The 288,358-nt window shown below is 45.5% G+C and overlaps 2 protein-coding genes across 3 annotated transcripts; one reads left to right on the top strand and one right to left on the bottom strand.

The window, feature by feature from the left end:
- Window positions 1-64,188: 64,188 nt before the first annotated feature.
- LOC149343513 (diuretic hormone receptor-like) lies at window positions 64,189-201,230 on the top strand. Its single transcript, XM_089542413.1, has 13 exons — window positions 64,189-64,606; window positions 126,362-126,633; window positions 143,631-143,762; window positions 168,398-168,489; window positions 172,044-172,129; window positions 175,330-175,450; window positions 176,996-177,146; window positions 182,514-182,601; window positions 187,773-187,839; window positions 192,147-192,232; window positions 196,601-196,733; window positions 199,494-199,535; window positions 200,816-201,230. Exons 2-13 carry the CDS (start codon window positions 126,417-126,419, stop codon window positions 201,122-201,124), a joined length of 1,524 nt encoding a protein of 507 aa, XP_089398539.1. The 5' UTR covers window positions 64,189-64,606; window positions 126,362-126,416; the 3' UTR covers window positions 201,125-201,230.
- A 35,388-nt stretch (window positions 201,231-236,618) lies between these two features.
- LOC149343512 ((3R)-3-hydroxyacyl-CoA dehydrogenase-like) lies at window positions 236,619-263,256 on the bottom strand. 2 transcript variants are annotated; one of them, XM_089542411.1, is made up of 4 exons: window positions 263,146-263,256; window positions 242,126-242,384; window positions 239,256-239,449; window positions 236,619-237,222 (listed from the first exon to the last, which is right to left on the bottom strand). In XM_089542411.1, the coding sequence occupies exons 2-4, from the start codon at window positions 242,277-242,279 to the stop codon at window positions 236,803-236,805; spliced, it is 768 nt and encodes a 255-aa protein (XP_089398537.1). In that variant the 5' UTR covers window positions 242,280-242,384; window positions 263,146-263,256; the 3' UTR covers window positions 236,619-236,802. The 2 variants fall into 2 exon arrangements, with proteins under 2 accessions (XP_089398537.1, XP_089398538.1); XM_089542412.1 differs by lacking the exon at window positions 263,146-263,256 and adding an exon at window positions 262,941-263,037.
- Window positions 263,257-288,358: the final 25,102 nt, after the last annotated feature.

Raw genomic sequence — 288,358 nt, 5'->3', positions numbered from 1 at the left:
AGGTGAGGCGACTAACTTTTCATACTTTTCTCCTGAATTCTGAAGTGTGTATGTTGTTTTTTTTCATTAGCATAGATGGCGAATCATCTCTTCTATATTTGCCAAAATAAACAGCACAGCTTTCCATTGCATACGCTGGAGATGCAGGATATCTTTTTTACTATGCCCGTCCAATACTACCACCGCGTATTCAAGTTTTGCTCTTATGCAGTTGTCATGTGCCAGATGTTTAGTACTGGCAGAAGCAGTCCTAAGTTTTATATTCCGGAACCAAAGTTTCCGAAGCGCAGCAGCCCAAGGTTCTAATATATATTTCGACCCGGTTAATTTATTTTAACCCTAACACCAAGGTATATATATGACTCCAACTCGAATTATCGTTTTGAAGTTAGTATGTGAAAATACATGGAAATTTCTTCCTTCTTACTCGTAACAGAACTGTTTCTTCATGGTTTAACTGCATACCGCAGTTGTTTCACGAGTGGGAAATGTCCTGTGAGGTGGCGTGTAATGTTTCGTGATCTTTTGCGCACGTTATTGCCTGTACACAACCCAGTCATCGGTAAATAACCAGGCATACACTTGCCTAGAAACAACATCTAAACAAGTCATTGCTAACAATTAAAAAGGGGACACTTCCCTGGGGCACGCTATAAGTAACCTCATCTATACACGCCAAAATATCGCCCACCACTCAAGTGAGCGTCCCGCGACAGAGCACCATGCAGCCCCTCGGGATGCAAATCGGCTATTAGGTGGGCTGCGAGTCATTTTACGTCTACCCTCCGTTGTGGTTCACTTCGCTTGGACGTTCGTGCAGCGTGGGACAAGTTAGGTTAGTGACATCATTTACAGAGTCAGAAAATAAGCAAATTATGCGCGTCTATTTTTATTTGGCAACAAGTGAACATGCAGGCTGACGCAATTGAGAAGTTAGTTAGTTCTTTTAATTTCGTTAACAAGGAGTAAATAAGTTCATATAGTGTTTTTTGAAGACAAAATGTCTTTTTTTTTACTAGAAGCTAAATGCGGTCTGTGTAATGCCCTCCACTTTACGTCAGATGGTTCGGATATTTTTAGGTGGGCACTATTCACTGTTTCCCGTCACTGTACAGGCGTTCTTTGGATACTTTCTCGCACCCACTCGCGAAAACGATTTCCAGGAGCTGAGAGTCGTCTGTAACGCTAGCACTCCCGCCCACGTGCTTAGAGTTCCGGAAAGATTTCCCCGGGGCTTAATTCTCGGCGCACTGAGGTCGGCGCTTTCTGCATGCTTCGCAAGCGCTAGCGCGCGAGAAGGAGAGAATGAGAGCCATACTGAACGACAGGGCTGGGCAGGCGTGCTCCTAAAGCGGGATTAAACTGGCACTTGCCAGCCTCCCATTCACAGCAGTTTCATCACTGTGCCTGGTTTAGATTAACGAAGCTGGGTCTCGAGTGTAAGAGAACATTAGCGTCAGTGGCGCTCTAGGAAAATCTCAACGGCAGTTGGTGGCCTTAACCGTAAGTGAAGCTTTCTCGCGAGCCACATTAGTGTGTCAAGTAGTGCTCACTATTTCGGGGCTGCGTTGCAGCTTTGATGAGAAAGGAAAGAGGGGCAGTTGAAACTTTTCTTCCTGCTACACCGCCGTCTAACATCCTCCATTTTCTAAGCAGAGCTCCAGTTTCCAAAATCACGTGCCCAAATGTCCTCTGCTAGAGCTGAGGATCTTAGTTCAAAGCAGGCAGGGATATCAAAATGTTTGTTCCAGCTTAGAACCGTGCACTGTTGACTGTCGCAGCCTAGAAGTTAATAGATACTTCAAAATGCAGACGCGGCAAACCAAACTGCCCTAAGTGTCTGCGTTTTCGGTGATCAGTTACATGGTAGAACGATAATTTCAAATTGATAGAAAAATTTCGGCACCTCGAACTGCGAAGGTAATCCCTCACATGCTTAAGCAGTGCGTGCATAAATACGCCGAATTATTTTTTTCGCACTAAAGTTTTTCAAACGAAGTCGATTTGTTTTATTGATATTATGTTCCTTACTAAAATAATAAATATTACGTTCACATTTACGCGTGATGTTGGAAAGCCTGGCTCACATTGCCGGCGTCGGGCTCAATTACATCATTCAGCTGAAATTCGCAGCTGCGAACGCGAGTGAACAATTAAGTTTATTGTTTTTGAATATCCTAAACTCCAGGCATATGAATTCTCATTTGTGCAGAGAGTCAACGTATAACCTTTGATTAAAGATAGCAATACTAGTCGCTTTAACGAGGCTCCTCATTGCAAAACTCTGGCGTTAACCAGTCGTCCGTATTCTCTTTACCATTCCCTTGCCTCACATGCAGCCATAAAGAGAGGATAGCATAAATTCGAAATGGTGCTTCCAGACCTAGTTACCGGACGTGTCATCTCCATGACTTCAGGGAACGACACAGCCATTCAAGAAGCTCGTAAAGTGGAACTGGTTGCCATAACATGGCCATTTTAATCTAGTTTTAGTGGCCGGAAAAGTTTCAGGAAGGAAGGAAGGAAAGAGGCTTTAATGGATAATGGAGAGGTCTGCCTGGTTATAGGCCTGGCATGCTACTCCAGGTGAGGATGAAAGACGAGGGTGAAAAAAAAGTGACATCAAACATACTCAACACTCACGCACTCTCACACACACAATGATTATCACAGTATGTTCACTAAACCCGTGTCCCTTAGAAAAACTAAGAGAGCTTTTGTCCCTCGCTCAGCCGAAGTTGCATCAGTCCAGGGTCCAAGTTTCAGGAAAACTGTCATTGTTTCATACGCCATTATGTCTTTCTGCATGTTGCCGGAACGACGATGCAAGCACTCGCAAGGGACGAGAAAGGCTGAATAGAAAACGCTTGCAGTTCTATAGATAGCCCCTTGCACGAACGGTACAACAAAGTAAATTGCCTGGACAGCACTTGGGATGGGTTTTTTGTCGGGATGTCCTTATGCATGATGCAATTCTTCAATTCGCAATTCTTCAGTGTGTCAATTCGTTGGAAACCTTCCCGCCTAGAAAGGTCACCCCCCACCACACTTCCTGGCGGTTAAACATCTCCACGTGATGCGTTTTATTGGCTAAAAGAGCGTGATGCTTAAAGGTATACTGGAATTTTTTCACAGTGCAAGCAGTATTAATCTAGTCTACCCAGCTTCACGCTGTCGGTGTCGTCGTTCCGTCCGCATGCAACATTTCACCGCAGAAAGATGAACGACTATATACACACAGCTGCCGGCTCAGCTACGACCGCCTTACACCCACCCTACAGATATTCTACCCCGTACTCTACCCTGCGGCGGAGGCCAACTTCGGAAAGCGAATTTGAATCGGATGCCTTAACGCGGACAGTGTGGAGTACATCTGTCCTCAACCGCAAATCTGCAGCTTCATAGTCTACTGCGGCTTTTTGTGTTTGTTCACCCGCAGTTGGAAGCGTGTTGAGCGGCAGTGGCAGTCTGAATTTTTACCCTGTGGGCCGCCGCGGTGGCTCAGAGGTTATGGCGCTCGGCTGCTGACCCCAAATACGCGGGTTCGATCCCGGACGCTACGGTCGAATTTTTGTGGAGGCGAAATTCTAGAGGCCCGTGTAGTGTGCGATGTCAGTGCACGTCAAAGAACCTCAGGTGGTTGAATTTTCCGGAGCCCTTCACTACGGCGTTTCTCATAGACTGAGTCGCTTTGGGACATTGAACCCCTATAATCCTAATCCATTGTAGTACACTGTCGGTAAGCGGCTGTAAATTTTTCGGAACTATAAAGGGATATATTCTTATACAAGTATGTATGCTACGTCTGCGTACCACTTACCGAAATCGAGCCAGTGGCATTTTAAACATTAGGGATAGAAAAATAATTTTCCTGTATCAGTCATCCGCTGACTACTGTAAGGAGACGGTAGCAAGAAGAGTTGGTGCTTAGTATAATAGGAGTACACTGCCTTTATCTGCGTTTGACTGATACCATTCCCATCTTTTTCTAAATAGCTGGATGCAGTGTGTTCAAAACTCGGTTCTCACAATTTTTTTTTCCAACCACATGATAAGTAGTGCACGAAATTTGTCTTGGCATTGAGGTTATGACACCCGGCGAACAACAACTGAAGGGGTGATTGTTGCCTTCAAATTATAATGAAGTAATACCAATTACCAACTTTTAGTCAGTCCAGACAATGCGCATGAATATATTGGAAGCTTGGACGTGTTACTGTTCGGCAACTGCAATTTCGTGGCATTCTCCTAAACCCGGACCGTCTTCCGAGATATCAGCATCGAAATTTCCTCCTATATCGACATTATTCCCTCGGATGACGATTGCAGTCCACACAAATGTTTAAATGGAAATGAGTAAAGGGGCAGGTCTATTATTCTGCTAAGATTACAAGAAACACTTGCAAAACAGAGAGCACAGCTTGTATGTCATTTTAGGATAATTCAAAAACCGCTGCCTAAGTTTGTCTCTTTCCGAGCGGATGTTGAAGGAGGTCCGAGGTAACCGGAGAGCGGAGTCTCGATGTGCCTTGGCGTCTACTAGAGCACCCCCGCTGCTCGGCGAAGAGGGGGAGTGCGGTCGGCGGTGCTCGGTGAATGTAGACCGCGTTGGAGGTCGATTGGCAAGCGCGGATTGAGCACGTGCTTAAGGGATTCAGAGCGCCTCTCTCGACAATACGATGATGGGCGCCATGAAACTCGTCTATCGTACGACACGGATGCTGCGTATGGCGTTTCTTCGCTTTGGCTAGTCCAAACCGAAATGGGAACTTATCAGCTTCTCCAGTTGACACACGCCGTTAGCAGCCGGAATGCCATGGGCAATAGCTACGCTAGAAGGAGTAGTTCTGCTCGGATAATCGCCGTCTTGTTATCGTAACTTCGTGAATCGAGGGGAAACTTGAGGCTGGTATCTTTAGGCACTGGCGCGGGCAAGAATTGTGGGAAATGATGTCGTGCAGGAAGGCGAAAGCGCCGGTGCTTACACTATAAATTTCAACGCTAGATGCATTTGTGATAAATTTCAACAGATAATGTTACCTACTTTAGATACTGAGGGCACATATGATTGTCTCCTTTCATTTAGATGCGGCTGAAGAATCACACGTAATGTGGCTTTCGCGTATGACTATCCTTTTATTCAAAACAAAAAACTGCTAACGGTTCATTTAGAACACCCCGAATGGCTCATAAGTGCTAACAGATATACATATATATATATCTAGCACCTGTCCATTGCTATTCCCCGTGTCAGAATCTATAGGGATACGGAAAGCGTGATTGATTCTTGTCAATTGATGTTCCTTTCCAACTTTTCTATATCATGTCCACAACGCGCAATCTGTGCGCTGAAGGCGCCCGAAGCATAACCAAAAGCACAATAACTGTCTTCCATGTCTACCGCCGTCGCGTCGCAAGAGCTGGCACACTTTCAACGGCGCCCACTCTTTGCACCACGGGTATTTTATGATTCAGGTGCCACCCGAGCAACGTTCGTCTAACAAGAGGAAGCTGTCAATGCAAACATGCCATGAGTCTGATTAGGGGACGAATTCTAGACTGGTTAGCCCTGCAGTTTACAGGCTTAACCATCTCCAGGAAAATAAAGAAGCGAGCAAATTCGAGTTCCCGGTCAGCTGTGTTCAGGGAGTGTTCAGCACATCAGTGTTGTGATGTGAATAAGGTATTTTCTTTCCCTCCCGGTTAAGTCGCCTCTCCAGGTAGTCAAATACCATTCGGATTTGCGCAGACTTCAACAATAACCTGCAAGCACATACCCTTCCTCTAAAACACCTCGGTACCGCTGCCACTGTCGGTTAAACTTCTGGAACAAACCTGCAAGCGTCCATTGTCAGAAAACTGCGGGTGCACTTCAGCGATAAACGAATAGAATACCGAGCGCAAACCCGTATGTCCAACTTAGTGCTGTGTTCATAACCTGCTATGAAATCCTGAAGAGCGCTGCAGGGCCGGTGCAGCCTATCTCTAGGGGCATGGAAGCCAGAGAAGCTCCCGTGCAAACATAGCAAAGCGACAGCAGCGTCCACTGAGAAGCAGTTATTTGCGCAGAGCAATCAGAGGTGCACAGGCTTCACCTCTCTAGTTGCGCGCAGAGCTAACCCAAGCTTAGTTTTTCGAAAGGGACGGTTATGTCCTGCATGTGCGCCAAAAAGTTGAACCTGGTTCTGCAGACAGCCTTCAGTATCTAAATAAGTCAAATAATTGTGACGTAGGAATGATTTGTTCACAAAACGATGTAAGAAACAAATTGGAATTATAAAAAGTAGACGTCCAAAAAGTGCATGGAGCTGGGGATTCGGAAATGGATGAAGACTAGTGCGTTTCGTGACTTCCACAGCACTGCATTAGTTTCTTGAAATGAATGCGTGCGGTAAGGAAAGCGACTTGCTTCCTTCGTGGTGCTCTCACGCAGACAAATATGGCTTTCGGTGACCTGTTTGACTACGATGAAAGGGCGCCGAGCATTATTTGTGCATTTTATAAAAGTGGCTTGAGTTTGGCTTCCGATGAAACATTTCGGAAAACTTTTTAGAAGCTGAACCGGGATCCTGGTCTTCGGCTGCCATGAGAACATCAGCGCTTCTTTTCGCTGCCAGTTTCGTCGGAGCAAAGATTTGTGTGTAAAATGTAGAAAGGAAAGAAGACGACGAACGGGCGACTCTTCCTTTTTTTCAATTTCGATTCCGGAACGTGACATGTTGGTTCAAAAAATTAAAATTTTGACCGAGAAATTATTCTTACAACGATGATTCCTATGAATTTCGTGTTCATTTTTATGCCTTCAATAACCCCCGCGCGTAGTTAATATTTCGTTCGGTAAGCTTTCCTGCAGGTAGTTCTCTTTCGTTGCACATCACCTGACTGATGATGTCTCTGTCTGCTTTCGGACCACTTTTAACCAGAAATCACACCCCACTTTTAGTAGGCCTCCTAAAGTAAATTCCTATCCTGTTTTACTACAAATTTACTAAAATTCACTCACTTTATAATTATTTGAGAAGTGTGAAGAACTTAACCTTGACGACCCTGCGTCATCAAAGTTTATTGTCACCAGTGGACTTTGGCTCATTCTGCGAACAACAGTTTGATTCGTTAAATTTTTTTCGCACTGCAGATGCGTTTACTTGCGGCAGTGACTGAAAACGCCAACAGCCAGTTGCTCCTGTGTCGAGAATAATTTAGCAGTATTTCAAGTTTGGAACAGAAATAATGTGCATAGTTTTAAAAATACCTTCTGCATCTTAGAAATACGGGCCATGATCGATGGAATAGCTACAAAAACACGTTTGCCATTTACACTAAAAAAACAATACTTACGATTTCTCTTGTCAGTGCAACAAACGGTAAAATAGCATGGTGCCATAGTGTGCTCCAAATAAAACTCGAGAGTATCTAGCAGCTGAGCTTCTTCACAATTTTGCTACCTAATTGCGCTTTGGTCAAATGTTTTTAGGGGAATCCCCCAATGTGAAGTAGATTTGTAATAAGGTAGTAATTACTCATTGACAACCACCCGAGCGCAGACTAACGGCTACAAAGGAAAGCTATACAACTTTCTCAGAAACTTCGTAGTTCAAAAAAAATTCGCCCTGGTCCGGGCTTCGAACCCGACACGACCGCTTCACTGGAGCAGTCGCTCTACCAATTGACCTAACCGGGACGGCGAGCTTATGGTAGGGCAAGGACGAATTTATCAATTACACGAAGTGGGAACTGCGTTGGTCAATTGTTTTTAGGGGAATCCCTTAAGGTGGAGCAGATATTTAATAAGGGAGTAATTACTCATTGACATCACCCCGAGCGCAGCCATACGGCTACAGAGGAAAGGTATACAGCTTTCTCAGAAATCTCGTCGTTAAAGAAAAATTCGCCGTGGTCCCGGGTTCGAACTTGGAACCAGGACGAATTTTTCTGCAGAATTCGTGGTAGTGCCGATAGACAATCACCGCGAGAAACAGCACAGCAGAGTAGCGAAGATGTGATGCCAAAGAGATCTGCAGTGTAGAAAAAAAATCCAAATGCATCACTAAAATACTCATTTAAAAGTAATTTCTTCCCTTAAGCGCAGCGAAATTAAAAGCCGAAGACATAATATGTCCACATAGGCAGGGCAGTTCTGCCTAACCCCGTCGAATACCTATATGCCTCAAAATTTACGTTTTCAGAGATCGTTACGGGACTTTCTTCACTCCTGAACCACAGAACAAATTACTGAATGAAACGGGGCTGGCTTGCTGAGATGAAAATATGCTAATGCGTCTAATCGTTCAGCGATACGTTTGAACGAGCGTTGTGGAATAAAATTAATTCTATGGTGATGCTGGCATAAATACAAAAATGAAATAATTGCTTCTAATTGCAAAATGTGACTCTAGCTGTGGATGGTGCACATCACAATGCTAAAAAAGCGCGCTTCTTTCTGACCGGATTTACCCCTACCAGTTCATAAAGAACCGCTCAGGAAATGTCTCCTCACAAGCAAGAATGTCGGCTCACGCCTATATGACCAAAATCGCTTTTAAAGCCTCCAGATTCAATAACTGCTGCACTACATCAAACGGGGACTGCGATATTGAAAATCATTTTTGCCTCTTAAACCCTCTTTGCACAATAGATGGTATGCTGGCACTTTCAGAACTCCTTCAAAACAGATAACAGAGGGAAGGTTTTCGGTAAAGCTGAAATTTGGGCGAGTTGATATGCATTCACTAGAGGGGAACCGAGCAGTAGCGGCGGCACATAGCGAATACAAGCGCTGCTTTGAATATGTCCCGCCGGTGTTTCACTGTTCTCCTGCAATAGAAACTTTTCAGTCGGCTTCTAGTAATGGTGACTTGCAAAAGCCGAAAATTTCTAATACCTTGGATGAAATGGATTTGGCGTGAAAATAATTTCCTTCATGAAGTTGCGTACACACAGAGTATATCTTTGTTTTCCCGATTTCTGCTCTGATATTCGACCTTTCGAAGCGTGCACGAACGAAGCAATGTGGCTTCAAAGTATGAAAATCCAGTTCAAATGAGAGTTTGTCGAACATGCGGTTGCTTAAGAGCATCAAACTGTTACCTACAGCATATCAGCTGCACCGAGTACAAAAAAGCAGGAAAGTTTTGTGGGCCTATCACATGATATTTTTGGGATCCGAAGCATTCATACAACAACTCTGCAGAATCTCCCACTCTATGTAGGCAAACACGTCAACTTAATAGTGGAATCAGTCATTTGCATCTCCACAATACGGGAGAACATTCATGCCTTTCTTAGGCACTGGCTCGGGGCGAGCAGCGAGCGGCTGTGTTCACTGCAGCTGCCTGTATGAATTCCCCAAAATAGCCTGGCAGTCATGCGTTGCGGTTATGCAATTCCAGTGCTTCGGTTCCAGCTTTCATTGCGCAACGCAGGGTTTTTGGCGCAGAAAACACTAACTGGGAAGTTTTGATCCTTACGTATTTGAGTTCCAAATAAGGTCATTCGGGCTGTTCCGAAGAAGCGCTGCAAAGAAAGAGGAAGTGCCTAAAACTGTCTTTTGTGAGCTCCTTGGGTGTGAAAGTCACTGCGTAGTTACCGAGGGCAGCCACAGAATGCAAAACAAACTACTGATCTTGCTAACGCATGTATGCATCGGCGACGATAACGCGAGCGGGTGGTATTCGATGCGTTGTCTGCAGTCGCGAAATTTACACATATGCTTTCAGCGATCCTCAAAAGCATACCAGCTGCAGCCGTGGTCTAACATATGCATTCAACACCACACCTGAGTGGAATATCGCACGCGCATTTCACATGAAACAGTGCATTATCGCGTGTGTTTCGACTAACTACGCAGCAAGTATAATCGCAGAGAACCCTTGTGAGTGACTCTGCTCTGGTAGTTGCGCTTTCTGCTTTCGTAAATTGCTTACTGTGGGTGGTGAGCGGTAATGAATCAGGGTACGTTGTGCCTAACAGTAATCTGCCTCTTTTGGCCATAGCTGTCTGCAGGGGATGCACGCATAATCTTCCCGAACCCTCATCAGCGGAGTGGCTGAATTTTTTCTCGCAAAAAACCTTGCCTTTCGTGGTGGCGCCTCGCGCAGTGATGGCGTGATCACCCGCGCTGGGATACCCACTCTTTTTTTTAATGAGCCAAATGAGAGTCGACGCATCATAGCTGGTATACTTCCCGCCTACTTTTAAGCACATCTGAAGGCATGTTCGCTTCTCCACTGCGCTGAAAACATCAAAGATCGCGTGCTCGTATAGCGCTTCGCACGCCGACGATGTGCATGCATACGCGTGTCTACATAAGCGCCTTCTGAAAACGAGGGAAAGAATTGGCAGTGGTTTAACTCTGGTTAAACCTGGAGGATTGCGAAAGCAACGAGGAGAAAGAGAGAGAGAGAGAGAGGCGATGGAGAGCGCGCGGCAGCGGTAGCGGCCCCGGCACACGAGCTAAGCGCCGCTAGTGCGCATGTGCAACTGGCGAGCGCTGCGGCGGCACCTCTGAGTCCACCGAGCAGCGACTCAGCCACTCACCCATTCTCCTTGCCTGGTTTTTGAGCCACGAAGAAGAGTACCGTGTCCGCGGGCATCGCGACCCGTTTGCCTTGCCCGACGATTCTTTTCGGTGGCATTACCGGCTGCCGAAGAGCACAGCACTGTGACTGCCGTCTGCTGAGCCGGGCTGCCGCTCCCCATACGAACTTACTTTGCACCGTCGTAAACATACGACGAAACAGACGGTGCCCACTGCGACGAGATGGCCTTGGCAGCCTTCGCGCTCGCGGCTACATGTCCCTACAAGGCGTTTTAATGCACGTTAGCGCCACGAAACAGTGTCCGCACGAGCCAAAGAGGATTTAAAGCAATGTGACGACTTTTACAAACAAACAACTGAACATTAAGCATCTCCGTGTTGTTGTTCATATGCTTCAACCATCGATGCGGCTGGAAACAGCACTGGACGAGGCCATAAGGCATGCTAGGGCCCCTAAATAGTTACCTCGCACGCTACGCAGACACAAAACGTACATGACAACGTTCATACACGCATCACTGAGGAAAAACGCCATTTGATTTGTCGACAATATGTTTCAGAAACCGACATGACAAGCGCCATTTTCTTCACCGCTTAAACCACAATCACGTTCTTAAAACGAATGATAAATTTAAGTAAGTGCCATCAGTCTTCCATTCTAAATACTCATTGACTGTAGTAAGTACATTATGATGCTTGAAATAAAAAAAAACATCTCTGCAATAATTAACCACTACTAATCAAAGATACCAAACTACTGCTGCTAGTGAATCAGCAGTGATATTTGTCACTTTTCGGAGTGAATGAAAGGATCACCGATGAAAGTGCCGGAGGCGTTTTCTGTTACTTCGAGCAACTGTACGCAATTTTTTAGGCCCCACCCTAATGCGACCTGTCGCAAAAGGCGACACCGGGAGAATACCATCCCAGCTTTGCGCCGTGTGTCGTCACTGCTCCTCGCGCACGCGCAGTAGGGCCTTGTTTCAGCTGCGCGAAATGGCTCGGCGACTCGCGTAGTGTTGCTTTCGCAACAAAAACGCTTCGCTATTTCATAATGCGCGCAGCCTGCACAAAGTAGCCGATTCGACGGCTGAAATGAGAACGAAATCTCTTCGCCAACCGCACTGCGAGCCCGCACAGCGTGAAAGCCGATGAGAGCTTGGGGTTTTAAACCTGCTACGTACAACGGTTACAAGCAGCCTTAGTGAACAGAATGCGAGGCGAATGTTTGAGCGCTCGTGTCTGCGACTAAGCTTTCTCTCTGTCATCTGTTTTGCATTGCTTTAATCACGAGATCTTTTACACTAGTGGCCATGCTCGTCGCGCTGCTTTCGTCGTATTTCAGCTAGAGTAACTGCCCATCGATGCAGTGAAAGTGTTTGTAAACAGGTCACTATCTGGCACTGCACTAATTTCCCAGTGGCGGCGCCACGGGTACCTCGCCTTTGCGTAATTTTCCGGCTTATAAAAGTGTTGTGTTCGGTAAAAATGACATATTTGCTATCAGATAAGCCTACCTTGTCAGTAAAGCTTGACTTAGTAATTCACCTTTAGTGTCTACTTAAGAAACATAATCAAATACGAAGGTTGCAGTTAGTTTCATATGTTATCACTACCAGACGTTTGAATCCTCATTATAGCTATTCGTACATAATATCAGGAATGCATTCGATAAAAAGAGGAGGAACAATAAAACTGCTATCAAATATGCACAATTATCAGCTTCGCTTCAATCGCTGACTGAACTTTCAGCCATCATCTGCAAGAGCCACAGCGCATCTGAATCGCCAAACTATTTCTTTGGCTGCTGCAAACTGTTTTAAATATTTATTTCTTTCCAGAAGCCGACCCTAATGGAACGAATTACTTGCTCATGTGTTTCGTTTGGATATGTGCTTAACTTAATGAATAAGTAATTAACATGTGTTGTTTTCAGTGGCTGCGACGTTTTGTTTTGCTTTGGCCCCCTGTTGTTCGTACCTTTTTTCCTTTATGCAATATTTTACTTGCAATTAACATTTTGTATCGCCGGTATTTTCTGTGCTTATTCTTGTTCTTCTTGAACCACGCATAGAGCTCGACGCCTGATTAATAAAAGTTATGTTTCTGCTCTTATTACTTTATGTAGCCGTTAATATCGAAGGTACTCAACAACGAAGAAAAAAGCTTGTACGCTTAAGTAATAAAAACAGAAATATCAGATCAACACGATAACGGTTCATGCAGGTTTAATTTTCGCACCTTCCTGGTGTTTGTTGGAAGCGCGCCAAAATTTTTAAATACAGGCTTTTTGAGGTACGAAGATGACTTCTGACGCATAGTACAACCATTGTTTGGGTACACGAGAAAAAAGGTGGATCCTTTTGAATGTGTAGGTTGTAGACTGATTTATACTGGATTGTTTAGTAATTAACTTTAGAAGAGGCCTTTTTACAATAGGGATTCGTGCCATATCAACACAGTATTAACTTCGCAGCGCTGGCTCAGCAATTTTTTACTATCAAGTGTGCCTATTTTGGGAAATAAGTAGGGGGATTTCGTCAAACGCCTTCTTTACTGAAATTTGATTCGGGTCTAATTTAACAAGAGTACACGAAATTATTTAACTTTGGTATAAGAATAACCGGTTTTTTTAGGGTGATTCCATGTGTCACTTAGCGTTGGATTGTTAGACAAGATATGCAGCTCCGCATGCAGATCAGAATTTCTGAGGCACATCATGCTGGCACTAATTCGCAGTGGTGCGTGCTTACCACGTTTAACTTTTCACGCACTCGAAGACTTATGAACTACAAGAAGCGTGTATAAATACGCACTACAGTGCTCCATTTCTTACCATATGTAGCGCTCAGAAAATGACGTTTACAGGGCAGACATGCCGAAATTTCAGGTGCGTGAATTCTATAAGAATAACGAGGCCTGGACAGATTGCACATTGTGACACTTTCCCGCAAGCAATAAACGCACATCGAAATTGGAGCTATCTGGAATTTCCATCAATTTCAGTTATTAGCACGCAAAACAAGAAATACGTATGGGTTAAAAACCAGAAATTAAATAAATGTTTTTGGTGAAACGCATCCACTTACGTTCATGTACACTTCCAAAAATTAAGGTTTATGTCCACTTGAATTCCGGCAAGTCGCGTATTAGCGAATCAAGATCACGATCCCTGTCAGAAGCTCTTGAATAAAACAGCGTCCTATATACCTGCACGGCGCAGCTGGGGTGTATGCATCGTAATTAATTTTTGCTCTGTACTCAGGGCAGCGAAACAAATTCTCAGGCCTTATTCTCATCGCTAATACCTATCTGCCACCATTTCCGATCCTGCCTTCGCCCGTCCTCGGCTTTGCTGGTTTTTTTCCCGAAGGGGGTAAAACACCAACTTGCTTCAACTGCAAAAAGAAGCAATAACACGCTGCGCAAAACGATACGCAAAACAAGATTTCCCTCCAAGCCATTTTACCTCAAGGGGAACATAAATGCTAACAGAGGAGTTTGGGCATGCATAATGAGAATGAATGTTTGAACAATCTAGTCCACGTTCAGCCGGGTTTTTCGCAAGAAGACCACGTTCGTGGCTCTGGAAGTGCGCCTGAATATTTTAGGTCAAAACTTTTGAAAAACCTCATTTCTGCGACATGCCGGCTCCCTCGAGCAGTTCACCTTAACTAGACTTGCCTTGTTGGCCCACGATTGCGCAAAGAAACGAGTTAATTACTCCGCACGGGGACCTGGAACGGGTAGTTAGGTGGAACGTAGTAGTTTATGACTGAAAATGCTTCGGAAAAGCTATCACCTGCAATGAACAGCTTTCACCATCGCCTGCTAAGCCGTATAAACGTCCAAAGCTGGTTCGGTCACTTCGCTGAAACAGGTTGTGTTAAGCGGTGTAAGGCCACCTGTTGTATATTTAATCTCACGGAAGCACGTGGGGAGAGAAAAGCGGCACACTATGCCTAGAAGGCAGCTATGCTCTAGGCTATAACATATTTAACGCTAGCTGTACTGCTCTCTTGGTAGCAGTTTAAAAAGAATTTTTTTCACCGCATTAGAAGAAGTACATGATTTAGCTGCCAAGTGTACGGTAGTAGCGGGCTTGAGCGCATCCCTTTTCTCGTTCCCTTTTCAACCGCATCGTCCTTATTCTCCAGTGCAGGGTAGCCAACCAGAAAACCATTCTGGATAACATCCCTGCCTTCCCTCTTCCTTTCTCTCTCTCTCTTTCTCGATTTGAGTGCGCGGCTCCTGTCCTGCAAGCGCAAAAATATACAAGAAAGCGAAAACAATTCAAGAAAGAAAGATTACGCAGCACTTTCATAGAGAAAGACTGATAAGGGCGTCCGAGGACAATGAAGTGTCTCTGTAAGGAGCGATTTATTGCTGTCCTCGATTTTTTTTGTCAGTTTTTGTTTTGCCACAGAAACCCTAATTTCCGAAGGGTAACCGGCGTGCATTAGTCGGTCGACTTGATTTTGAAAGCTTTGCTCCAGCTTGTGCTCACATGTCTTTGTCACATGAGCACATGTCACATGAGCCGACTTAACGCATAAGAAGTCTCGACGCAGCTCGAGGCACTCCTGTTCAGCAAAACCAAAGGCGTCAGAAAGAATGCGCAAACTGAACACTGCCGCAATAATTTCCATAAGGCGGCTGCGAGATAGTGTTTGCGTAACGTAGCCGAGCTTGGTGGTATGTGATGGCCGCACATTTATTTTACTCGTAAAAGGACATCTCCTGATTCATCTGTAGTATTGATGAAGACATCTAGAATGAGGACATGACCGCACTGGAGTAGCCAGGTATCGCATATGTCCTTATCCTCAAGTGTGCTCTCAGCTTTACTTATTCTGAATTTCATCCGGCCTGGATACTCAAGTTCAGAGAAAGTCGTTTTCAATGGCGACTGTCGAGCCTATATTACATAGCCACTGTAGTGCCACAAATGCGTGATCATGGCCCAGGTCAACGTTGTTTGCGGCACGTGGTCACGATATTCCGTGCTGTGTAGGGCTAAAACTGGCGAGGCGACTGTGTCGATGTATTTTTACGGCCGCGGGCCTCAAGACGCCTCACCAGAAGATTTCCCTCGTATAGAGAGAACTGGCCACTGCTACACACATGATGTGAAACAACTGTTCGCATCTCGAAGCCGCTCCAAACTTCAGAAGGCGGCGCTTTCGTCCCAAGCGGCCTTCACTGGTGCCGCTGCTATCAGCAAGTAAAAGGACTACCCTGCGGCTCCTTTACCTTGATATCAACCACGCAGTTCCGTCCAAGCATGGTCCGCTTATCCAATGTGCAGCAGGAAATGCTGAAGTCGCCATGTTCTGAATCATAGCTTATTATTGCCAAGTTAAGCATTCTAGCACAGCGTGAACCACATCAATGATCTCCGCCATGGCCTCGATGTAGTTCATGTGCTGAAGCAGGACCGGCAGTGCCCACGATAACCCTTTCAGTGCCACTAGAGACCATCCTTGCATCACTGAACTCAAACTATGCTTAAGATCAGCAGCGAGAAGACTGGCGACTCAAAGTGATCTTAGATCACTGGTTGGCGCTGTACGCGAGGACAATAAATAAGCGACCATCTACGAAAAATAGAAGCAGAAAGTAGGTCTTCGATGACTTAGTTCAGTACGTCAATGCCTTGAACGAACAACAGCTTTCCATGCAACCATTCTCTATGCGGGAAAAATTCAGAAGCACCTGCGGCTTTTCAAAAGCCAAGCTGTCAGTGGTGTAACATGTATACAAACGGTAGCTTTTGTTATTTACTTTTCATCACCATGACGGACCAATTTGCACAATGTTGAATGAACAATACTGACAAAGCGTTTCTTTTTCACCCTCCGGTCTCAATCTAAGGCTACACCACAACAGCATAGCTATTCACATATTTACTCTACGGCACGATGTGCAATCAAGCCTGAAGAACTTGTACTCCTCTGCCCGCCAGCTATTCTTTGTACCAACGCCATGATAATAGAAAGATAAAAGGGGTTTCAAAGACAGCACCCCTACCCAAACGACCACCCACACTCTTGGACTGCGGTAACTCTGTATATATATGGAACCTCCAAAATTTTCTTTTCCAGCCTTTGCATTGGAAGTCCCATTGCTGATAGAAGGTAGTGTCCGGAGAAGCGTTGTGCACTCCTCCTGCCACCTGCAACGATGGGCAGGTGGCAAAATGGACAGAAGGAAACACCCTCTCCACTTTTAAGGGAGAGGAAGAAGTAGCCGTATGATGGCTGTAACGGGGAAAACCCAGAAAAACATGAAAAAAAAGAAATTGCTCTCTAAAAGTAATATTAAGTAAGAATTATCACTAAAGAATGAGGCAAAATTAAAACAGCTAAGCAAAAAGCAAAGCAAAGCTGCTCAGTAGCTTCCTCAGCAAAGTGTAGCATATAACCTTTATTGAGCAAAGAAATACATAACAAAACATTTAAGAAAGCATCGACAAGGTAATTGGAAGAGAAGAAACTTAAGCCAGCACAAAACACGATGCAAATGCATTGTCTTCGCATAATGAGAACAAGGCGGCCTTGTATCTTTTGTTTCGCTCATTATCCTGCTTTTACTCGCCACTGGCCGGGTTGGCGCATAATCCACAATTAGCGCGGCAAGCCTGCCCCTTGAAATGTGGTTGACTAAATAGCAATAATATGCCCCAGGTCACGTGCACAGTTTCTTCTTCAGCGCATCGTGCCAAGGAGAAAAGGCTGTGCATACTGATTATCTCATAACATTGTGAGCCAAACTACAGATGTGGTTTAGCGATCGACCGTTGTATAACTAACTCAGATTATCCTCGCGGAAAACAAAGGTGACTCAGCGGAGAAGTACTTCCTCAATAGAAGCCCCGGAAGCACTTTCCGTGCCTCGAGACGCATTGAAATACTTTTAAAGAGTAGGAAACTATCCACATATCGGAAAAGACGGATCGTAAAGTTATCGAGAATCGAAACAAGATAATTTATAATGGTCTGAGTATTTCGTAAGCCTGGTGGTATGCATGACTGTCAGCACAAGCTGCATGCTTCCAAGCAAATATTTTGTGCTATTTGACGGATGCAGAATTAAGATAAAAACATATTTGCAAAACTTATTCAACACCAACACTGCTGAAATCTATATGGCTCATTTTTTCATTACCGCCTTTGATCTGATGTCACTGAAGGCTGGCGCTTTGTGGGGAAGAAGAAAACATATTTTAAATGTCAGTGCAGAAAGCGCAATAATGTTTGTGACTCCAATCTTTTATGTAAGCAACTAAAACTCCAAAATTTTGAATTTCTAAAGAATCTTTGACATTAAAGCAAGCGAGGGGTTTCAGCAACGCACTGAGCTAATAACTGTTACGTACCACACCTTGCAGTAACACTTTCTTCCTCCGGAGTAAAGATTTCGCGAAAGAAGATTAAGGTGCGTATCTCATTCCTAAGTATGAAGACGGATGGATCAATCAGTCATGGTTTTCTTTGCATTGCGAAAAGCGTATTTGCTTGAGCACACGATCTTTCTGCTGGCACACTTTACCTGCGCATTGCTCAAAGTGTTTGCGTAAAACTACGGTTTGTGTGACAAAACAACGGCAAATCATTGGCTGTGTTTGGTTACATACTCTTTTCTTTTGGAATAAATAGAGTGCTGCGGACTTGCGGGCCATAGGTTTAAGCTGTTGGTCGCAATAATTAGTTCTCGACGCTTCAACAGGTGCTTAACTATTCAGCGTTTACCAATCGCAAAGCAGCCCAGAACGCATTGCCTTTGCTGGCCAAGCGGGGCTTTCTCATGCCTCGCGGACTCGCAGTCCTGGAACACAGGATTGCCGTGTAAGGCAAGAAAGGAATGTTTTCTACGCGACCTTTGGATGGGGTGGGGGGAGGCGGGTTGTTTTCTTCGCTTTTGTGATGTGATCGCATTAGAGCCCCCATACCGGGGAAAAAAATTGGCAGTGGCTGAGCTCTGGTTAAGCATACAAGCGAAAAGCTGCAGTTATGCTTTGTTTGACGTCATGACTGTCGCAGTTCGCGCACAATGCACTGGGAGCACCACGTAACGGTGTAGTCAAGAGCATTATTTAGCCCTCCTTGCTCATGCGTAGTAGCTGTTTTAAACACGCGGCTGCAACGAAAGGTCAAACGGTGGCGAGGAGGCGAGCGCACAGTAGTAGCGCCGGTGAGGAGGCGGCGCACATGCGCAGTAGCGTGCGGCTGCGCCGAATGGTCAGGCGGCGGAGTCGGCGCGGCGGTGGCTGCGGCCACCTGCGCCGCGCGTGACGTCAGTCGGTTTCGCGCATGCGCAGCTGTGCCAAATCTTGGCTCCGACGGCTCACGCGAAGCGCGGCTGTGGTGCGGGTAGTGAAGCTTTTCGCTTCAAAAGGGCCCGGCGTCCGGTGTTCTCTCAGATCTCCTAGAACTACCTGCTCCTGCCTCTGTCGGAAAGCTCAAAAGTGGAGAGAGGCAAATAGCCTCTCCATTTTTAGGGCAGAGGGGAAAGAGGCAGGAAGATGGCTTTCTAAGAAGGACCAGGAGGGTAGGAACCGTAGAAGGAGGAGGTTCTGACGCGTCCGGAGGAATGCGCACCCTGGGGAGGTTGTTGCCATGGAAAAAACACACAATGGGTGGCTACCATGGGAAATAGAGGGAAAGGAGAAAGTGAGCTTAGAAGAAGAGCGGAGATAGCAGAGCGCTGCGCGTGCGGGATGGTAGACTTCCGTTAAAGTGGTTGTGTGCAAGCCACCTCCAGAACCGAGTGTCAGTAAATACTAGAGATCAAACATGGGATAGAAGCATCCAAAGAAGTCATGCTTTTAAAGTAGTCGAAATAATACAAAGCGTGCAGTAGGAGTGGATGTAAATAAATATGTAAAATGTTTCATGTCATGCGAAGGGGAATGAAAGTCTACTGCTAACGCATAGGCGTCGCATCCCCCCCACCGATGGCCTGAAAGGGAACAAAACCGTCCTGATTTTGTTTGCACTCCTTTGATGGAGCGCAGGAAAGGCGTTTTCCTGTAAGTTTCATCTTCAAAAGCCGTTCTTTCCGGGCGCCAATAAAGTGATGTGCCTGTTATCTGAACAGAAAACACCTCTGCTGGCTCCGTGTTGGGTGTCGCGACTGGCGGAACTCACTGCCAGGAAGTTTAAAAGAAAGAATCCTAACGATAGCTCTCGCTGTCAGAGCGTTGGGCACAGGGAAGGTGCTCAGAGCGTCAACTAATCGAGCGCCTGCCTCATCCAAGCATTCTTCGAGTTCCTTCCTACGAGGCACAAAATGTCAGAAGTTATTGCTTGTCGAGAATGCCAGCGTTCGAAACAACAGCCTGTACTCGAAGTCTAACGACGACCCGTCACCCTTCGCGCGCCAGGAAGTGAGGCCTTGCAGCGACTTCTTACACGACAGCCGCCGCTCACAGTTTTGTGCAACTTTCAGTGTAGAACAAAGGACGCATTTATAACATATCGGCCCAGGAAGTAACCAATTTTATCATAAGACCATAAAGGTGAAATCTGATAGAAGCTTAATTAAAAGCCTTCGTTCCTCTCCATGAAAACGGCGACCTGTCACCGGTCTCGTGGTAGCGTCAGGTTGTAGAGCAAACTAATGAAACGCGACGCAATCTCGGAGACACCCGATGGAACGCATCTCGACTTGCTATTTGAAATGTGACTGCCAAGTTGCAGCTTTCTACGCAGTATAATTTGGACACACACTTAAAAACAGAAATGGGAGCGCTTCCTGAAAGTTGCACGTGATGTTTTTTTTTGCTCCTTTTTTCGCACAGGCAAGTGATAACTAGCCCTTAGCTACTTAAGCATGAACAAGCAGTGTCGCATAACTGGTTGTGTGAATCATTTCAGTTGTTTTCTTCTTTTTAACATGATTTTTCGGGCTGATGGGTTGATGTGAAGAAGATAATCTAATATAAACTTAGCGCGCTTGTAATCACATCTGCATTAAAAACTACATGATGAAAATAAAAGCCGATGCTTTGTAACTGTACTAATGGAAGAGATGACTGGAGAACACGCATAATGAATTGACGAACCGATTCTACCTGCCGGGAAGAAACCCCTGATGGCAACCTGCAAAATAAAATAGCTAAAATAGTGCACTGCGAAATCAACTTTTGCTAAGGTTTATAGTGAATGATCTCTTCTCATGCAATCCTACTGAGTTGATGCGAAGGTTTCTACCAAATGTGGCGGGTGCGCTTGTTCTGAACTGTATTTATTGTATTTCTGCCTCACGACACTCTCGGTTCGTATTCGTACAAGCAAATGGAGCATGCGTGTCCCCTTGTATCTACCGAAATTTGGTGCGATTGGTTTGAGAGGCTGGACTTCGGTGATGATTTTCCACACACCCTCATTCCTAACTGTCCGAACTCCGGTTTGTTGTTTCATACAATAATTGATTGCGTGATAATACAAGACAGCCTTAAATTGCAAAAACTATATTAGAAAAACACACAGGTATTTCTACACGTTTCACTGCCGTCACACCACAGGACATGCGTCGATTTCAGCGGAAATAAAGGTAAGCGTTTTCTCTCTCTCTCTCTCTCTCTCTCTCTCTCTCTCTCACACACACAGACACACACACACACACACGCACGCACGCGCGCACACACACACACACACACACACGCACGCACGCACATACTCACTCACGCACGCACGCACAAGTTAAAGTCACCAGAAATTGAAAAACACAACAGGATTTAATTCACGACTTTTCGGCTGGAGGAGCATCCTGGTCCTCTGGTCCTCCAGCCGAAACATCGTGAATTAAATCTCGTTATGTTTCTCAATTTCTGACGACTGACGACTTTATTTTATATTGAGCAATCTGCTGCCAAGAAATCAGTTTGGGCGTGAACTTCACACTCTAGCTATTTTTTTCCGATTTCATTACTTCACGTACGTGCCACATTCGATAAATGTTCCTACTGACTATACGTGGCTATGCCATAATTCTCGATTTCACTTGCAAGAAGCACGGCGAAGAACCGCCCCACTTCGATACGCAAGTTGCAACATGCTTATACAGGGTGTCCACGCTAACTTTAGCCAAGGGTTAAAAAATAAAATATTTGAGGTAGGCCTGGCAAACCACTTACATACATCTACCAACCGGCTTGCGCATCATAGGCAATTTTTCGTTTTGCAATTAATTAATTAGCATTTAAGGTAAATTTCTAAATTCGTAAATATTGACTTTAGGCAGAAAACGCGAATAGCAAAGTTCGAGAGCGCCTTAAAAAAACCCCCATTCCATTTGTTACCGGTACAGAAAACCTCACTTGCACCGTCACGTTTGTAGACTGGCTCGCGCGGGCGCCGCAACCACCGTTGACATATCGGCCTGCCGGCGCATTGAGGTTGTCGCGCCTTGCCAGCAGGTGATTTCGTTCACTCAAGCCACGGTTGAGGCCACGGCCACGGTTCACGGCCAATCGTGGGCCGTGAATGCGCTAGTCACGTGATTTTTTTGTATTTCGCGGGCTTTCTTTGGAGCTCGGAAAAACGATACACGTGAGGTTTTCTTTACCGCAGACAAATGGAATGGGGGTTTCTCAAGGTGCTCTCCAACTTTGCTATTCGCATTTTCTGCCTAAAGTCAATATTTACGAATTTAGAAAAATTATCTGAATTGCTAATTAATTAATTGCAAAACGAAACATTGCCTATGATGCGCAAGCCGGCTGGTAGATGTATGCGAGTGGTTTCCCTGGCCTACCTCAAATATTTTATTTTTTAAGCCTTGGCTAAAGTTAGCGTGGACACCCTGTATACAACTCTTGTTCTGTCTTGGTAGGCTGCTGGACTCCCAGTATAGCCGCGTGCAATGGTTTTGGGATGCAAGCGATTTATTGCACTGATTTCTGCAGTTATATTAGTAAATACTTGAACCTATTGTTGATATTCCAATTGTTTCTTGATTCATGCATTTTTTCAATACTTTTGAGAAAACAAAATATGTCAAACTTCACTGAGAACAGAAAAGACACTGCACAATTATAGCGACAGCTCTCAATGAAGAAAATGTTGTCACAATTAAAAAGCCTCAGTAAGCTTACTATACTTCAATAGCACATTGAAGACAGAACAACCAGTAATATCGAAAGCCCTGCAGGAACGCGTTAGCATCTGTAAAGTTTTATACGGACTGGTGCCTCATGGCTTTTCAAGGAAATCAAACAGCATTTATGTTGAGGAGTGCGTCTAAATTCAGCAGAAAATCGAATCAGGCAACTTAATACTTGTTTCTCTCGTTGTAACAAGTAATAAGGCTTAGGATACAAAGATTGTCTGCAGGATAAGCATCAGCCGCCAGTATGGATTTCTTGCGGCGAAGCTATATTACAATAAGTAAAGTGACGACGAAATGTTGTGAAAGAAATTAGCGGCACTTTACTGGGTGAAAATTGCTATTCCGGACTGCCACACTTAGAACCTCAGGACACTTATTCTTCAATGGACCACAGGGGCATACCTTAGAAAGTTATCGGCAAGTTGCAAGAGCAGCGCCGAAGAACAGGAGAGAGAACGTCTCTCACTACGAAAGTGCAACCGTCCCCACAGCTCCTGCCACAATCTGATTCCGGAAATCAGCAGAGTTTAAGCCTAGCGGTCACCCAAGTGTACAGCGCTGGTTGTGTAGTTGGTACTACCCAATGGAGACAACAAAACGAGACGTTCGTCTGCCTATGACAGTCAGTTTGAGACCATAAAAAAAAATTGGAAGGGGGTTTGCCGAAAATTGTAAACGAAAATAGAAACAAAGCCTACAATGGCACGGCGAATGTGCTGAGCAAGTGCAATTAATAAATTTGCGTCGCGTTTCTTAATTTCATGCATCAAAATGGCACTAATGCTGCTCGCATCTCCAAAATACAGGAAACGAGGCAATGGTGCCCTTCAATCACGAATGTACCTTTGCCACGGATCTCAGCCGACGTTGTCTTTTTGTCCGCACTCAAAAATGAAATAAGAAACACGCAGCCCGAAACGATGTTTCTGATTAGCGTACTTCCCGGGAGTTTTTCTCGTAATCCAATAAGGCTGTTAAGTCTGGGTTCTTCTTTTCGGCACACTTCTATTTCAGATGACCTGGGTGCAACCTTATCTACTTGTTAGCGGCGGCAGCCACGTTTTCAATAAGGGAAAGTGCAGGATATTTTAGGCGCTACTGCCACTCAAGGCTTTATCAGTAGGCCGGTAACCGGCAAGCGAATTCCTAGCATGAGCTGATTGCAAAACACCCACGGCTGTTGCACTCCACGTCGGACCAATTTGCAGCCCTTGGTGTTCGCCTTCCGCTCAATCTAATTTCTGCTCTCTCTTCCTCCCCCTCGCTTCCATTCTTAAGAAGGGAAAAAAAGAGCAAACAGAACAGTAAGGTGCCGCCACTCGCATTGAAAGCTTGTCGTTCGGCGTACTGCATGGCCGTGCCCGACGAAAATAGTAGCGACACAAGCGGTGTTCTGCGGCTTCCTACCCTTTTCTTTTCTTTTATCTTTACAGAGCTCGTCCTACGGCGCAGCTGCATTAGTGTTTTAGCCTTCCTGTGGATTAGGTGCTGTTATCGCAGCACTAGTCGGAGAAGAATATGTGACGTATTCAAAAATTAATTCTAGAAAAGGCTATAGGTAGGCAACTTCTATCGTTAATGATCTCGCACCAAACTACTGAGAGGGCACTGTGAGCGCTTTCTTCAAGTACCACGGAGGAGCTTCTCCGTACAGCCTAAAACAAGCCGCTGTGCAAGTGACATTTCTGAAGAGCATCTCTGCCTTCACGCATGCCACGAGGAACGCGGTGTTAGAGAGCGGTGGATATTGCGGAATTTTTAGAGGCTATAACCGTGAAGGCTTCAAAGAAGCCTCGTCCGTCTTTTGAACTTTCAGTATCGTTTGGTGAGTGGAAAATAAAGTCGAGCGTATTTCGTGGACAAATATGTGAACGAGGTTCTTTTTAAGAAAGGCTGTGACCAAACATTAACTTCACCAAATAAAAAGTTGGTTAAAACGAATAATCCTCCTCGGCGTAAAAGACGCCGTGCCTTGCATGTTGAATTGATAGAAATTAAAGCTGTGAAGTCTATGTTATAGCAGTTTTAGTGACTACTTTGTTTAGGGTTCCAAGAGTGAAAAAAATTTAGAGTTTAGGTGGCCGATGGATATTCCTAAAATAAGAAGCCATTTGCTATGCATATGCTCGAGGAAAACACCTTATTTTGTGGAAAACGTACACGTGAAAGACGCAATTTATTATCACTAAAACGCAGAAGAATTCTTTTTCTATGTTTCAGTCGCAACTTGACCCTTGATGTCCGTGTGTGTCAGCACCACACGTAGCGTTAAATAAAGTACAAGAAACCAGGCCGAACATACGATAAATAACAATGAGCAAATTTAGCTCTACTGTGGGCCTCTTTAAAGAATATAGAATCTGTTTTCTTTTTTTATAATGTGACTACATTCGGATGTTTCAATATACGAAGTCTGTAAGCAAAGCTTGCAAATTACATTCTGCAAACATATGAGATGCCGACGTGATCACAGAATAAAGCCGCGGCTTTCCCCTCACAGCGCCGGAGGAGTGAGGATAAGTTCGGTTATGACGTCATTAAGGGCTTCCTCCTCCCTTCTTCTTAATGCTCCTACCCAGCGCTGTGCATTCCAAAGAAGCCTGAACATAGTTGTGGCATTATTCGGCGATTGCGCCCCTGTTTCAAATGCAGGCCCAAAGAGACCGCATTCGTTACATGCAGGTGTCAAACGTTTGGACGCCTTTATGCTCGTCATACTCTCAAACCTCTTCAGTTTCCCAGTTCCGCACCCTTGCCGAGGCCGGCATCGCGCGCGTATAAGGCAAGCAATGTAAGCTGGTTTGGTTCAATTTATTGGGGTTTAACGTCCCAAAGCAACTCCCACCATCCCAAACCAATGTAAGAATCCACAAAAAATCTTTCAATGTTTTGTCATTTCCTTTCCGTGAACAAGAGAGAGTAATAGGTGCATCGCATCGCCTATTCTAAAACAAAAGCCCTTTGCGGCGCATCCTTGTCACATGAAGAAAAAGTAAATTTCTAAACAGAAACAGACTTCAGGTCAACGTGGGCGAGCACCACTCGAACCGCTTGGTCACCCAAGAAACATTACTGGTCGCGGTAGTACACTGCTTGATGCAGCGCTCTCCAACTCAGCTCAGCGAAGGGGCTGAATGTAATGAGAAACGTGTACTTATGAACGGCCTTTTTGATTTTCTTATTCAATTCTTAAATAAATTTCTTTTCGTGTGAGTATTATTCACCTTGATGGCGCACCAGGAAAGCACCTCTTCGGCAGCACTTCTAGTACGTCTCTTTAGCCACAATGACGGTGCGTTGCCCCCTTTCTTTACCGTACCAATTTGTAAAGGGTCACCGGTGATCCACATCCATCTGGCGCCTTTTCAAAGCTATCAGTACGCATTGTGGAATGATGGGGTTTAACGTCCCGAAGCGACTCAGGAATGCGCTTTGTCTTGTCGCTGTTTCAAGCAAATTGAACTCCTGGTTACCGTGTCGTCTTTTTTTTTACTTTTTTTGCCAGTTAAAAACCTCCATTTAACGCTCCGTCGAAAGAATTTCGGGCAACAGAAATACCTACCGGAAATCAGGCTTTTGAAGTGTTCCCTTTCCTAAAAGACAGGAATAGAAAAGAAACAGCAAGCACATTTTTGTTCCTTCGCCGGCGTAGGTGAGGCAGATTTGTTGATACGGAAGAGCAGCAGTATAGCAACTATGGACAGCAGCTATGACAGCATTGATCCAACATGCTTTGTAATGCAGTGGTCACTTGCCGTGCACAAAATAATACGCGTTTATCAGCCAGGACTATTTTCAAGTTGCAACGGTGCATGGCGTTGGAGGTTTCGACGTTTTTGGCCGGGCTACGAACAACTGGCATCAGGCATCAGGGATAGTTCGAACAGATGCTAAACATTGTAATTGTGAACGCCTGGCAATTCTTCAACACCATTTAAGAAGTGAAAAAACAACCAACTGCCCCTCGGCGATAAAGTAGTGAAATGTGTTTACAGCCTATAGACGGAGTATTTTTATTGCTCATTGGAACTTTCGAAAGCACTCTAACAGATTCTGTTGAGGAGCACTTTTCGCCGCATCTTTGCAGCGGCGTATTAAGGCCCGCGATTTTCAGTCAACCTTTTCTCGGGCAAAGCATCTGGGCTCTCCTTCATTAATTTCCTGTGGACTATAAATCGATTTTCTATCAAGAAGCACCACCTGTCCTGAGCCCCAGCCTGCGCCGTTAAATGTAATTCCGTAATTTTTGTTCCTTTTTTATCGCAAAGTACGCTTGGTACGTACTGAGTTTGAACATCGATTAAAATACCTGACGCCTGTGTATCGTTCAACATCTGCCTGCGTCGGCAGCAAACCACGATCAATGCTCTTCTGTTCGAAGCGCTGTCTGTGAGATGGAAAAAGTAAATGAGATCAATCTTTAATATATAATGTACTGTTAAAACTGGAAAGCAAAAATTGTAGAGATGGGTTTTTTGTGCTATCTCACTATTTTAGTATTTCTAATTTTCCGTACCAACATCTTTCTTCGCTTCACTTTTACTTCCTTAATGGTCCCTTTCCGTGTACTTCATTTCCGCAGCGCTCATTAACTTTGTACAAAAGAGCACCATTTCTGTCGGTTTAGTATTATGTCCACAGCAGCTAGCGCTTTGATTGATAAAGCGCTCGTCACGCAAACCACAATGCGGCTCGGGCCTGTGTAGCCATTCGAGTGACATGAAAAATTCTAACTGCTTCGTGCAGCTGGCTCAAAGACATAGGCAGGTTGCATGTTCAAATGCAACTGCAATCTGCTTAAAGACGACGGTCAAATTATTCACGCCAATATACAGCTGTGTGCTTCCAACACGTCATTAATTAAAAATTGCGATTAAAAAAATGAACCATTCTCTATTCTAATGGCAGTTTTCTTTGATTACCATTGTCTGGCTATCTATTATTAGTAATGTGTTAAATGTAGCGAAAAAATGAACCCCCTCTGTTCAGAGCAGAAATATGGTGAAGGAAAAGAAGCAGCAATTTTCTGTGCACCGTAGATTCCCACTGCAAGCCCAAATAACCTAAGCAAAGCACTTTAGAACCATGATACATTGCTGCATGTTGAACAAACAGAAACGCTCAATGCCAGAAATCAGAAAACGATATTTTTTCTTAACTTTTTTATGTATCTATACTGGCATAAGTGCACTGTGACATTGACTGCATATAAGTGCTCTATGATCACTAAATTGACGAAAAGAAGCCCTTATAATAAAGAAGGCTTTGCACAAAAATTCGAAAAAGTGTAGAAACCCTTGTTTTTTCTTACTTCCACGCAAAATACAGATTTCTTAAGTGCTCGCATGTAATGGTCCTGCCTAGCGCTTAGATGCATTGTCGTTCCAACTACCCTCAGTTTTGCGCGAAAGCATCTGATGGCAATGGATTAGAAATATTTTAAATAGCGCGACGTATCCAGCACGCCTGGCTCTGATTCAAGCCGTAAGCATCATACCATTGCACATTGATATTGCTGTTTACATGAAACCTGAACCATACCGAGCACATAGCGTATAAAATACATAGAAATACGCGAGAGAAGAACTATACTTTCAACGTTGTGCGCGAAAACTAATTCGCAAAAAACTGCCTCGCTGGTACTTTGTAAAAATATTAGTAATGCAGTCCTCTTTTCATCTTCTTCACGTTACAGTTTTTCAGTCATTTTCACTACCGCTGACTCCATGCTTGTTTTGGATCTGCGTTGGGAATAAACCGGATAATGGCGAAGAACTGCCGAGGTTGAACGAGAGTAGCCTCCGCATATTTTTCGCTGCTCTATCACTTTTGGCCAATTAATAAGCTGCATAACTGCCTAGGAACCACTAACTTCGAGTTATGGGTTGTTTCCAGTCTCATATGCTTGAGCCTATTCGCATGGAATGAACAGCATGATGTTCACTGAAAGTGCGTGATTCGTAAATGTAGTTGCACCATACACGTCGACTGTCACAAGCCACGCATGAACCTGAAAATTCAATTAACGGAACTTAAAATTAAAAAGAGAACGTGAGAAAGAACGAACTATTAAATGAATCGATGTGGAATTTCCGGCCAGGTCCGAAAGTACTGCATGATGTCAGCAGTCAAGTTCTTGAGCACATTATGCATGATTCGCCTGATGCATATGCCTTCATGAAATCTCCCGTAGTTATTGACGCACCCCTATGAGTAGACGTGCTCTACTTGCGACTGCTGATAATGATTTACGAACCAAGTGCTGCAAATCAGTACCAGAAAGTATTAAGCGAGCGCTGCAAACTTCAAGCGGTGGTCATTTCCTACCGCTTTTACTGGTTTGATAAAACAAGCGTTTTCTTGGTTTCACTATTTATTTATTATTTATTTTAGTTGTTTAAAATACGCTCAGGGCCATACGGCATTGTAGAGGGCTGTTGTTATACAAAGTAACCAAACATAGAAATATGAGCATAATTTTACAGAAGGTTGCTAGTTATACAATGTTAGCGAATGCATTCTTCAAATAAACGTGGGGCGGTAAGGTTATTCCACTTGTCGGTCATCCGAGGTAAAAATGAATGAAAGCAGGTTTTCGTTCTGCAGAATGGTACTCCAACCTTGTGGGCGTGACCTTTCCGTGGTGACACGTACTGTGGGGATGAGAAAAGTTCTTCGCGCCGGCAAAAATTTTTGAGCAAATCGCTAGTTCCCTCAAAATGGGGCCAGTCTGCATCTGCTAGTCCCATAACCTTTCCCCGCAAAAATACTTTTACCCCTTCAGTCAATCTTTTGTTTAATTTCTCGGGACTCAGGGGCACTTTTTAGAAATTTTATAGCCTGCTCTAAAGCCCGGGTATGAAACGTAGAAGTGACAAAATGAATGGAGACCAAAGAATTTGAAAAGTTGTGCACCCCTTCAGAGGTTGTTGAAACGGTGTAATGCAGAAATAAAAGGCATGGAGATGCAAACTTCTTTTCTGTTTTCAGGTTTATTTAGTCAACAGCCAATTGTTATCTGTTACACACACAAAAAAATCAGCAATTATGTAGACGAGTTTTCAGGCGAGAAAACTTTCTAGCAATTGCGCGCAGGCAATTTTTCGTCTTTTAGTTCATGTTTTTGTCGTTCTAGTTGGTAACAACGTGGAACCAGACGCCCCAACGGTTTTTGCGTGGGCTATTGCCACCACTGCTGTTTTAATGTCACCAAGAGCCTGTGACCTTTCCCAGCGTTGCTCTCTCGGTAATGCGCCTAACTGCTCGTGCCCTTCTACCAAAAAATATTAACGCCTGAGTGGATGACCTTTTACGTTTTACACCTCACTGCAACGCACCATAAAAGAAGTCTGCGCCATATTCAAGAAACTTCTTTTTTCGTTACGGGGCTACGGAAGTTGCGACGTCAGCATTTTAGTGCGCGATAAAAGGACCCTTTCCCAAACGCAGACTCTAATGGCTCGACGTGGAGTAGTGCAAAGCACTCTCGACGAAGCCCGCCTTGTCAGCAGAGCGTTAATGCGCCCCGCTAATTTCTTGACAAAACAGTCGTCCCCATAGCTCCATGGGAAGCGGGCTCGATGGAAGCAAAACCGGTGAGAAGCTTCATGCCAGAGAGAAATGAAAACAGTACCGCAGCAGAATCGATAAGCGCACGTCAGGAACTCGGGTTAACTAGGTGAGAACAGGAGCCCAAGGGCTTAATTCGATTATCGCGATGTCTGCGCGTTCCGCTCTAGCAAATAAACGATAACAAAGCGGGCCCAGGGTTGCAGAGAAGCAAGCTTACATGGCTATGGTAGTTAGCTGGCGCTCCCCTTTCAGAATGATTAAGTTGAGAAAGAAGATGGAGGGTGAACCGTTGAGCCAGCAATTAAAAATACCTGGGGAAAGATCAGGCGTTGGCTAATTTGAATTTAGGCTCGCACCTGTCTAAACAACAAGGATTGCAGTTGTGTTTGTACACTGGAAGGTACTTGCCTCTGATTGTCGGTTTGTAACCCGTCCTCCCTCTCTTCCCTCTGGTCTTTTGAGAGCTCGTGGTAATTATGAAGGCACGGCAAAAAAAAAAATAAAAGACCACGACAAAAACTGCTTTAATTGCAAAAGAACGCCGGGTTTCCTGAACTGAAAGATGCATCTTTTGTGCGACCCAGCTCTTTGTTACTCGCGAATGCTGTTCCAAGGTTGCATCAGTGACTTCAGTTTCAGCGCTGGACGAAATAATGACTGAGCTTGTTGGCAGCAAGCGAGATAGAAAAAAATGGAGGGCACATTTAAGCTCCGCTTTAAGGGTATGATGCGAGAGTGTTGTGTGTTAATTCCCATATATGCAGATGATCATTCTCTTTCTCAAACAGTGCAACGGACAAAGAACAAGCAAGTAGACGGGGAAACGTTATCAACTGCTTGATTTATTGGAATAACACTCATACTTACAAAAAATATTCCGACAATTAAGTCATCTGCGCATGTTCGCACATGCGAACATGCGCAGATGACTTAATATTGAGCCTTACAAGGACGCCGAAATCGTTCACAACCTTGAAATTTACACATACTGACGCTTATCCTGTAAAAAACTTTAATTAAGTGCTAAAGAAGCCTTGAAATTAAAGATTACAAATAGTGGCTTTTTGCTCCTGTCCTGGCTTTTATTTTTTCGCTTGTAACAGAAAAAGTGTTGAATAAGGGGTTTTATTAAATTTGATCTATTATATTCGTTACTACAATATCATAGTGCAGTTTACGATAATATTCCTATCGATTTCCTATGAACTACGTGATCAAGGTAAATGATAGTAATTTTTAGGTTCAATAGATTACCTCAATTACGAACAAATATATCATTATCCGCGATTGAATCTGCTGGGTGACGACTGTCGCGTGCTAATTTTGTGCGTATGGTGTTTATAGGCACACCTTGCAGGACACGCTCACCATGTGGGACATACGGATCGACAGAGTATTTTAAAGCCCTAACGCGGTGGCTCAGTGGTTATGGTGCTCGGCTGCTGACCCCAAAGACGCGGGTTCGATCCCGGCCGCGGCGGTTGAGTTTCTCTGGAGGAGAAATTCTAGAGGCCCGTGTACTGTGCGATGTCAGTGCACGTGAACAATCCCCAGGTGGTCGAAATTTCCGGAGCCCTCGACTACGGCGTCTCTCATAGCCTAAGTCGCTTTGGGACGTTAAACCCCATAAACCAAACCAAACCACACCAGAGTATTTTAAAAGAACTGTGACTCCCCATCCTTTTGATGTTCTGTTCTTGAGCACAGTCGCAAAATTTGTTTGGAGTCTTTTGGTGATTTTAAATATTCGTACGTCAGCATCCTGGCGTTGTACGACTAATATCGGGCAAAAGAGCTTTCTAGAGAGCCTGCATAGCAGCGGCTTTGTTGGGAAGGCTGTCTGTTCATTCAAATTCAGCATAATTACTTCTGCCGTGACATTGCGCGTCGTGTCTCCCCATTGGTTTCTTGTTGTTTCTCGGTTTAATTCGACTAAATCATTTCGGGCGCTTTTGCATGTGAACGAGCCATCAAATTGTGATAACACTGATGAAACAGCGAGGCTACCGCAAAGAAATTAGGAAATAGAGAGAGCTGAACGGCCTATTGTTTACTTTTTCACCATTTTTTATGGCTCGCACTCATCACAGTCGCGGTCCGAATGTGTTCGCAAGGTTATGTTCGCACCCGCTCTTCCAAGTATTATGCTCCACTTCTGGTTTCTGACAACTTCAAAACACGCGTATACACTGTATTCTTCAGTGCACTACGCATGCGGATAGTGAGAAGGTTCCAATTCATGACTATCGCTTGCCGAGCTGCATTGATATGCAACCTAGCCTTGGGACGTATAGTTGAAGGTTGCCGTCACGTGAGGCACAAAACCGGCTGTCACTAAAAATATATATTAGCAGAAAAACCGGTTAATGTCCAAAGGGGGAGAAGTGGGTCCGCCCAGGTTGCAGAAGGCGTGAGGGCTTAAAGAAATTTTTTTCTCTTTCTTTTCCTTTGTAAGCGGCTAGAGAAGGTTTCAATGAAGAAATGGGGTGGAGAAGCCCTTCAGCTCGTTGAGTGTCGTGGCGTCCGCCCCTTAGCGCGATCGATGAGAATTCCTTGCAGTTGTAAGCACATTGACCCCTTTGTATAACCCGCGGCGGTTCATCTAATTTGACATATAATTTTGTCTAGAACAGAGGCTATCATTACCTGTCGACACACAGCTGCCTTCAACACTGCCCCGCCTTGCAATAATATTCTCTTTCGCTTGTGCTGTGTCTAGGTGGTTTCTGACAGCAGTTATATGAAGCCCATGTGACAATTTTACTTTCCAAAAATACCAGATAGAGTGGGGTATTTTCTAAACCTTTCTCGCGTCCCTTTAAACGCTTTGGAATTACAGTCATGTGATTGTTTTGAATGCGTAAATCGTTTGGTAGAAAATTATGGGTAGTTCTCGAGTCCAGCAGACCCTTGGGGCTCATGTGTTCTTTGAACGCCTAAATGAGCAGTCTAAGTAAGCTCGTGTGCCAAGTTTGGCCGCAGCAAGAAACAAATATTACTCGTATCAGTAACTCGGCAGGGAGCTCGTGCCGAAGGAATGCGTGGACATGAAACATGACCGCTTTTATAGGACAATAGAATAGAGATGAACATGAATAAATACACTGTATTTTACTTTACTTGGCAGTTGAGCACATGTTCTTCCTACCAGGTTGCCCTTTGCTTACAATAAAAAAGGCAAAAAGAATGTGCTGACATTGTTGTTTAATATTATAGTGGCTGTAAAGTAACAGTGACAGCTGTGGTCCTCTCATGCAGTCAGATTTATCTGATGCGCGAGTTCCCGGTTTTGGGCAGCGCGATACTCGCGGCATTTTTTTTTTTTTTTGACGAAGACCATAGAAGTGTTTTAAAAACAACCAAGGACAACTATTTCGTCTTGCTTTCTGCAGGTCTCCAAGTCTGCTAGTTTGAGGTGACAGAATTGTTCTTGTAATAAGGGAGTAATTACTCATTGACGTCCACCCGAGCGCAGCCATACTCCCTTATTACAAATCTACTCCACCTTGGGGGATTCCCCTAAATATTTGGTCAATACTAGTCCCACTTCGAGTTATTGATCAATTCGCTCTCGCCCTACCGTAAGCTTTCCGTCCCGGTTAGCTCAATTGGTAGAGCGACTGCTCCGGTGTAGCGGTGGTCCCGGGTTCGAACCCCGGACCAGGACGAATTTTTCTTTAACTACGAAGTTTCTGTGAAAGTTGTATAGCTTTCCTTTGTGGCCGTATGGCTGCGCTCGGGTGGACGTCAATGAGTAATTACTCCCTTATTACAAATCTACTCCACCTTGGGGGATTCCCCTAAATATTTGGTCAGAATTGTTCTTGTAGGCACTGTAATGACCCCTACGTACCTTCTCGTACAGCGTTCATGCTAGTGCCCCTAAACGACACTTCACATGTTAACAACAATATTATCCTTCGACAGGAAACATCATTTTTTACAGCCATGGGCTGGATTTTGGTTTCATAAAGCCATGGAGCGTTTCGCAAAATCGCGCCCGCTCAAAACAGCACATATTTGCACAGCGGTACTACACGCCTCACTAAAGAAAGCTCCTATATCCTAGCTTTATTGGATGAATTGTCTCTACGGATTCGTATCTATAGCGTCGGCTGCAGAGGATCCAAGTACATGTGTCAAAGTCTCTGCTGTGCTCCTTTCTCGTCTAATATATTACTCTTGAATAAACAGCGCGAACGAAGACGAGCACAAAAGACAAGAAAACGGACGACACAGCGCTGGCTAACAACTAAGGGTTTATTGCTGATCACACAAGTATAAATACATAGATGTCGGCAGAGAGGGAAAGGTTTACAAAGTGCAAAAAAAAAACATAAATGTGACAACAGCAACAGAAGCGCGCTAGAAAACAGCGGAGATATCAGCTGATTTCTAGCGCGCTTCTGTTGCTGTTCTCACATTTATGTTTTTTTTTGCACTTTGTAAACCTTTCTCTCTCTGCCCACATCTATGTATTTATACTTGTGTGATCAGCAATAAACCCTTAGTTGTTAGTCAGCGCTGTGTCGTCCGTTTTCTTGTCTTTTGTGCTCGTCTTCGTTCGCGCTGTTTATTCAAGATGCTTAACCAACTAGCCCGCCAAAACGTGTTAACGTAATATATTACGTTGCATTCAATAGCGTTCTCTGCGTACTGACAGAGCCCTTAATACCTTCTCACGAATTATATGTTTGAAATTCTCGCAGCATAATACATACTAACAAAATATGAGCGCTATTGACGTGGGCATTGAAGTGCTGCAGTACCGTTAGTAACAGATAGGTAGGACATCACTCCTCGATTACATCGTTCCGGCCCCACTTTCTCGCTTATCGTAGCTGCAAGGATCTCATTTCGGCGTTCAGCGCGATGCCATGGATGCGGTCATCCCTCTACGAATGTCGGGTTCGCGTTCCTGGTTAATGGCCGCAGGAATCCGCCTGGCCGTAGATGCTTCCATGGCAGCAGCGAGTAATTGATTATTCGAGGTCGAGAGGTCAAGGCGCTGCTCTTTATTTCTGCCTTTTGGTATTGGGGGGCTTTGCGATTAACTAGTAGAATGGGCGTAGTCCTGTTATAAGTGCTTCATTGAAGGCCGGCCGTCGGAAGGCTACAAACAGATATACACATATCTAACGAGACTGCCATCGTGATTTCCAAATAGATTTTGTTGTTGATAGCTGTGACGGAGTCCGTTTTTGGTGTTTGTGAGAAGTAAAATGGAATCAAGGTGACCTGCAGAATTATATCTAGAAATGCTGACTCATGCGAACGTTGGAGGAGCAACAAACGCGTTTATATTTCGCGCATTCTTAATTCAGATGATGTTGGAGGATTTAATTCTTAGCTGCTATTACCGGAGTGAACAGCGATGTATATGCCCGCCTCGATTATTCACATAACCAGATTTACGAACGGGTGCTTACGCTTGCTTTCTATTAATTTAAAAGGCCACTAAGCTGCCTGCCTGCGTGTGCTGGTGCGATGACAAAAGCCGGTCGTGTGGTTTAAAACCTGCTGTTCTAATAAATACCTCGTTTTCACGTACAGCACTTGGAAAACGTTCTGTGTACGCACCATCACAATGTTCTGTAGTTGTACCTTGACCTGGTCTAATAGGGCCTTCGCAGTTTGTTAGTTGTAGAACTAAGGGGGCGCGAGAATCCGGTGGAAATTAAGGCAGTTTGTTTGATGTAATATGACAGCACTGAAAATAGTCTCGAGATCACTCCAGTCCACAAAACTCGGGGTGTCATTTTTGTGGAACGTGCCCATATGGGTGTTCCACTGTAGGAAACTTCTCTCTGTGCTACCCCCTTTCTGTTCGCGGCTCGCGCGCCCTTTTTTTCTTCTAAAGCTGTTCGCAGCCTGCTGCTATATTTGACTGGAACTCAAGGTTACGTGCTCTACAACTATCTTCATGGGCAACGGATTAAAGGAAGGCGAATGCCTGCTACGATACATAAAGCAAGTAATAAGTCTGAAGCAACCGGTGAAAGTTACACAAAAAGCTTGTTTTGGAGTATGTGAGAAGAGTTTACCCAAGCGCGATGTTCGATATGTATTCTCCTAAAGTGAGCATTGATACGTTTGGTGTTAATTGGACTAATAAAGTGTGATTATGGCATCCACTCCTCCTCGAAGAACTCTCTGCTAGAGCATTTTCCGAAGAGGATGCAGGAAAAAGTGTTACTTTTTTTACCCTTCTGCCCATTCCTATGCCTCTTAAGTGACGAACCGTTGCGCGCATGGAAGTGGTTCAGCAAAAAGTTACTGCGCGGTTTTCCGCCTCTCCTTAAAGATTGGTGGTACGTAATTGCAAAGTAGCTGCATAGTCAACCTAATTGCTTCCACTCAGAAAACAGGAGTAACTGCCGAAGATTTCGTGATCAAAATTGAAACATCTGCATTGGAACTAACGGCTTAAAAAAAAATCCCGTCTTGTCGATAACCATCAATGCCTGTGCATTGCAACTGTACGATTTATTTTCCGTTCTTTAGATCATCGCCTCCTGTTTCATTCGCCGTGACTTACGTCAGAGAAGACGCCATCAGTGATAAAGTGACGAAAGAAAGAAGACAACGAAACTTAAATTCACGGCCGCATGAACGGAAAAATGTGCAGGTCGCCACGGGCGACCAAGCGGGCATCGCGAAATGTGCGGCTGTATGAGCGGTGAGAAGCAGACTGAAAAATTTCCTCGCGATAGTCACGTGAAATCTTTGCTCGTGTTGCTGTAGGACCTCGGGCGCTTTCTCACTTCTGCCACCGCCCCTACAAGATAACTTTGGAAGGAGCCAAGAGATGGTGGCATTGACGCCTCCATCATGATACAGCCGGACGTCCCTCATTGGTTGCCTTCTTCCACGGCACGTGATCACAAGATGGCTCCTAGCGCCATTCTTTGCGCGACAGAAAGACAGACGCTCGACATAGATTATACGCTCGGATGCTTCCGCTGTTGTGTCCGTACCTTTATAACATACTGTCGCAGGTTTTAAATAATGACTTACCTAGAACAGTGATAGGTGGTGATCAAGAGGAAGATTATGATTTATTCATAGCGCTTCTCGATCATAATGAGGTAAATTGTTCTGCCGGAGAGTGCTGTTCCACATGAACGTACACTTCTGTCATGGCAGACTTCGCATAAATGCGTGTAAATTTAAGTTGTTATAGATATCAAGGTCGCATTCAGCCAAAATACGCATAAATCGTAGAATCTACTGTACTGACTTACCGGGGCAACCTCAAAATCAAGGGAAGGCCTGCAGGAGAGCGCCATCCTGCGGAACCTGGGTGTTAAACGAAGTTGGCCGCTGTCGTAATGGGAACAAAAGCCGTCATTGGCCACACGTTTTAAAAAAAGTAAAACTCAACTCAACTACACTGTTACCCAATAGCTCATTTGGAATGTGTCTCAAATGAGCGCGAATAAATGGCGCGGTGAGTCATCTTAAGGGCATTTTCGCCCCCATACACAAAGTACATTTTGCGGGGGCTTAGTTCAGCGGAAACAATGATGGTGCTTTCCGCAGATTAAACCGCAAATGGGTTTGACCAGCGGGCTGCAGGATATAATGGGTTATTTGCTCCGAGCTAGAATTTATCGCTTTCCCTTTCATTCCGCAATTACTCATTTTGTGCGTTTTTAGCTAAGGCTAGCTTGAGCTTTTTCTCTCCTTCCTGGAGCGGGGCCCTCGTACCCAAAAGGCACAAATAACACCGCATCAGCAATTCCTCCAGCAGAGAACGCTCCATATGGTGATCTTAATTCAAGGCACGACCAGCTTTCCCTAACTGCCCTCGAGAGAGCGCACGCTGCTTAACGAGGGGGCATTCGTCTAGGTTTAAACTGCGCTAAGCTTTTAATGCAAGGAAGCTCCAAAATAACGTAAAGTCACGGACTAGCTGTGAGGGCGCGTGTGTTTGGAGCCCGCGAACACAGCACGCTGTGACCTCAGAAAATGTGGGGTGAGGATACTTTCTCTTTCTTGATTTAACTATAGAATAACGTGCGTGTTGTAAGCAGCTTTAGGTGGTTCACGTGGCGTTATACTTGAGATCAAGTTCCCCTCTTCGCAGACCGGTCTAATTCTCGTTACTGCGCTGCCAAGCCTATTCGTTCCCGATGAAAGGCCGTGTCACGATGCCTTTGTACCCTCTTAGTTTGTTGAAAACAATGACCGACAGCTCGCGGTAGAGTAGTTCTCGACTGCGTGCTGAAAAACAGGCCGAGCAAGTCGGGCGGCTTAGAGAAAACGCGAATCTGAAATGAACGTCACAATAATCAGCTCTACAGGGGAAGATATGTAGCTTAGAAAAAACGCAATTCTGCATTAAGCCTTCATTGCACTGACGAGCTCTGCAAGAGACTTCCTGCAGAGTTAATGTTGTCAGCGTCAATGTCGAAATCGTCGTACGTGGTCATCGAAAGCATGAGCTTTCACCTGCAGACTGTTGGGGATAATAACCACAGAGATAAGACCGCTCCCTATGAGCTCATGTAATAACGGCAGGACTGGTCTTCGTGGAAATGGGAGTGCGCGCTGGTATCATATGCTTAAAGGGGAAAAGGCCGTACCAAGTCAAGACTCCAGTCAGGGAGATTTTGCTTACAGCCTAATAACTAAATGTTTCTTTCCAAAGCTGAGAACGTTTCTCTTCGAACATTTCTTGACAAGCATTAATTCGTCGTTTGTAGCTAATTTCTGCAAGATGCAAAAGGATTGTTTACACTTCATTGACGAAAAGTCCAAAATAGGCATCTTGCCGACCTTATCGAGCGCAGCGCCGCATTTTCTTGCGTTTAAGATGGAAGAAACTGCAAAAATTTTAAGTCTGTTTTGGTAGCATTCCTTGCTTATTGCGAGTTGGCGCAGTAAAAGCAACGTGAGAGAAATAGGCTGCTTTCTTTCAATGGAAAACATTTCTTTTTTTCGTGACTGGAAAGTACAGGATCTGTCAGCACAGCTTGTCGTAGAGCGTGTCATCCGAGCGTGTCCGCACGGAAAGGACCATTCTAAAGAAGAAATCGCCTGTATGGCGGTTCGAACCCATGCCATCTGTGTGCCTGGCACGTGCGCAATGAATATGCCACAGAGAGCCTTTTTGTCTTTCCTTAGCTATGGACAGCGTCATTATTTGATTGTCGTACAATGGCTGGCAGCACATCACTCTCTCTCCGGTGTAAGCGTCATAGCATTTGAGACGAGTAGCAACGCCCAGACCTTGCGAACACCTTACCTGACCAAATATCAATCCTCCAGTGCGCTTACGCAAGTTTATTATTTTTTTTTATTTGTAAGATAACATGGCAAATGGTGTTCGAGTTCCGACTAATTTGCGATTTGCCCAGAGAACCTGCGTATTTCGCAGTCTACGTTATAACGTCCTGAAATTGCTGCAAATACCCTTAATGCCTTTCTCACGCTCGACTTACGTTGTACCTAGCGCTTTTCTTTAACACTTTAACAGTTACGTGAGGTGCCCTCAACCTCCGCCTGCCTTACCGCAGGATCAAAAATTTCCGTCACGAACATTTCAAAAATGGTCCTTTTTCCTGATCTACGCTCAAAGCATAGGTGCTCCGAGAGCTTTGGTGAATCACCCGTTAAATCCGCTTTATGGGTATTGTGCATGCTCTCTTATTTGATTTAATCGTCGAAGAATATTTTACGCGTCAATTCTGCCATGTCTTACGACGTATTTCTAATGGTGATCCGAAGAAACTTTGCTTGCTTCGCGAAACCCTAGAGCCGGTTTCAATAGGTAACTTGGATTCAGATGCTGAACACTGGATGATATAGTACATATTTCTTCTTCGCGGATTCACCTAGCTATTCGGCATCGCCTATTGAAATATGCCATTAACTTCAGCGTAATGGCATATGTTGGTTCCCCTTATGTTGGTTGCCCTTCCGCAAAGAGAACATAATAAAACTGGAGCGTGTACAAAGGAAAGCGGTTAAATTCATTTTGAACAAGTATCACCGTCATGACTCACCTACAGAACTATTAAGGCAAGCCAACCTTCCCGCCATACAAAGTCGAGCCAGACTACTGCGCCTCAAGTTCCTTTCCCTTCTTTTTAATGGCTGCATGAAAATCGATACAAGTAAGTACTTACTGGAATCAAATACACGTAGTACCAGAACAAAACATGCTAAACATTTAACTGAATACAGATTTCACAACGACATATTCCGATACTCATTTTTCCCTCAAGCGATCCGGGAGTGGACCAGCTTGGCTAGCGATGCTGTCAATTGCGCATCACTCGAAGCTTTCATCGCTTACATATCAAGCAATGCTGTATAGTTTAGACCGGCACGCATGAGCACTATGTTGCTTCTGTCTTTTTTTTCATGATGGCATCTTGATTTGGTTGTCTGTTTGTTTGATATTTGTCAAAAGATGATGCGTCTTATCATTTGTACCTTGTAATATGTACTCACTTTTTAGCATTTTGTCTCTGTTTTCGTGTGCTAAATATTCTAACCTATTACTTACTCCTCTTTATGGCCATTTTAGCGTTTGTATAAACAAAGATAGAATGCATATCTACTGCCTCATCAGTTAAAATTGCTTATGACCGTGCCTACTTGAAGTTTGTTGCTTTCAATGTGTAATGTGTCCCTTTCCTGCAACGGCCTCAAATGGTAGGCTAGCAGTATGTTCAAATAAATAAATAAAATAAATAAAGTTGTTATGCTGACGACGGTCGTAGCTGTACGAGCGGGCTTAAGCAGGGTTGATATTTTCGAATAACTCAAACACGAGATGCCGAACCGTTGACTCTTTCAGTGCAGCTGACCCATGCATCAGCATTACGTGAAATAAATGTTCGCTACATTACACATACTTGACACTGCCTGAACTCTAGATACGGCGACCGAATTCGAGATATAGTTTGTTGATGCTGTTAGGTGGCCGACGATTGAGCTCCTCGGTACGCTTTTCAATAAAGTACGGGTACTGCTTTCTTTATAGCTAACAATGGCTATTCAGATTGTAAGTAATATCTGCAATGGCTTAAAATACAAAACCGCCGATTGCCCACACTCTGAGAGACAAGGCCTTTAGGGTCAACGTTAATCTACGTAGTATTCTTAATGACCAAATTTGAATGTGAAAATATCAGGTCAGGATAGAAGACTATAGCGATACAAACAGCACTCAGTCAGGAGAGTTTTCTAATAATCACAAAGGCGACCGTCTCATCTATTCGCCATTTCATTCTCTCTAGTAGAGTTATAAATTTTGAAAACAACGTGGCACTAACACACCCAAACTCATATGTTAAACTGAGATAATCTGGCGATAGCGGGCTAAAACATCCTTCGTTTGTGTATAATTGTTCCGCGGGCGCTGTTATTTAGAGCAACGTAAATGCTTCAGGCTGCAATGCCCGTACGTATTAGTAGTCTCTGCGGCTATTAAGGGTGCTCGCGTCTTCACTACGCACCTCGGAAGACTAGGGGCAGCTTGAATTTTGTTCACATAAGATAAAGGCATTTTGGTCACCACAACAAACACAACATGACCCAACAAGACGTTAAAAAAATCATTACAGGAGAAGGGCGTGACGGAGATCACTGAGACGGATACCCTTATGGCGATACCGAACATGCTCTTAGCCTCTATATAAATACAGGTACAGCCAAGCCTGTTGAGACTGCATGCTCAGAAAGCACTTCATATATATTTATTTTAGATTTGACGCGTGACCACTGCATTCTGTAAAGAATGTGGACAGTAAAGAGCTGGCACGGAAAGAACTGCGCCAATAACGCGCTGAAATGTTTTTTATCGTTTGAGTTTAACTTGCCTTCGACGGGGCAGAAGCAATCTCCTACTTGTTACGATGTACAGCAAACGATGCCGTACGCCATTCGCCTAGATATGACGTTCTAGACAGGATGTTAAAGCGATTGCCGTCGATGGCTTCTCAAGCATCGAAATGCTTTTAGGCGGTATTTGTTTTTACCTCCTCTCCGCTTCCACAAATATAGTGGCTGTGGCTGCGCTTCATCACAGCACACAGGTAGAGAGAAAGGGACAAAATGTAGCACCATATTCTCACCAGCACTCTGACGGTGTTAGAATCGGTACACGAAAAACGCTTTTGGTGGGGCGAGTGCATTGGCCGCTGTAGTTCTGCAGAGGGCAGGTGCCTCCAGATAGCACCAGACTCATCGTCCTGATGACTGCAGGGCATGATTCGCCTTGGCAGAAGAAATCCTAAATGTGTAGCGAGAGGAGCGGACATCACATTTTGGAGATCTCACCGATGGCGCTGGCCTCTAAATTTCGCGCTGGGGCGCAATTACCTGGCCATCCGCCGTAACAAGCTCCACGTGTTTACTCTGTAGTGCCAATAAAAGTGCCGTTAGTTCTGAGATAAATTTGAGGGGCATGTATTGCCTCATTTTGGAAACTTCTTTTATCCGTGCTCTCAACTTCTCATGGCTACACATTTGAGGAAATATCCAGCCATTTCAAGCCAAAGAACCAAGACTCCCGGGACCAATTAACCCAGGAGCCAAGCTAGCTCATTTCTACCCCCAATCAGCGCCGAGAATGTGGCGCTCGAATCTAGTCAAACGACGCCGCCAAGTGTCTTGTGGCCTTATGATCTTATGGCCAACTGCAATTGCACTCGTAACTCGGCAAATGCACGTATACGTGACCCTCCTAATGGTGCCCACTTCCCGAGTTCTAGCAGTGAGCCAGGCTCTAACCATCTTGGGTAAAAAGGGAGAAGTGTGGAGGAGAAGTACGAGAAGGAAAGGCAGCGAGGTTAACCGAAAGGATAAATTTGTTTGCAACTCTGCACGGGAGAAAAGCGACGAAGAGATATAAAGATGAGGGAGGAAGGAATGCCGCAGGAAAATGAAGTCAGTGAGCAAAGTCAGCAATCGTTCGGCAAAGTCACAGCCACATGGCCGAAAATTTTCATTTCCGTCAGTGGGGTTGGATCTAGACGCTCCAGCGCATGGCTTGGTTTAGATAATTGGTTTATTTGGGTTTAATGTCCCAAAGTAACTCAGAATATGAGGGACGCCGTAGTGAAGGACTCCGGTAATTTCGACCACCTGGGGTTCTTTTACGTGCACTGACATCGCCGAGTACACAGGCCTCTGGAATTTCGCTTTCATCGAAATTCAGCCACCGCGGCCGGCATCGAACCCGCGTCTTTCGGGTCAGCAGCCGAGCGCCGTTACCACTGAGCCACCGCGGCGGGCCCAGCGCACGGCAGATGTAGGCAGAGACTAAAGAATGTGGGCTGTAGTTTCGTCACACCCGCAGATTGCATATGCAGGACAATCAGCCATACCGATTAAGGAGAAGTAATGGTTGGCGAAAGCTATACCAAGCCTCAGGCAACCCAGAAAAGTTGCTTTACGTCGTGATAGGCCGGCTGGAAGCCGGAGCTTCAAATCAGGGTTCATGGAATTTAAAATATGAATTCGAAAATTTTCATGAATTCCACGCGGCAAGCGTGAACTCCCGAGCTAGAAGGGAGAAGTGATGTCTGGAAAAGGTAATAGATGCAAATACACATTAAGCAGTTTTCTACAGTGCACCTCAAAGTGGTAAATTTCCGATACCACAAATAGACACAAGCTTCTACCTTACCAAAGGTGCCTTCTAGCCATGACGTGTGGCCGTTCAGCGATCATTCGAATAATAATCATCAAAGCTGCAAGTCAGAGCCTTTGCGCGTTAGCCTTCACGTCGAGGCAAAAGTAAGTTCACAAGAGGGCATTAAGGGTCCACTTGCTGCAACAAACGAAGAGGGGAAAAGTTGCAGAAGAAAATAGAAGACAGGTGTAGGTTGGAGAAGCCTAGACATAACTCGGGCTTGTATTAGCACTCACTTTCACTAACAGGCAATGCGCGATTAGATGGGAGCAATAGAAGCCACAAGAAGAACCAACATAAAGTTTCACCATCAAACCGCAGCTCGCCATCCAAAAAATCTGTAGCGAGTATAGTAACATCGGTCGCAACTGATTTTTCGAAACTTGTCCACTTCAAAGATTTCTCCTAGAAGTTTATATATCAGTTTTGATCTTGTCTCCTGCCAAACAATGGACGGAACTCGAACTTCAGGTTTTGCGTTTATCATACACCCTATGGATGAGATTTAAATTATATGGTGAACGAGAGAAAGCAATCGTTAATATACCTTCATGCTTGTCCCAAATTAACTTGCCAAAGTTGAAATTAATAATCGTATCAATGAAAAGAAAGCACAAATTCTGCAAGAAATATGCTCAGGTCTGGTAGCACACAGTCTGCAGCGTAAGTGTCGCCGTCATTTGAAACCACACAGGTCAAGGGCCCGGTCTAAGGTAAGGTTGAGCAAAATAGCTTGTAACGGCAAAAACTGCAGAACATTGTTGGAACAGGAATCTTATTATGCCATCTACAAATCTTTTTGACAGAGTTAGGTCTTTTTAATTCAGCTCAAAATTGGCGGTCGTTATGACTTTCTGCCATGCTCGGTGCCGAAATCAGACACGTGTAATGGTGCCCATCGAAGGTGGCTCTGGAGTTCAGCTGTAAGTGGGCACATATCTTCGCTTGACCTCATCCCGTTATGTCTCGCTATTTCAATATATTTCACATTACCGTACCAGAAGTACAGCAGATGCCATATATCAGCGATAGATAGGAGTTGGACGCTTCATCTCTGACCGAAAACTGCAGATTAAAATGTGCCGAATTGATTTTTAGAAACTCCGTTTCAGTAGAATAAGGCCAGCGTTTTTCCATGCCGCTACTAGCTGGATACTCAGCACTATTTACAGTCAGCCGCTTTGATCAGAGTGCTGGAACCAGGAGTGGTATGACACAATCATATTGCTGCATTTAAGTAAAGGTTGCAGCAACATGAAACGCAATAGAGGTGCTGGGGCCATGTGAGCAGATGGCGCGCTCGTATCTGTTCTGAACGCCGGAGGTACACCCTGTCGTACTTTCGTGCCACAGAATATGGCGGGACAGCTGCGCACCTCAAAGCACTCCCTAGCATCGTATTGCATTTTAAAAATTGCAGTCGCTGTCCTTAAAATTCTGAGTTTTGAAAAAATTACGCACACGCATCGCCACGGGCTAGCGTGTTACCTTTCAAATTGCTTCTACCTGTACCATGGTTGCGAGTTTTTAAATAAATTATCACTGAGCTCAGACAGGCCGGTGCAGATCGGGAGACCACACATCCTCACAGGACGCCGTCGGCTACCGCAACGCCTTCGTATTAGACCCCCTTCACCAGCTTAGGGCCGCCGCTTGGTTTTGTAAGTAAGTTTGTCTACTACGTGAACAGACAGTGAAAAAAATGTAACTCTACCAAGCAAAACATAAGGAAAAGCTATGCATATATAACACGGAAAACGGCCAGGTTCTTGTTTCCGCTCACGATTAAGGAACATTTTCATGGCTGCCGTCAGCACGCCGAGCAGATAATGTGCGGCACTGTTGTTGAACGCTGAATGCAATGGGAACATCACGACCAAGTTACAACTTAACTTCCACTTACGCTTCCGCCTAACGGTCCGATCATTTAACTCCGACAGTTTCACTATTTCTTACCATGGTACGACTTCCTACGGCAAGGACAGCTCTCAACATTACCTTTGTGTGTTAGTTTCTGGCACATGGGCATCTGGTGATAAACAAGCAGTAGCCGAATGCCCCATCGTTTTTCACCGTACTACGGCATCACACATTTCCACCCAAAAAAACCTGAAATTAATCCGCGGAAAATGATATTCAGCGAAAAAAAAAGTCTTTTGGAACAAACACTTATGAAACACAAGATCTTAGTTGCACAGAAACGTGCTGTCAGATTGAGTGGATCTCTGCCCTGGCATTCCCATACATTTCCTTACTTTAAGCAATATGGTATTTTGTCTGTTGATATATTGTACCCATTCATATTATTATGTGCATAAAAAACAGTTAAAACCAATCAACTGTTCTTTGCAGCCCTTAATCTACATCAGTACACACCAGTGTGCAATACCCGGTCTTTTACCCTGGCTTCTACCCTTTTGCCGTACTTTATATCGTAAACAGTCCTTATGGTATAACCTAGGAAATTACCTTAACATATTGGCAGCGAATAATGTTTGCATCAAGACATGTCAAAGAATCAGTTATTATTTGTTTTGTGCATTTTAAAGTCTATTGTGGCATCATTGTATATAGGTTTGTTGTATTGTATTTTATATGGTTCCTTTTTATTTATGTGCATATCTTTTGTTGTGCACTCGTTCAGGGTTACACTGTGGTTGTCCTTTCTTTTTCTTTGTTTTGATGGGGATATTAAGCTTACCTTAAGTGTGATGTTTGCGAGACACACTGCTGTCGTTGTATTCATGGGGCACTGGGTACTCCTTCACGCTGCATTACGCAGCTTTTTGCCCAGTGTACCCTTTTTCCACTGTAATGTGTGTGGAGAAATAAAATTTCATTTTCAATTTCAAATACCCCTTAAAATCCGCCTAATTTTCAAACACTAAACCTGGAAAGTCGGGTCCCTAGCGGTAGGTTAAACTTTTGGTACTTAAAATGATTAGGTACTTAAATGTTTTTAATTTTTCAGCTGTAAAGCTGTTAATATGACCGCAGGACTTAAACCTCCTACTGGATGCTTCGTGCAGGTTTTATGCTTCCATTCAGGCATCAGATTACTTCCTTCGCAACCACTCCACGTTCCCATAAATATGGAAAAGGAGATAGGAGGAGCCTGCAAAGGAAAGTATGACCATGATTTCGCAGTCTAGACTAGCAGGGAGTAAAGAAGTGAGAAAGAGGCGCAGGCAGGAGCAGTGCATGTTGGGGTGCGTCCAACAAACACACGCCCTCGAGTCCATAGTGTTGCATGCACTCGGCAGAAAGCCTTGCGGAGAGAGAAGATGCGCACACGCAGCCTCCTTGAGGCCATAATTGCAACGCCCTTGGGCTGAGCGACGCAAAGCAGACCGCTGAGAATATAAGTGGATGAAATCTATGCTATTCTGGATGTATATCGTGTGCAATTCTTTCATGTCACTGAAAGATTTGAAATTGTTGGTCTTCGCGTAACGTCTACACATACATAAAACCAAATATTAAAAGAGATTAAAAGTGTATCTTTCACATTAAGAGAGATGCTCTTTTCAGGCCAAAGTGATGGGAGCCGCCCTTAAGAATATATTATCTGAATCAGTCCTGTAAAATTGGCTAGGGTAGCTGCACCGCTTCAAAACTGTAATCATGCGCACTCTTGAGCTTTGCGTGTTGCGTACTGCCCGCAGTTATGAAGTACAAGTTTTAAAGTCCCGTAATTACTTCATGTTCTGGTAAGACTACCAGATTAGCTCAAGTCGCCCTCAAGATGACTATGGCTGGCGCGAGCACATGCTAACACTATCAAGAAGAGCATTTGAGTGCATGGGGCCGACAATGTTCCTGTAAGTTCTGAAATTTTGATGTCTGACATCTAACACTTTTGTCCAGTCTGTTATGGAAAGTGGGAGGGATTTGCACGTCAGTCTTCAAAAGTCAAAGCCAATATTCCAGAAGTAGTTGTACGTGTGTGCGTGTGCGTGTGCGTGTGTGCGTGTGTGCGCGTGTGCGCGTGCGCGTATGCGCGTGCGCGTGTGTGTGCGTGTGTGCGTGCGTGCCTGTACGTGCGTGTGTGTGTGCGTGCGTGCGTGTGTGTGTGTTTGTGTGTGCGTGCGTGCGCGCGTGCGTGTGCGTGTGCGTGCGTGCGTGCGTGCGGAATTGAAAACTCGGCTTGTTACACGCACGACAACGCTTGCGTCTATTTTGAGACCTATACAGGCGAAAGGTAAGCGCGTCAAATCATGTGTTCGCGTGTTCCTTTTCATTGTGTTTTGAATCTGCGTTTTATCAGCCTCTGGAAACGAGGATTAAAAAGCACATGGGCATCCAGGCGTGTTTCCGGCATAACCAAACACTGAGCTGGTTGGAACTTAAATGCGCATTTCTTTAATTTCAGACTCCAAAAAATTTCCATTGATAACAGCCAACTTACTACCAATGAGACCATACCTTCTTTCTCCTGCTTCTCTATTGCGTGCAGAAAGCCATGATTACGATGTTAACGAAGCCGCTAACTTGATACGTCGGCTCCCGCGACATGCTGAGCACTCTTGGTGCAAAGCCGTTTGCTGGTAATAAATAACTCCAATAATGAATTCGCCTAAAGAAACACAAATAGAGAACATCATACTGTTACTGGCACAGTTTGACTTAGCGCTTAAGTTACCCAGTTAGCCCAGTAACCTTCGCATTAGGAACCCTCGAAGTAGCCCCAGTTTGTTCAAGTTCCCCCTCAATCAATATTTTTCTGCGTATTGAGAAGCCTTCAGGGGGTAAACTATTATCAGAAGTGCTTGCGACAAGAAGCCCTGCAGTTTTCGTCTGTATAGTAATCACTGAGAAATATTTCGCGGAGTGCTAACGCGCATTTGGTTTCTTAAGAGACCTAAAACTTCATTGTCCTTCCTCTGAGGTTATGTGTAATCTTGAAGATCCCGCATTCGGCGCCAATAGCCGGCTTTTTCGCACACTCTTTTTCTTTCCGAGGGCCTATGGAGTTAACACATCTTCAAACTACCCAGCACTCCCCTTGGTCCTTACATTATTCTATTCTTTTCGCATTATTGTTCGATATCAATGTATACCAGGTGTTTGAGGGAAGACTAAGTAATTCTCAAAAATAGGTATTTTTTTAGATAAAATATATCCTTTTCAGCGTAGTATTACCAGCGTTAGCGGACAGCAGAACACCGGTGAATCGTCTTAAGCAGTAAGTTGGTTAACTAATTTTTAATAATGAACTTTTTAAATATTCTTGTTAGGCGCCTAGTTGAAATTATATAGCTGCAGCCTGTCGTTAGTAATAGCCATATGAGTTTTTAGAATTCCGAAAGCGCGATTACCGTTCGCGCTGTGTCTCCACAAGATTTGGCTTTTTCACTCGTCACTTGCGCTCAAAACGCTGCTTTGGATGCATGCTTTTCGAAAGCGAATGTATGTTGGCATGGTGTAGCCATCTTGTGTCGATCCACAGCACCGAGGATAATCTCCTTCTCGAAATTCTAACAACTAATATGGCTCTTACTAATCACCAGCTACAAACCTCTAATTTCGACCGGTTGCCTATCTGTGATAGTGCAAAAGTTGGTTAAAGAGCTCACTACTTAAGACAATTCACCGACTTTCCGGTATCCACCAGCGCTGGTGATACCATGCCGCAAAGGCATATTTTTACCCCAAAAATCCTGTTTTTTAAAATTACTTAATGCCTTTCCTGAAACACATGGTATGTGATCCTTATCACCATCACCATAATCACCATCACCATGTGATCAAAATTAATGTCTTCCCTGAGACGCATAGTATGCGATCACATGCACGCTCACTGCCACCTGCTCTACCGACTCAGTCTAATTGGATAGCAAGAAATAACTGGAGAAAAATCTATTAGGAGGGGGATGTATCCAAAATAGATAGATGCTTGAATGTGTTCAGGCAGAGCAGGCTTTCTTCAGCCCAAGAGAGACGGATACAGCGAAAGGTCCAACAGGACCAACGCTCGTTTTTTTGTACGGCACCAGTGTTGATCTTGCGCTGGGAAAAGCAATCCTACTTAATCGAATTAGGCTTACCGTCTTCCTTCTAGAGACGCCTCCTCACCCATACCTTACTAATTAAATCCTTCACCTTTCGTTAATGGCAGACGTGCCGCTGAGAGCCTCGTATTCAGCACAAACCCCGCACCTGCCCTCTGGAAAACAGATTGTGAATGAGGCACGTGTGCGACGCAAAAATGTGTTACGAAAATATGAAGCTTCTGCCTAAATCGACGCTATAGCACATAGTAAGGTGTGTTTTACTCCGGCACTTGAGCGAAAAAAAATACTTTGTGAGAACACAGTAATCCGTGCTTTGAGAGGGGCAAGAAAATAGACAATGTACTCGCCCCGTCCCGCTCTAGTGAGCAATTTCCCTAATGTGTCGTCGTTGAAAGGGATCCGGCCAAGCCGTCCGCCCGTCATCCGTGCCTTGGGCTTGATGAGCTGTCCACGTAAACACACGCCCTTATTTGAGGCTTTTGAGGAGCGCCTCGTTGGGGTCACTGCTCGCTAGTTTCCACGTCGGCGCTCACTGCTGAGGGACAGTCCTCTTCGCCCTGCCCGACCGGCTATTCGCGCGTGAGTTCCTTCTTTTACACTTAAAAAGGTATGCTGCTCGCGCCCTCTGTCTCGAGTGCTTGCAAAAACATCCTGGTCTTTCTGCTCGTGCGCAGTGTGTACAACTACTAAGATCTTAATCACGTATGATGAAATGTGTATTCCTAAGCTGGTATTATCCGCAGAGCTACAAGAGCCTGAAAACGTGTTAGAGAAAGACAAGCTTTGTAGGCACTAAAGCTTAGCCGCTCGTCACTGATTGTACAAGCAAGCAAGAAGTGCTCTGTGTGCGTGAAGGACCATCAGCTGACGCTTTCCTTGAAAACGATTCGTATGTGCTGCTATAGCTACCGAGTTAACGTTTCCGACGGCTCGGCGAGGTGAAGAAACCTCTCCCTGTTCTTCCATAAAAAAAAAAAGAGATATGTCTGCTTACTTTTTTGGCCTCCGCATTTGCACTACTGCGTTCCTCAGGGACTTCATTTCGGAAGTCGAGTGTTAGTGGCGGACTTGCGCCGGCGCGCCTGCATATTGCTGCAGCCTGACTGCTGGCGTTGCCTTCGCAATGTCAGGCAGACAAAATCGATGTGCTCAGGCTACGTGTTAGCTAGGAGGGTCTCGAGAGGTCAGTAATTAGGCCAGACTACTAAATGCGCTTGGGCCATATTGGACGTGCAACGTTTGTGTTGGGAAAATGTGTTCCTTTCGTCCTCGCAAGCCCGAAAAAGAAGGAGAGAGGGACACTTCTCCGACACGCGGCATGTCGTTAGGGCTTGGTAGGCTGCTAAGCCCAAATGCAATTCCTCCACATGTGTCCAACTTATAACGTGGGTATACGTGACGCAACCTTCGCCTTAATGTGTTTCTTGCAACAACTTAAACGTACCAACCACATCGTCTCTAAAAGGCTTTTTGCGTTTAGGCTAGCGATGCTGATCAAATTGGCGTTGGTGAGGCTGTGTAGTAAACTATATTCTTTGAAGAGACTCGACATATTTTTAGCACAGCAAAAATATAAGAACGCGGAGTAAGACACATCCCGAACTCGCCTACACTGATAAGTATTCGATGACATAGCAGCAACGGTTTAAGTATGCCTGGCAATAAGGATTCAAGAATTGATGGAAGCGGCGACTATTTTTCTTAGTTTCTTGTGTTCCACGACATGTTAAGAAGCTAGTGAAGGAGTAGAAATAAGGCCGGCGGGCTTTCACACCGGTGCGGAGGAAGCTAGACGCTCAAAGCCACTTGAGCCTTCAGTATCTAATGAAGTGCCCATCAAGAGAGACAAGCGTGTGGTAATACCAAAGTTACTGATGCAAATGAGGCACCCACCGGCAGATTTATTTCTATGCTTTGGCGAGTTCTTAGCTGAGGTTTGTTCCCGGCAAAAATGATTTGCTCTAAAGGAAAACGAGCACTAAAACGATCATGTCATTCGCTAGCTTTAAAGCCTCGACTTCGTCGTTCGCACGGGCAACATGGACGTCTGTTTTGTTATTCACGCAGCACTGACACCTAAAACAGCCGAGCCATTAACGAGCAAAAAAGTGCGAAAGAAATTAAATGTCAGTAATGGTTTAAATTTTAATGCACTGCCCAGTTTGTCTCGCCGGCGAGCGATGGGCGCTGCGTTGCTTAGAATTTATAATGCAGTAGCGCTCGACGAGACACTTCACATTTTGCTGTCATCCCCGTTACCGTTTTCGCGGACAAAGACTGGCCGTGGTACCTGAAGGACGCCACAGGTTTAGTCGCCGCCTCAGCTAAGCATAGAGAGCTTACGGCTCCTCGATGTAGACGCACCACTTCTCCGGCAGTCAGCGTCTACAGATCTACAGAACGTAAGTTGTACTGCTTACTTCTTTTTCTGCCTGCTTCCATTGTAGGGCATGCTCAACAAATGACTTGAAATGTGACGAAAAGGAATGTAAAAGGTCCGTCAGCCAGCAGCACTGTCCTTGCGGGCATTGCTGCGGTAGTACACTGCATCTGCTGCTTGGATGCGCTACTTTTCGTTAACGATTTTGAAACGCTTCTTACCACTTCAATTAAAGAAAAATGTTCTGTCTCAGTGGTCACCGGATGCCTCGGTAGAAGCAAACAGCCTTGCAGAGCTAAACAATAGCTTTCAATTCACTATACTAAATGTGCACTCACAACTGAAACATTGAAACACTTGGTATAGTTTAGTTTTGGGGGCTTAACTTCTCAAAGCAACTCAAGCTATCAGGGACGCTGTAGTGAAGGGCTCCGAGCATTTTGACCACCTGGAGTTCATTTATGTGCACTGACATTGCACAGTACATGGGCCTATAGAACTTCGCCAACATCGAAATTTGACCACCCAGCCCGGGAACAAACACGCGTCTTTCGGGTCAGCAGCCGAGCACCACAACCACTAAGCCACAGCGGCATATTTTTTTTTAGGATGTACTAGGCGCTAGGAATTAAAACCAAATTGATAACAACACGGGTAAAAAATTTGTTCACATCACCATGCTTTAGAGCATGCTACAAAGCTGACTGTTCTGAAAATAAGATTTACTCCGTTCACTGCAGTACAACTGCCCTAGTTGCACTAGGAAGAGTCCTATACTGGTGTTTAAGAAATAAATCCTGGCCTGCCGCAGCACTCTATCATGAAACATTGCTAGTTCGTTAAATACACAATTGTGTACATAAGGTTTGAAAGGCTAAGGAAGCGCCTGACATGCTCACGCATCTGGCGCTTGTCATGGCCTCAGAAGACTTGGTTACTCTCTTTCAATGGTTATCATAGTCACTAGGAATTGATGCATGGTCCTGATGCAGTTAAATGCTGTTTACTGAGCTTAAAAATAATTGTGGTTTTATTTTCTCTTTCGCAGCATAGGACGGGCTATTCATGATGAGAACTAACGGAGTGCCATTTGACCGTATACAATGTAATATCCGATTTTTTTTTTCTGTTGATTGCTGTAGCCCTGCGCTGTTCATTAAACCAATCGTTTTGGCGCGGTTTGCTGCGTGTTTAGGAGATTTCAACTAGTCAGCGCAGTCTGGGTAACAATTCTTGAGCAAGATGACCAAAGCATGTTCAAGTCTGCGTGCTTTTGTTGGTGGCACCGCGGAGGAGAACGGCAAGCGTCTTAGCCATTATGATGAAGCCACTGAAAGCACGGACTCTTCTGAACACGAATGACATGCAACGTGTGAGGAATGCACATCACCCGCGAATGTCCTTACTGGCCTTAGTACAAATTTGACCGTGCAAGTGGCGTAACTGTTTCTGCATCCGCCTCGTATTTGGGAGCAGTTGGGTTAGATCCCTAGTACTGCCGGGTACCCACTGATGATACAATGGGTCGAAGCTTTCCCCTGGTGTGGTGCCGGCTTCACTGAGGCGAAATGCTTGGAAAATTGATACATTACTCCTCCTTGTGTCGATGAAAAAATGCCTTGTGTCATAGAACTCTTGCCCCAAAGCTGCCCATGCGCCATTAAAAGCCATAGTTATGATTACTAGCATAAATTTACACCTTTTCCTTGCTTCCATTTTCAGCCTTCTTAGTGGCTTCCCTCACAGCGTGGATATAGTATCCGCGCTGATGGAGTCTGTTTCGCGTCATCCCCCATGTTTTACATTCTTTTCGTCCTCACTGTGAATACATGTCGCGACTGAAGGCAGCACAAGAACTGAAGTTGTCGATACTGTAGCCGCTGTCTGCTTCTCACGTCGGTGTTTCTCTGCTAAGCTCAAGCAAGTGCCAAAGCCATGGGATGGTCCGCAAACCCCTACACCCGGCGGTCGGCTCATTAAGTGGATTTAGAGATACGGCTCAAAAGTACAGCTTTAAAGCAACAAATACCGGATAAGGTTTACACTCTGGGGAGAGCATCTGGGCTGACTGACCCACGGCATGAAATTTCTGAGTGAGCAAGAGGCATTGATAGCCATCAAGTCGCCATGATGCTATTCTACAAATCTTCCGTTCGAATGCAAAGACATTTGGACAAAACTCTCAGAGTCTATTCGAGGAGAAGGCAAACAGGCTCGGCTAGCAATAGTGATACGTGCATCCGAAGAGACAGAAGTAGTGCATGCACGAGAAGAGGAAGAAGTTAGTTGGCTCTCGCGCGCGCGCGAGAGCCAACTTCTGTCGGACCTCTTGGCAGACTTTGCGGATTGTTTCGCTACGTGCTCGAAGGTCGGCCGAAACTCCACTCGACAAGCTTCGTATCATCACTGACGAGACTACGCGACCCGTCTGCCAGCGCCCATATCGTGTTTCCCCGGTGGAGAGAGAAGCCATTCAGAATCAGGTTCCCGAGATGCTTGCAGACGATATCATTCAGCCGTCCACCAGTCCGTGGGCATCGCCTGTGGTTCTTGTCAGAAAAAAGGACAATACTCTGCGTTTCTGCGTGGACTACAGGAAACTTAACAACGTGACCAAAAAGGACGTTTACCCGCTGCCCAGGATAGATGATGCACTCGACCGATTGAGGAATGCCCGATACTTCTCGTCATTAGATCTTAAAAGCGGGTACTGGCAAATCGAAGTGGACGAGCGAGACCGGGAGAAGACGGCTTTCGTGACGCCTGACGGCCTCTATGAGTTTAAAGTGCTTCCATTTGGTCTGTGCTCAGCACCGGCCACGTTCCAACGCATGATGGACACTGTTCTCTCCGGCTTGAAATGGGAGTCCTGCTTGGTGTACCTGGACGATGTCGTTATATTTTCGACCACCTTTGACCAACACTTGCAGCGGTTGCGCATTGTGATACAAGCGCTCAAATCCGCGCAACTCACCATCAAAGCCGAGAAATGCCATTTTGGCTTTGAGGAACTTCGCTTTCTTGGTCACGTTGTCAGCGCACAAGGTGTTCGCCCGGACCCTGATAAAACCGCTGCCGTCTCAGGTTTTCCACGCCCAACTGACAAGAAGGCCGTTCGCCGGTTTTGGGGCCTGTGCTCCTATTATAGGCGCTTTATTCAAGATTTCTCGAAAATCGCGGAACCGCTGAACGCACTGACCCGTGACGACGCGCCCTTCCTGTGGGGGACCGACGAAGAGGCTGCATTTACCGAGCTTCGCAGCCGTCTGCAAAGCACTCCGATACTCGGCCATTTCGACGAGCATGCTGCCACGGACATCCACACTGACGCCAGCAATGTTGGCCTTGGTGCAGTGCTGATACAGTGGCAAGACGGTGCAGAACGGGTCATCAGTTATGCTAGTCGAACACTTACGCGCTCCGAGACCAACTATTCTACGACGGAGAAAGAATGTCTTGCAGTTATATGGGCCATCTGCAAATTCCGACCGTACCTCTACGGACGACCCTTCCGTGTAGTAAGCGACCACCACTCCTTATGCTGGCTGGCGAGCCTCAGAGACCCCTCAGGACGCTTGGCTAGATGGAGCTTACGCTTGCAAGAATACGACTTAACAGTAGTTTACAAGTCTGGCCGTAAGCATCAGGATGCGGATTGTCTGTCGCGCGCGCCTATCCCAATCAATACCGAAGAAACCACCGATGATTTTCCTTTCCTGGGCTCTGTTAGTACCACCAAAATGGCACAGCTTCAGAGGGCGGACTCGGAGTTGGCGCCGCTCATCGATTACCTCGAAGGCAGTGAAGCTCCCATTCCGTGTGTTTTTCTTCGAGGGCTTCACACCTTCACTTTACGGTCTGGTGTCCTCTACAAGCGCAACTTTGCCAACAGCGAAGAAGTGTTTCTACTTGTCGTACCATCACAGCTGCGGTCTGAGATCTTGAGTGCCTGTCATGATGCACCATCCGCCGGCCACCTTGGAGTCAGCCGTACACTCGCGCAGATTCGACAAAAGTATTATTGGCCCAGGTTACTCCCATCGATGCGGGCCTACGTAAAAACGTGCCGTGAATGCCAACGTCGGAAGACTCCTCCATAGAAACCAGCCGGATTACTTCACCCCGTCGATCCACCGAGGACCCCTTTCCAACAAGTGGGCATGGACCTCCTTGGTCCATTTCCGAAGTCTTCGTCTGGAAAGCGTTGGATAGTCGTTGCGACTGACTACCTCACACGGTACGTTGAGACCACGTCTCTTGCCAAAGGCACTGCTGCTGAAGTGGCGCAGTTCTTCGTCCACAACATTGTCTTGCGTCATGGCGCACCCGCCGTTGTTGTTACTGACCGCGGAACTGCTTTCACAGCCTGCTTAACCCAGTCCGTGATGACTCTCACGCACGCGAGCCATCGACGTGCTACGGCGTATCACCCGCAGACAAACGGGTTGGTAGAGCGACTCAACCGCACACTAGGCGACATGCTATCAATGTACGTTGACGTCGAGCATCGAACTTGGGACACCATTCTGCCGTACGTAACGTTTGCGTACAACACCGCCCTGCAGGAAACAACCCGACTGACCCCCTTTCAGCTTGTCTTCGGTCGCCAGGTGACCACTCCGTTGGATGCTATGTTGCCCGTCGACCCTTACTGCGACTCTGACGCTGACCTCGACGTAGATACCTTCGTTCAGCGTGCTGAGGAAGCGCGTCAACTGGCCCGCCTGCGCATCCACCGTCAACAGGAGACTGACGCCGCTAGGTACAACTATGGGCGCCGTTTCGTCAGTTATGCGCCCGGCGACCTTGTGTGGATTTGGATACCTGTTCGTCGCCGCGGGCTCTCTGAAAAGCTGCTGCGCCGATACTTCGGCCCTTACGAAGTAGTGCGCCGCATCAGTGATGTGACTTATGCAGTTGCTCCCGCTCCGACAGCTTGTTCATCGCGCCGGTCGCACCGAACTGAAGTCGTACACGTTGTTCGCATGAAGCCTTACCACGACCGGCTACCTGACTGAACTACGGTCCACTGCAGCTGTGTTCTACCCTTTCGCTGACGTTTCTCTCTTAGCCGCATCGTGTCGATGCTGCAGAAGAGGGGGGCAGTGATACATGCATGCGAAGAGACAGAAGTAGTGCATGCAAGAGAAGAGGAAGAAGTTAGTTGGATCTCGCGCGCGCGCTCGAACCTCTGAGGGACCGCCGCAGGTTTTTGCGTCTCTGCGCTGGTGTTCTTTTTGGCCTTGCACGCTACAATATGAGCATTTCAAAAACACGTGGCATAAATTTACAGCTTGCATTCTAAAACCATGTCTGTCAGCAATATCACTTCACTCGTGGTGCGAGGTAGGAAAAAGGATCATAGCTGTGCACCCTCGAAGCGCTAACAAAAAAAAAGATGGGAACGAGTACAAAGCGTAAGCGTTATTATCAGTGAATTTGTTCACGTTTTCGTACAGTCAAATCAATTGTCGCAACTAGAAGTTCTGGACAAGTGCATTCTTCAATGGGAAATAGTTTATGAACAAAATTTTTCCATATATCGTAAGACTTAGCACCATCCGACCATACGACCATAACCATAACAGTCAAAATATTCGCAAGTCTCCCTTCGGCGGGCTTGGAATATTAATACGATTGTCGTTTCTGCTGTCGTAGAAAACGTTGGTTATATCTTTTTATGGAAATCTTAATTACTCGGTGCGCATGATGCAAAAAAAATTAAAGATTTTGCTACACATCGGAAGAATAGATAATTAGCTGCAATGTTTCCATAACAGTAACTTACAATGTTCCATAGTTGCCTCACGATTAAAATTCTTGTCCAAAAATCGACTCAGTTAAATACATTGGTTGACGATTGGTTCCTGTCGATGAAATTGCGTGTACACTTTGCTCTCGTGCTGTCGCGCCACGCTGGCTCTTTGTAACAATGGGCGCAGAGAAGGCCTCCTGCTGAGCACCTCAGCTTTATCTTTGCGTTCTATCAGAACATTGTATGTATGCTACGAGAGAAATAAAGCACTGGGATTCATCACAAAGCGATTCTCTTCTGATTTCACGTTTTCACCTCCTATAAAAAGCACCGCCAATTCCCGCCCTCTAGCGGGACAAAGAAGCGACCACGAAAGGTGCGTCGCACTGCCGTATCCTGACTTTCCGGTGGAACCCTATCCCATGAACTCATATCTGCCACGCTATCTGAATGGCAGGACGACAGAGGGTGAATTCTTGAGAACGACCACGAGCCAAATTGCGTGGCTCATGTCACCCAGGCCGGACAAGATTCTTGTCTCATCACTCAACCAGCGAACTTTGGGCGGATAACTACCCAATGAAACTCGGGTAAAAAAATCTGACGTGGCTAATTCTTGTAAAATTTGAATAAGAAATTAAGTATTTTGGCTGGTAACCTCATTTATCCTCTTAAAACAATTACGGGCGCTTTAAAAAGCAGAACTTGAAGCAGAGGTTCAATAACTGCTGTCGTTTATGGGGCAGTTATTGGTCGGTACGTTATTAGTTCCGTTATCATCACAATAGATGCATAGGTGTGTTCTGATAAGGATATTAAGTGATGTCCAACGGCCATTTTTTAATACGACCGCATGAAGGGTCGCATATCACCGAAAAGCCTCTGTCGGCGTGGTCGACGTCATCGTCGTTAACTGTGAGCAGAACATGCGATTGGAAGCAAAGAAATAATAAAATTGAGCGAAAATATAATTGGGTTAGCATTGATAGGGGTGTGCATTGTACACAGGACCTTCGGTGCAATGCACACGTCACGTTCACATCACGTTCAGGTCACGTGCAATGCACACGACACGTAACGCAGTCCAATTCTAGTCTTAAAGGCGAAACCTAAGCGTCCCACAACTTATGCTTTCAGTTAAATTTTTATGTGTTATGCGCAATTATGTTAACACAAGCGAATAAATTTTGGTTTTGCAAGAAACGCTGTAATTCTTTTGGGAGAAAAAGTTATGTATAACCGAGGTGGAAAACATCGCTTTTTCGATTCCGCGCAGGTTTTCTTCTCTGCACACAAAATAAAGTTTTGTGTAACATGAATATTTTAGCAGTAAATGCATCCAGACTTTTCTTTTGGCAGCAGTGCAAGAACATTCTGTGGCTGTTATCATTTGATAGGGAAGAAATCGAAACGTCGTTGAAAAAACTCTGCATGTCAAGAAGCGCGCTTTTCAAGAAGACAACGGGACAGGAGTGAGAACTTTGTGCTCAAATTTTTTTCGGAGACTATCGGTCTTTCTTCCTACCGCCAGAGAAACTTGATACTTCTAGAGCGGTAGGTTTTTTTAGTTCGATGCTGAAATCCTGTATAAGTAAAAAATCGACAATTTCAAATTATGTCTTGGTTATCAAAAACTATACTCTCGGTCTTTTTTTATATTTCAGAAATACCTTTTGGATCTTGCAACTGTAGGCAAGCAACATTGCTGCAGTATATTATTATAACTAAATGTCTAATGCGGACCGTATTTCATTTTCTTTTTATTAATACAAGATGTATTCTTTCAAGAAGATTAACCGTCTTGAATTACTTTTAGCTGAGTACATGAGGTCGTATCAGGAAATATGTGAAAACCAAAATTTCGAAGATAGGTTTATCTTGGGAAAAAAAATAAAATGTTTTGTATGTTCTAGTTTCGGAACATCGGCAAAAACAGGTATTAAGCTCCGCCTTCTTTAATGTTGCTGAAATAACTTTAAAGCAAGCTCACAAAATTACTCCCCAAAGTTGCTCAAGATCAACTCCATCAGACCTATGCATAAATGAAGGCAGAGAAATGAGTAGAAAATATTGTTCTCCATTGCCACTTTGTCCAAAACTCGAGATGGGTTTGTCAATGCAGTAATAGCATACCATTGTGAAAGAAATTTTGAAGTTTTTCATGAGCATTGCCACGTTGCAAAACTCGACGCGGAAGTTCGTCACTATATCCGACTACTCTCATGAGTCGGCAGATGCGCAACCGGCTCTGCTCAAATCGAAGCGCACCACCAACATAACGTATACGTATATCTTCCAAGGCAATTGAAGCTGGTGACAGGATTCACCTTCACTGTACTTTCACGAGCTCCAACACAATGTTATCGAGTTACGAAGCCGGTGTTTCTAGTCATGCGGCTTGCAGCAGTACTGGCAATAGAAAGTTCAGACGGCTTAGCAAACACTGCAGAGCTCTCTATTGAAAATTAGGACATAGGAACTGTGAGTGGCGTAATCAATTAATAGCTGAACAATATCCGCATTCCGGATCTTCTGCAGAATCAGCGTACTGACTTTCAGGATAGTATTGAATATTGGGAAAGGAAGAATAGAGCAGGTGTCAACTGCAAGTAAACATGCTAAAATGAATTAGTTAGTGCTTATAAGGCGTACACTAGTGCTCCGCGTTGGAATGAGTTCTGGAATAGTTTACGTTCCAAGTGGGGCCATTTGCCTTCAGAATAGCACCGTGAATGGTTCACCATATTTAGTAATACAGTTTGCAGAAAATTGGCAGCGCGCGTGAAAAACCTTTTATTCAGAGACGTTCGCTTTTTTTAAGGAATTTGTGCCCCAGTCATCCGAACTGAATTGATTTCCTTCTTGCGGAAGACATTTTCTAGACAGATTTTTCCGCGTAGGATCCGCATTTAACCAAAAAATTATGCATAAGAGAGGGCGCGTTAGTGGATAATGTGAGCTACCAATGTTCTGTGTAGTGTAGAGGAACTCCAGGAAGGCATACAATGTCTCATTACCTGAGAAACTACCAGTATCTCATTAACAGTCTCATTAATCATTACAAGAGGAAGTCCGGGAAGGTATACAATGTCTAATCACCAGAGAAATTACCAATCTCTCATTACCAAAGTCAGAGCCCGCTCCGGCTTTTACCTCTGCTTAAATTAGTTAACCAGTTAAAAGTGCCTTTCCCCATCGAGGTATGGGAGTATTCATATTAGAAAAGTCGTCTTGAAACGCATGTACAATCATATTTGAGGCAAATCGGCAGTGATGTAAGGTTCTTAACGGCAACAATAAATAAAAAAATGCTCATGATATACAATATAAACATTAAAGAGATTATAAAATATAAATAGAATGTTTATATTAGGAAAGAGAGAAGAGTTCTTTCTGCTGTCATAAGCGAGACCTGGAGTGTGCGTTATGGAGGACTTAATAACGCTCAACATATTAAGAACAGGACTAACGAGGAAGAACACGCTTCTAAGGTAAATTCTGACATTGTGCCATGGCTCTAACTAAAAGGACTAATTTGTGACAATAGTACTTTTTTAGCAGACAACCGTCTGAAATGGTAACTGATCAAAATACGGTCTGGATTGATATAGTATTTAACAATATATTGCAACAGTGTCGCTAGCTAAGCGCTACCACGTACTAAAGGTATTTCATAAATATTTTAAGGAAAATCCGACAACATATTTAAAAAAAAACCGAATCAAAATTGGCCATTTTTAAATTTTTTTAGAACATTAGAACATCAAACTAAAAACCTGTCTAAAAGCACGAATATCTTATGGTGGTAGTAAAAAAGACAGAGATATATTGAAGAAAAAACTAAGCAGAAGTTCTTAATTCTTCTTGTTCAATTAACGTAATGAACAATGGGCTTCTTGAAGCGCATAACTTTTTGAATGATTTTTCTGATTTCTTCCTCTAAATTACAAAAGCCTAAAAATGATTCTGCCCTACAGCCAACCACGGAAATTCATATATTTACAAAAATTTACCCCACTTTAAACAATTTTTTGTTTGATTTCTGCAGAAATCCAAGCTTGCGATTTTGAGATAAGGCAAGAGTCATGCGTAAACAAATTGGATATACAACAATTTTTCGAATAAAGCTACATTTCTTGCAACACCAAGGTAAATTCGTTGTGTCGACACATTCTCACCATAAAATATAAAAATTTTATTGACAAATATGGTCACGGCAACTCGAATACCATAACCTGAACACACCCATATAGTATGTACTCTTTTGACCTCGACCTATTTCACCACTAACTGCATTCTTCCTGGACAAAGGTTGAGTACGCACTTACAAATTTGACTGCCTACATTCACTGCACAGCCTATGTCTCTACTGATCTTATTTGCAGGTGTATCCTGTAACCTAGTTTTAATCCTCCATCGTTCTGAGTAATTTTTTTCCACTGTTGCTGAGAATGTTTTTGTCTGTCGTTGTAGAAAGTGACACATTTTTTTCGTCGCTTTCTGCTGACTCTTTTATTGTGTCGCTACTGCGATCTACTGCTGGCATGCGTCTGATGTAGCTTCTATTATGTATTGCTTTTGTTCAATATTTGTATTGTGATCTGTGCATGTTTTGCATTTCCACTGTATTTTTTTCACACTCCCCTCTCATTGCGCCAGCAGAACGGCTCTGGCTCTTCCTGGGCGATATAACTGAACAAGTGTTCATTCAGTCACACACTATATGTATGTATGTATGTATGTATGTATGTATGTATGTATGTATGTATGTATGTATGTATGTATGTATATATATATATATATATATATATATATATATATATATATATATATATATATATATATATATATATATATATATATATATATATATATAAGCATATGGTTTAGCTGCTAACATTTTGTACTTGGAAGTATGCATTGTAGAGTGCCTCCTTTATATCTCATAACAACAAATTGAATATTATGATCTCTAGCCTCATCAAGAAAGGCTGCAGCTCGACTTGGTTGCGAGGAAAACAGAGGAAAGGAAAGACTAGGACGCCACGAGGTCAGGGAGAGTTTTTCTTACCCTGGAAGGGGTGAAAGGGAATGCCTGAGTTAAATATCAAGCGCCGAAAGGCCTTGAGGACTTTGCGGCAGACCAATTCCCTATAGCGCAGAGATGACGCCCGCCAGAAGCATGGGAAAGTTTTCCCGCAGACCACGGCGACAATGCACTGAATATTTTACCCCATTCGAATTGATAATAGGCATCTCGTTTAGAAGCATCGAGTCCTCGGTGCTTCCCTAATTAGCGCATCCTTAACGCCGAGTATGGCTCACTAAAATTCCCGCAGCTGCGCCCAAGCACCCCGAGTAAAACCGGTAGGCTGGGAACCGACATCGCACATCTGCCGCGCGCTTTGGGAAAGTTGAATAATTGAGCTCCCTATGGCGGGTTGCCCGCGTTCGCTCCAGCGGCTCAAATGAGGCGCGAAAGCTACGGGGTGCCTTGCGGCTCTCGCAGGGCGAGCCAAGCTTCCGTTGCATCGTCGCTTGCTCGTCTCGCACTCTGGCCATCGAGTTAAGGACCTAGGGAGACGAGGCACCGACCCGCGTAGCCGGAGGCCGCCCGTGAAAGGGCGCGCACTCAGCCGTTCTGTCTTCATAAATTGCCTTTCTGCGAAAGTGCAGTGCCGCAGAGGAGAGGAAAGCGGTATATATAGAGCCGATGCATATCAGACAGCAATAAAATACCGCACGAAGAGATAGAGAGGGAACGGCCCGGCGCGAACGTTTCGCCAGCTTGCGGGCAAGCCAGTCTTCCAGATAGGGAGCACCGACACGACCGCAAGAAAAAAAAAATGGACATCAGAAACGCCAGAGAAAGGTTCAGGCGCACAGTGGCGCCATCTATCGCGGACGATAGAAATCATGGCGCTGTGAAAGATAGGGAACGAGGGTGCGAAAGGAAAAGGGGAAAGAGGTGAAGAGGGAAAGAGAGCCCGCGGATCCAGCGAAGGGAAGATAAAGGAGCATTGAAAGAGCAGCAGAACAGCCAGCTGAGCGAAGGGTGCGGCACTGTCGTGGCCGCATCCCTTTTCCCTCGCCCATCGCCGCGCGCTCACGTTGGCGCGCCTGGGCCGAGCGCGCAGAGCGGGTCCGAACTCTGAGAATGGGAACGTCCGGCGCGCGGTCTACGCGCTCCAAAAGAGACGGCGTGCTCCTCTCGACCGCATCGTGCGCTTTGCTCTCCGGCCGAGGCGGGCGCTGACAACTCCTCAGAAGACCTGTGGCTTTGATTTGGATTGTGATTTTTTCTTCTTTATGGGGTGAGTGGACTCTGTCTTACTGTACTTTTTTTTTCCTCGAAATTTTCAATGTAAAATAATTTTAGGCGAAAGAACACGAATTCACTGTGTGGCGCTTACGCCGGCTCCGTGGGAAACTGTGCGGTGTGCGCGAACTTTTCGGCCGAAACTGAACGGAACAGAAACCGCCCCTCAAAAGCCTCGGCCGCCAGAGACGGCATCAGGAAAATAGCATTCAATGGAAAAGTGCTCATATCTCCTTTTTTGAAGGGCGAGGACGCGACTGGAAGGTGAGTGTTGTCTTCTTACTACTTCTGCAACCACGCGGTTGCTTGATGTGCTGGCTTAAGAGTATGTTTTGTGAAGTTGTAGTTTTCTGCTTCCTTGAATGGAGTGGGTAGTATTTCATCGCAGTTGATCGTGTGCTTCTCAATGGGCGAGCTACTGTCACTCTCCCTTGTTCTCTTTGCTATGGTATTATTTAAGAGCGGGAGCACAGCGATACTTTCAAGGCCAACACCCGAGCGGGGGCACAACCCTTTGACTTTTTACAGAATCCTGTATTCTAATAAGAAGCATGCCTTTATTTCTTCTGGAGAATAGGTCTTGCTTACTGGCAGCCAAAAAAAGCATACCTGAACTCAATATGTTTGCTTTTTATTAATTATCCGGCGCATTTTACACTCACTGTGCACATCACTTAAGAGACGATGCAACCAGGTCGCGTTTACATACACACCATTTCCAGCTTTTAAACGCGCCGACACTCCATATTGTTCAACGCTGAAAACGTTCTGAACATACAATATAACGGCAGCTAACATGATTTTTTTTAAATTTCATGGAAAATAAATTATCTTCAGTATAGCCCACCACTTCTTATCGATGCCCACCAGAAAGCAATTGGCAAGCTGTGAGAAAACTATATTTCAAAACGAAAAAAAAATTAACTCATATAAAAACATTTTTCGGACAAAATAACGCGATAAATTTTTCCCGTCCTATGGCAAACGGATTAAAACACCTGCCTTCAATTTGCTGCAATTAAAAATGTTATTTTTACTCAGTGAGAACTGGTGGGTTTCGTACTAAACGTATGCCCAGGGTCGGTCAGAAGTTTCCAGGCCACAGATTTACTTTTTCGCAGTGTATTCAGGCAGTTACGACAACTTCGAAGCACAAAATATTTTTAGAAGGTAGAGGTATCGTTCTAATCTATGAGATCCTTGATAGCTTTATCTGCATCATAAGTTCCAGGAAATACCACTGAAAAGCAGACCCTGTGGCATGGGAACTTTTGGCCAGCCATGAACAGCCCCCGTCAAAAGTATACAGCGCAAACGGTTTCCTTGTGAGGTCCGTAGCATGCCTCGTTATGCATGCTTAGCGACCGTAATCTCTCGACACAAAAATGGCTTTGAGTCGTCCATCCTCCCGAGGATTGGACTGCTTGATGTGCTAGGGAGAAGCGCTAAAGAGCTCGGAAGCAAACCCCTTGGGCTGTATACTTTTCACGGGGGCTGTACCTTCCCGTTTTAGCGGCAACTGTGGCTGGAAACACACCAAGCATTCGTCACTGTAATATAGTCAGGTAGACCATTACTTTTTAAGCTCAACATACTCTTTTGAACTGAGATGTTTGCGAGGAAAAAAAACACTAAAGCTCTAGCGCGAAAATAGATATTTAAACAAAATGGCTGTTTCATTCTTCCCGGTCAAGTACAGTGTGGTTTGTCCTATATTAGAGGAGAGGCATTCTCGGAATTCCTTTTGGGCATATTTGATACAGGTTTACTTCCAATCTTTTCTAATCAATATTTGTTGTTCATAACAATATGAAATAAGAGGGAAAGTTAAGGATTCAAAGGACCAAAATTAGGCTCAAGTTTAGATAGAAAATTGTTGGCGAACGTTTGGGCTGTCGAGAGCTTCATTTTAGATGCCTATGTATAGATCCTGATATATTCTGATTCCACTCATGCTTGTTGTATGCAGTCATAACGTATTTACCAGTCACTCTACTAACTCTCATATAGTCCCTATCACCAAAATTAGCCAGTGTATATATTGGTATGATATTGACCTCGGTACAGCTCCCTGGCATTTATGTATATGCTGTTTCAAACGCTACCTTTTTTGAAAAGTCATTCATGACAAATTGAAGGCGGTCCCGTTTGGGTCAAATCTAGCACCCGATACACATATGCCTTACTTTCAATCACAGAGGAGCTTTTATAAGCTACAAAAGGCCAAAACGTTTGGGAAGAAAAGTTGCGTAGTTCTTTGCTCCCGAAGAAAAGTCAACATACCCCAAAACAGCCAAATAATCGAGTTTTATCAAGAACAACATTTGAACAGTGTGGTCATCTATCTTCCCTTAACATGACGATATCTTACAATTTAAAAGAACAACATAAAATTCAAGATGACAAGGAGAGAAGGCCGCCTATGAAGAACAGTTTGTCACGCATAAATGTTTACTGCTCACTCTTTCTACTGCTTTCTCTCTTGGAATTGAAAGGAGACACGTGATGCCGGCAGTGTAGATGTGGGCGTAGAGGCTTTTTACGAAGCGTTTTGCTGCAGTTTTGTCGGGCGCTCTTTTCACTCAAAAGCACGAAAAAAGGCAGCACTTTGCAGATATTCAGTTTTTTGGCTAAACTAGGAGCAGCTGAAGGTGCGTTTCAGGTTTGCGTTCCCGTATTTTCTACCTACTTAGGACGTCTTTTGGACTGTAACTTAACTGCTACGCTGGACGCAAACAAAAACACTTATACAAAGAGGATTTCTTTTCTTGCTTGCAGCTTGCGTTCTCACGGTGGCTGCATATTAGTACCACAGCGTCAGTGAACCATCTATTGCGACGAACACCAGTCTTGGGCAGATTTTGAACTAGAAATGTTTCTGAGCGCATTTTACCTCCTGCGTGATTCGTATAATACTTCTGTGGTCTCTTTCAACCAACCGCTCATCGACCTTAGTAAGTTCGTAAGATACTCAATGCATCGACCGACAACGTCGCCAAGAAGTCTCTAAAGGGATTAGTTAGGTCGAACACAGCGCGAGGGTACCTTGGAGTTGTGTTTGGCTTTCATGAAATGAATTTCCATGGCAGTTCTGAAAGAATGTTGAATCTAGCGATATTTTTGTGGCCACCTGGTTGCCATCAGTTGACACCGAGAAATAAACGACAAGCAGTCTGGGTTAGTTCAGTCTAAGAGGATTCTGGTGTGGGCTAGTTGGTTCATGCTTACTAAACAGATTCACAACAGCGCTATGGAACGAGGACAGAAGGAACACGAAAAACACAGGACGGACGCTGAGGCACAGTCATCAGGCTAAAAGCGAAAACAAGAAACCGACACCAACAAATAACACGGTAAAAGTGACAGTCGTTAACGATTGTTTCGCTTTTAGCCTGCTGACTGTGCCTATTGCCTAGCAACTTTTATTTTTCATGCCCCTTTTTTCCTTGCCATTTTGCTCATGTTTTTCTCATGCTTTTACGCCTTCTCGCTCTCTTGAATGTTTTTATGTAGCCCAAAGATTCCGCTTTGCTTTGAAGTACTCATTTTCTTGCCTATATGAGCTGTAGTTGTCATAGGCTGTAGCTGGGTCATGCACATCTTTGTATCTGTTAGTCCTTTTATCATTACTTTGGTAATGCTATATTTTGATAGTGCATGCACTTTTCATGAGTTCTGTCGAGCTGTGTTATGACTCGCCAAACGTGTGAGGCGTTCCTTCGCTGTGTCCCGTGGCTGACAGTGTATCATGTGGTCCACGAAATAGTATAAATCTGTGCTGGGTTTTCACGCAGTAAAGAGTTGGTAGTCAGCGCCTGTCCTGTGTTTTTCGTGTTCCTTCTGTCCTCGTTCTATAGCGCTGTTGTGAATCTGTTTATTAGTTCAGTCGGTCCAGTTAATCGAGCGACTAGTGTGTGCCGCCCACCTGCGCAGCTTACCAGAACACAGCTCATCACTAAATAATGCAAATAAACAAGAAGGCAACGTGGGCAACATGTCTGGAGCACTAGACATGACGCACCGTGATTATTATTGCGTAAGCATTACTTGTCTCGTGCGTGGCGCGTACAGAAAGCGTCCACACTTTCTCTCCACAAAGTAACTCATGTAAGCTGGGTGGAGCGCCGCGCAAGCTTCAGCCGCTGGGAGGAATCTTGGGTAAGCTCGGGTAGTAACTCGGGCAAGCTCAAGTAAATTTGGAAGAGCGCCACGAAAGCAGCGCCCAGTGGGGGGAGCTCGGGCAAGGTCGAAGGAGCGTCGCGCCAGCAGCACGAGAAGTTGCTCGGGAAGAGCAACATGGGTCGCAAAATCCCTACAGGTAGCTGTGAGAGGAACTGCCACCTGCCTGTGCAGTTGCGCATCGCTTAACCGCTGCGCCACTGCGCTGGTAGTGGCATGATGGCCTCCCTGCCACCTATGAATAAGTGTAGAAGGATCAATTCTGCATATACACGCACAACTGAGGGAACTTCTAATGGTCTGCTGTTTTGGTACCCAACGTGAACTAAGTTAGAAAAACGCACAGAACACCACAAACATTATCGACCACAAACGCACCAAAGGAAAAACTAGTAATGGACAATGATTTCGCATTTATAGCACGTAATGAGAGTTAAGTGCCCGCGGTAGCTTTCTTCCCTGGGAAGGTGCTCGCTCTTAGCGTGAAGCAAAAACCAAATGCGTGGTAAGATTTCACCTGAAACTTTAGCCACTCAGTGACATTGCTCCGTTTCAGTGAAGTGCTCCTGATAGCCCATGTTGTTTCGGAACCTTAAAACCTCCTATATCATATACCAGATCCAAAACTGACCTATCGGAAGACGGCATGGTAAAATAGCAGGTTACCCAGATCATGCTAAGGCAGTTCAGAGAGATTGGGCGTTCAAGCAACATTTAGCGCTGCGTCACCGTCATGCTTCTTTGAGATTCAGGCATTGATTTCCCTTGTTCTTATTTAATTTCCAAGAACACATAGCGCATCTCTACACCGACGGGCCACAAGTGACAGGAACGGCCGCCGAAATCTCCCCGTGACTTTCACAAAACAAAATGTAAATTTTTGGGTTGCGTACATATCTGATGAAGTAACACGACTGCACGCCTTGATACGCTTACCAGTTTATTTGCAGTTGTACTATCACCGCTGCAAGGTCTGAGGAACGCAGTTTTCAACGATGCAGTAGGCGCCAAAGAACGTGAAAAGAAAAACAATTTTCTTTCTTACCCGGAACATTTGTCTCAAGTTTTTTTTTTTTTTGCAGTCGAGGTAGTTTAAAAATTAGTGGCGCTTATTTTTGTGGAACGGAAAGAGCTGGACAGAAAGGGGCAGAATCAAACAGCATGTAAAAAAGTCAAAGTCGCATATTTTTCATCTCAGTGGTAGTACGTCATCAGACAGACGCGTGAGGACGCATAAGGGAAGCGGTGGAGTTTCTTCATTGGTTTGCAAATTAGCTAAAAGAGTATTGTCCGCTCTTGCGGCTAGTGCGAGTTGAGTTAAGGCGCACAGGCGCTTTCGTTTCCATCGTGAAAACAAGCACGCAGTAGGCACTAGAATTCTTGGCCGCCGAAACCGTCTGCACGCTTCAGTGAAGCGCTTTTAAACTTGCCATCCTTTATTTCGCACATTTCTGTGCATCCAACGCTGCTGAAGTGGGAAACAGTGTAGTAGGGAATGGCCTGCCGATTAGGGAACAAAGTTCTTCCTAGGGAACGAGACGCTGAAATACTCGCATTTTGCATGCGTCTCACGTGGCCTGAAGGTCACTTCGCGGAATGGTTGCCATAGCCAAGTGAAGTTTTTGCGTAGCCAAGGGAAGCTGGAACCATTTTTCTTTCTTCTCTCCCTTCCTCTTTACCTTCTCTTTCGAAGACAGCGATGTGAGCTACATTTCTGGGTTGGCTGGAATAGAGGAGCGGCTGAGTGGTTCACTTTAAAGGCCAGATAGAATTGGTTACTGGGGAAAGGACTGGGGCGCAAGCGCACTTTCCGCCATGATGCGAATCACGTGAGAAGAAAGACCAACCTAGAACTGAGGGAGGAGAATTTAGACTCAAGGCCTGCATGTGGGTGCCGTTATGAGAGAGGCGCCTCGCGTAGCTGCATTTTTCGCCCAAATATTCTTCGAAGTGGCCGTGGCATTTCAGCGCCCACAAAATCGATCGCTGGGCGGGCATTTCAAACAAAAGTTGCTGCGGTAAGGTTAGCGTTACGCCAAAGAGCCTTGATCAAATTCAAAGAAGACATTGCTAAAGAGGTTTATCAGGGTCTGCGTCGAAATTCGTTCTGCTCACGTTTGGAATAAAACGTGTGAAGCGTAATGTCCGGTGCATTGAACAAGTGGTTGTTGTTTTCTTGAAAGCTTCTTCCGGAGCGGCACTTTTCAACTAGTGACTTTACTCTCGGGACATTTGTTAAATTTTGCTGCCTTAAAAGAAGAAAATAAAAGCGCCCTGCACGCACTGTACTCAGCGAAACGGACTTACCTTTCAAGACCTTTAAAAAGCAAACACTGTTCGGCTTCTATGATTCTTAAAAATTGCTATCCCTGACAACAATGTACCTTTTTCCGCATCCTCTGTACGGTTGGGAGTAAAAAGACAACAAACAAAAAACGATGTTTCTGCTCCCGTACACCGTTTTCCTCCAATCTTCATAGAAAATGCATTCGGCCGCAGTTACTTCTTATTACAGCCTTCCTGCAACCTGCAGAAGGCTTCATGGTTTCCATTACAGCCTTCCTGCAACCTACAGAATGCTTCATAGTTTCCATAAGCCTGGCTACAGCTATTGTTTCAGAACCTGGCAAACCTATAATCTGTCAAAATAAAAAAAAACAAGAGCGCAGGACCACAATTTATAGTTTCTCACCTTTCATGACATGTGAGTGGACACCCGTACTACCTATAACAGATCATTAGCTTGATTTTACAATTCTATGGTCTCTACTCTGATTACGGGCTGCTGGGAAAAACCAACCACCAATGAACGGGAGCTTATGACACTTCCTTATTGGAGTCAGCATGCATTTGCGCGCATTTTTACTACCATTATGACTGCGTTTTGGAAATAATTGAATGCCTCGTCCATGAATGCGGATCACTTGCTCACCTAATGACACGTCTTTTTAGGGCGAAAGCTTTATGTGGCTCATTAGCAACAGAACACGGCATTGTTCGCCGTTTAGGAAATGTGCCACCAAAACCCACTGCGACCTCATCAGCAAATAAAACTAAAATCTATTCATCTCTTCAGAGGGAGCGGGGAGGTGAGCTATAAACCTTCAGTTTGCGAGGCAAACACGCAACACATAAGTCACAAGACTGTGTTGCTTCTTGGCGAATAAAGGTGAACATAGTGTGTGCGCTGCCTCATGACTGTTACCTAATGGTTGATGCGTCACAAGAAAGCAAAGAAAAACAATATAAATCGATAACTGATTATTTCGCCTTCAAAGCACGTAAGTAGTCTAAAGTTCCCTCCGTATAATTATTTAAGTCGCTTTCTTTTTTTCCTTTAAAAGGGGCACTGACCAAAAATTGAATTTTGTCCTTGTCTATACGTTACTGCCTTCGAAAGCTTTTATAACCAAAAAAAAAATATTTGCAGGTGCAACCATCACCGATCGAGTTTGTAAGGGCCTCGCCTCAGCACCGCATTTTTGTGTAGATGTCATACGTGTCATACGCTGTGTTACACCGTTATCACTTCGTAAGGGCGGGATGATGTAGATGTCACGAATTTGAAGCGAGTGGAGGAATTTTTTTTTTAATTTGCTCATGAAAAAATTTTCTCAGAGAAGCACAGAATGAAAATTACTAAGGCCGCCGCGGTGGCTCAGTGGTTATGGTGCTCGGCTACTGACCCGAAAGACGCGGGTTCGATCCCGTCCGCGGCGGTTGAATTTCTTTGGAGGAGAAATTCTAGAGGCCCGTGTACTGTGCGATGTCAGTGCACGTTAAAGAACCCCAGGTGGTCGAAATTTCCGGAGCCCTCCACTACGGCGTCTCTCATAGCCTTAGTCGCTTTGGGACGTTAAACCCCATAAACCAAACCAAACCAAAATTACTAAGAACTATAACTGGACGGAGTTGTCGACAGTGTCGTTTTAAATATTGAATGGATTTCGAGAGGCGGCTAGCGCTGCGTATTACAAATGCATGGTCCTCAAAGGGCGAGCGTACAGAGTGCTGCCAGACAAGAGTTTCCGGCGGTATAAGTTATCAACTTTCTGTGAGTAGAAGGTGCGAAATTATAACTGTACGCCAACTCGTACGATAGCTCCAACTCTGAGGCCCATCTGGGTAATATAATCACCGAGGATGCACTAGTGAGATTTATACTGCCGTAACTCAGCCCTTAGGTTCCCCAGGAAGATACCAGTCCCAACGAATGCAGGTTCACGCACAGCGAATTTTCTTGTGCGTTCTTCTGGCTCAACGCTGCAGCCATGTGGCCCTTGATTGCTACGCCGCGAAAGATAACTTATTTATGCGCTCATATTTTTCTTCATATGAAAACTGTGCCTCAGCCTCCCACTGAGGGAGAAATAAGCGCTTGCAAGTGCGGGCTTTGTAAACAAACGCGCTGTATTTTGAAGTCCGGACTTTTACTCTCGATGCATGTGTAACCTGGGTTTTGCGTGAAATTATAACCTGTGCAGGAGGCGCAACAGGTGCTAGGGATGTTCAGATTGGTTTAAAAAAGCTGCGATGTCAAGTTTGTCACTGAAGGTGGGCTTATCGGCTTACGATGTTTGTGCAGAAAGAATGCATACTGACCAGCTAGAACTGACCAGGGGCGCGTCTTCGCATCATGCGCGACTTAGAACTAGAAGTGCTTCCTCCAACGCTTCCGTTGAAGGAAGCACTGCGATGTCAGTGCACGTTAAAGAACCCCAGGTGGTCGACATTTCCGGAGCCCTCCACTACGGTGTCCCTCATAGCCTCAGTCGCTTTGGGACGTTAAACTCCAATAAACCAAACGAAACTAATCCAGCTTCCGTTTCTTCCTTCTTCGCATAGGCATTGGTGGCCGGACGTGGTGTAGTGGCGGTGCAAACACACAAATGTGCGCTAGATAACTACTCGGCAGAAAAAATGTGCCGTATGCGCTATGTTTGTAGGACTTAGGGTATTTTTTTTTTGCAACTGTCAAGCTAGCTAGATTTGGCCCCTCATCCGATTAAGTATTCCGTTCTGAGCTTCTAAAGTGCATTTCACTATCAATCATCACAGAAGAAATTCTTGTGGATACCGGTTTACACGTTTTATATATGGACATTCACGTTTGGTTGGAGTCACTTGCTCTGAGCCTGTTAATTAACCGCGAGGAAGAAAACCTTTGGGATCACCGTATTCTAACCGCTGCAAATTAAAAACAATAATTATGGAATTGTTTATTTTTGTCGAAGTAACCACTTTTGAATGCCCTCTGTCAATATGCCCCACCCAGTATTAATCATGTCTTTCTGTGCGTAAAATATGATGAACCATTTAAGTCTAAAAGCCCGTTGCTATCTTATGGAGCTTAAGTGGGGAACTATAGATCGTTGCTCAAAATAAGAAAAAAAACGCAGCGCTTAATGCAGCCCGTATCGCCACCAAAGACATCTTGTGGTTCTCGTATAAAGATTGAAACGATGAGACGCCAACATGTATGTCAACCATCTTAGCGACTGTCAGCTGCAGCGAAGCTTCCTGGAACATTGACAGAAAAATCTAAACACCCGCAACTTTTTCCAAGGACTAAAAAAAAAAAAAGAACCTTTAGGCATTATATTAAGCCTCTAGATCATGATGTTGCTCTAAGAATCGCAAACGTAGAAATAAATCTACTTGTGGGGGCCAGGGCGGGAGGCAAAAACAAAATAAAATTGCTTAAAAAAAGCACGACCGCAGACTGCCTTATTCCACCGCAGATGTGCGGTGTTTATGTTTCCTCTGACGTCTTCCGCGACTCTCGCCGAGACTGCCTTCGCTGGCCATTAATTACCCTCGAGTGTTATCACAGCGAGCGGAAGTAGGAAGTGCAATACCTAAAGCAGAGAGCTGGAAAGATGGCGGTTGAGAAAAGGAAGCCTATTAAAGGCGCCATTAGAGCCCGGGAGCTGGACTCAGGGGAATGGCGCCATCTTAATAAAGAGAGTGAATGAAAACTCTTCCCTTTCCCCGTTATCTGTTCACCCCGAGCAGGCACTGTCACCGAAACTGCACTGGAGCAGATATCGCTGTCCATATGCTTCGCTGCCAGACTGCACGCACTGGGCTGGAGCAGGGCTCTGCAGGACAGGCGGGATATAGCACGACCCTATGGCAGTACTTCTGCCGGACCATACTTTTCCCATACTTTTGGCGGGCCAGCGACACGCCAGGCGTGCAACTACCTGCCTAATGTTCCCTGAGTGGTCGTTTTTACTTGCTAGGTAGTTTTCAGAAAGTTTGCAGAAATCTTTATTTTTCTTTCTTTACTGCGCCTGCATATCAACGCACATGGTTGCACGCATTTCCGGGTTCTACTTTAAACAAATGCTTCGTATGTACTCTAGTGTTTTTCTAGACATCATTATCATGTGGCATACATTCGTTCTATATCTTTTTTGCAACTGAAAAATTAATTAATTCCGTTTTCACCACTGAATGATATCCAAGACTGTGTCATTTCAAGTGTGAATGTGCCACGCTGTGCGGTGGGCGGCGAGCAAATTGTGCGCATACAGTAAAAGCTTCGAAAAAAGAAGAAAGTGCTGCCCCGACTAATCATATAGCATGCGGCTAAGACTTGTAGTGAGCTATCAAGAAAAGAAGATACAACTGCGTACAGCTATTTTAATGGAAAACTGTATTCGCAGGCCTTGCATGATTGGCGCTTTGTAAGGGAGGGCCGTAACCTAGTAGTGCTTAAAATGTTTGGCCAGCCATGACAGTTTGGTCCGCGTTGTTCATATGTTGGTCATAGTGCTGCGCATAGGGAACTGCTTTTTGGAAGTTATCTAACGGTGAAAAAAAAAAGAAGAAAAAAACTAAGACGTTGCCGCGCCGTACATTCGCGTATAAAGATTAGTAGGTCTTTTCGAACATAAATTCAGATAGCCTCATAGGTTTTGCTGAACACATGACGTTGCTTGCTGCGGGACACTTCGTTACCTATTCGGCCTACGTCCACTGCAAAGTATTAAAGCGTCACACATGGTAGGCCTGCATCCACGCCGGACCCTCGCTAAGTGACCTGACTGTCGTGACACCGCACCTTTAAGTGATACGTTACGTTTTCCCGACACTAAATAGCGCAACCTGCCTGATTTTCTTCCATTTAAAAGATTCAGAGAATTTCGCAGTTTTTTTCCGATAGGACACTCTAAAGCGGACTCGGTACCGCTTCTGACTAGGCCCCAGGCGCCATGTATCCAAGAAGCAAAAAGTGCGACACAGTGAAAATTACAGTTCGCACAGAAAAGGAGAAAAATCAATTGAAAATACATCTAAACACAGCAAGAGTTAATTAATATATGTAAGGCTTGTCAAGAAAATACACTCTCCATACATTCCAAAATCAATCACTGGCAATGAAAGTAACTTTTTGTTAAATACCTCATACTGCCTAAAAAAAGGAAGATTCAAAATATTTTTTAAACAGGAATAAACATGTAGTTACTAAAGTACCACAAACTACGTTTCATACGGTACAGAAGATCATTTCTTCCTGTTTCTGAAGGCGGTTTCTGCCTGTTTCTGCAAGGCACGCAATAAAAAACAGTTATCCCGGATATCAATCATGTGAGGGTATTGATTAAAAGGGTTAGAGGATGCCAACATTTAGCTTCAGTAAAACTTGGTTTTCTAAACGAGTAACGCGGCTCAAGTTTTGTTTATTTCAAAATAAATGGTTGTGCATCAGTTCTGACATTAAAATTCAATCTCTGACAACCATAGTTTACACAGTGCTTCATTTCCCAAGATTCGATTCTTCGTAAAATGCAAGGCTATCTCGTCACGTGTTTGTAAGTTTTCAATACACTCTTATTTCTTACTAATGAACAGGCGCCATAATTTACGCAGTAACGATTAAAACCTGGTATTAGTCTCCTCAACCTAAGGTAATCTGGTGGCATATACGACCCTTGACGAATACAGAAAACAAATGTAGCTCCCATGACATTTGCTCTCAATCTTTGGAATTCTGCAGCGGAAAGCGTGGTTGAACAAAACATTTTGCAATTTAAATTTTATACAACGAACTCCAGTAAGTGACCCAAGTGTCATGAGAAATGCTCGTGGCGTCTCAAGATCCATGACATCTTTCCACCGCGTGTCAAAAAGTCCTGTTCCACATCTCGCTCTCGAATGTCAAGAGCGGTGAACTGTTTTCCATTAAAAGTTCTGAAATTGAAGTCCCAGCCCATTCGAGTTTGTTTTCAGGGGAAAGTAACTGAACAGTTTTACTTTTTGATTTTTTGTCGCCTTCAATTCTGCCTTGTAACGGCAGACAAACTTTCTCGCCGAAGCAAAGCCTCGTTAGCATAACCAGTTTCAACTTCTTGCTTTTTGTTCGCACTCAAAGGGCAAAAAGGTTTATACTAACCTCAGAGAAAACAAAAATAAGCATCACTGAAGTAGGATGTCTTCACTCCTAGACACAAAACGCAGGTTCTTTGTGGTATTGTGCTTCGCAATGGTTACAATGCCGGAGCAGACGGACTCTTTGCGTTGTCATGAACTTGTTATCACTCCTATGGGTATTAGGAAAAGATCACAGTTGAAAGCAAGACACGGAATATTTCAAAATGAGTTCACCTGTGAGATACCGTACTGCTCTGCCACATTGTTGCCACCTACCGTTGTGTTTTCCTGCGCTGTGCAAAGGATAACTTGGAGAATAATTAGAATATTTACGCAAATTTTCACATATTCATCTCGATGTTAGGAAAGACTTGGCCTGCAGACAGGTGACAAAGTGTGTTATTTGCGTAAATTTCGATGACAGGCATTTAAGCTAATGACAATTCCTCCCTGAATGATTTGTCGTGATTGGGCGAACGTGGCGATAAATTGATTGACTCGGCGCCCGTTCCACGGGCTGCCAACATTAGGACGCCACCAATTTACGTCCACACTTTGCCTATTTGGAGCTTGCTGCGTTTGTTCTGCGAGAAATGATTGGGACGCTTCTGACTGTGTCCTAACCAAATTAATGGAGTGAGTAGTTGACGCCGGTTTGCGGCTTCGCAACTAAGTCTATCAAGTTCGGGTGGGTCTGCACGCTCAACTGGTCCTTTTCAGCGCTCACTTGAGGCAGCGAACGGGTGCTCAGAAGGTGCCGCGCCCGGTATGCGAAACTCGCTGTAACATGTTCTACTAGTTGCTCCTCGTGTATATACAGGCATCCCACTAAATGTAACCAAGTTTGAAAAAACAGGGAGTGTCTCAGCCTACGGAGACCCAATAACATCTGCTAATGTAGCCTGGCCTATTCAATCTACAATATTTTGTATGCTCTCGAAATTTTTGAATTAGTAAAGACTAATTAGCTAACTTTTTGTTATCGGTTTCAGGATCACAGTGTCGATACAGAAGTTATAGATCGTCTTGAAAAAGACCCCTCTCAATGTTCGCAACAGACGACCGTCTACGTAGAGTAGCTTTTTATCCACCTCAAACCGTAACTCTCACAATAAGCAAAAGCTTCCACATGACATGCCATTTCAACATCCAGAGAAGTGCCTTAGCGAACAAAATTCGTTTTAACGCGAGAGCGTTAAAGAGCTAGTGTGGAAGGAAGGAAGGAAGGAAGGAAGGAAGGGAGAAGGAAGGAAGGAAGGAAGGAAGGAAGGAAGGAAGGAAGGAAGGAAGGAAGGAAGGAAGGAAGGAAGGAAGGAAGGAAGGAAGGAAGGAAGGAAGGAAGGAAGGAAGGAAGGAAGGAAGGAAGGAAGGAAGGAAGGAAGGAAGGAAGGAAGGAAGGAAGGAAGGAAGAAAGAAAGGAAGGAAGGAAGGAAGGAAGGAAGGAAGGAAGGAAGGAAGGGAAAACTTTATTTTCACTAATGGTTTTTCCTGCGGTTTGGGGGCATCTTCAGAGACGTCTTGGTTCTACCCCAGGAGCCTTCTCTGTCGAAGTCATCCGCCTCGAATCAGTGGTCGGTTGCCCTCAGTCCAGGGCTCCGCTGGCCACTGCCGCCAGTTGAGCTCGCTGTACGAGACCTTGTTGGTCTTCATAGCGGTCGCTGGACAGCAGAGTCTCCCACTGCTCCGCACTCGGGTTTAGTATTTTGGGGACCACGTCTATGTTTTGGCAGGCCCATGTGGTGTGGTATAGAGTAGGTTTTTCGTTGCACCAGGGACATTTGTCCGCGTATATCGTAGGGTGCATTTTGTTTAGTATATGTAGGTTTGGGAAAGAGCCTGTTTGTAATTGTCTCCAAGAAAATTCTGCGGCATCGTCGGCGTCTTTCACCTTCAGCGAAAAGCACGCGAAAAATCTGCAGAGAGGCAACAGTTCTCGTAAGTAGACCACCTAGGTCACGTGACCTTGTGGCATCATCACAACCTGCCCACCGGATTGGGAGCAGGCTGCCCACCGTGGCCGGTGGTATTTAAATTAATGCTTGGTTGCAAGAGGTTGATTGGGAAGAACAACGTGGATCGCACAAGTTCCACCGGTGGCAGCACCAGCCATCACAGAGCAGTGGAACATTGCTCAGCGGCTGTACCATTGCACCAGGAATTGCATGACGACTCCCAGGGATCTATGAATATTAAGAAGAGAATGACCAATTGCTCATATGTGGGCGCTAACCCTTGAGCTATCGCGTCATACCCTCAAGGCGGAGATTGTCCCCTCCAATATTTCTTTTTCTAGAGTGCTCGCCTCACTGAACATTTGGGCGCGCAGTGATAGAAAGATATGAGAGGTCACATCATAGCTTTCTTTGAAGGCCAATAAATGAAGATGCGTCAATCGAAAATTAGTCGTAATAGCGCTGCAAACTGTTTATGGAGACATTTTACAACTTCTGCTTTGGCACTTTCTTCCTCGAACCCATCATTAAAAACGCAGTTACTCAGTATTTACAAATTCATTACCTTTGAAGGAAGAAAAATGCCGCGGATTAGGTCACACGACACCCAACAATCCTCAGTTGGTTTCACGGGCAAGGTCACTCCACCTTGCTTAACAGCTTGATTAAATTTACCTCGGTACCTTATATAGGTCAGCGTGCAGTACCACAGGATGGCTATCTTCTGCGCAGAAGGGCGCTGCGTCAACAGTGGAGAAAACCGGTTGTCCCGGTGCAAACTTCAGCGGTAGCCGAATGGTTTCAGCATACGCCTCCTATGTGGGAGGTTCAGGGTTCGATCCCCAATGCTAGCATACCCACCGGTTTCCCTATAGGAACAACCTTACCCCAAGCTCGGTGCAACCCCCTTCGATGGATCGTTGTTGTGTCGGAGCACTGCAGTTGCTGTGTGAAATCTCTGTCTGTATCTGCGCCATTGCCACTCTTACAGCATGCACCAAATATGTCGGATAATGATAGAACCCAACCGAATAATAATGTGAGTATTGACTAGCTCTGCGAATGCTCATATAAATGGAATATTGATGCGTAACAGAGAAACGCGAGTGGTGGCTCTATACATGGAATTAAAGCTTAGCAATCGAAAGACGCTACACTGATCTCCCCTTGGAGACACCCAGCACAAAGTCAGTATATCTGCTCGTTAGCCATGATACCATACGATTTGGAAAATTACGTTTTGCTACTAATGACAACAGCGAAAAAATCAAGCGCCAAATTTCAGTTCATGAGTGGGATGAGGATTTGAGTCAAGGCCTTAGGTACAGGACAAAAAGGCAGAGTTTGCTAAACCGGGGTGGGCTCAGTCACGCCGCCCAATTTTGAATACCATACGTCTGAGCATTACAAACGCCGTCACGCGAAAGGACAGCAACACTTCTTTCATTACAGACCGATTGCGATATCATGCTCTGCACAATAGGAGCAGGGCCAGCTTTTGAAACACTCGTCGAAAAAAAGCTACGGCCTGGCCTATTCCAACTTGGAGACATTTGTTCGAAAATTTGAGAATGGATTTGATATGTTTCGAATTGTTTTTAACATGCGCCATTTCATTCGTTGAGCTAGTCTGATAGAATGACAACTGATTCACTATTCAAAAATTTCGAATATTCATGAACCCTTAAAATCAATTCTTATTATGGAGAGGGAATATATGATGGCGTGAGACTGTTTCTTGATTCCACAACAATTTTGGACGCAGCCGTCCTTGCGATATTGTTAAAACAACCAAAACGTAGCTTCGGCCAAAAAAGTCCATTTGTTTTTTGAAGGAACAAATTCCCCATAGCTATGTCATCTCCGCACGTGCTACTGTCAAGGTTAGAAAAAACAGCCGGCTGCTGAGATCATGGGGCCCATGTGTTAGAGCTGCTGGACAAGTGCTCTGAGATCGACTTTTCTGAAGAAAATCAAATAATTCGTGGTAGATATCAGCACGAGAAATTCTGATCGACAGTTGAGAGGTATAGCGGTCCGCTCTTTGTGACATCCCATTGATTGTAAACGGAGCTAGCTCTGTCCAAATTTCCCTTGTTTAGACGGCGAAAAGAATTACGTCCTGCTTGGCTGCGTGTTATTAGTAATCTTGAGGTAATCTTCTAAGAAAACGCTGTTTTGGCTAATAACCTGCGCTGCTGACGACATTACGGAAACAAAAATTTGCCCGCTCCATTAGCTCGTGATTAGCGCAAAGCAAAACGGGCAAAGAAGAACCTGTTCATCCTGAAGCCTTCAGCTCTCGCCTTGATGGCCATTGTCATGTTTCCGGACGCTAAGCTGCGCTAAGCAGCCTTAAAGAGGACGCGCTGGAGACGAATCGTTCACTTTTTGCTAGTTCTTTGGTTCATAAGCTCAGATGATCATGATGACGTTCCAGGCTAACGACGGACTCAACCTCCTCTCCATCCTTCTTCTTTCACTCTCGTTGCCCCCCTCCCTTGTGCAAGACAGCGATACAAGCTTTGTGCCTGCCTAGGCTCTCTGCCTTTCTATCGTTCTCTCTTTCCCTCCTTCCTGGAAAAACGCAATTAAAAAAAAACAGCCTTCGGCGCAAACACAACTCAGAAACGTAAAACGCGGCTTCTTTTCTGCGCTTGTGTATTGTGATGTCGCTGGCGGCTTTATTTAGCATCACCGATAGAGTTGTGCCCCATCTTTTATTTCTAGGTGTCTTAAGCCAAAACTGAGGTCGGCAGTCTATGGGTAACACATTATTTGCAGCTTAAACGTGTATGCTACAGGAAGCAGATGCTGGAATCGGAGTTTCTGCACCTTGATATGTGTGTACTCTTTCTGAGTAGAACGTGGCAACGTTTTGAAGGAAGTGTCTGGAGAGCTAAAAATCTGAATTCATTCTGTAGTCAGATAGCACGTTAGAATGGTTCATGGGTGACTTGCACCGTTGCTGTTGTGTACGGTGGATATCCGTTTTTCGTGCGAAATGGACTGACATTGCCACCAGCAGAAGGCTGACGGTGCATTAATGCTGACACGAAAAGAGCCACGTACTGCCTAAAGCTAGGGCAGGCGGTTATTAGTAAATAAAATAAATCTTACCTGTGATTAACTTCATTTCTTTGCAGTCGATGGGGGCTACCCATTGAAGTACGGGTGAGCGCCGACATCTTCATGAACAAAGCCTCGAGAAAGTTAATTTCCAGGCACTCGAGGCCCAAAGTAGTGAACACTAGAGTGTGACCTGTACTCCTCTGCGCATCTTGTGCAGCGTGCTTCACAAAGTGAAGCTGCCCCTCTAGCAAGAGAGAAAATTTTGGGGGCTAATTCTCTAATCTGAAATCATCCTGAGATTTTTTTTTTTGCAGTGTATGAAATCATACAAATGCAGTACTGGACGATAAAATGCTGCCAATGAAAGCTCTGCATATGGTGACTGTAAAGAAGCGCAAGCAATAACCTATGGTGGGAACTTTAAGCCATTAGTACAGCTAGGTTCTGGTGAGGAGAAGTTGATTAGCATAGATCGATAACTTCTCTGCCAGGATGATACAGAGTAGGTCACGTGACTACAAATAAATATTCAATGAGACCAAAGAACTTGAAATTGCCGAGCAAACGTTTAGGATGCAAATTTATCCAATTGTAACTACTTAAGAATAACAGTAAATTGGCCGTCGGTGGGGAAAAAAGAATACGAAAGCAGATTTCTACCCTTAATATAGAGTATGCGTCGTATATTTCAGCCTTGTAGCTGAGTCAACTTCCAAACAAGGCGAAATTACTATCCGCTTGAACGGGATGAGAATTTTAGTTGATTGATGGATGACTAGTCAGAGCCTTATGATTTGGACTTGATATCGTCAGCGTACCGTAGTTCTCGAGAGGAAATTAAATTTTCTTTGCATGGCGCTGGCGCAATAATGGATGAATGGATGCTTGAAGTATATCAGCTGCTTTCCTGTTAGAATACGGCCCTACCGATTTTCGTCAATTTCCTTTCTTGTCACGTTGAACCTAGAGGGTCGCACTAACGCCGTACTGGACAGAGAGACATCATTTCAATCGCATATTTGTCATTTGTTCCACAATGTATGAAAGGACCCCTCCAAGGAAAATATGTGTGCGAAACAGCCTTGGGACAGCAAACGCACACCTACAGGCAGTGGTAATTCATGAGGGCCAGCGATACAAGGGATATAATGAAGATAAAGGATGCAAATTGGGTTTACTGCACATACATTTAACTTCTACAAAATGCTTTTTGTGAACTTAAGCCTGCAACTTTTCAGAAGTTTGCCGTAGCCTTCGTTTACGTAACTAACATTCCACCAACACAAAAACATAAAGGGCTAAAGCTTCTGCCCTAACGAAGTCCTTTCTGAGCTCGTTTAAGAGCACATTCCTAATCTTAAAGACGAACCGTGCTGGGTAACAGAAGAAAATGGGTGCATTCGAACGACGACAGGTGAGTAATCGCCAATATTCGACACCTTCATTCTTACATGTGCGAACACTGACGCATTAGGATAAGCCAACGACACCGACACGCGATAGGCATCTCTAGAACACTGACAGAAAGGCTGTCTCTAGTTATGCAAGTGACGACTCTGCGAAAACGGCAAGTGCTCTTAACAAACGCGTTTAGCAAACACGGACAGTGTATTTTCCAGATTAGCGGCGCTAGGTGAAGAAACGCGCAAAGCGCTCTCAGAAATGAGAGAACTGTACTGGCCGCTGGGTCTAATTTTAAACGTTCTGTACACACTTTGTTCACACACCATTCTAAGCCTTTGAAGAGGAGATACTGTGACGTTGGTAGGAAAGTTTACATTGGCACTTGGACAAGTAGTGTGTGCTCTCCTGAACATAATTTAATTCGCACCAGCGGAGAGCCTTAAGCATTTTTGTCGCGTTCTTTTTTTTTTTCATTCGACAGAGTGGATAAAAAGGTAAAAGTAGAGCTGAAGGATTGGGAAAAGTTTCGTGTAAACTAAATATGGAGAGGTGGATGAAGGGAAGGTCAGCGGCTATGTGCAAGAGTATTTATTTTTCACAATTTTATCCTTGAGAAAAACAATTCTCTTTAGACAGGCCCGTTCGCCGTGAAGCCCGTCAATATAACGACGCTTGCGTTACGCCAGACTGAGGCCTTCTTTTGTTTCCACCCGAAACCCGAATAATTCTGTCGAAAAAGAGGCGACCAGTTGCCACAGAAGCTAGGAGATGAGAAACTGCATGATAAAAATATTCGGTCGAATATGCGGTTACTGCAACAAGCTCAATCGACTGGGAGAGATGAGCACCACTCAGTGTTCACAAAGTGCATTTCGACAGCACGACGAAGGCGCAGTGACACAAAGTGTTATCGTTGCAACGCTTTCCTCTTGCAGCTTCCTTTACATGAAGACATTCGCTATCCACATGACCCGCAAATAAAGATTCTGAGTTAAGCTGCTGCTTCGGTAAATCGGAAAGCTGTAAGAGACAGTGAACGGGAGGAAAGTAGATTAGCGAAGCCGTGCCGAATAGTAAAACTTTCCTTCTTTTTTCGCTCACTTTGGGTCAAAAGAACAGTGGTGAAAGATCAATGTCATAGAACTACGACTACGACTACGACTACGGACTACAGAGAAATTTTCGACTATGCTGCATGACAGGGGTAATCATACAAGATGCGTCACACCGCCTCCACGGCTACCAGATCTATTTAAGCAAAACGTTCGGCAAGCAGCTAAGAAAGGTACAGGTTCAGATGTGTACCATGATTCTGTTGTCATGATAACATGAAACTGAAACAGGAATTCAAGAAGGAAAGTCGTCACTTCACAGTTGTTCCTGCTGGACTGAGCATTGGTTTATGGAGGTTCAATGTCCCAAAGTAACCTAGGCTATGAGGGATGCCGTACTGAAGGGTTGCGGAGATTTAGACCATCTGGGTTCTTAAACATGCATCACATCGAAGAGTGTAATTGCTTCTAAAATTGTGCCGCCATCGAAGTCCGACCACCGCGGTTTCGATCGAGCCCGCGTGTTTCGGATCAGCAGCCGAGCGCAATAACCACTGCGCCACCGCGACGGCTTCATGTAGGCTTTCTATACGCAGTACGAAGGCAATCCTCGCTTGAAAGAGGCGGGGGTGTGAAGAAACCTTACTTTCCAAGTACTCGATGCGGCGCTTTAAGTCGGGTTGCGAGTGCTGCTGTTGTGCAAAGGAGCTGTAGCTGATGGTTCTCAGGAAGGCATCCTCATCGCCGTCTGGTGACGGTGCATCTACTGAGGCTCGTGACAGGCAGTCGGCGTCAAAACCCTTGCGTACGAACTTTTAAACGACGGTGACGCCACACTCCTGGAGGCGCAGGCTCCATTGAGTCAGGCGCCGGAGGGTTACTTGAAACTGGCAAGCCAGCACAGTGTGTGGTTATCGCTCACGACCACGAACGGTCGTCCAGCAGGTGGGGGCGGAATTTCAGCTTAGACAAGATGATTACTAGGCACTCCTTCCCGGTCACCGAATAGTTAGTCGCGGCTTTCGACAGAGAACGGCTAGGGTACACGATAGCTCTTTCCAGTCCGTCGCTTTTTTAAACGAGGACGGCGACAAAGCACACGCTGCTGGCGTCGTTATGAATTTCCGTTTGCGCGTTTTCAACAAAGTGCCCGAGTGCCGGAGTGTTTAAAACGATGCTGAAGTGCTGTCAAGGCCTCCGTTTGTAGCGCTTCCCACTTAAATGGCACGCTTTTGGCAGTTGGTTCAGAGGCTCGGCGATGCGAGGAACGCTGCTCAGAAATCGCCGGTAATATGCGTAGAGTCTGAGGAATCTGCGCACAGCTTTCTCATTGGCCGGCAGCAGACATTGTGTGATAGCAGCTGTTTTCTGTGGGTATGGGCGTACTCCTTCCTTACTTACGATGTGGCTTAGAAACAGCAGCTGCTCATAAGCGAAGTGGAACTGCTTTCAGGGTTAGGCTAGACCAGACGACTTGATTGCCTCCAGCACTGTTCGAAACCTTTTTAGGTGGTCATAAAAGTTCGAGTCGAAGACAGCGATGTCATGAAAATATGCTAAACAAATTTGACTCTTCAGGCCTGGCCGCAGCGTATTGATTACTCGCTGAAGCGTCGCTGGTGCTGAACAGAGACCCAATGACATCACCTTGAACTCGAGGAGGCCATCTGAAATGAGGAATGCTGTCTTCTCGCGGTGTCTTTCTTCGACCTCAATTTACGAGTACGCGCTCCTGAGGTTCATCGCTCAGAAATACTTCGCGTTGGAGAGCCGGTCCAGTGTTTAATTGAACAGAGTGCCCGCCACGCTCGGCTGCTCTCATATTTAAAGCCTACAACGAACTTTGAACATACGGCGAGCTAAGTAACTCCAAATTCTGGAAAAATGTAGGGTCGGCTCCGCCTGGGTGCAATCAATCAAGATAAATCTGGTCGCGTGTTACATCACAAACAGAGGGATAAAGCCGTTTGCCAGCAGCTTTGACGAATGAACAAACAAACATTACAAATTTTTGCGTCAATATCAATCGCTAAAATTATAGGTAAGTAAAACAGAAGAAAAATTTCCACTGTTTCGACGTTTGCTGACCAGCCACCATTGGCTCGAAAATGTCCAATATTTTTGTGTATGCAAGGAAGATTTAATTTGTGCCGAGTATCCCTGCTGCGAACTGAGGAATGCATTCTGTGTTCGCGATAAAAAACACTTGAGCAATGCTAACCTCGATTATGTCTCGACTACATCGTCCGCGGGAGCTCCTCACCAATAAAGGGGTTTGCAATCTATATTAACTGAGACAAATTATGTTTCCTGAGTACATTCACTACACAAACACTCCGAAAGTGCTTGTTTGTCAAGCGCACGCAGAGGAACACGACTACTATCAGGACGAAAAGTTTTCGCGGTTTGTACCGCAGAAAGCGGGGATTCGTTTACGTCGAGTAATGTTTTCTGTATCACTGCGAACTCGGTTGTTTAAAGAAGCCACGTCTGTGGAAAATTAGATAGCCTGTCAGCTGTGAACGTTTTCAAACTATAAAACTGGAGAGCTTTCAGCCTCTGCCCGAAACCAAAGAGGATAATATCCGCATCTCCTTAATTTAGGTCACAGGCGGATAAAGCATCTTGCGCCGCCCGCATCTCATGCCTTCTTAATCTCTCACATGAAATCTCAGCACATTCGCAGCATCACGTCTTTTTATCATTTCTCAATTAAAACGGCATCTTGGGTTGTGGATATTCAGGATAATGAGAGTTAAAGTGGCAACACGAGTACACGGTTGCACTTCTTTCGTACTTTATTTAACGTGACCCCTACAGTCCTTAGTTGGAATGCGTGGAGGCAGGAACTTGGTAACTCGGCCATTGTTTAAATGAACTACACCAAGTTTTTTTTAATATCTTACAAATCCCAGAGATCAGAGCAGAGGATGCGGCCACCGCTATGTTTGTGCGGCACCTCCGGCCTCAAATACTAATGAAAAGCACGTATTGCTTGTTTCATTTCGCCTAAATGGCGATGGTAAAACTCTGCGCGCGCTCCCACTCCGCGCTGCCTTTTAAAGTAACACTGGCATGACGTCAGGCGAAGCACGCAGCTGCTGTCGTATGTTGCACCTGCCAACTTCGCGCTGTGACGTCATAACAGCTGTGGTCAGTGGCTTCGCAGAAGTTTGTCCGGAGAAAACCCTCATGAATCGCAAGCGATGCAGTTCTCGCTTTGACATAAAGCTTTTTTCGTTACAGTTCAGTTCTGGTCTCTTAGTTGAATTTTTGCGTAATAGTGTGATAGCATAGAGCTGTCGTCACATCAAATCTCCTCTCATGTCGGAGACGAAACTGCCATATTGGTCGAGAGACATCACAGAACTGTATGACGTCCTCATAACCTGCCCACCATGACAGGTAGGAATTGGCGATAGGTCGTTTGCGATAGGTCATTTGGTGAATCAGCTGCGTGATCGAAGTGTACCGGTTGAGTGCTGACGAGTGTCTGACGAGCAAACTCAAAACGCGTAAAAGACTACACAGAATCACCAAAGTATCCGCAATGGGCATCCCTACTGCTATCTCAATCCAGTCTTAAGATGCGTTAAGCGTCCCCCAAGGTTATTTTGTAAGCGCATTCACGAAGCACAACAGTCAGGGGGTGAGTGCTTAGACTATTTTATTATCTGTGACGGGAAAATACTTTTTCTAGTCTCTGGGAAAACTAAAATGTAGCCTGATGCCATGTTTGCTCACGTGTAGAGTCAGCATCCTTCATATTATTATGGAAATTGATTTGATAAGTTCCTAGTGCCAGTCGTCAGCTAAGTGCGCTTTGGCGGGAAGTCCTTCACTGCCTACTTTCTGACGGAGCTCGGGCACGTGCAGAACGCCTGGCAAATAGACACCAAAATGATGCTGCTTTCATGCAAATTTTGACGGCTAATAGTATATTTTAAAACCGAAAAAAATCATCGATTTTTGAAGCTTCTGAACTGTTTTGAAATGTACCGCTATTTTTTGAGGCTGATGTTGGTGGTTAATGCTTTGAGAATGCAAGAACGGGCCCTGATTCACATACTTTCTGGTGGCGGCGTAAAGCGCCAGTGCTAAGAACATACATAACGTGCAGGTAGTAATGAAATGTTTGCTAAGTACAAAACAATGACCGGTATCGATCGCTAGGAATTAAAGAAAATTACGAGGAACTTTAGCGACTGAAGTGGTGAAAGGCGAAAGACTGAGTGCAGCATTCTGCTACAAGATGAACGCGACGCTTTTTGAAGAAAGCAAATGGCGCTGTAATTCTCTGTCATCACGGTGGACGCCTTAACCGCACCGTACAGGAAGGGAGGAAGTGGGAGTGAAAGAAGAAAGAGAAAGAGGGGCCGTAATGAAAAAAATGAAAATTGTATTTGAGGAAAGGAAATTACGCAGTAACTGTCTCACATATCTCGGTGGACACCCCTCAAAAGCGGGACACATTTTGTTGACAACAACGATGAGCTATTAAAGGCTTTCGCCTTAAAAATCAGGCAAAAAATCGTTTATTAACCCATAAACATTCTTCGGCAGTTCATAGCAACGCCTTCAAAGCTGTGCGCAACTTGAAAAGAGATTCGTACAGCGAAGACCTGGAAGCTGACGCAACTCGCAAGCGTCTAGCCGTCTGTGTGTTACACCGCAAATTTGGCTCTAAAACACAGCTGACAACGCGAAGTGCTCGTGAACAAGATGGTACCACCAATGGAGCGGCGCTTAAGTTCACTGGTTGCCGCCAGCATAAGGTCCTTGTCAATCATTCCGCCGGCGGTTGCCATGCAATCCGCTAGTTTCCTTAAGCGCCTACAAGGGTCCGGCGTTTTGCCTGTACTGGCATAATGCGCTTCTACCACACTATTTGAGCAATGCGCTTCGCTCTGTTCTTGCATTCCCTTAATTCTGGTTGCTCTTCTTTTGCTCTTTAACTAAAAGCTTCAACTCGATCATGTCGGCAGCCTCAAGCTGCTATTTTTTGCTGTTCCCACATTGTTTCTTTGGCGTACATCCTTCAATGCGTCGACAGGATTTAAAAAAAAAGATTCGTGCATTACTTTTCCTCAGATGCTATGCGTTACCGAGCCTGTGGCACCAAGTCACAGACGACATCTTCGTCAAGACTTGTTCTAAGTGCGCTATATGCAAGATATGTTAACCAAAGGTAACATATCTCGGGAGTACGTTGCACGACACCTTCTGAATACCGTCTTCGTCCCGAGGTAAGCAAGTTTCGAAAGTCTGTGACTGGCTATTACGCTGCAAGGCAGAAAAGTGTTTCCGTATACGTCAACACCGCGTTGACGTCAGCCTCACTGCTTCTCTTCTCACCACTATGCCCATACTGTAAGAAAACTGCGTTTATTGCGCACGGTTGATGCAAGGCTTCGCAAATGCTGTCGCTCTGAATACGCTTTGAAATTAATTTACCTCATCTTTTTTCCTTCAGTTTCTATTTAAAATTTAAATTTCAGTATGCAATTGTCTGATGTATTGCCTAAAGGTTGGGCGATAGAAGTCTTGTGTACCACGCGCAGTATTTTGGGGAGAACCAAAGGCTTCATTTTGTTCAATGGACGTGCTTGAAAATATTCGCGGAAAGATTGGAAGGCCTTCAATTCCACCTTATGTGAAGCGAAACACCTTGTACTATGGCGCTCGTTGGCAAAACTGCCTTTTCGCATTAAATTCGTCATCATGAATGGCGCATAATATAAAAAAATTCAAGGCAATTAAATATGTAAACTGATCATTTCATGTGAAACTTCTTTCAGCAAGCACTCGCTCTTAAGGCATACGGCCAGGACTCCTAGGGCAAACGATTTTTGAAGTTCAATAAGTGATCGCGATAGGGGGCGCTGGAAGATGGGCCAGACGACGGGCTACATTGAATGATAGAAGTGTTTCCGAATGTGGACTGCCTATTCGGAATATTTTCGTGCCTAATTGAACAACCGAAGCAACGCTCTTTGTTTACTTTGATAAATTGCGTTTCGAAAACAAAGCTTTTTCGCCACGCCGAGAGTGGGTTAAAGAGAACTCAGTGCAAATATTTAATTTTTGACTACCTTACCCTTTTTCTTGGCTTTTTTTACAAGTTCTTGTAGGAATGCGCAGGAAAACATTCAGTGTATACATAAAGTCGATACATTTCGATTTGAGCCCATCAACGACAATGTTCTGCGCTATGCAATCTTCTCCTTTCGATTGTGATCGAGTAAACAAGCTATTCTTTCAATATGCAAATCTATTAGGAAACAGCATTAAATCATCGGTGATAAGTTCTGTGGTGTCCCTGCTAATATTCTGGTCATTTTTCGAGACTTCTAATTTTTGCTCTTTGGTCACTTTCCTCATTTTTTTCCCTCATGGAATTTTCATACTTTCATCTTGTTTACGGTTAAACTGCGCGAAGGAAACAAGGACAGAGACAGAAACACACGTACACACTGAGCGCAGAACTTCCAACTTTTATTCGAAAAACGCTTCGGTAAAGGTAATGCCCGAAGCGTTTTTCGAATAAAAGTTGGAAGTTCTGCGCTCAGTGTGTACGTGTGTTTCTGTCTCTGTCCTTGTTTCCTTCGCGCAGTTTAACCATGAACGAAAAGAACCAACTAGCCTGCCAGAAGACTATCTTGTTTACGTATGTCCAGTACCATTTTATACTTATTTATGCACAGCAGCCCTCCCCAAAAAATCACTGCTTCAAAACTTTTCAGAAATCTGCAGGCACTAAGCCCAAAGAATACAGAGGCACTTGGAAAGGTGGCCTTTAATTTGCAAGCATATTTTCTCGGGGTCGCGCACATACCTATACTTATGTATACAGCATGCATCAATTGGCGTGAACAGAGGGCATATTAACTGAGGTACTTATATAGGGAAGATTTATTGAGGGTTGCTTTGGAGTATAATTATAAACAAGATTAGAAGCGTACTTCAGCACCTCTGTCGTTTCAATACTGATTCAAATTATCATACTACGTTTTGTTTCTAAGAAGAAACGCACTGCGCTATGACCTGAAATCTAGACTTTTTGCGTGTCTATCAATACAAAAGGCAAATACGCGTAGTTATAAGCTTGTGCTTCCAAACGACCAGGTGTTAGCTCCAGACTGAGAGGCAGAGGTCCTTGGGGGAGCCTGCACTGCATAAAAAGCATAAAAAGCAAACGCAAAAGAATTTCAACATGAGTTGGACCGGCACTCTGAATAGCAGTTTTTTCCTATCGTCTTCCACGTACTTTGCACTCACAAATGCGGGATTTCGTAGCGTACGTCCTAAAAAAAATGAGCTCCTTGATGCCCCCCACTGTCCAGACGTTACGAAGGAATAAATGCAAAGAAGGGTCCCTGTTTTTCCCGGATTGTCCGCTGCGTCATCGGTTCTCTACCCACGGGCCCCTGAACCCTCCAGAGAAAAGGCCTTCTACAGCAGTCAGTCACGCACGAATGAGTACGAAAATTGGCTCCTTTATTCCGCTGTTATTATCCTGCTGAAGTGGTCTTTTATTTTTTCTCCCGCTTTTCATGTTCCCACTCAGGAAGCGACTAGAGAAATGGCGCCGAAAATAGTAACATTTTCTGGCTACTGCACCTCTAAGGCTCAGTCATTCATGAATAGCAGAACACATTACAAACAGCTGCAATATGTCTCATTCGATTTCTACAGAGCGCAATACTTTATATTTCGCTTACTTCAGCGAAGAAGCCATATTCCAAATAAAACTGCGACAATGGTGCCGAATGGTTTTACGCCGCTGAAATCAAGACAAGGCGCTTGATTTATTCACTAAATATTCAGAAACACATTGTTTGTGTCATATTCGAGACGCTTCGCGTGAAGATAGACTGCAGTTCAAGCTCACCATAAACAAAGCGTTGGCTTGTTTTAGAGTTCTAAAAACGAGACCATTGAAACATTACAACTCTTTATTCGGCTTTAAGCTATCTTGATCATTGCCACTTAGGGAGAAGGGAACAAGCATAACAGCACTCCACCGTGAGTAGTACCCATGCCACGATGCAGGCTTTGTGCAGTACGCGGCATTTGCCTTATTAGAGCACTAGCGAAATGCGCTCAACCGGATATTTCTCTGCTTTTTTTTTCTTGGGCTCCGTGGCACAAAATTCAACAAAAAAAAGAAAAGTATGAAATCACATCATATAATGCTGCTTTCTGTAACGCCAAACAGCTAGCAGACAGCCTGAGAAGGCGTATTACGACGACCTTGAGATGCCTCGGAGGGACCAAGCAATGAACTTACAGCCAGCTCCTCAACTATAGACCATCAATCGATACCACAGCGGTTTTTCCAGCTGAGCCAGAATAGCCTGAGGAGTGTGTTTTGGGGCCTCCATGGCATTCAGCGAGCATAGACGAATATAAAGCAACGAGCTAAGGCATATATATGGCTTGTAACTCTGACGTTTTTTTCATTTGGAAAATAAAGCCTTCATTTAGAACACATAAGTTTATTCTCTTCTCTTCTGCATTACCTCAGCCAACTGTTCCTTCTGCAGCGAGTGCAAAACAGCAATTGCGCCGAACCTGATACCCTTCTCCAGCGTGCTTGTCTTGCTTTCTTCACCGCCTCATTTTTGCCTAAAAAGAGAATTGTTATCTGACACTTAGAGTTACCAAAATGAAAATATACTGTCATGTTTTGTCGGAAAGAAAAACTAAAGTGAATGACATCGCTGATTTTAATTCAGTGGCCATTATGGAGCAACAATCTTCCCGGTTCCCTGTGTTTTCAACTCATTAAATGCTGAACAACTAAAGCGCAATGTTTGTAATTCTAATTTATTTGATATAGAGGTAGAATAGGCTCATTTACAAGCCCTATATTCTATTAAGTTTTTCTTTGCTCTTAGTAAAACTTCAATTTTTTTACATGAATCAGGAGACGGGAATGGTGATTATTCAGACGATAGCAAAGCGACAGTCCTTCACTGTAGAAATTCTACATCGCTCGACTTAGTATAAAGGCTGAAGCTTGTAAGCTTAGGCCACACGGGAAGCAATTACCCCGTTTTTTCCGATAATTAAGTTTGTGTTTTCGCAGTTTTATAACAGACATTTCCCAAGTGTTTTCCAAGTTAACTTTCTCTGATGCATAAAATGTTTGGAGGTTTTTCCACAAATCGCGCTGGGATATAGAAAATTCACAACTTTGCGGATACTATTTCTCAGATCTAAGCTTCAGTAGAAAAACCGTTTACAGATATACACCAATGCATATCGCCGCTCCAGCAGTTGATTGTAAATTTATTGAAAATAATCTGCATTTAAATTGAGAAGTCCGACCCGACGACGAAATTGTATTGAATATAGTCTGCATTTAATTTGAGAAGTCCAACCCGACGCCCTTAGATTTGCAGTACCCTTAACGGACAAAGAGATGGCCGGCTCAGTAGATAATTCAGTACCTATTGTAACAATGCTTTCGTCAGTTACAGTGCAGCAAGATATGCTTTGTGTGACTTTGCCAAGGTGATATTAGCAATATACCACTGCTGTATATCTTGCAACTTGAGGTATCTGAAGTGCATTAGCTCAAATTACGATGTAAATAAATGTTGCTCAATTTTTTACCCATTACAACATTGAAAGCTTTGCGTCCATCTTCTAGAAGATGGACATGAAATGCTATGTGTCAACGTGAAACTCAGTCTGCAGAGTCAACAGCTGGTGGCATGAAGGAAAATTACCAAAGAAAAATTACTCCAGCGGAAATAGTAAGACATCACAGCGACAGCGGCCGCTGAAAGAAGCGGTTTATTACGATAGTCGCTTCAGCAATATATACGAATTGTTCGACGTGTGCTGAGCATCGCTGGCAGGAGTACTTACTTTGCTGCAGAGCAGCATAGCCATTTGTTACTGTAAACGCGGCAGTTCCGATGCAACGTGACCCTCTCCAGCCCGGCTTTAAGGATGACGCTTCGGCACAGTTGCTCTTTGTCGTTGCTAGTTTAAGCACGTTTTTTCCTAGTCACCTGTCGAGCAGAACGGAAACAGATGAAACGATGCAACAACAAACTAAGGAGAGATAACCAAGGTCGTATCGTTCTTCTCCTCGGAAAGCACGTATTCGTGCCTCTCTCGTTAGGGATCATCTTTGCCGCGGACTCCCTCCCATTTATCACGCAACGTAAACCGCCCACAGAACTTGTGGACTTGAGACTTCCCTCGAGTCATAATTTACAGACGTGCTGCAACGTTCATGCCTACTTCATGCGCCTTGTGGGAGGTTTCTCGGCGGTGTTAAGGATCACGTAGATGAATCACGCTAAATACGTTGCACCATCAGCGTACAGCACCCGTTTTCATTGGCTATGTAAACCTGTAAGGATTACTCTGTTTTTATTCTATCCTGTCCGTAGAGCTGCGGGTATGCCTCGCTGAGCTAAGCCTCTAGCCAACGCTTTGCTGGACATTCTTCAATTTCTAGGCAACTGTGGAATGATACTGCTGTGAACATATCGATGGGAGTGGACTTAGCTTCCGATGCGTAGCAAATTCCGCTTTTATTGTTCTTCCAGGGCTCGCACTGCGCAGTCAGGACTGCTAACCAAATTAATGGGGTGAGTTATTGAGCACAAAATGCTTTTAGCTTCCTGCTGTCGGCACGTCGTGGGTGACTTTGCGGCCAGAACGGAGGAGCCCACGGAGCCAAAGTGAAACTAACATTGGCGAAATTTTCAGTTCACCGGCCTCTGGTGTCTATATGCTGCCCTGCCGCCGGAACAGCTCTGCGTCAACAACAGCGTCTTCATGATTCCCAGATAGCAAAAGCCAGCCCGCGGAATGAAGGCGCTTAAGTTCCGCCCTGAAGCCTGAGAGGCGCACCCGCAGTCTGTGGTTTTTTTTATTGGCGAGGCGACAGCGTCGCGTGAGTTACCGTCATTGCGTATTGAGGGCGCCGTCGACTCAGGTCCCTTGGCGCCATCCATCATCATGGCCAGTAACCTGCGCTGGTAGCGCGGGTCGCAATACATAAAAAACAGTAAAGAAAGCCAAGCGTTCTGTCGATCGCAAAGAAAAGCATAACAAAAGCGGCTGATGTGGGACGCACCCCGAGACTGTACTGCGGCTATTAGTATCGATTATCTATCCTAGAATACGTAGCACCTTTCCTGCAGTGCATTTCATGCTACATATCTCGACGAGGAGATAGTCTGTGATTTTTTGGGGGATAATTGTGAGGAAACTGGGGAATATTGTAGGATGCTGTAATGAACATATCTACGGGAATGCTCTAACCTTCCGATGGGTAGCAAAATCTTGCTCTTAAAGTTTGTCCTGCTCTTGCGTCGCCGAGTAGTTAGGACTTCCACACAAAACGAACGAGACACTTTTTTCATATAAAATAGCAGAAAACTGCAAGCGTAACGAGGTGGGATCTAAGGATATATCTTTTTTCATTGTGAAATCTTAGACGTGCGAGAAAATTGCGTGCATAATCAACATCCAGTTAAAAACATGCGCTTTTTCAGAATTCCTGGATATGTACTCCATGATGTGTACGTTGTTTACCAATTTACCAATCCCCAGCATTTTTCATGTCCTAGCATTGCAATGGTTGGCCACATCGCCGCATTCACTATTCATGTCCACTGCGTCAAAAAAAAAAAAAAAAAACGTCAGTGCTTCGAAAGAAATGATTTCATTTTCCCTTTCAAAATAACTGATTCCAATATGCTGCAGGTCTTGATGAAAGCAATGGAAACGGTTTTATTGGGCTCAATATATTTATAACTAACACCATGACAGTGGTGTCTTCCAGATATGCTTTTTTCAAACCGTTTAGTTGATCCCTACGCATATAGGGCAGCTAAAATAAAGAACGCTCGCCGCAACGCACCTTAGAGTGGGACTATTTTGTGATTTCAATAACTAAGAATAGTTTGCTTGCGCAGACTGTGATAATTGCAACACTATTTCGATGAGTAAAAATTTGCAAAACGATAAATGGAAGCAAGTACAAATCTTTAAAATTTGTCCCGGGATAGTTGCGATGTCTGCCTAGACGAAATAAACTGACGAATAATTTCAGAAGATAGCAGCTGCTCTTTGTAGCGTCGGTCTTACAGCTTTAGTCACATAATTTCAAACATATTCAGTTGAAGAGTATCAGCGAAATTGCTTCGAGCACATTTTGTGCCCCGACGGTATTATTTTTTTTGTGTTTGAAGGCGCCCATAATATTGAATAACTCCAACAAATATTTTACACTACTTTTTCCCGTAGGAGGCCAACCGCGTTTTACCTCAGTCATTTATATGACCCTGGCAAATTTCAGATGAAGGGCACATAACGTGCAGATCAACGCGGTGCTGACTGCTGTCTTTTGTCCAGTCGGTTTGTTTGCAGCCAGTAAGCAAACTAAGCACGATAATTTTTTTTATTTATTTCGAGTACGTGTAATCGCTTTCAGTAAGACCAGAACTCGTTCCTCATCAAGGCTGTTATTACGATTTCTTTCATTGAGGAAGCTTTTCTAACTCTGTCATGTATCTTTCCTGCAGCAACGAGAAATAGACGCGTGCAAATATCGAAACAGACAGAGAAGAAGGGCAGTGCTTCCAGCGCAGTTAGGCTCTCGAGTTTCGCATCGCCAAGCGGCGAGATCTTTGGCTAAAAGAAGCGGCTGTGGACACAAGTGCCCCGCCTTGCCATTAACGCCGTCTGTGTCTGACATTGTTTTCGCCCAGAGCGGTGGCCTCACTTGTGGTGCCCTTCGCGGGCGCAAAGAAACAAGGTTGGCATACGAAGGGCATTGAGAGAGGAGGAAGAGAATTCACTTGCTCCGTACGAGAGACGGCGCAGAGCCCAAGACGCGCGTGCGTCCGCTGGGGCTGGCAGCGATTCGGCAGCGCCGGCTACCGACCCCGTGTCCTTTTGCGTGAGCAGCTCGCGGGGAATACGTTCCCATGGAGACACACCACCAATCCTTCTCCCTTTAGATGCCGAGAGCCAAGGGCGCCTATGCAGCCGCAATCTGCCGTGACGTTCATTCCTCTGAGGCAACCCTGTGCACGCTTCCTTCCACTAGCGGGATCTTCTTCCAATAAGAATTCGGTCTGCCGCCGGTGTCAGGTCGTTGTCGAGGCAAGTTTTCACCAACGACCAAGCTTTGAGTTCGAAACTTGGGATGCCTAGTGCCTTTTCTTACTTTTTTTCTCATCGTCTTGCACTCGAGAATTGAAGTTTAAGGCCCCCCTGGGATTTCCAATCACATGAGCGAGAGTACTATGATGGCAGCACGGAGAAGACGCTTGGAGATCTCGATGACATCCGTTTGCTTGAAGTTTAAGCATATTACATGTGCTGACTAAAGAAGCTCCAACTCGCGCAATTTCTCGCTCATGGTTTGCATGCTCGTGAAATGAAACCTTGAATGAACTCATAATGGCAGCCTAAGCGTTTTGAACAGGCATTTTCTACAATTAACTAAGGGGCTATGCAGCTCAGAACTCATCTATGAAGGCGTGAGCGGTATGTTGTAGCCTGATTTAGTCATACGGCTCTGCGGCGAAGCATTCTTTTTCTACAATTAACTAAGGGGCTATGCAGCTTATAACTCATCTACGAAGGCGTGAGCGGTATGTTGCAGCCTGATTTAGTCATACGGCTCTGCGGCGAAGCATTCTTTCTAGGAAGATGATTTAAAACCTGACGGAACAAAAGACTTGGCGGGAGTTTTTCACCTCGTATGTGAATATGGCAAATAATCAAGTGCATATTTTTGGTGACGTCCTGCCAGACGTTCTCGATGTTGGCTGCGTACTGAGACTCCAAGTTTCGTCACTCATCGAACAATTCATACCTGCGCCGCTTTTATTTTATGATTTACTAAAAATGCAATACTTTTACTAATTCTTTTCTACATATAAAGGACCGCTTACACTTTCCTACATGTTTCTGAAAGAGTGCCTTTTTTTTTAGTAACGGTTCCCCGAAAGACTAAGAGTAAACAAGCACGCTACACTCAGAGATAGGCGTCAGCACGCCATGTGCTGTACTTATTGCTATAAGAACTAAGAGTTATCTGTCTGGAAAGCATGAATGGTTTCATTTAAATCCAGGTATGCAATTATTCATGAGACAAACCTTTTATTCCCGTCATATTTCTGTGTTTTTCTTAGCCGGCTACGCTTCAACACACGACGCCGCTGATGCGATTACATGGAAAGAATACCATTCTGGTGTGTTGTCGCGTTATTTATCGAAGGGTTATTGCCGTGCTTTTGTCTGCTTCTTATGGCTTTTTCGGAAGTGTACAACCGCGTAATATGTAAATATGCATCGTCTATACTTTACTGCTCGGCTTAATTACGCATATTTCACGTACTGAGAGAAACCAACCAAAGATGCATAGCACTCGTGTCCGCAACATCTCCCCCTAAAGCTCAGTACTAGATAATAAAAATTTGGTACGACGGCTGCAAACGAGTTGCGCTTGCAACCACTATGTACTACATGATACGCTTATCGATCGCGGCGCTCTCCCTTCAGTATGTGGTCTGCAATGAGCTTCGGGGACGGAGAACGTTGCAGGACAGACAGCAATAAGACGAAATCGAAAGAGAACGTCTTCATTTATTGGCGGCCTGGGGCCTAGTTCTAGATGAGAGGTTGTCAGTGCCACTCAGAACAGAGAGTGACGCAACAAAACACTTATCATTTTAGACACCTACTCTGGAGATGCCAGAACGAATTTATTGAGGAGCCAAAATTTACCCAAATGCATAAAGACGCCGCTGCAATGAAAGTCTGCCTTTTATAGCAGCGCTTGTTAGTGAAACTGAGAGGCCTAGCCGTCTCGGCTACACAGATAAGTGCGAAGCTTTCTTTGCATTAGAGCGGTCTTTATAAAGGAAAGTGCACAAGGACCAGTGCATAAGAGGGAAGCACCCACAAAGAAAACGCGATTATGCTTCATTATCCAGAGTCCTCAAGCCGTACGGTTGACGCCTGAATCGTAGAGTTGAGCTCTTAGTGCACTTCCAATGACCAAAAGTTGTGGAAAGCTGAGGATTAGTGCTCATCTCACTTTAAAAAGATTTATACCCTTAGGAGTGCCAGAAATGCTTCATTAAGTGGCGGCAAACAACATAATCTCAAGACTTTTCACCGAGGATGTGCGCGATAAGCAATGGTCAGTATGAAATTTTGTTCCGCAGGTTTTGTGGAAGAGAAAAACAGTGCAGAGTTAATATCGACTGTGGCATGCGACTCTAAGGAAGACACACAATTAGAAACACGTGTAACAACGGTAAAAACGTTCCTAATTTTCACTCACTAAAATAGTAGCAGCAACTGTGGTTTATTGAAACGCTAAGCTTGAGCAGAACGCAGCACAATGTGACTGAATGCCGAGCATATGTCTGCCTACTGTAGCCTGTACGGCTTGTGCGATATTTCGTCTGTAATAGACAATGTGGTTTGGTTTATTGGCGTTTAACGTCCCAGACCAATTCAAGCCATGAGGGACGCCGTAGTGAAAGGCTCCGGAAATTTCGACCACCTGGGGTTCTTTAACGTGCACTGACATCGCACAGCACACGGGCTTCTAGAATTTTGCCTTCAACGAAATTCGGCTGCCGCGGCCGGGATCGAACCTGCGTCTTTCGGGTCAGCAGCCGAGCGCCGTAACCACTGAGCCACCGCGGCGGGGCTTTAATAGACAATTGACATAAATTATTTTACAAAAAGAAAGACCAAAACACTATAAGTATCTAAAATAGATTCATGTAATAGACAATGTGACATGAATCTATTTTAGATACTTATATTGTTCTGTTCTTTCAATATTTTGTGTCATTGGTGCTTTAAGTTACCTGCTGGATATGTGCTAATTGTAGTATCCTTACAACTTGGATGACACAGATGCGTTTATTGGTCTCACTGAAACCAATTTTAGGCTTCAGTTCATATGTTGGTTTCACCAAATTACTGCAATATACCTCTAAAACATACAAGGACTCTCATTTTCTCTTTATGTGTTTAAATGACACTCCGCGATGATGCCCATTGAGGGTGCAAGTATTCTAAATATACAAAATGCTAACAAAGCAATAAATAAATCAGAGAAATGAGCTTGGCATTGAGTAAGAGGCTCCTTTGTACACTTGGCTGTGGCGCCCATTGAATGCTTCTCTGTCCCGTTACGCATAGTGCAGGCAATCGCTGTTGTAGTTAGTACTGAACGCCCCTGTCAAGTGAAACTTTGGCACCGAAGTCATTTTCCAGAACCAGCACAAAAGATGCTATGGTCTCGACAGAGCACGCGCTCTGAATGTTCAAAATAGGGCGAGGCAGCTTGTCTGCGCTACCTTTATCCCGAGTCAGAGGCACTAGACAAATACACCCAACCAGGCCTTGTAGCATGAAGCGTGTAAGTGAAGTGCCTATAGGAAGATCGTGCGTTATGAATGGAGGGAGGCGTTAGTGGTGAGCCTGATTTTCCTCGCGGACAGGCATCGATGCACTCGGAAAGACATTTCTGTGGGCAGGGCAGCGGATTTCAACCTCTTCAGTTTCGAACTCAAAATTTATTTTTCTTAAAGAAAACACAGCTGTCTCGAAAAGGAATTGTTCTCACTCACCTTATACAAGCGATATCACGACAAACTTCGTTTAACAATTTAGTTACAAATTTTCCGCACCACTAAGGGCACGCAGAGACAATCGAAGAGTGTGGAATGTAAAAGAAGCCGATTTACTGTGAACGCTATTTTGAAGCAGAATAAACTTGAGAAATTGATATCCCCATATTTACGAGGAAAAAAATGAGCAAAACAATTGCGGAATTCTTAGTAGATCTGTAGTAACAACACATCTGCTGATTATGATTAATTTATAGAATTCATCACATATTCATCACATCCTCATCGGGCTTCTGTATGATGACAAGATACACGTTAACAAAAAGTATACGGTTTGAAATATTTTTAACAATTTATGGCAATAGGTATTCCGTATTGAAACATCATGAACGTAATAAACTGAAAATATGGTTTGCTTTGCACGCTTTGAAAAGCAAGCATCATTGCCTGTGTAGCACAGGCACTATATATGAGAAGTAAAAAAAAAATACCGGTGTGGAAAAGGGTGCAAAGCCTTACTTATAGCGGGGCAGTTTTCAGCGATAAACGGTAGAAATTTTCTCATTTGAATTTCTGTTTGCTCATTAGATTTTATGACTTCAGTTTATGACATGGTATAAAAACCTTACACGCAGAAGGAGGATTCCGCAGTAGAGATTATTAGGCAGAATGAAACTGAAGCCAGCCTTCGAGTGATCGAAATTATAGACTGCAGTCAAACGTCGTTATAACCATATGGCTCGTAATGAAATAATGCATGTAACGAACGAATAACGTATCGCTTGGAGGCTTGCACAACACGAGCTATAACGAAGCTATGGCTATAACGAAGTAATAACCGGGCCCCTTAAACGTGACTACAACGAGTTGCAACTTCTTAAAGAAAGGTGTTAGAAATACAGAGGGTAGCTATCATTTGACTGTAGGAACTAACGTGTGCAAGAATAGACAAAGAGATAGGGTTCTGAGGAAGTATGAGTGACAAAACCTTGTACAGGGAACCACGGGTTATGAAGGCTAGGTAGATTTTAATTGTTTGCATGCTGCGAGCTGGCACCACAGCAGATTTGCACTCTTCAGAAAAGACCTAACTGAGGAAAGCAAAATGTGTGAGACGTTGTTACCCGCGCGCGAAAAAAGCAGAAATAAAAGTTATTCGGTTCCTAAGAAAACAATGATAACCAGGTAGCCTTCCCATAAAAAAATATCTGCACAATATGTAACTGTCTCCTTGAAAACAACAGTAAAAGTACGACCAGTTATCATGCAGGGAGTCAGCAACAAAGCGGTCGCAGGAATTAAAGACATGAGAAATAAGCCTCGTTCCTTTGAGGGAGAGTACAGCTGAAGAAAAAGAAGCAAATTGGATAAAAAATTTTCAAGCCATACTTAAAAATGACACGGAAGTTTCGCACGATGCACACTTTTTTTGTGGCCTGATATTTCACAAGAAGGAAAGGAAAGATAAATTCAAAAAGAAAATGTGATTACAGAATAAAGCAAAAAATTTCAAAGTATACTGACCCCCCGATTTCTTTAGAGCATAGACAAGGAGCACGCGGTAAAAATTAATGTCATCCAATAACAATCTTTGTAAACACAAAGCCACGCATCACTTTCGTCATGACTATTAACTTAATATATTTGACCTTGAAAGTGATATGACTAACTGTTGGAGGTTTACTGAACTTATTACATTGTGCTGAATTTGCTACATTCAAGTTGTTTACAGTTGCAGAAAGCTTAATATGAATTACATTTTAATATTCACTGCTGATCGCCTTCCACTTTATGTGTTCTAAATGGGGACCGCGACGAGGTGGTTGAATTTCGATTGAGGCGAAATTCTAGAGGCCCGTGTACTGTGCGATGTCAGTGGACGTAAAAGAACCCCAGGTGGTCGATGTTATCTGGAGCCATCCACTGTGGCATCTGTCATAGCCTAGTCGCTTTGGGACGTTAAAACCCATATACGAAACTAAACTGTTCCAAAAGGAGTCTTTTACCATTTATTCCTTGTACTGTGTATAGCTATTTTTCATGTTTTGTGTCTCGGAAATGCTTAGGTGTAAGTGTTCTTTATATTTTACATTCCTCTAATTTTGGCACTTCGTTGCAACATTTTTTTTACTATATTTGCCTTTTAAACAAGGACTTTATCCCCCTTTGATCTCACTTGTCCTTTACATCAATTTCGTACTTATTTTTGTGTAATTCCGGCAATAATGTCTGAAGAGATAGGCAGTATTGTTAAGTGTATAACTCACAGAATGTGTTATTGGTGTGTCTATAAGACGGTTACTTGTAAAATGTTGCCAATCCTGTTCTCCTTATTTCTGCCGGCAGCTCCAGCTGAATGCCGTAACCGAAATATGCGCGTTCGATGCAGAAAAACTGCGCAAAAAGACAAGACTGTCAATTTCAGGAAAAGCGCGCAGGAGGCTCGAGTCAGTGCATCTACCCAGAGTCATCTACACTTCCTAGAAAGCCATTCACGCGGTGAAAATCACAGCGAACGCATTCCTCTAAAAGTTGACTGTTACACTCTGTCCGACTGCCAAATCCAATTATCACGTCTGAAGGAGCCAATATGCACTTTTCGTCCCTGTGTATTCTCTTCTGTGTCTGAAAGCGAGGAGTATTTGTGTAACACAATGTATTACCATGCGCAGACGCAATTATGAGGTAAGCCTATAGGCAGATGCCGTTTGGAGGTAGGCTTTAGAGCATCCAGTCGTTAGCAATAATCCCTGCTGGCGATGAAAGGAGAATGGAGTCGCTGGAGAAAGTTTTCTGCCTTTATTGCAAGCACTATTAAAAAGACGCCTTTCGCGCCGGTTCAGTGCATGACTCTGCGCCCACAAGCACCAGAGCCCTACAGCTAAGCTCAGCGGAAAGAAGTACCCGTGTACTTCAACTCAGTGATAGCTCCCAGCTGGTCGAAACTCAGCAATCCTTGCAATCTCATCGCACGGGTGTCTGTTTCTGATTGCACTTGAGGTTAGACGTCAGACAGCTGGAATCTTTAAAGTTATATGCTTTTAGACTTTTTCACTCTACACTCAGAGAAATTCTTGCACTCAGCCTGCGTTGGGGTGTTCATTCATCGCAACAAAGGGAAGCCGAAAAAAAAATGGCATGGGTGGTGGGGGTGAAATGCACGTCTTGGAGATCACCAAGAACAAACTGCTGGCACTCGTTTGAACTTACTACGTTTGGCCTCGAGCATGCTTCTTTATTTGTACCTCTGTTTTTTTTTTCCGTTGTAGGCCTGTGCAGGGGGCACTGTCGGAACTAAATCCCTAAGGAGAAGTGTCCATGGACGCCAGACGTCATTCTGTTTCAAGATGTCTCGATTAGGCCTGATGTCAAGCTTTGGCAGACGTATACGCGAAGAAACCTGCACGAAAAAGGAGAAGGAACAATGCTTGCGCCACGACTGAGAGTCCCGAGCGGCGAGTAAGTGACGCCATCGATTTGTGTAGGGGGCCGGGAACGACAGCGCCTGTATGCGTCATTCGTCTATTCTCTACCGACGCTTGGAGTCCTTATTTTTATTTTTTTTTGTGTTGCGGTTGCTTGCGCATAGAGCCCGTTGCCAAGGGCGCCAACCGACAGTGGGGGATGCGTGTGAAAGACGAGCCGAGAGAAAGTTTCAGTGCTGGATGCGCGGAGCGCAAAGAGCTCAAATGCGAACACGGGAGCAATAAACGGGAGCCGACGCGCTGTAAACTGTCGGTCGTTAATCTACGGCTCAGCTTCGCGTGTCGAACAAGTTATTCGTCTCTGATTTTTTTTTCTACTTTTGAGGGAAGGATTTTGTGGTATACTGGCTCTGTCGAGAAACCACTTGGCTCGTGTCGTATGACCAAATTCCCGCTCAAATGACACATGGTCGAAGCAGGCGAACTTACCTTTTGAATCCGGGCAGCTAGTGCACTGGTAATCAAATCACTAAAATGTCTTGCATGGTTGCTTCAATGTGTGCGAGTGTCAGGGCTCTAATTCAGGGCTCTGCCTTTATTCCACGCTGTTGATGAACCAGAAGAATTGGCAAATATCATGCGCAGCACACACAACCAAAATATATTCAAGTGTTAGCAAATGTGGTGCCATGTGTGTGATAGAATGGAAACATCGGTGGATATTTCGGCCGTTGACGTTGCTGTTCTCTAGCAGTTCATAACGTGACCTTATACACCTCCCTCTCACTGAAGCAATGATCATAGAATGACTTACATTTTACACGGAGCAAAGGGTTTGGTTTGGTGTATTGGGGTTTAACGTCCCAAAGCGACTGAGGCTTATGAGAGACGCCGTAGTGAAGGGCTCCGGAAATTTCGACCATCTGGGGTTCTTTAACGTGCACTGACATCGCACAGTACACGTGCCTCTGGAATTTCGCCTTCATCGAAATTCAGCCGCCGCGGCCGGGGTCGAACCCGCGTCTTTCGGGTCAGCAGCCGAGCGCCGTAACCACTGAGCCACCGCGGCGGGGCGGAGCAAAGGGAGAGGTAGTAAAAGTGCGGGAGGAGGAAAAGAAGCACTCTTCAAAGCGAGAGCTTTATTAACAGGACATTGCGTTTAGTAACACTTCCGCTGTTCTTCTCCCGCCTCTTTCATCACCCACGGCGCTTCGATAACCTCATTAAAGCACTCATTACAGTCTCAGACAGAAAATAGGGGATAGATGGCTCATTCAGCACAGCCATTAAACGATCTTGACGCTGAGACATGCCTTGATATAAGCAGCACGCTTCTTTGTTCGCTGTGAACTAAACTTCATGGCCAAGGCCAGTCTTTTCTGAACACCGCCGCTGTTCTCCAGAAGGGCTTGACATTATCGGCACAGGCTTCGGACGTCTGGCACCGAAAGACGCAGCGGTCTGAAACCTTCTCGCTGTTGCAAGCGAGACAAAAAAGTTGAGCAAAATTTTCATGCTTTTTTATGTCCTTTTTCTGAATGGAAATGCCGCCCCTACAAAAGGTCAGACATTCATGTCGAAATTACCATCATAAATACTACGTAAGATGAAATTTTTTTCAGCGCGCGGGTTTCTAAATCTTTCATCGTTATCGTCCAGAGAGCATGTCAGGAGCATAGCCATGGAGAAGACATGCACCGTCATTAAAGACTTGTCGCTTCTTTTGCATAGTGCATTTACAAAGGTAGATTTGTGAGATTGAGCACCTGCTGCTAAGTAGAAGTGTCTCAAGTAATTCTTTCGAAGCCCACACTCAGCTTTCGGTGCCTTAACCGAGGCGACTAGCCTGCAATTCATCGACAGTGTCAAAGCAAGCAGTGACTGGCAGGTTGCTAGGAGCCTGCACTGGACTGCGTCGTTTATACATCAACATAGGATGCGGCGAGCGGCCACTGCGCGTTTTTCTTGGGAAGCAATGGCGAGTGGAAGGCCGAAACAAAGAATATCTAAAATTTTTGTGACCTCACCTAACAACCTTTCATGTTCTCTTTGTTGTTGACAACGCTAAACACACAAACAAATACTCACGCTTTAAGACTGAGAAGAAATGTTCAATACTAAAAGTACTCCTTTCTAAATCTTGGCAAAAAGAAGAAAAATAATCAAGAATGGCGGGAATACGTGCGCAGTTCTCTATTGTGAACAGAAAGAAGAGGACAAAAGCAATATACCCCTAAAAATCTTTTTTTTTTCTTTCATGGTATTTATTTACATGGTTTTGTATACAAAGCATATATATACATATGTGTGTGTGTATATACACACACAAAAACAACTATTTACAGAGCACCTAGGTAGGCGCTACGTGGCAGAAACATAATAGTAACATATTATAACTAAAAGGTCGGTAAAGATATACACCGCATCAGGAGAGGAAACCAATCCGGTACAAAGTCCAATTCATAGTCTCTGGAAAACGCGCATAGTCTCATAGTCTCTGGAAAACGCGCATGCAAGATCGCAACGTTGAACCTGTTGTTTCGCCCAGAATTCACTTTAGCCGAATGTTGCTGCAGGTAACGGACATTTACAAAAAATTGGACTTTGTACCCCTAAAAATCTTCTTAGCACATTACCTCTTTAACGTCCCAGAGTCCTTGGGAATACGCGGCGCCTTCTGTAGGCTGTCGAACTACAAGCATTCATCTGCCTTTTTAAGCACGAAAGAGGAAATTGGTTGCCCTTTAGCTGCCAGCTGTCAGACTAATAGTATTTGCTTCTTTACAACATTTAAGCCCACAGCTACTCGAGTGGAGCGGTCATCTTTCGTGATTTTCACGTCATCTGCAATATTTCATGCGTATGAAGAAGCCGTTCCTACTTCTCATATCGTTCTTTAACATAATTTGTTTGTTAAATGCCCCAAGTAGTAGAACTGCTTGCCTCAGCGGCTTCCTTCAGCATTCCAGGACTGCAGCATTCCTAATCAATTTGCTTCATTTTTCAGCGTTTAAATAACGATTATACCGAGTGCACACGGTTTCATTATCAGGTTTTAAAAAGAATTCATATGCACATGAAAGCTCTTTTGACAGAGCATTGTGGGGCCATGCAGATACAGGTTCAGAGAAAATTGCCCGTTGTAAATCTAATCGCTAGTTCTTATTCATTAATGAACTTTCTACTCTAAGCAGTTTGCAAGCATTTTGATACTGGAAGTATTGAGTCGATCGTATTGCTGAGGTATTTCAGTTGGTAGCGGACCCGGGAACTCATATGTAAGCCCCTCCGAATTCCCCTCTAAATTAGCATAATTGTGCATGCAAGGCAAGGCCGTTCGAAGCTAAACTCCTCCCGATATGACGTAGCTCTTGTATACGCCAGTTAATCTGATAAGTGAGTAGAACAGGAGGTGAAGCTGATAACTGTTCTGTTTTCGCTCTCACTTAGTGAAATCTAATGACCTCCATAAACAGCAAACTGAGTCACTCAGTTCCCTCCAGGAAGGGGCTTTGAGGCACACGTTCCCGGCTAGCATGCTTACTTGAACAGATTTATAAGGAAATTTTAAGGCGTTTGAATTGGGGCACACTGGTGAACTGGCGCATTGAGCATGATAGAAACGATAAGAAGAACAACTTTATTCTGGATCTATACTAAGCATCCAAGACGTCCATAGCTTCCCTCACCAAAGCCAGCTGGCATGCCGTTAGTGCGACGGGAGCGAGGTACGCCAAGATGTAGTGTGCAGTGAGTGTATACCGTAATCTACCTCGCACTTCTAGGAATCCTGTGTGGGCACAACTGTTAATTTAGAGATAGGGATGAAGGATTCATCTTTGAGCAAAGTAGCATGAGGAGATCAGAACACAGCTATTATCGTTGTTGCTGGAGTTGCATGAGAAATAGCCGATAGCCACTCTAAGAGGTCGGCCAAGATTAGGAAAGGTACTTGTGATGAAATTGAGATCAAGCGCAGTGTTTTTGTAATGCAATGAGCGAATTGATTTTTCAAGAGAGATAATTAGCTGAATGTGAGGAGAGGGACATACGCGCAAAAAATATTCTCTTCTAATTTCCCTCATCCTAAATATTGTTCAGCAATATGATAGAACATTGCGATTGCTTGCTCTAATTAAGCAGTAATTGTGTCATTGCTCCTTATTATAAGTGCACCTGGCTATACCCTCTCATTAGACAAGGACTAATTCGTAGTGTGAGGAATGTTTGTGAATATTTAAATAGCCTGAATTTACCAGTGGAAACTGGGGAGAGCTTAGAATACACAGCGGTTAATAGAGTACATGTTCTCAGAGTGTAAAAGCAATGGTCGGTTACGCAACACTGCGCGACGGATTAGCTTCAGTGTAGCCATGTTCACACAAAAGGTAAAGCTGAGGAATACTCCTGCTCTGCCCAGCATACCCCAGAAAACTGCTCTATTTTGGCGGTGTCCGAAGAAGTAAGCCGTTATTGTGAAGAAAAGAATACGAAGTAGCAGCGGCTTCCGCGAGTCATTGTATTTGTAACCAAATCTCTTGAACGCTTTCATGTAGAAGGGGAGGAGAAAAATGAGATGTTGTTCCAAATACGCAAAAATGATTATGGCAGGCAATTTCTTTTTCTCAGCTTTGGATGACAAACTTTTAGGGCTGTCCTTAAAAACATCTTCCTTTCTCTCTTCTATTCCAGACACGTTTTCGAGCTCGGAAAGCCTCGCTTCATTTCCGTCATTTCCTCCTTCGTGGTGTCAAGGCCTATTTTTAAACTTTTCTCTCCAGCTTACAAGCAACCAAATATATCTCCGAAAGCTGCAAAATTGGGAAGGCATAAAAGGTAGCCTGTCAAGGTTGGCTATTTCCAGTGATGGATGTGCACAAGGATTTCAATCGATCCTACTGAGTAGCAGAGAAAACAAAAACATATATCTTGAGTTGAATGAGTGCCTCCCGCCAGGGTAGCACTCTGGTTCTACATTTGAACGATGTGCACAAAGTATAGAAAGGCGGGACATGCCGTTTGGGATGGAAGAAAGGAAAATGTGTAAGATATCAATTGTTCACGAGGGTTCACGGAGGCAAATGCGACAGCTTTCGTGCGAAGGAGATGCATCGCTTCTCCGCATCATTACGCTGTTTCAGGACAGCCCATTGCTGAGAAATAGCGCTGCGAGTACCGGCACACTGAGGCGTCTGTGAAACTGGAGTATGCTCCAACCGTCTGCTCTGAGAAGGGCGCATTAAAGATCTCAAAAGCTAGTTTTCTTCAGAATAGTGCGAACGCCATTAATATACAGGGTGTCCAAGCTAAGGTGGACCAAGATTTGAAATAAAAAGCCTAAGCTTCCTTCCTAACTGAAATAAGCTCACTGCAAAACGTTTTATTCGTCAGAAAGAGCTTGGTGCTAAGACGTCGCTATAAGTGGTCGAAAGTGCATAGCCCTTGACGGCTATGTCAGCCCACTCCACCTCCAGAACTTGCTTTTTTGGGTCAGAGCTAGCCAGCACGGTCTCCTATCGCTCTAGAGAAAGATCGGTAACTAGATTACCCGGAGGTGGCTCTATTCTACAATCCCATAGGATGTGATCTCAGTTGGCTCGCTGGCCTCAGTGTTTACAACTGGGGTTGTATAGATCAAGATGAATGTGCGCGAGCAGTGATGGGGTGCGTATTGATCTCCTCTGTAAGTGAATCTTGTTAGGAGTTATTCAAAGTATCCACTAGTATTTTTTTCGTTGCGTCTACTTTAGTAACTTTAATTGTTAGTTGACATTAATCAACATTTAAGAAGAACCCTTAGCGTAGCCCTTTTTACTCGGAAGAAAAAACGAACGTTCACGAAATTCAAGAAACAGAACATGACCGCGTGCTCCATGCACCCGAATGCGCCCCGATTACAGCACTCTCATCCGCTGCTTGGCAAAGCACCTGTGCTTCGCGCTTTTCGCAGTACCTGCGGCAGGGCTTTACGTTCAGCTTGGTTCATAAGCGGCAGCGGCTATCGACGGGGTGCTTTGTCAGCGCTCCGTCAGCAGCCGGTGGAGTTTGTCTCCCAAAGGCGCGGCGTCATTCGCCGTTCTTTCACTCAGTGAGATACGGCTCCTCTATTCCCCTGCCGTTCAAGTCAAAGAGAACGAAAAGAAAAATAATCACCACGGAGCCATTAGCTTGTCTCGGACATCTGCACTCTGATGGGATTGTGTAACATATCGTTCGTTTGTACAGCTGGAAGCAATACGAGAGGGAACACAAGAGCGTGTGGCGTCCGCCTTTCGCAAAGAGCTGCAACCGGCAGACGACGATGATTGGTGGTAAAGGCTCATGCAAAGTAAGCATGGCCGGCTGCCTTTTCCGATCATGTTGAGGTGCTACAGATGCCAGCCATTCTCGTCTTCTGTCAGTGGCAGTGCTTTGCTAAACCTGCGGGTCACGCGCTCCCGCGTTCCCAATCAAAGAGCTTCTAGCTGTGCAATTCAGCGTCCTTTCAATGCAGTGTCGGTGAGCAGGCGCTTGTGAGCTGAGTGCTTCATTCATTTCACGCCGTATATAACTGCTACGAAGAAGTTCTCGTTCTCGACACATCAAGCATCCCCTACTAAAGTAAGCAGAAAGCTAGCATACATGTCCGATCCTTGGGAGCAGCACAAGCCGGCAATAACAAGGCTGCCAAGGCATACCGAAACTGGTACTGCTAAGGACCTAGTGAAAGAACAATACTCAGGAATTATTTGACTCTGAAAGAGGCGTCCAGCTTCATGAAGACGCAGAACAGGAATGGGACACTCAGTGAAGGGGCCCAAGAAGACATTTTGGCTTTAGTGGCAGCAAACCATCATGAAAGCATGCAAGATGTGACTGCTAAGGTGGACACTTCTAAGACTTCAGAGTCCAGTTTTCTCAGGCTGAAATGCATCTTTGTCACCTAACTTGGCCTTGATGAGGGCATGGAATATCAGACTATATTCACAAAGTGCTTTGAACTAATGAAGCTAACTCGTCCAGAAGCGCTCAAGTACACATTCATAACTCTCAGTATTCAAGTAATATGAACCCCACACTGGTTGAAGCAATGAAAACACCAGTACCAGTGGTCATTCAATGTTTGGTGTGTGACAGTCGATGGAAGAATAATTACCCGTATTTTTACTTGAACGCTATCTTGCGGGGCCCAGTCGAAGATTTTCACGGCAACCTCTCCCTTGAACTTCAACTCACCACTTGGTTTCGCCAAGATCGGACTCCGGCTCTCAACAGAAACCTTGCACAGGTTTGGCTTGACGGAGCCTTGAAAGACCAGTGTGTCGGGAGGCAAGCACTAGTGGCGGCGTAGCCTGCAAGGTGAAATAATTTGACTTCTCTGGGCTCCTTCTAGTGAGGTTACGTGAAAGACCGTGTGTGCCGCATTCCGACAACTGCACCACAAGAACAGAAGAGGGAAACTGCGAACGTCTGCAGCGAGATACCCGTTATTGCCATCAGGAAAGCACCAGCAAACGCGCTTTTCTGCAAAGGTTCGACCGCTGAATTTTTGCAAAGGGCGACATATTCGAGCGCATTCTTAAGGCCGATATAACTTGAAAGAGTTGAAAAATGAAAGAGTTTTGAAGCCCTTGTCCGTTACAGACGTCTGTGTAAAGCTCTGTTAGTACGTTAACAAGCCACGTAATGTGAAATTGAAAATATCATACCCAAGAGAAAGGAAAGCGAACGCAAAACCATCGTTGTTGCCTCCATTCTAATATTTAACCCTCCAGATAAGTGCCCCATTTAGTAGGTCATTTTCCAGCGTCTTAACATGCGTCGCTGTTCGTTACTGTCACACTCTTCTAGTGCAGACACATCATACTGCCATTTTCTTCCGCATGCTTTATGCAAGTGAGCAATTATCGCTACAAAAGCGGGCGTCGCGCATTCTATCCGCTACTGCCTGCAGCCGCTGCCGCTTTTCTCGGAAACAAGCGTGGCTCGATAGGGTATCGTCAGCAGCGTAGAAAATAAAAAGCAAGAGCGCTTTAGCAAGTCGTGGATGAGGGCGTTGTTATTCCGGAACATTCGGAAGCACGGACCATGTTGTCACGTGTTATTCATTGAATTTCGCGGGATTTTTTTATGCCGCCTCCCCCGCAAAAGAAGACAACACTAAGGTTACTTCGTCGGCACAACCTGGGTCGGGCCATTTTTATGGCGACATATCTAAAACGTTAAATAACTAATATCAACTAAGTAATAAAGTAGACGAAAAAATATTGCCAGGTAGGTACTCCACATAACTACCAGCAAGGTTCACTGGATTTCAACTTGGAAGAAAGCCTTAGTTTCTTTTCAGTCTTGGTCCGTCTTTGTTGGAGCAACCTGTATGCTTCAACCAAGTGTGAAGACACACCTAGTCGATAATATATAATAGTTTTTTTCTCCCTTTCTCTAGGGCACCTGACATTTTCATTCACTAGTACAAGCATTCATTCTGAAGTCTCTTTCTGCATGCTAAGGAAATTACTACAGAAAAAAAAGAGCTGTTAATCTTTTTCCTCTTGAAGATTGGCAGCACATTAATTATACTACAGTATACAAACAGTAAACTATGTATTTTCTTTTTGCGTGTTTATGAATATAAATGAAAATACAGTGTGTTTCACCTAACATATTGCTCGATTTTTAAATATAGGCTTTTGCAACTAGAAGAACACTTTTTTCGGCATAGTATTGTCAGCGGTGTAGCGTAGAGGTACCAACTATAGCAGGCTGGTTAAATAAAATTGAATGGTTACCTTTTTCCTATTCCTGTTGGTGTCTAGAATTATTGAGAGGCGTGTAGCCGGCCGTAAGAAATATCCACAGTAGCTTTGTTTAACTTCAAGAACGCAGTTACCCTCAGTGCCGTGTCCCAAAACAATTTGGCTATTTCGTCGAGTAACGTGCACTGGAGGGTTTGCTCTGCCTGCAAGCTATTCGAAAGCGCATGTAATTTGGCATGATGTAAGCAAAATTGGTTAGGGCACAGAGGAGAGAGGAACTGTGCTCTCGAAATTCTGAAAAACTGATATGGATATTACTTATGCAGGGCTACACGCCTCTATAAACTAACAGTAATAGTTAAATAGTTAACTATAAGGATTTAGGTAACCAGCCTACTAGTGTGGATGCCTTAGTTTTATTCTCATGCGCCACATCACTGACAATGTTGGGCCAATAAAGGAGCTATTTTAACTCAGAAAGCCTATCTTTATAAATTGCAGAACATCCTAGGCAAAACATCCGCAGGATCACTTTCCTTATATTTACTTTCAAAAACATAACTTTCTCACTCAGCGCGCTGGCACGGAATTCAGCTGCAAAGCCAAAGGCGGTGGTTCAGGCTTAACTGTCGGCCCCGCAGAGGGAATAAATTGCAGATGCGGGTTTAAGAACCATAGTTTGTGCGATCGGTTCTAGACTTGAAGCCACCGCTACAACGTGCATCAAACACGTTTTTTCGGTATGGAAGAACTCGCAAAAGCTTTATTTATTCATTTTTTTTCGGCGCTCGGCTCCTCAGCCCGAGAAAGCGAAATCGAATCCTAACCGCGGCGGCCGCGTTTCGATGGAGACGAAATGGAAAAACACCTGTGTGCGAGCCGATGTCAGTGCACGTTACACAACCACGGGCAGTTGGCATTCATCTGGAACCCTCTACTATCACTAAGACGCTCCTCATAGACCATGTGTAGCTTCAGGAGGTAATACCACACAATATACATATACGCTATCCCATTTATTTTGTGCCTGGGGGCGACTGTGCATTTATTACGTCCTGTTCAATCCCAAAATCCACGTTTCTGCAAAATAAGGCATTCTAAAAGAAGAACACCTAATAAAGCTCTCATCCCGCCAGAAGAAAATATGAAACAGAGAGGGGAAAGCAAATAATTGAACGCGGTGCTTTGTTAGCTGTTCGTCGAAGCAGCGTAGATCATGTGTAAGAGGTTTTTGTATTTTCTGTATGGGCTCAAATTTAAAGGGCGCTTGGCACAGTTGACATTTTCTTTTGCAATTCTATACAAAATTGCAGTTTTGATTTTCTGAAACTGAATATTCAGTGGTATTTGCATTTGGTATTTTTAGTTACAACATTACGGAAATAGTCCTTGGAATTAGAAATCGTACAATACGGGCGACATAAAAAAAATGGCTGAGGCTTAGCTAAGGTTAAGCCTAGTCAGATGCGAAGCATTTGATGGCTAGGCTTGGTAATACAAGGCTTTCCTTGGTTGAATACTTGGTCATTTTAATACAACCACTAGAAGCCTTCGTCGTGGGGGAAGACAACGGCATGGCTACAGCGGAACGCCGACTAACCCCGACACGCGCGTTGGGTGAACGCCTGGATTGCCACTGAAGCCGCGTCCGCCTGCCCGGTGGAGCGAGCGTTTCACCTACACCGAGTGTGAACGCGCGTTCGAAATGCGCGGGAGTGTGACGTCACCATACCACGTTATTCACACGGCGTGCAACCGCAGCGATGGCACAAGTTGGAGCCCCGTCTGTCATCTGTCGTGACGTCATTGTGTCACGTGGTGTGACGTCACCATACCACGTGGTCTGCACGGCGTGCAACCGCAGCGACGGCACAAGTTAGAGCCCCATCTCTCATCTGTCGTGACGTCATTGTGTCACGTGGTGTGACGTCACCATACCACGTGGTTTGCACGGCGTGCAACCGCAGCGACGGCACAAGTTGGAGCCCCGTCTCTCATCTGTCGTGACGTCATTGTGTCACGTGGTGTGACGTCACCATACCACGTGGTCTGCACGGCGTGCAACCGCAGCGACGGCACGAGTTGGAGTCCCGTCTCTCATCTGTCGTGACGTCATTGTGTCACGTGGTGTGCACGGCGTGTAACCGTCACGAAGAGCTTGGGTTACCTATTGTAATATGCTTTCCATAAAAATGTTCCGTCATCAACTGCATCACTCCTATTTGCGTTCAGCATGCGGAACATCTTGTGGCGCTGTACACGGGCGCCGCAGCACATTAATTACGGGATAAAAAGGGCAGGCCACTCAAGGCCTAAATCGAGCGTAGCCAGAACACTGTTCAACAGCTACCCTTTCATCTAAGGCTTAAAGGTGAAAGGCTTTTCATGCTTCAATTGAAACGCCTTACTTTACTGAAATAAAAAGAGCAAACGACGACGCAAAGGTTTCAAGCTTTCCATGCGAGACTGCACGTTCTGGTTTAAAATTAAAACCGAGTATACGGTACCAGAACAGCTCGGCAGTATACTGAACTTATGTATAGAGTATACCAAATTCTGTTATGGAGTACGACCCACTTCTAAGCTACGGCGTCTTAATCCCACCTAAAGGTATCGCAATTCTCTCAAGCACATTGGTGCCTGGTCCTTGGTGGCTTTCAGGTTCGTAAAGCTTGTCTATCCCTTTCAGACGCTTCGTACACAATTGTGTACACAACAAACTCACAGCTTTTTCTGAGAGACTGGTGCACCTAGCAGTGATTTCATTGTTCCAATGGAATTGAGCCCCCTTCTTATCGCAAATAAGTTGTTGTTTTTTTGTGCCATGTAGCGAACCCAGTAAATAATATTTCACTCAACATTCAGCTAGGTAGCACTTTGTTCACCATTTTTGTGCAGACGGATTTTGTTGCAAGTGAAAACATTGATTGTTTTTCCTCAGTTTAGGGGATAATGTGCATCTTCCAAACGCAAAATGATTCAACGATTCCTAGGGTGCTTACCTGACACATGAGAACATTTCGATCTTACTATTTCGAACAAATCTGACACTTTGTACGGAATTCTTTATATTGTTGTAAAAACTTACCCGCTGGTCTTTCACGATCAAAGACTAACAAACTCCCTTTCGTGAGGCCTGGACATGCTACTTATGTGAAAAAAATAACTGTTTTCAATAAAACAAACAATGGAGCCTGAAAGGGCTATGCTCAGACCGCTGCATTACATAGGTGCTCTACTCAACTAGTTCGCATCAGGTAGAGCAATGGACGCGAGAGTCGGAAGTCGTGAGTTCGGATCCCACCCACAGCATTTGGTTGTTTTTTCTTCTGCTTTCTAATCATTTATGTTTAAAATAATTGCCCTATTATTGTTCCTCTGACGAACACCACAAATAAAAAAAAATTCCCTATGCTACTTGGTTTCAGTGTCTTGTCCTCCGTCATGTAATGCCCGAGCAGACATGTATCAGTTGGTATTTAGGAGCCAATATTTATGTGCCTAGGTAACTCCCATAGTTATTTTCGCTGCTACAATAGCGGCCAGTCGAGTTCCATAACCGATAGGAATTTTTAATACTTTAGATCTTTATGTACTAACGTTTAGCACCAAAACGGACCGTGTTTAAAAACGCAACCTGTTCCGCTGTCCATAGTGAAACTCTACATGAAAATAGAAAAGCATAACCACTTTTATATAGCAGCACGAAGGTTGTTCTAGTGAACTGCTCCCCTCTTTTGCCGCCAATTGTTCTTGCTTCGATGAGCTTCAATTCACTTCTTCCGCCAGCATGCTCCTCGTTGTAAAAAAAGAACCGCACCATCGGCTTCCACATACGCATGCGGAGGTAATCTGAATTTTTTCTCCTCGTGCACTGATGTCAGCGTATAATTTCGCAGCATATTTTGGTATTCACAGCAGCACAGAGACTCTGGAAGTAGTGATTATAAAGCGTCACGCATGAATATAACGACACCCAGAATATAACGGCAGGCTTAAAAATAATGCTCTGACCTAGCGCTGACGAGATTCAAACAAGCGGTAACAAGAGCGCGCTGAAAAGGGACTCTTTATTGGGCGCACTTTTCCTCTTGAAAGGAAAAAGCTCATTTATGGCACCTGTTTAAGGCACTTGATCTGACGAGCACTTGATAGTCGTCATAATGGAAATGGCCGCGGCTTCACGAAGAGCGACCTTATTTTCTCATGAATTCGGAACCTCGTAGAATCGGCCGCAACTAACCGCCATCTTTTTCAGATAAAGTAGTGCCGCGTCTAACCAGCCTACGCAAAGTAGCACGCCCAGAGTTGCTAAGAGAACATAATAACTGAATGTGCAAGCGGTGGTAAATAAGCGCAGTTTCAGAACGTGAGCGTAACGTAGAGTCCACGCGAAAAAAAGTAGATTAATGTTCAAAGGCTTTGAAGGCTAACTATTCACGATAGCTAATGAGGGTCTCGAAGTAATGAGGCATTGGAGCTAATTCATCTTACTATGCCCCAAGATTGTCAGGGAAATAAGGAAATGTGGAAGCACAACTTGCATGCACTACAAGGTATAAGCAGCTGCTTATATATCCCTCAGAACTAAAAAAAAATGTCACTTCCATTTAGGCAGTCCTCGCGAATGAGGTCGAAAACTGGGGCTAACGAAGAGGCTTTAAATTGGATTAAGTAAAGGCACCTCGGTAAGAACATAATTACATTAGGAGTAGCGTTAAAATACCAAGAGTACACTGGTTCATGGAGCAGATTGGAGTAGTGACATGCTACGGACAATCAAGATAAAGCACTGCATTTGGTGAGGATCCTCAGTGCAGGTCAGATTAATCGGTAAGCTCATACGCTAATCAGATGAGCCCTAAGAAAACCTTAACTTTGTAGTAGACGGTGAGCAGAGTAGCAAATTAAGGATATGAGATTAGTAAATTCGCTAAGGCAAAGTGCCCGCGGCTGGAGCTGGATGCGAGTAATTGGTGATCAATAGGGAGCTCTTTTTCCGGCAGTAGATCTTACCTCTTTGATCATTACGAAGGTGATGTTTTCAAGGAGTTGTTTGATTTTTCTCTGCAAGCACTCAGAAATGCTGAGCTTCATTCATCTCCTTACTCGGCGGTTAGTGCTTGTCAGCAGTTGTAAAAACACTGAAGCTTGTATTGTACTGGATGGTGAATTGCACCGAATTTCCCAGCTAACTTTGGGCAAAAATTAACGCAGGGGTAAAACATAGACTGTTCTTCTTTTGTTCATGGATATATAAGGAAATATGTAATGCTACAAGATAACCTTCTACGTGCTCTCAAACTTGAAAGCAACAACACCGCGTTAAGGTTATATTCGTTCACAACAAAGCACTCCAAGCATATTATGGAAGTTAAAGATACCGCATAATAGATCTGCAGGCTTATTCTAAGCCTGTAAAAAAATATTTAGGGGTCATTCATTAGACAGATACGGAGGAAATGCCACTGCATTTTCCTTTCGTTCGCCAATTCATTGCAGTCCTGTTTCCGCTCTGATTACATAATTATTTCATATCTATTCGTAATCGTTTTTTATTCATTACTGCGAAGTCACTGCACGATTTTTTTTATTTTTTGCTTGGTCATTATTAGTCTGGTGTCTTCTTCCTCTCCCCTACGAGTGGAGAGAATGAAGATAGGAGAGTAGCATTTTGCAGTTGGCAGGTGGTGAGGATGAAATCCCTCCAAACAGCACCTGCCACTGTCGTCAGGTGCAGACCTCACACAGATGCCGACGCCGGACGGCTTTCCTTTTCATGGCCATCCTTAGCTATCGCATTCAAATGTAGTCTCAAAGAAGAAAAAACCCGAGTGTTCGCTTGTTTGGTACCTATCATATTATCTTTAGAAGCGTTGCTTTTGGGGCGAGTTGGTTACACATACTTATGGAAATGTTTTGCGCACACAACGGACAGGACGAAGCAAGAGACACAAATATACACAAGAGACGCACCTGTGTCTGTGTCTCTTGCTTAGTCCTGTCCCTTGTGTGCGCAAAACATTTCCGCAAGTACTTACATTACCGCTCACTTTTGTATCACATGCTTCTGCTGGCAAATTATGCACACAAAATTTGTCATCCCGAAGAAAAAGTAGTTTCAAGAAATAATCAGGCAGGGGTTTACTAGCTGCGTATTCAAAGTTCAGTTTGCCTTTGTGTGGGTGGTTCTGTAGGGTAAAGCCCAGCTATCCAGCTCTCGGCCAACTCTGCGACGGTGCAACCAAGAACTAGAGCAACCCAGCCGGTATGATAAATTGTCATACGGGCTCGTTTCAGTTTCGTTCGTCTCAGGCGCAAATGTTCTTCTCGGAACATTCTTCGGCGAGGAACCGCGGCTGCTAACCCACTACCGGGCAATCCGTCAGCTTCAGGTGAAGGGAACACGTTTCGACGACAGCCGCCCGGGTACCGCTGTCCCTGGCAATTCGCCGGTAAACACATTCCGTTATGTGTCATGATGAATGATCCACGTGGTGCAGTGGCTGCATGTGGAACTCGCCAGCCTTTGTAGCGGGTAACAGTTCAAGCGTACTCAACTAGAGAGACTACAAACAGCACGGCGGTAGCCTCTGGTAGAGTCAGTATAATTCCGAAAAAAAATGGCATCAGACACTGAACGGAACTTCACCTCAAATTGTAGCCACCTGCTTGCTTCTGAGCAAAAGGTCTAAAGAAGAGTGCCGGGGGATAAAGAATAAACTTTCACCATCGTTGCCCACCCATATAATCCTTGTAGCGCCGTGACGACGGACTGGCGGGCACTAAGGATTATTTCTTCGTAGATGGTTTAAGCGTCCGTAAACCCGTTTTGCCTTTGTAGGTGTCCTTCGCTGTATAATTGAAGAGCCAGAACTGAGTTCCTGCATGCCAGTGTCCAAGCTCAATTAGCATTAAAATAATTGGTCCGGTGTTGGAAGAAAGAGACAACGCCAAATGTCTTCGTAAACTTAGTTTTCCTTACTCAATTGTTTTACGTAATTGTCAGGGCGGTCTGAACTTCATTCTAAACTAAGAAGATTTCGACGCGAGGCAGACAATTTAATAACCAAAGGTCAGGGGGTCATTTTGAATAATATGATCTGAGCCCGGCAGCATGCATCAAGGCGAAGAAATGAAAGAAAAGGTATGCGATGACGATGACGCTGACAGTGGGCATTAGAGGGCTGCTAATTACTTGAAAGGCGAGCAAAGGCAGGGCAAATCTTTAGTTTTAGCGGCTCATGTGTAGAATGTTCACAATGCTCTTCACTGCTTGTTGATGGGGATGCTAATAAAAGAATATGTGAAGAGGAATTGGTTCATAAAGAAGCACCCGCGTTCAATATGCATGACTGACATGACTTACTCGAGGTTTCATAATATTTGTCGATATTTCTTCTCAGGAATTAAGTATCACTTTGTATTTTATTGGCATATGGTGGCCATCACTCTTTTCGTTCGACAAAATTATTGGCCTTTTTATACACCTAGCTGTCTTAAGTAGGCCACGCAGTACTTAGAGCGTAACGGTGCCGAACCGGTAGCAGTATATCTCTCATAACCGAACACTCACTAATGTCAGTGAACGTTAAAGAACACCAGGTGGTTGAAATTTCCGGAGCCCTTCACTACGGCGTCCCTCATAGCCTGAGTTGCTTTGAGACTTTAAACCCCAATAAACCAAACCAACTATTGTCCTCACTCTTTCACTTCACTTCACTTTATTACCTTAAAGGCCCCCAGGATTGGGGGTATTACATAAGGGGTGGGTTACATTGAAAAATCAGATTAAATAAACAAAGAAAAAACGTAAGATACAAATATTATTCGCTGTTAAAGGTAGCAGTTAAACAGTTCGCAAATGTTGATGGGCAGGTGATTGCGGCGATGTCGTGTGGAAGGCTGTTCCAGTCCTTGGCTGAGCGTGGAAAGAATGACGATGCAAATGTAGTTGTACGCGTACATGACCGGGCTACTTGAAGGGGATGACCAATGCGGAGGGAAATGCGTGCCGGCGGATTGATGTAGGGAGGACGACGAAGTGAGCTGAAATAAAATTTGTGAAACAAGCACATACTAGTAATACGACGCCTACAAGCCAGGGATGTTAATCCTGCCTCTGCTTTTAGTGCTGATATGCTGACATTATATGAATAGCACGAATGTATGAATCTTGTGGCTCGATTTTGTACTGATTCTAGGGAATTTATTAGATAATTTTGGTTAGGCCTCCAAATAGCAGAGGCGTATTCTAATTTAGAACGGACAAGTGATTTGTAGGCAAGCAATTTTAGGTTTTGTGGCGCATGACGTAGATGTCGTTTTAAGAATCCAAGGCTTCTGTTAGCGGATGATATGATTTTAGTGACATGCGCGTTCCAGGTTAGATCATTGGACAATGTTACTCCGAGGTATTTGTAAGTCTGAGCTAATTCTACCGTGACATGCGAGATTTTATAGGAGAAGCGGACAGGATTACGTTTTCGGTGAAATGACACGACTTTGCATTTATTGGGGTTTAGTTCCATGAGCCAGTTGTTACACCAGTCCTGTATGCTGATTAAGTCATTCTGGAGGGCGAACTGATCAGAGGCGTTGTTGATAGTGCGATAGATGACACAGTCATCGGCAAAAATACGGACGTTACAAGAGACATGCGTTGGAAGGTCATTAATGTATATTAAAAATAATAGCGGACCAAGGACTGATCCTTGCGGGACACCTGATGTTACCGGAACAGAGCTAGAGGCTTGATTATTAACGTTAACGAACTGGGTGCGGTTAGCCAGGAATTCGCTTATCCACTGTAATATGTTAGGATGAAGGTTTAACCAGGACAGTTTTAGTAGTAAGCGTTTGTGGGGTACTTTGTCAAATGCTTTCGCGAAGTCCAGGAATATTGCGTCAGTTTGTAGGTTACAGTCAAGGTTCACATGCATGTCATGGATGAAAATAGCCAACTGTGTATCGCACGATAGGTTCTTACGGAAACCGTGTTGAGCAGGATGAAAAAAATTTATAGAGTCAAGAAAGTTCATTATATGAGAATAAATGGCATGTTCAATGATTTTGCATGGCACACTTGTTAAAGAGATGGGACGGTAATTAAGGGGTGATTCTTTGTTACCTGATTTGAAGACCGGAAGATCGCGTTATTAACTTGAGACCAATGCAATTTCAGTATTAATACGTCAGCCTGTCTGCAAAAAAAAAAACATGCTCCAAGTCTAATGTAGAGATCAATAATTGGTAGTTTGTGATCCTAGTGGCAAACCTGCTTATGAAAGAATTGGAGAGGTTGAGGGCAGATACAGCAACATCTGTCATGTATATCACTTCGCGAAACTATGGAACCCTTCCCAGAAGTGTCTCCAGTGGAGTTCCGTTGCGTTTTAATCAGTTGAAATCAGCTCATGCTTTTTTCGGTTTATAGCGGGCAATGTAAAAAAAACGAAAGTTTATCCACTGGTTTCCTGGGTGGGCAGAGAGATCATTTAAGGGCGTAGGCGGAGCGCCTACACGCACAGGCGTACGCTTGAGTCTGTCTGCGCATGCGCGTGGCGCAGCGCGTGGGCAGGCGCGGGCTAAGCGCCTGCTCGCTAGGCGCAGATATCTGTGCATGTCAGATACCGGCGCCTGCGCACGGGCGCTCGCGCGCGTCATAAGCGGGGTCCGCTTTACAAAAATCGGAGGACAGCGGAGCTCTCGGGGACTCTTTTCTTCATGGCAGGAAGCTCTTCGAGGTTCCACCAAGTTTTCTTTGAATCCTTTGAGCTCCTCGATCATCTTTTGTTCACGGCGTGACATTGTTTCAGTCGACTCGCGAGAGGGAGGGCGACAGCGCCAGGACCATGGATATGCATGTCCCTTTTCGACGTCCATCGCGGTGCGGTGCTGGGCGAGCGCAGGCGCTTACCACGTACGCCCACGAAGTTTTCATCGTGTTGCCGCTTTAGTCCGTAGAAAAACAGTCGCGCAGTGAAAACCCATTCAGCTTCGTTTGCAAGTTTGTGAGGCTCGGTGTAATAGCTTTTCCACGCACTTTTTGATCATCAGCTATTGTATTATCTGTGCGCCTGTGCCAAAACTGAATTATATTCGCATCCGACGTGCGACCCAAGGATGGCTCCCGTCGGCGTGACGTTGCATGTGAACGGGCCTTCGATTCACAAGAGTGAAAATGAATCTTCGTCATTGAACAAGGCCTTGATTATTGTGCGCTTGTACAAATGGCTGCCCAGCAGAAATAGAGCCTTTCCAGGTTTGGGAGAAGTCTCTAGTGTTCTAATATAGAAAATCCAAGAGATTTAGCTATATTGAACTGTGCAATCCTTTTCTCATCTCTGCGTATTTCGGTAAATGTGGTCCTCACATCATCTGTCTTGTACCGCACGCTAATAAACTTCTGGGACGCACCACACCGGCTTCATTAAGGGCTGTTTTGAAGCTGCACAAAAAGCACGGGGGCGATCCCTTTGCGCTGTTGATGTTCTTAATGCTCTACCTCTCTGTCGTCGTTCCAACGGTCGCCCAGTTCAAAGCGTTTGACATCGCAAGCAAGACTTTTTGAAACGTTCAGAGAAAGGACATTAAATGAGAATTAAAATCTGTTTTTTGAGCACAATATGGCAGCCGGCCGTTTGACGGGACGTGAGCGAGGCGTTCACCGCAGGCATCAATTTTGTATTATCAATATAATTGATAATTATTGTCAATTAATGAATATAACGTTATAAAATATTTATATTAGCCACAAGCGGAAAGCCTTGGCAATGGTCCGTTAAGTGTTAAATGCTGTTCTGCTGCAGCGAGTGCTGCCTGGTGGTAAAGACAGTGCCAAATGCTCTAAAAAAAATGTTCCAGTACCTTCTCCAGCAAATTATATTATATGTAGCTAGACGATCATGTCTTACAGAGAGTGAATGCTCATAAAAAAAGAATTCTTCACATTGAAAAATGCTATTCGAATTTTCGAGTATTCAGACCCGACAATTATGCGCAGTCGCATGCAAAACTACTCATTTATTATCTTTTTCTGCTGGTCCCTTCAGTTTTCTCTCTCGAAGTTCTCAGTGCCTTCAAATAGTTCGGAAGGAGGCCGTCATTACGAAAGAAAAAACGTCATTACGAAAGCGGACCTGCTGTTTTTTTTTTTCGTGGTGAAGTTCATTTTCTCCCATTTGCTCGTGGATGTCAGATTTCATACATTTCCTGCGCGTTTTAAGGAGCGCATCACCTACAAAGACGACGCATGGAAAACGGAGACACCGGTACCGTGTGCTGGGCTGAGGAGGGAAAAGACGTTTAAGCGAAAAATGTCTGAATCTTGGAAACAAAAGTAAAGAGAAATAGTTTGCACGGTACTTTTTCTTCGACTATATTTCCGATATGTGCCCATCGCGAGCATTTTATAATATTGTAGCCGTTTTATTTTTCTGCTATTAACAAGAAAAAGCGAAACAAAATTTTTTTTTTTCAGAATACTATATTATGGGATAATCACCAAGAACTGAGTCCTTCTCGATCACAATATATAGCCATGCTGGTGTTTCAGCGCTCGAAAGTCAAGTGACTCCTTGATTATGGAACAACTGGAAAAAAATGAACAGACTGCAAGATAGTCAGGGTACTTGCCCCTACAAGAATTTCTTCAGATACTCTGCAGACTTGCCAAAGACTTGCGTCGATAAAGTCTTTAAAGAATCTATATATATATGGCCATAAACTATTAGCAGGGTTCTTTTTATAGACTGTGTACGAACAGTCTACAGGATATTTATAGATAAAGGGTTATACACTTTTACGAGGACTTTGTCTATAGACAGTCAATACACCATGAACAGACAAGAGGAAATACGTATACAGAGGCAACAGAGAATACAGGAACTCTGTAAAACTCTACTCCCCAGTTTAATTAGGGCTGCCTGATTCATTTGAACTTCTGTAAGAAAAAAGCTTAAGCAGTGTTTCGGCGGGAATTAGTTACTTGCAGTCAACTGGCTATTTTGGGTAGTGCGAGGCACCCTCCGGAATTACTTAAAGTAGGCTACAGCCGAAAGTAGTACAACCTTGGTTATACCGCCGTGCTGTGTTATGGCAAAGCACCTCCACGCCCACCATCATTCTCAGACTGCAACTCTAGATTTAAAACTTCTGATGGCTAATATTTGTAATGGGAGGGTTACTAGATTCATTGGAACCTCTAACGTTCCAGTTCTCCACGTTCAGACGCCGACGCTATGAGAGAGAGTGAGATAGAAAGAAATGCATTGAAAGCACCCCACCAACGATGGAGCCGGTCGGGCGCAAGGATGTGTAACTTAAGAGCTGCTACCACGCTACCGCCCATCACACTTCTGTAGATTGTATTATAACAAACGGCTCATAAGAAGACGTTAACTTGAACACATAGAGTCTCGAAGTAGTAGCGCGTTTCTTCGTAGCTGAATGTCTTGAGATGGCGTGATACGAGGCATCAGGAGTTTCACCTGACGTGGTTATTAACATTACAGGCGTCTCGGAAGAGAACGACAGTTTGCAATTGGTAGCGAAGCGGTGGAAGTGGTGAAGGAATACGTCTACTTAGGGCAAGTAATGACCGCAGATCCGGATCAGAAGAGTGAAATAACAAGAAGAATGCGACGCGTGTGAAGCGTATTTGGCAGGTTCCCTGAGATCATGAATGGCAGTTTACCGATACCCCTCAAGACAAAAGAATATAACAGCTGTATCTTAGCCGCACTCCCCTATGGGGCAAAAACGTGGAGGCTTACGAAAAGGATTCAGCTTCAGTTAAAGACAGCACAGGGAGCTATGGAAAGAAAAAGGATAGGTGTAACGTTAAGAGATCATAAGTGGCCGAGTGCGTGAGGGATAAAACACGGCTAATGACAGCCTAGTCAAAATCAAGTGGATGAAGTGGTCTTGGGGATGGCATGCATTGCGAAGGCAAGATAACCGATGGTCCTTAAGAGTAACGGACTGGACTCCAAGAGAAGGCAAGCGTAGCAGATGGTGGCAGAAAGCTAGGTAGGCGGATAAGTTTAAGAAGTTTGTGGAGATAGAGTGTCCGCAGCTGGCACAGGACAGGGTTAATTGGAGAGATATGGGAGATGCCTTTGTCCGGCTGTGGGTGTAGTCAGACTGGTGATGATGATGTACTTCCTCTCTTCTCGCAGGAACTCTCCACCCGAGCTACAGAAACGGATTACTGAAAGGCTGCGCTGGTGAAGGATGGAAAGCGGGAGCGGTGGTGCTGGCTCTTGGACTGAGAGCGAGCACAGCGCAGCGCTTGACTCCCTTGTGGCTGCCATCGAGAACTTCACAATAGACCACCAGGAAGGAGGGAATCCGGAGGTGTCCTTCGACGAAAGCTACCTGGCCAACCTTTCCCTCGCTCAGATACGCTGCTACATCGCTGCTCTCAACGAGTCGCAAGCCTACCTTCAAGGTGGGTCCCATTTATTCCTTCAGCAGAGGGAACTGTTCCACGCGGCGCCTCCAAACAGCGTCTAAATCTTATTAGCAGATTGAGCCCCACAGCTTACTGTCGGCAATTAGGAGCGAGCCGATGTACTGGCTGCTCGTGGGGGACAATAATTTCTTTGTGTATTTACTCCTGCCTCTAACCGGATTGTATGTTCAGCTTGTTTCTGCCGGCACCTGCTACGCTTGCCTTCTCTTGGAATCCAGGCCGTTACTCTCAAGGACCATCGGTTGTCTTGCCTTCGCATTGCATTTCACCATTTCATCTCCTTTATTTCGACTAGGCTGTCATTAGCCAGGTTTTACAACTATTTGATTTAATTAGATCTGTAAAATGGACATAAAACGGTTCCATATCGACGGTCGAGGCTGCCGACCTACCTTAAAAGCTACTTTTGGCACATTACAAGAATAAACTACGTATATGGTCTGTCAGCTACAACCCACCGCTCTCAACAGTTCTACCGGTGAAACCGCATTTCGTAATACTGTTTCATGTAAGGATTTTGATTGCTTATGAGAAAGGGGGCAGCCTGGAGCTGAACATACAATCCGGTTAGAGGCAGTAGTAAAAGTGTCGATAAAAAAGTGTCACGCGGTATCCAAAGATGCTGCAAATTTAATCGCTAGCTTGACGGCTAACCCCGCCTCCAGACGGATTAAGCGTACGCTTACCCCTGAAAATTGTAGCATTTTTTAGATTTTGTGGCTGACCGACACTGAAAGCCAAACAGGTTGGAGTCGAACTGGGGCTCAAGCGTAAGAATTGCACCATTGTGGCTCGCTTGTGTTGCGTCCGGCACGCGCTGTTTTTGATCCTGACGTCGTTGTCTCATCTTCTCGGCACCGTATGCTCGCAATTAAGTATATTCTCCCCGCTGTCGCTTAAAGAGCGCACAAATTCATATCGTCACGTAGTCGTCGTGTGCGCTCGCTTTTGCGAAGCTCTTCCAGTACTCTTTCAAGAGACGAGTCACCGTGACGGTGGTGATGACGTCTCTGGTGCAAGGGCTCACCCTGGTAGTGGTGGTGAAAATATTTATTAGGAAGGAGAGGAGTTATGCTTGGATCAGCCCGTAAGGGGCGGTCCGTACAGGCGCTAGATAGAGGTCCCTAGTTTGGGACCCCAGTGACGGAGGCCCCCACGCCGGACTAAGGCTCGTTAGGTCCCTGGTCGCTCCTTACCCTTGAAGCCGGGCTTTGCAGCTGTGGTTGGCCAAGAGGCTACTCACGGTGCTGATGACTTCTGTAACATGCACCTTGACCCCGGACCGCTGTTCTTTTCTGCGCGACAGGAGGAATACTTAGCGCACTCTCTCCTGTAACACACCTCATCTTCCCCGCTGCTCTCCTTCTATGAGCTCGAGGACGCGGGTTTATTCCCTACCACGGCGTTCGCGCTTAGTCAAGACGAAACGCAAAAGGCGCTTGTGTGCTGTACGATGTCAGGGCGTGGTGAACAACCCCAGGCAATCAATATCTATACGAAGCCCTACACTATACCAAAACTATTTCTTGCTCTCTTCTTCTATTCCCTTTTTATCACTCCCCTCAAAGAGTGGTTGAGGTGTTCGCCGATAAGAGGGAGAGTTATGGCACCTTACCTTTCCTTCACTTCAAAGCTGTTTCTTCTCTCTTATGCCGGAGCTGTGCATGTAGCACGTGATGCGGACAGACATATACTACGCGAAACCAAGAAATGAACGGCTGACGGATAAGGTTGTAAAGATATCTTCGTCCGTAGTAGCCGGACACTGAATATGGCGACATAGTGGACGGCTACCTGCGACCGTTACCGTCACTTTGCAGTTGGAAGTCGTCGGTTCGTGGCCCAAGAAGTTCACAGCCCCCATCAACATCGTAGACATTCTAATAAAACATCCTATGGAGAAAATGTACTGCGGGATTTGAGTGTACAATATCTAACACGTTCAGAGCCACCTGACACGGCGGCCACAGTAGCATGTTTTTCCAATATTCAGATAAGATGAGCTCTTTCCTGAGGTGGACAGCGCAATTTCACTGTTTTTTGTAGGTTGATTCATTGTGAACCTACGTGGGCGAATAGTGAGCGTTTCTCAATACCGCAGAATTCAAGGAAAGTGATTTTATTTGACAATTCTTGCTTTATAATCTTCATTCATGCGTATTCGTGTTGTAATGTGGTCGTAAATGCACGAATCACTGCATTTTCTGCTTCATTTCATATTTCTTCAGATGTCATGCCTCCACTATGCCTAGACAACGCACCTTTCATTCATTCATTCATTCATTCATTCATTCATTCATTCATTCATTCATTCATTCATTCATTCATTCATTCATTCATTAATGCATGCGTTCTTTGCCTTGTTGACTCGTTTGTTCACTCCGTCTTCGTTTCGCCCCCCGAAACACCACAAAGGCTTGACATTAGTACCCAATGTCGTAATGAACATAGCTGTACAATATTACGTTATTTTAATATTCGCTACCATATCACAGTCCCAATATGCTTTGAGCTAGTGCCTGCGCAATCAGAGCAGCTTCACTTTTCGATACCTTAGAGAGCTCGGCCATCGCTACAGCCTCTCGCTCTGCGTGCTCTTTATTGGCGCCTTGGATATCTTTATTACTATCGTTCTGCCCTTCCGAATGTACGGCAACAGCAGCGTTTACGGTATCTTAGCGAGCTTTCAGGGAATTTAGTAGTTTGAAAGGAAATAATGCTTTTTTCGGCTGAAGATAAACATCACGGACAGGGCAAGGCAAAGCCGCAAAACCAGTTCGTATGGTCGGCTTCGCTCCATCTGGGGTACGACAGCTGCTACTACTATCACTCCGGAAACGTTTCACGCATGTTTGTTCTTGGTTTTTTTGTCAAGACGGTTGCAGAAACGATTCTGTTACCGGGATCAGTACTGATCATTACGGCTTAGCCGCTATCGTTATGCGTGCATTTATTTATTCATGTACCCACACCGGGCCCTATGGGCATTAAAGTCGTTATTTTTTTTTAGAAAAAGTTACATGTGATCTTGCGATGTGATGTTGCAATTGTCAAGGTAAAAACGTCAAAGCATAGCAAATCGTCCAGACAAAAAAGAAAAATATTGTTACGGGGTAGTTCCGTTTGGGATTGCAGACAGGGCGGACACGACAGACAGGGCTTTCAAACGACAGGCGTTTACTGCAGGCACCAGCCGACACTGCTCGACCGTCGTCTTCTTCAAAACTCACGAGCTTAGTCTTCGTCTTTCCTGATGCGCATATCAGTGCATGCACCGCCTAATGCAACACTACCCCGCCGGCTGAAAAGCACCGTCCCGGTGCGAACTAGCCCAAACCAGGGTCCGTGTAGTACGGCTTGAGGCGTGCAACATGGACCGTCTCAGTGCGAGGTGTAGAGGTATGGCGTGCAGGATTCAAGGGTGCAGTTTCGTATGTCACTGGAGTCACTTGTCGTAAAATACGGTAGGGTCCTGTATAACGGGGCAAAAGCTTTTCCGAGAGGCCCACGCGGCGAGCTGGGGTCCAAAGCAGCACGAGAGAGCCGCAAGAATACTGGGGGTTGCGATGACAGGAATCATAGCGACGTTTCTGGGAGTGCTGGGAGGCTGTGAGTCGGTTGCGTGCAACAACGCGGGCAGCATCAGCTCGGGCTATGGCGTCACGAGCATATGAGCTGGCAGTGGCGACTGAAGGGAGCAGGCTGTCAAAAGGAAGCAGAGGGTCACGGCCGTATAGAAGATAGAAGGGGGAGTAGCCGGTAGTGGTTTGACGCGAAGAATTGTATGCAAATGTCACAAATGGCAGCGTGATGTCCCAGTCGCGGTGGTCAGCAGAAACGTACATGGACAGCATGTCAGTCAATGTCCGGTTAAGGCGTTCGGTAAGCCCGTTCGTCTGTGGATGGTAGGCAGTCGTGAAAGAATGACGAACGTTGCACAACCGCAGGATCTCGTCGACTATACGCGTAAGAAAGCAACGGCCACGGTCGGTGAGCAGTTGGCGGGGAGCTCCATGCACGAGTATAATGTCGTTGAGGAGGAAAGCAGCAACATCAGTTGCACAACTGGTTGGTATTGCTCGTGTGACCGCGTAGCGTGTGGTGTAATCAGTGGCCACCGCAATCCATTTGTTCCCCGAGGCGGACAGCGGAAAAGGGCCTAGAAGATCCAGACCCACACGAGAAAATGGGTCTACGGGGATGTCGATCGGCTGCAGAAGTCCAGCTGGTAAAACTGATGGCTTTTTCCGGCGTTGACAGCGGTCACAAGCAGCCACGTAGCGGCGGACGGCGCGGTATAGGCCTGGCCAAAAGAACCGACGGCGCACACTGTCGTATGTGCGAGAGACGCCGAGATGACCCGCAGTAGGAACGTCGTGAAGCTGTTCAAGGACGGCTGTGCGTAGGTGCTGAGGGACGACTAGTAGAAGGTCGGGGCCATCAGGTCGCATATTGTGTCGGTATAAGGTGCCGTCGTGGAGCACAAACAAATGAAGGGAAGGGTCATGGCGATCGGCGCAGAGGCGATTGATAATTTCGCGAAGCTGAGGGTCCTGGTGTTGCTCTCGGCAAATGTTGGGAAAGTCAGAAATAGAGAGCACGCAATCTTCACTGTCACATTCAGGTTGGCTTGGCGGGTCGACTGGATGACGGGACAGGCAATCGGCGTCTCGATGCAACTGGCCAGACTTATAAACTACTGAAAAATTGTACTCCTGAAGGCGCAAGGCCCAACGTCCAAGGCGGCCAGTAGGGTCTTTGAGTGTAGAAAGCCAACACAAGGCGTGGTGGTCAGTGACTACGGTGAATGGCCGCCCATACAAGTAGGGGCGGAACTTCGTAATGGCCCAAACTAGGGCTAAGCACTCACGTTCAGTGATGGAATAATTCTGTTCGGCCGTAGAGAGGAGTCGGCTGGCATAGGCGATGACGCGAGGGGAGCCGAGCTGACGTTGTGCGAGAACGGCACCAATTCCATGACCACTTGCATCGGTACGTACTTCTGTGGGGGCGGATGGATTGAAGTGAGCCAACAGTGGCGGACGGGTGAGGTGGGCAATAAGAGCGGCGAAGGCGGCCGATTGTTCGTGGCCCCAGGAAAAGGAGACGTCTTTTTTGAGAAGCTGCGTGAGCGGACGGGCGATTTCCGCAAAGTTTGGTACAAATCGCCGGAAGTATGAGCAAAGTCCGAGGAAGCTACGCACGTCGCCGCTAGATTGCGGTATAGGAAAACCACTTACAGCGCGAATTTTGTCGGGGTCCGGCTGAATGCCATCGGTGTTCACCAAATGCCCTAGGATCTTGAGTTCCCGGCGACCAAAGCTACACTTCTTGGAGTTCAACTGAAGGCCAGCTCGTCGGAAGACGCCAAGAATAGCCGAAAGACGATGGAGGTGGCCCTCAAAGGTAGATGAAAATACGATGACGTCATCGAGGTAGCACAGACATGTGGTCCATTTGAACCCGCGTAGTAAGGAGTCCATCATGCGCTCGAAGGTCGCAGGGGCATTACATAAGCCGAAAGGCATCACCTTGAATTAGTAGAGTTCATCCGGGGTGACAAAAGCCGTCTTCTCACGATCTCTTTCGTCAACAGAGATCTGCCAATATCCAGAACGGAGATCTATGGAGGAGAAGTAGTTGGCACCATGCAGGCAGTCGAGGGCGTCATCGATCCTAGGAAGAGGGTACACGTCTTTCTTTGTTATCTTGTTTAGGTGTCGATAGTCTACGCAAAACCTCCAGCTGTTGTCTTTATTTTTGACAAGTACTACCGGAGACGCCCAGGGGCTGCTCGACGGCTCAATAATGTTGCTGGCCAACATTTTGTCCACTTCTTCCTGAATGATCTGGCGTTCTGAAAGAGCAACTCTGTAAGGCCGTCGGTGAAGAGGGCGGGCATCTCCAGTATCGATGCGATGTGTGACGACGGACGTTTGGCCCAGGGATCCGTGGCCGAAATAAAAAATGTCGCTGTACGACCGCAGAAGGTCGGCAAGGGAACTAGCATATTCTGGACGCAGGTCAGAGGCAACCATGGCAGAGCTGCGGTCCTCCGGACTAAGTGACGGGACAGGTTGTGCAGGTACCTCGGCGTGACGGTCGGACAGCACTGCAGAAATAGTAAAGCTGGACAAAGGTGACAGCTCGGCAAGGAATATGCCCTCCGGGAGAACTTGCGAAGATATGCTGAAGTTGAGTACAGGGATGTAGGTGAGGTTGTTCTCGAGGTGTACAATGTTATGAGGTAGGGCGATGTTGTGTTGTAGAGTGACGTCGGTGAGGGGGTTGACAACGTAGTTGCCGTCAGGGAGGGAGGGAAAAGGTGACATCGGCACGTATACTGCCGCCTCGGGAGGTAGGCGAGTAAATGTACTGGAGCGGAGGCGAGGCTGGGAATGGTCAGCACTAGGGTCGGGAGCACAATGGGGCAGGGCTAGGCGCAGAAGTCCGGAGGAACAGTCGATGAGAGCGGAATGGGCTGTTAAAAAGTCTAGCCCTAAAATGACGTCTTGAGGACAAGTAGTAAGGACGGCGAAGAGCACAGGGACGTGGTGGCCGGCAATACTAATGCGCGCAGTGCACAATCCGATGATGGTAGTAGTGCTTCCATCAGCAACACGAACTGTGGAGGTGTCGGCGGGCGTAAGAACTTTCTTGAGGCGCTGGCGGAACGACGAACTAAGAACTGAAATATGGGCTCCAGTGTCAATGAGAGCGAGCACAGGGACTCTATCCACGAGAACATTGATCAGGTTGCGGCGTGGTGCGATGGTCGAAACACAGTTGGCAGTTCGGGTGGGTAACGCAGCGTCACGTCCGGGCGCTGCGTCGCCTAGTTTCCCGAGTAGGGGTCTTGGTACGTTGGGGAGAAGCTGCGGCGAGGCGTAGGTGATCGAGAACGTTGGGCTTGGGGCGATGGCGAACGGCTAGGACGACGGACTTGCGCAATGTTTTCGGTACGAAGCTGTGCCGAGGGGACAGAAACGGGCCGTGGTGCATAATAGTCGTGGCGGAGGGGTCTGTTGTAGAAGTTAGAGGGGGGAACCGGGCGGCTGCGGCAATAGCGGGACGTATGGCCAGCCCGACAGCAGACGAAGCAAATAGGCCGGTTGTCAGATGTGCGCCACTCCGCAGGATTGCGGACAGGGTAGCGCGGAGTGTAGGACGGGGTTGTGGTAGCAGCAACAACCACTGGTATTGGCTGTGGTGCAGGGGGTGGCGTGGTAGGATTGGAGACGAGGCCCACATTCGCGAATTCTTGGCGGACAACAGCCTGTATCATAGCTATTGTGGCCTCTGTAGGAGGGGATGGAAGGGTAACAGGAGTCAAGGCTTCGATTTCCCTGTGGACGATGGTAGTCAGGTTGTTTTGACTTGAAGGCTGCTGCAGAGTGGGCGGATCATCACATGAGGATGTAGTTGCCGTGTTGGGAAGGCACATAAATCGATGGACGATGCGGCGCTGCTTCGCCTGTTCGAAACGGCGACACACTTGCAGGACTGTGTCCACCGTAGAGCAGTCTTTGCAGAGAAGTATATTGAAGGCGTCATCGGCGATACCCTTAAGTATATGGCCCACTTTATCAGCTTCGGTCATGGAGGCGTTCACCTTCTGACAAAGGGCAAGGACGTTCTGTATGTAGGCGAGGTATGATTCAGTCGACGATTGGGCGCGAGTAGCCAGGTCGTTTTTGGCTGCTAGAGCTCGCCCAATTGGCTTGCCGAACAAGTCCTGAAGTTTTTGTTTGCAGATATCCCAAGTAGGCATTTCCTGTTCGTGGTTGGTAAACCAGGTCTTCGCCGTTCCCGCTAGATAGAAGATGATGTTTGCTAGCATTATGCTAGCATCCCACCGGTTATTTTTGCTGCACCTTTCATATTCATCGAGCCAATCTTCAACATCCGTCTTGTCTTCGCCGTTAAAAATAGGAGGATGGCGGATTTTGGTTAAGACCATGTGAGAAGCTGGAGTTTCCGGAGCGGGTGATGCATCCTGGGATGCCATGCTTGCTGTGGCAGTCGGTGGGGTGAGCTCGGGGAGATGGCGTCCACTGCGCAAATCCAGGTTTCTGGCGCGGAATACGAGGAGCTGTGGCCAGGGGGATCGAAAGCACCTCCACCAAGCCCTGTCTTTCGTGTCCGCCCTGTCTGCAATCCCAAACGGAACTACCCCGCACCTCCACCAAGATGTTACGGGGTAGTTCCGTTTGGGATTGCAGACAGGGCGGACACGAAAGACAGGGCTTTCAAACGACAGGCGTTTACTGCAGGCACCAGCCGACACTGCTCGACCGTCGTCTTCTTCAAAACTCACGAGCTTCGTCTTCGTCTTTCCTGATGCGCATATCAGTGCATTCACCGCCTAATGCAACAATATATTTAGAATCAAAAACTGCAGCAAGAATACGTGACCGGAAGGTAAGAACACAGATAACACGCCAGCAGTATAGCAGATGTTTACAAAAGTTGAAGATGAGATAAAAGAAACAAAGGAATACAATTTGCTCACTAAAGCTCTCAGGTGCCGGATCAATAGGACTGAAAAACTGTTGTCAGTGGCTGAAACAGCACATCTTGGTAGCCGGTTTCATTGGTTTATTGTACACTGGAAAACCGACAATTCTTATACAGATGTGCTGCAAGCGATTTCACGCATTTTGCAACTGTCGTCTTTTCTGGCGGAGGTAAACGTAGGAGCCTCAACTTAAGGTCTGCGATCAGCAGAAAGCTTTCCTTGCGCTATTTTCTTCAGCATTGGGAGCCTGCATAAGGAGTGGCGTGTTTCTTCAGTGCAGTCAAGCTGACATCATACCTGTAAGAGTTAGTCACGAAACGAGTGGCCCTAATTTGATCAGATTCTAATTTTTTGCCAGTGTAATAGAGTTAGGATCCCAGACTGTGCCAGCAAACTGTCGGATTCACACGTGTAATATTATCAAATTAAAAGCTCGCCGACCTTTCATAGTTTTTTTGTTATTATTCGAGCTGTTTGCCATTCGGCATAATGAAAAAGGGAAGGTTATAAAAAGGAGTGCAAACAAGCCGCGCTTAAAAAGCGGCAAAAATTCGCGATAAAGCGATTATCTTGAGTCCACTTCAGATAGTCGTCTGCAACGTCCCATCGCAGGCCAACCTTTCATAGTTACATATTCTACATGTTTACTCCATGTTACGATTGAAGAAAAAATAATAGCAATGGATTTAACGTTAAATTACAGGATTATCCATAACTACAGCGCAAACGACAGGACAGAGATGAAGAAGGGACACCACACAGCGCTGTGTGGTGTCCCTTCTTCATCTCTGTCCTAACAGCGCTGTGTGGTGTCCCTTCTTCATCTCTGTCCTGTCGTTTGCGCTGTAGTTATGGATCATCAAAAACACCAACTCGCCCAACAAATGCTTTTACAGGATTATATTCTCTCTACCCAAGCCGTCAATTCCATCCACATTTGTGCGCTTTCTACTCAACCGGATACAAGTTTCATTTTCTGCTCTTGGCATCACGACGTGAACGAACAATATTTGTTTGTAGCTCAGCAGCATCTGCTTATGTATGAGATCACGTCAGTGCCTGTGTCATGTATGAAATTTAGAAAGAGTGGAGGTCCTAAAACTGAGGATTTAGGTACAACATAAGTTGGCCAATGTCATTCGGCCTTTCTGTGAGATGCCGCGGACGCTGTCGATGTAAAGCTTGTCTGCCAAACAGTAATGGAGTGAAGAGAACGCAGTCTTCTGATGTCTTCTCTCGCACTTCCATCGTCATTATCATCATTATCAGCCGCAACGCCTTACTATGGCCATTGAAGAATTAAGGTCTATTGCATATTTCTCCAATTAACCCTGTCTTGGGCAACCTACGGCCATCTTACCCCCGCAAATTTCATCTCACCTGTCTGCCTAGCTTCCTGCCGCCCCCTGCTATATTGAATCATATATCGAAGAACAGGAAAAACAAAAGTTCGCCCTTTTCGATCTCGAAATAATTTGATTAAAGCGTTCAAAATGACATGCAGTGCTCTTCTTAAGAGCAGGTTTTTTAGGCCGTGCTCGGCTTGAGTAGGCTGTCGTCGTGGGTACGAACTCGCGGGATGCTTCCCTTCTCTTGGTATCCAGTCCGTTGCCCTTAAGGACCATTGGTTATGCTCCCTCCGCATTACATAACAACCTATTCTGATATCTTCTTCGTGATTTGCATTTTAATGCAAATAAGTCATGTTTGTCCCATGCCAAACTCTTCTCTCTTATCTATTGAAGCTACCTATAAATTTCTTGCCATAGCTCGCGGTCTTGTCTCCAATTTAAGTTGTAGCCTTTTCGTGAGCGCCCCAATTGCTACTCAGTATGTGAGTACTGGTATGATACAACTGCTGTGTACTTTTCTCTTGACGGATACTGGTAAACTGCTATTGATAACGCAACAGGATCTGACGTGTGCACTCCAGCCCATTGTTATTTTCCTTGTTACTCTGCTCTCGTTTTCAAGATTAGCAGTTACTACCTACCCTGACTTCATGTATTCTCTGATAGCTTGCACGGCTTCGCTACTTATCGTAAATTGTTGTTCCCTTCTGAGACTATTGAACATTTCTTTTGATTTATCCAAAAAGTTTTAGGCCCACTGCTTTGCTTTGCCTGCCCAGGTTCTTTGTAATGTTTTGCAGTTTGTCCACAGATTACCCAGTAAAGTACTCTCATCAGCAAGTCTGTCAAGTTATCCCCCGGTAGCTTTTGTTCTAAATCTTGCCTATTCAGTACTCTGAATAGCTGTTTAAGGGCGGAATACATGGAGCGTTTTTACTGCGGCATGTCGGCGGTTTTGTTCCGACTGCGCGCATTCGACGCCTGGCGTCGAGAAAAGCGGCCTTCGCCGCCGATCTGGACAAGCCAGATATTGACGCGTGGCGGCCGGTGAGATCGGACACCGCGCATAGTTGTCCTGTCCTCAGTTGCCCGAGGGAACAAAGTGTTTTAATGCGCAGTGGCACGTGGATAGGGTTGATAGACTTCTTTATCATTATTGATGTGGCCAGAAACGCGGAGCTGGCATTATAAGAGAATTTCCATCCAGTGTGTGATAAAATATATGAAAAAGGCAGTCTGACTTTCATACGGCGTGAGATAAGGGATAGAAGACTTGACTCTGACTTTGTAGTTTGGTGACGCTAGAACAAAAGGAGTAATCGAAATCAATTAATCTTCCGGCACAATACTGGATGGATTCAATATGGGCGGGAGAAAAATTTAGACTGGGGGGGGTCTCAAGCTGTTCATGCCTATTCCCTTTTGGAACGAAGTAGAGTTAAATAATCCAGATGCTTTGCTGCACTTAGGTGTATGATGACATTTACAGAACCGGCTCAGAGTAAGGACCAATAAAAGTTACTCTAATATGATAGGATAAAACAGTAGGGTCTTTGAACTGCTGCGGTTTAAAAGCGGCTAGATTGGAGGCTTCTTGTGTATATATAAAATAATGTTTGCTTACGGCAGGAACGTCGCATTTACTGGTGGTGAGCATGACGTTGAAGGTAAGGCACTAAAGCGTTATCGTTCCGTGCACTCCACTTAAGTGGGCAGCAAGGGCAGAAACGTCTGAGTGATAGTGTCACATGTCAAGATTGAGCCAGGGTGTAGCAGCTGCGAAACTGATTAAAAGAAAATACAGGTAGGTAACCACTCTCTAACGCGAGATTCAGTGACAGCTGTAGACATATTTTTATCTCTCTATATCTTCAGGCGAAGAATTTGAGAGCGACATGCATATCTGTAAAGTTATGGAGCACTTTTATTTTAGTATTCCACACATGCCCGTCTAACCTCCAGTCCACCGTTCAAGCCGCGGGGTATCGCCGGCGCTGAGCCTAACTTCCATAGGCGCGTTTCTCAGCAGCCACCGCAGGAAAATGTGTGACGAAAAGTGTGGAGCAAGGAAAGACCAGGCGAAAGACAAATCACGCTAACAGCTATGCTTTCTCGAACATCTGTACTGATACCTTCCTAAGGTTGTTGTTCTACAGGACGCCTAGTGACTTATGCAAGCTCGGGATGTTATCCCGCAAACCAAATCTTGCATCAGCCAGCCGTCATTCAGCGACTGGCGTAGCAGGCCCTTTCACTCTGCTTTCCTACTCGCCCGGTATACGCTGCACATCTGCAGTGTTCCCATCACTTTCCAGCCGCAGGTCAGCAACGCGCCCATCAGGATCGCTATTGTCGAAATGACTTCTACGCTGAACAAAGAGGACAGACGACGAAAATCGAACAAGACGAAACGTGTAGCGGCCCCATTACGAAAGGTCGTGGTATGCTTGTCCAAAGGATATTTGGGGGAAAGCGGTGCAATCTTACACAGCCGTAGATCGTCCACTCAGGTGCGTCTAACGTTCCGTCATTTCCCCACGTAGTTGCTGAAACGTACTCCGCAATTCTGAGCGAGTTTCCGTCTTGGGAAGAAAAGACCAGAGCAGTGCAGGGCAGAGTAGATTTCCCGGCGCAAAAAGGTCACAGGCAAAACAAATATAATCATGAGTCGGTACGAAGCCAAGAATGAGAACAAAGCGCACGGCAAAAGACGCGAGTCGTTCTGTCGGATCACGCAGTGTCTCCTTGTTTCCATCAGGGGGACGATAGTGAGGAGGTTACTGACCCCGACTATTTTCTTTCTTAAGCCCTCGTTGCTACCGTCTGAGCCGTGCGGCGAATGGAAGAACGATGACCTTGGATATTTTATTTTTCTTGCCCCGCTGCCGTAATATGATGACGGGAAAGTCAGGCGGAACGGATGTGTTGCGCAAATCCACTTTAGCTGGAACGGCTGATCAAGAAGGTATCAAATGAGCAACACGTGTAGTATAGTACTTGAGGACAGATGTGCGTGCACTTTCGCATGCATAAGAGAGTGGAGAAGTTAGACTCAGCTTTCGTTGCGGGCGAAAAACTCGCAAAATATATCACACCAGAACGCAGCCGGCTCGCAGACTTCTCTGCTTTTCCCACAGCCTTTTAGTTTAACTGAGAGCGGGATCTGGCTTCTAATTATATAAACTTACCGTTCGACACACGGTCAGTTACAAGGGCAGTCCAGCCGATTCCTTTTTGTTTTTGAAGGATTTTATTAGGGGCCAGATAATTTGTACTTGAGGCACTACTGATGGAATGAAAAAGACTGGGAATCAAGGCATTTAAGCGTTTCATGATCAGAACCAAGAGCAAATATGAAGTTCTGGAGAACTGTTACCTGCGAAGAGATAAAGTATAACGGCATCTATAGCTCTTTTTGGTAGTCGCGGTTAAGCAAAGCCTCAGCGTTAATACACTCAAGGTTTCAATGTTGCCAATTACGAGAGGAGTCCACCTGTTTATAGAATAAAAAATCTTTTCCCACCAGGCCAAAATTTACTAATGAAAGGAAAATTTCGATTCCTCAGCCAGCCGTAATAGTGGTGTTGCTATTACGTTGGGCCTCTGAGCATATTTACGCAGTTTGTATCCGAAGGATATTACTGAGACGATCTTATAGAATGGAGGTGAAATTTAGAAATGCACATGTAGTCAGTGTACTGAATACACGTGCACGTCTACTGAATAACCCATGAGGCCCATAATCACCTATGACAGAATTTCTATGCCGGCGAAAAAGACAAGTGGTCTCTGTAGTGAGCGATATCGGGACACGTTAGGAGTCAGAAGGTGATTTAAATTATTCCGGAGCCCTTTACTACGGCACCACTTTCTCTCTTCCTTTTTTCTCACACTCCTACCAGACTTCCCTCACAACGCAGTTAAGTTATCCAGGGAGATATGAGGTAGTTACTTCTTCTTTCTTCTCCTGCAACACAATTTTTTTAACGCACCACACTTCCTCTACATCGTCTGGAACACAGTGGAAGCCCGACTATGACCTCACCTGTTGTTGCGACTGAAGAAAGAAGATAAAGGAAAGCGCGCTGGCCTGTCTACTGGCTCGAGTTAAGCCACGCTCGCTGCCACGTACAGACAGTACGAGGGTTAAAAAGAGATGTGTGAAGAAACACTGAAAGAAGAGACGCGCGTCGCATTAACCCCGTACATCGAAGAGACGACGACGGCTTTAGGAAGAGATAGCCCGGTGGCAAGGAGCCGTCGCTACATTGACGGTGGTGGTGGTGGTGTGACACTTTTTTTTAATAGCCTTCATGTTAGGTGTTCAATAGGTCCTGGGCCAAGGCGACGAGGGCGCGTTGCAGGTACAGGTCCCGGGAGGCAACGAGAGCGTCTAAAAATCCCAGACCTGTAGGACACGCGTTCGCGAGAAACTGCACGTGCCCCACCGCGCATGACAAGTGCGCGCCGGTGTTCTCATCCGCGTGCTTGTTCTCGCAGCTGAGCGCGCTTTGGACATCGCCACGCCGCGGCTTGTAATTTGACTGCGAGCGGAGGCTGCAAAAGCGCCCGCATAAAATATAAACATCCTTCTTGTTCTAACACGGGAAAGAAACGATGGCTTTAGATGGCCTGACCTGTTCAAGAAAGCAAGCAGCTAAATAATCGTTACACGGAATGAACTTTGCATGCAGTAAACAAGTTATACCGCCAGCGACAGCGCATCGGCAGCTCAGGAAGGACAGCTGAAGTTAGACTTTTTCTGGCTGTCGCCACTTACCTTCAGTAACTGTCTGAAGGTCTCAACTTTAAGGATATCTAGAATACAATTTTTGTAGCGAGAGCTACATTAGCCACAGTTTCGCCGTTTCGCGTACCTCCAACAAGTGCAGTTCTGCGCATGCGCGAGGAGCCTATTGACGTCACAGCGCGCAGCCGCCGCGCGCCTCGCCGCTCCAACCGCTTCGTTTCGCCAGCTGTGCGCATGCGCGAGGAGCCGAGTGGGATCCCTAAGCGCGCCGTCGCCTCGACAGCTGTGCGCATACACGGCGCGCGCTACTGCGCATGCGGAAGAATGCTGCGCCGCCATATAAATGCAGGGTGACACAGCCGCGGGGTATAGCCGCTTGACATAGAGAAGGAGAGACGAGCCGCTGCCGAGCGGCGCTGGAGAATCTCAACTCATCCGACCCCGAGGTTGCGGCCTGGTGGCTGCCCGCCGGGAACAGGAAGAACGAGGAAAGAAGAAACCAAAGCCAAACAATTACACGTAACCGTGGGGAAGGAAGGGAAAACTTTATTTTCACTAATGCTTTTTCCTGCGGTTTGGGGGCATCTTCAGAGACGTCTTGGCTCTATACCCAGGAGCCTTCTCTGTCGAAGACGTCCGCCTCTAATCAGTGGTCGGTTGCCCTCAGTCCGGGGCTCCGCTGGCCACTGCCGCCCGTTGAGCTCGCTGTAGCAGACCTTGTTGGTCTTCACAGCGGACGCTGGACAGCAGAGTCTCCAATTGCTCCGCACTCGGGTTTTGTATTTTGGGGACCACGTCTATGTTTTGGCAGGCCCACGAGATGCATATAGAGTACGTTTTTTGTCGCACCAGGGACATTTGCCCGCGTATATCGTAGGGTGCATTTTGTTTGGTAAATGTAGGTTTGGGGAAGAGCCTGTTTGTAATTGTCTCCAAGTGACAGCTTCCTCTCTGCTGAGAGGTTTGTGCGGCGGGGATATCGCATTCTTCTGCCTCTACAGTTTTGTAGTATGGCCTAGTATTCCCTGGGTGCTGGCGCAAGTTCTGCGGTCTCGTCGGATGCTCGGAAAGTAATGTATCCTCGAACTATAGCAAACTTAAACGGGAAGGTGCAACCAAGTTAAACCTGTACGTCTCGCTACGTATGCCCTGACATAGGTGATCTAAGCCACTACCAATTTATTCCGCCGTCTCCTTCATCGCTTACCCAGAATGGCATCTGTATTGTAGAGGGGCGGCCAATGGGCTGCCGTTTGTCTAAAAACTGATAAAGACAGATTCTTCGAAATGCACACCGAAGAGTCTCACGTGCATACATTTTTGGTGTTTGTATATTTATGCTGGCGAGTGTTCTCTAGGAGTCAAATTGTTGATGGCAAAATTTAAGCCAACAGCAATGGGCAAATGCAATAGAGACTGCAGGACATGGTGTATTCCGCTATCTTGAAGGAAGTGAGGCGACATAAAGCAAATACTTTCTATTGATTACTTCTAGTAGTCGGGTGATTTGAATTTTATTGACGATGGACTTGCAGTGTGCTCGTACGCTGTGCAAAACTTGCAAAGAGAGTAGTGAGGCTAAACACCAAATGCATGCACAAAATTTTACAATGCCTTTGACATAAATGAAAAGAAAGTCCCCAGTTTATTACGCTGCGCAGAAAGTCTAGGCACGCTTGAAAATTTCGCTACATCGCGTGTAAAGGTTATTATCATGCATTCCTACTGATGTGAGGGCCTGAAAGTGCTTGATGTAATTAAAGTGTTCACTTCCGTGACTTGGTACTACATGTTTTAAGACAGTAGAGAAATTTCCAGATAGCAAAAAAAAAACAAGCAAACGCACTATTTTTCCAACTTTTTATCTTCCCGTGTTTCCTGTGCTGTTTTCTTTTTCATCAACCGATTTTAATGGGCACCCTACAGCATTAACTGTCGATTTGCAGGATTTTTGTCATCCGTTAAGTTTCGATTGAGAGCACCGCATTGCGAATTAGCGGTTTTCACGTGACCGAATATACAGACTTGTATTGACTGTTTACACATAGTACAAACATATTTTCGGTTCTGTGAAAGCCTACGGATGATACAAAACTTGATTTATGCATTTTCACACAGGAAGGGGAACTCTCTCATGTAGCACACAATAGTTCATACACATCTTATTTCACGTACGTCCAAAGCGATAACAGCTTAGAAATTTTGTCTGGTTCTGCACTGCACAATCATGGCGGGTGCTGTGCCAGCGTGTACCGTGATAGATCCCAGTTCAAAGCGCGTCGCCATTGACATAACTTACTTGCAGAAACGACAACACAAACCGACTATGGCGTGGACGCTTGACTTTATGCAGATGACAACGGCGGACCGCTGGCGTGCCACCGCACGTGGGACGGCCTCTCCTGTTGGCCAATGACCCACGCTGGATCAGTGGCCGTGGTGCCCTGCTTCTCCTTCCTCAACGACCTCTTCTACGACACATCCAGTGAGTTCTCTCGTTGTGGACTCGTTCAGCTGTACTTGCTAAAGAATGCGTACACTCTAATCTTCTTTCATCAACGAAGGGGAACTTTCAGCTAGTTTGTATATTTGACTTGACGCTACGGTGTGTCTGCCTTTGTTCGTGCGTCGGTGCTGCGCGCGGGCTATCACCATGGGCGCACTGTAAGGGCGCAAGATTGGTGCAAGACACTAGGCAAGGACAAGAAACCTTCTGATACCGGCAGATGAAGCTGCGCTCGCCTTCTGTGTGGAGCTGCAGCTGTGTGCAGCTGTTTGCAGCGGTATAATGACAGAAATCTATGGGGTGCTAGAACATAGCCCTGCAACAATGTAATTAAATATGCGTGTTCAGCAATAAAAATAGTTTTTCTGGCATAGCGATGCAAGAGGCTGTCGACGTCAGAAAACGGGTTATTACTGGTTTTTTATAATGTTAAATTTGTACTACGTTATTTTAGCTCTGAAGTTAGGCTCCAGGTTAGATTGAAAGGTTCTTAAACTAGTTGTTAGTAACAGCCATATCACTATCCAGAATCACAGCAAATCTTTACCACCCAGGATGTCAAGCCTAGGCCGTGTGGTCGTTCATCTGTCTGTATAGCAACCCCCACGTGCATACGTCGTATGGAGGTGCGTGAACTGACGGAACGCTGCACAGAGAATGACAACGCGATAGGTATTGCTGTCATCATCTTGTCAGATGACAGCAATACAGAACATCTTGTCAGATGACATCTTGTCAGAACCACCCTGCCCGCTACTCGCCACTGCTCGCTGCTTCAGCTGCACTTTCGGGCCCAGGTGGGATAAATATGATCACCTGACACATGCGTGGCCAAGTGATGCTTGATTGCTGGTGTGGACACGTACGATTGACGGCGGTGCGGTTACAGTTTGATGCATGGGCGTTTGTAGCATTAAAAGTTCTCCAGCGCTCAGCAGAATTGCGCTTTAAAAATTTCAATGCTGATATGGCCTACACTAACGGCGTGGCACACATCCGAAACAAGACCCATGTACCTAGGTGCAGTAGTTTAAATGGTATTATAGTATAGGCTCCCAGCTTATTACATTTAACATGATTCACTTTACTTTTTCAATGTGGCCAATATTGCAGTTCCACATATGCTTTTCTTACACGTAAAAAGCTTCTATCTAAATACTACTGGTTGACCGCTGTGCAGTAGCTTGTAGAAGTACAAAAAAATCAAGGGGTTTTTCGTCTGCATTTTTTCAACGCTTGCCGTCACGAGTCAACACACAGCTCTGCAAGCATTGAATGACTTGCGCTAGTTGATAAGGAATTGCCTCTCTATAAAAACTTGTTCTAGCAATCCTACTAGCCTATTCGTTTTGTGTACAGTAAAAATTCATTGCATTGTTAAAAGACGTTACTGAAACCGACAGTTCCGAATTGCTGCTGAGGTTTTCACTGACAAATGAGAGTTCTTTTAAAATGAACGTCACTAGAGTGCTAGAACGTGCATATCCCGCGTATATCAAGGACAAATTCGTTTATTTTTTGTCGTTCGTCTGAAAATTCGAAGTCACATTTTCATAAATTTTAATAAATTTTGTAATGGCATTAGCGGTTATGTGCAGAATAAAAAGATTCGAATTAAGTTTGTGTAATATGATTCGCTTAGTCATCGCCGCGCCATCAAGCATAGCCTTCAGAAGTTATGAAGTTGCTCTTTCACTCTATCTAGGAAAACAAAAATGTTTACGGGGGGGGGCTCATTTAGGCTCGCATAATGTTTTCATAGTTTTGTACTTCTAAAACATTTTGTCTCCGTTTGCAGAAGTTGTCCTTCAAATCCCCAGTGAAATACTGCAATATCATCCCTTTCTGAAATGCTTTCAGATTCCGAGAGCTTTTGCGAAATTTGTGGTTGGATTCACACCCATGAATATGCAATGCTGATGTTTTCTTTAAAAAAGAATGCTTGTTCTGCATCGTAAATCTCTTACATGAAAGAAACACGACTAGGTAGTGCTAGGTGATGAAGGTTTACGAGCCGACTCTAATAAGAAATCCCGGGCGACTTTTATGTTCTGTTACAGTTTTGAGATTTTCGACGTGGCTGCGCCCTATAGCACTTGAGAGGAGATCTGTTTCAGCAGGCAATGGTTTCCTCTGCGTAAAAGAAAGCTCTTTACTGCGTTGTAAAACCTGCAGTGGTTGTGTTCCAGTAACCAGAATATGCTGCCCTGTTGGTTTGCGACGCCGGCCTGTGCACGAGAAAATTACTTAACAAAATTGAGTTGCGATAGGTGCTTCTTCAGGTTCTCAATTCATTCAGCCCGGCAGTTATCTACAAACTTGCGCTACTACTAGGCGCCCTCTTTGCCTACGGCAGGAAGAGCGCCACATGCATGTGTTATGTTTGTATCCCTTCTTAAACAAGAATTACAGTCCACCTCTGCACCTGCTAGAACTACGAGGGCTAGCTACCTAAGGTTGCGCATATACTTTTAGGGTTTTCGCTTTAAAAGAAGTTAGGAACAATAAATGTAAAAACTAAGCCACCTTTGAGGAAAAAGAAATACATGCGCTAAAGCAGTGAAGCAATGTAGGACGCACTTATATCTATTTTTGAAGAGGTGCTCGGTACGTAAATTTATCACGTGACCACGGTGTCCTGCAGCTAACTCCGCAGTCCTAGGCGACAGTCGCTTCGTTGGATTAGCGGACAGCATTTTAATACCAACAATTCTGAGTCGGACGTGGTGAAGTTATTGTATCCTTGCAGCGTAGACGCTTTGCAGGAAGCATGGCTCAAGGGCTCGGAGGGTAAGGTGTTCAATGCCCTTTTTCAGAGAACACCGCGCCTGAACAAAAAAAGCACTAAAAGAGGCGGAGGCGACCAAAAACCTGCCCTAAGTCGCACCTGAACGGACTGCGTAAAGGCACGACACATGCATGCGCCAGCAAAAACCCGCCGCACCCTATAAGCAGAAAACTGAAAAGCCCCGGCCAAACTGAAGCGTGCCACAAGAGTCAATTCTGCGAGCCTTAGAATAACAATAAAAAAGTGTGTTAATCCTAACGTTACGGCAGCCTGGTAACGGCTATCTCATCCTTTTTTTAATATATACAATGTGTTCGCAAGAAACCGTGTGTCCCTGTCAGCGCACCTCTACCTGACAGAACAGCAGGGAAAATATGAAAAGAGAGTCGCAGAGAAAATTTGTCCTCAAGTGCTTGCGTCGCGGCCTGCTGCTTGGTGAGAGGACACGGACGTACTCAGTGGGGCGTCACGCTTCTGTGGCGCTCTGTGATGCGTTAAGAGTAAGCAACGCAGACATATGTGCAGGCTATGAGACTGGTGGTAGTACAAACGTTCTGCCACGCGTTGCACATTTCACAGGGCTCTTTGAAACTGGCGGTGGCGCGCATATGAATGCAAAAGGTAATGCGTGCGTCAGCACGCCTTCGTTGACTTTTGGGGAAAGGAACTGCGTTGGGGAGTACGACGGCTCTCCTTTGCCACGTTTCGTCGACGCGCGCAGGTTTTATATTGCTTTCGCTGTCTTAAAGCTCCTGAAAATTTGTTGGTTTGCGTTCGATTCTTACGGCTTGAAAGCTGAAACGACTGTGATTTATGGTGTGAGAGAGCTATGGTGCAGGACTGTCACGTTTTCGTTTTATTTTCTGTTCACTTGATACTCTGCGACTGTTCACTGCTATCGGCTACGTAAGTCACTGAGACTGTCATCACATTACTCTTTGCCGAAACAGGCCCATGATGCTACTTGCTTCCGTAAACAGCCCTAACGTCGATAACGCACTGACTAACGGCGCTGCCACCGACCAATGATGCAGCACGACTATGTGTTTGAGATCTGCATCATAGCGCTGAACAAAGAATACAACAGAGAAAAAGACAAGACAGGCTCTACAACAGCCACTGTCTCGCCCTATTCTTCGTTTTCCTCGTTTTTTAGCGCTATAAGGTATAGTTTAATCCAACTAGCCCAACTTTCCGGTATTTCAGATAATTTACGAGCTTTTTCGGCACTTCCGCTCGCCATAGAAGGTGAATGCCCACATGGAGCGTTTTCGCATGGGAAAACGCGCCGCTTGAGCCACGCATGCGGCCGCGCGTCCGAGATTGCAATATCATTGGCGCTTCTCTAATGATGCACATTGGAGTGTTTTTCGCACGTGAGAAGCTCTGGCTTAATGTGGTTGCGCAACATTTCTCGCACCAAAGCGTCGGCTCCTGCAGCTGGGACGTCCGAAATAATCCGGTGGCATAAAAGAGTGAAGGCTAGTTAACGGAGGTCTACGGTTCATGTTCCCAGAGAATAAAGTTAAGTGACTAGGCTAGCAGTTTGACTGAGTAACGCTGTTGCTGCTCGAGATGATTAGCTGGAGATTCTTGACATGGACATTTAATGTGCAGTCAGCACGATATAGCTTGTTCCTGCGATGGCGGTAAGCAATGGGTTAGTGCGTCGTTGCCCAGAAATAGAGTTAGCCTGTTTATTTTAGTGCTAAGACTTGCATGTCTTCAAAGCGCCACTCATTCCACGCGTTGTAGCTCCCACTCGTACAACCACACTGCTTTGCCTTGCGCCGTTCGTCATAGTAATTGCCTTATTGTTCTGAAATGCCAGCAATGCATCTACTCTGGCCTTTTGACATGGTAATGATCTTGTTCTTTCACGCCTTTAGCCGAATCAGCGCAATAAGGATACCACTTGTATGTCATCGCCTAACTTCTTGACGTTCCTCAGGGTAATAGACTTACTTGGCATGAAAGCCTATGACGCATGTTGCTTGGTAGGTAGACAATGTAAGGCGTTTGTTTTCTGTCTCCTCATGGCAATGCGCCGCAGTTCGGTTATGACGAGCTGGCTGATTAATCTGCTAAACTATACGAAGACGCCTTGCAAGCTCGTAGCCCCGTTTCCCAACTGTCGCTCTCCCATGAACGCGTTGTGCTGCGCAAGGTTTCTGGCTTCATCGCTGCAGCTACTCGATCATTTTCTTAACTTGCTGCTCATGCGGTGAAATCCAGATAGTGTCATTAATTCCGGTGACTCTCTTAGTTGGAGTGCTCAAGGCCACTGCTTACTTCATACCAGAGTACAAGCGAACCTTGTACGTACATAAAAGGCCGTTGGGATGCACTGTGTCGCTAAATGCCGCGTACAATGCATCTCCGCGGCTCACCGATATTAATGAAGCCTATCGATGCATGATTTATCATTGTCACCTTCTTCAGCCTCGCCCGCATCGTGGTGCAGGCGGCGATGTCCCCTTACAAAGACGACAAAGCGTCCATTAATGCACATGCGGACCACTTATTTGTTAGGGAGGGCGTTGTCCACCGCGTCGGCAGACAATATTTCCTGAGCACCGTCCTCCGGTGCGTTCGTGGCACGAATGGAGTCTTTGTGACTGCGGCCACCCATGGCGTGGAAGCTAAGCTTCGCGCGTCGCATTATCTGTACGCGAAGGAAGTAATTTGCGCACCGCGACGAGATTTGGCCGCTTCCTGCCGGATTTCCGGAGGCGCCCAATGAAAGCACTAGCCGTGAGGTGGGTCTTGTTTCTTTGTGCCCTTGCCTGCATTTTGTTTGTACTCATCTGCATGGCGGAACATTAATCAGTTGAATGCGCCTGCCTTATTTATGGTGTTCTTTACGGCTGCATTACGAAATGTACTGTTCGAATTACCGGCTCGGCATGAAGTTTTTCGGCCGCATCCCGAGACAGAGAGCAAGGGCGAAGCAGTCTGATGTCACAGCTATTGCCAAGCTATTACAGCCGGAAATAAAATGTAAACCTCTACGGAATCTAAGACGCACTTAATGTGCAATCGCGCGCAGTGTGGGGGTGACGACGTAGACTTTTCCATTGTGTTATTGGCTTTCAGTGGGCGCACCTATCTCTGTGTGGCTCTACGTATTCACGCTACCCTTCCGGCGCCATGTGCGCCTCCTTTTTTTCAGTCCTCGTTTTATCGCTCTTCATCTGCTCTCTATCAGCATGGTTAAGGTGCCCTCCAAGAGTCACGAAATGATTACGCCATTTAATCAGAACTCTTACTTCCATTCCGCACGCCATGTTCTATTGATGTTGTTAGTTGAAAACGTTAATTCTCAGTAAAGGCGTTTAAGATTGGCGGTGATACGTAGCCGCACAAGGATTTAGCACGAAGAATGCTTCGTTAAAGAGTTCTTTTCAGTTTTCATCTTTTACATCGTTCCTGTTTGCCTTTCTTTCCCTACGCAATGCTAATTCCGTCATACATTCCAATGAACTTATAACGCGGAGAGTTTTCGACGCTTCAGCCTAGATTGGCATGCAGTTCAGACCTCGTCGCCGCCTGTATTTAGCTTTGTTTTTTATAGGATTACGCTGTCCTTCGGGCTTCTTGAGTCAACTTAGTCGCGTGTTCACAGTTCTCAGCCGCATATAGAGTCATCAGATTTAAACGGTATAATCGCCTCCTCTGCACTCGCTCCGCAATTGTGGCCATAGAAATACATGGGAGTGTACGATTCCAGGAGGTCGTATTCGTTCTGACGACAGAAATTTTCCTCCTTGTACACTACCACGCTTCTTTAATGTTTACTAAAGAGTAGCGAGCTTCCTTTGCAACACAGTGTTTGCCCTTCCCTCTCTTTATGGCGGTTTTCCAGGACTCACCACGCATACTTGGGCGCATGCATTCTACCATAGTAATTATCCTCAGATAGAAACGCCCTAGTGGCCAAGGTCCTTCACATCAAAACATCGCCGCCTCCTGGGCAACGTCACGTGCCGTGATTGCGGTTGTGACGAGCTTCTTCTTTTAACGACCAAGCCTTTCCCGAGCCATTTAAGTAAATGAAACCAGCTGTGATTTTCTCAGCAGCGGGTAATGCTACTCTTGTTAAGCAGTTCTGATACAAAAAAAGTCAAAGCGCTTAGCACTTACAGCAAATGTTGTGCCGCTAACGGCGGTGATTTAAACATTATTGCTTTAATCCAGATAACGTCTATTTAGAGGCGCTGAGATATAACCGCTCCCAGGACGTATTCCTCTCAGCCTAGATGTGCTTTGGCTGTCCCCCCCCCCTTTCTTCATTGTCTAGGCCAACCTTTATCTTAATGCATAATGATGTCCCTTCCTTCTGCCCTCTTTTTTCCCTGTACATACGCAGCGACTTCTAATTTATTACCCATGGCTAAATTGCGTCCTCGTTTTTTCACGGTGCAGGTCTATTGTTCACCACCAAGGTCGCAGTGGCGCTAGTAGCTACGTTGCAGCGTCACGTACCACATTAAACTGAAAGGCATTTATCTTGTTTTCGGAGCTCGTTAGAGCGTTGCCACATGGCTATCTTTTCTCGCCATCGAGAATTTCCGTTCACGGCAATCTGCTCTTGAGCACGAGCCGATTTTCAGTTCCTTGCTCCGGTGGCCGGGCATGAGCATGCCGCTGCAGGCTGAGGTTCAGTTGGCATAAATCAATTCCTAAGGAGTCCGAATTGATCCCATTAGTGTAGCCAAGAACCAATTTGTACCTCTCATGAAGAGAATAGTGGTTTAATTAAGAAGACATTATGTGCAATTATGGTACAGGTGGGGACAAGTTGGTTATCGACAGTCTTCTTCATCGATACTTAGTGTCATTCTTTGCATATTTGCATCTTTAGTGCGTCATTCTGCACCATTTCCGGCATCGTTGTTGTTGACTATCCTGTGCGGCATGTTTCAGGCCACAGCGCACGTCATGTTATCAGTGTTTGCCGCAGTCAAGAGTTAGTTTCACGGCTTGTTCGGCAAAAATTGACTTTGAGGAAAGGAAATGGCGCAGTAACTCTCTCACATATCTCGGTGGACACCCGAACCGCGCCGTAAGAAGAGATAATGAAGCATGGAGTGAAAGAATAAAAACAAAAAGAGGTGCCGTAGGGGAGGGCTCCGTATTAATTTCGACCACCTTGGTGGTGGGGGTGAGAACGTTTATTTATCTGAAGTCCTAAAAAATTGCTGGGGGTTTAACGTAGTTAAATCGAGAACACGGGCGAAAGCAGGTGTTCCTTCTTCAACTGGAGGGAGCAATTAAGCCCCGCCTTAAGAGCACGACGCTATACGCGCAGAGGGTGAATGCACATGTATGGAGAACTTTTCATTCTCTATTTAACATTCATAGATGGCGTTGAGTCCTCATACCCCTACCAGTGCAGTGGCGCAGCGGTTAAGAGATGTTCCACTTCACTGGCAGGTGGCTGTTTCTACCACAGCCACCTGTAGGCTTTGTGCGACCTATATTGCTTTTCCCGAGAAACCTCTCGCGCAGATGGCTCGACGCTCTTCCGAACTCACCCGAGTAACTCGGGTAAGCTCAGGCAACTCGGTTTGCTAGGCGCGGCGCCATCTGTTGAAGCGCAGCTGAAGCGGTTGTTAGGCAACGGCAAAGGGGGGTCCACGGACCACGAGACGAGCGGTTAGACCTGGCGTAGTATTGCTTTCGCAATAAAAAACGAAAATTATGCAGCAGCACTGCGGGCGGCCTTCAGGCTGTCGGTTGTGGCATCCAGGCGCGACGTCCTCTGCCCAGGTCAACAGTCGAAGTTGGAGATTCGGCTCGGTGCTGTACAAAGCAGCCTCGCACTGCTGCCGACTGTTCAGGTGCCAAGAGGCAGGGGGCAAGTGTGCTGGTATAGGATATGAGCGTTGTCGGCGCTTGGACTGTCACATAAGCAGCAGGCTGGCGAGTACGCTCCGGGTTGGAGGAGGGCAACGCGTGCTGGGTTAAGAAAGATGTGAGCCCGAAGTTGGCGCCACAAGCGTCGGTGGTGCTGAGGAAGAGATTTGTGCGGAGGGCAGAAATTGAGACGAGTGAGGTGGTAAAGTAATATTATGGTAGGTGAGAAGCGTATCCATTCCCGGCGGAGGTGGGCCTGCTCGGTAGGTCGAATCGCGAGCTATATAATTAGCAGCACCGTTGCCAGGATAGGCTGCGAGAGCGGCCACCCTGATGATTTGGATGGGGCGCGAGGGAACGGTTTGTGAACGTAAGATGCCGATGGCGAGGGGCGCCCCCCGTCCAACGGCGTAGTTGTAGAAGGCTTGTATTCACTGAAAATGTATTCTCGGCGTCTACTGAGGTCCAAGTGTAGAGTGAGGTAGTAAGAGTGGGTTGGAAAGAGTTGTCAGTGTCTGCAAGAGCGTGGGCTGGGTAGCGGCTCTACAGGGCGGCATCCACGTAAGCAACCACAGGGTTCCGACCGTACTCACGCCAGAGCGCGGAGGCTCGCGCTGCTCTGCGGGAGGTGTCGTGGTCAGGAAACATATTCGTAGGGAGGAGATGAACGGTTAGGAGGGAGGAGACTTGGGGAGGGTTGGGCAATGAGGTGGAAAGGGGGATAAGAAGGGAGAGCTTAAGGGTGGAGAGAAGTGCTCTTAAAAGCGAAGCTTAAGCACCCTCCAATTTTGAGAGGCATCCTAGAGACTACGAGCGATTTCTCCAATGGGCAAGGCGTCACGCCGAACGGGCGATGACACTCCATCGGCTCCTTGGCAGCGTTGCAACACGCTGTCGCTTTTCACTCTGAAAGGAGAAGTTTATTCCTGCAAGTACCTGAGACGATTTAGTCACACATCGGCTTTTCCAGGATTGTTAGCGAGTTAGGGCTTTCTCACTAAAATATTCACCTCAATTTAAGACGACTGCCTTTTGACTGCCGTTGTGGGTAAACCTTTCCCTGATTCTTGGCTGGCGCGCTTCTCAACACTTTTAGCACGAGATGGCTCCATCTTTGATGTCAAGTTAGATCGGCACAATGCAAGTGTATTTGTAGTTAACAAGGCACTCCACTCCACTCAAAAATGCTAACTGAGAAACCTGGAAGCGCTGAGGCGCTTCCTGAAAGAGGATCGAGTAGGTCACTCTGTAGGGAAGGCGAAAGCATCCCAGCGATATTTTCAAAAAATCCTTCGCGGATATGAGTGCGAAGTATTTTGGCCCTAGAATGTCTTCCACGCAAGAATCGCTTTGTGAAACAACAATACCATCTCCGGCGACTACACCCTCACCGGTTCCAACTAGAGGGATATACGTAGAGCCTTTGGTTTTCCGGTTATATTATATTTATTTTTTTTAATTTGGGTCTACAAATCGGGCGATATTTTTAAGCTAGAATTATGGCAGGAATGCAATTCGCGATTTTCGGTTCCTTTCTTTCATGAGGAGACAGTTGTCTACGTGTGCTTGTTTCTGTGCGATACGTAAAATGCCGTAATTATAACTCATTCGTTCACAAACAATGTACAAAATGGCAGGTTGCGCTGAGCATCCATTCACAATATCATATATCTCACTTTCTTTCTCTTTCTTTTATCAAATTCATACATCGCGTACAATACGGTCCCAATGTGCCGCAGGTCCAGGCCTACACTCGACCTGCGTGTTCATGTGTGCTGCGATTATATCGAACATCACAACGGGCATATTAGGCGTACCATAGCCTCGGAGCAGCACGCTGTGGGCGTGTGGAGAGGTGTATTCATCAATGCCATTAAGACACCTTATCGGACGTGTTTCAGGCGTTCGCTTGTGAGCCGCACTTTTCAAACTCACCCTCATACTCGAATCCGCATCGCTATCTAGCTCACATCATCAGTCAGTGGAAATTACCCGTACGGAATAAGCACGTCATCCGTTTAATTTCATGGGTTGTCTCAGATTTGTACTTCAGAAAATGTGTACATGTACAGGGTTGGTCAAACGTTTCCAGGCCACAGGGTCTGCTTTTCATCGGTGTATTCTGTCAGTTAAGGTGCCGATAAAGATAACAAAATTTTTAGAGGTTAGAACGATACTTCTATTCTCTACCAATAGTTGAAGCTTCGGATTGTCGTAACTTCCCTGACTATACTGCTGAAAAGCAGGCCCCGTGGCTTGGGTACTACTGACCGAACCTGTACTTTCACTACAAGGTTCACTTTCGGTTAGAAATGGGGTTTAGCAGATTCTGATTAAACAGGTTCAGAGTGTACGGATATGTCATAAGCGGCATTTACGCGAAGGTTTGGTTTGGTTTATGGGGTTTAACGTCCCAAAGCGACTAAGGCTATGAGAGACGCCGAAGTGGAGGGCTCCGGAAATTTCGACCACCTGGGGTTCTTTAACGTGCACTGATATCGCACAGTACACGGGCCTCGAATTTCTTCTCCAAAGAAATTCAGCCGCCGCGGCCGGGATCGAACCCGCGTCTTTCGGGCCCGCAGCCGAGCACCATAGCCACTGAGCCACCGCGGCAAGACAAAGGGCCCAAGGTATAGTCATAGAAATGTGAAAAGCTCGAGGAAGTTATTAAATCTATTCTGTTGTTCGGTTTTGTTTCGTTTATGGAGTTTTAATGTTAAGACAATAGGGAACAGCTGTGGTGCTTTTTTTTCTATTCAATGCCACTGCTACTCAGTTTAGTTTATTTCTAAAATATTTGATACTTTCCTTCTGTGCCCAGTATTCATGCTCAAGTTCTCAGGGCGCGTATAGAATATGCATATTTATTTATTTATTTATATATCTGATAGCCACAGCGCCTTTCGGCATTACAGGAAGGGGGGGGGGGGGGTACAAACGCAAAAGTATATAGCACAATGCAAAACGCGGCACATACAAGTGATGAGAACAACACGGAAAGTATTCAGCATAATAACAAAAAAAGCCGATACGTGGCCATACACACGAAAATGGGAACGCACGCATGTGCTTACAAAAAAGAGGGACAACGCTGTCGTCCCATCTAATCGTAACGTATGCCAGGGAAAATACAGAACTACGAAATGAGAACACACACGTGGAGAAGCATGGAAAAAAGTTATCACATCCAGGTGCAACCAGCCAACCGTATCTGCAGTATTAAAAAAAATAGCTGTGGCTTAGCTTTGGTTAAGCCTGAGTGATTGCGAAAGCAATAGCTCCCTGGCTGCGCTTGGCTCTGCTGGTGGTTTGGCATGGCTGCGCCTTTTGTGCAACTTAAGGATTTACTCTGGACACAACATGGTTTCTACTGTTTGTTTATTCCAATGAACACGACGATTCTTCGGCATTCAGAGAGTCCACGAAACTACTCTCGCTCACTGAACTTGTAGAACGCCGCCGGGCTCGCCATTCTGCGGCATAGACGCGTTGCTTAGCCAACCGCTCATGCCTTTCTTCATCTGTCTCCTCGGCACGGCGCCGGCGTTTGCGCGCAGCACGTCGCTCCAGCGACGCCTTGTACAACTCCTCAGACATGACAAAGCGAGCGCCCTCAGGCGGCGGGGCGAGGAGGCCGTCACGTGGTAGCCGCCGCGCCGAGCGAAGGAACGACTACGGCCGAAGAGACGAGTTGGGACCCCTGCTCTCCTCTGGTCTTGACGTCACGTTGTCACGTGGTCGTGCGCCGCAGCTGCGCCGAAGCGAAGGAACGACCTCCACCGACGGCAGAAAAGTGCTAGCAGTATTGCGTTCGCAATAATATCGCTCTGCACTACTCATAGACGATCCTTCGGCATTCAGAGAGTCCATGAAACTACTCTCGCTCACTGAACTTGTAGAACGCCGCCGGGCTCGCTATTCTGCGACATAGGCGCGTTGCTTAGCCAACCGCTCTTGCCTTTCTTCATCTGTCTCCTCGGCACGGCGCCGGCGTTTGCGCGCAGCACGTCGCTCCAGCGACGCCTTGTACAACTCCTCAGACATGACTAAGTGGAGCGCGCCTGCGGCGCACCGTTTATCCTCTCCTAGGGAGCGCCCTCACGCGGCGGGCAGAAGAGGCCGTCACGTGGTAGCCGCCGCGCCGAGCGAAGGAAGGACTACGGCCGAAGAGACGAGTTGGGGCCCCTGCTCTCCTTTGGTCTTGACGTCACGTTGTGACGTGGTCGAGCGCCGCAGCTGCGCCGAAGCGAAGGAACGGCCTCCATCGACGGCAGAAAAGTGCTAGCAGTATTGATTCCGCAATAAAACTTTATTTCAACAGGAATTCGGGGCATGCCCCAGGGTCTCCGCACGACCCCACTGCACTCAAGTGTTTATGTTCCTAAGGTCCATAACACTGGCAGCACGGCGGTGGCGATGGTCTGCACGGCCGGGTCCTCCGAGCGCAGCAGGGTCTCCCAGTCCTCCCAGGTCTTGAGGTTCTCTAGGTCCCGCGGGGGAGGGTCCATATTCCTCGGGAGCGGCCTGATGACAAGCTCCCGGTGAAGGGGTCGTGGGATGGCGAGGGGGGTTGGGTCGTTGGCCGGTATTCTGATTCCCAGGGAGTCCAGGTAGTGACAGATGTGCGCTAAATGCATTGGCGTTGACAAGGTTGTGCCAGAAACGCGGCGCTGAAGCGAAAGACAGTCGATGTTCCTTGTGTTCATTGCCGTTGGCGTTGACAACGTTTTACATTCTGATCATTTTAAGGAAAGGAAGCGGACATAACTGCCTCCCTGGGTCAGTGGACGCTTAATTAGTCTTACAGGTATGTACGTGGGGTGCTGTGAGAGAGATGTGGGCTGCAGGCATTCACAACGTTGTGACAGAAACGTGGCGCTGGCGTTGACGTTTTGCACTCCGATCATTTTAAGGAAAGGAAGTGCCTGAATCGCGCTTATAAGTACATGGAATGATGAGAGAGAGAGAGAGATGTGGGCTGTATGCGTAAGCGCTGACAACTCTCGCGATCAACCACTAACTGCCACCTGCCAGGGTGGCAGGATGTGGGGGGGGGGGGACTTTAATGTAGATATAAACCCAAACAGGAATTTCTTACTATTCATGCGGGAGAACATTCCGTTCCTCGCTCGTAACGCCTCCCGTGGCTGTGGCAACCTCGCGAAACACTTGCATAGATCTCGTCTTTGAGAACCAGGCATTGGGTCAGCAAGTAGAGCATATATTCATATATTTCTCCGACCAGAAATCTTCCTTCATGACAATCAAGAACTGTTAGTGCAGTGTTTTTTGAAGAAAAAATATGTGTGGAAATTAAGATGTCTGTAATTGTACATATACGTCTCTTGCTCGAATTCTTTGCCTCAATCTATCGAGAAGATGAAACAGTTGATGAGATGCGCTCAAATATCGCATTAGGAAGTCTCTCATAGCCTGAGTGGATTTGGGACGTTAAGCTACATAAATCAACCCACCATTATTAAGTAACGTAATCGTCGGCAATTTTTTTCCCGGGAGGAAACCTTGAAGGCGCATCTTTGCGGGGGATCATGAATCTGTAGAAATAAATTCTCTCTGCTTTCATGCGATTGACTCCGCCTCTGCTGAGAAGAATAGGAAATATGTGTATTTAGGCTCCTTAAAGCACATCTTCACTCTATAAAGTCTGCCTATGCGGTCACCACCATAACTCATCTGACACGCCTGATATCCCACCACAGTCCAAGGCTCCCTTGTGCCATGAAATATCTGGCAATAAACAATGTTATTTTTTGCTATTCCGCCTTTTTTCCGTCGTATTATATAGTTCGACACAACGATTAGCCGTCTTTCGGAGTGGGCACCACATTTTGACACCTGTTGACGCTGCCACCAGTTGTTGGCGAAGATGGGTTGGTTCGGGGTCGTTGCTAGCTCGCTGCTGCTGGTCGCTTGACGGAACCGCGGTCAAGCTTCGACACCCGTTCCCACCACCACCAGGACATGAGTGCCGTCAAGTCGAAGAGTTGAGTGATGGGAGGAAGATTACAAGAGGGTTTATTTACATCTTTTTATATCATGGTTAGAAGTGAGGTTCTAAATGAGGCTCTATGGGAGGCTGTCCTGCCGCACTCGTTGTCGACTTTTATACTCTTCTCCCTCCCTAAATTCCCTATGTTGAGGACGCCCACGCCGGGGTGGGAGGGGCCCAGATCACAAACAACACAAACTTATGCGCACAAACACACCACTGCACTTAGGGCAACGCCCCCGTCACATGTGGAGTCTGAGGGAAAGAAGGTTGTCGTCGAGGTAGCGTTGACTGCGGTAGGTGATGGCCTCCAGCCAGTCGAAGGTTTCTGCGGGTCACCGACATCTGCTGATAATCAGACACCCGCCGCTCGAGGCCGGAAAGCGAGGTCACGAAAAGGCCGAAAGTGGTTCCCCGTGCCTGGAGACGTTCGCGAGGGTCGGAGATGATGCCCGCCAGCTTGTCGCGGTGCTTGGCACGCCAAAGAGCAACAGGAAACGAGACCCTTTGTTCCCTGGCACGGTCACGGTAAATGGGGAAGATAACGTTCGTCTCCCCGAGGCGGCGGCGGCGGCGGCGTTCTACACGTGCGGACCTTTCGGAAAGGGGGTCTGGTTTTGGTCCTGTACTCCAACCGGGCAAACTCCGTAATTGAAGTCAGCTGGCACCTGGGTCCTCTCCATGCGTGCGGTCCATGGCGGCAGGCCCGAAAGCAATCACACTCAAGTTGCTCGCAGCCATACACAGAAGCAGGCGTGCTGGCGGCCACCCGGCGAGACTTGTTGACGTCGATCTTAATACACGCATATTAATAAATAATACCATTAAGAAAAAAGGTATTTTCCCGGTGCAATGTAAGCAATAAGACAAACAAAGTTTCACTGCAAACGCTCTATTAGACACACTAGCCATGTTTCTGTCGATCATCTCCAAGCATGTCACAAAGTGCTGCATTAATCGGACTTCTGGCTTCTGAGTACACGCTTAGTGATGCCGCAATTTCACTACCGCTGTTGGGGCTGGGCCTTCAGAAATCAGTCTCTGCAGGTAGATGAAAAAAAAACGCCATTACATCAGTCTTCTCTTACCACCATTATACACCCACATCGGCAACATGCCAAGACCGTTTTGGTTTAACCCGATATTGTATCTTTCCGTTTCTATTTTACATGCTCGTAAATTTACGTTCACAGCTTGTGTGTTCACAGGAATCTCTATTTGAACAAACTTCTTTGAACAAACTGCTTCTTGACACAACTTCCATTTCTAGCGTAGATTCTCTGCCTGGCTTATTTATGGCTTATGGGGGTTTAACCTCCGAAAGCGACTCAGGCTATGAGGGGCGCCAGAGTGAAGGGCTCCGGAAATTTCGACCACCTGGGGATCTTTAACGTGCACTGACATCGCACAGTACACGGGCCTCCAGAATTTCGCCTCCATCGAAAAAAACTTTGCGCATATTGTAGTCGAGACAAAATTTTGGAATAAAATATTCAGGAACTGCGGAGATGTAGTCTGAGTTATATAAGATACAGAAGGAACATAAGATGCAACAGTAACAGGCTGTAATCTGAATGTAATCCAAAGCAGGCAGAAAAATGTTTTCTGTAGCATATAACAGCGTTAATAAAACGCACGTGTCACGCATGGTTGGCATGCTACACACATTACACATTGGTGCAGAGATAGCTGGCTAAGCGGCTGTAGAATGGATGTTGCCTCACTGTGCCTTCAAATCTGGAGAAATATTCCTCCGCATAGGTCCAGTGCTGCTTCCTTCCCTTTTAATACTATATAAATAAAGCCAGTGCTATTGGCCTTGCGCTTTTTATGCAGAGAAATGCCAACATGTCTGCTCTTTACTTTCACATAGACGACCACAAGGGTCCCTCTTCAACTTCCTCTATGCTTACGCCATGTTTACACAGCCGTCCAAAGAGGCAAAAAGTTTGGAAGACGCTTAAACTTCGCCCTTAAGAGTGGATCGCGACCACGTGTGCAGGTCGTAGTGGTAGTAAAAACATTTATAAAGAAGGGACAGGAGGGTATGTTTGGATCAGCCCGTAAGGAACCGATCCTTACAAGCACTAGGTGGAGGTCCCTAGTATGGTGCCCCAGTGGCAGTGGCCGCCGCCCGGGCGTGCCCGACTAAGGCTTGTTGGGCCTCTTAATTCGTGGCAACCGACCAGGGCCACCTCCCAGTCCCACCGGGTTGGTTTGGGCGAATAGCCAGGTTGCAGGGGAAGGCCCACACCATGTGATAGGTGTCAGAAGACACCGCTCTACAGTGCGGGCAGCTGCCGTTAAAGGACGGGTCAAAATGTTTTAGGGCTGCCGGGCACAGCAATGCATTGCTGAGAAGGCAGAGGAGTAGCCGCTAGCCGCTCATCCGCCTTCTTACATACTCACTCAGCGGCAAAGACAACAGGCAGACATCCTAATACGCACGGCTGTCACCTCCACCCTACGTCGTCCACGGACGGTTGGTACCAAACGTCTCCTGGCCACTGGTACCCACAACAGAGTGATCGAATTAATAGAGGCTCAACGCACCAACCAATTAGTCCGCCTGAGCCGCACGGAAACTGGACAATGCCTACTGCGACAGCTACGTCTCAATCCACCAATTCGCACCCCAACAAGTTCTACACCTTACATGATTTCTCTGCGCACGAAGGATCACATATATCAGAAGCCCCTTCCGCGCAATATGAGTGCTAGTCTCCACCACGGTAGCCGGCAGGCACGAGCCAGTTATTACACCAAAACATACACCAACCGCTCTGATATCCTTTATGTCGACGCGGCACAAAATTCTAAAGAACGATATTTCACGGCAGTTGCAGCCTATGAAGTCGCCACAGTGGGGGCTGCAGCCACTATCCGAACTAATTCGCCTGCAGAAGCGGAAGGAGGCGCCGTCGCGCTTGCTCTGGCCCACTCCACCATTGACACAAACATAACCGAAATTTGCACAGATTCCAAGGCCGCGTACCGCCACTACCTAAAGGGCGTGGCGACGCCGACAACACACCGTATTCTTGCCACGGCCACCTCTCTCGACCGGTTACTCTGTCGTGGGTCCCTGGGCATGCCTCGATCCCCGGTAATGAGCGCGTTCATGCGCTGGCCCGAGAACTATCCTCCCGGACCTCGGATGATCAGGCACCCAACCCTGCACAAGAAGCCCCATCGGTCCTCTCTACATATCACCAAATCACCATATTTTACAAATTCAGCTGCATGACACTGCCACCACCCCACAGTACCTTGTCGCCCTTATCCCGCGCCACATGGCGACAATTACAGAAGGCTATTTTATTCACCCCACCTTCTCTCATGCTTCCACCCCACCTTTCCTCCTGATTGTAACACCTGTGGCGTGCCCAGATCTACACTTTTCCACTACCTTTGGGAATGTCCTTCCCCAAAGGCAGTACTCCCATCCCCAATCCCACTCATTCTTCCTGGGAGGCTGCTTTACGGACCGCTCAGCCCAACGGCCCTCCTGGACCAGTGGAAGACAGCCCTGGAAGATTTTTTTTGTAATAAAGTTGTTTCCATCCATCCGCCTTCTTCAGGCCTTTACATGGGCGAGGGTAAAGGCGATGACTATTTTGATCGCAGGTTGTGATATTTTTGAAGGTATAGATCTGATTAGAATCGGGTTCCTGATCGGGTGGGGAGGAGAAAACAGCCCGATAAGAGAGCGCGCAGGCGGCTGCATCTGCTGCCTCGTTTCCTGCCAACCCCTGATGAGCTGGGGCAGATATAAGGTCAAGGTGTGCGGGGTCCGTATCCCGTGTGTAATTTTAAGGCGACAGCCTTTATTGGCTCATGGTCGCGGTGTCCGTCCATGCTCGCGGTGTCCATCCGTACGCTGGACTCGTGCCAACTGCAGCCTCTCCTCCGCGCAGTGGCGCAACCTCCTCTGTAATTTCCTTTCTTCAAATTTACTTTCTTCATTAAAGCCCCTCTTTCTCTTTCTTCTTTCACTCCCACTTCCTTCCTCTAAAAACGGATGACGGGTGTCCGTCGAGATATGAGAGAGAGTTACTGCGTAATTTCCTTTCCTCAAATACAATTTTCATTTTCTTCACCATGGCCCCTCTTTGTCTTTCTTCTTCCCCTCCAACTTCCTCCCTTCCTGTAGGGAGTGGTTCGAATGTCCACCGCGACGGTTGCTAGGCAACGGCTCCTACGGCCGCATCAACAACACAACAGAGCGATTCAGGCGTCCACTGCGCACTTCCTTTGCTTAAAATGATCGGAGTGTAAAACGTCAACACCAACGCCAGTGAACACAATGAACGCCGAACGGCAAACGAGCAACGGTGACGCCGCGAAACGGGCGCCAAAGACCTGCGCTCTAAAACACGACAATCAAAAAAGCGACCGCAGTCGGAAAACACAATAAAAACCGCACATTCGGGAAGCCAGCCACGCACCAAGCGGTGCGGGGAAGCGGTGTTGGGTTGACCACAAGGCTTTCACCAAGCACACTTTAGAATTTGCGAAGTGTCTTCGGTAATGTTTTGAAGCAGAAAGCTTCACTAGGCTAGCCAGAGAGCTTCGCGTGAGCCAGAGGGCAGATCTGCAACTTCTGCGCAAACGCGAAACTGAGTGACGTCACGCACGGCGCAGGTGGCCGCCGTCACCCCCGCCGCCGCTGACTCCGTCGCCTGACCTTTCGCTGCCGTCGCACGCTACTGCGCATGTGCGCCGCTGCTTCTCCTCCTCGCCACCGTTTGTCCTTTCGCCGCAGCCGTGTGCAGTGCGCTTTTGAAAGGAGGGGTATATAAGCCGCGCTTAGCCATATAACAGGCGCAGAATCGCGGCTACGGCTGCTTATCTGTTTTTTCAGCCAGCGTCCGCTCCGGCGCACTCGGTTGTTGCTGCGACGCGCGTCTTTTCTTTTCTTTCGCTCTTTCCTCTTATCTTTTAACTCTCCTCTGTCTGCACATGGCAGCGGTGGTGGCTCGGCTGGAGCCAGTTGGCAGGCGCATGCAATTTCCTTCTCATTCTTCTCGACCGACAGAATTAAAAACCACGAAGAACAAAACAACAAGATCTCACACAAAATTGTGTGGGTACCGGGGCACACGGGGGGGGGGGGGGGGGGGGGGACCAAGAGGCCGACAGGATAGCTCGAGGATACATTACTTTCCGAGCATCCGACGTGACCGCGGAACTCGCGCCAGCACCCAGGGAATACTCGGCCATACTACAAAACTATAGAGGCAGAAGAATGCGATATCCCCCACCGCACAAATCTCTCAGCAGAGAGGAAGCTGTCACTTGGAGACAATCACAAACAGGCTCTTTCCCAAACCTACATATACTAAACAAAATGCACCCTACGATATACGCGGACCAATGTCCCTGGTGCGACGAAAAACCTACTCTATACCACATCACATGGGCCTGCCAAAACATAGACGGGGTCCCCAAAATACAAAACCCGAGTGCGGAGCAGTGGGAGACTCTGCTGTCCAGCGACCGCTGTGAAGACCAACAAGGTCTGGTACAGCGAGCTCAACGGGCGGCAGTGGCCAGCGGAGCCCTGGACAGAGGGCCACCGACCACTGATTAGAGGCGGACGATTTCGACAGAGAAGGCTCCTGGGGGTAGAACCAAGACGTCTCTGAAGATGCCCCCACACCACAGGAAAAACCATTAATGAAAATAAAGCTTTCCCTTCCTTCCTTCTCAGTCGCAACAACACATAACAGGCGCAGACAATCGCCATAGAAGGAGGAGATGGTTTGGTTTGGTTTATGGGGTTTAACGTCCCAAAGCTACTAAGGCTATGAGAGACGCCGTAGTGGAGGGCTCCGGAATTTTCGACCACCTGGGGTTCTTTAACGTGCACTGACATCGCACAGTACACGGGCCTCTAGAATTTCTCCTCGAAAGAAATTCAACCGCCGCAGCCGGGATCAAACCCTCGTCTTTCGGGTCAGCAGCCGAGCCCCATAACCACTGAGCCACCGCGGCGGCAGAAGGAGAAGAAGCAACAGTCCGACGGCGCAGAAACACCGATCCAGAAGTGGTAGGTTGGGACTTAGCTGAGAGAGAGAGAGAGAGAATAAACTTTATTTGTAGTCTTTGAAGAGGAAGGCTCTCTTCTGGCGCAGGCGGGCTACTGTCGCTTGGTGGCCTTGATCTCTTGGATCTCGGCGACCTGGTCAGCTCTCTCTGTGAGCAACTTTTGCTGCCACAGGTCCGTGCTGCGCAGCGCGGTCTCCCACTGCTCCTCTGTGGTTATTCCGCTTAAAGGGTTTTTACTGAAAAGCAGCGAGAGCTTTCGCTTCTAGTTATCAAGGCTTAACCTTAGCTAAGCCACAACCAATTTTTTGGTGGATTCCCTGGGCTAGGAATAGAGTGCAGCATTGTTCGACGTTCCGACAGGCCCCTCGCAAGTCGGTGATTATGTATTTTTAATCGAAATGTGAGGCCGCGAGAGTAATCGCGACCTCTTCTGCTTGTGTTGCACTCCGGGCTTTTAAGGTGAGGCCGTTAACTGTGTTGCTGTTGTGAACCACTGCGACCTTGTGCCATCACCCTGGTGAGGGCCAGAGGCGTCCACATAGTATACACCTGTTTTGTTGCCATAATGTCGGGCTAGGGCTTCCGCTCCTGCCAGGAGCCTACCATTATGGTCTTCATGTGACATGTTGGCTGGAAGAGGTCGCACATGGAGGGCGCGTCTCCACAGTTCTGGGATGTAGCGCTACCAGGGAGTACAGGGAACGCCACTGCCCCTTCGGCGCGACGCCTTGCGCTTTGGACAAATAGAAAATTGGTTTGTTGAGGAAAGGAAACGGCGCTGTAACAGTCTCACTTGTCTTGGTGGACACCCGAACCACTCATGATACGCAGCACCCAATTATAGGTCGCCGATTCGTATCCCTGCCAAAGGCTGGCTCTAACTTAACTATTACATTTATGCTTCACGAAACGCTGAATCGTATGACACCATCCGGAACACTCGGCGCAAATCAGTTGGCATGACAGGATTGTTTTCAACGTGCGATGCCCACGACTAACTAGGGCGCCGACGGCTTTTAGACCGAACGAGCCGCATAAGGTGCGCCCATAAAACTGCAACTCTACGAATGTGGCTTGCGGAATTCTCAATTCCCTTTTCACTCTTCCGTCATTAGGATTGCCGTCGAGTTTTACATCGCCTACGAGAAATTCCGGTTAGTTACTTAAACATGGTGCCAATTTAATTGGCTCGCCTTACATGCTTAGTGTCATGTGTTCTTGTAATTGTCGATGTATCTGGTAACCTTGGCATGTGTACACATCTAAATAAATTGTTTTGTGAACTCCAAATAAAACAGCACTGGTTCCCTATTTCTGTTTATAGTATGGCAATGCTTGCAGAGCAGAGCACTCTATACATCTGGTAACCTTGGCATGTGTACATATGTAAAAAAAATTTTCTGTGAACTCCAAATAAAACAGCACACCTCTCTAACATTCTGAAGGAACAGCACTGGTTCCCTATTTCTGTTTATAGTATGGCAATGCTTGCAGAGCAGAGCACTCTGTACATCTGGTACCCATGGCATGTGTACATATGTAAAAAAAATTTTTCTGTGAACTCCAAATAAAACATCACACCTCTCTAACATTCTAAATGAACAGCACTGGTTCCCGATTTCTGTTTATATTATGGAAATGCTTGCAGAGCAGAGCACTCTATACATCTGGTAACCTTGGCATGTGTACATATGTAAAAAAATTTTTCTGTGAACTCCAAATAAAACAGCACACCTCTCTAACATTCTGAAGGAACAGCACTGGTTCCCTATTTCTGTTTATAGTATGGCAATGCTTGCAAAGCAGAGCACTCTATACATCTGGCAACCTTGACATGTGTACAGATGTAAATAAATGTTTCTGTGAACTCCAAATAAAACATCACACCTCTCTAACATTTTAAAGGAACAGCACTGGTTCCCTATTTCTGTTTATAGTATGGCAATGCTTGCAGAGCAGAGCACTCTATATATCTGGTAACCTTGGCATGTGTACATATGTAAAAAAAATTTTCTGTGAACTCCAAATAAAACAGCACACCTCTCTAACATTCTGAAGGAACAGCACTGGTTCCCTATTTCTGTTTACTGTATGGGAATCCTTGCAGAGCAGTGCACTCTATAAACGGCAGAGACCAATCGCGTGCTGGCCTGTTCTATAATTCGAGCCCTTCGTTTCAGGTTTAAATGTGTTCCACTTGATTCATGCAACTCGAGCAAATTTCTTAAATATCATGTTCAACCCGGTTTCTACCCGAAAGTGTACCGTTAGGAATAGACTTTTCCAATGCGCAAAGCTGAAGGCACCGCACGGAAACTAGCGGATCTGTTGCACCTTTCTGAAACGGTGTGTTCGATGAACTGCTGATGCTTTCAAAAGTAAATTAACGAAGAAGGATGAATAGTTCGGCAGGTTAATATTGATAGTTCATTCTCGGACGAAAATTCAATAAATGAACTCTTCATTTACACTCCGGGTAAGTTCGAAAACCAGATCTTGGAAGCTAAAGTCGAGAGCACAGTTACGTGTATTTACCAGGTGTTTGATCGCCATTATTTTAGAGATTGCTATTTACTTTAATTTTCTACTGCTTCGAGGGGGTTCGATGTTTCAAATCGCAGCTGTGTTTCAAGAAGCGTGCCAGAACGGACCAGTTGATTTGCTGGCTAGTGGCGCGCGCCCTGTTCAGGTCTCATCGGTGTCTTGTCTACCCCATATTTTTTATGAATTCAGTCCGACCACTATGATATGAGATATTTTCGCAGTAAACAAACAAATACTGGCAGCGGAAGTGCTAAGAAACAGGCAATTTATTGCACGCTATCAAATATTTTCAATACATCAGATAAAACATGCCTTGCCTGGTTAGCCGTTTCTTGGTGTAAGCTGTCAGTTAAGGATATTGAAAAAGCAGCTTCGCAATAGTGATGCGTTTGGTATGCTAGATGAAAACATGCGCCACGAGTAAATTACATTTGCTAAACAAAAGTTCCCGACCAAATCGTGATCTAAAATTTCTTGTTGAGCAGCCCAAATTATACCTCATTTTGAACTAAAAATAAAGTGGCTGGTTTAATTCCTCCTCGAAATCCAAAAGGGCTAAATACGTAAATGAGGGCTTTCTCTTTAATGCGCGCCCAACCTTTCTTTGTAGCCTCCTGTCCGCTCTAAGAAGACATGAAAATTCGATTTAATTCATCACACCAGCTGTTTTTCCTCATTTTGTGCCCTTGGTTTCAAGGAGGAAGACCATATGGTGCGGTAAAAATGATTAAGCAAATGTTTCTGCTGTTGAAGAAAAGACCATGTTTCTGCAATGCTCTGAATTTTGAAGACGATATTTCTGCAAGGTTCTGAATTTTCATTCAAGTTGCCATTGAGGCATTGTAGCATGTTCTACAAGGCGCAAATAAATGCGAAACACTCAAATCAGTATGCGATAATTTTTTGTAATATATGCTGATTTTTGCAGGGAATCTTCGCTTCCTCTCGTTTCATTAATGTGAGGGCAACTTCAGCGCTCTTTTACATTCCTCAAAAAGGTCCAATTTTTTGCCATAGTCGCTTGAGATTAGTTTCTTTTATTTGATGTAAAAGAGAAAGTGCCAGTAACGCCATGAATAATATTTAGTGGAATGATATCACCAACCTGATTCATGCTTGATAAAAAATTTTGATAAACACTCTCCAGTCTGTAGCACTGTGTGTTAACATACCCTTTTTCACCACTACCGGTTGCCCATGCCCCTATTTATATTATAAACACTTTACACGCATATATTGCCAATTTATATACATGTATGCCAATAGGAACCAAGAAATTTGAAAATCCCCTTTTTTAGTTACGAGTCCCGTGTGCAAATTTTAGTGCGTTTACCTTACGATTGCTTTCTCTCCTTGCAGACAATGCCACGCGTATGTGCATGGAGAACGGAACGTGGGCAGACCGGTCGGATTACTCTGGCTGCAAGCCTCTCGTCGACGTTGACAGAGAGGTACGTATAGCGCCGTATTTTCGCTACTTATGTCCGCCTCTCTCCAACACACATGGAGAATAAATTTCTGCAATGATGCACAAATATGGGACAGCCAAAGGGAAGGTCCGCAAACACTTTTAGTGCTTCTCACTCTGTCAACACCAAAACAATGCAAAGAAAGTAAAATATGCCCGCTGTTTAAATCAGTGTGGGCCACGATTTCAAATAAGAAAAACAGAACTGGCATCTGCGATCGGTGACTGGTTGTAGCAGTACTGTTCGCAATATAATATCAGCGGCATGCATACGTTTTTTCCTCGCATACCAGGGTACAGTTCAGCTATACTAATATATCATTTCAAGCGTAGAAAGTTTTGCACGCCTAGTAAAGCGACGTCTTGAGGTGTCGAAAGATATCGCGAATTTCGCATTAGCAGGTTTTTCGTGGCTCCCTACACCTTTCCGTCTAAAACGTTTCGCGTAGGTCCAAGCTTGTAAAAGTTCTGAGGCAAGCGACGTTGACGCAGTATCATGTCGTAAATTACACGAGCCCCATTCACCTGCTCTAAAATGAAAGTTATTTTATCCAGGTGCAATAAAGCCAACATGTGCGGGTAAGTAGCAGCTTCCCTCAATGTGCCGTTTGTGGTCACATGTTACTGACCGCCACGAGTTTGTGAGCCTCATGGGTAGGTGGAGGAATGCAGAACATGTATTCTTAAGAGCTTGCAAAAAGTGTAAAAGATCTTCATCCTTCTTATTCGTTATCAAACCAAAAGCAACACTTTCTCGCTCCGCGCGGCTTCCTACAATGCTATTGCTCATCTGGTACCGGAGTTTATTTAAAGGTATCCTTCACAACGACATGAAAAACTTCGGTCTTAGTCGTTAGTGCCGTGACAACACAATGATAACTGCTCGGCTGGTGTCGCTTGAAACAAATGTGCACACGGACAACTTACCCGAAAACCTGAGCGCAATAGTAAAGAGACTAGCCGCTGTTTGGTAGCCCTGATAGCAATAAAAGCGGGCGCACAGCAAATCTCCTTTTAAACACTTTTGTCGCGGCACCCTCGAGGTGGAAAACAACGAAGCGCCGTCTTTTGAACGCCTTGGCCTCCGTTCGTCTTAAAGCGCGTTACACAAGAGTCTAAAAAGAGGGTTTAAAAAATTCTTCCGTGGACAGGGCACATCGGGCCTTCGTTGCAAAGTAAACAGTTGACGCCTGATCCCTTTGATGCTTGGCGGATTAGAAGCACTGCGCCCCTAACGGAGACCGCCTTTCATCGGTAGGTTCGGCGAAACTTAATCACGCGCCATGCACTTAACGCTTTTGTTGACACATAGCATCGAACGCCTTGCACGGGTTTAAGCTGCTACACTTGAGCAAGCAGAGGAGCAAGCGGGTGCTCCTCAAAAGGGTGCAAGAACATCGGAAGGATGACCATCCATCCCGGTTACTCCACTGAATGGGCGCCGCCTAAAACACGGCACAGAAGCGAGCTTCCTTCAGAGGAAAAAATATTCAGTTCAGTTCCAATATTATTGAGAGGAAGCGTTTCTCGGAAAGCAAACGAAGAGGGTAACCAAAAAATGAATGACGCACTAGACGCGCTGTCATTTAGAATTTCGTTAAAAAGTTTTCGCTTATTGTTTCTTGTGATTCTGGAGATGGTTTGTGTTCGTGTTGCCTTCCAACCTTTTTTTTTGCTTCTCTGTGAGAAGTGACGGAACGTTGCACTCCAGGTAACCCAGTGGGTAGGCTAGACCTTCGTGGCATTAATTACCTGCACTGCGGTGTCAGTCGCGATGGGTAATTGAATTTAGTTGTGTTTTAAAGCTGCGCGTCATCATACTGGACACAGTACAAGTTTGCCGCTTCAGATGGCCAGCGGGACACCCTGCATTACGAAAAGAAAAAAGGCGCCTTTGAAAACCTTATGCGAAAATCTTCAGGGCATGTTTCTTATATTGCGACAAAGTGAAGAGTAAAATAGTGAGCTAGTTTTAATGCAGAACTTGCTCTCCATGTCCTCACACTTCTTAGTTTGGTTATGTCTGGTTACGTAGTCACGAACTACATTTCTTCATGACGCAAGACTTTGTGAAGTTCTCTGAAAATTCATGAAATATGTTTAAGCGAACGTGCCGTTAGTTTTTTAAAGATCGATTTCTTGAGGTTGGTTGATGGCTTTTCCGACAGAGTGATACCAGTGTAAGTGGACGTCAGGAAATAGGCCAGTCATGTTCACTGGTAAGTTGGTAACTAAATGCTATTTTGTACATTTCAACGATTAGACAACAGAGTGGTTTGTTGGGCGAGTTGGTTTACCATATTGAAATATACCTGCGCTTAAAAGACACGGACTGAAAGATAGACACGCACACACATAGCGCTGGACTTACAACTGAATTTTTATTCGGGAAACACTGCTCTTTATGCACACCAGCAGCTGATAAAAATGGAAGATGGTAACACCCGGATGATAAAAAATCGACAAACTGTCTCGTCACATGTCCAGTCCTACCTTCCCTTTTGCAAAAATGCCCTTTCCTTTGATAGTAGTGAAAGGGACGTGCTACTCACGAATAAATTCAGTTGTAAAAATTCAGTTGTAAGTGCAGCGCTATGTGTCTGTGTCTCTATCTTTCAGTCCGTGTCTTTTCAGCGCAGGTATATTTCGATTAGACAACATTCAGGCGCCTAGTTGCAATTGGAGCTCTGTAGCTAGCCCTAGGAGTAGCCATATCAGTTCTCAGAATTTCAAAAAGGCGATTTGCTCAGCGGTATGGGTCAGCAAATTTTCACTTCTCGCGCCTTTTTGTACACCGCACGAAAGTAAAGAGCGCTGAACTACGCCGACGAGTACACGTCCCTCCGTAATGCATTGCCACGTCACTTCCAATGCTCTTCTTGGGCTGGAGCAGCGAACAGTTATGGACACCGCACACTGCGCGCGCGGCAGGAAAGGTCACATGTCTCAAAAAACTAATGAAAATTTTATTCGCCAGAAGCGGGTAAAGAGAAAGGGGGCGGTAGGTTGGCGTCCTAATTGTTTGGAAATTAACACTTATTTACACTCATTCACGCAACTGCACTTAACTTCTGTCTCATACTGGTGTTTTTGTCAGTGTGACCTCGCGATTGCAACATTTCACGTGGACAAGGGTGAAGGCTGATTCTAAGCAGGGTTTGTGCGTACCGAATCCATTTGCGAGCCAAAGAAATTGTTTCCTAGAGAGATTGATTTACTTCCTTGTTCTGTTGCGTACAGCTGCACCGAAGCCGCAAGCGGGGAAATGTCTGAAGTATGTCTTCCGTCGAACGCGCGTGAAGGAACCGATGACATCTGAACTCGCCTGTAGAAGAGTATTGTTACTGGCAGTAAATAACTCCAAAGCAAGAAAATTACACAACATTGAATTTGCTTCTCGTCCCAGAATAAATTGTGCTATGTATAACTGCATCTTCCGCTAGAGTCATGTCATGGGAACTCCTAAATCTAATTGTGCTTCTTCGCTCTGCATCCCCCCTGCACCCCCGCCCCCCTCGTGCCCCTTACTTTTTTCAGGTCGACGAAACGACGTTATACTACATAGGCTACGGAGTTTCTCTCTTCGCGTTAACCATTGCTCTCTGGATATTCGTCTACTATAAGTGAGTAACATTTTATAGACTATATGAATATTCTGTTCATTTTTTTTTATTGGTTTATTTTTGGTTTACAATGCATACGTAAACCAAGGACGAGCAGGCAAAAGGCGTTAAACAACACCTGACTAAGGCCTGCCCTCCTATACAAAAACAAACAACAAATTAAAACAAACATTCAAAGCATTTGACAGCAACCGACTTCGAACAGAAAAAAAAAAAAAACGCAGGTTAAAATTAAATTGGCAGTAGTATACAGATTTGATACCAAAAAAGATACAACGGTGTTTACTTATACAGCACTGTCACGAAAGTAGCATATCATGCACGGCTCTTTTATAGCTTTGGTCACTTCGTTTTTCCATTGCCATAGAAAGTAGCGGGGCGTAAGCGGGGCGGAGCTTTTTTATTTGTAGTAGCTTGTGCGCAGGGTTAGTCGGCACAAGGCATTGATTGCATCACTGCCACTGTGTATTAATTACTTTTAGCGTCGACAAGCGGCAAAAAGAACACTAGCGCTCATGAGAAATCCTCGTTGTTCTAGAGCATTTTGCATTGATGCATGACTCCTGTGACCGATGAGTAAAATTTTTACTGACAAAGTATTAGAAGGTTCCAGACCTATTCCTTCTTGCCGTTTGACTCCAACTGTTTCCCTTTTATTTCTTATTATTTTATTCGAATAACTCCGCTCCTCTTTTCCTGCTTTTAAAGGCTCAAAACTTGCTTATTTACGGTGGCAGTGTTACATGCGAAAAAAAAAACAACTTCTCTGACTATTCCTCGAAAATCAGTTATTTCGCTTCAAACGCAGTGTAAAAATAGCTTGTGCCCTTTACTAGCATTGCTCTCTTAAACAGAGTCATGCAGGAAAGCTTAAGCGCTGGATATGGAGAGGTGATCTCAATCCGGTGCTCATTGATTAAAGACAGAAACAAGTTACGTCTTAGCAGACGAATCGCTACAAGCTTGCCCGCTGATGGGCATTTTACAGCATGACTTCTGGGTGCGAAATGCGGTTTTTTCGAGTTATAGTGGCACTAGCGGTCAGAACCGGAACCACAGTCAGATTATTTACTGCCCGATGTACCGTTGCCAAAAGTAACCAGGCAAGCGGGTTTGTGCCTTAGCCTCTATATGTGTGTAATGTTGAGGACCCTTGTCATCTCTTTTGCAGACCTACGTCATTAAGAGGTGCCTTAGCTTAATTTACAAACCCATTTCACTGGTAACGTTTGGCAAATACACATACATACTTTCATGTGGATATTCACGATGCCAACAGCGTTCCTGGGGGCCCGCGGATCGAGGCAGCAATTTGAAATTAAGATGTGAAGTATATCGGGAAGGAGTATGGTAAATAGAGAACAAATAGATGAGTTTTTTGACAAAACAAATTGAACAAGAGACAGGGGAACCTCAAAGTGCTTAACCATCGTTTCGACACGACGACTTCTCTTCCTCCGGAGGCAAGTCCTCTTGTCGAAACGCTTGCCAAGCACTTCAGCACGGTAGGAAACATATATGTCAATGATAAAACAGAAAAACCTTTCGAAGGGCGCAGTCGGCCGTCTAGCGTAGGTCAACTGACTAGTTGCAAAGTGTGCTTGAAGTATTTCGCACAAGTTCCAGAGGTTTGTGCCCCATTCTGTAATAAAAATCCGGACTGGTAAGCGAGAATATCTATCAAATGTTCTTATTACGTGTCTCGATGACAACTCTCGCGAGTTCGCAGCATACTCTTAGTGCTTGACGCTTCGCATATTATGATGCTTTTCCGCGAATCTCTTATTTATTTATTTATTTAGAACATACTGCAGGCCTACAGTAGGCCCAAGCAGGAGGGGCGAATACATAATATATGAAAAAAAGAACAGGTTTAGCAAAATTGAAAAATGTTAAATACAAGTTGTAACACAACTTCTCATTATCACCTTCTCCTGTTGGCGGTCAGAACGGCCCGCGAGGCTTTAGTCCGCTGAGAAGGGCAGTTACTAAGGTCAGTTTTTAAGTTCACTCGTAAAGTTATCAAACTAGCTACTTGAACATAGCGATCTGACGTCGAATATCGGAACGTATTTTCTGCGACAAGCACAAAAAGCACAAAAACTCTACCAATCGCAGCCGAGACTTCTGCAATTTAATTATTTTTATGCAGGCAAACGTGAAAATAGTCGATCTAGCGGTGGGATTTCGCGTTAAACTTGATGGTCATTTGAAGGGCACTGAGCTAGATCGCTAAGACATGATGAAAGCAGTAGAAATGCTTCAACGAAATTATAACAATGAAATTCTATGCCCAGAGCCCTCTCTCTCAATTATTACGAAAGGACCTACAAAACACTACTCTGCATTGTGAAATAAATAATACGCTTACAGCTAAGAAGCGGAATAAACCAAGTCATAGAGATAACGGAAAATAAATTATTCAAAATAGGACGCTTCACCAATCCGCCTCATAAATCTTTGATATTTATGATAAAGAACAGGTTCGAAAGGACGCTCATTAAAAACCATTTTCACTCCAACACTTAAAAAAGAACAAAAGACACAATGTCAAGCAAATATTGCAACACAAGAGTGATGGCCTTTCGCTCAACCTCGCTCTAGACCTGCTGTCAAAAAACCTTCCATTGGCCTTGTTGGCTAATTAGGCAGTTAGCAAGTGCTACGAGCGTGCATATTTTTTGCAGGTAGTCTGTATCCTTATTTCATTTTTGGTTACATTTTAGTCACTGTTTCCATCGCTTTCTCTGTCGGCACTCAGTGCATTACCGCTTCCATTAGGCCAGGTTGTCAACCTTACAGGGATTTCGGTGCTGTATATTTATGTCGGCTCATGAATGTTTATTTTATATCTGCAAGTATTAATTTCGGAATTCTGAGCTTGAAGGGCATTTTGTCTTGCGGCCCCTCTCGCAGCGCGCGTAACTCTTTTTAAAAAGCTCATAAACTGCGTTTTACGCCGTTCAAACTGAGGCCCCTTTGTATTTTATGTCTCTAGCTCTTGCAAAAAGTTTTGAAACAATATGTGCCACTGCTGGTCAGATTTATGTCTTTTTTCTCCCAGTCTTTTTCTGAAGGGATTTATATTCCTTAGTAATGACAAAGGCACAGTCCCAGCTCATCGCAGTTTACGCTCCCACTCCTCTTCCTCCGCCAGCATTATAATAATAAGTGATAATTAAATATTTTATTGTTTATAGGGACCTGCGATGCCTCAGGAATACCATCCACGTCAACTTGATGGTTACCTACTTCCTCGTGTCCATTGTGTGGATGACAACGGCAACCCTGCAGTCAATCCAGGCGCCTGTGTGCAGAAAGGTAAACATTGCACAAGACTCAGTGTCGCGACGCAGCACTCAAGAATGTTGGTAGCTGAGCTTCTTTCCAAACACAAACCTGCCTCCACATATTGCGTATTCCTTACAGGCAGCAGCTGGCGTCGGGACTTCTTCGGCAGAAATTGCGTGTTTTCTTGCTTGTTGCTTTTCTTTCAGTTATTTTTGGTGGGTTCTCGCAAGTTTAAATGTGGTTCAACTGCAAAATTTTTCGGCATTCATACAAGAAACCCTCCCGGTTATAAGGAGGACTGCTTTTTCCTCAGTACACTTTTTTCAAACAGCGCGCGAGCTCAAGCCAGCATCAAACCACCCACATGCAGCCTTTTCCAGCCGTGAGGCACTTCGAGCTAAACATCTGCGCCCATGTCTTGGTCGGAAGGCGAAACTGCGCAGCTATTTTCCTTCCTCGAGTTTTTTCTACCGTCTCGAATCTTAGAGCCTGTCTCTTTCGCAAGCGTACTTTCGGTCTCCACGCGACAACCAGAAATGCTAGTTTAATATTTGTGCAATTGCATCTAACCGTGACAAGCCACAGATGCCAGTATTCTATCGTAGCTCGTTGCACAAATTGTTTTCTTTTATCTTTTCTTTCCAAGAAAGCCGTGTCGCTTTTAGGGGTAGGGAGGAGAAAGTGAGCTAATTGAAAGTTTTCGGCAAGCGACATTAAATTTTCTTCAAAAGTTGTGGGGCGCAGCGCTTACTCAGAGAAAGATGGAAAGAAAAAGGACAGACAACTCGAACAATTTAAGAATGTCAAAGAAAGAGCACAGAAATAAACTCCGACCAGAAGACAGTGAAAGGCTCACAGAACTTCATGGCCTCGGAAAGTGCAGAGGGGACGTTTAAGAAGCATTCTGAAATATTCTGTTTCTATGTGGCACCAAAACATTTTGTCAGTGTAATAATTTGCATTTGTATTAGTATAAGCACTATATCACACCACAGGTGTAGGTTAATGGCGTAAAATATGCGCTCTACAAGATGTCGCACAAGTAGCAGCTACAGAATTAAGGGATACAGATCTTCTTGGCTAAAACATAAACAGTTTGACACAAAAATGCTTATAGTAATGAATTACCAAAGAGTTTTCACGACACCATCAGTGTTTATGAAAGAGGTGATGCCGTCTAATAAACCTATAATTCCCTTAAACATGAAATCTCCTTTAGTTACGTGTTCTCAACAAAGATCTCAAATAGCTACTGCGAATGGAACCATAATTTACAACTAATATTGATCTGAGGCAACCGGTCTGGGAACCGCGATCAGTTTTTTTTTTCTTAATCTGATCTCGTTCACTAATGTACGAAGCCATCGTTTTTGTTGCCGTTCAGAGTTATTGGGCTATTCATATTCCTGTTCAAATTAAATGTTTATAGCTTTCGCTGTTCTTTATCTCCTCAAAACGCCTCTCTAATGTGTCCGTCACGCAAATCAACTTTTACGCATTGCGAATCATCGCAAAATGAAATCCTAAACGGAGTGCTGAACTTTCTTGCTTATTTTTCTTGCTCTGCGTCCGCAGTCTGCGTGCTTCCTGTACATCGTGCTTACCTACCTGATGGGCACCAACTTTTTCTGGATGTTCGTCGAGGGTCTCTATCTCTACATTCTGGTCGTGAAGACCTTTTCCGTTGAGCTTGTGCGGATGCACGTCTACGCATTCGTCGGATGGGGTGAGCGAGATTGTGATGCATCTCTTATAAAAATGGTCTATAGACTCTCTATAAAATTCCTATAGACTCCCTTGCCTTCCTAGAGTTATTTGCTTTTGTCTATTCATAGCCTATAGACTGTCTAGGACGAAAGTGTACAAAAGTATATGGCCTGAATCTATTGATTGTCTATAGACTGTCGATAGAAGTTTTATTGTTTTTAGACTAGTCTATAGAATTTGTCTATAGAAAGTTTTTAAGCTTCACACACGACTCTATGGACAGTCTATAGACAGTCTAAATAAATTTTTGTAAGGGAGTGCAGCTGCATGCTCTTCTTCCAGTGGCCACCAGTACACAAGCGTCTTTAATCACCATTATTAGTCTAACAACGCCCACTGCAGGAAGGAAACTTCTCATATATCTGTACAATTAACCCCGTCCTGTGCCATCTGCGGCCAACCTGCATCCTCGCGATCATATGACATTCTAAATCAGGAACCCGCGTCTTCTCCACTGAAAAGGCAGAAAAAAACATCTCCCGGCACTGCATCATTTAGCGAAGAATCGGAGCACAAGAAGCAGCGAACGTTCTCGGAAGGACAAAAATCAGCGTCGCACACAATTTTCGTGACATTGTACAGTGATAAAAATAAGCATAAAGAGAATAATACATCCTATAATATTCAGCAAAGTTTATTCACGATAAATCCACCCTTTATACAAGAAACTTCCTGTGACATAAAACTAACGACTAGGGACAAGTGGTGCAGCTTCGCATCGTGCATATGGTGTCATCGTCAAATTGAACGCGAATACCATAACTGTAACGCGAAAAAAAGATCCGGAGATATAGGCCGCTGATGAAGGAATACAAGCGGGGTTAGTCAACACTTGCCGGGCTTCGGTTTTCGGGCAGCATAGAAGTGTTCCAGCAATCAGTCTCCTTGAACTCCTGTTCTGGTTTCAATAGAGGCTTAGTACATACCAGTGGAGAGAGAAAACCTAGTTCTCACTCAAAAGCTTAATTTATTTTTAGTGTGAAAGCACTAATACGAAGATGTAGAGCCTCGTAGCAAAGTATGTCCACTTCAGGAGCATAGGAAAAAAAAGACAGAAAGAGGAATCACACATGTGTGGACGACTGGGAGTCGAACACGCGGCGGCACTAAGAGCTGATCTTGGAAGAGAGCAACGTGACACCACTAGGCTATCAAGCACAAAATTGGAAAATTAGTTTTTAGGAAACAAAATGACGCAGTAACTCACATATCTCGGAGGACGCGTTAACCACGCAGTAACCGAAGGGATAGAGGAGAGAGTGAAAGAAGAAAAAATAAGATGTGCCGTAGTGGAGGTCTCACCGCGTTTTTTTTTTTTTTTCAAATGAGGCAGCCGAACGCGCCTCGTGTTAAACTGCACCATATCCTCGCGATGTGCATTGCAGAGCCTCTAACTTCCATCTGCGGCGCTAAAATTTATGCACCTTTCGTTTTCGCAAAACAGAGCAAGGTTTAGACCGTTGGTTTCGAGGAAAGGAAGGGACTATAACTGGCTCCCCTTGGTTAGTGGACACATCAGTCCCGCTTGGAGATAGGATGCGGTGATGTCCACCTGCAGCAAACTATGCTTTCCAACCATATTTTGTGCTTAGCCATGCAAAACCAACAGTAATTTTTTGAGAGAACAATGGCGCTGTTGAGGTGTCAACCGCACAGTGAGAGAATCATTAGTCAATTTTCTTCGCTCAAAAAAGTATTTACTCTACCCTTGTCTGATAGTGGGGGAGCTGACATGTCATTTCTTTATAAAAACTTCGTCTTCGAAAGTATTGAGGGGGGTTACTACTTTAATACACAGATTAGGTGAACATCTGCGTCATGTTTCCACTTTTTAACTGTTTGGCAGGGAGCCGAAAAAGCGATCGATGAACAATTTTCGACAGGAACTTGAACACATTGCATCTAGTTTTAGAGCATTTTCGTGCGCATTTTTTTCAGCAGAAATTATTTGAACGTCTTAATGAAAAGATAGTAAATTAGTGCGAGGTTGTAAAAATGGCAGCGTGGTGCCCCACGTACACTGTATGGTTCCAGTCACCATATCAAAGATCTATCAGCGTTGCGCTAATAATGCCTTAGGCGACACGACAGTGACAGAGACTGTATGCTGTGCTTCCGAATTGTTTGATGTACAGCTCTCACTGTGGTCCGTCCAAGTAGCAAGCTTAATGTGCTCACTGCGCTGCTCGAGGTTTTGTCAGCCGAGTAGGTGAGGACACGGGACCGCTTCGAATTGAGGCCCTGGACTCGTATCAGGCCATGACGCAATACTACAGAGAGCTACGATGGCACCGGCCTCCTCCGCACGATTCGCTCAGCAGACGTGATACAGCTGCAGACCCGGTCGTAGCCCAACCCGTGGACATATTCCAACATATTTCCCGATTTGGTAAGCCCGTTCTGTCAATTGCGCGGCGAGCCTGCCACTTTCGACCGCATAACCTGGGTCTGCTCGGAGGATCCGCCTCCGGTAGATCTAGTTACACCTCTCTCTCCTGAACAATGGAAACCTGTTCTCGAAAGTTCCGATCCCGGCGTTCAGTCCAGGGCGACGACGAGAGCGCCAGAGGTCGCCGACCTATACCACCCCCCGTCCCAGCCGATGACCTCGTTACGAACACTTCTACGAGAGCTAGGCCACATAGCCGGGAAACATTCCCTACCAATCAATATGGACTTCAACAGTCCGCATACTGACTGAGGGTACATAATCACGACACATCGAGGTCGCAGAACTCAGTGTTCACAAGTTTCAAACGCCTACGCGTATTGGCAACAGTACAAGCATGGACACCTGTCCGGGCCTGACGATGAGCAGTTACATCCGTGGTCTTACATGGAACAGAACATAACATACATTGGACAGCGATCATTACACTATACAAATCACTGTCCCCTACAAGCCACCTCATCACGCATATATAACACTGAAACTCCTTAACTGGGATGCCCTTCGCGCTGCACGCACCGCCCTCCAAGACACTCCCATCGTAGACATCAACGCCTGGGTGTAATCACTCAAGCATGACGTTGACTACAACACGCAACACACTGAAACTACCACCGAAACCCCCTGCCCTGGACACACTCCAAGCCCACCTCTGGGAGGCTGATCACAGCCTCCCGGAGCGCTGGAAGGGCAACAAACAACAGGACGCTTAAAAAGCGGCGAGCTGCGCTGCAGACACAAATCCAGCAACACTCTGAGGAGCTCTGCCGATCCAAATGGGGACAGATATGTGACGGCATAACCGGAAACCTGTCTAGCAAACGCGCATGGCAACTTGTCCGACACCTCATTGACCCGACACACACCAAACCAGCGACACACCACGTGACACCCTCACAAACGAGCACATTGACAATCACGACGAACTCCTAGACACATTTCAAACCACACGAACCTCTCGAGGCGCCCCACACTTCTACCCCACTACACAGGACAAGCCAATCTCACACTCGACACCAACATCACGCCGATAGAAGTCAGAGCGGTCCTCCTGATTCCTCGCGCCAACTCCGCACCTGGTGCAGAACAAATAAAGAAACTCCATCCTCCGTAATCTTGACGACCAATCGATCACCCAGATTACGCAGCACTTCAACAGTTGCTAAAGGGAGGGCAGCCTCCCGCAGTCCTCGCGCCACGCGAAGGTAATATTCATACCAAAACCCAACAAGCCACATACACTCCAAAACCTTCACCTGATTTCGCTAACTTCATGCCTCGGGAATCTGCTCGAGCATGTTGTATTAGCGAGGCTCACAAGGCACATGGCGGACAACAATCTATACCCGCATAGCATGGGGGAATTCCGCCCCATCTGTCCGCACAGGACGCCATGCTGCAACTCACACGCGCCATTTTCGACCCGCTTCTTCCAGGTCACACCAAGGCAGTCTCAGCTTTGGATCTCTCCAAAGCTTTTGATCGAATTTTACTTCAGGCGATCCCGACTGCCCTATCCCCATTAAATGTGGGTGTGCATGTGTACACCTACATTCAAGCATTCTTCACTGACCGCACGGCTGAGATAGATTTCGGCCCTCTGCCTTTCCCTCGTACAGGCTTCAGAGTATCGGCACCCCTAAAGGGTCCGTCCATTCCCCCTTCCTGTTTAACACCACCCTCATCACCCTCGCCCGCAAATGGGCAACTATTCCCCATCTGAAGCACACTCTTTACGCCGACGACATCACGCTATGGGCCACCGACGGCAGTGACGGCGGCGTAGAGAACACCTTGCAGGAAGCAGCCACCCTTACCCAATATTACGCGCGGAACATCGGACTGTCTTGCTCCCTAGAAAAATCGGAACTACTCCTCATCTGGCTTAAGAACCGCCGCTCTCCCCACTTCCCTGAATGGGGATCCGGTACCGGAGGTTGACACCCTCCGCGTCTCGGTCCTGCACATCCTGTAGAATGATGGCAAGAAATTGGTTGTGGTTTAGCTCTGGCTAAACCTAGTCGAATAGCGAGAACTACAGACCCCCGGTTGCGCTTAGGCTTCGCTTGTCGCTTTCACGGCGTTTGGCCAACCGTTCGGCACGCTCCTCTTGAGTCTCTTCTGCGCGCTGTCTCCCTCTTGATTTCTACGGCGATCCCTGGTCTCCTTCAGGCTGACTGACTTCTCACCACATATACTGCGGCCTTAACTATGGCTGCGGCGACGCGAGCTCTCCCCTTCTACACTCCCGGCTATCACAGCTGTGGAGCGCGGAGTCGGACGTCATACTGAGGGCGCAGCGAGCGCCCAATGGCAGGAGTGGTAGCTGCGCGGCGACCGCGACGAGCCGAGTTCCCGGAGAATCGAGGCCCGTGGTGTGACGTCACACCACGGTTTACCCGGGTGTACGACTTCCGGTTTACGGTTTACTTTGGAGGCCCATAGCGGCGGGCTTAATAATCGAGTAGTCACTGCTATAGTGGAGAAGGTGGTTCACCTGAAGATGTACTTGCAAAATGAACTTCGAGAGCATCCAGCGAAAAATGACGGACTATCCGCAGTTGCGCGTACGTGAAGCGAGCTGAAAGCGTCCCTGAGAATAAAATTCAGCCAAGTGAGCTGGGATAAAGCCTGCCAGGTGGGCAGAGCTGCGCCTACAAATCCGATAACAAAGTGTGCCAGAAAGAAAGTTCTCACGAAAATTGCGGCCTGCTTTGGTGTACAAATCTGTTGCCAATTTCAAATGTTTAAGAAAAGGTAATCATTTCACTGCGTAAGGACACAAACAACGCTCTGGAATCACAAGGGACAGTAAACGTTAGTAGACATGCAAGGCTTGATTAAGCAACGCTCTCTTTCACTTCAATTTCCACGCAGGTCTGCCAGCCTTAGTTGTGACGGTCTGGGCCATCACGAAAGCGTACTTCAGCGCAAATCGCAACGACCCGGTCTTATTCGACGGTCTGTAAGTATTGCCTTTTACAAACTCATAGATGCGGATGCGAAAGCAAGAATTAAATGCGAGAGGACGCGTAACCTTCACTGACTTTTGTGGATGAAGATTCACATAAGGAACAGCTTCCACAATCCTCATTTTGGTGTTGTGTATGTGATATCAGAGTCGCATTTCTTCCTGTGCTGTAGAAAAACTTGCGTGCATTAAGACAATGCCTTTAAACAGAGTGCCAGTGTTGACAAATTTCTTATAGCGCACGAACTCCGGAGAGCTCACCACTCTTGTGCTGGTGGGCTGAGGAAGGAATGAAATTGAGATCGTTTATATCTGGAATTAACAGAATTGTAGTAGAGCCTCGAGCCCATTGATTAAAATACCAATTACCCTAGGCTTACGCAGGGTGTGATGACGTACCTAATATGACCCGTTACGCGGCCAACTTTACAGTCTTGCACTCATTTAACATGGAGGATCAAACAGTAATCTAGGTTAACGAATCATCCCATAGGTTTCTTCGAATGCTGCTTCATCCGAAGATATCTTTCATTCGCCAGCCTCTAGAAAATTTTAGCTGTGTCCTGGATCGCACTAAAAAATGAGCGTTTAAGTTCAGTAGATTAGAAATTTCTGCAAGACGAGTGAGCCAAGGCTTCATTGTGTTGATGAATGAGCTAGTTGCCCGGAAGTACGTAGTAAAGTAGATTCACGAGGCGTGACTTCCTGTTAGTAAAAGGCGAAGCTCCTGCTCCGCTCCTGGCACGAGTACTCTCTCAAAGGTACTTCCACAAGCAGCATCACGTTGGCTTCAACTGCACCTGGAGACAACATGTCGTAGTCGTCATCATCCCAGGCGAGCAGCTCGCACGCATCGAAGCACTTTGGCTGAACGTAGGATGCGTACTCGCATCTGCAACTGTAGATGCGAGTGCTAATCGAAGCTTTTTCTTCCGCTTACTAGGCTCTATAATCCAGTGCTGCTAACCTCCAGTGTGGATTGGCTGCAGGGCATGTAAACAAAAAGATACGCTATAGAAACATTATTAACGACTTAGGCTCAAAAAACTCGGCTTCTCTTGATTTTTTCATCAAATCATGCGACTAGGGGTGTTGCAATACTAGTGCTTTTTCGATGCCACCTAATAGAAATCTAATATTTGCGTAAATATTAAAGCCATAGCTTTACCTTCCAATTCAGTGAAAAGCCCTGCTTCGCCGTAGTGACCAGAACATCTGAATTGGTCTAGAGGGCCGTGACGTCACATGCCCTCACGCAGGTAATCCAAACACCCCAAAACGATCAGAGTACAGCAGTAATGACGTCATTGCAGAATTCCTATTTGGTCTACGGGGTCTTGACGTTGTTCCACCACAATTAGTGCTCTTTAAGAAAAACAGTTGGTCCGAAAATAAAGATGGCTGAGTCACGACTCTAACCGCTGCCTTTTGTTTGGTGAGCCGGATGCGCTACACATCGACCGCAGAGGAGCGTTCATGCGACGTGGTTAAAGAGGGGCCTTGTGTGTCTTGTGGTAAATAAAAAATGAAATTTCAATCAGACGTTAAACGAAATAAAGAAGTAGAAGCTAAATAACATGAAATAAAGTCAAGAACAGCGTCCGTGTCAGCAAAGCGATAGGCAGATTATACTCAGTCCGCTGAAGGGATCCATTAACGCTATCGCTCATTCCCATAAGGCGGAGCTTAAGTGTCCACCGAATGTTTCGCTGCCCTTGAGAATATTCACAGATAGCAAATATTCATGCGAAACAGGAAAGCGCTAGCGTCGACGCTATACTGTAAGTCATGGAGAGAGGCTGTAGCTGTCTAAAGACGCAACACTGACGTTCAGTAGCGGACATTCCATACGGAGTCGGCATAATAACTGTGTGACCTCCGTGCACCGCGCATAGGAAAATTACATTTCGCTACTGATGACAACAACGTACAAACTAACGCCCAATACCTGTACATGGAAAGGACGAGACTTGAAGTCATGGCGTCTGAGATCAGGCATATCAGCAGGGTTTGCTATACCTGGCTGAATCCTGCCGGGTCGCACAATACTGCAGGCGATATATATATGAGCATTATAAATGCCACCACCAGACATGTGGAGCGCGTCGTGATGTTGAACCTTCCTATCAGCACAACCAAATGAGGCAGCAAGCTGTTGAGGTAATTCACACACGAGTACAACTAACAGCTAAAGCACGTTTATTAAAATGCATGTTCTCAATGACGGTTGCATCAGTGCTCACATTGATCACCTGGGCTAAACAACGCAAAAAAGGCGCACGAAATACACGAATAAAGCTCACTTGCTTTTGTTGAAAGGTGCGAAAAAACTAACGACTATTTAGAGCAGCAACTGTCCACTCATCTGTAAACCTGGATTTCAGGCTTCCGTTTACCGTGCTTATCGCAAATTTCAGGATGTCACAGGATTGGCACCTTCGCCCAATTACGAACGTTCGTCTTCATATGAAAGCATGTAGCTAATGTGAATTGAATTGTTTAGTTAGAACGCATAGATGCGGTCGCTCCAAAATTTGTTGTTATTTCGCTGCAAGAACCACAAATATGAACTACGCCTTTCTTTCGCCACCTGGCTTTCAAGGTGTATAATCGTAAAAAGTGCGTCCCTCTTCATTCTGCGCAAATAAACTCAGGTTGCCAACCAGCAACGGGCAAAGCGAAAAATGCGCATGCGAAACTGTAAGTCCACGAGCAAAGAGACCAATACCAAAATCCCGACCGGTTTTGTTCTGATCTCAGGCAAGGTTGGAGAGCAAGGAAACTGTTTCAGCGCAAGTCTCCGCGATAAACTCCGATTGGACGGAAGGGTAGCAATGTTTCACTCAGTGAGTGTAAAACAAAAATGGATACGTAGCGGCAAGTTCGCTGGCTGGACAACAGAAAGGGAAGAAGAAGAGAAAGCCGGGGTGGCCATTCATTTGCATTTCCTGAACTGCAGGAAGGGAAGTACGAAATTACCCGGAGAACATTAATCTAATTAGAAAAGCGAATTGGGATAGGGGAGAAAATCAAGAAGTCTGAGAAAAGACACATCTGAGGTCTGTAGATCTCATTCACGAAAGCGTCGCAAAAGCGCAGCTAAGCCTAATGAAGAGAATGGAATGTGCCAGTTGAACAGCCAACAATATTACGGAAATGCTGGACCCGTTTGCTTACGTAATTGGAAACCACAGTTCTTGCAAGCACGGTACGGTCAGTTAATTTGCGTATTTCCATTCATGAGACCTACGATTCTTTATTTCCCATTCTCTTAGATACTAATTAAGTCTCACTAAGGAAATATTACAAGCAACCCTAATTTCATAGACAAGAAATTGAATAAAGTGACTATTTATTATGCCCTCCATGTTTGGCGAATATATCCAAATGTAGGTGCTCTTTTAGTGAGGGAATCATTGTTCTTAATCATGCCCTGTTTTGTGAAAGTCAAACGGCAACATCCTAATAAACAAAGAGTACACTAAATCACTCGGTACAGTTTGTCTTAAACTACGCACCCGCCGTCTACTTTAAATCTCACTACACTACAAAAAAAATGCATTAGGAAGATAATGTTTTATCCGAGGCCAGAAACGAGCTAAGCAAATATTGCTGTAGGCTTTTTTAGAGCGGTAAGAATTGCGCAGCTAGATTCCGAGCGCATTGGCCCAATCAGATGGACCTGAACTAAAGACGAAATTAGAACTGTCTAAACGGCTCTCCGTCCATATTTTCATTTTACCCTCGTTGTCTTGCGCCTCAGTACCAAGCGTGCCCGACTAATGTAAATCTTTGTGTTTGTTATGAAAAAACCTGCCTAATTCTCAAAATGTTGTCTGGACACCTCTGAAAACAAAGTAACTTTCAGTTGCCAGAGATGCAAAAGCCAATGTCAAGATATTAGTAAAAGTTGGGCTTCAAGCTGAAATTTTTCAAAATTTCAACTGGCTAAAAAATGTTAGAAAATGCTAGTAATTTCAGTAAGCTTGATTTCAGTAAGCTTATATTAGGAAAAAAATTTTAATTTTTGGAAATTTCAAAAGTTTTGGATATAGAGTTAAGGCAATCAAAACCATTAAACCATTTGCACATCTTGTGACAGGAGCAGAAATTTTCCCAAAACTACTGCACACTATTAATGCAGAACTTGAAACGAGTCGGAAAACTTCATGTCTATTTGTATTATAGAAGTCCAAGTCATTATTAGTTACGCCGCAACGAGGGAATGTTGCTGGATTATTGCAAACTTTCACGTATTGTCACGCCTGTATGGGGGTTATAATTTTCATAAATGTCTTTAGGATAAGTGTCAAATGGACACTCGTACCATCTTCAAATCAACATTTTTACAAGAACACTGACGCATCTTCTAGTGATGGTTCCGCTCCGAAATCTGGGGGAGCGTTCATATCATATAATAGTGGATTGATAAAGAAGCGTAAGGTAGGTACTGTGGTGGATCGAGAAGTTACTCATTGCGTTAAAATTCTGTCTGTCTGACTGTCTTCCCGCCGGTCTTAGGGCAGAAAACGTAATAAACAAAATGGGGACTGATGAAACTAAACCTACGATCCTTTTAGAAAATCTTACATTCTTTTTACAAGTAGAGCCGAATTTAATAGTGGATCTGTCAAAATCCTCAATTGTGTTAAAGAAAAACAGTTCCGTGGCACATTGCGAATGCCCCGGCGCCATTGTGGTCGGCCGTTGTGACAAACCCATTGATCGTATTAGTAACGTTTCTCTTGCGGATCATGACAGCTGGCGACATCACATTCTTCTTCTTTGAATTGTGTTTTTTCGGCGCTTTTATGAGCGGCCCTCAAAGCCGATCGCAGCTGGCTTGCTCTTTCCCGCGGAAAAACGATTTTAGTCTCTTTTATGTTTCTTTTTGTCGTCGCGACGCTGGCCCTGGTGGATACGGGCTTCGATTCTGAGAACAAAGAGCTTTTTGATCGCTTCGTCTCCCCTCATCGTGCGGGTTATTATTGGACGAAGTCACGCGGCGAGATTTTTCAGGCTGGAAAAGCACCAGCGGCCCCCGTCGTGCCATATTTCAACCAAACAAAGAAGCTGTCTTGCCCTTGTAGGTCCTAAAAAAAGATATTATGCTTTTGTCTCGACATGCACTTTCGGTTTTTAACTTTGACGTCTTTCCTTCGCAGGTGCGTATGGCAGTTAAAAGATATTTACGACTGCATCTTTATCTGTCCTGTTGCCATCGTTCTTTTGGTAAGTAGTAAAAAAAGTCGGCGAAGTACCGGGTGGAGGAGGTCGTTGTCACGTGATTTTGCTTTATCGCGAAGTGTCACCTAAGAGGACAGAACAGTTTGTAAGGTTTATTCTTCTCGAAATTTTAATTTATTCATCTTGCAAGCAAGCAGGCGCTCCGCCAACAACTGGTACCGAGTCCTTGCTCTGTTGTTTTAAATATCAGCTGTAATAACCAGAATAACGCAATAGTTGTCTCACTAGTATTGCAGTTAGTGTCCACGAAATTTAGGATTGTGCAGCTTATGAAATTCATTACACCGCAGTGGGTGATTTGTAAAGTAAATTTGGTCGCATATAGTTTTACCTTCTATACAAAGAGGTATAACCTGAACCTGCCGTTGATCAGAATTTGCATCACATCTCAACATTACCAGCTCTACCATTACGCTAGAGAAAAGGTGTGCCAGCATGCTGTACTGTCCACTAGTTCTCAATTTGCCTCGAGTTTATTTCTGCTAGAAAATAGTGTAGTAACTACAGGAACATTTTACTCTTTTGGTAGTTTTCGATGTATCACCAGGATGAACGTGAAAGGGCGCTACTAAACAATAATTGTCATTTTGTCATCGGGATTTTCAACGCATTGTGTGTGTGTGTGTGTGTGTGTGTGTGTGTGTGTGTGTGTGTGTGTGTGTGTGTGTGTGTGTGTGTGTGTGTGTGTGTGTGTGTGTGTGTGTGTGTGTGTGTGTGTGTGTGTGTGTGTGTGTGTGTGTGTGTGTGTGTGTGTGTGTGTGTGTGTGTGTGTGTGTGTGTGTGTGTGTGTGTGTGTGTGTGTGTGTGTGTGTGTGTGTGTGTGTGTGTGTGTGTGTGTGTGTGTGTGTGTGTGTGTGTGTGTGTGTGTGTGTGTGTGTGTGTGTGTGTGTGTGTGTGTGTGTGTGTGTGTGTGTGTGTGTGTGTGTGTGTGTGTGTGTGTGTGTGTGTGTGTGTGTGTGTGTGTGTGTGTGTGTGTGTGTGTGTGTGTGTGTGTGTGTGTGTGTGTGTGTGTGTGTGTGTGTGTGTGTGTGTGTGTGTGTGTGTGTGTGTGTGTGTGTGTGTGTGTGTGTGTGTGTGTGTGTGTGTGTGTGTGTGTGTGTGTGTGTGTGTGTGTGTGTGTGTGTGTGTGTGTGTGTGTGTGTGTGTGTGTGTGTGTGTGTGTGTGTGTGTGTGTGTGTGTGTGTGTGTGTGTGTGTGTGTGTGTGTGTGTGTGTGTGTGTGTGTGTGTGTGTGTGTGTGTGTGTGTGTGTGTGTGTGTGTGTGTGTGTGTGTGTGTGTGTGTGTGTGTGTGTGTGTGTGTGTGTGTGTGTGTGTGTGTGTGTGTGTGTGTGTGTGTGTGTGTGTGTGTGTGTGTGTGTGTGTGTGTGTGTGTGTGTGTGTGTGTGTGTGTGTGTGTGTGTGTGTGTGTGTGTGTGTGTGTGTGTGTGTGTGTGTGTGTGTGTGTGTGTGTGTGTGTGTGTGTGTGTGTGTGTGTGTGTGTGTGTGTGTGTGTGTGTGTGTGTGTGTGTGTGTGTGTGTGTGTGTGTGTGTGTGTGTGTGTGTGTGTGTGTGTGTGTGTGTGTGTGTGTGTGTGTGTGTGTGTGTGTGTGTGTGTGTGTGTGTGTGTGTGTGTGTGTGTGTGTGTGTGTGTGTGTGTGTGTGTGTGTGTGTGTGTGTGTGTGTGTGTGTGTGTGTGTGTGTGTGTGTGTGTGTGTGTGTGTGTGTGTGTGTGTGTGTGTGTGTGTGTGTGTGTGTGTGTGTGTGTGTGTGTGTGTGTGTGTGTGTGTGTGTGTGTGTGTGTGTGTGTGTGTGTGTGTGTTGTTAAACCAAGCTACAGGCCACTGGTTATTTTCGCTGTGTTTGTTTTACTAAACTGTTGTTTACTCTGACCCCTACAAATGTTTTTATTGTTCCAACTAGCACTTATTTTGACAAAGAAAATGCGGGCGCCTCTGCAATCGAAAAAAAGTTGTCTCAGTGCTCAGCCAACAACAGTGCTATGAAACGAAATTCCCTGGTAGTGCGTGTGGACAGACGCTATCTTGTTAAGTGACATAGACAACATCCGGACACCTCGTAAACATTCAGTATCAGTGTGATTAAGTTGAGACATTTAGTTAACGTCGAGACATAACAGTCAATAAAACTTCAGTTGCTGAGCCGTTCAGAATGGTTCGCTTTCTGACTGAGCATGATAGTTAGTTGTACAAAATGTTTTTCTCATTCCCCGAAACGTCATCAAATTAAAAAGCATTTTGCCTATATAAACTGTCACCTTTATTATTGTTTTCCTATAAGCTGTTTATTAACTGCCAAGAAACAACACATTCTACCGAAATTGAGCGTAATGCCAGCTCTCCTATATGGCTATTTTTGTGAACCATACCGCTGTGAAATTAGGCGACGGCCGGTTTTGGTTAAATCCGGAAAGCAGTGAGAATACGCCGTCTCATTTCTTGCGCTTCTATGTAGGCAGACTACTCCGGTAATTTTACAACACAAATCACGCGTCTAGCGCTACTTGCAATACCGTCTTCAGCTCAAGTGCATCCGTCTTTTTGGTCACTATAGGTGCTGCAACTGCAATAATCTTTTTCGTAGGCACGCCAGCACGTAACCTTGATATGAAATACGTCGTCGTGATGGCATCGCCCCGGGAAACCTGCACGATCAGCTACACAAGCACTAGCGCTTGCCGCTTTTTTCTTCATAGCCTATGCGTCACAACTGCTCCAAAAATGTGCGAGCGGAAGTTACGTTTCCGTCCGTCCGATTTCATATCCATCACACGAACCACCTGACGCATTCTCGCATCAGGACGCACGCTTAACCAAGAGACAAACCTCATGTGGGTTCCTGAGTATGCCTCGATCCCCAGGTACCAGCGCGTTCATGCGCTGGCTCGAGAACTATCCCTCCGAGCCCCGGAAGATTTGGTGCCCTAAACCACACGGGAAGCCTCGCGAGCATTGCTCACATACCATCAAATTACCCCTCCTTATAGAAAGAGCTGCTTCAACCTCGTACCACCTCACCATACGCTATATTCAAAATACAGTGCAGTCTGGAAGCAACTGCAGACAAATACTACATCTCAGCTTACCTCCTTCATCCCTACCACCCTACTTTGACCCTCCTACTCTGCTTAACAAGTGGGTTGCCCAAGCCCACCCTCATGCAATATATGTGGCAATACCCCCAGCCCAGGGCAGTTCACCCAGTACCAAACCCATTCCCTTTGTCATGGGAAGCCGCTCTGCTACCTCAACAACCAGCTCGCCAAACATGGCTCTTTGGACACAGCTCTCAGTGAAGCTCATGCCCTTGGACACTAGGACAAGTAGAAGCCAAATCATGAGGACTTTTTGTTATTTTCTTAGAATAAAGCTGTTCCTCCTCCTCCTTTTCAATTTGAAGTACGCTTTTGGCAAACCTAGACGCCATGGTGGCGCATTAAGTCGGTAGGCTCGGGTTGCGCAGAGCGTGACTTCGCGTTTAAGGCAGGTGGCTATCGCGAAGCCGCCATGCAAGCATCGCTGACAAGGTTGATTTTTGCTTCATTTAGCAAAGCGATAATTTAGCAAAAAAAATATTGCATATGTTCGTAACATTTTGGTTTCTGAATTGTGCTATGCTACCTTTCTTGTTAAAGTGAACTAGCTCTGTATAAAACTGGCCTAGTTGACATTCGCGCTGCGCCAATTTCTAAAACAGAAACTAATATTTGCTTTCAACTCCTTGATTTGGCCATCAGTATTTGAACATCTGGTATATAAGCCTGAAATTAAGTCCGTTTAAATTTTAAATATAAAATTTATTGGCAGTGCATAGAAATGACATTTGAGTTAGCTTTTTGAGTCCCGCTTATCAAGAATATAATTACTCCGAGAGTCACTATCTCCCGGGTAGGGTTTATTGATTCTTCAACACATGTATAGGTTTTATTCGAGTGATTTATCACCATAAAAAATGACAAATTTTTCGTGTTCTCACCCCATAGAAAACTATCTCTGTAGAAGGTTCTGTCAATTCAATACACAGTCTTGACACACAAATAGAAATACATCGAGGTACATCAAGTTCATTTTCTTGCTCGCCACATGAACCACCATATTTTTTATTGAGCACAAAGTTTTTCTTCTGCAGATAGCTACGAACGAATCATAGAAAGGCATAGCAACTTTATGACAACATCAGTGCAGTCCTGATAATAATATTAAATTACTGGAGTGTGCAATGCCAAATATATGAAGTTTTACATCATTAGAAGCGCGAAGAACGCTGGTGGCTACTTATTATGATGTATTTTTCAGGTTAACATGTTCTTCATGGGGGAAATTATGTATGTCCTTATTACCAAACTACGAGCCACGACGACAGTGGAAACGCAACAGTACAGGTAAAGCACGCCAGTCTACTCTTTTTACTTATTTGAGCAGCTCAGCCCAAGCAGCACATTTTGGCACAGTGTTGGGATATGCTTACATTCTTACAAGGAGCGACAGCAGCGCAACCGTAAAATGGCTGACCACAAGCGCTGGCTACTACCATGTCTTCCATTTTCCGGTTGCGCTGCCGTCATTTCTTTGTAAGCCATGAACCAACCAGCCCGAATCACCACTCTGCACCAGTTCTTGCATTCTTGTTTGCTTTTCGGCGCCAGCACGGAATCCTATCACTTTCTAACCAATATGCAAGACAAACTGCAGTGGGTACGCTGCCCCGAAGCTAGAAAATTGTTTGCAAAGACCCATAACCATGTGTGGCGCGATAAAGTGCTATGGACTCCCCGATACGGCATGTGAGGGTTATGTTGAAAGACTTGGGTAATGGTTGAGCTTCAGAATAGGAGTTGGAAGCATTTTAACTGCGTTCGAAACTCTCAACACCATTTCGGATGGAAAGTAAAACATCTAATCGTATGTCTAGAAAAGGTTAACTTCATTTGAACTGTGATTGCATCTCCGTCGAGAAACTGATCTTTAATGAAAAAATTCTGCCCATTGTCACTTCTTTTTTCGCCCGAAACCTAAACCTGCTTTAGTATTCCGCGCTTTTGTATGCATCTCATTGGCAAGGAAAGAGCGAAAACTTGCCAGGACAGCCAGCTGTTCGCATCCAGAAAGAATAACAAAATCTGCTTTCTTTTTTAGCCGAAGTTTTTTTGTGAGCTCCGCCCGAGGCGAAACAAAAGTATCCTGTGCCATACATTTGCATGGAACGTGGGGTGTGCAAACCATTCCCTCTTCTCTCCTTGAATGGATGCCGCCTTGTTGCCCTGCCCTATTGGACGTTAGGGAGTCACGCTGTTTTTCTAATGCTGAAAAAGTAGTGCCCGCTATTCTAGAGGCGAAATCGGTGTTTATGTTCCAGGATTGCGGAGTGGAGGGGGGAGCAAAATTGAAGGGATGAAACAGCTACGGCCATTCCGATCTCGACAATGGCCATATGGTTGTAGCGCGGTTGCCTCGAGTGATGAACACCTGTCGCTAACCCCCCCCCCCCCCCCTCCCCCTTTCTAGCACCTCATCGCAAAATTCTTGGCAGCATTTGCCCCGTGCCATGACCCTTGCATGCCAAAAAATCTCATACCAGGAACCCCTGGCCGGATACCCAGCATGCATGCTGTTCCCGCTGTCACTGTCTTCTACTGGTAATTAACCAGCCCTTAAACTAAAATATCTCTAACAGTGTAAATTAAATCAGACCACTTCGCTATCGTTCTGAGCCGCTATGGAATTAAAAAATATGTAATTCACTGATGGGGTTCAAGTGACTAACCGAAGAAGGCAGGCAAGCTGGTTAAAAAGCATTTAATGGGACAATACGTAAATACTAAATCTAGTTACGTAGAAACATCAGCTGCCCGAGATTGTATGCAATCTGGAGTCTTCTAGTATTATTTGTAGGCGACAGGGAATCATTTTAAGTCTCACTCCCATCAATGTTCTTAGCCCACCTTGTTGTTTTCTTGACCTGCAATCGAGAACGGAGGGTAGGGGCTTCTTTCCGCAAATTAGTGCCTTTTTCTAGACATAACCTACCCTAACCGAAGGCCAACCTCACCTAACTCTAACCCTAGTTAAAGGCTACCTAACGTAACATAATACGCCCATTCTCCTGAAACATGCAAAGCCTCCATGCAGTGAGTTTTGTCCGAGGGCTTGAAAGAAAGCAGTAGCGTTTGTCCGAGTCAGCTCAAAATTGATTATGTTATGACCTGATACTCTAAATTGACTTCACACAGGCGCAGGCGCTACAGTACATTAGGACAACTGTAAAGTTGCACTGAGGAGTGCGTAGTGTGAAAGGACAAACTTTTTCGTGGGCCGGGGCAACGGAATAAAAAGCGCAGCTGTTTTAACAGGCACCTAAATTCTGGGCTTTTGAAAATGCGGCAAAAGCAGCGGGGCATTTGACAATGGTCCTCTGACATCGGCTGCTTCCGAGAACCAGGCGACCAAGTCCCCATTGCAATCGTCGTAATCCGGCTGAGTATCTTTTAAAAGTGCGATATCAGTGAAATAACAACTTACACTTCACTGGGTCTGCGGGCTTGCTTTACCCACAGCTTTCACCGCTTCGTAATAATACACAATGTTGCGGAAGAAAAACTGTGGTTTTTTAAAAAAAAATGCTGAACTGCATGCGTTACTTGTACCCTCAGCACCTTCAGTAGAAGCTAGAGTTCACCCCCATATTAGTACTAGGAAATGCTACTAACCACTGTGAATTGTCTGATCTTTATAAATAATCCCAAAGTGAAAAATAAAAGGGAAAACCTCACGATGCTTACACCTTGACGCTCTCTACTGTTTTGCTTAGTTTGTGATTGTCAAGAGCCATCTGCCCACCCTTTTGTACCATAATCTCTCTAAAGTTCTACGCTGTCCTTCAAGAAGTGGTTCCTGCCCACATGAGCCGCATTCATTTTCGCAAACGACTACTGGCTGGCATGCTTCCTGCCGTCGGACCACTCATTTAATACCTGGGATGCAAGTTCATTCAATGCAGCATCAGTTACTGAAAACTGCCGAGCCTTATTGGCACATGCGAGATTAAACGACGTTCCGGAGCCGTACCTCATCCGTAGAGGCCGGATTTTTAGGCACTAAAAACCACGTTTTAGGCGCCATAAATAGGCGGCTAAAATTACATTTTAGGCACCTAACGGAGAAAAATAAGCACTATAAACTTTATCAAAAGTGCGCACAATTCCGAACTTCAGCGCGCAATATCTGCCGTAAAATAAAACAAAAACACAGCAGGAATGATTTGCAACGTTAAGCAAGGTGCGAACATTAGAAGCCGTTTTTTTTAATGCTGTCGAGCAACTTTTCGTACAATACAAATGCTTCAGCAGAGCAAAAGGGACGGTTACCAACCCTTTTAAAACACTTTGGTATACGTGGAAACAAACAATTCCCTTGTCGTGTACAAAAGTAGAAACAATGAACACCTTAACAGAAGGCCATGTATTTAGAAATAAACATTGTTTCAGTCATTTACTGTATGGTTTGAGTGCACGAATGCGTTTTCGTATGCACGCACGACTGCCAGCTGTCTAGTGTAGCCTGATCCAACAAGATTACCGCCAAATGCCATTTGATGATGATGGCATGCGGCTGGGGCACAAGGAACGAAAATAAGGCAGGTTACCCAGATTGAAATTTTAATCAGTTAAACTGTTTCCAGCAGGTTTATGGAACATTTTACAGTTGGTTTCAATTGGAACCAACTGGGAATTATTTGGACGAACCTATAACTTACTCCGTATACTTTCCGAAACGTGGTGCCATCTGGTAGACTACCACTTTAACAGCCAAAGTTATCAACAAGCTGCATCGATAAAATGGCAGATAATAGGAAAAAGGTTGCTTCGTTATTTTCGGCTGACGTGGTTGGTATTGTGTACACAGCCGGCGTAGGTGCAGTGTTCACCACAGCCAACTGACGAGGTCATCTAATGGTGTTTTACTCAAAGCCGAAATGGATTCGAAAGCAAACAGAATCTGAAAGCAAAATCACAGTGTATTTCAGTCCCCTTTTCTGTAAAATAGGCCATTTTTAGGCACCGACGTCGGAAATAGGCATTTATAGGCACTGACACCCAAAACAGGCATTTATAGGCACTATAAAAAGAGTATTAAGCATATTGTGAACACCTAATTCGTGCTCATATGTAAAAATGGTGCGCCTACGAAGCGTTGAAAAAAATAGGCGTTTGCCTAAAATCCGGTCTCTACTCATCAGTAAGCAAGTTTCCATCGCTAGTTCTTTCATATGGCGTATTCAAGAGGGCGGTCCGGATCGTCGCTCGGAATTCTAGGAGCTAAAAATCCACAGCAGTGTTGAAAAATTCAGATTGGTGATTAAAACACAAGATTAGCTGCCGGCAACGTGGCGAAGGTGAGATAATCTCCCTCGGAGTGGCTCCTCGTGTATGAAGGGTAACTAGGATCTGAATTAAAATCACCGCTTTAAATACTTTGTTTGCGTTCGTGGGGCAAGAGAACCGTGGTCTAGATCGCCAATCTGAATACGGCATTAGTATCACAGGAAGCTCTATCTTCAGCCTTACGGGGAATTACGTTCACTAGAGAAGCTGAACGATGTAAAATAAGCACGTGTTTTTTTTTAAGTGCAAAGTAAATAGGGAAACTGCGAGAGAATGACTTTCCGCTTTACCTACATAATGTGACCACATGGGCATGACTGTGTCCAGATTACTGTAGATCACTGTGTTTCGTTTGAAAATCCCATGCAGGAAGGCAGCGAAGGCTTTGCTCGTCCTCACTCCTCTGCTTGGCGTCACGTACATTTTGGTCATCTGGACTCCCTCTCACAAGACTGCCAAGATTGTATTCACTTACCTGCAGATCACACTGCTCTCAACGCAGGCAAGTTGATCAGCTTCTCCTGCCACGAACTTTTCCTTCCACAGACAGTAACAAGAAAACTCCCGTGTTTATCTTCTCAAGAGCGTCATTTAAAGAAGCAATTGTTAGTACGATACCGTTCAAGGGCCTAAAGACGTCAATAAAAAGCAACGACGTGAAAATCCGTCACACCCTTGATTTTTTTTTATTTCCGCTAATCTTGTAGGTGATGGCAAGGGTGCTAAAGCCGGTAGCTAAATCTATCTTTTGTTGTATGTGAAAAATTTATTGCGCCAAGTAGGCAAGGGAGGGTAACGAAAAGGATGTGCTCTGGCGACAAGGCAGTCATATTATGGATCACGTGGGCGACGTGGATGAATTTGAGGTGTTGAGTAAACTGATTATACAAAGTATGCTCCTTACCTTAATATGTCTTTGAATGCTTTCTACTTCCTATTCACGTGCTAAATATTTCATGCGTAGTATCCTTTTAAACAGTGTTGTTTTTTTTCCTTAAATGTGTGCAGTCTTAATTATTACTGATGGGTTTTCCATCCTGTCACGACCCCCACCTTGGGTCTAGCAGTACTGCAAATAAAAAAATATATACGCGTCTCATTTGCCCTAAATTGATGGTAGTACTAGACGTTGGTAGCAGGACAACGAAGTTACCGTGAAATTATTCTTGAATTAGAAGTTATATTGAAGGCGCCTGGGTTGAAATGTAGCTAATAAACGTGCGTAGAAGTCGCACTACGGTCGTAGTCAACTTTCACGCGTTTGCAGTGATCGTTGACTGATGATGATGATGATGGCTGCACCATACTAAATGTTTATTAAATATAAAAAATATTCACTAATGCTTTGGTAAATGCAAAACGAGGACGACTGGGTGAAATTCGTTTTTATATTTTTTCAATTTCGATACAAAATATCCAGCTCTTCCCACCAATGGGGCTGCCGTTACAGAACTTCCTCTCAAATTCAAAGGCGTTTGACTATTCTTATTCGCACTAGTAACTTCAGAGAGCAAAGGCGCGCATAAATCTTGCGTTTAGGAGTACGGAAAGCACACATCCCAGAGAAGTGAGGCTAATTACAGGTGCGTATATATGACCGGATGAAGAGGGGCGCTACAAAATAAACCATCTTTGTGCTTCAAGCACCCAGGAGTTCAGAACAATCAGATCAAGCGCTAAGAAAAACTATCACAGCATACAATGCGCTGGAATGGCTTTAACGTTGCAATGACGAGTACATGAAGTGCAGAGAGAAATGTTTTCATACATCGGAAATTTTATTCCCGCGACTTTAGCGCATAACCCCAACGACAAAATCAGTTTCATTACAACCAGTTTTCAACATTGTGCGAACAATTTGCAGTTCCTACTTTTACTTTGTTTCAGTGCATTAAGAAAAAGCTTCATAATGCTGGTGCCATTTCCATCACCAGACATCAGCTCTTTAAAACCTGTAGGACGGTTCGTGTTCGAGCTTATTGCTTTTCATACCCAACATTTCTGGAAAAAGAATTTTTGAGTACGAAATGAACGCAATTGTTTCATATAATGTAAAATTTCACTATAACAATCAATACATCCGCAAGTCACCCGACGGCAGTCTTAATTTTTTTGCGTTAATGCTCTTGCTATGGTCAATTCCGTTCCCCGTTGGTTTCCTAAGGGAGTCTAACTGTTCGATGCGGTCTATGGAAGCATTTTAAAAGAAGTATTTTTCCACATGTAAGAAGACTCCACCATTGTCCTAAATATTTCCGTAAAAGCATCTTACAACCTTCAAATTTTGAAGATTTTTGTCCGAAATTGCTGGACATGACCAGTCAGAAGGATGATGGCCAAATCACAAGAGCACAAGGCACAAAGCGCAGAATTAAACCCTATGGATACGAATGGCTGAATCTTTTAATGGATGTTTCAATGCTTTCCCAACCTTCCGCACATATTTCTATGGAAATCTGATTTGTACTTTTCAGGGTCTTTTTTGTTCCTCAAGAGGAAGTGACCGGAATGTAATGCGAGGGGGTCACCATGACCAACATTCTCGGATTCGTTTTGGAGGAGGTCTGCCGTGATAGCGTGTTATTCTCGTTAAATGATGCCTAGCACAAGCGGACAATAAGGTGCCAGAATAGATGCAGATATTTCAAAGCTGCGTTAACATTGAAATCATTCTCATCTCCTGAATGGGACCTTGAAAAACACAGCCGTCCGAAAGACGAAACCCACACTCAAGCGCTGCAGTAGAGTAAAATACATCAAAATTTTGTTAAATGCAAAGTGTGCGAAAAATATTTGTAGCATATGCTCAAAGACGAGCTAAAAACGAGCAAACTTCGTTTCGTCTGGAAGCCGAAGCGTTCAAACCGTCTTTTTTTTTCGTGCATTCCCTAATCAGAATGCGCTTCGTGATGCCTCCGCGCAACGCGGTCAACTTCTCACCAAAAAAACTTAGTCATCTGACCAGTCAAGCAGTTACGACCGGTGATGGCGTAAAATGGAAAATGCAGAAACGACGCACAGGAGAGTATGCATTAATAAACAGTTTTAGCATAGCCGGAAAGCCGTACGGAAGATATAAAACGCGTTGCCGTTGCTACCGATGCCAGGCTTGCCTAGCCACATTTTTTGTATGGTAGTGGTCAATTTAGTTACAGTGGTTACAATACGGTAGTACTAAAACTCTAATCGCTAAGATCACCAAGTTATTTCTGTAACACAGGGATGCACATTCTCAAAGCAATAACTTTTATTTCCTTTTCAGGGATTCACAGTGGCGGTACTTTACTGCTTCTTCAATGGTGAGGTATGTGATCTATTTTGCCGGTATTTCTTTCCCGCGAGTGTGTGGAAACGTTGATATATACCTTCAAAACCTGAAAATAATTTAAGTCTTGACGCTGAAGCATGAGCTTCTCGTCATATCTGTGCACTGAGCACATTTTATATATCATCATTTCCCACATGAACACACTTCCCAGAAAATTCGCTTGCTTCTTTAAACCTGCAAACTGAATTCACTTTTTGTCAGATTGGCTATTAATGCAGGATGCTTTTGCGTAATCATCTTTGCGTACTTCACGTTTCTACGGGAAAAAAATACACGCAACATTAAATTAAATGCACCAAACTGCAAAGTTGAAATCCCTAATGTGGTATAAACGTTTGGTCATTTACGGAAAATGTCCTTTATCGCAGGATTACTTTTCTTTTAGCGCAGTGGTAATGGTTCGGTTTGGTTTATGGGGGTTTAACGGTCCAAAGCGACTCAGGCTATGAGGGGCGCTGTAGTGACGGGCTCCGGAAACGTCAACTATCTTGGGGTTCTTTAACGTGCACTGACATCGCACAGTACACTGGCCTCTAAAATTTTGTTTCCATCGAAATTCAACCGCCACAGCCGGGTTCGGATACACGTCTTTCGGGTCAGCAGCTGAGTGCCATAACCACTTAATCACCGCGGCGGCTCAGTGGTTCATCAATACTAAACCAACATGTATGTGGTTCATCAGAACAAGACAGTGACACCAGAGGCCGTATTCCATAATCTCTCCATTTTGTCATTCAGATATACCCACCGGACCTCACCGCTGGCTGCATATCGCAGCAAATGCGATGCATAGTGCTAGACCTCCTAACTAACGGTGTCAACCGAATATAGATCAGCAGCATATCTGAAAATATTTTTGACGAAAATACGGAATGCAAAACGAAACTCTACGTGGAAACTTAAACGGAGAACACTCTCACGGAGAGGCACATTCATGCCTGCTGACCGCGTGAATCATTCCCGTCTTTTCGTGATGGCCCCGAAACTCCAACCAAGTTACCGTAACGATTGACAAAAATCAGGCCGCGATAATCAGGCCGCGACTCGAAGATGTCATAACCAAACGCATACGTCTGAAATAGTTGCGAATTCACACGGCGTGACTTCTAGTTTGCAGCTAGGCAAGCGTTACTTTCACTAGAATAACGTGGCGCTGTCTGTCACTTGTTCCCGCGCCTGTAGTAGTATAAATAATACTCGGATGTAAATCTTGAACGCAATACGTCGAGAAAAAAACACCTTGCATGCCATCGCAGGTGCGCAGTACCATTCGTCATCACCTGCAGCGCTGGCGAGCGGCTCGTGCTCTCAGTGCAGAGCAGATGCGACAGGGCCTCAGCTACCGCGTGGGTTGCCGACAGTCCACGGGGGTGTCCAGTGTTGGCGGCACAGTGGGCGGCCACGGCGAAACGGGCCGCCTCTACAAAGGCCGAGCACCCCGGTCCAGCTGCATCAGCTTCGCCTCGACCACTTCCACGGTTGTGCCGCACGCCGGCTTCCTGGGACCCGCGCACCGGTTCACGAATGGCGCGTTCGGGCCGCCAGGAAAGGACGATGCCGTATAAGAGTGCTGCCGCTATTTTGTAACGCGTCGCCGCATGATTTAAGTGTGAGCGGCTTATACAGATGTTGTTTCTTGGGCAGGTCCTCCGCATGCCTAAAAATTGTAGGTTTTCTTGACTGCATGCTTGTATTGTAGCTCGATTGAAAGCCTAATCGATGGTCTGCGCCCTAACTTGTCTTGAGGCGCTAAACTTACAGGAAAAACTAAACATGAATGCCACCACGTGCCGTTCGTATCCTTCTGCACCAGTACGTTGTGCGCCAAACATTCAAGAGGTTTTCCTTTGGGGAATTATCTGCACCTTAATCAGATACGCTTCTTTTAGCGTTGTGCCGTTTTGTAACAGCATTTCATTACTGACGTGTGTTTAGTTTCTGAAGAGCTGCAGTTCAAGTAGCACAGATTAAAAGCTGGAAGAATGTAAATGTGGAGCTAGTGATAACTCGAAGCCGTTTGAGCCATTGCACTTTATAATTTTTTTTTTTTTGCATAGGCACTTTGCTCAGAAAGCTGTGAAAAGCGGTTTTATCGTTCTAAGATAGTCATAACTCATTGTGTTGCCGGTAAGGACAGCATATTCCTGAATATTTTTTCGTTAAAAAATCTTCTTTAAAAACCACACATAATTAGCTGTGCAGCTGGAATTGCGTAATAATAGTCAAGAAATAAGTTCTATCCTTAGTGATAATAGTCGAGAAATAAGTTCCATCCTTAGAAAATGACAGATGCCTCAAAGGCTTTTTATGCGTCTTGTGCAAGTTCTCGCAACCCGCATGCCACTTTTTGTTTTAATAAGGTAAATGAGGCATTCATTCTTACAACAACTTACTGTGAGCAGCTGCATGTAAGCGAATAAGTGTTGCACACTTCTTTCTAGCCCTTCTCTGAGTAAAATGATTGAAAGGGGCTTATAGCTAAGATTTAGTATTAAATTCCATGAAATAATGTTTTTATGAAGACTCAGCAAATTTAGCCCTCCAGTGACTACATATGCCTTTTCGAGGTATATTTTAAGATCGCATGGTGCTTCAGATTATATAGTCCAGTCTCCGAAGACTTTTCTATATGACGGGACAAGCGCTAAGCGCTTGTCCCGTCTCGTCTTTGTCTTGCGTTCTTCCTGCGCTATGATTGCTGTGTTACGGAGAGAGTAAGTTTCATTGTTTTACTTATCGCCTTCGATCTTTTAGAACATCGTTTAAGAGCACAGTGCAACTTGCCAGTGATATTTCCGCCTCAATCTAACCAGCTCTATTGCAGCGAAGCTGCTGAACAATTCGGAAGCCCGTCAACGGAAATCGTAAGAACACTTTTCGTCCATAGCGCTTCACTTTGTTGATAGAAAGCTCCAAAGTTGTACTTGTACGAACGAAGATTTTTTTCCCTTGCCTAAATTTGACGCTCTGCACATAACATAACGTTTTAGCGAATTGGAGACGCCCACATGGTAGCTTAAAGGAAAGTTAAGCGACTCTTTTTCGTGTGGTGTATAGTCCTGCCAGCACGCTTCTTAAAATCTGATAGGCGGACTGATTTACACAGAACACAGAGGCCGGTGCTTGTAGATTAGAAACTTTTGACGACAGTTTGCGCGAACACAGTAGCAGGATTGTAAAGATTGCTCATCGGGCGTTCACTAGTCACGAGCATTTTTAAGCATTCTTCACCTAAAACAAGTCTCTTACTAAAACCTAAACAATGTTTGCTGCACACAGCATGCTGTGGAGAAAAAAAGGTTGGGCGCGGGGCCTTCTGTAAATGTCCTTAAAAGTTATTTCAAAGAACGGCAAGAATATGGCTATTAACGTGGCCCTAGGAAAAAGAGGCTTAACGAGCGTTTGAATGCAGGAGGACCTGCCCCGCGATTTTCTTGGCGCTGGCCATTTGTTCAATTCTCTCCTGTGCCTACTGGGCATTGACTTGTCACCTGACTGTAATACAAACGTTTACATGGGATATGCGCTACCGCATGCTGGCTGAGGTTGTAAAGCCATCTTGGTTTTGTGTGCTGTGTTTATATTTTAGTGTTGGTGTCTGCTTTCTGTCTGCGGACGAGTGGGCCATGCTGGCGAAGCTCGTTCGAATGAGTGCTACATTTTTAGCCTGCAAGGTGGCGACATTATTACGCTGTTATTCTTAAACATCTCAACAGAATGCGCATATCTTCGTGCTCATAAACGCGGGTTTTCATGAGGGAAAAAGAAAAACTCTCAGGGGTGCGTGCGTTCGCGTGGATGTACGCGTGGAGTGGACGGTCGCTGGGTTGCGACGCGCAGTCTTGATTCTCATTTCTTCAGCTAAGTCTTCAGAACATATAAGAACTATGCGCATTTATACGCGTGCGCGGGGTGTACGTGGTTGTGCGTATTTTCACGTCACGATTTTTCTAGCTGGACAACTTGCACTTTGAGATGATTATCCGGAGTGTAGGGATAGCCAGCTGTGGTGCGGAGTAAAGTTATAAAACCTATTTTATGGCACCCTTCAAATCCCACGTGGGCGCATAAGGATGTATATTAAAGTTTTCTAGAAATTTATGACTTTTCTTCCAATTTTCAAAGCGTACACTCCAGTTGCACTCGCAATTTCTACAAGTTCTGCTGCACATTGCCAGCAGGCTGAGAGTATTAAAAGACGAAACCTCGCCTCATCCCTTATTATAAACCATGGAGCAATGGAGCTAGCAGTAGATGGTTTTTAAGGCATCAAAACAAGCTGCTTTATTTTCTTCGCCCACCAAACATCAAAGTTTAGAAAATATATCACCCCCCAATTTTTCACATTGCACTAGAATATGCTTAAAACGAAAACATGTTTTTAACAACAGTATTATAAGGCGTGGTTCATTCACAGTCTTTTTCGATGTACATCTCATTACCATAACCTTTGCAGAATTCCTCCCATCGAATGTGTGTAGCTCCTCATCAACGCTTGTTGACTTGCAGATCAAAGAATGCTTTCCTACGCCATAGATACGGCGTTAACGAGCATGGTGTGTGATCTTAAACGTGTCTGTTTGCCATCTATTTCATTGCTTGAAACCCGCAAGGGGCTTTTCCTTGCCGTGTTGCGTAAAAAAAAGATAAGAGTGCATGTCGATGTAACCATCTCGGAGTACTGTTGTCTGTTAAAAAAATTTATCTTCGTGAGCAACTCTTTTCAAGAGATGTGATACATAATGTACATAAAGAACAAAACACATAATGCGCCATAAATAAATGCTTATACGAAGTTCACTTCACATCTACGCAGTTTTTTTGTTCATAAGATGCGTGCCTCTCCAAGACACAATGCCTGCTCAGTATATTCAACATGTTTAGTCATGGCCATAATAAAAATAACTGCGACGAGTCCTCATTCATCTATGAAACAATCCTGACGTTGAAAGTGTCATAGCAGTCCCTACTTAACTGTAGCCGGAAATATTACTTTTGAAAATCTTTGTTCTTGCCAACACATTTTGATTCAGTCTAGCTTTGACCATTAACAACATTTATAGCCCGGATACGGATCACGTCTACTACATGAAAAAAGCATCTACCGATGATACCAAACTAGTAGTCACCAGTTTGAGGTGCAGCCGCCCCATTCCCACAAATTTATTTATTTCATCGCTTCATCTGACTGCCTCTCAAATGCTTCTACATTATTTATTTCCTTAGAGTGCGCCCAATTGCTCTAAATGGCCACTGATTATTTTTATGAGGGTAAGAAGGGGGTGGTTGCAGCTTTTAGACTCGTCTCCCCATATCACTGATGGAAAATAAAGGTCATCTTCTCTCACCTTTTCGCCGGATCGCTAGTCCTGCCTATCTCCTGTCATAAACTCACCATTGCCACTTAATGTATGCTTCTCTCCTACTATCCCTTCTGTGTGCCATTACAGTTTTTCTTTCCTTATCATGAAGCGCCGTCCTCTATTTAGCCTCAAGCCGTTTTCATAGCCTCTTAGTTGTTGCTCCACAGGTGGAACCTGGCTGAATACAAGTATAATTCGCTTTACTTTTGGTGGATACAACTGATGTGGAATACATAAACCTCCCATTTCTATCCTATTAGGTATTTTACTCTCGTTGTCCAGAACAGCTCGCACCACCTGCCGTCTATCTACAGTGCTTCACCGTTTATTGGTAACAGCTGTTTCCCATCAAGACTTTTAAACGAGAATGCCATATTTTGTCTAGTTGCTAATAGCCGATTCTGGCGGATTAACAGTGTACGGAAAAAGAAGACGCAAGGACAGAAAACAAAAGACAGAGAGCTGGACTCACAACTATAATTTTATAAGGAACGTAAATTGAATGAGCGCAGTTGGCCGTACACGTTAAAAGTACAAGTATTAAAAACAAAAGAAAAGTTGCTGGTGGTTTATCTTTAGTTAAACCTGGTGTGTAAGCAAAGGCTTCATTCCCGCCCTGGCTACGCTAAGAGTGCTGCTTGAGGTTGAAGCAATGACGAGACTCATAGTTTGGCTTAGGGGCGCCACATTTATTCTTTGCTTTTGGATATCCCCACGAAGACACTCCGATGGTCCGCGAAGTAGTGCGATGGTGGTCACTTGGTTGACAGAGAATGCCAAAGCAAGTGTAGGCTACACCACAGTGGCCCATAAGGTCATAAAGTTCTCACTCTATAACCATATAACTAAACCACCAGCAATTTTTTGTTTGGCCTTGACTTGACCTCACCTATGACCTTATGGGCCTCCTTGGTGTAGCACCATAGCAGCACACCATGGCTAAACTGTGGTTTTACCTCTAAATTGCTTGAGGGTAAAAACCGCCAGCGCAGCGAGAAAGCCGGAGGTTCCGTAGTAAAGCTTTCGCTTCAAAAAGTTTTAATTCACCTAGTTATAATGAAAAGCCCACTTGCTACCGTGGAGTGAAAGAGATCACTGTAGACAAAGTGAGAAAGGATACCACATATGCTCAAGAGGCTGACAAGACAACGTCAATATTCATTTCGTCTATACTGTATGCACCAACTTGCCTGAATGGTAGTTCAGCTTACACGCACGCGAAGTTTTAAATTTTTGAGTGTAAAACACTTCCGCAAGTTCAAAAGTCCGCTGATATACGACAGAGGATCAGTGAGGCCAGAGAGTTACGAGACTAGATAGAAAAGACATCGTCTCGCTGCACTATAAATGTGTCGCGGCAAGCCGTGCAAGGACTGTTGATAGGTTCGGGCTGATTAAAAATAGTGAAAATAATTAAGCCTTCGCCTGCACTCCTTATGCATAACTGTCTTATATAAATATAACTGGGAATCATGAATATAAATTTATATATCCTTACTGACAAGTTTTAGCACACCTGAGGGTGGAAAAATAAATTATTAGTGAGCAAACTACTATGTAACACCATACCCCGGGAAGTAGGCCCTGGGAGACTTCCCTAATCTCCCCTGAGAAATAGTTTGCAGAGATGGGTAGAAAGGGAAAGGTATTCGGATGTTCACAGTGGGTTATGGGGATTAGGTAGATATTGTAGGCAGCTTGAGATGTGGTAACTTTTGCGAGTATAGTTGAGTTTCTCTTGAGGCCTTCGTAAAGGAGGCCTCTAAGTGCACCTCCGTACAACGGAACGTTGCCAGGGGTCTCCGACCCTCCGATAGAGCAAATTCTGAGGCAAATATCTGCCCTCAAGCACGGTTCTCCCACCCTGATTGTAGCAGATGACTGCAGACCCGTATATTTTTTTCTTTGCTTGCCCCGAGTGTGCTTCGACTACTATTCTAAAGTACTTGGGCACATGCAATAACCCTTTCACGGGAAAGAAGATGGAACTGCTTGAATTCCAAGTAATTCAGACTGTTCTTATATCCTCAATTCTCCTCATACGCACCTGAAGTGCTATGGGTGGTCTTTTGGAAGTGCGTCACTAAAGGGGTGATGAGGTTTGGCTACCATGGTTTGCGTCACCAAACGTGTGACGATGCACTTGCTGTGTAGGGCTTGGTCCACGTGAAATTTTCACCGAGTTTACTAGCTGGTAGTCGGCACTTGCTGCGTTGACGTTCCAAAATTTCAGGGTTTTCTGACTCTCGAGACTCACTACTAGTACGGATCGTTTTCGCCATGCGAAAGAAGAGTTGCGTATATCCAGGCTTCGTTCGGCTTGCCGCAAGCCCCTCAGGTATCGCGCTCTTTTGAATCAGAAACCAATATACAACAGGTTGAGGCACCCTGCTTGTACCGAGAAGGGGTTATTTGGCGTGAGAAGTTTGTTTTTAAATTTTTATCCCCTTCCGACGCCAGATTCGGCAGTACCGGGCAGTGGCTCACTCACAAGGCAGCGGAAAGTGCGCCGTCAACTCTCCACGGGATTCGCAACCAATACAGCATTGGCCCCAGCTTGAGCGGATCCCTATCGCCGACGTTATAACTGTACACAACACCTCCGGCAGGCGCCGTCGTAGGAATTTACCCCCGAGGCGCTTCAGGGCATAGAGAATTGTGGGTATCGAATAAAAAATGCAGGGGGCCAACTATACGTGAACCAAGTTTCACGAGAGTAAGCGTGGTTATGCTTGGTTTTACAAGCAACTACACAGATTGTTTATGAAAGGCTTGCTTTATTGCAATCCATACAGCTGGTCTTGGTCAATTATTTGTTCGGGGGTCTCGGCAGCCTGTCTGGCACGGCTGTGTTCTCTGTCTTTAGCGAGAGTGGCTTGCCGCTGAGTGACGTCCGTTGGATGATCAGATTCGGCCTGGCGCTAGCACTGAAGCGAACGCACAGACGGCCCAGCTGGCCCACCATCCATGGCGAGACTGAAGAGCGAGCGCGGTGCAGAAGCTGTTATTCTCCATAGAGCTAGTCCAGTGATAGCGTGGCATGACATCACTCACAGTGGCCTGACCTTGCGCTCCGAGCGTGCTCAAGGTCATGGCGACGGAGATGAATGACCATGGCAGACATGGCGTAGTAGAGCTTACGCTCAAAAAAATGACAGGCGATCAGTCAAGAGCACTCTACCTTCCCCTCCTACATGCTGCCGCTTCCTACGTGACGTGCACACCTGCAGACGGAAATATCAATTATTAAAATCTACTCTATAGCAAACCTACAGCCGGGGAAGTGGGTCCGGGGAGGCCTACAAGCGTACTTCCATATTACGAAACGCTCGCCTGCGTCTCCGTCGCTTCTAGACAGGGGACCCTACATGGGCATTGCCCCGAGGGGGCTCCGGCTCGTCCTGCAAGGTACCAGTACAAAGGCGGGAACCCTTTCACGGTGTTCAGACCTTTCATAGCCTATCTGACTGCTTGTAACGCAGGGTGCCCCTTGCCAACAGTGCACTGATGTGCTCACTTCTCTCTCTCTCTCACCTACAATAGGTACGGGTGCCCATAATGTAAATGCATCAGTAATGAGACTGTTACTTAATTATCTGAGGTAGTGCGCGGCTAGGTTGCTAGCGCTACATTGGCTATCAAAGACTTGGACCGCGAGATATTTTCTTCCGGCTTACTTGCCGTTACTCTATTCACCGCTTCGACTTTCCGAATTTTCTGGACTTAGTAGCCCTCGAGACTCACTAATAGAAGAACTCCTTTCACTGATTCGAGTCAAAGGTGAATGCCCTAGACCCCAGGCTTGATTCACCCAGCCACAAGGCCCCGCGAGGCACTAGGCTCTTCGGAAACGGAGACCACCACACTCCGGCTGAATGGTATGCCTTTAGTGTGAGAGGGAGATCTTGCGTTACGATGAAATTTAGGTTTCTAAATTGTCGCTCCCTTTTAATTTGCCTGCTTCATACGCGCTCCGGTCGGGCCCCTCAAACGTACGAAGAGAGTACGCTGCCGACTCTCCTGATGGACCCCGGATGGACCCCGGATGAACCCCGGCTCCTGATGGAGGATGGACCCTGGCTGAAACCCATTCAAACCACTGACGTTCTTACGGGAGCATATGTGCTGCAGAAACTACCCCATTGCCTCTGGCTCGTAGCGGAGACTTCGAGCAGATTCTAGACGCATCCCCTCCCCTAGGCGTACCCGGCCAGAAGTGTTGCTCAAATCACTAGAACATTTATGACGCGACGCTCTGTTCGCTACTGACTACGTGAATGACTTTTTTGTGAAGGAAGCGCTAGTGCTCTCTTAATCGTGCGTTGAGGTATAACCCCACCTGGCCGATATAGTACATGCGGCAAGAAAGCGGAATGCGATACATCACTCCGACGGCGCACTCCATGCATTTGTTTTTGTGCTTCACAGTCCAAAGGCCTGAACACTACACGCTAAACGTGCATGGGCTTATATGGGAGTAAAAATAGAACAAGCTGTCCTTTAACGCACTCCCTCTTATTAAAAGGAGCGCGCTAGAGGACATCTTGCTTCCATTTTGCTCCTTTCTGGTTTCTACGCAAATCGACCTTCTTTTTTTCACGTCGTGGGCCATCTCTTGGGCATGTCGGAAGAACAATTTCCGTGGGTCGTTCCGCACTTGAGTGTCAACCATTTCTTATTGGTTTCTCTTCTTTTAGACAGTATATCCAGGAAATCAAACTGCACTGTAGAGAATGAGCACAGAATTTGGGTGAAGCCGAACCCAGCCACCTGCACGACACAAGAACCGATATATGCACCGATACTTAGGCAGTACGACTTCCCCACCCAAGTACGAATGTGAAACCCAAGCAAGAAGACAAAAGCTCCACAAAAGCCTCTACAGACACTTTAGCAAAGTGGAAGTTTCCGCTCGTTGGTAAATCTTAATTTTGGAGGATAATCTCGCGCTAGCCGCCTCAAAATCACATCTCTACAGAAGCCGCTGTCTAGCTCCTGCGGCCTCTTCATTTTAATTCTCAATACATTACTTTCCGCATCTGAACCACTATACGCCTAGTGTCCGAAAAGTAAGACACTGCTTTTTAGCGCAGTAAATTTAAGAGTTTGTTATATGAAAGTCTGCGCCCGCTAGAGCAGCCTCAATAGGCTTTAAAATTTTTCCGGTGCCAGTGTTGTATTGTGTGCGTTCAGAAAGAGCCGCCGGTCTCCTCATGAAGGAATGAGCTGATTCGATCGCGTAAACCACTCTGTGCTTCTAAACGCCAATGGGATTTGAGCGTTGTGATGAAAAACCACCATATGTGATGACCAATGCAACATTAGAGTTGATATCGAAAATTTCAATTTTTACCTCATACGACCGGCTCTGCACGCTCCTGGTGTCCTGTACGTATACTCGCATATCGGTGTTGAGCAAAACTTCCTGTCGGTATAAGGAGGGCACTCAATCATAAAGTGAAATCACTTTATATAAAACATACCGTATATACTAGTATAAAAGCCGCCATTATGTATAGCCTGCACGTCCCTCCCCTCCCCCCCTTTTTACGGCCACAAAAATTGAAAGAATAAATAAATAATACGCGCAAAACAGGCGTCTACTTTCACGAAGTGCAGCAAGATGGCGCCGATTAGTATTTCCCGCGCCGCATCTATTATAATCATAGTTGCGCAACAAGACGTTTCCGCGGCTTCTTGTTTCGCGGTGTTTTCGCGGTGCTTGCTCAGCGCCAATTGGCCATTCATGTCCGGTGCTTCGTTGGGAAGTGTGGGAACTGCTTGCGGAATCTGTTGTTTTGCTTCCACCATCGTGTGGCTTTTGAACGCGAACAAAAAGCAATGGGTAGGCGCAGACGGGCCTACACTGCAGGCTTCAAACTTCAAGTGGCAAAATTCTCTGCAGAACACGGTAAACGGGAGGCCGGGCGGAAGTTCGACGTCGACGAAAAGTGTGTTCGCTTCTGATGTAAGCAAATGCAAGACCTCGCCGACACGACCCGAACCCGAAAGGCTTTCTGAGGAAAACAGTGCAAGTTCCTAAAAGAGTACCTCGTCGAGTGTGTTCGCAATACTGGGAGCAAAGGCTTCCCGGTGTCTACGGAAATGATCCGCATGGAAGAAATCACTAACACAAAGCACATGAATATTCGACCTGCGGACTTCAAAGCCAGTCGAGGGTGGCTTCAACGCAACGGCAAAATTGACAGTAATGCTTTGCACCACCGCTCATGGAAGGAAGCTTCCACCCTGCGTTGTCGTTAAGAGAAAGACTCTGCCAAGAGGAAAGTTCCCCCACTGTATCGTCGTCAGGGTGCAAGAAAAAGGTTGGTATCCGACGAATTTGCAATAGTCTGGCTGAAAACAGTGTGACAGAACCTACCCGGAGGCCTACTACGCCGCAAAGCCCTTCTTGTGCTCGACAGCTTTGGAGGGCACCTAACAGACCGAGTGAAGACTCGGCTGGCAGACTGCCGAACTGACTTGGCCGTAATTCCTGGTGGCCTGACAAGGGTCCTGCAGCAGCTCGATGTTTGCGTTAGCCATCCAATCAAGATGAAATTTCGCTGGTTCTACGCCGAGTTAATCCCAAGGAAACCACGCAACAACTCCGACAGGGCGGCTGAAGCGAGCGTCCCTCCAGCAACTTTGCTATTGGATTCTGCACGCGTGGCGTTCTCTGTCGGCGGACAACATCTCAATGAGTTTTAGATTCACGGGACTGACAAACGCCATGAACGACTCTGAGGACGACCAGCTTTGGGAGCACGTCAATGATGCCAGCTCGTCCGACAGCAGGGAGAGAGCCGATGAGCTGAGCTCCTCCGACGGTGATTAGCTCTAAAGCGGCGATGAATGGTGAAATAAAATGTTCGTACCTGTCGTCAGCTTTTTAACTATTTGACACAGTAGTCGCAGTGGAACCACAGCGAGTTAATATGTCGCTATAGGCCTGTTTTGTGTTTAACCTGCACCTAAGAAACTCTGATGAAAAAATTTCGGCTTATACACGAGTATACACGGTAAATCTTTGGTTCACACGCGGCTCAGAACAGTAAAGGCTATTAAAAACATGAACCAGATTATATAAGTTGCCTTAATGTTTTGCTGGAAAGATCAAGTATGCGCCGTCTATGCGAAAAGTAACCGATCAACAGGGTTAGTTTCTCAGCTCTGTAGCGGGGAGCTTATGACACCCCTTAAGCTTTAAATCTGTAGGAGTTTCAAAAAGACTGCACAATAGGACTTGGAAAAAAAACCTGCTTCTCGGGGGGTTTTTTTGGCAAAAGGGTACATGCATGTCGTCCCCCTTACGTGCAAGCTTTTAAACGGATAAACACAGGTACCATACTTGTGATGCCTACCGGACTGAAGCTACACTGTAACACCAGTGCCTCTTCTAATTGTCATGTACAGGTAGCTCTAGAAACAACAGTGTTTTGCTCATCAAGTAAGCTAGTTGCGTTTCTTTCTTTTCTTAATAAAAAGCTTGTTCCGTGCGGCTAAACTGGACTTGGCTATGAGAGAGATGCTATACTTAAAGTCTGCACGTAGTATACAAGAAGCGGGTGCGATCACACCCCAAAAAACAGTACTTCTTAATCAGTCACGTTGAACACGTCGTAAACGTTTGTTTTCTCTGCAGCTTTTCTCGAGAAAACCTTTTTGATGACCTCCACATTGCAACATCTCGGAAGTCAGTTGATTCAGGCGTCTAAAGTGAGTAATCGTTAAGCAAACTACCTCGAGTTATTGCAGTCACACGGATAAATTATTCATAGGAAATGTATGCAGTGCTTTGGAGAACGAAGCACATCGATCTTTTTAACCGTATCCTGAGGCGCTCTAGCTTTATTATGATTTCTTTTAGATACTCTATTCCACATTGAATGCTCAAGACCGCTGCATTTTGCATTCTTGGTGATACTGTTGCTATGAAGCGTCACTCTCATGGGACCATTTGTTTGTTGATGCAGATAATTTTTTTGTGCAGCAGAATCAAAGATATAGACGCAAAAGACGTCAGCGGAAGTATAAAAGCAGAAATCCGGCGAGATGGTACAAAAATTACCCAAATTCTGAGCTGGGATAGTTGGAACCAAGAACGGCAGAGCTACAGAACTGCACAGATATCGAAGTCACAAGGAGCAGCGAGCGCCAACTTTCATTCGTTTTTCGTTGAGGGCGTTCGGTTGCCATGTTTTTTTGCTATGATAGTCATCATTGTCTGGTGGTTTCCGCTTGAAATTTACCACGCCTAGCCCAGATAAGTGGATGAGGATGCTCGTATCCAATGGATAGAAGCTTGTATTCAAAAGCCTGTATCCGGCGGCACTTTTCATCATCTGATCATACGCAGCACTTCCCGCATACAGGGCGGATGGTTAAACCTCTAGGCCACCGCTACGGTTTAAAGAGCCTCAAAACAAGCTTTACCAAGCAAGGTGAATTTCGGGCTTGACGCGTCAGCGACTAGTCAAAGGAGAGAGAGGATGCAAGGTGGTGTAGCCTAAAGACCCCATTTCCGAAACTATTCATCTCGGAGGAACCAGTCATCACAAGGGGATATAAAGCATGCGCTCAGTGGAAACCTTATGGTGCCCGGGGGCACATAGGGATCGAACCCAGCATTTCTTGCAGGCGATCTGAATGCTCTTTCCACTAGACTGCCGCAGCGGTAGCCGTAGTAAGCGGCAGCCGTAGGAGCTAAATGGCGTAGTATTTAGCTCATTGCATTGTGAACCGCGGCCCATAGGGCTCTCATGGCTGATACGAGAAGCGCGCGATGACATGCCATTTAATATGGCATGATCAGAAACAAAAAAGTGTGCCCTATATAACATAGACGAAGAATCACGCAAGACGATCGCAATAATTAAATTATGGAATGGTGCACGCAAAATAATGTTCTCCAGCACAGACTGATCACACGGTTTCGAAAGATCTAAAAATACCCAATATACGCAGAAGCTAGTGTTTTCCAGTACTGATCTACTCTTTCATTTGCTCCTAATTCCTATTCCCGACTGCCCAATGTAGAAATGATCATATGATGTCATGATGTCATACAGCCAACGTACTCAAACAATGCGTATCAGGTGTGGCGTCGGTTCTAGCATGTGCTGGCCTCTTCGGCAGTTTACGCGCTTGCACATGGAGTGGGCGTTGTATAGCGTAGTCATTTCGCCCTTACACGTTTCACATTCCTTGTTACAATTTCCTTGGAAATGATTCCTTAATCTATTACTCTGCTCTGAGCTCAGGTCTGCCAGCCATGTATTTCTAGCTACTGCTGCCTACGCAGACAAATAGGCAGGATACAGTATTGTTCAAATGACAAAAATTTCCACTTTCTGTGTCAACAACACGCCAATGATCGCAGCAAAAGCCGGCTAGGCATATTTGCGAGGAGGTTAATTTTATCTACCAATTTCACATCGGCCAAGCGTCAGTTTGCATACTCTTCAGTCCGGCACAAGCAACTGCTACCTTTCCATAAACAAAGAAACATTCTTACCCACTTATATTGTGTCTGAAGTCACGAAGGCTTTTAGCAGTTACTTCCCGTATAGAAGTATTTCTGGAAGAAGAGTTAAATAAAAATCAACAGGCTCTAAACTCTACAGTCTGCATGCGCAGCTGTTGTCACCCTGGACAAGAACGACCCAGAACACTGGCAATGATTTTTCGATGTGCAGCAATAACGGAACGTATGGCAGTGCTACTGAACTACCTGTTGTATTACCGGTGGGCAATAAGGAGGCGCTTATAGCTGCAAGGCGGCGAGGAGGAAAATTTCTTCGATTTCCGGAATGTGCATGCCTGCAGTGACCGAGATAATAAACGCGTCGTGCACAGCACTAAGACTTAGAGGCAGGCGCCATCGACTTATCCTAAGTACATCATGACTACTGCGCAATCCTTCTTTTCCACCGTGATGTTCGTAAGGTATTCGTATTCGTTAATAGAAAGACATTAGGCGTGACTGCAGTATGTCCTACGCGCAACCACCGTGGCAAACGTCAGTCAAATACAAGAGTTTCAAAGGATGCACGGTACGAAGGAGTGACAACAAAACTACAACAATCGCTGCAAAAGTCTCCATAGGTTGATTCTTTGTTTCAACTAATGAACAAGCGCGAGTGCAAGTGGCAGGATAGAATCCCAAGACAAACACTTCTGTACATTTGTCACCGCAATTTTATCTCAGCGGCAGCATGTCTGGAGCGCTAGCGCTAACTTTTATGCAGTATTTTGGGGCAGCTGTTGTTTATAAGCAAGCCGGTTAACTCAGTGCCGAATAAAGTCTTCTCGATAGCTTGAGAGTTTCAGTTTCTTCTACTCTATGACAGTTTACTCTTCCACCCTATTACGTGACTTCATCGACGCGCTAGATAGTAGTCACGGTAATTTTATTAGCAGTGTTAATCTGCGGGAGGTTTCGTGCTTTATCATTGAGTAAATCCCGCGGCAGTGTTCCAAATGACGTACACCAAAAGACACCTCAATGCTTGGCCTTGTCTGTGGCTTCTCCTTTACGCGTCTGTTCTCTCGGTGCAAGAAAACGAGTGTTATCATTTCAATTGTTGTCTTTGTGGCACGCGCAACGTTTTTCCCCGCTTTCATCGCATTCGTTTGCTTCTATGGTTAATTCGCGCTTTAAATTTCAGATATCCTACTTTTTTTAATGCGATGTTGATTGCCTCAGGGCATAAAACGGCATGTAATGATAAATGAGGATGCCTAAATAAATGAGTGAAGGTTAGCTGATCTAATGAAATTGAGCAGTGAACGATGATGAGGTCCTTGTGTCCAAGTGGTGTATGAAGCACTATTATCGGGCGAAAGACCCGCTGCCACCAGGTGCCGAATTCTTGTCAGCTTCAACGCCGGGCAAACCCACAGCAGGTGGTGAATGTCGGCCTCAAGATTTCTGTTCTTGCAGACTGGACACCCGGGGCGGGGAAATACACCTTCGAATTGCGGCCACTTTCGGGTAACGGCCGGAGTTAGGGCAACCCCGATCCGGATCCTCCGAAGCGCAATCTCCTCTGCACGGGTAAGACCATGGGGGAGGGTTACCGCACACGGAGGGATTAGAGCACGTGTGCGGCGCCGGAGGTGTTCCTTTTTATTTAAAAGGAGGGTGGTGTCAACCAGTGTTAGGACTCGAGGCGAAGACGAAGTTGGGGTCACAAGGTGGGTCGCAGAATCTGCACGGCTTTGTGAACTCAGTAGGTCTCGTGGGACCCACTGAATTCTGATTGGCTGCGGGATGCGTGCCGCGAGACGATGGATGTCCTGGCAAATGCCTGGGGTGCGACTGACGCGTCGTAGTAGGCGTATGACGTGAAGAGCGTTGGTGCGGATGACAATGCGAGCCGTAGGTAGTAGGAGAACGGCGGCCACTGTGCATAGTGTCTCTTGAACGGCAATCATCTCCGCACAGAAGGAGGAAGGAGGTTCTGGGAAGCGAAACCTACTGGGAAGATATCCTACTTCTTCGTGGCTGAGTGGAACACCCTAGCAGAACAAATTACTTGTGCTTATGTTGTGTTGCTCTTAAGGGAAGGTTGCGCAAACACGGGATGATACACAACGAAGAGACACAGAGACAAACACGCAACCTTCACCTTAACAGTAAGATGTACCAACTAGCCCCAAGCGAAGTTTTATTTATGTTGTCTCGCTCGGCTATTTCAAGTTTATGCTCAACACTTTGAGCTCCCTTAATAGTTTCCACATTTTCTTACCATTGCGACCTGGAACATCGGTGGCGGTATGCAGCTATAATACGAAGATGGAAGACGTATTGGCTAAGTTGCTCTGAAAATACCATTGTTGTATTCCCCAGTCATATACTGGCCAAGTGAGGAACTGGATCAGTGATAGGTCATAACAGGATATGCAGAAACGCATGCAAAACTTCGAGCATCGACCGCACTGAGAACTTTTCAGCTCACAGTGCCCGACGTTCCTGGTGCCTCCGCCCCTACCTTATCCCCCTTAGAAAAAGAACGAAGGCTGCATTCAGATAGAAATATACCCAAACAGCACAATATTAGGAACAATTAGGAACATGTTGGCGAAGACAGGTCCTGCAAAAGGCCAGAGTGGAACAGTACATGCACAATATTGGGCAGATTACCTGTGCTGCTCGGGATATGGAACCAAACGTGAAACATTGAACACATGCTCAAGGAAGATACTGATCTCTGAAAGCATGCAACCTGTTTTCCTCAGCGATTGAGAAAAGGAAGCCTGAAGTTTCAAAAGCGATTTACCAAGCATGAATTTTTTTGTGTTTTGACTGCGAAAATCCCAGATGACGTCACTGTGATATCAAACAGAAAAAAAATTTCTTCCGACGGTGCGAGTAAGGGAACCCAGGACTTTCAGACTGCGAGACAAGCATGCAACCCATGGGCCACAAAACTGCATTAGTTCTTTACAAATAAAGGCGAACCCAGTATATGAGTTGTATGCTAATGAGTAGGAATGTCACTAGAAAGTAATAGAAAAACAAAAATCACAAATAAAAAGAAAATAAGAACAGAATGTTTTCGTATTCAGGTAAAGTAAGTATTCGTAAGGCCCCTCCGTAATTTATTCTTTACGAGTGTACTGAAAGGGTGCACTTCAACGCTCAAGCCTAGTTGCCCTGTATCTATGAGACACTGTCTAGACATTAAAAGAGAAAGGATTTCAGTAGAAGAGGCGATCAAGAAGGAAAGGCGAGGATAGAAAAGAATGGAATGCCCCGTCACGGATGAGATAACTGGCATTGGTTCAACATGGAGAAAGGAAGCTGCAGTAGCACACAAACGACTTGCGAAAAAAGGGAAATGAGAGGAGCGACTTCCCAATGGGACAGTGGGGAAACTTTCCTCAAGGCGTACATGTGAGCGTGTTGTTTATGCTCACACAGCGATACAAAGGCTGAAAAAAAAAGGTGTTCAGCAGAAGTAGCGAAGAAACATTCACTTAACGTAGTGTTTCCGGCGCCTGTCGCGTCCCGAAACCCGGCAGCTTTGGACAGAAGCGGTGGCTCTACTTTTCTGTTCATAAGTTTAGTAGACTGCATAAGGAGAGGCAGCGAGGCAAGAACGTCTAGTCTACCCTAGACGCAGCGCAGTCTATTCAAACTCAATCCGGCTTCATTTCCAAGGGAGATCAGGGCCATTGGAAGAGCAGCCTTGGGCGACACCTCGAGGTGAAGGCAAGATATTCCACGCCTCTTATGTGCCACGAATTGTTGAGAAAACTTGCCCTGTACCACCGTTGCTCCCGCCTCCCTGCCCTCACTCCATTTTTCCTCCTGCGTTCTCATGTTCTTTTATAAAGCTGTTGCTGAGGCGCTTCTTTTTGTACTCCGTTTCTAAAGTGGCGCCCCTCATTCAGGTCGCTGTGATGCTTTCACAGAATTATGGTAGAGTACCGAGTGTCATTGCACGGCCACAACTAGTTACATCGCCTTGAAACAAAACGACCAGGAGCGTTTTTCAACCCATGAGCGTCTGACGGATGGCTGTGGTCCTCCCAAAAAATTCTTGAATTTCTAAGTCATTTACGCAGTCAATAAGGAGCATACGTGATTTACCCCTAATCCGGTCTACGTAACTTGATCAGGGAAGGTGTTGGGCAAGCGCATGTGTATTTTTCCTCGTTCCATACTTGTGTGGTAGGCGCCACAAGTTTCATCCATCGTTACGTAACCGTGCCACGTTTTACGCAGTCGTGACTACAGTAGCAGCCTCAAACCGGAGTTAGGAAATCATTACAAATTCTGCTTTAATTCCCAGTTTTCGTAAAATTACACCTGCTGATTTCAACGAAAAAACGTCCTGTTCTCACTAAGGTTAACTCCGATGACACATGGGTAACTCTTAAAGCGCAACACAAATCATACGGAAAAACTTCGACATAAGCGTACATACACGACCCGGTGCATGTTGCTGTGGCGGAGCATCTGTGCAGTAAAGCGGCAAGTACTGAAAAAAAAAGAAAAGTAATATCGATTTGTCAGGCGCTCGCTTTGTGAACGCTTTTCAGCATACAAAATTCGCATCAGTTTGCGTCCCCTCTGTCGGCGCTTTGAGCAGGGGATAGCGAAGGCTCGCACCCATCTCATTGCTGCTTTTGAACCACCTAGCAACCTGATGTTATAACCATGACTCGCTTTTAGCTCTTATTCCCTGTTCCCAGAGTTGAATAACTTACGGAGATCACGTCCAAGCTGAAGATTAAACTGCAGCTTAAACAGAAGCACTAACTGAATTCCCAGCGAAGCTCTCTCCGTTATATATTCGCGCTTCCTGGTTGCCCTGTGTACCCGTCCACGACGCTTGAAACGATCCATATCGTCTTTGCGTTCTGTATAAAAGCATGCTCCGTTGTCCATGGATGGAAGCCCTGCGATAAAGAAGTGCTCACCTATTGGGCCTTGATCACTACTCGCAAGGAACTCTTCAATGTGTATTTACAATGACAGCTATTAGCGGAACACGCGTATATGTCAGTTTGGCGTCATCCCAAGCTTTGCGCTTTTATCACGTGGCGCATATGGTGCATGGTGGGTGACCGCAACATCCGTAAGTCGTTCGTTACCGGAACAAAGATTATAGTTAAAAAATGCAGCGCGAAAAGACAAGGACAAACGAAGAAGGGGACAAGACTGGCGCTCACATCAAACGGCAGAATTTCCTTTTTGAGATGGAAGGAAAAGATCCGGGCCTTGCAAGTAGAGATCGCGATAAGGTTGACGCAGGTTATGGCGGCATGTTGCTTTCTCAAGGTAAATAGAAAAGAGCCCACCCAATGTACAAGGAATCTGATGAACTAAAGTGGCTGTTTGGGCTTGTTGGCCAGCGATCATGGTTAAATAATGCAGCACGAAAAGACAAGGACACACTTTTGGCGCGGCATTCTTAAAACCATGATCACTGACCAACAAGCCTAACAGCCACTTTAGTTAATCAGATTTCTTCTACATTGGTTGGGCTCTTTCTGTATATCGTCTATTAAGACGAAAAGCAATAGTAGAGAAAGAAAAATACATTTGCGCCCCTATTTTATTTATGGACGCCTCACTCATTTTTGAAGATATTGGGTGCAATCATTTTGATCAAGAATTAAACTTAACAGACACTCCAAATCCGCAATAAAATCTCAGCGTTTTCATCAAATAAAGAAGCCCTATCAGCATTTTTTTTAGAAATAAGACACGGTACAAAAATAGAGGAAAATTTAGGAGAAAAAGTGCAGGTCAAAAATATTCCAGAGAGAATACCAAGAATCCGCGTTCGCGCAGATCGCACCCGTCTTCTTGACCGGTGCTCATTGATGCAAGCTGCCATGCAATGAACACATTTTTCATGCCTGAAATAACAATAACTTGGTTTTGGAGGGGCTATTCTCTTGTGTCTGATACATTAGAAGCGGAATATATTGCCGCATGGTGTTCTCAGGTGGCGCTTGAAGGTGACAACGTTAAAGTGTCGCGCGCTTACTGGTTGCCGAATACTGTCTGTCAGAGAACTGTCGCCCTGTCTTCCGTAACATATTTTGGTGAAGGTGCTTGGCAACGATCACAGCATATGATCCATACTCCTCCGCGCACCATGGAGCTCAGTCCTGTGCCAGTCGACACTCCTGTGCACCGTGCTAGCGGGAGAAACCAAGGCCTGCCCCCCGGGCACTTGCCTTTAGAGCTTACCAAGGTACCCACACATCGGCCAGGCATGCAAGCTGCGGCCTACTACACTTGACAGAACAGGCGGCTACCCAAACCATTCTACTGTAGTCAGCTCGAAGTCGCCGAAGACTGGTTTGCCCAGTTTTAACGGGTGGCTTTGTTCAACCAGTGGGAGGACGCCGTCAAACTTCGAAACATCTTCAGCCTGGAGGACGGTGCTCGTACCTGGTCTGAGAACCGAGAAGACGCTTTAGCATCATGGTGCGAGTTCCACCAACGCCTGCTGAAGACGTGCACCAGCACGGATCGTGAAGAACGGGTTGAATGGGCTTTGCAGTTTCGCATTCAGATGCTGAACAAGACTGTAACCATGTGCGTGGAGGACATGACCCTCTATTCCGGCGAGCTGATTCCGCCATGCCCGAAAAGAAAAAGATGCGCCACCTCATGCGCAGCGTTAAAGAGCGAATGTTCGCTGGCCTAGTGCGTAGTACACCAGGGACTGTTGCTGAGTTCGCCACGGAAGCGGTCACGATGGAGAATATGCTCCTGCGGCGGTCAACCACCTACGACAGGCCGGTAATCGCCGGTTCGGTTACAGAGCGCTTCCTGCCTTCGGGGCTAACCCTGATCTTCTCTGCGACCCGATCCGCTCCGTTGTGCGCGAAGAGCTTCAGACGCTTTTCGGTACTCCCCAGACTAGGGCTGGCTCTCTCGCTAGCCTGATCCGCGAAGGGGTTCAAATATTTAGGCCTTCGCTATCGTTCGCTTACCCGCCGTCTTTTCCAACGGAGTACCGTCGGCCGACGTATGCTTAAGCCTTGCGACGCCGTGCTCCCACTTTGGCGCTGTTCCATAGGATCAATCAAGGCTCCTTGTTTTCCGCAAACCCCACCAGCGCACCGACAATCGACGACTACCCCAGCTGACGGCGGTCCTGTGGCGTGCCCCAATTCGGCGGCTTCAGTGCTCTCACGGGGGGGTCCCGGTCATCTTTATCGTCACTGCACATATCGACACCAGAGACTACAGAGGTTTGCCGTCAATGTGCCGTGCCCTCCATTAAGTCAACGATCCCGTGTGATGCATTACTACGTGGCCCGGCAGCGCATGGCGACAACTTACCAGCAGCAGTCACGATCTCCGTCTCCCCGCCGACCTTCGCCGCAGCACTAAACTTCATCCTGGATGGCATATCGACGGTCGCCAAGGGCGCGATCAAGACGCCCGACAACGCGAACAGCGACCGACCGTGACTTAGCGGCACCGACAGCAGTTCATGAACTCGGAGATCGATCTCGCGGATACACCGGTGCTTCTGTACGGCTGTAAGGTTGGCGCACTGGTGGATTTCTCGATTTTAAGCGGAATGCTAGCGGCGCTTTTTAAAAATGTAACGAAGCCATCGCATGACAAGCAGATTAGCATGGCTAGAGAACATCTTGTCTGTCCGCTTGGCCTGTGCACGGCAAGAGTCCTAATTCGCAGCTCCATATTTGTTGTCACCTGCCCAGTGCTCCCTGACGGCACCCGTGACTGTGTCCTTGGCGTTGATTTATCCCTGCGTATGGAGCTATTATCAACGTTCGAAAGCACACTCTCAATTTCGACCAAGAAAGCCGATGTTCACAGCGAGGACCGCCAACGCCACGCAGCTCTTCGAATCTCCGCCTAGAGCATTTGGATTCCGCTACACGCCATTGTTTTTGCGTGTTCACCGCCACGGGCTACGTGATGGGACAGCGGTCAGAGAAGGCAACCTGTCCCTTTTGCTCACCCACGCCATCTGCTCAGTGCGAAGCCTCATCCATCTCCGCGACAGCTGTTCTGAGCTCCAGATGTCTAACTTCACTAAAGCAGGGGTCTTTTTTTTACTACTGCGATCGTATTACCGACCACTTAGCGGAAGTTTATGAATGCTTCGCGTTCGAAGCTGTTGGACCTGTGCGCCCGTCTCTTGACAGTCTTGAAATTTGTCCGGACCTCTTAATGACACAAAAGCGACAACTGCGGACCCTCCTACTCGAAAAGCTACCTGGTTCGCGTCTTCGCGGAAAGTGCGGCAAACGGTTCTTCTATCTGAAGCACCTTATCATTATGACTGACGACGCCCGCCCTATCCGCCAGCAGCCGTACCGTATCTCACAGATGGAACGTGAGGCGATCCAAATGCAGGTGCAGGAGATGCTTTCTGATGGAATCATTCAAACTTCCAACAGCCCGTGGTCGTCCCCTGTGAAGAAAAAGGTGAAGAAAAAGGATGAGACCTTCGTGCTGCTTATATTGCCAAAAAATGAACTGCATCACTGCAGAGACGTCTACCCGCCGTTGCCCCATATCGACGACTCACTCGACTGACTTGGTCGTGGCCCATGCTTCTCCACCTAAGACTTGAAAAGTGGATACTGGCAGATCGAAGTCGACGAGCGGGACAACGAGAAGACGGCTTTCGTTACCCCAGACGGACTGTATGAATTTAAAGTGCTGCGTTTTGGACTATGCTCAGCGCCAGCAACTTTTCAGCGCATTATGCATACAGTTCACGCTGTGCTCAAATGGCAAAATTGTTTGGTTTATCTCGGTGATTTCTCGTGTTTTCTGAAACCTTTGCCGAGCGCCTTCAACGCCAGCGCACTCCATTAATTGCCCTGCGGTCGGCTGACTGAAAGGTTAAGCTCGAGATGTGCCATTATGGGTACAAAAATTAAAAGTTTCTAGGTCATGTTGTGAGTGCCAATGGCGCTAGGCCCGATCCCGAGAAAGCTGCTGCTGTCTTCGATTTTCCCGTTCCTGCAACCAAGAAAAGTGTACAATGCTTCCTGGGTCAGTGCGCATAATACGTCCGCTTCACCGCCGACTTTGTCAAAATTTCCGCACCCCTGTACCGCTTCCCGTGTGACGATGCACAGTTCCCGTGGGCCGCCGAGAAACAGGAGGCTTTCGCAGAGCTGCGCATACGGCTGCAAACAAAAGCTTTTCTTGCGAACTTTGGCGAAGAGGCTGACACCGAAGTCCACGCTGACGCCAGCAACATCGCCCTCGGCTCTGTACTCGTCCAACACCAGCAGCCTGAAAAGTACCATCGCGTGTGCAAGCCGCGGGCTCGCTCACGATGAAACAAGATATTCTACTGCGGAAAAGGAACGTATCGCAGTTGTGTGGAGAACCACAAAATTTCGGCCTTACCTCTACAGCCACCCGTTCAGAGTGGTACCGGTCCGCCATTCTTTCTGCTGGCTGGCAAATCTTCGCGACCCATTGGGGCACCTACCCCGATGGAGCCTCCACTCCACCTACAAGATTTCGACTACACCATTGTGTATAAATCTGGCAAGACGCAAGAAGACGCTGACGCACTATCGCGAGCACACGTCGGGTAAGCCGATAAGATCATGGAGGATGAGGGTGGTTTTCTTGGATTTGTAGTCGACTTAGACTTAATGACGCGACCGCGAGCTGATCCCAACCTGCGACCTGTCACTGATTACCTGGAGGGACGAGCCGCTGACGTACTTCAACAATTTTCTAGACACTTGCTTGCTTTTTGCCTTAGGAACGGCATTTTCTCCAAGAAAAGTTCCAGCACTGTTGGCCGAGCTCATTACGTCGTCGTGCCAGCAGACCTCCGCACCGATATCCTTTTTGCTTGCCACAGTGAGCCCACCTCCGGCCACTTGGGCTTTGTGAGCACACTTGCTCCCGTGCGCTAGGCATATTATTGCCCCAAACTTTCTGACTCCGTCTAACGTAAAGTTGGAGGCTGCTTGAGTGCCAACGTCGAAGGCACCCCCTATTAAGCCCGCGGGTTTGCTCGACCCTATTGAATCGTTTCGGATGCCGCTTGACCATGTAGGCATCGAGCTTTTGGGCCCACTTCCTGTGTCATTGGCCGGTCGCAAATGGATTATAGTAGCCACCGACTATTTAATAAGGTATGCGGAAATCAATGCGGTGCAGCATGGCACGTCATCTGAGATCGCCCAGTTTTTTTGTGCAGCAAATCATGTTGCTTCGTGGCGACGGTCCCAAGTAATCCCTGATCGAGGCACGGCATTTACGGCACAGCTCGCGCACGACGTGTTTGAGCTCAGCCACACGAGCCATCGCAAAACCACTGCCATCACCCACAGACGTACGGGCTCACAGAGAGACTCAACAGAACAATGGTCGACATTATCGCACTGTTCATAGGCTCGCAGCACAAAACCTGGGTCGAGATTCTCTCGTATGTCATATACGCCTACAACATGACCATTCAATAGACGATCCGCTTTACACCATTTCGTCTGGTCTACGGACATGTCGTTCAGACGATGTCGGATGCAGTGGGACCAAGCTACCTTTGCTCGACTTTATAGTTATATTTTTCTCGACTCCGATTCCTTTTGAAATTTTATTACTTTTATGCCACGTGGGGAATTTTTCTGCCTTTCAGTCAAAATCAAGGACAGTTGAACAATGTAATTGCTCGGAATAAAACTGACAATTATTATTTAAACGGATAACTCGCAAAGAAATAGAGCAGGTAACCTATGTTAGCGTTCGTGCCCCAGCATTCTGTTATTTCTATTTATTACTTATTTCGCCATTTATTCTCTCAAGAAAACAAAAAAATCATCACAAAAACTCTCTATGCACCCCTCTTCTTGGCCGATCCCCCTGTGTGGGTATGCGCCATTATAAGAGGTGAACAACAACAACTGCTACTGCCTATCAGTAACTGTCGCCCTGCCTTCCGTGGCATTATCAAAACAGATGCTAGTCGCTGTTATTGCGATTCATTTTTGGAGTAGCCTGCATGTTTTGTATTGAACTCCTGTGCTCAGTGGGACCAAGCTACCTTTGCTCGACTTTATAGTTGTTATATTTTTCTCGACTCTGATTCCTTTTAAAATTTTATTACTTTTATGCCTCGTGGGGAATTTCTTCTGCCTTTCAGTCAAAATCAAGCACAGTTGGACTATGTAATTGCTCGGAATAAAACTGGCAATGATTATTCAAACGGATAACTTACAAAGAAATAGAGCAGGTAACCTATGCTAGCGTGCGTGCGCCAAGCACACAGCCGAACACATTGTGAGATGTGACCGGAAATCACTGACATGCCTTTTCAAAGGACTCATTAAGACGTTGTGAGGAGGCGTCCACAAACATCTTTGGCCACCGCTGCCATAGCAGCAATAAAAGGAGCGCAATTCGACCTCGAGCCGTGTCTTCTTTCGTAAGCTACGTGAGATACAACCAAAAATAAGAACGCTAGTGACTATAATGAGAGCAGTAATGCCTCGTCTGCAATGTTCCCGTGAGAACGGCACTGTCCACCTGACGTTTACATTATGCTTCCTGTTTCTCGATATGCGGGAATAATGGCAGCAAACGTACCCGGCCACAATAAAACTAACTAGCGCCGCTCTTCCATTTCTATGCCCGCAACGTGCGCGTTAACGAGTGGTCGCGTCCGAAATTGTTGCTCGTTTCTTATATCACCAGGAATAAACAGCGACTGAGGGGCGTGTCCGGTACCTGCTGAGTGCGTTAGTACAAACCACGATGTTCGCAGGGTGCACTACACCTCCCCAGGCTCTTCCTTCTTTGACATTGTTTGTCTCGCTTCCACTGCCACCCAGTTGAGACCCTAATCAATCTTCCGAAACTCGCGGTGCAGCCCCATGCGTCAAGCTCGTGTCTCTGTGTTTACGCTACGGTAGAGCCTGGACGTTTTGCAGCTGCTGCGGAACGCTGGTCTCTCTTTCTTTTTTCTATGGCGCCCATTTTTTCACCAGGATGGCTTCGCGCTAGGATTCACATTCTTATTGATATCATTCTTGACATGGTCCCCCTTTCAACCGAAACAAAGGGTTCATATCTGTGCTCACAGCGGTCTACAGGGAAACTTTTTTTCGCTTACCGCATAAGCGGATTAAACAAATAGAGGGGATATTTGAGCTCCGCCTTAAGGCTATGACACGATAGTTTCAATAGCTTAACGTCGATATATGTGGAATTAGTTACTCTCTGCTTCAGATTCATCAAGCTCCGAGAGAGTTCATACTCCTAGTGGCGGAGTGGTGCAGCGGTTAAGCTATGCGCCACTACCCTGTGATAGCAGGCGCTGCCACCGATGGGGCTTGTGCGACCCCGGTTGCTCTACCCGAGCAACCTCTGGCGAACCAGAATTAATTTATCTGCCGCCTGCCACGCTCGGCAGTTTGCTGTCAATAGTTTGGGCAGGTTGTGGAGACGACACATGGTCACGTGGCATACGTGGCCCACCTGGCACATATTTTGCAGCTCTCAGGATTTTCCGTGGATTTTCTCCTCTGAGCCAAAGACGCCGATCCTGAAGCCGGCTTTTCTGCGTTACGAAACATTTAACGCTATCGCTTTAAAAGAACACGAAGATTTCACTCATGTTCTTGCCACCGATTGCAAGAGTGCGACAGTGAGACCGGTATAGCCTGCGCCACATCAATAAAGTGTCACATTCTCGATCAAGGTTAAGCACCCTATGGTACATACGCCAATATAGTTGAAGCCGTTCTGGGCGACAATATCTTTGAATGCGTGGGGAAACAAAAGGAGGCTATGGATAAAGGAAAAATGTGGCATGTTTTTTCGAAAGCGCCAGCGAAGGCCACGAGAGTCGTGTTCTTGATTACCGTGGGCTTTTCAACGGAAGTCATTAAGTTCCATTCCTTGCTTGTTAAAAGGTCCCACCGGACAGCCACATAAGGTGGCACAGAATGAACAAAAGTGCCCGTGAAGGCAGTGAGTTCCATGTCATTCATTGTAGTAGACTTTTCAACTAATGAAGTTCCCGCTTTTATAACCAATTCAAGGTCCTACCCCTTTCATTTTGTCCTTGTTGGACTGGTCTTCATGTTTATCGCCTATTGCTTGTTAAAAGGAGCACCAGTGCTCCCTAATGTCATCACAATTTGTGCACAATTCGTGATAATAATATAGAGGGAAGACATAGTGCAAGTAGTGTTCGGTTTCATCTCATTTTGTTCCGACGGCACCAGATGTATTGGGTATTTATACTGCTAACAACCCCCCTTTCATAGGTCGCTGCCTTATGGTTCGAATGCATGGGCTTGGATAGCATGCATCCTTTAAACTAATGTGGAAAACCCTGCGGATAGACGATGTGCAGCGCACGTACTATGGGTAACGTGATGTACGGCTTTGTGAGGGGCTGGAAGGGTGGCTCAATTGCTGCTTCGTAAATAGTTGCTTTGTTTTGCGAAAACAAAAGTAACATCGAAAACATGTGATGGACAGAAGACGCATGAAACAAGAATCAGCGCGTTGTTGTTTGTCCGTATTGTGACCTTGTCTTCTTGCGATGCTTGTTTTTTTTTATTGAAACAGATCATTGAATTCCCGTATTTCTACGTAATGCGACATTAGTATAATTATGTTATACCATTTCCTATTGCAAGTACTCTCGTGGGAAATCAATGAAGCCGGCTGGCGCAGTTAGATGAACAGACCTAAATGCTTGCTGGTCCCCGCAGTGCTATGTGAGCCAACGTTCTTAGACACTTTCAGCTTCGCGGCTCCTCTCAGGAGGTGTTTGAATTGGTGGCGGTCGCGGGAACCATTGGCGCTGTAGTCGAGCTTTTCTGTACATCGTCTACTAACGCTGGAGTCTCGTTCGCTTTACTACAAGCGCGTTGTAAACGGGAAAAAGGTGCGCGAACTCCTACCGGCAACTGCGCACTGCGCGCTGCCGTCCCTACATTCTGTGCCTACAAAACATGCAACGCACGCGAATGTCACTACAAAAGCGCTCTTTTATGCATGCGTATAAGCCCGGAGATCCTTGCATCGACAGTACGCCGTCTCCAATGACGCTTGTTGACCTGGCGATTGTGATCCTACCCTCCACAGATTTGGGACATGAAGCTACGAGCGATGGATTAACAGGGAAGGAATGTTCAGTTTTCTACTTCAGAAGGCTCTATCTGCAGGTCGTCTTGTATTTCCGAAGGCTGTTGTAAAGAAGATGGTACCTGCGTTGTGAATGGCTACAAGCTGCACAAGTAGCAGTTTAAAACTCCAGCCTCTGTCACCGACCTTTGAGAGAATCCTGACACAAGCGCACGGCTTAAATATCTGTGCAGGTATGTTGATGATGATGATAATAATATTTTATTGTGCAACGGCACCTGCGGCCAAAGACCGCCATGACGCAAGGTAGTTTCGTTTTGCTCAACATGGAGTCGAAGACCCATTTCCCAAGCATTTCGCCCTTAATAGGCCGAGCACTAGGTCAGGAGAAGCTTGTACCCAGTGTATCAACTTTTGGTACCCGGCGGCACTGGGGCTCGAACCCCGAACATCCCACATGCGAGGCGGATGCTCAACCGCCACAGTTGCGGTGCTGTGCAGGTATGAAGCAAACGCAAGCTAGGCCATATTCTTGTCTGTTATGCCGAAAAAATGTAGAAAAGCGTGATCGCAGCGCCGTTCAAGCGACGTCCACGGTAACTGCGCGAGCGAGCAGCGGACTTAGGAAGGTGCGGAGTTCGAACGGTCTAAGAACGTTGATGGCCGCTGCTGGTAATCAGATTTTGCCTCTTTCCATTTTCCGAGCCCATGGTAGCACGGCCAGCCCCGATTGAGGTCAAGGGTAAATCGCCGACTGGGGCTAAATTGTCAGTTTAGAATGGTACGATAGATTCATGACAGGAAGCAATGGCCGACGAGCTCGCTGGGGGTGAATCCAGAAGTGCCGGAGATGACGAAAACGCTGGCGTGACCTTCTTGTATACGACCTCCATGGTGCAAACTTCAGTCGACTTGCCTGAATTCTCCGTAACACTTTGAAGCTCCTCCCAGACGACAGCGTCGATAGCTTCCGGAAAAACGTTGTCACTGAATGTTTTTAAGGAGGCCTCATGAGAAAAATGTGAAACATACTTTTTTCGGGGTCAGTTATGAAAGAAAAAATATAGGTGTAGCGTTAGGACACCAGAAGCGGGCAGAGTGGGTGAGGGAACAAACGCGGCTTAATGACATCATAGTTGATATAAAAGGAAAAAACGGGCTTGGGAAGGGCATGTAATGAGAAAGCAAGATAACTGCGGGTCCTTCAGGCTAACGGAGTAGATTCCAAGAGAAAGAAAGCGCAGCAGGGGGTGGCAGAAGTTAAGTGGGCGGATGAGATTAAGAAGTTTGCGGGGATGCGTTGGCCGCAGGTATCAAAGGGCAAGATTAATAGGAGAGACTTGGGAGGGACCTGCAGTGGGCGTAGTCAGGCTGGTGATGATGATGATGATATATCGCTCGGTAAAAGAAGAGCTTGTTCCGATAAGGCCCATTGGTCACCTACCGAGGCCGGGTGAAGCCCAGCGCTACAGGATAAATGGGGAGGGTAAGAGAAGTAAGACAAAGTAATGTCTTCACTTTCCGGTCTGGTGACGTCGCTTCCTTGCAGCCAATGGGAAGTATCTGGTCTAGTAACGTCCCTTTCCTCTAGTCAATGTCAATTTTAGAGCGCAGCTCTTATGCGCCCGTTCATGGATCCGCGTCGTAGTCGTCATCGTCGCTTTCGGCGTAACACGCCACCTGGCAACTATGGCAGGTAGCAGAACGAAAAGCCACCTGCCATGGCGAGGGCGGAGAAATGGACAACCGGAAGGTGGCGGCCACGGGAAGACCCCAGGGGGTGGCTTGAAGCGCAACACGCCGCCCGCCAGCGGCCGCTGGTCGTGTGTGAAGAGCTGCACTCAAATTTCGCATTACCGACAACCGTAATGGTCCGTCAATTTTTTCTCCGGCCTGGTGCCATCATTTCTCTCCAGCCAATGGGAAATCTTGTGAATGGCGGGGCTTGTAATGTTTATGCATTAAAATGGTTCCATGTTAATCGCTCAAAATAAACAAAGTACTAAGCCCGAGTTGTAAAAAAGCTCCACTGAAGAACGTATGTTATCATCTCATTATATCTTCTTCTCAGTTATAGTTATAAAACATTTCGAATTTTAATAGACCTTCCCCCGCAAAACCTATCACCACATATGCCACTGGCGTCTAACGCTAAGCATCCCTCTGTTGGCAGCGAAATGCAGAACGTGTAGCTAACGCTGGCCACTGTTCGCATATGCAGAGGCATATACGCGTTAAGACGGAGCAGAAAAATAAAAGGTAATATATGTGTCCTGTTGTCGGAATCAGCTTACTTAGATTTCCGACGTCTACGACCCGATAGGAAAAAAATCGCACAAACAAGTGTGGATAATGGAAATGGTGCGTTCTCGGCCACCACAACGTGCGCCCTTGATACCACGTTGTTTGCCGGCAGTGGGAAGGCGGCCTCTGCACGCGGCACGTTGGGCCGAAAACAACATTTGCACCGGCGACGATAACCATGAGCGTCAATTTCAGTTAGGTCGTCCAGTGGTCGTGTGTACGCTCCGCTAAATCCGGGTCACTGTCGCCGCGTCCCATTCATCTTACAGGAGGAAGGGACGCGCTAATGTGCGGAGCGTGGCCAGCCACACCCGCTAGCGGCTCACGTCCGTCATTCGTCATGGTGAAAAAACAACGCAGTCCACAGGCAGTCAGGGCAAGCCGCAGCAGGCACCAGTGTAGGAGGACACGCAGCTATCTTCGGCTTGCCGGCATGACTCGAAAGCAGTCGAACTGTCAATTCCGATCAGTGGCTAGAGATTTTGCCGCGCGTGGGCGGACACACACAAAAAAATTTAAGGCGAAAGCCTTTAATGGCTCATACTGTCGTGACCAAGACGTGTTAGCAAATTTGTCCGCGTTTCAGATTAGTCGAAGTGGTCGTGACGTCACTGCGCGCGAATTTTTACGCGCGTCCACCGAAATATGTGATATAGTTACTGCGCAATTTTCTTCGAATACTATTTTTGACTGGTGTCCACCGAGATATGTGAGACTGTTGCTGCGTAATTTCCTTTCCTCAAATACAATTTTCATCTTCTTCATTACAGCCCCTCTTTTTCTTTCTTCTCTCACGCCATTTCCGCCCTTTCTGTACGGTGCGGTTCAGGTGTCCACCGAGATGACAGAATTACAGCTCCATTTCCTTTCCTCAAAAAGCGTTGCGTTCAAAGGGCAACGCATCGCGCCGAACGGGTGGTGGCGTTCCGTGGACACCGTGGCAGCGCTACAACACGCTGTCGTGTTCCACTCTTAAAGGCAAAGATTAAGCGTCATTAATTGGCAAATAATTAATGCACGAACAGAATGTGAAGTGAACAATCGCGTAGCAGAATGCAGCACTGAGGCTTTTGCCTTTCACCACTTTAGCCGCTAAAGTTCCTCGTAATTTTTTTTTTCAAAACAGTCGGCAGAGTTTCCACCACAGGAGGGCCGACTGTCCGGCGCTAGTTTATCACATGGCCATAAATGGAACATTCTCGAAATTGTCCATCATCACAGGGGCTGCGTCACGTGATGATCCCAGCTGGTCCACTTACAGGCTTGCATAGTCGAACTAGTGACGATAACTAACTTTTTCGCATGCATCTTAAAGGACGCTCATCATGGTCCACGCGACAATGGATTGTAGGAAACCAGGTGCAGTCTGAGAATTTTGGAAATAAGATTCGACTCGAGTCTCAAATATGCTTAAATTCATCGACATTATCTTGCCAGTTTTCTTTCTCCGTAAAAGGAAAGGGTTTCCCATCGATCTTCTATAAGCCCTGCGCTTAGCCACCTGCGGCCGGCTACAATTACACCATTCTGATGCCATTCTGTTTTTTGGCTTCTTTTCTTTTTTGCTATACCGCATTCTACTACCGTCACAGTCCACAAATTGTTTGTTGTGCCTACTACATTCATTGCATTTGAAGGGAAATAAGATATTCTTGACTCCCTTTTTTCTCTCCAATCCGCACTGTATCTGTCTCTCAAGTTCACCGCCACAATTTCCGCTTCAAAAGCTGTGTTCGGTTTCGCAGATCAGCAATGGCGGTACTTATCTCGTATATCTTTTCCTTTTTTTTCGCTATCTCATAATTGGAAGTCTTTAAATCGCCGCCGCAGCTAGACTTGATTTCTTTTGTAGAAAGGGTTTGGTAAATGTCATAGAACGGTGTGGTTATCATGCAACCTAAAAGCGGTCCAGACTCAAGTACCTTAGCTAAGCGCTGTATTGAGGATCATTATCAAAGCATCTCACGCCGCCATAAAGCGCACACAGTAGCTAGACAGGTATTGTTAGAACGAACACCTACAGCCATTACACTTGCGGATTTTAAGAGCAGTTGGAAAGGACGTTTTCTAGCTGATTTCGCTACCAACGGATGTTAGTAATTTGTACAACAGCAGTGGCACATTAAGATTTCATAAAAATAAGTTACGGTTTCCTACGGCGTGAAGAAAGAACATGTTTCGAGAGCAAACTTTATGCAATCTCGCTTCTTACAAGTGCTGAATGATTTTCGATATCATGGCAGACATTCAATTATTCCAGCCGCGCTCGAACTTACACTTACTGACTCGAGTGTAAAAGAGGTATGTGGAGTCAACGGTCGTTTGAGAAGGTGTACAGGTTTCAGGCTTAATTGGACAGGCACTTCTTGGCTGTACGGTTGCCACCCCATGGAGGCCTAGCCATGACTAAACTAACTGCCTCTATCAATGTAAGTGTGGGCATTCACACCTATAGGATGAATCACAACGCAGAAAGCAATGACGTAATTGCGCCTTGTGTACAATGTCGGTGGTTTAGAGATAAGCTTTTGCAAAGTGTCATCCATCATCTGCTGCCTCTGTGCAAGTGTTCTGGCAACGTTTACTTCAAAAGCATCAGTTTCAGATCGGTGCAGCGTGGCCATTTTGCGCGTCTAATAGGTACTATAAGCACTAGATTTTGATATGTGTCTCGAGCGCTCCATAAGCACAGAGAGCGCTACTCATTGAATGCAATCAGCACGCGACGCTAATACGAGGCAAGGTTTCTTGAGAAAGCCAAATACATAGATGCAGATGAAAAACTCTGAAAGGTGCCGGAATACACATAAAGTACATAAAGGAACAAAAACTGTCGGAACATTTGCCTTATCTCCTATGAAAGAAGCAGAGGAGAAATATATGATATGAGATAGGCCACAGATATGAGAGAGGCTTTTGTCTTGCAGTGGGCGTTATCAGGTTGCTGTGGCTGATGATGACCATGATGAAGAAGCAAGAAGTGGCGGCAGCAGTTCTACCGTAACTTTCCCATTACCTCCCCCCTCGCCTTGGGATACACATGCACCAAATAATACCCCACGTATATCGAACCATGCACAATGTGATATCAACAATTGGAGGGATCACCGAAATCTCCCGGTGGTTCCGTGCAACCTAGAGAAAGTGACCGAACAAGGGATCTACAACGCCAAAAGAGAATGCCTCCGTCTCCTTTCATGTCGGGAGGGCCCACGGTGGCAACGCTCTCGAATGCCCATTAGGGAACCGAAGCGACAGAAACAAAACGTAACCAAATATTTTAGGAGCAGCAGAATGTTTTTCAGCTCAGATCGTAGGAATGATATATTTAGACGCAACAAGGGCATCAAATTCATGCCTCCCGGCATGCTTTCAGCCGTTATGGAAACTTAGGTGTAGCTGTGGAAATTTAGGCGCAGTTGTCTGGACTCTTGAGCAGGCTTTTATGTCGTTATCGCTTCATGTTCCCGTAGTTGGACGGTGCCACTAGCATTCCCTTGTCGCCCTTCGGTCATTAAAGGTTACCTTGTCTATAGATGTACATTACGCCACTGGCATATTCTGTTCGCATTCGTTCTGGCCAGCGCGGTGGCATGTAATTTCTGCACAAGAACTGCTACACCACCGGCACCGTTAATCTTAGAATAAGTTCTTCAGGTAACAATAATCTCTCCGTCTGACCCAGTACCCAAGGTCGCACTTCATCGTGTGACACCTTCCCGGTGCGGTAATAGTAAACAGTTATGAAATTAAAATGTGCTTGGTTTCCGATAAATGTGAAAAGAATGTGTTATATAAAGCAAATCCCAGGTGTGCTTTATTGTCTCATATACACACGAGGCTAATTGAAAGTCATCCCATCATATTAAACTTTTCCAACTTCTTTTTGGTTCTATATAAAGCAAATCCCAGGTGTGCTTTATTGTCTCATATGCACACGAGGCTAATTTAATGTCATCCCATCATATTAAACTTTTCCAACTTTTTTGGGGGGTTCTGGGCAGGTCGGCAAAGTTCGATGTTATTAGCGATGCCGCATTGCTTCCTTTTATCCCACAGACATCTAGTAAAGCTACAATGAAGTCAGTTTTGCCATGTCACAGATTAAACTCCTTACCACGCAAAACTAAAGAGTTTTGAATCAATGTACAGGCTTATTTGTAAGGCGTTTAAATCAACAGGTCTCATGAATCTCTGTTATTCTACTATGCATACCAAGTGCAACGAATACCTCACCATTCTATGCTCTAAAATCTTGTTCTACTAGGGTGGTTTCGGCGTTTCAAGGGACGCGGCTCTACTGAAGCAACGCGCTCCCTAAAACAGTCTGTGAGGTCTCGGTATGGCAAAGTTTCAACCATCGCTATGTGAGGAATCTCATCACGTTTCTATCACCCGCGCTATCTCAAGGAAGGTCCTGTCGCTCTGCAGAATGGCGAGCCTCCGCAGTAAGTTAGATTTTATTTTATGTTCCCCCTTTAGGAGAGGCGCGGAGTTACGTCAGAAGTCTTCCTTATGCGATCTGCCTGCGCAGTAGCCAACGTCTGCCAACGCCTGCCGCTTGGATGCGGCAGATCACAACCGTGTTTAGCACTTTCAGCTTGTTCTAAAATAGGATTATTTCATGAGAGCTGTACAGCATGCTGAAGGATGAAAAGCTGGTTTTTGCAATGCATTAACTTCATGTTTGCGCTACTCATGGATAAGAACGCAGGACTCAAAAGGAAGTTAAACAAGGAAAACCAATTAGGTCCATTTGAAGCTTTGCTTATGGAATATGCTCTGCACTGTAACTCCTGCAATCTGATCCCTTCGCAGCAACTGCCTGTCAACCTGTGTCAGTGGGGAGCACTGTCTGTTACAGTGCACTCTAGACCTCTAGCGTCCTTCTCCCCCTCCTTCCTGAAGTACCTGGCTGGCTTCGGACCGCTTGGACGGACCACGCCCCCTGACGCTTCTTTACGGTCTTTTAAACGCTCAGTATGTCTCTCCCAATTCAAATGATTTCATCTCTCTCACTCTGAACATACCTTGAGCAGATAAGCTTGGTGAAGCAGTGATATTACACAAAGCAGGCAAACCAAGGAAGCATACGCGGCAATACACAGGCGGTTAAAAGCTTAAAGCGGCTATGATCTCATCCACGAGTTGCTAGCAGCTGGCTGAAAACTGCAAGCGGGTAGCGACTGCTCCCAAAAGTGTACTGCTATTTTGACGTTTACATCGCTCGACAACGTCAGGTCGAGTCTGTCCGTCGGCTTGAAATTTGCCTGCCGGCCTCATGTAAATGCTAGCGGGTCGGGATGAGTGAGCGTCGGTTCAGCGTGAGTAGACCAGGCAGCAGGGGATGGGTTACTTCATCAGGCATCCCACAAATTGTACGCGGCAGAGCAGAAGAAGGCATAACCCGGATTACTACTTGCGTCATTGCGCCTCCGAGGACACAGAGCGACGAACTTGACTGTCTAGTCACGATCTAATAAAACGTGCAGTAATCGAGTGCGGGGATTTTGCTGAGTCCCACACCTGACTCGAGCTGTTCATGTCACGATTGTCTAAGCGAAGCTTATGACTCACTTGTGAGTCAAGTACGAAGATTCGGGAGCATTTTCCCTACGCTCCTAACTCCCATTCTCCATAGTTCCAACAGCAGCCACCTGAAGTGATCAATGTTCTCGTACTTGCTTATTTAAAATATAAAAATATGAGCAAAGCTTTTTATCTGCACAAATTTCACTCAGCTGTTTCGCTCATTCTGTCATGAAGTGTATGATTTGGTTTTGTTACTGTACGAACGGAATATGTCTTTCTTGAGTGGTTTATTTCCTAGGTATGGTTTCTACATGATACATTCTCTTGCCTGATCCTAATATCAGAGTCGATATGAAGGCGAGATTACAGTGGGATTAATGTCAATATCTATGGCTGGCCAAATTCGCCAAATGGGCCTTCAATGAGAGTAGCTTATAGCGTTTAGCGCCGCAAGTCACATGTGGAAACCTCCGGTGACTTCGAGCGTGGCACCCGTCACGTACGAGCTTGCAGACGGCACGCAGAGGAACTTAATTGCCTCGGCGATCTCCCTCGGCTGTGCGGCTCGCTTGAGCGGTATCAGCGTCGACCCCAGCATCTTCTCTTCTGGAGTCGCAAACGCCGTCATGGGTGTCTCCGTGTAGCCGGGAAGCACGGCGTTGCAGCGAATGCCCCTGTGCGCGCTCTCCTGAGCGGCCGCCTTGGTCAGGGCCACGACACCCGCCTTGGAAGCGGCGTACGCTCCGCAGGAGAACCACGGCGTCTTGGCCTCGATGCTTGCCACGTTTACGATGGCAGCGCCACCACCGTTGGTCAAAGTTTCGGTAGTACGGAGCATCTCTCGGATTGCCGCTCTAGTCACCAGGAAAGTGCCCTGGAAAGAAGCCGTAAGGACGATATAAAGCTTTCGTAGTCAGATTAAAGAGACCCTTACGCCCCTGGCGAAGCGTTTCATATTATGATTTGTACATTTCCATATGGTTCGAATGTTTACTCTGCGGCTCACTTGTAAACTTCTTAGAACATACGATGTCTATACTAACTGTGCAGACAAAGCATTGGCGATTTTCACGAAATCGACGCCATGCTGTGGAGGTGCCGCCAACTAGCTTAAGAAGGACCGGCGTGCGCGGAAATGTTTGTTTTGCTTCATTGCGAACGCTTCGTAGGCCCGTTCAGAGGTCGTTGTCAGAGTTTGCCTATAAAATATATACCTTAGGAGCGCTTTTGGGTGGAAATTTTCATGCTACTGAAATAAAACAGCAGCTGCTACATTTCATTCTCGTGTTCGTTTCTGTGCCAAAAATACAAAGACAGCATGGGAACTGGAAGCTTTCCCGCTCTGTGGAACGCTTTCAGAACCATGAAAGCGCAGTTCTGGTCAAGCAAGCACTGATCCTATATTTCTAACAGAGAAGACTGTCACAAACTAGAATGTCTCGTAGAAAATCACAGCCCTCATTTCTTAACAAACGTCGCTGAGCGTGCATCACTAAAGTACCACTTGCAAGAGAACGAGGTTCATGCGTGACTGTCTCTGGAATGACAGACCTTATTACAACATGCGTGCATTGCATTATGGTGGTTTGTTATGCAGAAAAAATTACGGCATGCGTGCATTGCATTATGGTGGTTTGTTATGCAGAGAAAATGGGGTGAAATGATAGTTTATTTCGAATTCAATTTCATTTCAGTTCTCTTTACAACTCCTTATTGCCCCCTGCCCTCAATGTCACTCAGAGCAGTCAGTCGGACGCGTGTACAATGAGAATCGAATATAATCGAACACAATGAATTGTATCATAGGAGCCTTATATTAATTACATGCCTTTCACCCACTACTTACAAAGTGAGAGCGTAAGGCTTTGTTCGCTACACCAAGAAAGCTCGCCCGGAAAAAGCAGTGTCAGATTTCTCACTTCCTCCTGTATAGATGCTTAGAAATGTACTTTATAATTGGAAGTTGCACGTAATAAATAAAATTTTGAAAAGCAAGAGGGTAGACTTTTCTGATTTAAAACCCAACTCAAAGTGGCTGGCGATTTTTTCTAGGTTTACTTCTGCGCAACCAGCGTAGCTATCAATGGGTCGTACTTACATGTAGTGCTAATTGAGAAAAAATGTTATTTAGCTCCGCTATTCCCCCGTTGGACAACTGTCTTCGTCGTCGACATTATTGTTCTAAATTCTCTCCAAAATAGACGCCGAAAAGTTACCGCTCCGATTTCACGGTGGCCGTTTTCAAACACCACATAGCGATTTAGATTTCTTCCTCGTCTTTCGTTTATATCGATACACCCTCGAGAAACGAAAGACTGGCTAACACGAGATTGACATCATTCACAAACAAGTGTGAGTTTAGCATGTAATTTTCAAACAAATGTGATTATATGGTTGCTCGCAGGAGGAATCCTGCGTAACGTCACGATATTAGACTTGTTTTAGGCACCTCCTAAAGGTCGTGAAAATCACCACGTAACCAAGGGCACGGTTACTTGCCCTTTGCGGGCCCGTCCTAAACATGCCCATGTCACATTGACAGAGCCGTCTCATGCAGTGCAGCGCCGCGTGGAGTGTCACCCTTCAAATTTCGTCGGCCGCAGCGCCAGCACCTCTGGCGGTTGTGCACTTGAAACACAGTCATCCATCACCAGGCTTCTCCCATGAACATCTGCTAGTTCTGATTATAGTGTTTTATTCTCAGAGGAGATTATGTATGCACGAAAACTTCGTCACGTTCCTCTACTGAGAAAATAACGTCTGTTGAATAAATGACCCTGAAAGCTTAATGGCCGAAACTAGACTCTCAGACGCGTAGTTGTTGCAGAATACGTTCACGTGTTTATCACTGGAGAATCGCGCTCCCCAAACCCTGCTTAGCGACAAGTGCAGTGGAAGACATTTCACCTTAAGGTTAACGCTCATGACGTCATCGAAGAGCTCAACGGAGGATTCGGCGATTGGCGCCATCCGGAGGACGCCAGCGCAGTTAACGACGATCGTCAGCGGCGGGAGGGATGAGTCATGCAGGCTGTTGAAGAGTTCCTCCACAGACTGCGCATCCCCGACGTCCACGAACATGGCGAGGTGAGCGCCGTCGCCTGCATGAACGAATCGCACACAGTTCATAAAACCGGCTCTCTTGGAAATTGTACCGCTTCAGAAGAAATGCAACGAACCATAGATAGCTAAACAACTAGATGGAAATGTTGTGTATATCGAGCAAGGATTACACGTTCGTCCTGAAAGCTAAAAATAAATGATACGCGTAAGATTTGTGATACAGCAAAAAAAAATGAACATCTGTACTTCGGATACATCTGTTCAATCCACACCTTCAGAACTTCATTAGTACCTAAAGGCGTTTAAGCGCTTCATCATTTTAAGAACTATTTAACGAAAATCGTAATTTCAAGCTGAAAAAGCGTTTGATCAGAAGTCATTGAGTGCGGCTTCAGTAGCTTCTGCCTAAATTCCAACTTACCTTTCTGAAAAGTAATTTTGGCACAGGTATCTTTGGGTTCATTTCACTGTGACCACAAGAGATAGGTACGTTTGTTCCAGCTTCCTTTGCGCAGCATATAAAAATGACTCTTGATTGGATACTTTTTATATAATTACATTAATATGATGCGGCCCTTCGTGACACTGTGGTCTTAATCTCTTTTTTATTGTATTTTGTTGCAGCTTCGTTAAAACAAAAAGAATGCGGCTGTTTGTTTGTTTGGAAAGTGCTTCTAGCCGTTGTATGTGCTCAGCATTCATTGCCCATCAAAAATTCACTCAAAGCACAAACAATAGCTTTGGTATTAACCTAAAAGTGTGCACGTTTCTGGGCCCACGTAAGAATGCGCAGCTTTGGTGGAAAGCATTTTGGCGATATGGCTTACTTTTTAGCCTTGTATAGAACGTTATGGCACCCCGGAAGATTTGTACAGTGTAATGCAGCGTAATCCCGATTTAATATGCGGGAAAGGCAAGGAATTTGCTATGCTAGAAAGGCAGGAAGGTTGAATAAAATGCCGCACAGCTAGCACGAGGAGTTAAAGAACGGATGGAAAAAGACAGCAGCGCAAATCCACGGCCGGAATAAGCGCGCCATAGAGATACAGGGCGTTTCACCTAAGACTTAGGACAATTTTTAAAAGTAGGTTTTTTCAGTTGAAAGAACGCTTTTTTTTTGGCATAGCATTTCCAGCGGCATAGTACACATAATACAGCTAAAAAGTGCTAAGTAGCAGATGATTAACTAATATTAGATAGTTAAATTTTTAACTATTACAGTTAGGCTCCTTAATAACTGAAAGACGCGTAGACCATGCAGGCAAAACAACCTCTCCAGTGCACTTAATTCGTCCAAATGGACAGAACCTTTTGGGCCTTAGAGCCGACGATTACGGCGTTAACAAAATTCGAAAGAATGATATATATATTACTTATCGTGGGCATACGCCCCTCAATAACTGAAAAGCTTAACAGTAATAGAAAAAACTTATTCGTTCCTAGTTAACTAGCCTGCTGTTAACTGTTAACTGTGCTGTTAGCACGCCTTAGCTGCAGTGTGATGTACTACACCGCTGACAATGCTATGCCAAAAAAAACGAGTTCTTCCAGCTGAAATAGCCTACCTTTAAAAATGTGCAATGTCTTAGGTGAAACGCCCTATAACTATATGGCGCACTTATTATGTCCGTCGATATGCGCTGCTGTGTTCTTCCGTACCTTCTTTAACTCCCCGTGCTTGCATTGCCGCATTTTATACATACTTTATGCCTTTCTCGCATGTCAAATCGGGATTACACTGGCATATTTTCGAAGCAACACAGGACATATTGTTCGAATATTGTACACGCACAAAAAGAAGCCGAACAAACACGTCCAACTCATAAGTGCTATGTGGCTGGGCAGCTATACGTTTCGAAGACACAGCCACCATCGGCGTCTCTCCAGTTCGGCAGCGGTTAACTTGGTCTAAATCTGGCATAGACTTCAAAGTCATACGATTATACACACCAGCGCTATATTCATCAGCTACGCCTTCGAATCCAGCAGTAGTCAATCAAAGCTGGAGCTTCTGACCTCTTGTACATGCGCAGGCTAACGGGAGATGGGTAGTCATGGCCGTTGAATATCTGAAGCCCTTCGTGAACCGCTCGCAAGGAATTTCGTGCTTATAGAAAACTGAAAACTGGTTTTTTTTAAAGCTGCCTAACGGTGGAAAATATCTTTGAACCGAACTTAAAGTATGATATAATGCGTATGATCGACGCCGAAGGAAGGAAAGAAGCTTTTGAGCGTCTGATGGAACGGTTTAAATTTTTGCTCATGACTTCACGCAGTCAGGTTCCCATGGTATAGGTAGCACCTACGAGTATAAGCCACGCGAGAAGTTTACTGCTCTAGCTTTGGCAGTTTTTAGAGATTACCTAAATCCATGGCTGCTAACATCAGTTCCTAAAGAACTGAAGCACCTAACTTCTCCGAGCTTTCCCATTAATACTTAGAAGAGACAGCCGCCGCGGTGGCTCAGTGGCTATGGCGCTCGGCTGCTGACCCGAAAGACGCGGGTTCGATCCCGGCCGCGGCGGCCGAATTTCGATAGAGGCGGAATTGTAGAGGCCCGTGTACTGTGCGATGTGAGTGAACATTCAAGAACCCCAGGTGGTCGAAACTTCTGGAGTCGTTCACTATGGCATCCCTCATAGCTTGAGTCGCTTTGGGACGTTAAACCCCCATAAACCATAAACCAAACTTCGAAGAGCTGTCTAGCGACTAACCTGGAAGCGAGTCCGCCACCTTTTGAGCTGCCTCAAGTTGCTTGTCAGCGACGACCAGGGTGGCTCCCTCGGAAGCCAAGGCGCGACACGTCGCCTCCCCGATGCCACTCGCGCCGCCCGTCACCAGAGCCAGCTTTCCTTTGAGAGAAGACATTGCGTCCGAAGTCTTCGTCCCTAATTCACGACGCACTCCTGATGCAACACGAACTCCTAGAGGATCTGTTCAGCCGAGTCAGCAGGGAAGACTTTGATCCGAAGCCTGCAATAAAGAAGAGGTGTAAACATCAATAGACGCAGACATCAATTACATTGGCATGTGAACATGGACACAGCCGATGGAGAGGCGGATCAGCGTTTAGCGGAAGACCAGACCCATTACCCTGCTTGTGGGCAAGAGGCTAGAACCGTAAAGCATGTTCCGGGCAGAACAGAAGACGAACGCGCTATGAGCGCCACCCTCAAAAGTGCAGCTCGAAAGTTACCCGAGCTAACGGGTTAATAAGTTTGGCAGAAGTCTGTGTGCTGGTGAAGCAAGCGCAAGATCACAAGGCGGTGCTCATTACCATAACCACATGCGCATAATCAAATAGTGATGCTCGTTACCATCAAAATAAAAGCATAATCACATGCTGATGCGCATTACTAGAGGCATGCGGAGGGTTCTCCATTAGGAGGAACAAAGTTTCGCCGCAGCACCCCCCCCCCCCTCCCACCAAGTCCCCTACGGTCATAATGCAGCGCTAAGAGGTCGAATGATTATAAAACATTCATTTCAGTGCGATTGACTTGCAAAATATATAAAATATTACATAGCAGCCGTATTTACTGTGGTGTGTAACATCGGGAGAGGAAGGCAGTCCCTGGGCCGCTGAGACTTCCTTGTAACACGCTCATCCGAAGAATTTTCCATTCTTTCCAAAGAACAGAAGATATGCGACAAAACATTTGTTTTTGTTAACTGCAAAGAAGGTCCTGAAAATATCACCTCAAAGTGACCCGGCAAGAATACAGTTCTAGAAACACAACATCACGGGTCCTCTGACGCCGGTATCATCAAAAAAACCTGAGTGGCCATAACACTGAACTATAAGCAATGACGGATAAGATATGCGGCAGATTTTGTGCTCCCCTTAGATGATTAAAATGGTGGCCGCAAGCCCTGCCCCCCCCCCTCCCCCCTATGCACACTCCTGTAATCATTATCATCAGAATAAAGAAACTGTCTTCAGACCCATCACGGATGGCGTGATTGCTTAGTTAATCACTTCAATCTTCGTTCCTTCGGGGTAAGCGTACGTTAAGTTTTTTTTTGGCCGCTTCCATCTTGTAGGCCGACCTTGACAACACTGCCGCTGTTCTTACCTGTGCTCTCCGCATTTGATCCTCTTCCACTTTTTCAGCTTCTTTCGTTACGCCCGCCTGGATGACATCCTATTCTCTCCTTTGCAGCACAAGATTTCAGGAAACCCTTAGAATTGGCCCCACAAATGATTCGCATTTAACACATATACGCCGTCGCGGTAGCTCAGTGGCTATGGTGCTCGGCTGCTGACCCAAAAGACGTGGGTTCGATCCCGGCCGCGGCGGCTAGAATTTCTTTGGAGGAGAAATTCTAGAGGCCCGTGTGCTGTGCGATGTCAGTGCACGCTAAAGAACCCCAGGTGGTCCAAATTTCCGGAGCCCTCCACTACGGCGTCTCTCATAGCCTCAGTCGCTTTGGGACGTTAAACCCCATAAACCAAACCAAACACATATATCCTAGTCAAATCCTTCGCCATCCAGCAAAAAGATACTCCCCGACATGCGGCACTCAAAAGGTGCTACGCATTGGCGTCGCCACACTCCTACCTAGTAGGTCACCACCTCTAAAGCACACGTGAACCCGGCTCAGCAATATCACGTGAAAACGGCAGGAAATTTTCCAAGGCAGCTATTTTTCGGTCCAATAGATATATGTCATTAGCCAGCAGGCAAACAAGAGGGTTTCAGGAAGCGACGTACTGTGCCGAAGCAGATGGCAGAACCGTGCTTGTCGGGCAAACGGTGTGAAAACGGGGGCACATGCTGCTTATTTTTATTTCTCGACAAGTGGACGATTTCATCACTTGTTTATTTGAACAATAACTCCCCTACAGTAAGGGCTTTTGCCGGTTCTGCTATAGAAAAACCTACAAAGAATATTTACTGCATTTGATTCGGAGCGAAAGCACGGATTTGTGCTACGTAGAAGGCGACAGTGAGCAGGCAGTGTCGCGCTACGGAGCAGATGGAAGTTTCATAAAGACGACGCTGTTCAATTCACAGCGCGCGAATGTGGTGCAGTTTAACGCGAGTCTTTGCCATTTTATGTGAGGTCAACCAACCAACCAACACGAGTCGTATTGGCTGCAGTTTTAGCGCAGCGGTCTCGCTGAGCGGCTCTTAAAGGAGATCTGTACGCGCAGCCGCGGGTTAGACTCCCAGTCATCGATATTGACTCAATTTTTTCTTCTCTTTTTCATGGTTTGACCTCTCACTCAGCTGAAGGTCAAAACTAGGCACCCGGCGATCGAAGCACGATGTCCCATAGTGAAGTATTTCTCTTCAAAATAAATCAAGGGCTCCATTCTGCTATCGTGGTAATTACGGTACCTCTCTGAGTGGTGCCCCGCCGCGGTGGCTCAGTGGTTACAGCGCTCGGCTGCTGGCCCGAAAGACGCCGCTTCGATCCCGGCCACGGCAGCCGAGTTTCGATGGAGGCGAAATTCTAGAGGCCCGTGTGCTGTGCGATGTCATTGCACGTTAAAGAACCCCAGGTGGTCGAAATTTCCGGAGCCCTTCACTACTGCGTCCCTCATAGCCTCAGTTGCTTTGGGACATTAAACCATTAAACCCCAATAAACCAATCTCTGAGTGGTATCATTTGCAGTTAAGGTATTAGAAAGCATGAAGGCGGTCCTATTTAGTCATCACTGCCTGTGTAATGAAAATGGGGCATTGCCAAAATAATTACCTTCTGGAGGTAAAGCGCCACTTGTGTAATGCTATTGATGTGCGCTCGGTCCATGCAGGGCCCTGCAATATGTGCTACGAGCTCATCGTTGTGAGATCATAGGGAGTGCTGATGCCATCGCTTTGCACTGAAAGCTCATATTATGCCCTGTCAATTGCGCCGAGAGCGGATAATCACTCGTTAAATTTCGGAAGACCTTACTGATGTACCTAGTGATGCTAAACATAGGAAAGAGAACTTAATGATTGCGTGTAAAGTGGCGTACGAAATATCTTGAAAAACTGTGTCTTGTCACTGTATTTTACTAAGAGTAGCGCCGTAGATAATAAAAACACGCTGAAAAAATTTGATATGCAGCTGGGGTGTCTCATATGTAGAATAAAATTATACATACTTAGTTTATATCGACTTCAATGCATTGAAGAAATGTTTCAGGCGAAGCATGTGCGCGGCCTTAAACGGTATAAGCCGAACAGGGCTAAGAATAAAAAGGCTTTGTCTAATGCCTATTCGACAAGAAATCAATTGTAACATAAAAGAACAGTGCACTCGAGCAGTTAGAACGATAATTTCTAGCATGTGGCAAAACACACGCAAAATGTAAATTGTTTTCAGGATAGATTCAGCGCAGAAAGGTCTTCGTACATATAAGGTTGTCTGGAACACGTGGACAGACGCTATGCTCGTCTTGTAACACACCTATATCGTCCCATAGTGTCTTTGCGGTCTAGTTCTGTGCCTTAATTTGGTCCTGTTTTTTCGTGCTGCTTTCAGGCCTCAAACTCTGGGACTGAGCTCAAAGAAAGCCTCCATCGCAGTGTCAGTAAGCAAGCTTAATAAGAGCGCAGACTAAGGCCATCACACAATATTGAATATTTTTCGCGTACGAAAGGAATGGCTTTATTGAAATGCACCTAGGGGACAACGCAGAGATAGGTGAGCCAAATACAAACTAACCAAATATTCAGAGCTGCACTTAAGGGTGCAGTAAAACAATTTTATGCTGTTTGCGCGTACGTAGTGAACTAATGAGTGCTCCAGGCGAACACTGCAGTCGTCGGCCCAGTATTCGGAGAAGTTGTATGCTACAGTTATCATACTTCGTCATTATTAATCTTGCATGCGACAAACTCGGCCGAAGAGAAATTTCTGTATCTTGAGCATAGTCCTAATAAACCTTTACAAGCGGCAATTATACGTTATGTCAATTTTATTATCAACGGGTCTGCTTTGTTGCTCTGGGTTTTTACGAAGTACTTTATTTCAGAGGCATGATCTTGTAAACTGCAAAGGCTTGTACTTTTCAATGCCTCGTGTTTCCTCTTCTATATTTTGTATATTGTCACGACCAGAGGAGCCGTGAAGGTAGGCGTCGGGAAGAACCCAAGACTGGGAGCCTTCTTTTAATTATCGAGCCAGCTTCCACGACACCAAACAGAGCAAGCGCGCCGCGAGAGCCCACCGCCGCTTCGTCGTCGTCTTCGATTCAGCGCGGAGACCGCGCGGTGCGTTAGGCGCGTGGCATTATTCCCCCCCGGGAAAGCAAACATCGTCTCGATGTGGAATGTGATATGTACAGTGAGAGGAGCAGGAGCAAAAACAAGAATAGGGGTGAGGTGAACTATACAATGTGCGCTAGATGAGATGCGGCGAGAGTCAAGTTCACACGTGGGGTAAGGGGAAAAAGATAAGAAACACAGCGTGAACACAGCGCTCAGTCACGCGAAAAGTACGGCTTTAAGCGCACTACATGTCACGCTCCTAACGCGCCGCGCGGCCATATTTAACAATTTGTTGCAGTATACTGATACTTGTCCTTCTGGGAAGCTAAAGAAACGACGCAAAAGTCGAACAGCATAATGGCGTAATGCATATCCAGCAGTCATGGGCAGTATCGAAGATACATGTATCTTCGATACTATCTTTCGATACATTTTGTGTATCGGTATTAGGTATCGCGTGCTGAAAACTAGAGTATCGGAGTATCGGTATCGAAAATACTTTTTTAGTGTATCGTGTATTTTACGATACTCGATACAAAAAAAAAAAACGTGTAAAAGCGCTCGCTCAGGCGGTAGTAAAAGACTGGCGGCAGCACCTTCGCTGCTTTTTAGCTAACTCCCAAGCTACCACTTCTGGATCAGCGTTTCTCGGAGTTAGGAATGGATTCACCCGCAGGTTTGACCATCTTTTGAAGATGAAACCGAGTGCAGAAGAGGCAACAGTTGCTGCTGTTCTACACCCCTATTTCAGGTTGCGGTGGTTGCCAGCAGAAATGGAAGACTTCCGCCGTCATGCTCAGAAGCTTACAGAAGAAGCTGTTGTCGACTATGTCAGCACAACACAAGCCGCGCATTCTCCGCAAGCGAGGCAGTGGGATCATCGGCGCCACCAGCATCAAATGCGTCAGCTGACGCATTCTTTTCATTTGAAGAAACAAGCGGTATAACCAGCCGTAGCTCTCAGAAGGCGTTAGTGAAGCTTCAGTTTCTCAATTATTTACAAGATCCTCGAGTTGATGTGGCTAAGCTTCATTCTTATCCACTGATAAGAGGCGCCTTCGTCAAGTATAATACTGCGACGTGCTCGTCTGCTCCTGTAGAGGCTTTTTTTCATTTGCCTCCCTTATAGCACGCCCACATCGCGGGGCTCTTTCGGACCGGCGGTTCGAGCAAATGTTGTTACTTAAAACCTTCAAGTAAACGTAACGAATACCTTTAGCCTAATAAAAACGTTCAGCCATTTTACTTGTTGTTGTTTTAATTCCAGCTTTTCAAGAATAGTTTCTGCTTCAGAAGTTTGCTATCGCAGTACTGGCAAACTAACTGTTCGGTTCCCAAGCGCACGGAGCTTGCATCATTTAGTTTGATCAAATGCACAGGCCATCGGGTAAGTACTCTATAGTATCGAACCGAAAACAAAACGTTTCAGGCTTATTCATATAGCCAAGTGCTCACAGACTGGTTCGTATGAGGAACTTTGGGTTAAATGATTTTTCGCTAGGCTGCTTACGGAAGCGATCACTTCAACATATACCGGGTGTCCCAGCTAAATGTAACCAAACTTTTAAAAAAGGCGAAGTGTCCTAGTCATGCAGTGAAACCAACCCACGGTTGTTCATAGTCGCGTGGCCTAGTCTTGAGTATTTTTTTCGCTCTTCAAAGTTAATTAGTTAAGTGTAATTAGCTACCTTTTTAATTATTAACTTCAGGAAGAAAGTGTCAGTGCAAAAGTTTTAGACCACCTCGAAAAACCGCTAGTAGTGCTGTTTCCGTCAAGTTACGATTTACGTAGCTTCATTTATTGGACTTAAAAGAAAGTAGTCACGTGACCAGCTGCTCGCTCACTTCTCTGCCCCAATGTACACCCAAAGTCTCATCGAAGAGAGGACTTCAGAAAAAAATGGATTTTATTCTTTAAGGCCCGTCGTGGGACGTTGAAGTGGCACAGTTGTCATGTGGAAGCTTTTTCTTGTTGTGCGGGTTATGGTTAAAGGGCGGTAAAAAAACTACTTTACGTAAATATTACTTTGCTGCAAATGTCTCAGCTGTTTCTCGAAGCGATCTACAACTTTTCCATTGACACTTTGTTCCTACAACTTTTCCATTGACACTTTGTTCCTGAAGTCAATAAATAAAAAGTTATTTAATTAAGCTTAACTAATTAGTCAACCTTGAAGAATGATAAAATGCTGCAGACTAGTAGGTCACGCGACTCTAAACAATCCTCATTTGGTTTCAGACGGCTAGGACACCCCGTGTTTTTTAAAAGCTTGTTTACATTTAGCTGGGACACCTGGTATATGGCTTTAGTCCAAATTAAAGTTCTAACAAGGCCAACTGCCAGACAGCGGAGCTTCAACAGATCCATGCGGTCGGATTCATTTATAAGTCCTTTCAGGAAAATGCTCCATAGAAATACACTAATGGTTACAGAAACCACGCGTACACTTCCTAAGTTCTCCAATCATATTACCGGAATTATTAGACAGTGATTTCAGTTATGTAAACTTTGTTAGTCGTAATATAACCTGTATTATATTTGATATTTTAGTGATGTATCGAAGTATCGAAGATACAGTATCGAGTATCTGTATCGAAAATTGATTTCGGTACTGCATCTTGTATCTGTATCAGAGATACAATTTTCAATGGTATCGAGTATCGTATCGAAGATACTATTTTGAAGTATCTTGCCCAGCCCTGATATCCAGCAGTCGTAGACTGTGAAAACCTGTTGTGCAACACCGAAGCTTAACCGATGGCTGCCTACTCATGTTACACGACAGTGTTATATCCAGCGTTCAGAGAGATGTTATTCAACATGCATTAGTCCGACTGCAACATTGCCACACATAATCTCTGCTGGGTTCCCTTCGCTAAAAAGGACTCCTACGTGGCCCATTAAATACCAATGTAAATATAGCAGAAGAAACAGAATGTAAGCGTGCTCATGAATGGCAACAGTTGAAATTGTTTACGGGTAAGTTTCGAGGAAAGACTGTACAGCTGTTTTTGGAGCGGAGCAAAGGCTATTCTTGTTGGAGAATGATAAAATGCTTAGCCTTTTTTTAATGACTGACTGAAATACACACCCGAACACCCAGTTCTCATAGAGGAAGTTAAACCAGTAAAAACGGCAGTAAATGGAGCACGACGCATTTAATTTGAGCAATATTTTTATGCCAAAATGACGTGTGGTTGTTCCAGAATAACAAAACTTCCGGATTGTCCTCTATAGTTCGCTTAACATTCCCCACTCTTTTCCCAAATATCATAAACCACATCTCTTACACAGCCGCGTTCGCGCAATAACAAATGACCCGCTGTTGAACAGTATTTTGAAACTCAAAAATGCAATGGTTTTAGCACGTGGCTTCCGCATTTGTGGAAACTACCGCGCAAATGGCTTTGAAAAAAAATTTCTTCCATTGACCAAAAAAGAAAAAACTTAGTGAGCAAGCTGTGCCCTATATTCAGTTATTGTGGAGCGCAGTAAAGAGAGCAGAGATAGTTCAAATTTTTTTTTAAAGTGTGTCGTGTGCTTCACGCAACGCTAACAAAGCTGTAGACCGGACAGAATTAGTGCACTGGCAGTTTTAGTTTGCATGGCAACTGTTCGCTGCGTCTCAATTATCTGAGGAGTGAAGTAGCTTGTTTCATCCAGCTCTTCACCAAAGAATGAAACTTCCTGCATTCTTTCTATGCGGGAAGAAAGAGCTAGGGCTTATTATGTTCTCCCGGTACACTTAAGGTACGTTCACCTGTGGCCTGCACCAATTGTGAGCGTTCTTCACCCGCTGAGCCAGGTATACCTTTGAACAAAAAAGCTTCTTCTGAAGCAGAAGAAACAAACTATTGTAACGCAGTTAAGGCTCTCAACACGTAGTATTGATCATAGCATGCACCTGCCTTTGTAAAGAATAATAATAACTGGTGCGCATTTAGGAAGCAGTTCCATCTGCATCACTGGGTGAAAACTTCTATGCTATTCTGGAGTCTTGATTACATATTCGTACCCCTATTCTGAAGGAGCTACCCTGCGCGGACAAACAGGTTTGCTCAAAAGACCAATGCTCCGACTTCTACAAAACAAATTCCTGTTCATACCTGAAAATCTTCACAATTAACTCTGAGGACTTCATGAAAATACTTTATATAATTGGAGTGTCATCACGGCAAGAATGCTTGGACTGTTAGTAAGGGGACCTGCAATGTGATTTCAATCAGCTGAATTATTTAGCAGCATCCCAGTTCTCTACGTTCACGAAGGGCAAACCTTCAACTTGCACCACAAACTTGCTTTCGAATGAAGTTTATCTGTGCTGTCCGGCGTCCATCTTGAACGTTTCATCGTTTCACTTGATGTGCAAGCTCTAACGGGACTGCCGTCACACAATTACTGGTAAGGTACACGACTGCAGTTCGCAAAATGCACACAGGAACAAACCGTGAGAATCGTAAGGAGGCAAATACATGTTTTTAAAAGATGTTGCCGATTGCGCCCGTTGTAATCGTTGCCCCCAGAGTTGCCCTTTAGGTTAGTGCATGGACAATAAATCAGTGCAGATATCAGTAAGACAAGTAAATGCTGTAAATAAGCGTTGTAGTGAGATCTGTCAACTAATAGCAGAGGACTAACATGACGGCAGCAATAACATAGGAGTTTTGCACTGTCATATTATTATAACGTAACGCATCGAAACAAATAAAATTACATCTTAGAACAGGTACTAACAAAATAATATGACTAATCTAAGGATACCCCATATCTGAATAAGGGAAGACAAAGGAAACACCGCAGATACCGTTTAAATTAAAAATGCGGATCCTAGGAGAATTTTGTCACCTTCGCAGAATTAATGCTCTCAGATCTGCCCTTTAAGAGTACGTAAGGAAGCCTTGAGCTTCCAAATTTGAGTTACGTGATAAGACGGAATAAAATTATGTTGGAGTGTCAGAGGGACATCTTTTATTGTACTACGCACACAGTGAGGTGAAGAGTGGGTGCATAGAATTAGCTCACTTCATCCTATTTGAAAATAGCAGGTATCTGGCTTTTTTTTTTTCTTTTTTTTCGGTGACCCCCTTTTCCTCTGCTTCACAGAGACCTACTTTAGTTTCGCAGTTTTTTGCTTTTCCTTTCGCTGCTAGGATGGCGAGGGTAATAGCTGGTCGGCCATGTGCAACAGGTTTTGAGATCATGTTATCGCACTGTTTTCCAACTCTGTCGCTCCTCTCTATGAGCCGCGACACGTGGCTCCAGACGTGGCGCATTACCTCAGTTGTGACACGTGTATTTCGATCCACCGCAAGCGATGCACACGTGGTAGCGGTACCTGGCCTCGTCCAATCTCTGTGCTGCCCAAAAACGAGTGTCACGCCAAGTTATGGCACCTGAACGTCCAAGGAGACCACAGAAATTGTCATAATTACTATTTTATTCTTCTCCAGCGAAAGGTGTAGAAACGAAGGAGTGATTTACGGCAGCAGGGATGAAGTGGAAGCCGTTTGAGCGTTCCATTTCTGATTGTTAGTTCCCTTATACTCCGGAAATTGATGGAAAACACCATGCCTTCGAACATTGCAAGCTTTTCGCATGATAAAGGAACGTAAATGAAGCAGTAGACGCGAACGAAAACTAATAAGGATAACTCCACTCCATTCAATTCAACTTCTAGCTGTCGCGGAGCCGATCGGCGATGTTCAAACTAAATACCAAGAATGCTAGAAAAAAAAATGAATACGGGGAGGGGCGTCAATTGGTGGACGCTTTCCAATTTTGTCGAAACGAAAGAGATTACAAGGAAACATCAGGTAGCACCCTTTGTTATGTTAATAGCCCCTTCCCCGTCTCTTCGATGTGTCCGCGGATTGACGACCCATTAAAATGCGCCGATGTGGGCTGCCCTGGCAAGGCAACAATCGCTTGCGAGCTTCCGCGGCGTATGTGCAAGGCGCAGCTCTATTTCGTAGCTCGCCGGTCGACAATGAGCGAATGAAATGCGATTTCGATTAACCTTTTTATTTTAAATTTTCTATCTGGAAGTACTTTCGTATGCATACTCCCATTCCAATAATTCTTTTTGAACAGGTGACTGAAGCGCACGAGGCGTCTCTTTAACAAGAATAATCGCCGTTTTAAAGCGTCGAAGTGTCCTTTTAAAAAACTGATGAGCTCTTTGATGGCGCCGCCGACCATCTGTGCGTGGAAATTTCATTCTTCTGGGCAGTGGGTATGGAACAGCAGCAGCAATGCAGACCCGTCAAATTTTTGTCTGTTTCTTAGTGCAGATGCCATCTTCGATCGGTCTTTGTCATCATCCGAGTGCCCTGCAGCACGGTTTCCGCCTGCCACCGACTGAGCGCCCCGTGTCGCCTGTTCTGCCGCCTAAACAATTGATGCGCGACTGGCCACTGATGAGGCAGTGTTTCCCGGAGCCACCGGACAAAGCCTTCGCCTTCAAGTCGTCAGCACCCTTCACCGCGCCAGCGCCATCACCACAGTTATTAGGTGTATCGCACCCATTTAAGCACTGGCAATCGCCGAGTGTCTTCAGTGGGCATGGAACAGCAGCAGCAATGCTGCCCCTTCAAATTTTCTTCTGTTTCTTGGTGAAAGTTAGTCCATGTCCTCCTTTATACTGTAAACAAACAAGCAACGTAAACCTTCTGCTCTACTATGCCCGAGCGTCTTCCTGTGTGTAGTATCTGAATGCACATATATGCTGAAATTATTGCTCTTAGGTGGCGATACTGACCAGAACCTCGAGCACCTAGATAGGATGCTAGCCAGTCCAGTAACGATGTCTTCTCCCTCTTAAAAGCTTTAAACGAAAAGAATTGACAAGAACCACGGCGAAATGATCTCCCAGCTCAATGAAGTCCGGCAAAAACACAATCAAGGCTGGAGTGTCATATGACCAGTTTGAACGATAGGCTTATTACCTTAGAAAAAGCTCCAACGCTGTTGATATTATTTGGCAAGTGTCTGAGGCTGTGCAGACTGAAGCAGAAGCGCTTCATAGACGACTGGACGACGTCGGAGACCGGTCATGACAGGATAATTCGATTTTTGACGTCTTAACTGACGAGGAAAACGAAACATTGGCTGAATCTGATAAGCTTCTTTCTCCAATGAGCCTACAGTTACTCAACGAGGCTATAGCTCGTGTGCATCGGCTAGGTAAATTTTCGTTTGATAGATGCCGACCTATCGTAGTGAAGTTTTGGAACTTTAAGATCCGAGGAGCTATTTTTACTCACAGAAGCAAAATGACAAATTCTGGAGTAAAGGCCAAGAAAGATGTTTTCGTTTCAACTCGCCACTGGCGCAAAAAAACTATACGAATTGGCGCAGACAAGTGGCAAGTGGCAAAGTGGCAACAAGTTGTTCATAAAGAATAAGTGTCACATTTACATTGTGGCATCAAATAGCGTCGGCGAATATCACATAAATAACGAAGCATCATCACACAGCGCCGACAGTAATGCCCTGCCAGCCAATCATCCGGCTGCGTAGAAATCTGCTAGTGATCACCAGCTTCCATATGATGTATGTGTTTTGTTCTCTAATATTCGTAGTGTTGTTAACAAGCTTGATGATTTGTGAACGCTGATCAGCACGTGTAGTGCAGACATTTTGGTCCTTACCGAAACATGGCTGAATTCTAAAATATCAAGTGACGAGATACTAAACTGCGAAAAGCATTTCACTACATATCGGTGTGACCGGAACGACAGGACAGGAGGTGTTTTGACAGTCGTCACAAACCATTTGTATTCTTCACATTTGAAACTTGTTTCTTCACTAGAAATCGTATGCGCCTGTATACGTATTACTAACCGATATACAATATTATGCTCATGCTATCATCCTCCCAATGCACCATCGTCATTTTGTAGCGACCTTTATGATGTGGTAAGCCGAATTTTGGTTTGATTTCCGTCCGGCAATTTTTTGATTTCGCAATTTCAACATGCCAAAAACAAATTGGTCTTGCGCTTTTTCCTCTACTCTGGATTCGTCATCTGACACAACTGGCTTCATAAATTTGTGCGCAGGCTTCAACTTCTCTCAGCTCTTTACCTAGCCAACTCGTACCACATCTACTACGGGTAATATTCTTGACCTTGCCCTAACTACGTTTCCTGATCTAGTACGTTCGATGACATTTCTTCCGGGCCTCAGTGGCCCGTCCTTCATTCAGTGCGAGCTTAAAGGCACTCACAAACATACGCTACCTAATCCAAAATATCTCAGAGATTACTCGAAGGCGGATTTTTCGTCGATAAATGCAGAAATTGAAACTTTTTTACATAAGTGCATGGGAAACTTTTTAATCGCACTGTGGAAACAAACTGGTGCCTTTAAAAAAAAGGCTTATCTTTCACTGCAAAAATAATTTTCTTTACTCGTCATATCATTCGAGCATCGTTCTCCATGGTCCACTGCCTCCTTAGAACGTCTTTTAACAAAAAAAAAACGGTTTTATCAAAGAGCCAAAATCAGCAGTTGTTCTGGTCACTGGGATTTATATCCTTCCATCGCTTCTGATTATTGGAGCGGATTAAAAGACGCCAAACAAGTTTTTTTCTACAGCACGTTTCCGTCATTGCTGATTGACAACGCGAAAAAATGTTGAAACATTATCTCTGTCCTAGGCAAAAAGCAATAGCTCTAAACGATAGCAACGGTGCAGCCATCCATTCATCACAGTTTCCTCAGGTGCTCAATGACGCCTTTTCTAATTTTTTTTTAGAGCAATCACATGTTTCCCTCTCCTCTTTTTTCTTGGTGCATAATCCATCAATGAACCCAACTCTTGTTGACAGCCTTGGTATACAAAATCTTATCAGTAATCTAAAATCTTCTGTCTTCGGGAATCTAGGACATAAATTCTAAATTTTTAAATAGAACTGTTTATTCTGTAGTGTAGCAGCCGCGCTCGCTCACTGTGGGGAGCTGTGTGAGTGAAAGACGACGACGATTCAGAGGCGTGAAGAGTAGGAAGAGCGGTCAACAGGGAACCAGTCCGCAGGGGTGCCGGAGGAAACGGGTGGTGAAGGAGGCATAGGGTCGTAGCGGTATGGGCCTGCCCCGTCTCGGAAACTCGGCTCGTGTTGGCGACAAAGCCGTGCGACGTGGCCCGGCAAGCCACAGGCATAACATATGGGGCGGTTGTCGTGTGTGCGCCATGGGTTCATGACGGCGCGGCGAGGTGGCAGACGACGACGAATAGGTGCCGGTCGTCGGCACCGCTGAAGACGCTGGGATCGCGCAGCCGGAGCCCGCCGAAACAGAAGATGGTAGGCGAAGGGATGGGGGTTGTCTGGCTGGTGATTTCGGGCATAACGGACGGCGAAGGTAAGGTGCGGCTACGGAGCTCCAGGATGTGAGGGGGAACGTACAGCAGCCTCCACCAAATGTAAGAGGGGTTGAGGCTCAGCAGTACCTTGGTCGACTTCCAACGTCCAGCAAAGGTCCAGGTAAACGTTCGGGCTGCGAGCGAGCTTCACGCCTCTGAATCGTCGTCGTCTTTCACTCACACAGCTCCCCACAGTGAGCGAGCGCGGCTGCTACACTACAATTCCACCATTTACTTGTGTGCATTATTTTGCGCAAACTTCGGACTCAGGACAACTGCCCGGGGGCTGGAAGGTGGGTAATGTGGCTCCAATATTCAAGTCTGGTGATGCTCATTGCGTCCTCAATTACAGACCCATATCGTTAACAAGGGTCCTACACAAAATGTGTGAACCTGTCATAAGTATAATCTGGCTAAAATCCTTGAAAATCATTCTTTTTTTTGTCATCAGCAAGCCTTTCCTAAAAAAAAAATTTGTGTCAGACGCAACTCATGTCGCTCACCCATGACTTATTTGACGCATTAGATAAGGGACTTTTCATTGACTGCATAATTTTAGATTTTCCGAAACCATTCTATCTTGTTAATCACAGACTTCTTTGTTTTAAGCTCAGCAAACGGAATATTGGCTCGAACATTCTTTTATGAATCGAGAGTTTTTTACGTAACAGTCTAAACCTTGTTTTTTTTTTCTGAAATGCTTCTCTGTACTGATATATTTACTGCATATGCTATTTATTTTTGGGACCAATGAATTGTGGTTTTTCTTTTCTTTGATTGGCTTCTGATGTACGCCAATTTTGAAATTACATAATATCTATTGCATATGTCTCTTCTGCCTTTTCAAAATCAATCATGTTCAAGAAAAACTTTCGCTTTGAAGACATGTGATCTGAATAATTGAATTTTTTATTGCTTTCTGTTGTGTGTTAAAAATATGTTTAGCAAATATGTGTATAAATGACAGGTCATGCTGCCTTGAACTGTGGGGGCGCAGAGGCTCTGTCAGGCATTTTGCCTTTACCTCTGCCCCCTACACGGAGAGAATCCGTGAAACAATAAACAAACAAACAAACAAACTCAATTCGTCCCTGCAAATTATGCTAATTCTTCCCCATGCTAAGTTACCACAGGCGTGCCTCAAGGGAGCGTACTGTGGCCATTATTGTTCCTAATTTGCATTTTTCTTATTTTCTGAACAAATTTTATTAACTCAACAATCAACTCAACAATCGCACATCATTGCGGTATTTATCGAGTAATAAATTCTGTTTCAGACCCGTCCATAGTGCAATGTTACTTTAATAAGGTACCTAGTTGGTGTAACACTTCGCTTATGAAACTGAATACTAACAATGGTGAGGTTATGCACGTTTCACACCGGTCTGCTAACGTGAATCTTAGTCCTTGCCACATTTCAAGCTCTGTACTTGAGCAATTGACAATGTATAAATATTTTGCGCAGGCGCATCTCGATTATATTGTTAACAACGCCAACAGCATGCCTGGCTACTTACGTCATAACCTTTCTACGGCTCCATCTCTTTTAAAGCTACTACTCTACAAAACCTTTATGCGATCTAAATTAGAATAAGCGTGCACTGGGTGGGATCCGGCACTCGAAACTCAGATTAATAAATTAGAATCAGTACAGAGCCATATCGCCTGATTTATATTGTCTTTTATTTCCCTGATAGCGTAGCTACAATGAAATGCGCTTTGTAGAACACTCGTGAATGCTTTAAAACGGGATCTTCTATCTGCGCCATCTTTCATATCACCTCGCTGAGATCTTTGTCATAAAGTTCGCATTCCATCCTATCGGACCAATGCATATTTTAACGCATTTATACCGAAGACGGCCAGCGATTGCAGCCACCTGCAAATCCTTGTTTGCCGATATTCTGACGCGTGTTTCTTTAAAACAGCCGCTAAAAACAGTGTTTGACTAACCGTGCCACCTAGTCCGATCTTACATTTTGTGTAAGGTTACGGTTTGCTGTGCTGTATTGCATTATGTTTTTGTTTTGCTGCGTTATGACTACATTTCTTCTGTTTATTCCACTCCCTTCTTTAACGCTCCATGGGGCCTTGATACGTTTGTAACAAATAATAAATAAAAATGAATAAATAAATAAAAATCTCCACAGGCCTAATAAGAGTCGACTTTTTTTTCGAGTAAATTCATCCTCTCTTATTGATTTTTAATTGTATCTACATGACTGTGTACAAATGGCCTTCTTCGTCTCAAAATTGTGATTTGGGTCTGTTTCATGTTACCGTTTTTTTTTATTTTTGATGCAATTTTGTCCTCATAACCCTTCATCTTAATCCTTCATTATAACACTTAAGCCTTTAGAGAGGCATTAAACCAATATCATTACAATAGAAGCAGCCCGCCGCGGTGACTGAGTGGTTACGGCGCTCGGCTGCTGTCCCGAAAGACGCGGGTTCTATCCCGGCCGCGGCGGTTGAATTTCAATGGAGGCGAAATTCTAGAGGCCCAGAGGTACTTGACATGTGGGATGTCAGTGCACGTTAAAGAACCCCAGGTGGTCGAAATTTCCGGAGCCCTTCATTACGGCGTCCCTCATAGCCTGAGTTACTTTGGGACGTTAAACACCTCTAAAACCAAAACCAAAATTACAATAGAGGTGACATATAAGGCCTGCCATGCTTTTGCGGAGTACAGGATTCAGGAACCTCGAAGAACATCTTCGCGCACACACCATGACGTGGGTGAAAAAGACTGCATGACCATGCTCATGTGAAGTGCGGCTTTAGTTACCCAGAAAGTGGTGTTACAATATTGACGAAGCCGGCGGCGGTGTATACGACGGTGTTTGTGGCCTCGCTCAGTAGCCGGCCAAGCAAGCCGTCTCCTGCCTCAGCGGCGCATGCACGTTGCGAGTGCTGCAACCGAAAGATAGTTTGCCTTTGATGACTCCCCAGACGTGTACGACTCACCATGTAAACCACGCCACTCCTCTACCGCCGCGTGTTGAGAAAACACCAGGGATACAGACGCGTCACCGAACGATGGCAGTGAGCGTAACCTAAGTGGGAAAAAGCATGTTCGTAATAGCCTGTCAGCGGGAATTCGTCACGCTAACGATTACTTTTAATTATTTTTATTTTAAATACCTTACAGGCCCGTAGAGCATTGTGTAAGGGGGTCGTCAGATTTTGAACACTTTGTAACAGAATAGGCCAAATGATATGAAAAGAAAAATGTTGTAGATAGCAAAATTACATGAATACTTGACAAAAGAACAGAGTAATCAACGCAACAACGCGGAAATAAGAATAACAGATACAGAATGAATGTTAAAGCACAACAACAAAATAGTATGAAATGTTCGTAGCTTATGTATGTCACAAAATGCAGCATATTTGCGTACACCTAACGTATCACCTCTATACTATGCTCAAGAGTACTTCAATCTCTTTCCAGGCTTTTTTTTTTCTAACAGTACATAAAATTTCAAAGCGGAGAACGCACGCTTCTCGTCAAGTAAAAAAATAAAAAAATGTAGTGCGTACCCAGCACGGGACGCACGTGCGGCCTAAGCAGCGGGTGCACTGAAACACGGTGGCCTATATCGGGCAGGAGCTGCCGGCTACCACGCGCCGTGTCTTGATTATCCCGCTAAAACAAAAATCCCGACATCAGTGCCACGTGTCATGGTGTGATTTTGTCGCGGCCCTCCGAATCGGCTGAGGAGCTCTGTGACGTGGTATTGTGTTGCAAGAAATATGCTAGCGGGCGACGGCCCTGGACAGGTTGCTGACGACTGGCTTAGGGCTCTCTGGAAGGGACGAATCGGTCAAAAGTTTACGCACCACACCCGCCGCTCTTCCATGCGGACGCACCTTACCACAACCGATGTCCCCATTGTTCACGAAGGTTGCAGAAGTTTGTCTCAACCGAGGGACACGCTAAATAGTTCAGCTTATCCAAGAAATCGTTTTTGCAGAGTTTTTCTTAACGAAAGCCTGCTGTATAATTCTAAATATCACGAAAATAAAAAAGCGAAAATACAAGCACTATCACAACAAAATCAAAAAGTAATTGGGCTGAATTCAGAGGTAGTAGCCGTAGAGGTAGTATGGGGAATAGTTCAGTAACTGTTGGTTAATTTGACTGAATTTAAACGATCGCCATAATCATTAAAACGAATGTAGAAATGAAATAACTTAATAACAATGTTGATGTCGCTCTAAGCTTTAGTTCATGTGAATTCTACCTTGAAGATGCCATAATCTGTGCGAATTTTGCGAACAACAAGTTAGTTCTTGATGTTAATATTTCAAGATTTTCATTATCGTGTTCTTGCCGTTGAATAAACCCAGTAATACATTCACAAAATGGTATGCATAGTATCTAAAGACGCGCGTAATTTGTTAAAAATGGAGAAAGGTATTAATTTGTTCAACAAATGTGCACACAGTACGAGCGTAAATAAGAAACACCGTTCCCTTGCGCTCAGTTTTGAATACGTTGTCGCAGTTTGGTATATGTTATTGTTGTATGTTGGCTGCGAATGATAAGCAAGGCTTCATGCTTCGACATGATAATTAGGGTGACTATGAACGAAAGTGCAGTATACTTTATTAGAGCAGTCAAATGGCTGTAATGTAAGGCCATTACAAGCACCGGTCCTCACGCCATAACCAGTGTTTTTGCGCAGAGCGATATATAGGCTTTGCTGCATTAAGAAATCAGCTTCTCTGCCTAAAAATTAACACGGGTCAGCAGAAAATGCGGTAGCAGAATTAGTGAAGACCATGGTAATATTATTTTTTTTTCATTTCGCACACTTTCCATAGAAGCATAATTTGGGTTCGATTCTCTAATTAAAGGAAATCATGTAAGCTGTTTTTATTCAGTAACCGGAGACGTCTCTTGCTCTTATTGTTGTGTCAGCCACTGGCGATATTACTACAAAAAGCTTTTGAGCCTACAACAGAAAACAATAAGCTGTGTTCTTACATGACTGGTTACTGGTCTACTTGGCGCCACACCGACATGCTGTTAAGCTAATCGTTGAGGTTGGAAATAACGTTTTCTAGGGAAGCGTTAAAATCTATCGCCAGCATTTAAGAAGGGTTCAGAACACGCGAAACAGACACGTAAGTTGCTAATATAAATTCACATAGCAAATGGCCTGCAATTAAATCTTGTAGCAAATCTGTAATCACTATTTGAGTACCAGATAAAATCTCCACTACAATAGCACTTATTTCAGAATTTTTTAGGCAACTGCGAAGTTCTGGAAGGGCGCCATTTACAACAGACGCTGAGAGCCTTGTATGCAGGGTACTATGTTCTATCATGTCAAATTTCATATTGAAATCACAAACAACTGAGCCAACGTAGGTACTATCATGCTACCGTTTTTTCTTTTTTTCTTTTCACTCATCAAAGAAGACTATCAAGGATGTTTGTGCCTTGATTTGGTGAATTTTTCCATTTGTGGTGAATCAAAGACCATTGATCATTGTTCCATGCTAAGTCGTGACGCTGGGCTTCTGTTAACTATTAAGGACACTGACATCACACTGCACAATACAAGATTTTTCCTAGCCTTTGAGAGGGGCTATTGTGCCTTGTGATCTTTTTGCGTTCTCTCCGTGGAATAGCCTTATTATGAACAAATGTGTTGGACCATCACGTTGGACGTGGTTTCTGCACTATACTCGTAGAGCAGACCGCTTAGGTGCAGTGAGTGTATGTTAGCCGCTATCGGAGTTTGTGCGTGCCTGCCACACTTTTGATGTGCTCACTTAGAGCGGAGTGACAGTGTATGCCACATCGCACAATGCGGTCCGAATATGTGAGGCACGAGGCGGTTGAGCGAGCAAACAGTTTTCCGGGCAAAAATGAAAGATAAAAACTGGATGACGGCTTCAAGGCAACGCTTGCCGCTTCTAAACGAGATCCCTTTGGTTATAGTCTCTAGTCGGTCGCAGGTTTATTCCTTCATTTTCGAATCATGACGAGGTACGTTTACTTATTTCGCTGGTGGATACCACCACCCTTACTTGGCAGGAGTACAGCGATTCCTTAGAAAATGGTTAAATAAGGTACAATAATTTACTATCGCTAAAGGTATTGCTGGCTCTCTCGTGCTTATTAGGGAGTGGCCGCGGCTTACCTCAAGACAACAGACACGAAACCGTTACCTGCTTGAGGAATAACTTTAAGAAAACTGCGGCGATCCGCACTGGCGCAGTGCGAAAGCAAAACGTCCACATACTATATCGACGTCCCTGGCTGTTCAGATGTCCATGGCTATTTCGACGTCCCGCTGCGGTGGCTCGGTGGTTATTGCGCTCGGCTGCTGACCCGAAAGACACGGGTTCGATCCCGGCCGCGCCGGTCGAATTACGATGGAGGTGAAATTCTAGATGCCCGTGTACTATGCGATGTTAGTGCATGTTAAAGAACTCTAGGTGGCCGAAATTTCCGGAGCCCTTCACTACGGTGTCTCTCATAGCCAGAGTCGCTTTCGGGCGTTAAAGCCCCATAAACCAAGCTATTTTGATGTCGAAGTATATTTTTTTCCTGTTTAATTAAATAACTAATTGCACCTCATCAACAAAATTTTTCCCAAGGCAACATTTTATCACACACTATAAGTCACAATCACACTTTCACACATTTATCTCCACAGAACGATATAGCAGTGCCGACAAAACTGCGGACACGTTTTAGTGACGCGACAGAGCCATATAATATCATCGCATCAATAATTCTATTCGCTGCCTAGAGTTTGTTGCTAAAGTAATGCAAGTCATGTTCTGAAGCAGGAAGATGCCACGGATGTGCTGGAGGTAATCTCTCAAAGGGATGCTGAAGAAAAATTAGAAACAATTCTAAAATCCCTGAAATGGCACGAGGTTAAAATAGGTAATATTTCTCCCCTTTTAAATTGACTACTATATTTACAAACCTGGCGTCACATGTACCGCAGACTGGCAGCATTCAGAGGTAGCGCTTGGAACTTTGTAAACGGCGGCCTGGTTTTGCGTGCAAACGGCAATGAGCTGTACAGATCCAAACTCTGTAAATGGCAACGGAAACCAGAGAGATCCGGACGACCTTATCCTTCTCACTCTCTCGGCGGCACTCTCACTCCGGATGTGAAATTCAATTACCTGCTATCGCGGAGTTCCTCTAGTCGTCTCCACCTTATCTGCCACATCACAGCGCAATGCAGTCTTTTCGGCATACTTAAAGCGCGTGTGCAAAATCGTGGCGAACGAAAATAAGCTTTTCACATGCGCACCACATGTTCATAACCGGTACCGGGTTAACTTCTAGCAATTTAAAAGCAGGCAGCCCAAGTGCATTCGTGCAGCGTACATGTACGCTGCAAATGAACGTTGTCGTTCCGTTTTCGAGCTTGCGTAGGAGGACACCGTTTGTAAAATGTACCTGACGCACGATTTTTGTTTAGCTTTTTATCTTTATTCCTAAAGTCCACATTCCAAATCGAAAACTCACTTACGTAAGCAGCAACTTCCGCAGCAACTTTTTTCGTTCTGGCTGAACGTTCGGAAAGTACTTTTCCGCTTAGAAACCACCTGATTTTGAATTTTTCCCGTCTTACTGAAGCTTTAATTTCTTAAGAGGATATATTCATATTAATCAATTTTATTATTATTATTCACATACCCTAAAGGCCCTTTTCGGGCATTACATAGGGGTGGGGGGGTGTACAGTTACAAATAAACAATATTCCACACAATTGTACCGGCAACACAAATCCAAAACCGCAGGCAAAATCGGGGGAAAAAAAAGTACAGAAAATTCAAAGTTGATAGAACGCAGGATTAGAGGCTTCCTAATCCGAATTTATTAGTAAAAAACACTTTAGTTTTTGCACAAAGGCGTCATGATTTGAGGTGAAGACAATGTCATCTGGCAACTTGTTCTAATGATGGACGGCAAGAAGCAATGGTGAATGACTAAAGAGGCTGGTGCGTGCAAACACGGGTTTGACTTTGAGAGCATGATCTAAGCGCGGAAAGATACGGTGGGTGGGTCTAATATAGTACGAAGCGAAAGAAGATGGACTGTGATACAATCTGTGAAAATGTGATAATAGTGCTAGTATTCGTCTATTTTCAAGTGATGATAGCTTTAGCGACGCTTTGATTGCCGCTATGCTGGAATGACGTGAATAGTCCTTAGTTATAAATCTCGCTGCTTTATTTTGTACTGACACCAGTTTGCGAATTAAGTACAATTGATGTGGGTTCCAGATTAAGGATGCGTATTCCATTTTTGAGCGTAAGGGAGTGTAGTGTAAGCTAAAAGTTTGGTGGCAGGATCAGCTTGGTGCAAGTGACGTCTGATGAAACCAAGTGCTTTAGGTGATTTAGTGACAATTGCATCGATATGGTTATTCCCTGTTAGATCAGACGAAAGATGAACACCAATCAATGAAGATTCATGCTCGTAAATAAAAGCAAGCATATGGAGAGCTATTCGTCTTTCGCACACCGAAGATGCGCTGTGTACATCTGTGTCGGCACTGTGACATGAAGTGCAGGGATCGAACATCTGGGTGCACCGGGCTATAGCACAAAAAGCTCGAGCTGTAAGCTATAACTTGAGAACAAATCATCATATGCTTATCTGTTTCATTGCTCGAGCGCCCACAAATGGGCAGCAGGTGCAGGCCGTATTTACACACAGCTGTATATGGTTTTAAAACCGCCAAAGCACAGTGAATTCACACGCCGGCATAAAGCCATGCGATTGCAAACAAAAATGAGGAAAATTACGGCTCAGCTCTTATTTTGCCCACAAAACCGCCTTGTTTTATTCGCATTTAAAGCGCTAGCCTTCAACTGAAAAAATAACTAAAGCGCTAATAATTTCAGCCAGAGTCCGTTTAATCAACATGCGTCTGAACAGGCTCAGTCCACGCATAAAACAACAGATGAGGATAACGTTCACCACGCGGTTTCGCTGTTGTTTCAGTTGAAACGATATGTTATTTTTCCGTAATGCCGGGAAAAGGATCAGAAGGTTTTTTTTTATGTAGTTGGAAAAAAAGCCTTGTGATATATTCGCGCCTTCTTCTCCGCCCAAGACAATGCTGCGGACTTCATACATCGTGCAATTTAAACAGCAGGCTTCGTGTCGTGGCTTTTTCTTTATTCAGGAGCCATTTTCATAATGACCGTAGCCACCTCGGCCTTTGCCCATATGCTTCGAAAACCATTTTCCAGGAGGCTCCAGGTTGTGTATTTTGCCCCTATATTTTTGTATTTTCTTGCTTTTACTCTACCATATTACGCTTGAGCAATTATATTTTGGCTACCAGCCTTTTGCCGCCTCATTTTAACCGCAGTCGCGCCTAGATCTCAGTTTAATCCAATATTCTTTTGAAGTTTACAATATCCAGTTTGCTCAAAGAGAAAATTCCTCCGGAGACATCCAATACTCTACAAATTCCGATGACGCGAGCATGTGAATCAGCTGTAGGTGCGCAGCTCATACTAAAAAACAGCGTAAATCAACTAGAAAATCGTTAAGCAGCGCGAGTCGACCTTTTTCTTTGAAAACCTTGATTTGTAGTCTTTATTATGGACTCAGGTGTAAGAAATAAACTCCAGTATTAGCCTCACCAACTTGTCTCTCAATGTCTGTTCCATCATTGTCCAGGCTCGCGTTCTAATTCTCGCCTTTAGTTTCGGTCAACCATCCCGCGTTGCTCTGCCTTTCGACATATCTCTCTAGGAAGCGATGAAAGTAATCGCCACACCTGCTGCGTGATCAACCTTAAACTTCCCGGAACAAAATTTCGTTTGCCTTTGAAAAAATTTGGTCTTCTCGCCCCCCTGAGTAGGAAACTAAACTATTTGGAGTATATTACACACTGTAGCTTAAACTATCATTATTGTGTTTGCGTTCTTGGCAAAAAAAATAACACTCGGCCGTCCACCGCTAGTGTCTCATCGCAACATCCCTCTCACCTCACGTGCGCACCATTGCGGTGCTCTCGAGATTGTCATAGGGCGCTTTTCAAAACAATACCCACACGTGTCCTACAGGGCACCCGTCTTTCTTTGCCCTTTAATTGGTAGAAAAATTTTGCGCCAGAAATATCATTAATCGGAGCTACCCACCGTACAGGATTAATTTCCCAGGTCGTAAAGGTAAACTATAAAGAAAATGCTACGTCTAGAAATTTTATTCCAATAGGTTAGCTCCCAGATATTGCAAATGTGTATAGAATAGACCTTGCAGAAACCAAAAAATAACTTGCATAAGCTGAGAAGTTGAATAACGCAATTGGTTGAGGGCACAAGTTTTTATCGCTTCTCGCTATTACGAGCAACGATACTACGTAGATCGATGTCGTCAAACTAGGAGAAAAGCGGCACCTGGCGCTGCTGAGATGCAAAAATGAGAAGCTTCGCTCCCTTCGCATGCCGTCCAATTGGTCTGCACGAACCGGTCGTGCGCAGGAGCTTCGAAAGCTCAAGCAAAGTAGGAGATCCCAAGGTTACCGGCTATTTTTCAAAATACCGAACCCTTTCCTTGAGAGGATGGCTTCACAGCATGAAGCGTGGAAGTGCCCTCTGCTGATAAACGCTGTAACAAAGGACCGTGTTATCCGCGATTGAGAGGCTGTGTTGTCATTCATCTCGAGAGCTCAAACGCAAGCACACCATACAAAAATGGCATAACACCAAACTCGTTGCGTGAGAGTTGAAATGGACGATTAAACTAGGAACTTTTGCGATTCTGTCAACAACGAAGTACGTTCCGGTCAGGAAAACGTAAGGCTTAAAAAAAGGCAAACCGCGTTTTTTCAATGCAGAACTTAGCTTCATGATTCCACTCCAGTGTTCCTATCGAACGATTTCGTCACCCACACAAAGCATCAGCTCCAATTTTTTTCCTTTTATGACCTCCATGTTTGCCTGCCTGTCTCTTTCATCACAAAGTCTTTGCTCTATATCTCTCCCTTGCTCGCGCTGTATTGTTGCAGAAGCTATTTCCAAATATCTTCCCACAAAAAGTAGATGCACGGAGTGCAGCGAACTCACGTCTTCGATATTATAACTCACGGCCATCGGGGGGCAACATTTTCATTCGCTTATTCAGCGAACAATGAAATGACAACGAATACTGAGCATTCAATTTAAAGAGTTTTGAACAATAGCGCTCTATGTGCAAGGGGACGACACTCTTGAAACACAGTTTCAACTTCAGATGACGAAAGAAGCTAGCATTTGTTCGCTACAAGAAAAGCAACGGGTGCACTATTGTGACGCCCTGAAAACGAAGCGCTCAGAATTCTCAACTCATTCAAAAAGCGCCACCAATTCCAGTTGCAGTAATCCTCTGAAGTCCTTAAATATATATACGAGCCCATATAAGACTTAGAGTAGCAAGTAAACAATGCGCTGCTATAATGCCCGCGGACTACACAAATTGCAAAAAAAAAAGAAATCGATATTTTATGCCGGGTTCCGTACACGGTGATCTTGCGGATGGCGTACGAAAACGCTTTAATATTAACATTTTCGGCAGTCCGCATAAAGAGAAGGCCTACTGCGTTGCTGGACATGGAAAACAAGAAATAAATTGCGCTTTCTATTTTTGTGCGAGAACGTGTTATTTACTCTGATATAGCTTTCTAGACTTGCAGCGGCCAGGTAACTTCCCGGAACTTACGTGGTCGTTGAGCTCCAACTGCAACCGGAATGATCCCGCACACACGACCGCCAGTTACCTTTCTAAAAATGAAACCAGCTACGCTTTAGCCCTCGCCGGTGCAGGCGGAAGGGTAGGTGGCACAGAAAAGTGCGAAACACATGGGCGACATCATTTCACGCGTTCCAGAATCGTGACACTCTTTTGGCTGTGCGCACACCGCAGCACAGCACTGTCGGTGTAGTTTCGAGGAAGTGTGTCACCGCTCAGAGCTACTCGTTGTCGTCAGGCGCCGAACCAGCGCACGAAGCACGAAAATGTGTTCTTTTTTTTTTGCTGAAATAAAACTATGTAATTTAATAGATCATCAACGAGTAAAGAAAACGCACAGCAAAAGCGGCAATACTCTCATGCAGGTTGTCTCTGCCGAAAGTGGTGGTGTCCTATTTTTTCTAAGCGTCCGTGTCTGGAGTAATACATAGGTGGCTCTAAATTTACGAAATTCTGCGTGTCACGACAAGGGTCAACGTCATAAAATAAAACACTAAAATGAAACAGGCTTCAGGAAATTTCCTTAGGCAGATTAGACTTTTCCAGCTAACAAATAAGTGTCATTGCCGTAGACATTAGCGAAGCCTCACGGACACAGATAAAAGCTGCAATGCTGCACAGCCTACTTTCTGCACCAACATTGCAGTTGTTTGAGGAAGGACACTGGTCAATTCCTTACCTTATTTACAGCACAACATTTTTGCCTCTCTTCGGCTTTTATGTTCAAAATGACACTTTCTACTTTCACTGGCTTCCCGTTGTTGGCAAAAGAAGCTATTCTTAAACGTGTCTGCGACATGAATGCGTTTTCTTCAGATAACTTTAGGGATTTTTGCACTGCTTTCATTTCTTGAATAAGAGCACGCATTTGGCAACGTTTCCGCTCTATCATCCTGCAGGGTGCGTTGCAAATCAGAGTCCTGCTCACTGTCGTACTATCGCAGAAATCTCTTTTATCTTCATGGGATCTTCATGCGTGTTCATTCTAATCGTTTTAGTGGCAGCCCCATAAAGGTGCTTTAGAGTTTAGTCTTTGCATTCAACGGAGACATCTTTGTAAGCTTCGAAATTATCGCAGTTATAACAGGGTCTCTTAACAATGCCGAAGCAGCAAAATAGAATGAGACTGGACTGGTTACGAGCGAGTGAAAATGGCGGCTCTGTCGGCTGCGAAGCAAAAGCAATGCGTCTCAGTGTTAAAGGGAAACTGCATAGGTTTTAGAAATCAACGATCCTAAGAGGGTCGAATGTGTGGAACTCGTGGATAAAGCATGAGAAGTCTTTTTGGGTAGCGCTTGAATTAGTGAAGTGATCACCGATTAAAATCCGGACGCCCTTCAAGCTTCTCCGCAGCGCACAACGTCAAGTGGGGGGTGCATGATGACGTCATCGAAGGTATCAGTACATTTCGAACGCAAAAACGCCTGCTTTGAACGAAAAAAACCAACGCCACCGAAGGCAAGGCCTGTCGAGAGTTGTTTGGCAGCGTCTAACGAGTCAGGGCAGGGTGTGGCTGACGACAGCGGTAATTTGAAATCATACCTTCCGTGACGTCACGCTGAGGTGTCCTGCACTCCTTCAGTGCATTGAGGAGAAACACAAAATTCAATCGTCGATTACGTCACTATTTTAAATGCTAGTGCAAAAACACTTGGCATGCTTTACCTACAGCCTATATAGATTTGATTCCTTGAATTTCGAGAAATTCTCAAAAAAGTGCTGCAGTTGCCCTTTAAAGCTCCAGAACAAAACGACGAAGCTATGGGGGACGTATAAGAACGCACCGGGAAGAGAGCGCGCGCAGCTATTGCATAAAGTCCGTCTTGAAAGCAATCAGCCGTCTCTGACGCTTCCCGGGCGCTCTCTAAATTCCATCTCTCTCTTGACATTTTCGCATCTCACGAATAAAGTGATTTAAATGGAAGTTTTCAATAATCTGAGTGAGTGAAATTGAAAACAGCCGAATGACCTGGTGCTCGCTTCCCAGAGCGGTGGTTCACCAACTGAACTACCAATATCTCCGTGCGCGTAAGTCATCTAAGAGACTGCGAATGCAGCGAGCACGATGACGTCAAAGGCGGCGAAACGTAGGAGCATGGCAGGCGGGGAATAAAAAAAAACTTGAGGCCCTGCCGCACCCAACTATCCCAGAGAAGCCAGACGAAATGAAATGGCCCGTAACACATTAGAGAACATTCAGTCGGCGGGAATCTAGTCTAATATTTAGCGGCCTTTTGTGTTCCCGAGATGCACTCTCGACCAGAATGCAAAATGTATAGTCGGGAACTCAGCAATAATTCCGCATATATGAGTTTTAAGAAACGGCACACATTGGAAGGCTTTCGCAGTGAAAGGGGTTAATGTTGTTGAAATCAGCGCACTCTGCAGAGCAATGCTATAACCCGCGACCTGCCTGCGATCAATGCTAGAGTACTTAACAGTGCTTTGGCGGCACCGCAATATACTTGAACCTACTGAAGCAATTGCTCTTCGAACCAACCGAATTCGTTTTTCATAGCAGCAGTGCGGCGGTGATGTGTTAGGTCTGGTTTAGCGTACAGCGCACGGGCTACAGGTATCCCAAATAGCCACCTGCATGCAGCCAATGATGGAAAGACTAGCAATCATCGAGGACCGCCTAGCCCCCATCTTGGATCTGTCCACGACGCCACAACTATTTATAACCCAACATGGCTCCAAGCAAAAATTTGAAATTTGGCAATAGAACTCCCGAGGTTTCCGCCGTAAGTGGGCCCACTTGCAGCTCCATATCTCCATATCTCCTACAACTCTAGACATGGCTGCATTGCAAGAAGTTAGCGGCAGGGCTACAATGCCAGCCTATAGCCCATATCTGCCCCAAATTATGACATTAGTAACGCAGCCGGCTCCTTCACAGCCACGGTCGTACGTAGAAGCATCTCTGTGATTCAACTTTTTATGAACGAATCGCAAGAAGATAACACCCTACTTGAGAAAATACCAAAGCAAAAAGAACACACAAATCTTTTTATCCTTAATGTATACAACCCGCCCAGAAACAAAAGCCACGAACTCCCACACTTGTTGATAACTACAATAAAGCTGGCTGCTAGAGCTCAACTAATAATTGTGTAAGACTTACACTCTCAACACCCAGCATGAGGTTATACCAAACCAACTCGGAAATGAAACCTACTCTTGCAAACCATACAGTCACTAGGGCTCACAAAGCTAAACAACTGGCGCGGCTACACACGCAAGGGTAACAGTGTATGTGCAGACACATCTCCAGACTTATCGCTCTCTAAAAACATCAAGGACGCAAACTGGGTTAACACCGGGCAAAACCTTGGTTGTGATCACTTCATTCTTAGCATTACTTTCCGCATGACAAAACTCAAAAACAGAGCTAAAGAAATACGAACCACGTATTGGGACAAGTTCAAGGAACTTCGCAACAGAACAGCTCCAAAAGAGATCACTAACCTTAGCGACTGGGGTCGCTCCCTGAATGAGGATGTCAGCTCCACAAGTGTTGTGGTACCAGTTAACAGAGAAGAGCAGACTGCAGACTCAAAATTCTTACACCTATGGGAGGCACAAAAAAGCCTCCAAAAACACTGGAAGAAGCAGAAACCCAACAAGCGGCTCCGCAAAGAGATCGCTGAAATCCAGAGGCAAATCGAGGAACATACACTTACACTCTAAACAAAACATTGGAACTAAATAACTGAAAGCATGAACGGACAACTCGGAAGTAAGCAGACATGACATCTTCTAATACAGCTCCTCTGGCCAGAATGAACACGTGCCGTGCACAAAATTCAGCTGTATTGACACATACATAGATATGAGGGTACAACTCATTACCTAATGAAAGAGCTAGCAGAACGCTATCTAAACACGGATGAAGGTACCTTACAACCAGAATACCGGGGGACTCCTAATCCAAATTTAGACGCTGACAGCACAGACGCTGAGGTTTGGTACGCAATTGGAAAACTGTGAACAACATCTGTGGCAGTACCGGACAAAGTAACCACTATGGCTCTCAGGAACTTAGACACAACGTCGATCGCGGCGGATACAGACCTTATGAACAAATACTGGCTTGCAGGCAATATACCACAAGAGTCAAAGCGCGCAAAAATCATCTTTGTTCCTAAAGCGGGTAAGAAAGCAGCAGCAGTGTGAATCTACGCACGATTTCATTAACATCATGTCTAGGCAAACTAAAGGATCATGTCAACCTCAACAGGCTCCAAAACTATGCGCAGGGCATGAACCTCCTACCTGAAACAATGTTAGAATTCAGGGCCCAACTATCTACCCAGGAAATACTCTTGCATCTGATAAAAAACATAATCAAAGATAACGAGGGAACAGGAACGAAAGTAATATTGGGTTTAGACGTTATTAATTAGCTTTCGACAACGTCACCCACAAAGCCATTTTGACAAACTTCTCAGAAATCAACCCCAGAGAAAGTACGTACAACTACATCCGATCCTTCCTCACTAACAGAACAGCAGTGATAACGGACGGAACAATAGAGTCGGCCCCAATCATAGTAGGAACCAAAGGAACACCACAGGGCTCCGTCCTGTCTCCTTCCCTTTTAACCTCTCCCTCATCAAAATTCCCACCAAACTGGCACAAATACGAGACCTATATCACACGTTCTATGCAGATGACATCACACTTTAGGTAACCAAAGGATGCAAAGGCTACACAGAAGACACAGTCCAAGAAGCAGTGGACATCACTGAGGCAAGAAGATGGAAATCTGGCCTCACTTGTTCACAGCAAAACTGTGCACTCTTCATGATAACACAACAACACAGAGGTAAGAAACTACGGTCCCCCCCCCCCACCCCCCAGCCCAAATAAACATCTATGTTAATGGACGATCCGTAAAACAGGTACAAAACAAGAGAATACAAGGGGTTGTATTCACAATCAAATGGAAAGAATAGTGGCACACTAACTAAACTAAAATTTGTGGTAGAAGCGACGGTGCGATTAATCCACCGCATAGCTAAGCGAAGACAAGTGGTGAGGGAAAGAGATTGATGCCGACTTTTGCAGCCCTTTGCGCTAAGCAGGATAGTCTATGCCACCGCTTACCTCAAATTTGCGAAAGCAAAAAAAGACAAATTGGATAGCATTACACGGCAGGCCTAGAAAGCCGCCTAGGACTCCCAGTGAATGCCTCAACCGAATGGCTTATGAGGTTAAGAATACACAACACCTACAATAAACGGAAAGAAGCCCATTTAATGGATCAAACGGTGAGATTAGCCAATTCTAGAACTGGCAGGCGTATTCGAAACAAGCTTGGAATTAACTTTCAACCTACGAATAACTACGCCAAAGTAGACTTACCCCGCGACTAGGGGACAGCCCTACTAATCAGACCACTCCCCAAAAACAAGCACCCCATAGACCATTACGGTAGAAGACGAGCACGAGCCAAAACCTTGCATAATAAACACGGACATTGCGTTGGAACAATTTTTGTAGATGCGGCAGGCTACAAACATTCGAATGCCTTTGCAATTGTGGCTGTGAACAAGAATGGCGACCACACCGTCACGGTAACAGTCAAAACGAAATCCTCTGAAATGGCAGAAGAAGCAGCTACAGCCTTCGCCCAAGCGCATACCCGAGTCAGCATCATTCTCAGCGACTCAAGAATGGCTATCAATAATTTCGCAAAAGGGTGAATTACAAACACCTCCCTTAGAATCCTTAACGTCACAAAATTCTCACCAAATTATTCCGAACTGATAGGGGTCCCATCCCATTACGGGAATTCGGGGAACGAGGCAGCCCACAATAAAGCTCGAGGTTTCGTCGACTGGGCAGTAGATGAGTCTGGCTCCCTGAATTTCGCGGACTCCACGATCACACATCATGATCTAATCAATCCTTTCAAATTATAGAGGAGAAGTTCCCACCCTCCACACAAAAGCCTAAACAACGAACAAGAGACTACGTGGTGTTGTATACAGACAAGATCGATACGCGCCCCATCACTCCTCGCGCACATTTATCCTGATCTATACAACCCGAACTGCAAAAACTGCGGCCAACGAGCCAACTAGGATCATATCCAATGGGATTGCAAAATAGAGCCACCTCCGGGTGATCTAGTTACCGCTCCTTCCCTTGAGCGGTGGAAGACCGTGCTTGCTAGCTCTATCCCCAGAACGCATGTCCTGGCCTCGGAGTGGGCTGACGAAGTCGATAGCTTTGTACAGCCGGCGAAATCTTTAGCTGGCGTGCGTGGCGGTCGCGTTTTCCGTGCGCCTGCAGCTTGTGACGCAGCAAACTGGCCAAAATATCAAACCAAAGCACAGGTTCACTAAGCCTGTGCGTAATACTGAGCTTTCGACAAGTTAGCTTCGTAGCAAAGTACATGAGCGCAGAAAAAACGGCCGTCACGCACGCCAGCTAAAAATTTGGCGGGGATACTCTCGACCTCTTAACGCGACCTCTCAGAACCAAGCTCTTTCCGACGAATAAAAGGTTTCACTACCAAATTTCATAGGGCTGTCCGAACTAGTCTCTGCGAGCGCAGAAAACCTTTCACAAGCGAGGTTGCGCAGAGTGCAGGCTGAGTCGGCCACCGGTATTAATTTTTGAGCGCCATTCCACCACCCTTCTTAGTTTTCTCTAGATAACAAATATAAATAATCCCACTTAGTAACTTGGCGGTTGCTACTGACAGGCTACAGAAGACGCTAGTTAATGATGTCCAGTAGAGTTACTGTATGGGCTCAAAGCTCTTGAGAGCCCCCCGCTATCCTAGCTGCGCGCCGCAAAGCGTGCCGGAAGTCACGTGCTTTTGCAAGGACTGGCGGGAGCCTTTGGCCGAAGGCGCAGGTAATAGCAACGTTTGGCGCAGAAGCGTCGTCTGCTGCATTGTCTGCTGCGCATGCGAGAGTGTACTCTCGCCTGTGCATTCTCACATGGAGGTAGTCTTTTACGTGTCCGCTACAAAAGGACAGAAAGAGAAAGAGAGAGAGACTATTTAATGAAATACAGAGAATTTAGCCGGCGTTTAAATTACGCTGGCATGCTACTCTGCGTAGGGAGGAGAATTTGGGAGATAAAAACAGAAGGAGAGGAGTGTGGAAGAGGTAAAAAAAAAAACGGAGATAAAATGCGGCCACGAAATGGGTAATAAGGATGAAATGGCGAGTATTGATGTAACCTATGGAATGATGGAGTGCTTAGTCCGACAAATGGGCTGACGAAGTTCACTGCATGAAGAATGCATGAAGGTAACGTGCAAGCGAATTTAAAGCTTATCGAGATGTCCAATGTCTTTTAAATATGTAAATAGAAAGTTCATTGCAAGTCTCTGTTGCCTAAGGCAGGCTAAGGGACCTAAAAGTTTGTCCATTGTTAGGGGCACTGGGCAGAGCTTCTGCATGCAATGTTCATAGTACGCACGCTCGTTAGCATACGCAGGGCACTCAAGCAAGATATGTTCCACAGTTTCTATCGAGGCACAGTTGTCACACTGCGGACTGTTCATTTGTCCAAAACGGTATCGCAAGCCGTCTGTATATGCAGCATTCAGACGAAGTCGATGATAAAGTGTTTCCAGATTTCGAGGAATTCTGGGTGAGAGTCTTGATCTAAGATGTGGGTCGATGGAGTGAAGAAATTGGTACTGATGTGTCGGCAAACTCCAAAGCCGATACGTTTCTTCGGAAGCAAAACTTTTAGCCATTTGGCACGCATCAGATTTCGTGAAAAAAGTTGGAATGTATCTCCGATGTTGATGGCCCTTGCGGGCCGCTTCATCTGCTTTTTCATTAGCCTGAATGCCACAGTGAGCAGGTACCCACTGGAATATTATGCGGTGGCCGGCGAATCAGTCATCATATGCGTGCCTTAGTTGAGTTATTCATGGATGAGAAACCCGTAAAATGTTTTGGCAAAAAAAAACGCCCGTGCTTTCGCTCTGAATAGAATGTTGTGAACACAGCCCGATATTTTTCAGTGCGAAATCACTATTCGAATGTGTGAACCCCGACCAAGGTCTTGCGATGTTTGTATGCTTGCGGTGCTTATGGTTTTGTGCCATGGGGAAGAAATAAATAAAAATAAACTAAATAACTATCCGCGACTGGGGCTCAAACCCACAGCTGGGTGAAAAGATCAGCTTCGCTGGCCACTGCGCCAGAGCACAAGGGTTTCGTCACAGCCGAACACGACACGTGTTAAACTACAACACACTCTCTCTCTCTGTGCATTGCGCATCGTCTTTTTCAGCCCTATTAAACTGTCAAACTGATATTCGCGCGCTGAGCTATCTGGCTCTAGTCATAGGGAGATGGGCGCTTCATGCGTTGCCGTGGGCAACGTTGCGGCAGAAACAGGGCACTAGAGCAATACGCGTTGGCGTTGACAACACTGCTGCAGAAGCGCGGCACTGACGCATAGGCTGCCGGTGTACACTGGGTAAAGTGGCATTGACTACAGAAAAGTTTAAGGACGCGCATAACGGGCTCCTATGGTCAGTGGACACCTCAATCGCACTTTTGAAGTACGTGGTGGCGATGTCCACCTGCTAAATCCTGTGCTTTCACAGAATATTTGTACTTAGCTATGCTACACTGCCATCCTTTTTTCCCTGTAGTGTTGTAAACTGCGTTCAGCGCATGGCTATCTTCTGAGTCCGTGACATGCGTTTGGGCTGTGGACACTCATCAGACAAACGAATTGATCACGAAAGCAGAAGCAAGCAAAACTTCTTAGGTGCATTTTAGCGAGTGTATTCGGTCGGTGCAGCGATGGTGGCGGTGCCACGCGGCCTAGCAGCGAGACGGTTATCGCTCTTCGCGACGCGAGTTACCGCAGTCGTTTGACGCATGAACATACGCTTCAAAAATAAGAATATTTAGCTATTCAACTGTGTGCGAATCAATGAACGTCCGACAAAAGAAAATTTTCGGTCCTGCAAGCAAGTAAAAGGTTCAGAAAGCAGTGGCTAAGTGCATTGGGCAGGTTGATGAGGCGCTTCAACCCAATGATCCGTATGTTTCTCAGCGTACTTTGTTGACGCCACGGCACCACTTTTTAATGCATTCCTGTTCGGATTTTTCTTTATACGACCATCGTAGCGAATTGCAGCTGCACTAAAGTAGTGAAGTGCCTAAACATACACCGGATGTGAAGTATACCGTTCATACTTTGTGGTGGACGTTCGCAGAAAACGAATATTTTTCTTTCATTCCCATATGCATTCATTGTTTGGTTTGGTTTTATGGGGTTTAACGTCCCAAAGCGACTAAGGCTATGAGAGACGCCGTAGTGGAGGGCTCCGGAAATTTCGGCCACCTGGGGTTCTTTAACGTGCACTGACATCGCACAGTACACGAGCCTCTAGAATTTCTCCTCCAAAGAAATTCAACCGACGCGGCCGGGATCGAACCCGCGTCTTTCGGGTCAGCAGTCGAGCACCATAACCACTGAGCCTCCGCGGCGGCAGTATGTATTCATTGTATTGCAGCTGTTTATTACGGCTGTCATCCAGCTTAAGTCGACTCACGTATTGATTAAACACGGCTTTCTGGCCGCAACTTTATTGCGAAATGGCGATATGAATGGAATGAAGTGCGGAGTTGTATTTTTTTAGGATGTAATGCGCACGAAGTGCCTGAACAACCGCAAAGATTTATTGACCTATGAATTGAATTGAATTGAATTTATTTTCGCCAGAGGAACTGCAAGGATTTCCAGGCAAAAAGCTGCTTTTTCAGCTTGACTGGGCCCGGAAAACCGTTTGATAACAGTGGCCCCGATATATTAGGTGATGAAAATAAACATAATAAAGATGCAACAAATGAGAACAAAAATACACCCAAATAAGTACAGTTAATAAATACAATTGTATGGTTAAAACTATAGTTTCTAGGCTAGACTAGTCCAAAATAATACGTAATCAAGAAATACACATGTAATAGAATCACAAACGTATACTTAATGCTTGCTAATACATATTTTGAACATATATACATACATTAAAAGCAGAATATACACATCAAGATGTATGAAATAATCAAATTTTGAGAGAAATGCACAAATTGGTCTCTGTAGATCACAGCGCACCTAGAGAACCAGAAGTAATGAATGTAAAAAAATATCTCACATGTCAACAATATACCGTCGCAATTATTTGAATCTACCATTTGTGGTATGTTTATATTTGTTAAGTACATGCAGAAGATTATGTTGCGATGTTTGGAGATTATAATCAGTTCTAAAATTCGGAACAACCCAAGTATTAATGCTGCAGAAGTAGGTCTAATTTTTAAGGACGCTGTTTCAGTAATAGAGGCCTCTTAAGAACTATTAGAAAAAGAAAACAAACATCCGGAAGCCATGCATGTGGTCAACGCTGATAATGTGATACAACGGAAAAAGAACGTCTGTTGGGGATAAGTAGTGTAAGTTTGCGATGTGACGAAGGGTTTTATTTTGGAGGCACAGAACCTTCGCGATATTTGTTGATTGTCGTCGGTTCTCCAGAACATAGCACTTTTTATCCGCTAGTTTAACACACTTCTGTAGCATTATTTTCGGCTGTTCCTTTAAGCTCAAAGACCTTTTGTCTATCGCTTTAAACATTATATATTGCCACTTCTATTACGTCATATGTTACTAGCGTGCACTCAAGACAAGCTTGCCGAGATATTCAGTGATAGATCAGAGTGCAATGTATACGTAATCCGATATGAGCGGGCTAGCGCCGCAATCGTGTAGGCGCAAAATATAGCGTCGCGCTGTATAAGTCAATATGCAGTTCTTCTGAATATAGCTTTAAAATTACCTAGAACTCTGCTTCAGAGTAAGGGACGAAGACTGCCAAAATTGCCCCAAAAAAGTTCGTCCCTTACCAGCACTTATCGGCAATCGCCGCGCAGTAGCACGCCGAAAGAAAATAAAAGCTACGAAAAACTAGACTTCAAACTGCCTGAATTTACTGTGGAGAGTTTCATACATTTGTCGACGTCGACGGAGTTTCGGCTTCCCTGGACACTATCCCTAGCCGAGAGTCGCGGGTTGACGGACGCCTACAGTAAGCCCCCTACCTCACTTCTCAGGTATGAGAGTTCATTCCGCCGGCAGTGCCCTTTTCCTTGAATTAGTGCAATAAGCAGCTTCTAACGTGCACTCCCTCCGCGTATTTTGCGCAAACTTCCAGCGGCTGCTACTCGTTCATGCACGGGTTGGAGGAAACGAGTACGGGTAAAAGCGAAGCCTCCGTGGCTGGTACAGCGTCTTGCCTTCCCCGACGGTCGTGCACTCAGTGACACTCATATCTTGGCGCCGCACAGTGACCAGCAGATGTGGGGTTTTACAAGAAGGAGTGATATGTACTCTCCATGCACGCCTGACAGTCAAGCCGCAAGCTTACACGTTTGCAGCAAATCAATATGCTTCCTTCATTCCGGTATGCATTCCACTGAATTGCACCGGTTCGTTACGGCTGTCATCCACCTTCAGTCGATTCAGGTCGAGATTAAACGCCGCTTTCTGGCCACAACATGATGGTTTATGGTTTATAGGGGTTCAACGCGCCAAAGCGACGCAGGCTATGATCGACGCCGTAGTGAAGGACTCCGGGAATTTCTACCACTGAGGTTCTTTAACGTGCACCGACATCGCACAGTACACGGGCCTCTACCATTTCGCCTCAATCGAAATGCGACCGGTACAGCCAGAGGCTGGCAACAACTTTTTTTTTTTTTTTTTGCGAAATCACGATATCAATGTCAAAAAATTCGTAGCTGTGTTTTCTTTTCCCAGATGTAATGCGCGAAGTGGCTGAATAACCGCGAACGTTTATTGACCACCTTCGTCTGTTCACCTGATCACATGCAGTTTTCCTTGGCTAGGTTAAAGCACTTTTCGAGCGTTAATTTGTGCAATTCCTTAAACTAAAAATGATTCTCTAGGTACCACTTCAAACAATATACTTTGCCCGTTCCATTAAGACTTATACATATACGAGCAGTGTGCACTGCAGAGAAGCTATCCGGGATATTTAGTATAAGTTCAGCGTGAAATATATACATAATCGGTATAGAAGCGGGTAAACACCACCATAGTCTAGGCGCCAAATATAGCGTCACCCTGAAAGAGTAAATAAGGCAGTTCTTCCTAGTGTTCCCTCAAAACTTGACTGTAAAATTCCCCTTCCGGATAAAGGCCGAAAACAGCCAAAATATGGAAAAAAAAGATTCTCCCTTACCCATGTTTATACGGCAGTCACCGCTCAGTAGCATGCCGAAAGAAACAGAAAGTAAATGCTGCAAAAAACTATATTTTAAACTGTTTGTAGCAATTTACTGTGCCAAGTTTGATATACGAGTATGTGTCAAGGCCGACGGAGTTTTCGATGCACTTGAGAGCTAGCGATTACATGCTCATGTTGAGGAGGATTTATTTAGACCCTGTAATGCAGCCAAACTATAGCAAATTTCTCATTATTATCTGAAAGTGGCTTACTGCTGCATATCTAGACGCTCAACCTCTGTGAAGACGCTAGCGCCCCGGCACTAGCGGCTGCATCACGCTCTAAAAAAAAAAAGAGGAAAAAGCAAACACGGAGTATGGCGGCTCGAACAGCGCGCCGAGCGAAGCACGCGAGGAGAAAGTTACGGGTTGCGGATCAACGACTGCTGTGGACCCGCGTGACCAGACCTGTGAAGCCGTCTTCGCCAGGTTTAGCGCAACCGGGGGCCGGCTGTCTCCCTCCTGCCTCCTGCTGCCTCGGACGGCGCGCGCCATGTTAGGCACGGCAAGTTGCTGCCCGCCCGGGGGTCCTGCTGACCCGCAGGGCAGAGTGTCTGCCCTGCCGTGCCAGGGTGACCGTACTTATGCGGCCGTCTCCACCCTAATGTGACCAGTCTTGAGGAGTAACGTAGCAACTGCTGCGGGAGCTCCATGTCCGTTATCATGCCATCGCAAGGCTAGGCCTGCGGCGGTACCTGAGCCCGGCACGTCTCCAGCAACGGACAGCTGCGTTTCCCGCCGGGACGCCACACCGGTAACCGGTCGCCGTACCTCATGCCACAGATACGCGTTCTCCTTGCTCGACTGGATGCTAGAGATTCGTGCAATACTCTCATAACTCATTTCTAGTGTTCCTCGTTATCCTTCATCCTGTAGTGTACCTGGATCATTATCATTAGACCTGTTTTTCTTTTGCTCGCGCTCATGCTTGGTCCTGGTATACTTTGCTTGATCTTCCGGGGCTCCACCTCGGAGGATGCTCGAGCCTGTCTGGGGTACTTTTCCCCTCACAACCTCACAAGAAAGATGCCGCAAAGTCGAGAAGTCGCTTTGCTTAGAGACACGCACGCTATGAAAGCGGCGCCATGACCGCCTCATCCGCCATGTGGCACTGCCTCCGCGCCACCTACAGGAGATGAAACTACCAAATAAACGCGGCGTTGCCATTGCGGGGGAGCGCGGTTGAAAAAATTAAAGTATGCCGAGTAACACAAACTACCTGAGAAGAAGCGTATAGAGAGAGGGCTCACGAGGGAGGGGAGGAGGGGACGTGGGAATCAAGCGGTCGTGCGGAATTCGAAACTGAAACTAGTTATAGCCCGGGTACGTCATTTCCTCTGCCGGAAACGCCATAAGGCAATGCACGGTAAGAAACGGGAGCAGAGCAGAGCTTGGCCGCTTCTCCTCCAGGCTCTGAGTCCCACTGCGGCACCGCATTGGCTCGGGGGCCACTGACATAAGGGAAAAGGCCGACAACCTGTTCCTGGGGAGAGCGAACGACTTCGACCCTCAGCGGTAATAGTCGAAGAGTTAATAAAGTCGACTACGTCGGAACTCTTCTCTCGGCACGTGCCGCCGAGGAAACCGCTTCGGCCTAACTGGTCACATGACATCCCCATCCGTGCGTCGGGGAATGACAGAGGCTACGGTAAGACCCCTGCCTCATCATTCAGGGGTGAGCGTTCACACCGATAATGCCCTTTTCTATGCGTTAGTCTAATAAACGGATTCAGGTAAGCAATGTTTCTGCGTATTTTGCCCGAATCTCCCACGGCTGCAGCTCGTTCGTCCACGGGCTGGAGGAGGCAAGCAGAGCACAAGCGACGCCTATGTGGCTGGCACTTGCCTTCCAGGAGGCCTAGGAGGCGGCGCTGCTCAGCTGCCATGACTTACAGTCCCAACGAACCTTGGTCACCAGGGCGCGATCAGCGTTAGACGCCATTGGGTCTCCGATATAGGAGCTCCACCTAGATTTGTGAGGACCTTAGTCAATAGGACCTGGGTCCAAACAGCTCTTTTTGTACATAGTCAATAAATTTTTGCCACCACCAATCCCTGCCCGACGGTTGAGCACTGTGTGACACCCGTTCCTTGAGGGCCATGCAGTGGCCGGCAGATGTGGAATTTAAAAGTAGGAGGAATATGTATTCTCCATGCGCGGCAGGAAGTAAAGAGGCACCCTCACAACGTGACCCCGAAAAAGGGATTAATTACTCGTTACTTAAGTGCAGCCGTACTTCTAGAAAGGAAAGCTATACACCTTCCGCACAAAGTTCGGAGATGAACAAAAATACGTACGAATGAGGGGTTTGAACCCGGGGAGCACCGCCTCGTTGGGGTAGTCACCCTACCAGTTCACCTAACCCGTACGGCTAGCATACCGTCTGGCGATAGCTAATTGATCAACAACACAAAGTAGCGACGGTGTTCGTCCAGTGTTTTGAGGAATCCTTCAAGATGAAGTGAATAACTTGTTACAAAGTGGTTGGATGAAACACAGTACAGGTCACGTGTCTTGATAATTTGTTTTTGATGGTATGACTGATTCTTGTGGAACCTCTCAACAATCGGAAAGCTTACTCACACACATACTGATCCATTTCTGCGCTTTCACCGCCTAGGCACCTTTTCCGCTAATAAGTGTAGGCCTATCATTGCCAAATATAGCAGAAACAACGTAAAAGAACTGATTCTATCGCATCGCAATTATTTTCGCACGAACAAAATTTACCGAACTTAGAATCGGCCACCTAGGATCGCCCAAATGGTACCTTCTCAGCAACAAGTAATTTTTCTTAATAAAATGTTTCGTGTAAAGTGCATCCGACGATAGCATCCATAAAAGTGAGGTGGCAACTTAGCGGGCGACCCAAGTTGCCTACACGTCGCCACGTACTGAGTCCCACGTCCGAGGGACGCGGGGCGTGGGAGCGGTAGTGGTCATTCTTCCCTATCTGGCGTATCGATTCAGTACACTAATATCAGAAGCACCTTAAATAAGCAAGCATATCTTTCATCTACAATGGACACCGGCTCTGCGCATAAAATCGTGCTTACTGAAAATGTTCTGTCATCGCAGAATCATGATAACGAAATCTTTCACAACGCGCACCACTCCACAATATATCATAATGACCGAATTAAAAGAAATGGAAGCAGGGTTCTCGTTTCTATACCGAAAAACATTCCGTCGTAATGTACCTTACTAAAAGTGTTTGCTGAATTATCTGGGCATCGAATACTCTCGAACATCAGAAAATAATATTTGGCACATGCTGCCTCCCTTCTTTTCCACGTTTCATCATTGACGATATTCATGATGAAAGTAACATAACAAATGCCAGGTTTCCATTAAATTGTCGTGTTTTTATTAGGTTTATCCCATTTCCAAATATTACCTGTCTCCATTTTTCTCCGAAACCTGTGATACGCAGATTTACGGTCCGTTTTCTCGCTTTCATAGCTACTAAACAAACCTACCAGAATCTCTGTTAACGTAGCTAACTCTCTGGATGTGATCCTAACCAAAGAAGCCGACTTTGCTTCTGCGATCACCCATTCATCTTACTTAAGCAAGCACGCTTTGCTCATTTTGAATATTAACACTGTCTGTACTAAATCTACAAAATATAAAAATGCTATACTTGATTAAAGTTCGATGATATCAGCAATGAATTATCAGTATTTAGTGAAAACTTCCTCATAAATTTTGAGGACCTCTCTGTTCAAACTAACTGGGACGAACGTCCGAACTAACGTCTAAACATCACGAAATAACCCAGAAATAAACTCTAAGCTCCATCATCACTGCTAACCCTCAAGCCCCGTGGTACACCTCCCATTGCCTATCGAAGAGAATAAAGAATAAACAGTCCATATCGCGCCTTTCAGGCTATCACCAAGTGACGCTCATTGGGACGCATACAAGGCTGCTGCCAATGCTTACGTTAAATGCATTAAGCAATGAAAAGTAAGTTTCCTTTTTGACATTTTACCTTCCATGCTATCTTCCATGATAAGACAAATCGGCAGAGATCCTAAAGACTGCTTAAGTGTGCGAATGCGAAAGCGTTGACGGTTCACAGTTCATCGCACGAGCGCACACACAACAATTCCAATAAAATCCAGGGAAAAATGGCGCTCCCCAGGCAATGCGCTCCGCTCCCTGCGCCGTTTCCGGTAGTTCGATGCATGACACCGCTAATTCACACACACGTGAGTGTGACACCCCTCGGAAAGCTGTGCGACGAACTGTTGCATACCAGTTTTGATACGAAAGTCTATGCAGGCGTACAGTTCAAGCTACATATGTCGTCGATTTGGTTCCATGTCGCAAGCTAGCCTCCAACCTGACCATCGCATGTAAGCTATAATGAACGAGAAATTTTTGCCACTGTGACGACAATCAGGGTGCGTCACAATTTCGGTATAAACGTCGGGAAAACTGGCGTCACGTGGAGGTCGGCTAGGGGCGTGTACATATAGACGGTCGATGTGCATCGAACTGTCTGATGTGGCGGTGCTCAAATTCGTGTGTACGCCATACGGCCACTTGGTGACGTCATCCCATTTTTCTTCTCATCGCTGGCATTTTCCACACCTTCGCACTGAAATAAACTTGGACTGAGCAGGGTGCGGTAAAAATACCGCGGCCAGTTTTTTTAACACCGAGACGTATGCGCCTCTTTTTTTGTTGGCATTAGACTTCAACTAATGCGATTTCGCGTGCGTTAGTTACAGGTATCCCGGGCTGGTCTAGAGGGCGATGACAACGTCATTAAAACCTGCTCACCGCGTTGTGAGCAACCTTCCTACCCTTGGCACTTCTCAGGATGCGATTTCGCGTCCTGCGTTTCTCACAAAAGTCCCTCACTAGTCGCGAGGGTGACAACATCACAGGACCACGTGATCACTGCTCTTTCACAGAGAATTCTGAAAAGGCTAGGACAGGCAGTTTGCAACTGGTTGGGCTGAAGGTTTCGACGGCACCTGGGCCACCAAAATGGACGAAGACACAGAAGACACGTATGAAGAGGTACTGGACGAAGGTGCACTCAGCGCATGATGATGTGTGTGCCAATGAAGACATAATGACAGTGACTACATAGTGTATGAAGTGAGAGAACTGACACAGACGTAGACACATGCAGCAACTTAGTTGCTTTTAATGATGTCGCATTCCGCTGTTGAATTGGCTTGAGCGTCGTAATAATTGTACTCTTCGTATTTCTAGCCCCTTCTACTGCCCGTTTCACTTGCCGCTGACCGGAGGCACATCACGGCCTATTCAGTGTTTATCTGGGGCGGAAAGTTGAACAGGCAGTCTTCGAAAATGTCTCTTTATTTGTTCTCTTCAACGGTGTTTTGAGGCCCTGCTGCCCTCAATCTTCATGAGTATTCCAGGCATCTTTGCACAGAGCAAAAACAGACAGGACGCTTAAGGTGCGCTAGCCCGCCACACGCTTAGATATACGAATTCTTCCTTCTGTCCTAATCACCCTACTTCGTCCCTCCACCGTAAAGTCTCTCGTTAAACCGAGGTCTTGCTGGATGTCCTCCCTGAACGACTTAGCTTCCGTCACGGCTGAGAAACTACCTTGTCTTTCTTTCTCATAACAATAATCTGGGGTGCTTCGTTACTAAGGGCCAAAAAGGGGCATACAACAACACATAATAAAGCAATTATTAGGCCAGAAGAAAGCCACCAAAGTATGTGCAACGCAGCACAAACAATTCAGGTCGCTGGAAGCATGTCATTCAGAGCCATTTTGGACAGCTTTCTCTGCCACGCTCAGTTTTTAGGGGGGAAAATTGTCAGGTTTCTGCGAAGCGCCTAGGTCTATCATGTTAATGACAGAGGAATAGTCTCGGCATAGCAACGAATCCTCGATACTCGTCAAGAGCAACTATTTTGTCCGCACCCTGGCTTAAATAGGAAATTTTTTATTCGTTTCATTGATTAGGAATTTTCAACGACGTATCACTGAGCACAGCTCCTGTGGTCCGCTGTTACTAAAGAAAGAAAAGCACGCTACTAGGAGACCGCGCAGTTAGCCGCTAGCGCATACCTCTCAGACGAAGCTGTTGAAGCCTGCAGCCTGTAGCAGAAGTAGATGCTCTCAAGCCTTTGCTGTGGCTGTGCAGGAGCTCTTCTGAGCCCACACGCGCTTCAGTTAACTAGATCTCGCAGCTGTTTAGTTCCCGTTCTGTACCGGCAGTTGTTATTGGAACATGACGCAGTTTACAGCCCAGGTATATAACCCCTTTCTGTCTCTCGGAGTGAGTGAATCGCAGAGTCAGTAATCGAGAGAGAGAGAGAGCACTGTCGATCCGCTTCCACTGCACCGTCGCTGGTAGAGCATATACATATAGATATACACATACATGAGAGAAGCCAACAGCCACAGAAACCAAGGGACACAGGGGAGTTGTACTTTATTTATTTTGTGCTGTTCGATTTAGAATATTACTGAATATGTTATCATCATCATCATCATCAGCCTGACTACACCCACTGCAGGGCAAAGGCCTCTCCCATGTCTCTCCAATTAACCCTGTCCTTTGTCAGTTGCCGCCACTGTATCCCCGCAAACTTCTTAATCTCATCCGCCCACCTAACTTTCTGCCGTCCCCTGCTACGTTTGCTTTCTCTTGGAATCCACTCCGTTACCCTTAAGGACCAGCGGTTATCTTGCCTTCGCATTACATGCCCTGCTCAAGCCCATTTCTTCCTCTTGATTTCAACTAAGATGTCAATAACCCGCGTTTGTTCCCTCACCCACTCCGCCCGCTTTCGATCTCTTAACGTTACACCTATCATTTTCCTTTCCATAGCTCGCTGCGTTGTTCTTAACTTAAGCTGAAACCTCTTTGTTAGCCTCCACGTTTCTGCCCCATAGGTGAGTACCGGTAGGATACAGCTGTTGTATACTTTTCTCTTCAGGGATATTGGTAAGCTACCATTCATGATCTGAGAGAACCTGCCATATGCGCTCCACCCCATTCTTATTCTTCTAGTTATTTACCTCTCATGATCCGGATCTGCGGTCACTACCTGCCCTAAGTAGACATATTCTCTTACTACTTCCAGTACCTCGCTACCAATGGCGAACTGCTGTTCCCTTGCTAGGCTGTTGGACATTACTTTGGTTTTCTGCATGTTAATTCTTAGCCCACCGTTCTGCTCTGCCTGTCTAACTGATTGATCATGCTTTGCAGTTCTTGTCCTGAGTGGCTTAGCAAGGCAATGTCATCAGCGAATCGCAAATTACTCAGGTATTCTCCATTAACTCTTATCCCCAACTGTTCCCATTCCAGTCCCCGGAATACCTACTGTAAGCAGGCAGTGAAGAGCATTGGCGAGATCGTGTCTCCCTGCCTGACACCTTTCCGTATTTGAATTTTTTTATTGCTGAATTTATGGAGAACTATAGTAGCTGTGCAATCGTTATAAATATCTTCCAATATTTTCCCATAGCACTCTTCTACACCCTGATTCCGCAATGCCTGCATGACAGCTGAGGTTTCCACTGAGTCAAATGCTTTCTCGTAATCAATGAAGGCTATATATAGCGGTTGGTTATATTCTGCGCATTTTTCTATCACCTGACTGATAGTGTGAATGTGGTCTATTGTCGAGTATCCTTTACGAAAGCCTGCCTGATCATTTGGTTGACTAAAGTCCAAGGTTGTCCTGACTCTATTAGCGATTACCTTAGTAAATACCTTGTAGGCAACGGACAATAAGCTGATTGGTCTGTAATTCTTCAAATCCTTGACGTCTCCTTTCTTATGAATTAAGATAATGTTAGCGTTCTTCCAAGCTTCTGGTACTCTCGAGGTCACAAGGCATTGCGTATACAGGGTTATCGCTTAAAGCTAATTGATTAGAAAAGCCGAAGAAAAAACAACCACATGCCACCGGTGGGATCTGAACCCACGACCTGCGAATTACACGTCCGGTGCTCTAGCCCTGAGCTACGGCGACGGCTGTCAAACTTTCTGCTTTCGGGGGTATTTATGTTTACAAATAACCTAACCTTGAGAGTGTTCATCAGCGCCACCCATGTTCTTAAGAGGCGGACGTAGCACGTCCTGAGTTACCGCTTATGCGACGTAGGACGTCATCGAACGGCGATGGTGGAAAATATATATATATATATATATATATATATATATATATATATATATATATATATATATATATATGGGGAGATACCGTTAGCGGCAAGTTTTTTTTAGGGGGAAGACACTAATCTGGACTTTCAGTGGCTAGCAAAATTGTCTCTTGCCGATGTGTGGCAGCACAAGAATCAGACAGAAAAAGAAAGAATAGAAAAC

Source organism: Amblyomma mixtum, chromosome 5 (genome assembly GCF_055824585.1).
Source record: "Amblyomma mixtum isolate Tamu chromosome 5, ASM5582458v1, whole genome shotgun sequence".
Classification (NCBI taxonomy): Eukaryota; Metazoa; Arthropoda; class Arachnida; order Ixodida; family Ixodidae; genus Amblyomma; species Amblyomma mixtum.
The sequence above is the reverse complement of the archived record's forward strand: the minus strand, read 5'-3'. Positions and strand labels throughout refer to the sequence as shown.

Bases quoted from the DNA above. Each gene is read 5' to 3' on its own strand.
- LOC149343513 (XM_089542413.1), top strand. From the start codon at position 126,417: ATGGAAAGCGGGAGCGGTGGTGCTGGCTCTTGGACTGAGAGCGAGCAC. The intron at 168,490-172,043 runs GTACGTATAGCG...TACTTTTTTCAG, and splicing joins TCGTCGACGTTGACAGAGAG to GTCGACGAAACGACGTTATA. The intron at 177,147-182,513 runs GTGAGCGAGATT...ATTTCCACGCAG, and splicing joins CTACGCATTCGTCGGATGGG to GTCTGCCAGCCTTAGTTGTG.
- LOC149343512 (XM_089542411.1), bottom strand. From the start codon at position 242,279: ATGTCTTCTCTCAAAGGAAAGCTGGCTCTGGTGACGGGCGGCGCGAGT. The intron at 239,450-242,125 runs GTTAGTCGCTAG...TCGTTCATGCAG, and splicing joins GGTGGCGGACTCGCTTCCAG to GCGACGGCGCTCACCTCGCC. The intron at 237,223-239,255 runs GTGAAATGTCTT...GCTTCTTTCCAG, and splicing joins TCATGAGCGTTAACCTTAAG to GGCACTTTCCTGGTGACTAG.